The sequence below is a fragment of the Rhinolophus sinicus genome, chromosome 15, assembly GCF_057876585.1.
Source record: "Rhinolophus sinicus isolate RSI-liver-muscle chromosome 15, RSI-T2T, whole genome shotgun sequence".
NCBI lineage: Eukaryota > Metazoa > Chordata > Mammalia > Chiroptera > Rhinolophidae > Rhinolophus > Rhinolophus sinicus.
The window spans coordinates 31,562,232-31,850,589 of NC_142515.1; the positions used below are offsets into that span (position 1 = coordinate 31,562,232).

General features: G+C 40.1%; 8 protein-coding genes and 2 pseudogenes across 14 annotated transcripts; 5 read left to right on the plus strand and 5 right to left on the minus strand.

Annotated features, from left to right (window-relative positions):
• The first annotated feature begins 19,608 nt into the window (after nt 1-19,608).
• Nucleotides 19,609-204,727, plus strand: SLC16A12 (solute carrier family 16 member 12). Of its 7 annotated transcripts, none has more exons than XM_088791969.1 (8): nt 35,215-35,354; nt 88,956-89,193; nt 93,425-93,523; nt 94,206-94,309; nt 97,217-97,360; nt 98,939-99,518; nt 101,437-101,696; nt 104,599-107,458. In XM_088791969.1, exons 4-8 carry the CDS (start codon nt 94,294-94,296, stop codon nt 104,856-104,858), a joined length of 1,260 nt encoding a protein of 419 aa, XP_088648095.1. In that variant the 5' UTR covers nt 35,215-35,354; nt 88,956-89,193; nt 93,425-93,523; nt 94,206-94,293; the 3' UTR covers nt 104,859-107,458. The 7 variants fall into 7 exon arrangements, with proteins under 7 accessions (XP_088648093.1, XP_088648095.1, XP_074195510.1 ...); XM_088791965.1 differs by lacking the exon at nt 93,425-93,523 and adding an exon at nt 48,447-48,543 and having other exon boundaries at nt 35,225-35,354; XM_088791966.1 differs by lacking the exon at nt 93,425-93,523 and adding an exon at nt 65,822-65,873 and having other exon boundaries at nt 35,227-35,354.
• LOC148755176 (small ribosomal subunit protein eS24 pseudogene) lies at nt 82,223-83,115 on the plus strand (annotated as a pseudogene).
• On the minus strand, nt 118,160-130,245 carry IFIT5 (interferon induced protein with tetratricopeptide repeats 5). The gene is made up of 2 exons (XM_019739032.3): nt 130,059-130,245; nt 118,160-121,153 (listed from the first exon to the last, which is right to left on the minus strand). The coding sequence occupies exons 1-2, from the start codon at nt 130,061-130,063 to the stop codon at nt 119,710-119,712; spliced, it is 1,449 nt and encodes a 482-aa protein (XP_019594591.1). The 5' UTR covers nt 130,064-130,245; the 3' UTR covers nt 118,160-119,709.
• LOC109450775 (antiviral innate immune response effector IFIT1-like) lies at nt 135,042-147,875 on the minus strand. Its single transcript, XM_074339412.2, is given in 3 exon segments — nt 135,042-135,207; nt 135,209-136,610; nt 147,736-147,875. Coding segments are annotated over 3 exon segments (1,437 nt in total). The 5' UTR covers nt 147,741-147,875; the 3' UTR covers nt 135,042-135,177.
• On the minus strand, nt 161,782-181,992 carry LOC141572924 (protein IFIT1 homolog B-like). The gene is made up of 2 exons (XM_074339411.2): nt 181,853-181,992; nt 161,782-164,723 (listed from the first exon to the last, which is right to left on the minus strand). The coding sequence occupies exons 1-2, from the start codon at nt 181,855-181,857 to the stop codon at nt 163,283-163,285; spliced, it is 1,446 nt and encodes a 481-aa protein (XP_074195512.2). The 5' UTR covers nt 181,858-181,992; the 3' UTR covers nt 161,782-163,282.
• Nucleotides 169,000-181,992, minus strand: IFIT3 (interferon induced protein with tetratricopeptide repeats 3). The gene is made up of 2 exons (XM_019739018.3): nt 181,853-181,992; nt 169,000-173,364 (listed from the first exon to the last, which is right to left on the minus strand). Exons 1-2 carry the CDS (start codon nt 181,855-181,857, stop codon nt 171,906-171,908), a joined length of 1,464 nt encoding a protein of 487 aa, XP_019594577.1. The 5' UTR covers nt 181,858-181,992; the 3' UTR covers nt 169,000-171,905.
• Nucleotides 187,316-193,109, minus strand: IFIT2 (interferon induced protein with tetratricopeptide repeats 2). The gene is made up of 2 exons (XM_019738435.3): nt 192,920-193,109; nt 187,316-189,082 (listed from the first exon to the last, which is right to left on the minus strand). Exons 1-2 carry the CDS (start codon nt 192,922-192,924, stop codon nt 187,672-187,674), a joined length of 1,416 nt encoding a protein of 471 aa, XP_019593994.3. The 5' UTR covers nt 192,925-193,109; the 3' UTR covers nt 187,316-187,671.
• Nucleotides 204,728-220,261: 15,534 nt separating the features above from the next.
• LIPA (lipase A, lysosomal acid type) lies at nt 220,262-255,652 on the plus strand. The gene is made up of 10 exons (XM_019738989.3): nt 220,262-220,399; nt 223,341-223,449; nt 224,815-224,932; nt 237,845-238,043; nt 239,182-239,291; nt 240,641-240,777; nt 244,714-244,860; nt 245,751-245,822; nt 253,249-253,320; nt 254,186-255,652. The coding sequence occupies exons 2-10, from the start codon at nt 223,342-223,344 to the stop codon at nt 254,417-254,419; spliced, it is 1,197 nt and encodes a 398-aa protein (XP_019594548.2). The 5' UTR covers nt 220,262-220,399; nt 223,341; the 3' UTR covers nt 254,420-255,652.
• On the plus strand, nt 231,732-232,226 carry LOC109451082 (large ribosomal subunit protein eL42-like; annotated as a pseudogene).
• Nucleotides 255,653-262,075: 6,423 nt separating the features above from the next.
• Nucleotides 262,076-263,539, plus strand: CH25H (cholesterol 25-hydroxylase). Its single transcript, XM_019739001.3, has one exon. It carries the CDS (start codon nt 262,212-262,214, stop codon nt 263,022-263,024), a length of 813 nt encoding a protein of 270 aa, XP_019594560.3. The 5' UTR covers nt 262,076-262,211; the 3' UTR covers nt 263,025-263,539.
• Nucleotides 263,540-288,358: the final 24,819 nt, after the last annotated feature.

The following is a 288,358-nucleotide window of genomic DNA, read 5'->3' on the forward strand; positions in this document are numbered from 1 at the left end:
TGTACCAAATGTCGACCAACCCAGGACTCTATTTTTATATTTTACATTTCGGTAGTTATTGCCAAATTGCCCTTCCAAAAAGTATGAGTTTATACACTAAATAGTGTTAATAGTGCCTATTTTCCTATATACTCACCCACTAGGTACTATCAATCCTTTCATCTTTGCCAATCTTATAGGTAAAAATGATATCTCATTTTAATTGTATGGAAAGTCTTTAAGTTCTTCCTAATCCTGAGGTTTTGATTCTATTATGGGGAATTATAATGAATTTGTCAGATTGAAAGAGAATCTTTCTTGCAGTTTTTGGGAAGACAGCACAGTTGAGTGAGTTAGCAAAACTCTGTAATTAGTCTGTTTGGTTGAGACCTGTGACTTTGAGTGAGTTCCCTAACCTCTGAAAGCCTCAGATCATCTGTAACACGGGGATAAAATTAATTCTTCCCTAATATAATTGTGAGGATTAAATGATAATAAGAAAGAGCTGAAAGCTGTCTGGCCTACATGCTCGGTAAAAGTCAGCAGTGAGCAACCCCCCAAAAGGGAGCTGCCATTCACACAGCCTCTGCTTCTGCCTCCAAGTTATGGGTATAACCTGCATATTGTCTTTTGTTTTTGGCCTTTTGCAAATGCTGATTGTTTTTTCATGTGTGTGCAATTATTTTGTTTTAATGCAAGGTCTGTAGTTTTAAAAATGTGTTTGTTAAGTACATTTAATTTTCAAAATGTCTCATTTATTAGCTATTTTATCCTCAGTATCCTTATGAATTAGGCAAACAGGTAGTGTTATCTCTACTTTACAAGGCAAACAAAGCCAAAGCAACTTCTCTAGGTTAAGGGTAAGTTGGTAGCAGATCTTGGATGGAAATTTAGATTTTAAAAGTTAAGAAATGCCAAAGTGTTATTTTATCTTAGGTGAACTAACTTGATGTAGAACATGAACACCTACTCTAATAAGTAAATAGGGATAAATTATAATTAAGATATCAGTTATTCACAGATAAGCATACGTACTTCATTTCTAGGATGTCTAATGGTTTTTGGAAACTACAAAATAGTTAACATATTCTCCTTATAAATATATTGGAATTAATAGTAGTAATATATCCATTCTGCAAAGTAACAAATTGCTAAATTTGTATTATAAAAAAGGCAAATCAACCTCATTTTGACTGTTGTTTAATAGCGGGGATGTCTGTTTAAAAAATAGTCATCTCAAAATCTCCTATAATATAAAACTTCATGAAAATTCATAAGAATTTAGGTAAGGATATATTAGCAAATCTGAGGATACTAGTTTTGTTTTTTTTGTTGTTTTTTTTTTTTTTTTTTTTTTTTTTTTTTAGTCTAGGGACTGTAATAACATAGCGCCAAATTATATGAAGCAAAAATGGATAAAACTGAAGTGAGAAATAGAAAATTGAACCATAGTTGAAGATTGCAAGACCCCACTTTCCATAGTAGATGGAATAACTAGTCAGAATATCAGAAAGGAAGTATAAGATTTGAATAACACTGTGTATCAACCCAATGGACCTAACAGACACCTATTAATATAAGGCACTTCACCCAACAGCAACAGAACATACCTTCTCAAATGCATGTGAAGCATTTATGCTCAGACATAAAAAAAGCCTCAAAAAGTTTAAAAGAATTGATACAAGTATGTTCCCTGATGACAATGAAATTAAATTAGCTATCAATAACAGAAGAAATTTGGGAAATTCACAAGTATATAAAATTAAACAATACACTCCTAAATAATCAGTGGGTCAAAGAAGAAATCACAAAGGAAATCATAAAATACTTGGAAATAAATGAAAATAACAACACAACATGCCAAAACTTTATTGGATGTTGCTAATGCTGTGCTTGAGGGGAACATTTATAGCTGTAAATACTATTTGGCCATAAAAAAGAATGAAGTACTGATACCTAATTACATGGATGAACCTTGAAAATATTATGCTAGGTGAAAGAAGATGATCACAAAAGACCACAGATTGTATGATTCCAGTTATATAAAATGTCCAGAATAAGCAAATCTACAGAGACAGAAAGTGGATTAGTGGTTTCCTAGGGTTGGGGATTAGGGAGAAATGAATTACTGCTAATAAATTTGAGGTTGCTTTTTTGGATGATAAAAATGTTCTAAAATTGACCGAGATGATGGCTGTACAACTCGATTAGAAATCATTGAAATATACACTTTGAATGAATTAAATGATGTATGAATTATATTTCAATGAAGCTGGTTTTTGAAAGCAAGTTAAATTTGAAGATTGAAAAAAAATTATTTGAATATAGCACAAAGGTGAATTTATGCATCTTTATTGGATATTCCTTGTTTAAAACCTAACGTGTCATTTTCAATTTTGTAAAATGATTCTACTTGTTTTTGCTTTTCCACCGTATTTTCCCTTTAATTTCCTTGAATAATCACATTTTTAGACAAGCCACCTAGTACATTTAGTAAAATTTGTGTGACCCAAAACTGATGTGGTTCCAGTAAAGGGCACTGTGATGTAAGTGCAAGCAGTCTCAGCTCCAGTTGTTGTTTTTTTTTTAAATGAGTTTCCTTTTTTAATTTTTGCAGTTATAGTTTAAGAGGAATTTGAAAATTTCCCTTAGGCTATAGAACAACTAGAAAAAATTGGACTTTTGTATAGTAGATGTTTTCTTCTCTTTTCCTCCCCTTCACTCAGTTCATGAAATTTGCTGCTATTTTAACCAGGTTCAGCATCTGAAGAATTTATGCCATTTGGCTGCCATGACAGCTAATGAATTATGTCTGTTTTAGTATATTCCTTTAGTGAGGCTCTATGTCTTCTGGTGTATCTTTAAGAGATACTTAAATTTTAAAATAATTGCTTTCCATTAACTACTCAAGTTTATTTATCCTGACATAGTGAATATTTTTTTCACAGTATGTTCTCAGACTATGTTTTCTAGCATTTATATTGTGCATGAGTGTTTGTGTATGTGTGTATACGTGGTGTGTTGGGAATGAGAGAGACCCCAAGTTAATCCTGCAAGTCATGGATCTAGAGAGTTTATATTAAAACTATAATTAAGGCAGAGCATATTTTTAAATCAACTACTTGAATTATTGGTCAACTGTCACATTATTTTAAATGTAGGCCAAGAGTGTTTCTGTATTAAGCTCCATAAGTGTGGGGATTGAAATTAGGCAAGTTAAATGCAATTGTGAATTTTAAACAGGAACATTTTTAAGCATTCTCCTTTGGAGTTTGATTACTATTTTTATTGGATTTATAAGTTTTAAAATGAACAGTCATTCCTGTGTGTCTGTTCAAGCGCCAGCATCAACACTGAATTTTTCAACTATTTACTCACTGTTTAGACAGGCAAAATGAAAGGGAGAAAGGAGGCAATTATCTGTAGATCCTAACACAACTTCCAGCAACTGGGGAGAAAATGGTGTTGTCCAGAAAAACAGTTTTGTTAGCTCTGCCCTGAACATTTAGTTAATTACACAATTCTTCCCCTCCGTTAATCTGTGTTTTTACAGTTCATGTCTGACCTCAACTCCCAGTGGTAGTCAGGGCTGTCTGTGGTCATTATTTAATCGTGAGGACTGTCTCAGCAAAATCAGGCTGTAGGGATTCCTGTCCATTATAAAGCTTGGTCTCAGAAAATCTTAAGGACCATTTCATCTGTGACATAATCTGTTTTAGTGGCCATAGAGAAGGACATGAGCAAGATATAACCCCACTTGGATATAAGAAATTAACCTTTTTAAAAGGGTATAAGGCATTAAGATTTGTTTTAAAAAGAAAACACCAAATTATGCCTAGTTTTTGGAGGCCAAGCAAATTCTAAATGCACTGGCATGCAAATTTTTAAGATGTAGAGATTTATTAACTCATTACATAATGTTCATTGCTGATTAATGAAGACTCCTGTTTTAATGTCAGCTTTTACTCACTGATCCAGTGCTTCAAAAGAAACTTTGGAAGCAATAACAGAGTCTTACATTTCAACCCAAGAGAAGTTAATTTTGATCACTCAAGTGGTAAGTTGCAAAACTATGCGAAGGCCTTGCCCAAAGCAAGGTTACCAAGCATGAGAAATGAAAACTACACTTTTCGCTAGTATTCTAATTTTTAAATTCCTAAATAAATGCTGAACAACTGTTTAGGGACGATCAGCTGGGAGGTACCAAATTATTAGCCTGCTTTGAACTCTGAGGTTCTGACCTGGCACTGGAAGAAGAGTGCGAGCTTGGAACAGATACGACTTTTGACATTGTTCCAAACCTGAGCTTCTGTGATGCTAATAATTAGGCATTGAGCCTGCCCTTTACAAAGTGTCACATGGGAATAAAAGGTGTTTACCCGAAAAAGACTTTATAACAATGACAGCTCTGATGGATTAAGACTTTCACGTGCATGGCACGCTGTGTACGGAACCTCCTTTCATCCACCCAGACAATGGACAAAGTGGGGATTCCTGCTATTCATTTCATAGGAGAAAAGATTGAAGCTTGGAAAGGTACAGGAATATGTTCACGATCATGTACTGAAAATCAAGAATCCTGAAATGGCCTTCTGAGAAAAATCAAGGCTTCTTTGGGTCCAGATGTTTGCTTCCATTTTCCAAAAGGGATTTTGTAGAGACGCAATGTCTTGGCCGTGTAACCATCACTCCGGTCATTCGTCTCACTGAAATTTCTTTATACTCAAGCTCAAAATTTCACATTGGCTGGTCTGAGTTCCTGGTAGCTCAAGTGCCTTCCTTCTTTGTTTTTCAGTTCATGTTAACATTCCTCCATTGGCCCTTCTCCCTTTTTACCTTCATCATACTTCCACCACACTCTACATAGATACTGATGTACTAGAGTGCCTATAAAACAATCCACCAACAAACAAAATACTTATTGACTAATCTTCTGTGTGGTTAAAATAATATGTCTTTCATCTTGTCCAGGAAGAAATACGGGAGTCTACAAAATACTGACTTGTCATTGTGAACACCCATACCAAAATGCAAGGATTATTGATTTCTATGTCAATTTTCTCTATTATGATTTGAGATAAATGTTTTCTGTTTTATTCAATAATTTGCATTTCTTATCTCTGATGTTTCTTTTGAAATTTTATATTTCTTACGAAACCAGTTCATTTTGATGTGATTTTGTTTTTTGGGGTTTTTTTTACTAATCTTTCAATCATTACGTTTTTGAGGAGTGGTCTGTAGAAATTATGGTATTTGGCTTTTAGTATTTTGCATTAGATTTGAAATTTTTAGTGGTGATGCAATTTTTAATTTCAGCAAGTAAACCTCTCTTCAATAGCTAATTCAGTTTTTAAATGACTTATTTTGTTTGATTACAGTTTATGTTACGAAGAGTTTGTCTTCTAAATCCATTGCTCTCTTTAAAGATGGTTTAAAAAGGAATTTTTATTGAGTTATTTTGATTCCTGTTTGTTTGTTTATTTATTTATTTATTTTGTCCCTAGAAATGATGTAGGTCAAAGGTAGTTTTTTTAAATAGAATCCTATGTTCTCAATGACAGCTCAGCACAATTGCTTAAGTAATCATAGCATCTCAGATGTCAGATGGCTTTTATTGAAGAAGATGCTTATAATACAGGTATGCTCTTTTTAAAACTTTTTAAAAATATTTTTTATCATAGTTGACATATATAAGTGTATAACATGATGATTAGGCATTTGTATACTTTATGATGTGTAATACAGAGTATCTTAAAGTGCAGTGTAGGCCAACATGCCTCAGGATAACCTGAGAATTTGCTTAACATGCCTATTTGGGGACCTCTCCCCAGACCTTTAGAATCAGATCTCTGGGCGTGGGGCCCCAGAATGCATTTAACAAAATATCCCCAAATGATCCTAAACACTTATATTTGAGAGTCATTGTCTTAAAGGTTACATTACTACCAGTATTAAAAACCGTATCCATTCCTCAAAAAATTAAGAATGGAATTACCACATGACCCAGCAATCCCTCTTCTGGGTATCTACCCCCCAGATTTGAAAACATTTATTTGTAGAGCTATATGTACCCCTATGTTCACTGCAGCATTATACATGGTAGCCAAGACATGGTAACAACCTAAGTGTCCTCTGATGGATGATTGGGTAAAGAAGATGTGGTACATATATGTATACAATGGAATATTAATCAGCCATAAGAAAGGATGAAATATTGCCACTTGCAACAACATGGATGGATCTTGAGAATATCACGCTAAGTGAAATAAGTCAGACGGAAAAGGACAATAACTATGATTTCACACATATGTGAGATATATGAGTTCTGACATTTAAGTTTACGAACTTGTTGCAATGATGTTGCTAACCTTTTTTTGATATCAGAGGGATTATTCATTATGAATTTGTATCAACTGGACAAACAGTTAACCAAGTTTACTATTTAGAAGTGCTGAAAAGGCTGCGTGAAAAAGTTAGATGACTTGAACTTTTCACCAACAATTCATCCCTCTTGCATCATGAAAATGCACCAGCTCACATGGCGCTGTCTGTGAGGGAGTTTTTAGCTAGTAAACAAAAAACCGTATTGGGACACCCTCCCTACCCACCTGATCTGGCCCCCAATAACTTCTTTCTTTATCTGAAGATAAAGGAAATATTGAAAGGAAGACATTTTAATGACATTCAGGACATCAAGATACAACGACAGCTCTGATGGCCAGTCCAGAAAGAGTTTCAAAATTGCTTTGAAGTGTGGACTAGGTGCTGACATCAGGGCATAGCTTCCCAAGGGGAGTACTTCAAAGGTGACCATAGTGATACTCAGCAAGGAGGTATGTAGCACCTTTTCTAGAATGAGTTCATGAACTTAATTGTCAGACCTCGTAAAACAAAAACCAACAAATGAACAAACAAAACAAAGTCATGGACACAGACAATAGTATGGTGGTTACCAGAGGGAAAGCAGGGTGAAGGGAGGTAGAAAAGGGTAAAGGGATAAAATATATGGTGACAGAAGGAGACTAGACTTTGGGTTGTGAACACACAATGCAATATACAGATGATGTATTAGAGGATTGTACATTTGAGAAATAAAACATATCCACACTTAAACCTTCGTGATTCTCTGGCAGGTCATATCCAATTGCAGGAAAGCACCATTGTTTCACGATCAACTGATTAAACAAACCCAATTGCTGTCTTTATGTTTAAAAATGATGGCACCACATAGACATCAACCAACTTTGGCTCCTGCACCATGACTGGCACCCCTTAAAATATTTGACACAAATATTTTATGTTGAAACTGGTTTTGCCAGCCCAGTTTTGTACTCTAGTTTCCAGTTTCTGTTCCACTCTGCAATTTTCTAGTACCTCTTTGTCATAAGAAGGAAATGCTCTAAGATTAGTTTGCAGAAGCTCTTAGCTGGGCAGCTACTCTGCTTAAGATTGTCTGAAGGTCATCTCACGTGAGCCACCACCCTCCAAATACGGAAATGACAAAAGACATTTTCATAAGGTCAGCCTGTACTTATTGTTGCTGTCATCTCTGATTACTCAAACACTTTGCATTTTTGAAGTACCCTGCAAACAACTGAAAACTTTAAGGACTGTACATGGAAATGTAAAGATTCCATTTCTTCCCAAAAGACCATTAAACTGAATGTCAGAGGCAATGATGTGGTATAATTATTTGGGGCTGTGGGAAACAATAATCATAGCTTGCAATCACGTAGTCCTTTCTCACTTAGGGGTCCTCCAAATTTTCTCTGACAACAGCAACAAAAATCTATGAAAAAACAAACAAACCAAAACCCCACTCAGTTTCCTAATAAAGAGCATGTTTATAAAGGTCTCCATGACAGAAGTTAAGTTAAACCCTATTTATTAATCTCCATTCTATAAAAGGCCTATTAAATGCAGCAAGTACTTATTAATCACCTCCCGTGAGCCCGGCACAGTGTCTAGTCCCAATTCCCATCTCTGAGTTGGCAGAATTCAGGGCCCTCTCATCTAGAAAGATGTCTTTCCATCACTTCTCGGCCTTTTGGCTAAGATCAAATGTAGAAAGATGTCTTTCCATTTCCCCCAAGTGTGAACATAAAAGTAATTGAAAGTCACTACTTCTTCCTTTAAAAAAAAAAAATGTAGTGCTCCCATGAATTGAGGAGAGGGGTTGTTTTAAATTCTTTAAGCTCTAAAATGTCAAAATTCTCGTGACTACAAATCACTTATTTGTCTTGGTACTTCTAGGTATTTTACCAAGCTCTGTTAATTTCCTGTGTATTGTAAAACCATGCTACTTTGAAAAACCTGAGCCATATTAAATTAAAGATTATTAAAATAAACATATTGTCTTTAACTCTTTCTAAGTAGTTTCTAAAATTTTTATCCCCAGAGTCATTTAATTTATTTAGTACCAGAGATATGTTTTCCCCCTACTTGATAAGGTGATAATGAGGTGAAAATATAAAGAAAAAAGAGCCTACTTTATGTTTTTGCTCTGTGTACACTATATTATTTTGAAGGATAAAATCTATCATTTTGAAAACTTAAGCTATATGAATCATTTCACGGCAAAGATATATAGATATATCTACATCTATATCTGTATAGCTGTTCCAAGGACTTAAAATGTGTGTTCATGGATTGCTACTATAGCTTATTAATAAAATATTAAAATATTTAATATTTTAATATTAAAATTTTAAATATTAAAATATTGAAAACCCTATTCAAAGTAAACTTTTATTAATTGCTACATTTCATACAATCATGACCTCCTAGAGGTTCTTTGTAGCATTTAAACAGATTCAACAGGGGGTATACAAAATCCCCCAATGATTTTGACATTTGAATCAATCACATCACTTGAGCCAAGATTTACTGTTTTTACTGTCTCATCTGGCTGTTCTAACAGCTGGCTACAGCCTCAGCTCATTGAGGAGGGATGTTTGTTAAGACTTTTGAGGCACATATTCTGCTTCCAAAATCAACACTGCCTAGTGATTATTTCTCTCTCTTTATTTTTCTGTTTTCCCCCCTTACTTCATACTTTATTTTCAATAATCCTCACTTTTCTGAAGGTACTGATATGGGGGATGGGGTAGGAGACAGAGACCACTTCTTTCAAAAAAGTTAAAGTTGGTATTTTAATCAACAGAAGGCAGGGACTATAAAGAACTTTCTAATAATATGACCACACTACATTTTTGTGTTTGAATCAAGTCAGGGTTATAATGGTGCTTAATGACACACATGGACTGAAAAAGTCAACTGGCATGGTTATGAACGGCAAACTTTTCTGGTTTTAGTGGAGAAGCAAAATGAGCATACAATTGACCTTTACATTCCATTCTATCCTTGAAACAGGCTCTCTAGCCTGTTAAAAACACTCATACTTCTGTTACAAGTCAAACTTGGAACTACATGACTTTAAAAATGTGCTATTAACTAAATTTCATCTTGGCAGCTGGTTCAAATATTTATGTAAGCATATGTAGCAGTTATGGCACTCATAATTGAAAACAGATGGCAGGGCTATACTGGCACTGCACATTAACGACAAAAGTTGTTGATTCGAAGTTTCTTTAAATTTTGCTCCTTTGAAGTTTGAAGGGACATAATTTATCCACTTTGACTCTGTCCCTAGGGAAGCCCAAAGAAGGTTTGGAATGCTAACTCAGAAATAATGACTCTGAAAATGTGTGCAGCTGTTTAGGAGTGTGAATGTAAGTGGCCAGTACTGCAGGATTCTCGCCTCTCATCCACTTCCAGCTCACTTATTCTGGCGTCTTGTTAGGATGTTTACTTTATTTTCTGGACCTTTGGAGATTTAGTACTGGCACATATTCCCACACCAAGACAATTCATTTTTTCCTCATCAGAAAAGATTAAGAAAAGAATAAAGTTGCCAACTTTTCTCTTCCCACCTGAGCTATTAAAGACCCAAAAGTCCTTATCTTGGTAGACTCCAAATGACTCTAGGGTTTAGCAGAGTCTGGCATATAGTAGATACTCAGTAAATCTTGAACAAATGAATATTTCCTCTAGTTAAACTTTCCTTGGTTTATTTGGACTCACTGATTATTTTCATGTTTTCCCTTTAGGTATTTTTTGAGAGCCTGCTACAGTGTTATGACAATGCAAAGAATTGGATAACTATTTTACCTAGACACTGGATTTCTATCCACAAGATTTCTTTTAATTTTTCAAGCATGTTTTTCTATTTGGTATTCAGTAGTTTTGTCACAACACACGATATTTGTTTTTCTAATGAGGTCAACAACCATCTAGATGTCTTCAGTCAAGTTAAGCCTGCATAGATGTATGGCCTGTGATATAGCCATTAATAAGCATAGAACTCATTTGAGGGACTTGGTGGATTCCTTGGCCCTATCTGCAGAGATTTCAATTATTTTGTTGGGAAAGGGTTCAGGTTGTCAGTATTTTTAACTCTCCCTAAATTATTCTAATCAGGGTTGAGAACAACTGGATTATGGGCAGCAAAGAATATTGAAGGTAAGTAGTCATAATATTTCAGCATCAATAAATATTTAGTGAGAGTGTCTGGCTGCAGGACACTGCGAGGTGAAGGAAACTAGTGAAAGTTTTTCTGATCAGATCAGATGTGATCTAAAACATGTTTATTTTTTGCCAATTTAAACATTATAACAGTGACACAATCTCCTTATAATCATTCAATAATACATAAATGAGAATCCCACTTTACTTTTATCATATTCCACTCACCCTGTCTCCCTAGCAGTAAGCACTGATGTAGTTAGTTCAGTATATACATTTTCAGTTTTTATCTATTCATTTGCATTTATAGGTACTTATGGAAATATATACTTTTAATACTCTAGATTTGTTTTGAACATATACCTGCATATCAAAAATATAAAAACATGCATAGGAATAAGAAACATGAAGTTCAAGACCAGGTTATGAGAAGAGGAGAAAGAGATAAGAGGTGATCACAAGTTCTCTTCATACGTTGAGAAATAAGATGGGTTTTAGGTATACAGTCATGCATCACTTAACCACAGAGACATGTTCTGAGAAGTGTGTCATTAGGTGATTTCATCATTGTGCGAACATCACATCCACTTGTACAAACCTAGATGGTATAACCTACTACACATAGTATAGCCTATTGCTCTTAGGCTACAAGCCTGTACAACATGCTACTGTGTGCTACTGTGCAGCACAGTGGTAAGCATCTACACAAATCTAAACATAGAAAAGATACAGTAAAAATACAGTATAAAAGATAAAAAGCGGGACACCTGTATGGGAACTTACCATGAATGGAGCTTGCAGAACAGGAAATGACTTTGGGTGAGTCAATGAGTGGTGAGTGAATGTGAAGGCTCAGGACATTGTTTTACACTATTGTTGCCTTTATAAACACTACACTTAAGCTATACTAACTTTATAAAAATTTTTCTTTTTTCAATAACTTTTTACACACAATAGCCTAGGCCTATACAAGGTCAAGGTCATCAATATCACTGTCCTCCATGTCCATGTCTTGTCCGACTGGAAAGTCTTCGGGGCAGTAACATGCATGGAGCTGTCACCTCCTATGATAACGATGCCTTCTTCTGGAATACCTTCTGAAGGACCTGCCTGAGGATTTTCTTGAGGAGATGCCACTCTTTTTCATAGATATGTTCATGGCGGTTTGCTTGGTTTGTTTCTCTTTTTCATCATCTATTTATAAGCAGATAATGTACCATGAACATTACTCTCTATTAATGAAATCCTTTCAATGTTGGGGTCCCTGTTTTCAAATTTTACCGGAGCTTGCTGAGGTCTGCGAAAGCTTCTGCTAACCCCTTCACTGTGAATTTTCTTGGGGGTTCTTTTTTCTCCCCCAGTTTTCTTCCTGGGTAGCCAAGACTCCATAGACGGCCCCCAGATCTCAGTCAGAGTGACGCATGGTGGGAGTTCACTTCCAACTGTTCCTCTAATGCCTGCTAGTGAGAGCTACTTTTTGGAATATTAGTGCCTGGATCTCAGTGCTAGAATAGGCAACAGAGAGATGCACTGCAGTTTGTTGGGCTTGATGGCAGCATATTTAAATTTAAGCTCAGGTTCTCCACACAGTGTGTTGGTTCCATCAAGCTCCAACTCTGAAACCACCTTCCCCAGGTGTCTTTCCTACACCACCACCCTACCTGGGCCCCCACTATGAAGAGTGGCCACTCTCCTCCAGTTGATCAGAGTAGTTATCTTTTACCTCCCTTCTGCCGCTTATCACATTCTACCTTCAAGTATTGTTATTTGAATGTACAACTCTTCACCACTGATTTGTAACTTTTAAAGATGGAAACTGGGTTACACATCTTCATGTCCTCCTAGCGCCTAGGACATTGCCTGAGTCAGCAAATTACAGGACAAATATGGTTTATTATAGGTTTGTGTAAATGCAGATGTTATAAATTAGTATGTCCTATCTATTTATTTTATTAAAAAATTAGTTTTAGTGAGGTGAAATTCACATAAGATAAAAACCGTTTTAAAGTGAACAATTCAGTGGCATTTAGTACTTTCATGAAAAGTACTTTGATTTTAGTACTTTTCATAACTTTGTGCAACTATCTAGTTCCAAACATTTTCATCACCCCAAAGAAAATTCACTGCCCCTAAATCAGTCACTTCTCATTCCCCCCTCACGCAACCCCTGGCAAGCACTAGTGTGCTTCCTGTCTCCATGGATTTACCTATTTTGGATATTTCATATAAATGGAATCATACAGTCTGTGTCCTTTTGTGTCTGGCTTTTTTCGCTTAGCATAATGTTTTAAAGATATAGTAGCAATGTACCATGGACCAGTATTTAATTCTTTTTTATGGCTGAAGAATTATTCTATGTATTTTATTTGCAATTTATTGCAGGTACATTACATATATTACCTGAGATTACCACTAGATGGCATTACTTTCCTAGAAATTTCCTGGTCATTGCCCATACTACTAGTCAGTGAAATTAACTAAACTGTGAAATTATATCAACTAAAGGATTGCTTTCCCTGCAAAGTTGACTGGCGCCTAACGAATTAGCCACTAAGGGTGCTTTGATACTATAACATACAATACGACATGGATCTAGCCATTGCTATAGGCAGCAGTGGCTTCTGGGAAAGTACACTTTTTAGATGTGTTTCAAAATGATTGTCTCTTTCATATTGAAATAATTACTGTAACATGAAATTTTTAAATAAGCTGTCGATGTATAATAATATCCCTATCAAGACTGAAATAACAAAATAATATAGGGGATTTTGCAGTCATTGTGAAATCTACATGAAACTTGGATTGGTTTAGAGACCTGGCTCTACCTGTTACCTAAAGGACGAGGGGCAAACTTCACTGGTTACTTAATCCTCTAGAAAGAGATGAAAGTAAATAACACCTTCCTTCTGGGGTTTTATGAGTATCAAATGAAATATGTTTGTGAAAATTCATTTTAACCTGGGAAGCACTATGGTAATTGTTGCTAATTTTGAGGATTTAAAAATTCACAGTCATCAGTATTTATATCATGAATACAAATGTTATTCTCTTTAAGGTAGTCAGTGTAACTAAGTTCAGTGCTTATCAAGAATTTTAACAACTTAAAAAGTAATTTTATTCTGAGCATCTCTCTGAGCCTATCATAGAAGGGAGTAGTTTAAGAAGATTCTGTAGAGAAATTACAAGAATTTTAAGCAAGTGACCTCTGTACTTGAAATTCATAGTTTGTTTAGTTTAGTTAGATGATGTAAGTTTGTTTAGTTAGATGATTTAAGTTTGACTAGACTGAAAATATATTTTAGCATGAGAAGCATTTGTCTTCTCTGGTGATAACAGTTCAGAGCTTCTCTGTATCTTTAGTGCCAAACAGAGTTTGACATATAATGAGCCTTACGCATATAATGATAAGCAAATGAGTTCCATTTCCTATATTTCACCCTTATTTGACTAGGAGTTTCTTTAGGGTAATAATAGTTTTGGTGTTTATTGAATTCTCCTTAACTAATAATGTTTGACCCTCAAAAAAATTACAAGCAGTGTTTATTGGATGCATAAATGAATACATGAATAAATATATGACTACTAAATATTCTGAAAACAGGTTTAAAACAATTTAAGTTACGAGTATGTTTTTAAATTATTAACAGCCTATTTCAAAGTTACGCATTCCCTCCTAATTGACCTAGTTGCTTAGTTAAAGCTGCCCAAGCAGTAAACAACTGTAAGCATCTCTCAACAGATAAAACCAAAGCAAGGAGTTGGTGTTCAAAGATAGGTTTACCCATAATTCATGTGACCTAAATTTCTCAAATGGAAGCAATACAGAGTTCTTTACATGTGTAGGAAGTACTGGGATCTTGAAAATAGAATGGGTGGGAGGTATGGGGACTCCTGGATTAAATGAGATAATCCATACAAAGCATTCAACTCAGTACCTGGCTCACAGCACCTTTGTGCTAATTAGATAATGGCCTCTCTGGGCAGATGCAGCTCTGTGGGTCTGCATTTTGGCAAGCTGAGTGGGGACTGGATTTCTGTCCCCAAGATCCCTTGAACAGCAACCTTGCCCAATGAACAACCTGCAGATCACATTTTGGAGGCCTGTGGGCTAGCTATTGTCATTAAAAGATGGCATGACAGAGTGGACGGAATACCTCCCAGTTTACCAGTAACAGCAATCTTTCTGTGCCTTGGTCCCTTACTCATAAAATGAGATGATATTAATAGTCTCCTTACTGGGTTGTTATGCAGACTGATTGAGTGAATGCATGTAAATACATGCATGGCAAATATATGTATTCCATCAAATGTTAGTTATTACTGTCAACATTGCCCACTTAGCCTACTTCTCGATAGCAGACAAGGCAAAGTCGCAGGTATCAACACTTTGACAGTCTTGAGGCATGGGATTTAGGATGGCGAGGCTTTGAGAGAAAGACGGTTCTCTGTACAAAGCTCCTGGATGAGACCGCAATGGCGAAGTGGTCTTGCAGAGAAGTATGAGTAATTACACCCTACTGAGAACCATCCAGATTTAGGGGACTGTAGAATTCCTCCTTGTAACTCCATGATCTTACTCACCATTTCCATTCCAACGACTTCTCTTTAGATGGTCAATACATATTTGTTTGGTGAGTTTATGAAGTAACTGGAAAGGCCTACAACTCTGTGCTCTCCGTCCAGCCCTGCCAGCTGATTTGTTAGGATTGCTAGTTTACTCTGAAGTCAGAGGAGGCCATTTTCTCAATCTCGTTCTCTAAGATGATAACTTATGAGCATTTTTCCAAATTCTGCAGCATTCTGAAGCATATTCTCCTGTAGCTCTTGAATTTGCTGTTACCTGCACTTTGTTATCATGAATAGTTCTGTTCCCAGAATGGCTAGGAATGCAAACAAATGCATGAGTTTTTGGAATGCAATCTGCAATGGATTTTGAAAAGCAAACTGTCTCATCATGGACTTAAAAAACAATTAATAGACTTTATTTTTCAGAACAGTTTTAGGTTCCCAGCAAAGCTGAGTGGAAAATACAACTCCCACATGCCCCGCCCTACCACAGCCTCCTCCGCCATCAACCTCTTTCACCAGAGTGATACCTTTGTTATAAATGATGAACCTATAGTTACACATCATTATTAACCGAAATCCATAGTTTACCTTAGGGTTCACCCTTGATGTTGCACATTCCATGGACTTGGACAAATGTATAATGTCATGTATCTACCATTATAGTATCAGAACAATAGTTTCCTTTCCTTAAAAAATCCCTATTCATCCATCCCTTCCCTGACCCTTGGCAACCATTGATCTTTTTTTTTTTTCAATTAAAGTTTATAGGGGTGACAATGTTTAGTGAAGTTATAAAGGTTTCAGGAGTACAATTCTCTAATACATCATGTACATATCACATTGTGTGTTCACCACCCAGAGTCAGTTCTCTTTCCATCATCATATATTTGATCCCCAACCATTGATCTTTTAACTGTCTCCATAGTGTTGCCTTTTCCAGCCTTTTCCAGAATGTCGTAAAGTTGGACTAATACAATATGTAGCCTTTTCCGATTGGTTTCTTTCGCTTAGCAATATGAATTTAAGGTTACCCCTTAATGTTTTGTCGTGGCTTGATAGCTCCTTTGTTTTTAGTGCTGAATTTTATTCCATTGTCTGGATGGACCACAGTTTATCTGTCCATTCACCTGTTGAAGGACATCTTGGTGGCTTCCAAGTTTTGGCAACTATGAATAAAGCTGCTATGAGCATCCGTGTGCAGATTTTTGTGGACACAAGTTTTCAATTCCTTTGGATAAGTACCAAGGAGCATGACTGCTGGATTGTGTAGTACAAATATGTTTAGTTTTGTAAAAACCGCCAACTGTCTTCCAAAGTGGCTGTGCCATTTTGCATCTCCACTATCAATGGATGAGAGTTCCTGTTACTCCACATTCTTGCCAGTATTTGGTGTCAGTGTTTGGATGTTAGCCACTCTGATAGGTGTATGGTAGTATCTCATTGTTGTTTTAATTTGCAATTCCTCAATGACACTGATGTTGACCATCTTTTCCTATGCTTATTTGCCATCTGTGTATCTTCTTTGGTGAAGTGTCTATTCAGGTTTCTTCCCCATTTTTTAATTGGATTCATTTTCTTACTCATTTTTATTATGACTTTTATTTTTTTAATTAAACTTATTAAGATGACATTGGTTAATAAAACGATATAGGTTTCAAGTGTAAAATTCTAGAATACATCAACATCATGATTTATTTTTTTAAGTTGTGGAGACTTTAGAAAATGCAGAAGATCATAGGGGAAAAAAACAAAAACTTCTGTAACTTAGAAATAACCACAACACTTCACCTTTTACCCTTTTGGCCTGTTCTCTGTGTACATATATACACATAGTCCTATATATGGTGTATATAAAAATGAGGATAAGATTCAACAACTACAGAAACAGCAGAGTTTATAGATGTTTCCCTGTAAAGTTAGCATTTCTATGAGATCCATGGTCTTCATTTCATCATTTCACTTCTGTTCCATATGCTCCCCAGATATTCCTTGTTTCAAACTATACCCGCCACTTCACCATGACAATGACTGACAGGTAAACTTCAATCTTTCTTCCTTAAACTTGAAGTGTGAAGAGGAGTCAGCTTAGATAGGCAGAGGAAGCAAACACAGTCTATTTGGAGCACTACATATAAATGGTTCTGTATGGAGGGAGTAACGGTGCCTTGGGCAGTGTAGGAGATGAGTCCAAGAGGTAATTTCAGCAGACACCATCATCCGGCATATGATTTACCCTTGCCCTGAACCCACTCATTTCCTACAATGTCCTCCCTGGTTCACTTTGCTTGAATCCCACTGTCCACCTTGCTTTCTCTCAAATATTGTATACCAAACACACTCCCAAACCAGGGTCTTTTCTCTTGCCCCAGGCTCATTTGGAATGCTTTCCCTGCAGATAGCTCAGGCACGCTCCCTCACCTCCTTCGGGTATCTGCATAAATGTCACCTCCCTGACCATTTTCTCCTTGTTGTATTTCTCTCCACAGCACTTACGACCAACTGACTATACATTTCACTAGTTATTTGTTTATATTGTTTGTCTCTGCCACTGTACTGCCAGTGGTGGGAACAGTGCCTGACTCATGGTAGGCATCTCATATGTATTTATTTTTAAATTAGTGCCACATCGTTCCTGTTAATTTGAAGTTATTGCAATACACCGTGTTGAATAATAAGTTTGTTTGTATTTAACTTGCACATTTGCTTTTGTTTTATAGTCATGTAAGAATTAAAGACGTGAAAGTTCATACCTAACCTTTTTATATGAACAAAGGCAATAAGCATTATAATAAAAATAATTTAAGTTTGTTGACAAAAGAACACCTAAACCTATAGAAAAATTTTATAAGAATTTATTGAAGCCAAATCTGAGGACATGCTTGGAAACAAGATCTCAAGGGATTGAGAAAATCCTCCTGAGAATGGTAGTTTTGCAGTTCTTTTCATGAATTTAGAAGCAAAGGAGAGAATGTAAGGAAGATTACTTGAAATCCATTGGTGGTAGATTTGGGAGGTGGGAGAAAGCAAAGCAGGGAAATCTCTAGGATTGGATACAATGCAAAATGGAGCGATACATACTTCTTTTACATTGGTGGGCACAGAATAGTTAACAATTAACATTTACATGATAACAGAGCACAATGGTCTTGTGCTTTGATGCCAGGGGTTGTGCCCCTGAGGGGTCTGGAAATAAAAATTACTTTGACATTTCAAAGGTTTTGTTATCCCGTATGCATAAGAATAATAGACAGGGCTCACTTATGGTAGAGACCGACCTTTGCTATGGAAGCTGTAGGCCTGGGACGTGACTACCCACCCTGACCTGCCCAGTTAGGAATTTATGATCAGGTCCTCCCGTGAGGTTACTTTTGGTCACTGAGCTTGTGACCTGCAATGTGGCCCATTGAGTTTGTTGGGTCTACTGTGTTGCCCCTTTTACTTTTACAAGTTGACCCTGGATGTGATGATGGGGAAATAAATCTGTGAGAACTTTTTTGATTCCTTTAAAGGGTTCACACTTCCTCTTATTTAAGAAACACTGTTATAGTATCTTGGGTTGTTGACCTTCTCTTTCAGTCAGTAAACAAGAGGGGAGTTAAACATTAAATATCTTAGTCCTACCACTTACTAGCTATTATTTATCTACACAAATTATTTATCTACACATTACCTGCCTATAGTTTTTGAGAGGATTAAAGGAGATAATACATAAGAAATGCTTAGTATACTGCCTGGGCATTTAGGATTCACAATAAATCGATCTATGTTATGCTGATTATCTTGGGAGGCAGAGAATAAAGCTGAATCCTTCTCAAAGCACCACATGCTTTCCTCCAAAAAATTTAGTGCAGTTTGAAATTCCGTTTGTATTCGAATGATTCAATCATTGATGAGCATATTTGTCACGAGATCTCAGGAGCTGTGTGTGTTTTGCTCAGTGATGCTCCCTAGTGCCTAGCTGTGGTGCGGGCGCGGGGAGGGGGGGGGGCACGTGTGGGTTGACTGACAGTTGGCAAAGAAAGGTGATGCAAGTTCCAACAGTGAACACAAGGGGGTAGTGTTCTGCCACCTAGCCCCACCCTGGCTCCATTCAGAAACTTGATTTTCAGAAAATGCATGAAGTCTACTCTTCGCCAAGAAGCAAGTTCTTTATTCCTTTAAGACTTAGGCTTACTGTTTTTGCTTCACTCTTGCCAGAAATATACGAGGTCTGACAATTAAGTTCATGAGCTTGTGGTTAACTTTTTTTGATATCAGAGGGATTATTCATTATGAATTCGTACCAACTGGACAAACAGTTAACCAAGTTTACTATTTGGAAGTGCTGAAAAGGTTGCGTGAAAAAGTTACACGATCCGAACTTTTTGCCAATTGATGGCTCTTGCATCACAACAATGTACCAGCTCACACGGCACTGTGTGAGGGAATTTTTAGCCAGTAAACAAATAATTGTATTGGAACACCCTCCCTACTGTCCTGATCTGAACCCCCATGACGTGTTTCTTTACCTGAAAATAAAGGAAATATTGAAAGGAGAACATTTTGATGACATTCAGGACATCAAGGATAATACAGCGACAGCTCTGATGGCCATTCCAGAAAAAGAGTTCCAAAATTGCTTTGAAGGGTGAACTAGGTGTTGGCATCAGTGCACAGCTTCCCAAGGGGAGTACTTTGAAGGTGACCATAGTGATATTCAGCAATGAGGTATGTAGCACTCTCTCTTGGGTGAGTTCGCAAACTTAATTGTCAGACCTCGCATAGCTAGCCTGTAAAAATAAAAATGAAATCTGAAAACCTGACTGTATTTGTATCCAGGATATGTTAATGGGGAGTTTAAATAACAAAATATTCAAACCACAGCACTGTAAGCTGGTTATCCCTCTCTACTGAGTAACAAAGTATAATGATCTTATAACTAAGGTGCTCTCTTAAACACTCATTTGCTCTTTAATCATCATGGACCCTTTCCAAAGGTAATTGCTTACCTGAATACTTCATTCCAAAAATAGTTACTGAGTGCCTCTTAGGTGCCAGGAATTTTTGTGGGTGCTGAGGATTTAATGGAAGACACATAAGGTTTGTATCTTCGTGTGTAGACTGGTGATATTCAGTCGGGGAGGAAAGGAAGGACATACTTGCTGGCAGAGGCTCAACACACTTGAAATATTTTAGAAATGTTTAGATGTATTAAGATGGAAGGGGACTTAGAGATAGCTAAAGGAAACTCAGATGACCAAAAGGGCCAGACAGATAAATCTAAATACCTAAAATGGGCCAGGTGGGGACTGACATTAAGTAGAGAGCAGGTGTCCAAGTTAAAGACCATTCGCTCCCAATCAGCTCAGATAGAATTTTCTTCTCTCTTATTTTACAACCCCAAAATAAGATCCACTTTCCTCAATCCAAATATGCCATCTCTTAAGTCACCAAACAGAAAGAACTGCTCAAGGAAAAGTGGATTCAGAGAACTGGGAAGGGTGAGGGGGCAAGATAAATCCCCTTGTCCTCTACCCCATCTCTCCTAATTATTTTAAAAAACCAACCTGTTAAACCCAAACTGTGATAAATATTGAACAATGCAAGATCACAACATGAACAGAGACCAAAGGTGAGATGGCTGTTTTCCTCTTTTCTCAAAGAATTTTCTAGGCCATTAAGAGCACTTCCTTTTATAACTTTGGTTCTTCTAAGTCTCCTGTTGGATTTCACCTGGAACGGAACATGGGGGCAGAATAATCTTCAGCTCCTATCAGAAGAGAATGAAGTGGTTAGTGGTACCTTCCTCCCTTGGCATTTTTTTTTCTCCCTTGTCATTTGTGAATTTGAGAAGAATGTGAGACTAACGCTGGGAGTCTCTGAGTCCAGATTTTTCAAGGGAATTCAAATTTTGATTTTTCAAAAAAAGCCAGAAATCTGGAGTTTCCTGGGAAATCTCCTAATTTTAGAAGGTTGCCAATGAACGAGAATTTAAAAAACGTTGTGAGGGCCAATCCAAGCTTATCTGAGAGCTAAATTGGCCTTTTTGTCCGGTAGCTTAATCTCTAACTCAATTCACTCCTCTAATTTTACAGATGAAATAACAGACTCAAAGAAGTTAATGACTTACCCAACATTGCCCCGTCATCCGTATTCTTTCCATGCAATCACGAAATAGTTGGAAAAAAGTGGAGGAAATGTTTGACAACTAGTGAGGCCACTAGTGTCAATTTTAAATGTTAGGCTTAAAATGAGCAGTGCTACTTGGCAATGTGGATGCTGAGATGATTTAAAAGAGTGTGATTTGTACTAACAATGAAAGTAGTACCTAATGTGGAGAAGGATAATTATTGCAGAGGGACAAATGAGAAAACAAAAGATGCCCTACTCTGGCTGCCATGCATTACAAATAGGCACCATGATGGTGCTATCAAATGTGAGTAACTATGAGCACCACAGTGTATTAGAAAACAACTGCAGGGGAGCATATCAAGAAATTCTGGGCAAGTCAGGCATTCTATTATTCCATAAATCTAATAAGGGAAGCGCATATGGATTTTACTATTAAATTAAGAAAAAATGGCTCAGGAAAACACAATAAACATGTGGGTATGGTCAAGGGGCTCAAATGAATGAGGGGATGATGTAAATAGTAAAATCCTTTCAAGTGAAGGCAGCTGGGGCTTTAAATTCTGGGGTCATTTCAAATGTACCTAACGGTCATTTCATGGAACTGGAGATGAAAAATATTTTGGCACCATTCAAGAGAGTGCTATGTCTTTGGTTATTGACTACACATGGCTAATTCTTTTGTCACACTGGCATTCGAGAGGAGAGCCAAGTGCTGATTTTACTGTCTTCTTCACCTCCCATTCACTGTCTGTGTTAGGGCAGAGTGAGTGTCTAAATTGTTCAGACATATTGCCTGCTTAGTTCCTGGCACTCAGAAGGCCCTGAATATCTGTTTTTCAGTTGGGCTGAGTTGGCTTAGCTGGAATTGAAGCATCAGAAGCAATTGAAGGGACTGGTTTGACTTTTTAAAAAAAATAATTAGAGTTAGGTCTCATCATCTGCACCCACTTCCACCCCTTCGAGGGTGATACTGCTCTGTCCTCTCACACGTCCTGCCATTAGTGATGGGAAATACAATGTACTGTTGTCCATAGTTGGTGAGCTGCCAAATCTAATTCAGTAATACTGCTCTAGACCCTCTCCAGATGATGCCTAACTCCAAAACAGATTGTCACAATGTTCTTGGGCAACAGACTATAATTCTAAAATGAGATGGTATGAAATTAAAATGGTTTTAATATAATCACAATAAGTATTAATTATGAATGCTGTATAATCAATTGACATTCTCCCCCAAAGAGCTCAAATTCTTATTGCTGACTGTGGTAGCTTTGTACCTACAGATGAATATCAATAAATCCCTCCTGAAAAGGGACAAAACAACCTGTTAGCTTCCTAGAAGTTTCCCAACACCATGTGATCTAGCCCCACTGTGTTAGAAGGAAACAGGCTTGGGAGTTTTAGATCACCCGTCACCAATGTAAGTCTGGAATGGAATTTAATTTCAGAATGCTCATTCCTACCCCACCCAAAATTAAAATTTCTAAATTATCTGTATCAAGGGCTTCTACACGTTGATGACATTGGATTATTTCATTCATTTATCCAATAATCAAGTCCCTAATGTATGCCAGGCACCACACTAGGTACCAGAGACACAATGGAGAACTCGATGGACGTGGTTCCTTTCCTCGTCGAGCTTTTAGTTTAGAGCCCAACAAATGAAAGCAAACAAAAAATTCAAATTGCAATACATGTTATTATGAAGGTGTGGGGACAGAGCCAGGAGTGCAGTCTCCAGGCTCTCGCCCTCACCTGGAAAGGTGCTCACTCGGGTAGTATATGGCCATCAACTGTGATTGGATGGCCAGCAATTGTGGCTAGTTGGCCGTCAGCTGTAACCAGTGAGCCATTGGTCACTAATATAACTGCCGTGGCTACGCTAGCAGCAAATGGGGCCTAGCAAGAAGATGGTGGCTGAGCTAGTAAGACCAGATTGAAGAAGCAAGTGAGGTTGGTTGGCAGAGACAAGTGGATGGCAGGTTGCGGATAGTGTGGCTTCTGCTTCCTGTGTCTCCAACCCAGCCGCCAGCGAGACTATAGTGGTATGACTCCCCTATCTATGGCTCCGTGGGTGTTCCATTTTGGCCTCACCATATCCTGTGTTCTTATGTGGGGAGCGGGACCAGAGACCCTGCATGACATCCAGCATGACAGAAGGAAATAAAGTGCTAAGGTGGAGAATAATGGAGAGGGAAATTGAGTTTGAATAGAATAGTCTTGAAAGACCTCTGGGGAGGTGACCTTTAAACTGAGTTCTTTGCAAAAAGAAGTGTGAATGCAAAGGCCTGGGTCTCCTAGGCTTGGTGCTGAGAAAACTAAACTAAACTAAACTAAATAAAACAGTGTGGTTAGAATTACATTGACACAGGGGAAGTGTGGCACAAGATGGTGTAGAGACAGGCAGGGGTGTGACACTTATGGGTCATGATCAGAGGAGCCCAGATTTCATTTTTGTGCTTTGGAAATCATAGAAAGGTTTTAAGTTGTAAGACAATGTGATATAATTTAAGTTTTGGAAAAATCCTTCTTGGTGTTCTAATGAGAATGGACTGGAGGGGGCTAAGAGCAGAAACAAAGAGATCGCTTAGGATATTGCAGGAGTAGGCAAGAGAAGATGGTGGACTGCATTAGGGTGTTGGCAGTACAGATGGAAAAAAGGCAGGCAGGTTTTGAGATATAGTTTGATAAGATGATTGACAGGACTTGCTGGTGGATTGATGTGGGAGGTAAGGCATCACTCCCAGATTTCTAGCTTGATAAACATAATGGATGGGAACCCAATATCATAAAACCATAACGTAGAGCTTCTCTATTTAAAGAGGGAGAAAAGAAAAAGCAGAGGGCTGAGTCCTGTCTACTGGGGCGCGTTCCCCCTTTCCAACTGTCCTTGGGTCTCCCTAGAATACCTAGGTGATGGTTCTCAAATTTCAGGGTGCTGAGACACTTGAAAAGCTCGTTAAAATACTGGCTGCTATGTGTAGTGTTCCTGGAGCACAGCCCTTGGAGTAGATATAGACCAGAGTGGTTAATGTGGATGTGTCTGGTAACTAAAGACTTATGGCTTATTTTATAAACTTTTTTAAAAATAGAAAAACAAGGTAGATTTTTTTTTTTTTTTTACTTTGTGCTTTTCTATTTTTCACATTCTATTGAAATAAAATATAACTGATGGCTATTATTTATATTGCTAGAAACTCTTTGAGTGGTTCTTCCAATGGTTGGGATGAACTGTACTTTCTTAATGATGTTATCATGACATCATCTATGACCATGAGAACTAATTAATATGAGTGTGCAAATACGTGTCTCTGCTGAAAGAAGCAGAGACAATAGTGCCCTGTATGTGTGATTTGTGTAACACTGAAGATGTACTTACGGCATTGAAAGTAAAAGGGGATCTGGCCATTGTTCATATACCCTGATGCTTTATTTACGTGAGTTGGCTTTACCCTCATCAAATATTTTCTTCAACTTGCCCTTTCTGACTTTATCAAAATGAATAAAGGTAAGCGGAAGCTTGCTAAATTAAGCTATTAAGAAGATCATCAAATAAAAAGGGTAAATCAGCTCCAAAGCTGGCTGATTTTTTTTTTTCCAAATAAGTGTAATCAGTCTCCACTGTGTTTCTATTATTAGCAGGTGAGCTGTCCAGCCAGAACCATGCATCCCTTCAAGTGACTTACAGAAGCCATCTGGTCCTGCTTTGAGCACGTCCTGCTCATTATCATCAATCTTCTCTTGAAAGAGAATGTTTCTGCTCCGCTCACGTACACCTCTCTCCCTTCTCTGAATGGTTATCACACTGTGGGGACACAGTCCCAGAGAGCAGTTTCCAGGCTCTCGGCCTCACGTGGAACGGTGCTGGCTCGGGTATTAGATGACCGTCAGCTGTGGCTGAGTGGCCATCAGCTGTTACTGGTTAACCATTGGCCACTGATATAACTACCATGGCTGAGCTAGCAAGCATGGATTGCAGTTAGCAAGCACGGATGGTAGACTGCGGATCGTGTGGATCCCACTTCCTGTGTTTCACCCAGCCACCAGCCAGACTGGGGTGCAGGAAGACCCCCCTGTTGGGGTACTAGTGGATGTTTGCTTTTGTGTCTCGACCAGCCCCCATCGAGAATATAGTGGTATGAACCCTCTATCCAAGGCTCCGCTGATGTTCCTTTTTGGCCTCACCATATCCTGTTCTTGTGCGGGGAGCAGGAGCTGAGTCCCTGCATTGCACACACTTATGTGACTTATATGGTACTGCATCTTATATGCAACTCTGCATCTTTCTTATCTCTTTTACTAGACATTGCGGGCATTCACCGAGCTCCAGTCTGCCATTCTGCTCTGGTTTCATCTCAGCTCTCTTGCACTGAAGATTTTCAAGCCATATCTCTAACTTTGATCTTCCTCCTTGGCCCCTCACCTGAATTTCCAACAGCCTGCGGGGTGTTTCACACCCACCTGGAGCTCCACGTGTCTAATATTGAAGAGTTCACTAGCTGCTACCTCTTAACTTTTTTCTCTGTTAATGATCACCATCCTCCTGGCTGGAGACACACATGCTACTCATGTCTCTTCCACTCCATATCTAATCAGTCACTTTGTCCTATTGATTTTCTCTGTTCTCATCAAAACGACTTATTTACTCACTGCCAAATACACCTTGCACTTTCCCGCTGCTAATATTATTATCTGTAGGTTCACCTACCAAGAGAGAGTCTTCCCACCTGCTTATTGAAATGTTCCAAGAAGGCATTTCAGCCCCCCCGGAAAGTCAACCTTCACTTAGCATCTTGTTTCCCCTCTGGATTCTCCTAGCAAGTGTTGACTTCCTTCATCAAAATAATCATGCACATTGTCTTTTTGAAACATAAGGTTGTGGTGAAGGTGTTCTTGAAATCTTTTATTGTTATTCAATTACTCTTATTTGCATGGCTACTTATATTTCAATTACACTGTAAATTCCTCGAAGACAGGAGCCATGTCTTAAAACACAGTTGTACTGTACCTAGTTCCTATACAGACTAGACACTCAAAAATACTGGTTGATTTGTTTGCATTGAATTTGTCTGATGCTAGAAATAAAGGAGAGCCTCGCAGTGTAGTTCAGTTTGCAATTTAGTTGCTCATTAAATTGGCCCATTAAACACAAATAATTTCTCTTCTAATATCTTGCTCACAACATGTTTTTTTTTTCTCTTGAGTAATTGAAAAGAACATAATAGCATGGTAAAAACTGGGGGGGGGGTGGAAAGACTTGTGATAGATACGTTTGCAAAAACGTTTATATTATTACAAGGTATATATAAAATCTGCAGATATTGTGAGTTTATACTAGTTACCTCTAGCTTAAATAATGCCACATGACAAACAACCACAACACCTCAATGGCTACAACAGCACACCTTTATTTTTGTGTGTGAGTGTGTAGGTGGGCTGGTCAGTTCTGATCTGAGCTGGTCTCAGTGGGCTCACTTGTGCACCTGAAGCCTGCGGTGGGACAGTAGCCAGCTTTACTGACGTTGGCTTGGCTCTTCTGGTGTCTGGGGCCTTGCCTGGGGTGACGGATCTGCCTGAGCTCAGCCCCACATGTTCTGTCATCTTGCAGCAGGCACCCCAGGCTTGTTCTCAGGGTGATGGAGGGTTCTGAGTGAGAGCCAGATGGGGACATGGCTCCTTAAGACTCAGAATTGGCCCCACCATTATTCCTTTTCCACTGGCTAAAACAATCACTGGACTAGCCCTGATTCAAGGGGTGGGAAATAGACAAGTGGTTGTTAATGGGAGGAGCTACAAATTCACATTGCAAGGGATATGAAAACAGAGGTAGAGAGGATCCCAGCTGTTTTTGTAATCAATCTACCCCAGAGTTAGATAGATCTTGTTTCATATGCCAGCACTGTTTTATAGTTACACAATATTGGGCAATTTAACCATGCTGTGCTACTTTCCCCTCAACTGGAAAATAGGTATTGTGAGAATTGAATAAAATACAGACTCAGGACATCACAGGAACTCAATAAATTCCTTACAACTCTCCCTCCAGCTCTTCAGAGAAGGGAAGGTGGTATACATCAGCTCTTAACATTATGAAAATTACATAATTTTACTTAAACTTAATTTGGAGAAACAAAATGGTAAAACGAAACACATACTTCAGAAAAAAATGACATAAAAGTTTGAACAATAATTTGAAAGATTTTGAAATTAACTGGGCAATGAAACCCAACATTATTAAAATCAGTGGAGCCTATATGTTGTTCCAATGGGATCAAGAAAGGGTATGTCAGTTTCTTTATTCATTTATCTGTCAATGGACACTTAGGTTTCCATATCTGGACTATTGTAACTAATTCTACTAACATTTATTAAGTGCTTACTATGTGTCAGCTATTGTGCTAGGTATTTCAAAAGTATATGTCTCATTTAACCTTCACAATGGTCCTAACAGGAAGGTGTTATTATACTCATTTCACAAAAGAAGAAACTTAAGTTTTGAGTCGTTAATGTAACTTGCCCAAGATCACCCAGCTAGCAAGATGTGGAGACATTTCGTAACATCTGAAAACAATTGTGGTTTCATGACTAGGAGGATTACTACAGGCAACGAATGGGTAAAGACTAGGGATGCTGCTAAATATTCTGCACAGGGCAGCCCCACAACAAAGACTTATCAGGTCCAAAATGTCATTAGTGTGGAGGAAGAGAGTCAACTGAATTAGAAGCTGGGATAAGTAGCTGCTCAAACTGTATTTTTTGAATGGTACTATTGACCTTATTTTATAGATGAGAAACTCAAGACTTAGGAGGGTTAAGAAATTTTGTAAGCTCTTAACTGCTAACAAGTGGCCGAAGTGGGAGTTATATGTAGGTTTTCGAATTCCAAATTCAATGCCTTTCAGTTATACCATAACTCCATGAAAAAGAAAATGGGTTAAAATGATTGCATGGCTTCAAGTCATATTAAATGAGAGAATTTTAGCACCAGAGACCAAGGCAGTGATGTCAGAGAGGAGAAACTGGAAAGATTTGGGGGAGCTAAGAGCAGATTATAATGATAACTTTAGTTCCTGATAGGTTAACATTTGAAGTAACAGGGTGGGGAGAATTTAATTGACAATATGCAACGGGGGTGATAAGAATTGGAGTTCAGAGAGAAATGCACTGCTTCTGACAGGCAGGCGCTAGCCACATTCATGACAATGTGATCAAGATCCCATTCATGACAAATGGGATCAGGATATGGGATGAGAAAGGAGAACAGAGAAACAGTGGCTGCATTCTACAAAAATGTTCGTAAGAAAAGAAATGAAGTGATGAAAAAGGACCAAGGAAGACAATTACGAAAGTGGGATCTGAAAGGTGCCCACAGGATGTGATCATATTTCAAAAGTCAGAAGAACAGGAGTTTAAGAAAAAGGTTATTCAGAAATCTATGCTTCTTGGTGTGCAGGGAAGAATTTCACTATTTTCCATTCCATGTATTGCCTTAATTTGTATATCTGACAGCATAAAATACTTGCCTCTTTTATTGTGCTGTTTGTACTTATCCTTAGAATCTTTATTAGTCATAAAAATAAACTTTCACATTCTATTTAGGCAAAAGCCTTAAGTTTCTGTGCCCAACCCCCAACCTTCTGGTAGCTTCCAGTCTGATATGGACACCCTAAATATTACTTATCTGGAACCAATGTTCTCATTTCTCTCTGCTGAGTCCACACATCCTTGTTTGACCAAATAACAGGAACAAACAATTCCTTCCATAATGGATGTACCCAAAGGTGTCATGCTTCTGAGAATCACATCTGAAAATTGATTCCCCTGAACCATGGTGCAATGTGATTTTAGTTAACACGCTTGTTATTTACTGGATACAAATGGTAGGGATTTGACCAAGTATGCTGTGCCTCCAGGCCAGAACAGTACAGGTAGTGCTAGCTCTGTGTGGGGAGGAAAAGGTGAGGGGAGGAGGTTAGAGCGCAGATATACATGGTAGTGGAGGTACCAGAGCAGCTGACCACATAAGCGTAAGTTTCTTTAACTAATAACGATATAACTGTAGTACCATGTCCTCCCAACTTTTTTAAAATGTAAAATGACTACTAATGCTAATACATACTGGTTAAGAATTTTTTGTGTATTTATTAGGTTGGTGCAAAAGTAATTGCAGTTTTTGCAATTATTTTTAACCTTTTAGACTGTAATTACTTTTGCACCAGCCTAATACTCTGTGTAGGGCCTTGCATTCAGCACTTTCTATGGATTATCCCATTTTGACTCTCACAAAGACTCAACGACCTAGGTTTAATGATCAGTTCTTCTACCTGCCTCAGGATAGGTAAGGTTCTGCATATGATTTGAAAAACTGCACTATCTGGGCTCATTCACCAAAACCCTGGTCTCTAAGCACCACTGTCCAGTAGAACTTTCTGTGATAAAGGAAATGTTTTACATACTGTCCAGTATGCTAGCTACCAGCCACATATTGGTATGGAGCACTGAAAATGTGGTTAGAGCAACAGACTGGCACTAAAAAACAAACACACACACAAAAACCCCTGAATTTTAATTAAAATGTAAATAGCCACAGATCATAGATGTTTCAGATGGCAGCACAAATAGAGAACATTTCCATTTGCAGAAAATTCTGTTGGTTAGTGCTGTTTAGGAAAAATGCTGCGTTTTTTTTCTCCTCCCTCCTCGGGCAAACAGAAGTGCTTTCTCCTCCCCTTTCAAGCTCCTCCAACCCTCAGGCCTTGGAGGAAGGAGTTTCCTTTCCTCTTTCCATCTTCCCCTCCTCCACCTCTATACTGCCCACACCTGTGGCATCAGCTTGTTCAAGAGCCTTCAGAGGAAACCCCAAAGGGTCGGCAGATGGACGTAACCTGTCCTACCAGGTCTGACCTGTCAGCATGAGCATCCTTTTCATTACCAACAACCACAATTACTCATCTCTCAAAAGATGAGCATCGAAGAGTTCCGGTCAGGAAGGCGGAGTAGGTAAACGCTGTGTTAACCTTCTCTCACGACCACATCAAAATTACAACTAAATTAACAAAACAACTTTCATTGAGAATCACCTGAAATCTTGCTGAACTGAAGGCCTACACTTAAGGACGTGCAGAAGAAGCCACCTCGAGACTGGTAGGAGGGGTAGAAACGGGGAACGGGCTAGTCCCACACCAGCGTGTGACCATTCAAAGTTGGGAGGGATATCTCGGCTGTGGAGGTGCCCCCTGGAGGAGCGAGGGATCTCAGCCCGTCCCCAGCCCAGGGTTCCAGTGCCAGGGAGAGAAGTGCCCGTAATTTCTGGCTGTGAAACCTAGCAGGGATTGTGGCTGAGTGAGCCGGAGAGTGGCTGCACTCCCAGGCGCTCCTCTTAACGGGACGGTGCACGGCGCACAGACTTACCCACCAATGGAATCACTGGCTCTGAGCTCTAGCACTGGGGCAGCAGCTGGAGAGGTGACAGGTGACAGAGGAAGGGTTGGGGGAACTGAGGTGTCCAGACAGAAGGTGGTGGAAGGTGCTGTTTCTTTGTTGAGCCCTCCCCCTTTCCTGTGTGCACACACAATATCTGAGTCTCCATCAAGCTGGCTAATGCTGAGCGTTTGCCATGCCCTGGTGACTCTGAGACCCCACCCCTCCCAACTTTCAGGCCCACACAGGCTGCTTCCTGTGGCTTTTTCATAGAAACCACCGGCCTTGACTCATGCTGCAGACTGTCCAAAGGTCACTGAAAAGTTCACAGAACCCAGACAAGCAGCATCTGTCTTGAGTGTGTCCTGTACCTCTGGCTGAGCAGCCCTAAGCTCAGAACTAGCAGCAGCCAGCTTTGGTTTGTGGCTTTGCACTTCCAAACACAGCACAGTCAGCGGCCATCTGCAGATTGCTTTGTGGTTCTTTCAGGGTGGCTCCAGATGGGGCATGGGCTGTGGCTGAACTTGACCTGCAATGGATCCCCTCCCAGGTGGCCCTGGGGCTGGTGTGACCAGTGGCCAGCTTCAAAATGAGCTGGAGCACCACCTAGCCACTTCCAAGGCCCACACACCCAAGGGGTGGATTGGACAGGCACCAGAGCCCTGCTGACACAGATCCTGCTCTGTAGGGACAGCCCCTACACCACAGCTCCTCCTCTGTAGTCACAGCCAGTCCTCACAACCAATGAATCCAAGGATCAATCACTTCTCTTGATGTGCAAATAGCAACCAAGGCAAAACTACAGGAGGAGGGCACAAGGAACACATCTGGAATGTGCAGCTCAGGTGACAAGGAAGAATGAGCCACTGAGCCCCACAGCACACCTACTACAAAAGGCCACTCCACTAAGACTGGGAGACATAGCAGCACTACCTAATACAGAGAAACAAACATAGGGAAGAAGCTGAAATGGGGAAATAAAGAAACATGTCCCAAACAAAAGGACAGAACAAAGCTGCGGGGGGAAAAAAAACTAAACAAATTGGAGACAAGCAATCTACCAGATGCAGAGCTCCAAACACTGGTTATAAGGACGCTCAATGATCTCAGAAAACTTCAACAAACAGATAGGAAACATAAAAATGGAGATAGAAAACATAAAAAAGAACCAGTCAGAAATAAAGAATACAAGAACGGAAATGAAGAATACATTACAGGGAATCAACAATTGATTAGATGAAGCAAAGTCTCAAATCAGTAATTTAGAAGATAAGGTAGCAGAAAACACCTAATCGAGCAGCAAAAAGAAAAAGGCATCAAAAAAAATAAGGATAGTTTAAGGGGTCTCTGGGACAACATTAAGTGTACCAACATTCGCATCATAGGAGTATCAGAAGGAGAAGAGAGAAAGCAAGGAATTGAAAACGTATTTGAAGAAATAATGATGGAAAACTTCCCTAACCTGGTGAAGGAAATAGATATACAAGCCCAGGAAGCGCAGAGAGTCTCAAACAAGATGAACCCAAAGAGGCCAACACCAAGACACATCATAATTAAAATGGCAAAGGTTAAAGACAAAGAAAGAATTTTAAAAGCAGCAAGAGAAAAGCAGTTAGTTACCTATAAGTGAGATACCATACGACTGTCAGCTGATTTCTCAACAGGCCAGAAGGGATTGGCAGGAAATATTCAAAGTGATGTAAAAGGAAGAATCTACAACCAAGATTACTCTATCCAGCAAAGCTATCATTTAGAATCAAAGAACAAATAAAGAGCTTCCAGACAAGGAAAAGCTAAAGGAATTCATTACTTTCAAAATAGTATTGCAAGGAATCTTAGAGTTACTTCTTTGAGATGGAAAAAAAAAATATATGAATAATAAAATGGCAATATCTACATACCTATCAACAATTATTTTCAATCTAAATAGAATAAATGCTCCAATCAAAAGATAGAGGCCTGAATGGATAAGAAAAAAGACCCTTACATATGCTGTCTGCAAGAGACTCACTTGAGATCAAAAGACACACAAACTGAAAGTAAAGGGATGGAAAAGATATTTCATGAAAATGAAAACAAACAAACAAAGCTGTGGTAGCAGTACTTATACCAGACAAAATAGATTTTAAAACAAAGACTGTAACAAGAGACAAAGAAAGACCTAGTAATCCCACTTCTGGGTACTTATCTGAAGAAACCCAAAATACTACTTCAAGGGGACATGCTCATCCATATGTCCATTGCAGCATTATTTACAATAATGAAGGAAACAAACATATGAAGGAAAACGGGATGTCCCGGAGTGGATGAATGGATAAAAAAGAGGTGGTACATATATACAATGGAATATTACTCAGTCATAAAAAAGAATGAAATCTTGCCATCTGCAACAACATGGATCTAACGGGTACTGTGCTGAGTGTAATAAGTCAGACAGTGAAAGCCAAATGTCATATGATTTTACTTATAAGTGGAATCTAAAGAACAAAATAAACAAATAAAACAGAAACAAACTCATAGATACAGAGAATATTTTGATGGTTGTCAGATGGGAGGGCGGTTGGGGATGGGAGAAAAAGAGGAAGGGCTTAAGAAGTACAAATTGGTTGTTTACACAGTAGTCATTGGGATGTAAAGCATAGGGAATATAATCAATAATACAGTAATAACTATGTATACTGCCAGGTGGGTACTAGTCAGAGGGATCACTTCATAAATTATATAAATGTCTAACTACTATGCTGTACATCTGAAATTAATATAAAATAATATTAAATGTCAAAAAAAATGAGTCAGTCTGCCAGAGATAGAGTCAGGCAAACAATATCTGAACATTCTAGGAATCAAAAACAAACAAACACCAAACCTGAACATACAGCATTTAATGAGATAAACAAAGTATTTGCTTTGAGCTTTGCTAAAGTCCCTATAAGTGGTGACTTAGATGGAAGGAAGCCTGTGAGGTTTCTTTCTATTCTCCAAAACTTTTAAAAAGACTGATTGTCCTATGTTGTTTAAGTGGAGAATGGGGCTTATTTGCCACCCAAAGTAATGTTTAACTAAGAGGAGTATTTTTCTGAGCTGTAAAAGTATTTAAGTCTTTAACCTAAAGACCTTCACAGATGAGAGCTCAGGGCTCAACCCTGCCCCTACACTTAGAAGTTCATTTTCAATGCTAATGAATTCTTTTACAAGCTGTATTTGCTAATTTTTTGGTGTGTTTCAGACATAGATTCACTAATCATTAGTTAAATGTAACCCAGAGTTTTTTGCAAGTGCAAAATAGGACTTAAATACAGATTTACGGTGTTTTCCCGAAAATAAGACCTAACTGGAAAATAAGCCCTAGCATGATTTTTCAGAATGAGATCCCCTGAACATAAGCCATAATGCGTCTTTTGGGGCAAAAATTAATATAAGAGCAGGTCTTATTTTCGGAAAAATACAGTATAAAGAGCAGGAAACAGAAGGGGAAGAGACAAAATAGCCATAGGATCAAATGAGGAATGATTGTACTAGTCTGTTAAAAAATATATATCCTAAGATATTGTGTGGCCACTGCTCAGTAACTTTCTACGCCTCTTCTCAAATTTTCCAGAAAGTTGCACTTATTTTGAAACTTAGATGTACAAGCCACTACATCACCTATGGATTCTTGTTAAAATACAAATGACGATTTACAGGCTCTGAGATTGGTCCTGAGATTTTGCATTTCTAGCAAGCTCCCAGATTATGACGATGTTGTTGAGTAGCAAGGATGACCCCAAGAGGTTGGACCCAGACCTTGTGAGTTCCGAGAACTTGAGAACTCACTTCTGCAAGGGAGAGACATTTACAGAAAGATGAGCCTGCAACCTGCCTGAGGAGCACTACCTCGTGGCAGACTCAGGCAGCTCCTTCTTCAGGCCGCTGAGACAGCCCCCTTTAAGGCGAAGTTGGGGGAGCTGAGCCAACCTTAGCACAGAGACAGTAACATTTACTGGGGGCGCGTTAGGTACCCGGCCCCTGAACCTCATTCATTTGTGTCCTCTCAGCAACCACATGAAGTGAACACTATTACTACCGGTACTCTCATTTTACTGGTGTAGAAAGTGAGGCTCAGAGACTTAGAAGTTGTCTGAGGTCACTCAGGAGAGTTGAATCCAGGTCCATCTAACTCCAAGAGACAACGCGTTGAACTAACACTGGGGCCTCAGTTTCCGGCAGAATCCAGATCCCTGTCACATACACTGTACCGGAGTCTGCGTTCTTTTTCGAGATCTTGCTCTTTGACCCTGCAGGGGAAAGTTCTTTTGGGGAACAGCGGGCCCCTCTGCTTGCTGAGGTGTTCCCCGGGGAGGGTCGGGCAGTCCTCGAGCGAGCTGGCTTGGGACACCGGTGGCCCATCCATTACATAACCGCGAAGCGTCCCTCCTCCCCCGCGCCCCTCACCCCTCGCCAAGTCGCGGCACGTAAAGCGCATCCCAGGGATAAATCCCGCTGGCTCTCCCGGCAGAAAGTCCACGGCTGAGCTGGGGGTGCTGAGCACTGAGGTTTTCCCCGCCGCTCTCTCCTTCCCCAGCGCTGCCCGCTCGCCCCCCGGCCCAGCTCCGCCAGAGCCTCCGCCCCGTCGTCCACTCCCCGCCCCTCGGAAGCGCGGACCGCGGCGCTTGGGTCCCGGGAAGGGGCCACTGCGCAGAGACGCGGCACAGTGGGTGCGCCCCGGGGGCATGTCCGCGCACTGCCACCTGGGCTGCAGCGGTCGACGCGAGGTGAGGACGCGGCAGGGCCGGGCTGGGGCCCGGCGTGGCCCGGGGTCAGGCGGAACGGGGGTCTGCGCGCTGCGGGCGGCTTCGGAGCACTGAAGCCTGGCCCCGCGAGGTGCCTCGGGCGCGGTCCCTGCGGGCGACTGAGACTCCGGGATCCCCAGCATGTGAGCCAGAGAACCCCGTTGGCTTACTCTCTCCCAGCTCCCCGGCTTGGCTGTGGAGGGCGCGGTGGCTCAGGTGACCCAGGCATCCTTCGCGGGGCTCTAGGGCTGGGTTTCGTGGAATTGGCAGAAGGTGCTTGGTTGGCTCCCCCTCTGCCCCAGCGCCCAGCAACGCGCCGGGAGCCCGCCACCCCAACCCGGGTCCTTCGGAGCGTCTGCTGGGTCAAGGGAGAGCCATGTGCCCACTTGCCTTGTTGGTTTTGGGCCTGCGCTCCAGCAGTTTCTGGGCAGGTGGCTGGAGAGGGAGCGACGTTGATCTCCATCTCCTGTTGTTTCCAAACGCAGACTTCTCCGTGCAATAGAGACCGCCTTTCTTCTAGATCGTTTTCAGCGTTGTTGTTGTTGTTGTTGTTGTTTAATTCCCCGCTGCCTCAGGTAGTAATAATATTCATTTCTCGTGTGTGGTGTAATAAAAACACACCAGCCTTCAAGCCGTCAAGTGACTGAACTGCACTTCTCAGTTGCGTCTTGTCCTGGAAGAAATGCAGGGATACCTGTAGTTCGGACTCAGGGAAAAGTGTTGGCAAGGAAATTTTGAAGCAGATTTACGTCCTGGGGCTACCGGTATTTGGTTAGCCTGCCGTTTTAACAATTCAGCATTATGAAACTCTTACAACTTTTTTTTTTTTTTTTTTTTTTTTAATGTTGAGTCAGATGAGACCTGCCAGCAAGCACACTGGTTAAAGCCTTCCATTCTGAAGGGACTCTAATTAGTTCTTCCTACCTGTTTATTTGCTGAGAGCTGGGCACTGGTGGCACAGCCAGCTTTACCCAGGAGGAAAGTGTTCAGTCCTGCAAATTTAGAAACATAGGTTCTCCACAGGTATCTGAGATCACTAGCTTTTAAAATCATCACCTGCCTCTGCGTAGTTTAGCCTCTGCCCCAATAAATGTCATGCCAAACTAGGCTAATGATATCTACCCTCTACCCCCAAGGTGTCCATCCTGTCTGTTGAAGAAATAAAGAATGGAAATAAAGAGTAGGAGTTAAGTGACCAGATTTGATCACTTATAATCACAGGATCTTGGAAATTGGAAAAAGATTTTAGAGATCATCTGTTCAAACCCTTCACCTTACAGTCCAGGAAGCTCAGATTCTGGTTGACAAGGATTGGCAAAGCTCATAGTGTTAATTGGTGATGGAACCAACATGAGAATGCCGGCCTTCTCCTTCCCACTTAGTTCAGTTTTCAAAGCATATTGCTAACAGGCATTTTGAACAAAAATGATATGACTAGAATCAACTAATCATATCATTTTCCTCATATTTTTATTTATATATTTTTTAAATTGATGGGATTCTGAAATAGATGAGAGGTTGATTTAGTCAAACCGCCTTTGTAGCACAATTAAAGTAAAGAAACCTTTCATTTTAAATAACATTTACATTCTTATATGAAAATGAATATTATGATACATCCCAGGTAAACTTCCAGAAGAATGGTAATCAGAACAGATGGACTAAATTTACCCCCATCTCTCGGTCTGCTTCTCTGCCCCCTATGGTGGTGATTGGTTAGGCAAAGATGTGATTTATGGCTGTGGAGCTGACTTGAGAAAAGTGGCTTGTATGAGGACCATTTGTGTGTTGTGATTAACACCATGACCTGTAACCAAGCTGAGAAAGGAATTTTAAGCAGACTTATTTAGCATTTTAGCATTGCATTGCACATTTTTCATGTTTTTCAATTTAGTTCAATTGAACAGATATTTATTGAGTGTCTATTGCCTGGTGCCTGGTGCTTTCTGGGCATTTGGGATATGTCAATGATCAAAACAAAGAACTTTGGTCCTCAAGTTACAATTCCTTCATTAGAAATTTTCCAAGATTTTGTTTGGCAGGTAGAAGAGAATTCCAGTTTTGCCTACATACGGAAACAGACATTAAGTATTCCAAATTATCTTCCTTCCAATCCCATGAATCTGCTAATTTTAAAATTACTGAAAACAATTTCTGATGAAGTTATTTTGACTTTTATGAACTGACATTCTACTATACAAGAATAGAAATTCCTACATTTGGTTATTTATGTATGTGTATTCAGAGTCCCTGCAATTTTATTTCCTTTAGTGCAGGGCCATCACTGTGGTGACATTAAACTTAATGAAGCACAGGAAGATTAATTTTCTCCATCGTGTTAGTGCCCCCATGTTAGTGTTGCAGACCGTAATTAGTTTGTAAGATGTAGCTTTTTATTTATTTATGAAGATGTTGTTCTTCTTTTATTTTGTCTCACTTTATATTTTGCCCTCCATTCCCTCCATATTAATAAGCGGTAGGTACAGTGTGGTGACTTATTGATAAACCCGTTTCCACAGAAGTTTTTCTTTTTAATCGGACTTTGCAGTTTTAAGCATTTTCTAATTCTCTCAATTGCTTTTTCTTCAAATGGCATGGTTTGCAAGCTCAGGCATGTTTATTGTTTTTAACAATGGCTTATCAAAATGAACTTGGCAGTTTTTCAGTCGTATACAGCCAAAAAAAAAACAACAACAGTATTCAGTGCAGCTTTTGGGGTTGTTTATGCATTCCTTAGTTAACCAATTGCTTTGCTTTTTAAAATTGCCGATTTGGAAGTTATTTTCTTATGCGTACCTTTCCAGTATATCTAAAAAACCTCAGCCATTAAAGTAGTATGATAATTTAATTGAGAAAAAAACAAATCCACACTTGAAGACGTTGGGAGATTTTGAGTACAAAGATTTTTCTCTCTGTTTTTAATTTGTTTTACATCAAAGGACATCAGGAAGTGTCATTATCTAACAGTGTCCTATTTGAAAGTGATTACTGTCAAACCCTTGGAGGAAACTCAAGATTTCTGATGGCTGCTGGGCACCCAGAGTAGTTGATTTTCTTCATTTACCTACTACTCTGCCCTGTCAGATCCCCCCTGCCCCTTCTTTTGCTGCACATTGATGAATGGCGTAAGCTATTGTAGCCAGGTAAGACATTACACACCATTCATTAGTTATTTAGTTAATATGCTCATTCATTACTTAATAAATATTTATGGAACTTCTACTCCTTAAATATTTGTGTAATGATTGTGCTCTGAGCACTTCTTTTCGTGTGCGGATGGCAGTAGGTGATATAAGGGCACAGAAACTGCCTCAGAATCAGCTAACAGCCTGGTATGTAAGAAAAGACATTGTGTGGCTAGCTATAGTACTATTTATAACACCATAAAACAGATAAGTCCTTTGGAAATTAAAAGGAAGGAGAGAGAGCGTGTAGTAGGTACTATGAAGAGTCAAGGCTTAGGGAAGACTTTGTAGATGACACATTTGAGCTGTTCCTTGAAAGACAGATAGGATGGTAAAGCTTTTATAGAGGCAGAAGGGTATACATATCTTTATGAGTACACATCCTTGCTTCTTTTTGAAGACGTATAGAAGGTTTTCTTGTGGGGACCAGTTGACGTTATATTGGGTTACTGCCCCTATACCCTCTGCAAGCATAACCCTTCGCTCTGGGTAATGGCCAGCACTAAAACAACTCATTGGGTTAACCAACCCTTTCCTTTCCCTCTGAAATATGTACTGGTTGTTGCTCAGAGCACAGAGACGCCTGTGCTAAATAATTGTTATCATAAGAAACTTTGCTTTTATCACTGAGGTGCATGCTTACGGTGGTGTGTGATCATAGACCTGTTTATTCCAGTACTTACTATTGTAATTTTGCGATTTAATTAAAAACTACATAAATGTGAATGGCAAATTAAGAATGTTATTTCTGTGAAAACTAAGTTGATTGCCATATAGGGCCATAAAAGTAAACCATGTTAAAAAACAATATCGACACATGGATGAACCATGAAAATGTTATATTAAATGAGAGAAACCAGACACACATACACACACAAAACACATATTGTATGATTCCACTTATATGAAATGTCCACAATAAGCAAAGACATAGAGAATAAGCAAATCCATAGAGATAAAAAGTAGATTAGTGGTTGTCAGGGTATGGATGTGGGGAGAACTGAGAGTGACGGATAATAGGTACAGGGTTTCTTTTTCGGGTGAAGGCTATGTTCTAGAATTAGATAGTGGTGATGGTTTTACAACATTATGAATGTACTAAAAACTACTGAATTGTATGTACCCTTTAAAATGATTAAAATAGTGAATTTTATCTCAATCAAAAAAAAAGAATGTAAAGATTTTTCGAAAAAGCAACATCAACAAATAAGCTAATACTCCTTAGGTGTGGAATATACAGCTGTAAAAGATTAGAAAACTATAGTAAAAAAATCTAGAAAGATTTTGCACTCAAATTTTTTTCCAAGTGCCTTTAAGTTATAAGTGCTTTTAAAAGTGGAAGCAGAAAATCTGGGAGTGGTTTACCCAAGAAAGGCACCACAGAACTCTAATCACGATCTGAGAACCAAAGGTTCATGAATGATTTTACTTTATGTGACTAAAGTTGAAATAAAATGTTTGAAATATGATGTATCAACTTTTTGACTTTTTACTGACTTCTGATTGCTTCAGTAACCAGAGCTTTTAATGTTTCAATTTCTTAGAGTACCCAATGTTTCTTGAAAATAGCTCATTTCTCTGCATCTGGAGAGAGATATTCCATGTTTATGAGCCTCTCTTATGGCTGTAATGTTAATCACTTAAGATTATGGAGGAGACCTGAATCTAGTTTTCAAGTTCCAAATCACCATAAAAAGCACAACCCTTTCCTCTCCACACTGTCTTATGGCTCCCTGGTTCATGTGTGTAAAACAAATTAGCAACATAAAGTACTTAAAAATTTGTTGACTTTATACTTTTTAAAAATATTTCTGAGCAAACTTAACCATTTTCAGGTTTATCTAACATATTTCAGATTAAGGTTGCAATTTCTTATTTGGGGAACCAACTGGAATTGGGTTACTGGGTATTTTGGGTAATAATTGAGTATTTTGTAATTCTACTACTTTTGAAGGAATACTTTCCATGGGAGTGAGCTCATATTTATCTACTGAAAGCAGTTGTATTTCTTGAAATACCAATTTCAGGCCTTTGAACCTGCAATTTCGAAATAACTGAACTCATAGCCCATGAAGGAATCACAAAACAAAACAAAAAAAAAACAACCTGCAAACCCACACCACAGCAAAGTCATATCTGCTTTGAGGGAGAATAGAGTGCTGTTTCTTCAGTTAGATATGGGTCAACCAGGCAATTACCGTGTTTCCCCAAAAATAAGACCTAGCCGGACCATCAGCTGTAATGTGTCTGTTGGAGCAAAAATTAATATAAGACCCGGTTTTATTTTAATATAATATAAGACCGGGTCATATAGTTAATATAATATAATATAATATAATATAATACTGGGTCTTATATTAATTTTTGCTCCAAAAGATGCGTTAGAGCTGATGGTCCAGCTAGGTCTTATTTTCAGGGAAACAAGGTAGCAAAAAGCAACCTTACCCATCATTATTAACTAGTCACGAATTGGGGGAGCCCAAACTCAAAGGCATCACTGCTATCAAAAAGAAGTGGTTTGTCCAGGTTGGTGATTGACAACTGAGTGATCCATCATTAGAGTCACCTGAAGAAGGAAAAAAACAGTGGTGCCAAGGACCCACCCTCAAAAGTTCTGATTCAGTAGGTCTAGGGTATGGCAGGTCATCAGTGGTTTTTAAATCTCCCCTGGTGAATCTCATGTGCAGGTGGGGCTGCAAACCACTGGTTTATATAATACTTAATAATTTTATGCTTTTTCAGAACAGATTTTATTGAAACAAATGGTTGTTATGGTATTTTCTTAACATATGAAAAAAATTAAACATAATACTTGTTTTTCTTTTTGTGCAATTTCTCTATACAGTATCCACTCAGTATATGGGAGGCTTTCCCGATGGTGGGATGAATTTTCACTAATTTTTTTCCCTCTTTTTTCAGATTCACTGAGCTTTTGTCTATAAAATGTCGAAATAACCAAACCAACCAAATTGGTACCATTACAGTCAACCAACCAATCAATTGACCATGTTTTTGGTGATTGTGGTGTCATAAAGTATATTTCTAGAGGACAATAATTTGATCTTTTCCTCTCCAATGATCTGTTTTCTGTGTAATACTTAATAGATGTGTTCTTGTTTATTATGAGTTTCCTTAACTGGTTGAGTTGTAAATCCTAATGCTCAAATTTGCCTCTGGATAATTTTTTAAACTTAATTGAATCAAAAGAGATTTTGGAAATATAGGACTTTTATATAAGAAAGATATGATATAGGAAAGATAGCAGTTAATACCTGGCCTTATAGGACTTAAACAAATTCTGACTAATTTTACATTTTCCCTTGTCATTGGGATCTACTGTCTTTGAGAAACTGTGGTGAGGTGATTGGCATAGGGAAAACACTGATCTAACTCACTATTTTTAAAGACATTTTGTTCTTACTTTTCATACTCATGGAAATTCTCTCCCACTATTACCAGTTAGCTTTCCCAACTTGTGCTTTAACTGTTGATTCTTATATTAAAAACAGCACCTTCATGGATCTTGACCAATAATTTTTGAACTGTATTTTGTAGATTTCAGGGAGTTTCACGGAGTCTCAGGGGCTGGTGTGGAGCCTGGGGACAATGTGTGTGGGGAGATGTCCAGCGTCCTGCTTAGGGTTCCTTTTGGTTGTCGTTTCTGCAACTGAGCAGGTGTGCTATCCTTGGTTTCACATTTCGGGTTTCTAAGTAAGATTTTATTTGAACAAAGGATTTCTCGGCAAAAACAAATTTGTAAATGACTAGGCCACTAGGTTTCTGAGTGTCTGCTTCCCTTTCCCTGCCAAATTTGTTTCCTGTAGTTTTGGTAGCTCCTAATTGTTTTAAGCTACTCTTCTGCATCTGTGTTGAAAAAGCAAGGGAAGACTTTGGTGTCATTAACTTTATATCCTCCATGCTTCTAGGGAAAGAGAGCCAAATGAGCAGTTAGTTATTCTGGGCAAGAAATATAGCTTGGGAGCTGTCAGCATAGAGACTCGGTTTAAGTCGTGTGTGTGTGTGTGTGTGTGTGTGTGTGTGTGTGTGTGTGTGTGTAAGTACCCAAGGCGAGTGTTTCTAGAGAGATGTGAGATGGGTCAAAGATAAAATCCTAAGGAAGAGCTAAGGGCCAGGTGCCCTCTTCTGTGCTCACATTAATCCGATGCACATTGGTCAATGACATTTTCTTTTTTATATTCTAATTTGCTATTTCCCCACATATGTGTGTGCATAGCTGTCAAAAGGGTTGGAGCATGAGTGTATGTGTGTGTGTATAGCTCGGTAGTATCCAAGCACAGGCCATGGAAACCAACCAAGGAAGTTTTCTTTTTCTTTGAAAACCCTGCAGCCTGCACAAAACTATAGGGCTCCTTCTGCATGGCTATTGAGACACAATGAGAAGATACATTGGAGAGTTTAGCTAGTGGATTTGGGAGTGCAGACAGCCATTGTGGTATTTTTGGCATAAGACGATTTGTTAAGAAGTATTGTGTTTCCTTGACTTTTAAGATTCAGACGTTTCCCCAATGTCTTCATTCTCTCTTTTGGAATTAGAGCAGTGACTGCTAGATTCTAGGTGTGGTTCCAAGGAGACCCATGGGTAAGTCCCATTGCATATGAGTCTGAAGCTTCGTTTTGTTTCATTGACACAGACCCTGCCCTCAGTGCTGGCCAGCTGTTTGGCAAATTAAGTTCCAAGGCTTACCAGGCAGCAGGGTATTATCTTAACTTAGAAACTCATAAACACTCTCAGAAAAAGTCTGGGTAATAAATAAAGTACCTGGGTAATAAATAAATAAATGCTTATAAATAAGATACTGTCAAAAATGTTTTTCTTAATTGGGCATTCCAATAATAAAAGGACTGGTCATTATATCAAAAATTAAGCCCCATTTTTCTCTTCTTTTTACTTCTTTAGGTTGACTTCTTTGACTGTCTTCCACATTCAAAGAAGATAAAATATAAGCAACCATATATTCTAATTTTATTAGAGATGCAGGTCTACCTCAAATTCCAAATGACATTGAGTAGCTGATGCACCAAAATTGGCACCTCAGAATCGTCCTGGCACATTCTGCTTCCTTTATAAATTCTCACATGATAGTATACCTAATTGGCTGCACATACAGGCTATGTTAAGATAAAGTTTCAGTGGAGTTAAAAAAAAATATATATATGTATATATATATATGTGTGTGTGTATATATATATGTATATATATATATATACATATATATCATTTTATTAGTTTTAAGCTGGAAGAGACATTTGAATCGGTGAAATAGAATTAATTACCTCTAAAGTCTCTCATAAAAAATATTGTGATTAAACAATGTTAAATGAACTCCGTGCATTAACGTCTGCATCAGGCTGAGCAGCCAGCATGTGCCGGACAGGTGGTGGGCGCTGAAGGTCCACAGAGAGTACAGGGCTCTGGGTCAAAGGCGTACAGTTCCCCAGGGGAGACAGGTGTGTGGACAGATGTTGAAACGGCCAGGAGAGCAGTTTCCAGGCTTTCGGTGTCACATGGAAAGGTGCTAGCTCAGTTATATAACCCACACATGCAAACACTCATGTAACTAACTGGCCATCAGCTGTGACCAGTTAGCCATTAGCCACTATTGTTTTGTTTGTAACTGCTGTGGCTATGTTAGTATGCGTGGGTGTCGTGGATCCTATTTCCTGTGTCTCGTAGGGCTGCCAGTGAGAATATAGTGGTATGAACCCCCCATCCACGGCTCCGTTGTTGTTGCTTTTTGGCCTCACCGTATCCTGCGTTCACCTGCCGGGAGCTAAGCCTCAGCATCACCCCTGGCATCACAACAGACAATCACGGCATTGTGGTGAGTTCCACAAGTGACCGTCTTCCGTGCGAGTTCAGAGCTGGAAGACTCCATGCTCTCGGTTGGTCAAACCATTGAAGAATCACAGAAAGTCATGAGGTGAACCATCCAAGGAAGGCCATTCTAGGCAGCAGGAGCAATAGGTGCAAATGTGCTGTGGTGAGAAAGTGCGCTGTGGGTTGGAGGAACGGCTCAGTTCCTCAGGGTGGCTTGGTGTGGCTGGTGTGCAGGGGGCTGGGTGCCCGGAGAGCAAGCAGGAGCTTGATGATTTAGGGTCTTGTGTGTCACACTAAGGTACAAGGAGTTTTGATTTTGCTTTGGCTGCTAAGAATGGTCCTTGAAGGCTTTTAAACAGAGGAGCTGGGCAGGAGTAGGGGTGGGTGATAAAATTAGCTTGTGTTTCAAACAGATAATTCTGAATGGGGCTTCAAGACAGGTCCAAGCGTGTGGTGAACTAGGCTTCTGTTGAAATGGTACAGATGGGAAATAGGGTTAATGCCTCATGGTAAGGCTTCTGCTTTATTTGCATTTATATTCCTGGTGCTTGGTGCCCTATAGGGCACGTGGTAGAGATGTTTGGACAAAAATTTGATAATCTGTGCAAGCAATACAAAATTTGGGCATCATTGGCTAATGGCCTCAGTTGAAATCACATGGCTGGATATAATTACCTGGGGAGTGTGTGAAGGGTGAAGGGTGAGATGGGTCAAAAAATTGTGTTCCTGTTACACCCAGAGCACACCTTTGTGATTGTACCTTTCTTCTGCTACTCTAATTGGCTAGTTATGTGTTGATCTTTTTCACTACACCAACTATAAGGACACAGACTAGTCTTATGTATAGTTATGCCATTGCACAACTTCAGAAAGCACCATTAATATTTCTGAGTAGTTGCATCTCACTGTAAATAGTGCCCTGGGGTTGTTTCAGCGGACTCTGCTTACCTGGTCCCAAAGCTTTAAAGTACCTGACATATGGTAAGTGTTCAGTACGTTTGTTGAATGAATGAATAAGTGACACAACATAATGAGCGGTCAGAAGAAGGATCTAGAAAAGTGAGAAGTACAGGTCTGTGGTGAAGAAGAATAAACAGGAGAGATTCCTGTTGTGGAAATTTTGGGAGGAAAGCATAATGAGAGAGAGGTCAACAGTGCCAAATGCTAGAGACATCAGTTCATTAGGGTTGGCAGAGCTACCACTGGCAATTAGGAGTCATTGGTGATAATGTCAAAAACAGCTGGAGCCATGTGTAAGGGAGGCAGGAGGCAAATTCCATTCCATTGAGGTGGGAATGAGAAAAGGAACGAGGAGATTATCAGTGTAGGCTGGTCCTGAAAAGACTGGGTTTGTGAAGGGAAGAAAGTAATTGGTGGTAGAAAGTTAGAAAGGGTAGTAAGGCTGAAGGGGGGTTTTCTTCCCCCTCGACATTCTTCCTTCCTGCTTTCAAGATGAGAGACACTTGAGTAAATGTATAGGCTAAAGAGAACCCAGTATAAAGGTCTAGGTTCAAAATATAGAAAATGGGAGAGGGGGATATTTACTGGAGAAATTAAATATAAAAGGGCAGACACATCTTTCTTTGAGAAAGGCAGAAAAGTGACGAGGATGCCTGTGGATATGAGTAAACTGGAGGAATAGCTGAAGGAAAGAAAATGGGGGAAAATCCATCCAACAGCCTAATTCTCTCTGTCAAATAGTATCCAACATGTGTTGGACACTACGTTCTAAACATTGTTAAAATTATGTTAACAATGTTAACTCACTAATTTCTTGTAACAACCTGTGAAGAAGAAATTATTCTCCTAATTTTACAAATGAGACAACTGAAGCCGCAAGGATTAAGCAAGTTGCCTGAGGATTTACGGCTACTACGAGGCAAAACCAGGATGCAAAGCTGTTCACTGTCTGTTATGCTGCTGGAAATGATGGATGAATAGAGCACTTAAGATTCTGAATAACCATGGTGTGCGTGGAGCAGGTACAATAAAAGGTTGCTGAGTCACTCCAAACACTTAGTCTGTGTTGGAAATGATCATTATGTTGCATCATTAATCTGTAAGGTTGAGAGATTTCCTTCTAGCAGAATTTGCCTTACTAGTTATAGGAGTGGAAATGTTTGGATGTTTGCATTGATGGGGATTGGAGATTGGTGGCTTGGAAAGAGTGGGGGTGCCAGAGAGACAGCAATTGATGTGATTGATTGTGAGCTCTAGGCTCTAAAGAGAAGAAAGGAGAGCACTGCAAACTGATGGAATGGGAGGAAATCCAGGAGGAGGGGCCTAAGAGCTCAAGGAGGTTGAAAACTAGGTGCAATAGGAGTTGAGGAATTGGAGACTTGTGGAGGATAGAAAGTTGGGGTTATAGAGGGATACTTAATTCTCACAACAGCTCTGGATTTCGGAAGTGATGGTTGGCACCAGTGATGATAGGTTGATAGTGTGGCTTTGGGGGGACATGAGTGAAATGGATTGGAGGAGAATCTCACAGTACATGACGAGATCAAGGTTGAGGCTGAGATCAGCAGAGATGTTGGGAAGATGTTGACTAGACACTGTCTCTCATTGGAGGATGGTACCCAGAGGACTAAGCCCTAAGGACTAATCTGGATTTTAGAAAGCTGCAATTCACGTATGTTATGGTCTTAGAGAAAGATACGAAGGATTCGCTGATATCTGGCATGCAATAAAAATCACTCAGTGGTCTCAAAGAAGTGTTGTCAAAGAACGGCTGAATAGCTTATATTTTGTACTGTCGTTTTTGAAAAAGGAACTTGAAGTATCACTTGCCAAACACATTTCACAAGTAACTTTGGATGCTTTAGCCAAATAGTCGTTATTACCCTGGAAAGAAAAGACTATGTGCTCTGATGAAAGCTTCTCTTCCTCTTCCTTTTCCCTCCTCTTGTCTTTTCTCCTGGTAGTGCACAATACAGCACTCTCTGGGCAGCGAGAAGCAGCTGAGGAACATCAGACTTCCAGATGTAGAGTATGTTGTCACTTGTGGGGGTGGGGGTCATGGGAGAGGGGTTGGAAACTACAGTGGGAATCAGTGTGGTGTCTTTGCTTCTATAGTTAGCCATGTGGTGGGAACGAGCAATATGTGTTCCCTTCGTACAGCTGTGCATACCACTGTCTCCTTTTCTCTTCTGCCCATTTAGGATTTCAGGAAATTAGAATTAGATCTGATGTAAGCTTAGAAAGCCCCTCCCACCCCCACCCCCGCCCTTTTGAAGACATGGAGCTACTGCATATGGTTAGAATATGTGTGCTGGGTCTGACACGTAAGTGGCATGTGTAGATGATGTATCAGGTAGGATGTTTTGGGGTATAAGGAGCAGAAATTCCAACCTGAACTGGCCTCACTAGTAAAGAGAGGAATTCCTTCATGTAGTAGAAAGGCCAGGAGCAGAATGTCTGAGCTCTGACTTTGCTTTCTCTGTGATTCTCTTCACTCTGTCCCTGCGATGTGTTGGTTTCATTTTCAATCTGATTTCAGTCATGGTCCCAAGATGGCTACAGTTGTTTGAAGGGTCAGATCAAGATAGGAAGCGTCCACTGGAAGAGTAGAAGCCGTGTCTTCCTATCTCCTCAGTAGTGAGGAAATCTTTCCCAGAAGCTCCCAAAAGACTTTTCTTTAAGTCATTGGCAAGAATTGGGTCACTGCCCTTTCCTTAAATCAGTCTGTGGTTAGCAGGGGCAGCAGGATTGCCATAATTCTTGATTAACCGCTGGAGATAGACTGGATGTTGGGAATCATGTCTATGATAGAGGGAAGGTTTGAGGCCATTATTAGGAGATTCCAGCCTTGTCAAGGAGGAAGAGGCTCGGTTGGCAGTCAAGTCCCCAACTTCAGCATTTGTTGGCAGTATGAACTTGGGACAAATCACCAACTTCCGTGAATCTGTTTTCTCTTTGTAGGATCATTGTGGGAGTTGAAAACAAGTTATATAAACTTTAAGAAGTTATAAAAATGCTAATCATTCGTTTAATTATAATAGTAACGATAAGAATAACAATTTTCATTTACTGAGCACTTATATGTTCCAGGTACTTGCTACAGGCTTAAATGATTCTCTGGTGCTCACTAAACAACCGTCGTACTCAAGGCACTCTAGTGAATGCTTTATTTCCAGTCTCAGTTAAGGTGAGATCTGGAATAGTCAGGCTCAAGGGTGGGGACAGAGAACAGGTATGGGCTTAGTTTCACCCATGGCTTCCATTTTTGGGGCCTGTGTGACTGAATAGTGGCTGCTAGCTGTGGGGCCTCTGAAAATTGCTCTGTTATCTGCCACAGATTGTCTTTAGCTAACTAGTTCAGGGCTCACTGCACAAGGGTTTTGCAAAACACAGGTGTATATATACTTTTAGAATACTTGATGTTTTTCTTACTACTATTCTTTCATTTGCCCAATATAAACTTTTTGCATATTTATACTTTTAAAATAGTAGAGGGGTTTAGAAACGCTTATTAGATTCTTCCATATATTGTCTCATCTGAGCCTCATGAACAAATCAAGCCTGAATTTGTATTGTATCCAGGCCGAGTGGTCAAGAGACGTGTCATGTAATGAAGTCAGTAAGTGGTGGGGATATCATTTTTTTTTTTTTTTGGATGTTGTAAACTGCCCTGCTTTCAACATGGTTGTGAAGTGAATTTCTTCCATATTTAGGTTTATAGCCTTATGATAGTTCCCCTGAAGGAGAATATAGCTGGGTTAAAGGGTTTGAACTTTTTATACATATTGCTTGGTTGGTTCATGGAAGGTTTTTGCGTGGTGAAAATGACACACTGGTAGTGTTACTTTGGGATTATGTGTTTTCGCTTTCTGTGGTGTTTCATATGCCTGGGATCGTAAAATAGTTCCATAAAATCTGAACTGGTCTGACACAATGTAACTTACTTTTTCCCTGGTCCCCCTCCCAATTGTAATAAGAAGCACAGTAATAAGAAGTTTCTGTGTCTCAGCCTGTACTGGATTTTGAGGAAATCCCTCTCTGTTAGTCTTTAAAGTCCTGGGAAGAAACTAAACTCGTGCAATTTGATTCATCTTCCCCTTAGGGTGAATTACTGCTCTGAGGCTTCTTGATCTGCATATGGATAGATTCCCTGAAGGCCTATCTTTCAGACACATCTGCTTTTTATTCATAGTTCTGTCCCTCACCCTGGGAATTCTGCTATTCTCTTAAGACAGTCTGTGAGTAAATTGATGGGAAAAATGAAGTGGGAGATATTCTTTTTTTTTTTGCTGACACAGTATGAATCTGGAGTATTTGTTTTGGCATTGTGGTGGAGGTGGAAAGACTCATGTGATTCCGTTTCCCATATAATTTTCTCAGCAATTCCCAAATTGCTTCTCCCCATGTCTTCCTATCCCCCCCACCCCCACACAATATATTGATGAATGAGGCTATGTAGCAATGGAAAGTCAGAGGAAAGAACTGCCACTATTCTTCAATAGATTTTTAAAAATCATAGTTGCAACCATAGTGTATATGATATAAATTGTGTTTATGTTTTGTTCTCTGCCTGTACGTTTCCCTAGGTAGTGTGTCAGGTGTGATAATAGGCAAAAGACTAAGAGTGGGATCACCCCTGCTTTGGAGGGGTCCAAGGACAGACTGACCACACAGTGAGACCGGGACTGTCAGGAAGGTAGAGAGAGTGCTGTGGCAGCAACTAATCTGTTTGGGGGAGGATTCCAGGACAATCCTATGAAATAGGTAGAAAATGGGGGCCTGGAAGGTTACTCCTACCTGATTACACAGCAAGTCAATGGGAAAGCCTGGATTTCCACCCAAACCTTTCTACATTCAAATTGTATATTCCTTTTTGTGGGTGGGGAGGAGGCAGAGGGAGGGTTTCTTTTTCTAGATTTGAATTTTCAAAATTGCATCTAGAATAATTCCGACTTTACAGAAGGAAGTAAAGAATATATTGCTTCCTCCACCTTCTCCCATACCTCAGGCTTACACTGCTAACAGTTTGGCTCCCAGGCCACCATCTCTGCATGGACAAATTACCTAAGGAAACCAAGTGTGCCTGTCTCCAGCCAGACAGAACAGCTGTGAGGGTAGAGGCTGGGGGTCAGGAATATGTTGTCCTCTCTGGGACCTACCTGGTTGAGGCTTTGGGAACCAGGATACTCCCAGGTATAGCAGCAACAGAGTGTACAAGCAGCCACCCCTTTGGGAAAGAAGAGCTGCTTGTGCTGCTCTGGCTTTCTGCCTGGCACTGACCTGCCTTGCCCAAGCAGAGAGCAGAGCCCTTTACCGTGGAGAGGTTGGGAGGAGGGCCAGGGGCTGCCCCGGCTCCTCTCTGTTTTTGCAGTGCTGGTATTTGTTGGTGCCCAGTTACTACTGTATGAAAAACATGACGATGCCCAGGCCTTAGTCCTGCAGGTACAGCATTCGAGTGACTTTGGGCAAGTCACTTCAGGATTAGAAGAATCTAGTCTCAGTTTCCCCAAATCTCAGGTACCCTATTATTTTCTCCTCATCTTAATGTTTCTGAAATAAGATATGATTGACATTGGATGGATATATTTAATACACTAGTGTTTCTTAACTTTTCCTTTTCCTTGAAAAACTGTTATTAAGTCAGTGGGGTAACTTACAAGCTATGTCAGTTTAGGATTGTGGGAATGTGGTAATCAGTCTTTTGAGGAGTTGTTCAGAATAATGCCTGAAAGCCCACTTTGTGGATAGTAAAGTGCTATAAAATATAAAAGATCAGAAAACTGCCTGATAGCCCCTGTGTGGTTATTTCCCAGAGATGCCCAGACAGGAACTTCTTGATTTAAAAAGTGACAGTCTTCTACTCAAGATGTGAATAGTATTGGTGTTCTCATTGATAAGAATATACATTTTTAATCCCACCCTTCCCTCAATAAACTATTTTCATTTTGAATTAAAAAATAACATGGCTCTTAAACACTTGATTTTTTTTTTTTTTTTTTTTTTAATTAGGCCTTGGCAAAATGTGTTTGCCTATCACGGATTTAGTGGATTCCTGGCCCTCATTGGAAATGTGGTCAGATTGACCACAAAACCCTTATAACCTGGACAAAATGTTAATCCAAGAGAAGTGCTGCAGTTCAAATGGGAAATGACAGTGTCACAGTTCCTACAATATGCTCGGTAATATGAAGGGATTGAAAACAATTACTCAGACTGTGCTTGTCCAGGTGGAGTTCAGTTTGGAAAGACTTGAAATGGTGAAGGCTAGGCACAGAGCTAAAATTCCTCTTTCCTGCTCAATTTAGTTGATTTGCCTTAATAGCAAGTGTGAAGGAGTTTACAATCTAGTAGGAAACAAGGGAGACATTTACCTCGCCAGGGTGCTAAGCAAACAGCCAGCGGACACAAGATCACAGAGAGAATATCGATATTCCTGCAAGAAATCTTATCAGTTATTTAGAGTATCATTTACAAGGACATGGTTTGTCACAGCACTTAAACCAGGGTTTGCAAGATCAAATGTCTATGGGGGCTCAAGTGTACAGTACTTGAGTCGAGAGACAATTGAGAGGACTGGACTTTGGCCAAATCGAGGAGAACGTGTAAGGGTTTATTCTCTCACCCTTCAACAGATACTTAAAGTTCTGTCCTTGGTTTAGGGAGACATTGGTGGATAAAACCGACAAAAATCCCTGTCTTCCTGAGTTTGCGTTCGTTGTTGCCTTGAAAAATAACTAAGCCAGTTAGGTTGATCTCTAGAGTAAAATTGAACGAGTTAGCTATACTGGTCTGTTCCTGTGAATAAATCGCACAGATTTTCATTTTATTAGCTTTTAGGTCTTTTTCATGTTGCTAATATTTCTGGATAAGTGATTTCTGGGTAAGTGAGATTACAGTAATTGTAATATAAGTAGAGGTCGCTTATTTTGGCATTCTGCTTGGTCTATTGCCTTAATTTGCCAAATAACCATGATTATAAAATACTGTTGGCTCTACAAGGCAGCATCTGGTTTATTTAACTCTAGTTTTGCTGTTTAATTGAAAATAAAGCATTAGGAAAAATCCTGTCTGTCCTTGTACTAACTGTGATGACTTTCTGCAGTTAATTAATGATGGCTTAGTTCGTGGAATCCACTGGGGGTGCATGACTGCCCAGTCCGTGGATTCCATGGCCTGGGCTGCAGAGCTGTGTCTGGAGCTGGGAGCGCCCCAGGAAGCCATCCCGCAGGGAGCAGTACTCTCAGACCCAGCTTTCTGTAATGCGACTGATGAGGTCATTAGAATAACAAGCCTGGGAGCTTGGATCTGGGAAACCATGTGCCTTGTCTTTGAGCTTCTTGGGGGGATGGGGGAGAAATGGGGATAAGAAGCATTTGTGACTGCCTTTATCTTCAATTTCAACAAACGGAACTTTTCTGGGCCTACAGAATCAGGCAAAATTGATGGTTGTGGAGAGAGAAAATGCAGGCTGCTGGCCAGGAATAGAGTTCTCTGATTCTGGCTGTTCTGTTCCGTGGTCAGTGCCCTGGGTGACTCTTTTTAACAAATTAGCGGGTATTAAGGATGTGAATGTGGCCGGGATTCCCGTTTAGGGAGCCATGACCTCCTGCTGTCTCCAGCATTGTCAGGGTGCTGCCTTGAGCCAGGAGACAGTGAATCCGCCAACCCGGGGTCTCAGCATTCCCCACTTGGGGGATTTTCCACTGGGAGGACCTGAGAGTCTCCGCAGGCCACAAGCAATTACAGAAGTGGTCTTGGGTTGTCAGAATGAATCTGTGTCCCGCTGGCCTCTCCTCTGAGTCATCAGTGCCTCTATCTGCCTCTTGTTAAACAGTATGAATATTGCCCAGGGCGTCATGTTCAGTTCGTAACATTTCTAACTCTTTTTCCTCCATAGAAAGTGTGGAAGTGTACCACTACTGAGTTTGTATTTTAAATTAAGCGTTCAACGTTATATTTGATATTCATTATTAACATAGTACAGGTATTAAATAGTTAATACATATTTTAAAAGGTGAGGAAATAGGAAGTTCTCTGAAGTGTAAGATTTTTAGAATATTTGTGAATGGCCATAGTGCGTCCAGAAGAAAGATCATCAGAAATGTAGTGAAACCTGATGTGTCACGTGATCGAATCATACACCATCTTTTTGGGAGAGAAAAATCAGAGGCAACCTAACTGTCCAACAATAGAGGATTTGTAAAATCAATTACAGTATTTCATACAATCAAATACTTTGCAGCCATTAAATTGATCAGAGTACAATGAGTAACATTAATGTTATCAAATTAAGTGAAAAGAGAAAATTACAGATAGAACGATCACAGTTTTGTTTTTTAAAGTTGTGGTAACATATATGTAATGTAACATGTACCATTCTAACCATTTTGAAGAGTACAGTTCTGCAACACTACGTACTCATTCATTCACATTTTTGTACAACTATCACCACCGTCTATCTCCAGAACTTTTGTCTTCTCAAACGGAAATGCCATACCCGTTACACTATGAATCCCCCTTCTCCCTTCCCCCAGGCCCTGGCAGCCACCATTCTACCTTCTGTCTCTATGAATTTGACTACTCTAGGTACCTTATGTAAATGGAATCATATAATATTTGTCCCTTTGTGACTGGCTTATTTCACTTAGCATAATGTCTTCAAGTTTGTCCATGTTGTAATATGTGTCAGAATTTCCTTCCTTTTTCAGACTGAATAGTATTCCATTATATATATACACCACATTTTGTTTATCCATCCATCTGGACACTTGGGTTGCTTCTACCTTTTGGCTATTGTGAATAATGCTGCTATGAGCATGAATGTACAAATGTCTGTTCAAGTCCTGTCTTTCACCTCTTTTGGGCATATACACAGAAGTGGAATTGGTGGATCATATGGTAGTGCTATTTTTTATTTTTTTGAGGAGCCTCCATACTGTTTTCCATAATGGCTGCACCATTTTTCATTCCCACCAGCAATGCACAAGGGTTCCAATTTCTCTTTGCTAACACTTGGTATTTTCTATTTGCTTTTATTATTTTTATAATAGCCATTGCAATGGGTGTAAAGTCTCAGTTTTCCTTTTAAAAAGATGTATTTACTTACCCATATAATACAGAACAAAATTCTCCAAAGGATTTACTCCAAATAAAAACAGTGCTTATTGGGTGGCAGGATGTACATGATTTCTATTATTGTCTTTTGCTCTATTCTCTCTTTCCCGCCCCCCCCAGCATTAAGCATGTATAATATGTCTTACTAAAAAGGTTGGAAACTCCGAGTCAAGCTATATCAATTCAGAGGTTGAAGTTACCTCCTATTTGACCCTGGCTGTGGAACCTTCATGTGGGTCCTCATACTTGTTGATTTTGAACTTGATGCTGCCCTTGTCATGTTGCCACTCTCCACGTTGAGGCTGTCCATGAATGCTCCAGTGCTTGAGGCCCAGCTGCCATACATTCCCCTGCCCGGTGAAGTAGAACCAGGACTCCTTGGCAGTAGATTCGATTGCAGCTACTATTACAATCAGCCTGTGGCTTTTGGGTGCCTCAGACCATCTTCCTCCCCCATTTTGATATTTAGCCCAAAGAAATCTTTTTTGTTACGTTTACTCTCCAAAGTACTGGCTGGTCATCTTAGTTGATTACAAACGAAAGGGAAAGGTATTTCTTTCTATTCTGTGAAATTATATATTCTGTAATTTTCCAAAGAGTTTTAAGGCTCATCACAAGTATGTATGGCAGCCTAAAAAGCAGTCAAGATTGCATGTGTACCAATTCAGAAAGAGCTGGAAGGATTCTTTCATGAGGAAATTACTACCTTTATAAAAATAAGTGTTGTCCAGTTTACAATAATATAATCTATTCCTTTCTTTTTTTAGTTACTATATTTGATCATGTGCACGCTGAAAGGGTAGATTACAGCGTATGTTTATTTTTTAAGGATAGAATGATGAATCGGGACAGGTGATAAGGAAAGGCACAGTTGAGGGCCTCTTGACACATGATTGGGTCTTTTAATAAATTATCAGTGACCTTTTGTGGAAGTCATTTTTATGGTTTGTTTTGTTTTGACTTGATTCTGGCTGCCTCGTTTAAAGGCCAAGAATTTGAACAAAGTCAAAGAGACTGTTGGAACTGTCTGCACTTGAGCTGTTAGGACTTGTTCTGGTTTTCTGCAGCTATGAGAAAGATCTGATGACTAGCTCTGGGGCCTCCTCGCAATGGAAGGAGTTGAAGCTGAGGACAAGTTGTTATTGGAAGGCGCAAGAGTAATACCATTTCTTAATCAAATTACATGTCAGTGAGACATCACTATTACATCTCCACATTTCTTCCTTGTGCTCAGTTTTCTCACACACAGACTTCTCACAAGAGAAGCAATGGGGAACTTTGAGTTTTTGGCTTTCTGTCATCTTCCTCCCTCACTCCCAGCCTCACAGCACATAGGCTCGTCCTCCTCCACCGCCTCTTCAGACGCCTACCATCCTTTCCATTGCTGTAGTTCTTAGTGGCCCAAATTGTATGGGGACAATTGTAGACTCCACTGCAAGTACTTTTTCTCCCAGTCCCTTCTCGTTGCGACTGTGAGCTCGCTCATCTTTTCCAATTACAGTGAACGTGCCCACCCCTCCTGTCCTACCTGGCCCCAAGGGCTTTTTCAGGTCACTGCCTATGACTCACCTGTTTGTGTCTCTTCATTCTTTAGGCATATCTACAAATCCACAGGCTGTGGGCACTTAGTGGACTTTCCCTGCTCTCTCTGCCCCCATGGTGTGAACTCCCTTCATGATTCATCCACTCCATCACTCTGCATCCTCACACACAGGAGGCAAAAAGCTATTAAGGGAGGTCCTTCACCGTTGAATGGCATTTTACAGGGAACTTTCATAAGTGTAAGTGGGGTTGGGATAGCAACTATGGACTAGATAGCATTCCATTAATAGTGCATTCTCTTCATTTGCAAGTCACTACCTTATTTTGAAATCTTTTCAAATAAAATAAAGCTAAAATACAATAATGAGGTGAATCAAGAACCTACCACTTTGGGATGGCATATTTCATGTCAAAGGAAAGTAACGTAAAGAAAAGGTAGAAGCCGGTTATGTGAGAAATAAGTCGTTTGATATATTTATAATTTAGTAAGAGAGTGTTGTATAACAAAGAGAGTGTTGCCTCGTCCTCTTTAATGCCTCTTGCTTTGAACAACACGCGGCTGCTTGTGAGAAAATTCACTGGACTGAATTAAGTGCTTGTCTGTTTTGACAGGGTACTTATTACCAAATAGGAACTGCTGACCCTGACCTCAGATTGTAGTTTTGATTGTGGATAGCGCACGTTTCCTACAAGCTTTGCCCAGTACTCTTGCTCCTCATGTTTTCAATCTTTGATAAAGACATAAGAGAAAGCCGACTGCTGGCTTCTTTGGACAGATGGAGTCCTAGTTGATAGGGAGTTGGGGAATTCCTGATCCTCTGCTGAATTAATAATTATAAGCGTCGTGTTGGCCTCAGTCTGTGGCAACCAATCTGATTTGGCAGCTGGAAAACTTAACTGCACGCTCCTGATGGAAGGGGTATTGACTTTATTGATGCTTGGCAAATGTACAGCCAAGTTGACTGATGTTTATTTGCTTCTCTGATCCCAAGGGCTCGAGGCACTTGAGATATTTTTGATGGCTTTCCAGTGCATTGCTCTGAAATGCTGCAAACTCCTGAGCGTGCTGTTGAATTCTTCTCAGGAGCAGTGCCGGTCATCTGGTGAATGCATGCGGGACCTAGCTCTCAGTGGTACCAGGAATATTTCTGTGTCCCTCTTGGCTGAATTCCAGCATGAAATGGTGGTTGTACAGGCTGTGTGCTCCCTATGCTGCTCTGACTGAGGCAGGGCTTTCAAGTGGTTGTGACTCTGGGCGGTACAAGTAGCTAACCTACATAACTGAAATGAAAAGCAACCCATTAATCAAATGGTCTTCCATTCATGAGGCAATTAATTTTTCAATTTCAACTGATATTTATTGGGGGCTGGCTATGTGCTAGGCATGTAGGTGATGCTAGGAATCCAGTAGTTAATAAGATAGGTGAGATTCCCTCCCTCATGGAGCTTTGTAGTGAAGACAATGAACAAATAATAAATGAGACAACTTCAAATAGTGATAAATGTGCTACGAAGAAAATGAACCAGCCTAATTTAATAGAGAGTCACTAGAGGTTAGGGGGATAGGGGACATCATAAATTATGATGGTGGAGAAGGGCTCTCTTAGAGTGCCACATTTAACTTGAGGTCTGAATGACAAGAAGGAGCCAACTGTATGAAGACAGTGAAGACAGCATTCCAGGCTGGAAGAGCAAGTGCAACAGCCCTGAGGCAGAAATGAGGTTGGCATGTTTAGAGAACAGAAAGAAGGCTTGAGAAGCTGCTTCACCATGACTGAGGGGAAGAATGGTAAGAGGTTGGTGTTTTGAAGATTTGAAGAGGGTCAGATCTTTCAAGGCCTTGTGTGTTATAAAGGAAGTTAGGTGATATTCTCAAGGCAATGCGGAAACCCTTGGAGAGTTGGACGCAGGGGAGTGATGTGGTCCAATCAATAGTGCTGCCATCTGCCCAACTTTATAGCCCAATCGAAAAGCCCCACCAAAATGTGTCGCTATGCCTGCTGTAAGAATGCTATTGAAGATGTTAGTCTTACACCCCAGTGTTCCCTCTGAGAAACTGAGGAGGTAGGTAGCAGTTAAAAATTACTGTCTGAATTCCAGCCTCAACTGGAATTCACAGAGACTCTGGAACCAGCCCTCCAGGCAGGGTTTAAATACCTGTGTGACATTCAGTGAGTCATTCACTTCTGTGTGCCTCCATTCCCCCATCTGCAAAATGGTGCTAATAGTTTTTAGCCCTCCCTTGCATCATTATTGAGAAGATTTAATGAATGGTATCCAGGCATAAGGTAAGCACTATCTAAGTGTTCATTATTATCATTGTTAGGAAAAATTGTCTGGCTTTAGTCTAATTGGTTTGTCTTTACCTTATGAACATTACAAATTATGTAATTAGCTGGGTTACCTTTTATAGTCTATGTGGTAGAAATATTAAGGCCAAATTTTGTGGACACCCTCCCCCCCACCCCCTGTACAAAGTGTATTGATTTTATCTGTGTTAATATCCTCCCTAGTTCCATTTTATAGCTTTGCCTTAGTCTTTTCTTTTTAAATCTTCTAAAACATAATGTTCCAGGTTTTTGTGGATATTTTAAATATTATATATGCTTGATAAAAATGAGGTAGACCATACGCAGTTTTTCAACTTGATTCATTCACATAACTGTATACCTGGAACAACTTTCCTTGTTAGTAATTATACATCAGCCAATCGTATATAAATGAGAGTCCATAGCAAATGTAATTAATTTCAATCAATTGAACTAGAAATGTTACTATCTTTATTTTGACTATTTATAATGGTAATACTTGTTTCTTGTTAAACTGTCAAATAGTACAAAAGTAGATAACGTAAAAATGGTATCTACTTCTAACTTTGTGTAGTCTGTGTGCCCTTATAATATACAATTTTGAGGAAATAAATACATGCTCTTAAAGAAATTCCTTCCCTCCCGAGCGCACAAAGTCTGAGGACTTCCTGGAAATTCAGTGCTACAGCTCCCTGCCACTCAGCTGCAACCATAAATGGAATTTACTTTCTGTTCAACCAGTAACGGGGGATTATAAGCTTAGAGCCATGAGAGACCCTTGGAAAAGTTGTGGTTTTTTCCAGCTCTCTGATGCATCTGAATGCCTGGGCTCCATGCAGGTGGGCCAGGTTCTGTGTCAAAGCATTGTTTGATGGCTTCTATGACTAGGCTGCTCTGAGCATTAGGAACGAAGATGTTGAGAAGTTGGGCAACTGTCATCATTCTAGGGTTGTGTAGCAAAGGACCCACTCGGCCCTGTTCTCATCTTACTTCTGGTTCAACTTACTGTGAGACCTCTGTGAGTCATTTGCTGAAGGTCTAGAACTATATCAGGGGCCAGTAAGGTATAAGCGTAGAGGCCAAGTATTGTTGTTAGGCAGGATTGGGTTGTCAGAATCTCCAAAATTTTTAAAGCAAAGCAGTAAATCTGGATTTTTATGAAAAATTATCTGGTTCTTAAATATTGGAAACTGGCTCTAATTTAAAAAAAAATCACCATGAGAGGCAAAGAAAACATTGGTAAGCTATATTTGGCCCATCGATGCCAGCTGACCATTCACTTATAACCTAGTTAATTCCTAGCATCTCCTCTAGCACTCTATAAATCTGTGGTTCTTATTTATCTTCTACATGTGCTTTGATGCAGTTTTATACTAATGGACAGGCTTCCCTCCCAGAAGCCAAACTCCAGAAGGACTGGGGAAGGAGTGGGGTAAGAGAGTAGGCCCACCTGGGATATTCCTGTGCCCAGTGGCATAGAGAATGTGGATAGTTAGGGCAAGGAACCTTTATGTGGGTTTCTCTGTGCAGCTGTGAACACAGGTTTCTTAAGAGAATGACTCATTCTCTTGTTAAGTTGGAAAGGAGAGAAGTAAAACGTGCTCCTCTAACTTTTCTTAGCCCTGAGGACTGTGTGTTCATCATTAAAGACATAAGAATAAATCAGAAACATTCTTTAATGTTGGGGAGTGGGGGGATGCAAATAATAGTTAGATTTTATCATTTTTGTTTTAGAACACTTTTTTTCCCTTTGAATTGGATTGATTATAACCCCTAGTTTCTGGTACACTATCAAAATGGGCCTAAGCACCGTCTTTCTTTTATTGTATTTTGTTATTTATTTATTTTTTATGATGTTACTTTGTTTGTTTACCCATCCTCAATCCCACTCTTCTTCCTGTGGGTACATTTTTTTTCTTCAAATATCTAATAGCACCAATCAGGTTAAATACAGTTTCTAAATTCCTTGCTGCTGGCATAGTAAATGTTTAAAGCACTAAGAAAATTTTTGCTCTGAACTAATTATATCCCCTTTCTTTTAACAAAGTTTGTCAGTCTTTCGGTTCCTTTCCATCATTGTTGCCAGCTACCCTCACTTTACACAGTTGGTTCAGCCGAAGAGCTCTCCTATGACCCTTTATGAAGGTGGAGAGTGGAACATTTCATATAGTAGTTCTGTGAAAGCACGTGAGGGGGCTCGGCCCTCCTGGTCCCAGAAGTTTGCTTATTGATGTGCTAACTTGGCTGCAGTGATAATCCATGTTCTGGAGAATGCAGAGGACCAAGAGTTAAAAATACCAGAGGGGCTATCAGCATTTTCAGAATGTTTGCTCTTTTTTCTTTTCTTTCTTCTATGTGACTCCCACCCAGATTAAGAAATAGCACATTGCCAATATTTTAGAAGACACCCCCTGCCCCCTTTCTGTGTGCCTCTCTCTGATCACATTTCCCTCCCCTCCACTAAGTAACCACTATCTTTTGTGGACTTCACTTCTTTGTTTTTCTTTATACATTTACCATTTGTGTGTACATCCCTAATTGATACAGTTTGAACTGTTTATGAAACTTATGAGGATGAACCACTAACTGTTCATGTAATTTTGGGGCTTGTTTCTTTCACTCATTCTCTGGTTGTGAGATTCATGTGGACGCATGTAGCTGCTGTTCTTTCAGTTTCATTGCTACATGCTATTCCTCTGTTCAAATTACTCCGTAATACTGATAGACATTTGGGCTTTTCCAGTTGGGAGTTTTTACAAAGGATGCCTGCATAAACACTCTCATATGGGCACTCTGGTGCATATGTGTATGCAGTTCTGTCGGTATATACTTAGGAGAGGTCACGTGGAATGCCTATCTTTTAGTAGGCAATACCAAGTGGTTTTCCAAAATAATTGTACCAATTTACACTTCCACCCATAGTATCGGAGGGTTCCCATTTCTCTGCATCCTTGCCAACACTGGGTGTAGCTAATCTTATAAAACTTTGTACCAATCTGGTGTGTGCATAGTGGTATCTGTGTGTGTGTGTGTGTGTGTGTGTGTGTGTGTGTGTGTGTGTTTAATTAATAGTCTTTATTGCTTAGAGCAGTTTTATGTTTACAAAAAAAATTGAAAAGAAAGTACAGAGTTTCCATATACTCTTTCTCCAGCCCTCCCTTTTGGGATATTTCTTCAACTTTATCATCCAATCCTTCTATTAAATTTCAAATTTCCACTATCATATTTTAAAAATAGTTTTATTCTTTAATTTCATGAACTACACACTAACGTAAATGTATCTTGATAATTTTTTGTTTCATTTTTTAAATTGAAGTTTATTGTGATGACAATTGTTAGTAAAGTTACATATATTTCAGGTGTACGATTCTGTATTACATCATCTATAAATCCCATTGTGTGTTCACCACCCAGAGACAGTTCTCCTTCCATCACCATGTATTTGATCCCCTTTACCCTCATCTCCCACCCCCCACCCCCCTTACCCTCTGGTAACCACTAACCTATTGTCTGTGTCTATGAGTTTTTGTTTCTCATTTGTTTGTCTTGTTCTTTTGTTGTTTTTGGTTCATTTTTTTAAGCTAAAGTTCCACTCCAACTTTTCTTCAGTGCTCATTGTGAGACTTTGAACTTTTGTTTATTTATTTTTAAGATTTTCATTAAAATGTAGCTAATATACAGTATTATATTCATTTCAGGGGTACACCGTAGTTATTCAACGTTTATATACCTAAAGAAGTGATCACCATGATAAGTCCTGCAACCATCTGACACCGTACCACGCTATCACAATATTACGGACTATATTCCCTAAGCTGTACATTACATCCCCAATGACTTATTTGTTTTATACCTGGAAATTTGGACCTCTTATTCCCCTTCACCTTTACCCCCTTTTTTTCCACTATCATGTTTTTAATTCCAAGAGTTCTTTGTTAGTTCCTAAATGTTTCTTTTATAGCCTCTTTTCCTTGTTTCGTTTATACACTGTCTTTTCTTTAGCTCTCTGAAGATATTAACTATAGTTTTTTAAAGAAAGTTGTTTCCTGTCCTTGTCCTTTTCTTTCATACCCTGAATTGTCATTGCCCTTGTTTCCTCTGAGTTCATTCCCTGCCCTCCCCTTCCTGAATCCCCCACCCCAACTTTTATATTAGAGGCTTTCAATTACCTGTTGGTCTTTGGCTGTCTAATAATTTAAGAACAAAATACGAAAAAGCTGATTAGTTGGAAGAATTTGTGTATTGGCAAGCTGCACTGTGAATGAGCAGCTCTGGAGGCAGCAGTTTTGTTGGATGTCGCTCTGGCATCTCACAAGTGTTAGTACCTTTTCTCTCAGTTTGATAACTTTCTCCAAAAATATATCTCAGTCTTTTGCCCGGAAGTTAGAAGCTTGGCTGGTAGTTCTGGGAGTCAGATGGGGCCAGGGTTTTGGGACAGGGTTTCACCATTCAGCATGATTTTCATTTAATCCCCTTAGGTTCCCATGGTGTGTCTCCTTCCCCTTCTGTCCCTAGCTGTATCTGCTGTCTCTAATAACATTGTGTATAGCGTTTCCACAGAGTAAATACCAGTTTTTTCCACAGAGGGGAAGAACTTTGAAAGACTATCCACCAATTCTCCTATTTTTAACACCATCCCACACTTGCTGCCTTTAGAAGTCCTCCATTCTTCCATTGCCAAGTCTTTCGTTGATTCTGCCATTGGCTTATTTCCTGTTGTGTTCCTTCCCTATTGGGTTAGGTTTCAGTGCCCTCTGTGTTGCTAAGCTGTAAACCACCTGTTCACTTCCCAGCTTCCAATACTTGGTTCGTATCTTTTATTTGCTGTCATCCTCTCTCCTTTTCTCTTTATCTTTGTGGCTTATTTCTTCTTTATTCCTTTTAGGAAAGAACAGAGATAAACATGTGAGTTCAATTTGCTATATTCAATTAGAAGCTGAATGTACCACAATTTATCCATCTGATTCCCTGCTAATGGAAACTTATTCCAATGTGTTTGCAGTTATAAATAATGTTAATGCACCCTTATACAAACATATCTGAGCATTTGGGGGAGTGTTACTATATGACAAATTCCTAAATGTAGAAGCATTGGGTCAGAAGTTCATTTAAACTTTTGATAGACACTGCCAAATATCACTAAAAAAAAAAAAGAACCAATTAATATTTCTATCAACAATGTGAGATAGAACATATGTTTTTATTCATGAACTAGCTACGTGTCCGCTTTGATCCTTGACTAATGGATTTCTTTGTTGGATTTACAACACATGCTCTATTTAATAATCTTGGCAGACTTGTATGTTAGAAAATGAAAAAACTCAATATTAAACATTCCTGTATTGCCATTCTTCAAGAAAAAGAAAAAAGTAGTCTGTGAGTGATTAAATTAGTTTACCAATAGGAATGGAGCCAATATTATTACTTGGATTTTCTTCATTTCTGCTTTGTGCATGTCACTCACAATCCTTCAATTTCACGGGCTTCTGGAGGTTTTAGCATCAGAGGAACTGATGATTAATTTGGTATAGTCTGTTTTGACAGAATCACTTTAGTGAGAACCTTTCACTTGTCTGGTTTATGTTACAAACGTATTCTCCTGATCCTCCTGCTTCTGACATGGCTGCTGGCTGATCTGATTATTTGACTTTGTGCAAAAAGAGATAAAGATGCATTTGTTTAGGCCTATAAAACACTTGTAATATAAGTGGGTAGAAAAGAGAGCCAAGCTGAGGAATTAGGAAGAGCCACTGATGAGGAATTTCACAGCTTGCAGTTGGCGTCCTGGCTCAGCCTTATTACTACTTGATCTTAGAAAATCATAGAAGCACTGAAGCATATTAATAAGACAAGAATAGCAGTACTTTAGGAAACTAGTCAGGATTTTTGGGTTCAAGTGACAAATCAAACTCAATGTGACTAAAAGCAAAAAACTAACTCATTTATTACTTAACAGAGAACCCCAGGGTGGAATTTAGATATAGCTGAATTCAGATGCTTACACAATTTCAGAAATATGTATTTCTCTATACCTCTTCCTCCTCTTTCCTGAGTTGATGTCAGTTTAGTTGGGGTCTCTGCAAGTGGAGATAAAAATGGCCACCAGCAGCTGTATGCATCCATTCTATGACTTGGGAACTTCTACCCAATTGTTCCAGCAAATTTCCCAGGGCTGACTCTTTTTGGTCTAGTTTGGTTCATAAGTCTTTGAATGAGTTGTTGTGTCTCTAATGGCCAGGCCTCTCCAGAAGCATGCAGGTTCCCAAGGCACATGAACTGAGAATGGGTAAGATGCTCAAAGGAAAGCTGAGATGCTGTTGCACACAGGAAAGGGCATGAATACTGGGAAGAAAAAAACAAATGACCATCACCCTTTTCTGTTTTCCTCACTAGAGGGTCTGAGGCTTAAGTACAGTACTATTTGTGAACAGAAACCCCATAGTGCTATACAACACATCTACGTGGCCCTTTTGATTTCATTTTTATGGATATCCAACTATGAGTAAGTAGTACAGACTCACCAAATAAATTATTTATAGTTAACTTTTGTTAAGTTCTTTTCGGGATAGATGGGTTGTCTCCATTCTTGTCCTAAACTGCTCTGTCTCAAGCCATGTAAGATAAAGGATAACTTCAAGAGAAGATCAATGATAACCTTTAGTGGCTAATCCATATACATTTATCATCATCTTTATAGAGTCTTGTTTAAAAGGCCTTGATCAATGAAGTAATAATCATGATAGATTATTCTGTCTTGGTACATAATTTTTATGGTCAATTAAGATGCACACAGCTTTAAAACACTGAGATTGGTCTTTTGTTTGTTTGTAAGCATGACACCATAAACAAAAGAAGCCAGTGGGAGGTCGTAGATATCATGTTAGCCCCAAAGTGAGACAGCATCTTCCAGATATTCCCTCTTTCTCTTGATAACTTATTTGATATTATCCATGAATTGATCTAAACTTCTCTTGATTGGTATTGCCTCTAGAGATGAGTTCCACGAACTTTTTATAGATCCCATGGCTATGTTATACTTCCTTAGGTATATGTGGTAATATGGTATGTTGAACAAACATCACTTGCAGAATGTAATATAACCGCAACTTTATTTTTCATCTCTTATTTTCCCTTTAAAACTTGTTTAGTGGGAATAGCCTTCCTCTATCTTTAGATGAAAACTTAGACCGGCCTCTTGGCTTTCTGTTCATTGTTGGGTAACAGACAGTTCTATGGTCACTTCAAGTTACGAACACAGTCTCAATTCAGAAATTAGAATATCTAAACCAAGCAAAGAATAAAAAGTTAGAATTTAACTTTATGCCAATTCTTACTTCCAAGTAAGGCCCCTACAAAGTTGGCTGTTTGTAGTGAAAGAAGGAGGCATGATCCTTCACTCTTTTCCAGCCTAATGTTTCTTATTTCCTAGCTTGCTATATTGTTGTTGTTATTATTATTATTATTATTATTATTATTATTATTATTATTTAACTCCTCTAGCTCCTGGCTCAGTAGGAAAGGGGATCAGGAGAAAAAGGCACGATCTTACTTGGTATGTACACAGGTGTGCAATTTTGACAATCAAATTGGGCAGTACTATTGGGGTCAAAATAGTGTGTGTTTATATAATGGTGGGCCTGATTTCCTTACGTAAATGACCTGACTTTGAAAACAATATTAAGAGTAATTTCAAAATGTTTTTTTTTTCCAAAATGATAATGTCATTATCATATGCCCACATTTTCTAGAAATTATTATTTAAAAGTAAAAATGTCCAATCTCCCTTTCTTTCTTCACGAAAGACCCCTTCCATGAGGCCATATAGTAACTAGCACTGACAGGGATGTAAGCCACTCCCTAGTCACTTTCCTGACATGTCAGTTCTCGTTTTGACTCTTGTCACATCAAACCTTCTACTTATCCTGATATGGTGCAGAAGAATCTCAACCAGATCTTGGTATCTCTGTGTATAGCTTATATTAGTTCACTATGAGCTCTCTGCATCTTAGGCCATATCCTTCCTCCTGACTTCTTTTACAAGAAGGAGGTGGTTCTTTGGGAATCCTCTAAACTGCTCAGAAAAGGGACATTCATAGCTTTCTAAGGCATCCTTTGTGGGGGGAACTGTCACTATTGTCAGTTTGTTGCTACTGCTGCTATTCCAGGCATAGGCATTGCAGTGACCCAACTAATTAAAGAAAGTTTATTGTTAAAGCTTCACTGAACCTCTCCCACAGCCTATCAATTTGAGGGTATGGGGGTTTGGCTCCCAAACCTTTATTAACACTTCTACAAGGCATGGAATTAATTGGGAAAGGAAACTGAAATTCTGCTATACAAAATTACGGTACCATGATGCCAAGTTTCACTGACAAAGAGCAAGTACTCAGGTCCTGTTCTGAAGGACTATAATGTATGTGATTCCCTGAGTGCAATGCCTGGCTCACAGAGAAATGCTCAAAAAATAGTAGGTGCTGTTATGATGATGATATTGACCTTTAGAATTAAAATGTTGAGTTGTCTTTTTGCCACACCATTTTGGTCACATTTCCTCTAAACGCCGAATTAGTTGGTCAGATGTTATTTCTGCTTCGAGAAGCCTTGTTGCCTTTCCCCAGGACGGCTTTGCTTGTTCAGAGGAATGTGACCCTTTGTACAGATCCCACCGAGCCCATAGCCTCCTTCCCTGCCAGCTGTGGGAGGGATTCACTGTGGCATCCATTAGCCTTTTGAGGCACTGCCCACTGGCAGTTATAGGGTTATACATTTCACGCCAGAGTTCCAAATTTCATTCTGGAGTGTCTTTTGACCTGCAAGGGTCAATTCAATACCAGGAACCCACCCATATCTCTTCTGGAACACTGTGTATCTACTATTTTCTGATCTAGGACTGTTGCCCTGCCAACTATAAAAACAACTTTTCCTCAAAGAGTCACACTATCCATATTAGAAAACAAAGGAGAGAAAAAGAAAATATATGGAGGAGGCCCATGTCCCCATAATATTCATTTCCTTTTCTCTGTTTGTATACTTATTTCTGTTACATGTCACAGCCATATGTATATGGCTGTCTTGTTTCAAATTTTCTTCCCCAAAAGGAATTAATGATGCTTTTATGAATCCTAAATTTCCTTTGACTGAGGTGGGGGAAAGTCCATTTCTTAGTGTTTGTGGACTGTCTTTCTTTCTTTTTTTTTAAAATAAATAAACCACATGGGGCTTTTATATACAACCCCCCTTCTCCTCAGTGCCTGGCAGTGAGCTCGCTGCCTTCCAACCCTACAAAACACACTTCTTCTTCCCCAGAGCATAGAAGGGGGAACCGAGGAGCTTATTGATTAAAAATGATTTGGGCTGATTGCCATGAATGCTAGAGATTTCCACCTCTGCTTTGGTTGATGTCACATCTTGGGAAAATGCTGCTCGTTGAGTGTATCTAATCATGGGTTTTAACTGATGGGGCAATGTTTCCACTGAGTAGCGATGGCTTGCCAGGGGAGTATATATTGCCAAAGGTACTCTTCTTCTCCTGTGCATTCGAATGAGGAATTAGGTTTAGAACCATCACAGATATGCAAGCCTGTATCGCAATTGTATATTCTGATGCATCTCTCAAAACTATTTCCACTTAGATTAATTTCTTTAATTTTCCCAGCATGCACCTGCTGATCTCGTCAGACCACTCTCCTTCCTGCCGGGAAACACACCAGGCTTTTTGCTGCTGCTTTGCCCTGACTCATGTTTTTCCTTTCACCTGCTTCGTTCTTTATTTTTCCCTCTATGTTTCTGCACATGCCTTCTCAACCTCTGTGCCTCTACATACACCATTTCCTCTAGCAGAAATGCTCTTCCTGCCATCCAGAGTTGCTCTCCTCCTGGAACCTGTCTCAGGTATCTTTGGTTGCAGGTAACATAAACTCATTAAACTGGTGTAAGAACAAGGGGAACTTTCGTGGAATGCTACATGGACAGGAAGAACGTGGGCCAAAAGTACCTTAGGTGGACCTGGGGCAGGAAGAGCCATTAGGCTTTCTGAGCAGCTGGAATAAGGACCTGGGAAGCCATTAGAAACAAAGCAATTAATTTCTCCATCTCACCCTCACTATGTGCCACATAGTTGCTTGCTCTGAGTCTGTATCAGGGTTTCTTAACCTCATCACAATTGATATTTGGGGACAGAAAATTCCTTTTGTTCCAGGTCTGTCCTGTACACTGTAGAATGATTAGCAGCATCCCTGATGTTTGCCCACTAGATTAAAAAACCCAACCCCCCCCCCAAAAAAAAACACCACCCTGGTTGTGACAACAAAATATCTCTCTGGATGTTACCCAATGTCCCCCAGAGCCAAATTACCCCTGGTTGAGAAGCACTGGTCTACAGGGAAGTGCTTCCTTGCTGTCCTGGTTCTCTGGCCTCTGTACACATACATGCAGTGAAAAGCTCCCCAGCCCTGGCTCATAGCACCTTCCAGCTCCAGCCTGACTCGATTGCTCCATTTCCCAATTCCCAGATCCAAAGACATAGCATCACAGAGATTGGTTCAGCCACTGGATTGGGTCCTTGGGATCAGGTGTGGACTCCTGGTCCGATGAGCCAAGCCAGGGAGGTGCAGCTCCTGTACCCCAGTAACGTGGCAGCCCGTCCCCTGCCCCACGGTTACCTCCAGTCATTCTGTGGAGCTGAATTCCATTGGAACTGCATTTCTGTGTGCTCCATAAAGTACCTAATATTCCCAACTTTAACTGGATAAAATTTCTAAAAAATATTTTATAAAAGCATTGTCTTCTTAAACATGGAACACTGAACATTATTGAGCAAAAATGAACCATATGTAACTTGTGGAGATGGTACAGTACAGTGGTTAAGATCAGTCTTTGAAGCCAGACTATCTGGGTTCACTTTCAACTGTGCCACATGCCAGGCGTGCCTTGGACATACCGTATGATCTCTTTTTGTCTCAGTTTCCTCATGTAGAGAATGGCAGTAATAATAATAATATTACAACAATAATAGCTAATACTTGAGTATCACTAGCGCATGTGCCAGGCACTGTTCTAAGTGTGTTAGTTAAATTAACTTACTAATTCTCACACCAACTGTGAGTTGAAACTTTTTCAGAAAGTCTTAGGATGAGGTGTTTTTATTATGGTATGTGGAGCATATATTTGTAACCCTCCAGCAGGGTCTGGGGGAGCATCCTGTAATCAACCAGCCACAAATAATTCTGCAATAAAACATAAGAATATTGCACTAATAGAAATAAAAGCTGTTTCTTGCCACAAAATGAGTACACTACCAATATATGGTAATGTTTGGGTTTTCAGAGCTTTTTGGAATTGTACATTTGTATGTGTATCTCCATGTTGTAGATGAGAAAACCGAAGTTCAAAGAGACTTAGTAACTTGACCAAGGTTGCAGAGCTAAAAGTGCAGAGGCTGAGATTTGAACTCAGGCAATTTGATGCCAAAGGACTGTCACTTGACTTCACACATCAGAGGGCTGTTTGTGAGCATTAAATGAGTTAACAAGTGTAAAAACACTAAGCAGGGTACAGCACATATGAATGCTATTTAAGCATTAATTGTTGTGATTTCTTCTTCATGCTACGGGGTCATTGAGATGTATTATCGTAATGATCAACAATGCAGTGATGCATTCAGGGTCCATTAAAGCAGGGCTTCCCAACCTCTCTCACAGAGACAGAGCTCAGAAATCATCATCTTTCTATGTCACGTTGTGGGAACCATGAGGCTGTTCCTGGCCTTGGTGACTGCCCTGGGCTCTGGCTACCCGAGACTCTGCCCATCTGCCTTGTGAGCTGAGGGATTCTATTATGGACTAGATGTCTGTGTCCCTCTCAAATTTATATGTTGAAGTCCTAACCCCCCAGTGTGGCTGTATTTGGAGATGGGGGTATCTAAGGAAGTAACTGAGGTTAAATGAAGTCATAAAGGTGGGGACCTGATCTGATAGGATTAATGTCCTTATAAGAAGAGACACCAGAGAGCTCCTTCTCTCTCTCCTTCGCTGCCTCTACCCTTAAGTGCACACATGGCAGAAAGGTCACATAAGGTTATAGTGAGAAGGTGGCCATCTACAAGCCAGGAAGAAAGCTCTTACCGGAAATAGAAATTGTTGGCACCTTGATCATGGGCTCTAGTCTCCAGAATTGTGAGAAATAAATGTCTGTTGTTTAAGCTACCCAGTCAGTGGTATTTTGTTATGCAGCCTGAGCTGACTAATGCAAATCCATATCAGACTTGTAGCCTGTTCAGCAGTTGAGAAGCTTCGTATTATGACATGTTGATGTGTTTCCTTCCAAAATGATTCCACGCTGTTGAATTTTGGGGGTCTTTTTGTCTTTTCTTTTTTCTTTCTGTTTCTTATTGGTCTATTCCTTTGCTGTTAGATTCTCAACAATGATCTCACACTGGGTTACAGATTTGCCTGTGATACTTTCCCCTACACTGTGATTACAGTTTTTCATTGGATGAACTTAAAGCCCATAAAATCAAACTTGTAGAATACACAGTAAAAATACATTGACTGCATTGGCTGTTGGAATGCTCCTCAGAATAAAATGTCTTAACTTTGTAGTATAGATGTGAGCTATTCATCAGCCCTGTGTTTTTTTTCCTGTTTCTTTATTTGTTTTGTTTTGTTTTGTTTTACTGTGTTCTTAATTGGTTGTGTTCTTAAGAAATAAGAAACCAAATAAATTACATTTGTATTATTTGACACTCTATTCTAGGTGAGGAATATGGGTTAAAGACAAGTACAGACAAAACTATAATTTTCAATCTTATAGATGACTAATTACTTTGTAGAAATTAATTTTTTTCTATGTCCAGCCTCATTTAGAAATTCTAAAACTATTCAGTATAACAACTCAAGCCTTTGTTTTTATCCTGAAACTATTAAGTAACTCATTCTTTTCTCAGCCCCCAGCAAAGACAATTCTGTCGTTATCAGCATTCTCTCAAGAAGTTTTTTCAAAGAAAAGAGAATGACATCCTCATGTGAGCCTAAAATGCCATGAAAAAGAACATTGCATTCTCATTCTGTGTAGTGCAGTTATCCTAAGGTGGACTTTTTCATTCCATGTTATTACTCATGAAATATTGCATCACTTTGTAAGAGGAAAACAAGTTTGAAAATTATACCGAGAGACCATGCTGGAATAAATCCCTTTATTTCTAACATTCACATATATTTTTTAAAAAGAACAAAAATCTATACTCTGTCCATTGTAGTCCTTCCTTAGACAACTTAAAATATGAATGTAAAGTTTCTATGTCCACAAATAGATTTCAGACTGTTGGAAAAAAAGAAATGAGGGGTATCCTTTAATTCACATATGAGAGTGGTCCCAAAGCAAAGCCATCTCAAGTATTACTGGGAGGGTAAAATCTTGACAAGTTTGAATAAAATGGACAAACATAAATATGATGAATATATAAAATGGCAAATGTCAACTCTACCAAATATATTTTAAAAATCATGTGAATCAATGTTAAATGGAAAAAATAAAACAGCAAGTACACATTTATTTACAACTATTTAAAAGTGGTTCTGTTGTTTTTTGTTAGAAGGGTATAAGAGTATTAAGTCAGAAAATACATGAAAGGGTCATTATTTTACTTTCCTCACACAACCATTTCCTACTTTTGTGCATTTATTTCTCATTTTGTGCTTGTATATATGTATTTTCTATAGTTGTACTCATAGCACTCACATTTTGTCTTCTGAGAGTAATGAGTTAGGCATTTTTTGGTGCTGCTATAGTTCTCATATCATTATTTGTAAAGGCTTTATAGTAATCCAAAGATTGGAAGTGCCATCTGTGTACAATTTAGGAAAAATCATTAAAGAGAAGAGAAAATAGACACAGCTATTTGGTATATGGATATTTGCCTGTAAAGAATTTCAGTGCACAGTTCAAAAGAAAGAAACTAAATACTGCAAAGAAGTGAAAATCGTCTAAATGTTCAAGGAACATGGTATTTCAAGGACTTATTTTTTTCTCTGTCATTTTCTCTTTGCCATCCTTCCCACTTAGTTATTTAATGGTGTGGTATTGTATTTATATCATAAGGAAAAGTTGACATAGAAAGATGAAGTTGCTGGGTCTCTCTTTGACTTTTTTCTTTTGATACTCTAAGAAATATGGGTGCTTTCAGTTATGATTAATATATTTATTTACTAATAATTGCTCATCATGTCACTACTTGAACTAGTAACTGGTATAAGTATAACTTAGCTAAGCATTTCTAAGTGTCTACTGTATGCTACTGTATAGTTACCTAAGTATACAATTGCTTTGCTTTTTGATTTGGAAAATTATTGAAACAAACAAATGACGAGGAACATGTATCTTTTGGTATTATAAGGAAGGAAATTAATAGTATATGTTAATATGTGAACACTTAGTAGGTATCAAGTGCTTTGATATGTATTTTGCCCTTTAATCCTCATTAAAGCTCTATTAAAGAGGAACTATTAACTCCAACGTACACAGCAGGAGACAGATGCAGAAAGCTAAGTCACATGTCAAGGTCACACATCTTGTAATTGCCTGAGCTAGGATTCAAAGCCGGATGTGTCTGACCTCATGCCATGGGCACTGTTCTATGTACTTTAAAATGTAATGTGGCGTTCATATTTGTAGCACAGTTTTAGAGGCCTCAAAGAGCGGTAGTACAACTGAGGGTAAAACTCCTAGAATTCTTTAGAGAAGGGTGTCCTGTTAGAGGAATGTGGATTTTTATTTTTTTTTTTTAACAATTTATTTTCCTGAGCCATGTTATGTTACTGTTTAGAACTGCATCATGACCTCAGGGCCTCTTGTCAGCCTCCTTTTCAGAGAAATGCTCTTTCAGAACATTGTTCGCACCCAGCCTCAGAACTCATGTAAACGTTGCTATGTGAAGTCTTTGGAGAGGAAATGGTGAGAGATCTTCTTTTGCAGGTTATGAACTTCTAGATGTAACTGTCATTCTCCACTATCTCGATATAAAATATAACAATCATAGGTTGTTGAAACTATAAATTCCTCATCTCTTTCCTAAGGCTCATGAAGGCGGTCTATAACAATAGTAACAATAGCTACCATTTATTTGAATGCTTAATACGGGCAGATCTTATGCTTTGTGATTTAATAAGGATTATTTTATTTGCTCAACAATACTATGAGGTAACAATTGGGATTTGAAAGGATCAACAAAAAACACTCATTTTTCTCCCTCAGTTCAAAACCAACTTAGAGATAGAAACAGGTATCAAGCAAATGAAAATCAAAATGCCTTAAGTGCCAATAATACAGATAATTAGGGAATGAGGCTTAGAACCACCAGCCAAGTAGGATTGTGGTACTTCCCCATAAAAAAGACAAGACTTAGCCAGTTGCCATCCCTTACAGCCTCTCCCCCACCCCCCAACAATCACAGGCCTATGTACTTGCAAGGACACCTGCCCCTATTTCATTTATAGTATGAAATTTAAAAGGGAGAGTAGATGTGAGAGGGATATAAGTAGAAGTGATAAGAGTTGGACTCACTTGTTGTCAGAGTTGGGGAGTTGTCAAAAGGACTCAGTGTTCTAGCATGCCTAGTCAGAACATGGTAAAACCACTAAAAAATGTGTTTCTAGGAGAGAATAGCGAGTGCTCTTTTGGACATGTGAGTTTGAGGTACCTTGTAAGCTGCTGGAGATTTGAGTCTGCAACTTGGGAGGAAGATTGGCAGCAAAGATGCAGATTTTGGAGTTGTCCATTTAAAGGTGATCACTGGCTGGAACTAAGGGAGCGCTTCAATATGAGCAGCAGAAGAGGAGGTTGGTTTCACAATTGAGTTTTGTATTTGAAGTATACCAAAAGATTTGAGTTGGCAACCTTGAGCAACTTGATCTAGTGTAGAGACAAGGCCCAGCATTGGCTCAGAACTCGACTTCATCTTTTAAGCACAGCCCTATTGCAGCAGAGGGCAAGTTTACAGATTACACCAGTGTGCAGGACAGTTTCCATTTGCCCCTCCACGTTCACTGTCCATCTCATTTCCTCCCCGTTCTCTGCCCTGGGTGGTGGACATATATGAGCTGGGTGAACTGGGTTCCCATTGAGTTCAGACTTGATGGGACATAGAAGGCAGGAAGAGTATGAATTGATGTATTGGTTTTCTTGCTTCTTTTACTGTCAGATCCTTGTAGACTAGCTGCTTTCCTTTACCCAACACTGTCGACAGTGATTCTATTGAAGTTTCTAGTAACTGCCTAGAGGTGCTATGACTTCCAACTGTTACTAGCCCCAGGGGACTCTACTGACTTTTTATAGATTTTATGAACACTGTTCACACCTTTATAAATAATGTCTTTGTTGTCACCCCAATTTCCTGGTTCCTAATGGGACCTTGAATAAATGATACAGCTAGTAAACCAGAAGGAATGTATGTTCTCCAAGGCACTAGCCCTCCCCGTAATGAACAGAGAGGCCTTCTAATCTGGGGGTCTCAGACCTGGGAGGGTGGACACATCCACAAGTACCTGCAGCATTGTCCGTGGACAGAATAATATTCTGTCTGCAGTTATCACTGTTTTTCAAATGTTTGTAAGTGCCTCAGTGATTCATAAAATAAAATATATTGGAAAACATGATGAAATTCATTTTAACTGTTGTCTTCATTTTTAATCAACAGGTAATTTATGTTAAAAATATAATTATTGCCATGGTTGGCTAAGGAAATATTTTAAAATGTGTAGAGTGAGCTCACATGCAAAAAAAAACCCATGTTATCTCATTTTTATGTGCAATCTAAAGAACAAAGTAAATGAACACACAAAACAGAAACTGACTGGTAGATACAGAGAACAAATTGATGGTTGCCAGATTGGGGGAGGGGGTTGGAGGGATGGGTGAAAAAGATGAAGGGATTAAGAAGTACAAATTGTCAGTTATAAAATAGTCACAGGGATGTAAAGTACAGCATAGGGAACATCGACAGTAATATTGTAATAACTATGTATGGTGCCAGGTCAGTACTAGACTTATCGGGGGACCATTCATAAATTATATAGATGTCTAACCACTATTCTGTATACCTGAAGCTAACATAAATAATACTGAATGTCAACTGTAACTGAAAAAAAAAGAATTGGGAACTATTTCCAAGGCCTTTGTTGTTAAAAGTTCCCCAAACTTTTCCTTTTGTCCCAAACTAGGAGGTGGAATGAACTGGTTCAGTCCTAACTATTTGAATGATCGGGATAGAGACCAAGACGACCACCCACACCTTGAGAGGATTTTTGTAAAATCATTTCTAACCTCTTCATTTCCAGGAAGAAATTCAGGTCCTCATTCTCAGGCTTGGCAACACCTTGTCCTTTGTGTGACCTGCTGTGTTCACGCAGTGAGCAGTGTCTACAGAGCACAAAAATAAACATCCCTAAGGGCCTGTGGAATTCCATGGCTTGTGCCGTGTGGGGCAGACCATGGGCCTAGTTCCAGGCTCAGTAGGTGACCCCCCAGCAGTCCATGCACATTTTTAGCCACTCTGCAAAAGCAAGGAGAGAGAGCCAATCTGGCAGTGAAGTTCTGTTTCCTGGTCTGGAGTCAGGGCCTGGTCCTGCCGCTGTGGACTCAGTGAAATATATTCACTGAGGGCTCTGTTACCCAGATGCCGGGAAGGCTGGTTAATCTGGTATGACAGTGGATAAAAATAACAAAGAAAGGCTGGGTAATGTCTTGTTCCCATTCCTCAAGCTCCCTGTACCCTTTCCCTGTGTGTTTTGGGAACATGTCCAGAACTTGAGAATTGGGACTGTTCATTCACTAAATATTTGTTGAGTGCCTGTTATCTTCCAAGCACTGTTCCAGGCATTGGAGACGGTGTGAGGCCTGGGAGCACCGAGGGTGCCCTGCGTTCTGAGTGCAGACCTGTGCTCTTCTGCCTGCTCTCTTTCAAACACCAGTTCTCCACAACACTCCATGCAGTGTGGGGTTAACCTGAAATATTGGACTGAACAATATGACTCGTTACTCCTCCCATGTCAACAACATGGTGGGTAGCGGTGATTACAGAGTGGGGAAAATGTGGTGGTATAGACAGGCAGGACTGTTCTGCAATAAAAGTCTCTCTGTCAACTCACAAAAAAGACTCTGTGAAATGCATCTCTGCAAGTTTCTCCTCTACAGCCGAGAAGCCTCTGATATAACATAGTCTGTCCTAATAATTCCATAGGCTGAAAAGGTACAAAATTAAAATTAGAGTCCTGCAAGGCCACTGAGTTAGATGCAAACATTTATTCCCCAAAACACATATTTTTTGAGCACCAGCTTTATAGTGGGCATTGTGCCAAGCTCTGAGATACTTGACTGCATGTTGTATTTTTTTTTTTTTTTCAAAGAGGGCTACAGCTCAGGTCTTTTACATGGACTTTCAACTAGGAGACAAAAGAACTGTGTTACCGCAGAGAATGGTAGTTGGGGGCAAGTTCTTGGTTATGAATTGCAATGTCAACAAACTATTAGACTCAGAAGTAAGCATTTTTCTGATGTTGCCTAGAATCCTCTGTTAATGGGGAGCTGACAGGATGGGAAAGAATCTTACTTTCTACTCTCTCTGTCTCTTAGATAAATTACAAGTTGTACCTTTTTCTCTCTGTCTGTAGACCAAATATCATATAAATCACTCTGCTGTTTATTCTAGGTCTTATGTAAAGTATTCCTGTCCCCAAAAGTCTTACACACAATGTGGAAACTTTGGCAGCTTCATTACCAAAGGTCAGTGTTTCAGTTTAGTGCCCAAATGTCCCTGACAAACATCCAAAAATTTCTGGTTGAAGTCAGTAATTATTTACTCCCCTGTTACCAAGATCTGCTTGAGGACGAAGCAGAGAAAAGCAGAAAGTTAAAATTAAAAAAAAAGTGTATCACTATTCTGTCTTTACCTGAGAATAATATTTTTTTCATACCACATGTGTAACAAAAATGAATAAATCCATTAGCAGTAGAAGGCATCCCCAAGGTCCAGAGACTCTGAGTGGAAATAACAGTTGGATCCCTGGGCCACAGACTGTGCACACCCTAGCAGAGAGAGAAGGGTTTCTTTAACTTCCCTCCCATGTTCAGTTCTTTTCAGAGTTTGGGTTTGGCCACAGGATAGAAGTCTGTAGGGCTATCCGCTGGAACACTTTGCCCCACTGCTGTAAAGGTTCTGTAGGAAAGTTGGAATTCTCATAGTGTACTTGGAAGATTGTCCTCCAGTACACATGGCGTCTGCTGGGATTCCACATGGCAGACCACGATATTCAATACGGCCTTGAGTCCTGGGTTGGGGTAGAACCAGACATTCAATCCTCAGGAAGAGGAAGTAATAAAATGTCCAGTAACTGGGAGGCAAGATATCTTTCTCTTCCACAAATGTGGTGACATTTAACCATGACATTTAGCAGATATATGCCAGGCTCTGGTCTAAGTGCTGGGGATACAAGAAGGAACATAATAGGAATGGCTTCCACCATGCCAGCTTAGAGGCCAGTGGAAAGCAGCAGGATGCAGTGATTTAGGGGAAAAGAGCATGCGCTTGGGAGTCAGGCTGAGGTTGAATCTGAGATAATTAGAACATTCCTTACTTTATCTGTAAAATGGAGATTATAATACCTCCTTCACAGGATGAAGTTAAAATGAGATAAGGTATAGTAGTGAATCCAGAGCCTGGTGGATTTAAATGCCCCCAAATAGTAACTGTTGTTACCATTGTTATAGTGTGGTTTACTGGGGCCCAGGATGCTGACACTTGAGCTCTGAGTACTGGCTGGTACCTCTGTGACAAGAATGCTTTCCTCCTGGGTGTGTGTCAGAGAGAAGCTGGTTATGCTAAATACTTTTCATTTTCTAGTTGTAATGGCTCACTTTCTTGCTTTATGTCTGAAGATTAGACATCTCTAATGAATATATAAGTGCTTTTCATGCTTCTTTCAGATGAGTTACCATTTAAAAACTAATAACTGTTATTTATGTTTTTAATTTATTTTTTGTGACTTGATGGGGTTCTTTCTGGCGAAGCAGAACTTACTTCATTCATTTATTGGACACTGGGAGAGCTCTTCATCGGCACCAGGCAGAACGTGTGTTGAGGAGAAAACTGGGGGAAGATGTAAGGATGATTTAAGATAGTTTCTGTTCTGTGGAGTTAAATAGTCTAGAGGCAGAAAGAGACAGATAAATAGATAACAAAAGTGTATTTAATAAGGGCCAGGAGAGGCATGTAGAGCGCGCTCCAAGAGAGTCTGTAAAAGGGAGTTAACTATGAGTACTTTGAGGGATGAGGGTGGGGTGGAGGCAGTTAAAGCAGAAATGATGGCTAAGTCAGGTGAGGAAGTGGGGAAGGAAGGAATTTGAAGGTAAAGGAAATAGCACATAAAGAGGTAATAACCTTGTATTTTTTTCAGTGAGTTGCAAGAAATGTATATCATTGGATAGGTAGGAGTGAATTAGACTGGGAGCGAGGCTGATATTTGGCTAAAAAGATGGTCCTATGTATAGGCTGAACATGGAACCAGACAGATTGTGGCTGAGGACACTGGGTTTCCCTGATCAGGAATAGTATCATTGTTTCTCTCTTTCTGCAGAGATAGGAGAAAGTATCTAAATAAAAGAGCTTCAAACAGGACACGCTAAGACTGCAAATGGTGTACCCTGAAAGAGTACCCCTCCACTGCAGAGGCAATAGTAGAGTAGCTTCTGCTCTTCAAAATGCACCATTAAGAAATGAATAGGCTCACTTTTAGAAATAAAGTATTTCCATTCTTAAAAAAAAGAGAAAGAAATGAATAGGCAAGCCACAGAATGGGAGAAAATATTTGTAGCACATGAGTCTACAAAGGACTTGTATCTAGAATATACAAAGAATTCTTATAGCGCAATAAGATAAACAACCCAGTAAAAAAGTGGGTATGGTATTTGAATAGATGCTTCACAAACTAAGATATATGAATAGTTAATAGCATGAAAAAATGGTTAACATTATTAGTCATCAGGCAAGTGTAAATTAAAACTGCAATGAGAATCCATTATACATTGGAGTAAGTGGAACTCTAAAATGTTACTAGTAACATCATACAGCATCATACAGATATCTTGAAAAGCAGTTTGAGAGTTTCTTCTAAAGTTAAATATACGTATACTTATAACATGACTCAGCAAACTTATGCCTAGGTATTTACTCAATAGAATGAAAACACATATTCACAAAAAGACTTGTACACAGATGTTCGGAGAAACTTTATTCATAATGGTCTAAAACTGGAAACAACCCTAATGCCTACCAACAGATGAATATATAAATAAATAGTTGTTTATCCTTAACACACATTATTATTTAGCAATAAAAAGGAAACTACAGATATACACAACAACCTGGATGAATCGCAAAACATCAAAAATGAAAGAAGTCAGAAGCGAAATATTGTGTGATTCTATTTTCATGGAATTCTGGACAGATAGAACTAATCTATATCGACAGAAAGCAAATCAATGAGTGAAACAGTGAGGTTAGGGGAGAGTGACTGCAAAGGAGCATGAGGAGGTGAAAATGTTCTGTATGTGTTTTGATTGTGGTAGTTGTGGTTATATGAGTATATGTATTTGTTAAAAAGTCATTGAAAGGTAGACTTAAAATGGGTGTACTTTGTTGTATTAAATTATGTCTCAATCTAAAAAGTTTCTAGCAGTCTCTGCAAGTTTAAAGTACTCTCTTTCATGTTACCTGAGTCCTTTTTGGATCAATATTCAACCAGATCCAAGGTTAATAGGGTTGTTTCTACCCTCTATTGTGTTTATTCCTTCTTCTCCTTATTACTGTCTGGTTTAGGGGAGAATTCATGTGTCTTCATTGTAGTGGTGGGAGAGGTGGTTGGCATGGAGGTCCCTGAGTTCTCACTGGTTTGAGCAAAGTCTTCCCTAGTATTGGTCACTGGGCATTCTGCTGGTGAAACTCATCCTGCTGGTACTGGCTTCTGTCCTCATTGTGTATCGTGCTGACATGTCTGCTGCTGGTGGAACTTATGGTTTGTACTTTCTGTATGTCCAGGACCTGGGGGAAGTCCCTCCCTTTCTTGTTGCAGTTCTTGACAATCAGCCATGATTTCCATTTCACTCAGGATATTTGCCATGGAATCACTTTCCCTTTTGACATAGCCTTGCCTCTTATCTCTTACCGTGTTCCCCCCAAAATAAGACCTAGTTGTACCATTAGCTCTAAGGCGTCTTTTGGAGCAAAAATTAGTATAAGACCCAGTCTTATATTTTATATTATATTATATTATATTATATTATATTATATTATATTATATTATATTATATTACATAAGACCCAGTCTTATCTTATAGTAAAATAAGACCGGGTCTTATATTAAGTTTAGCTCCAAAAGACGCATTAGAGCTGCTTGTCTGGCTAAGTCTTATTTTGGGGGAAACGTGGTAGAAGGGGCCACTGAGAGAAACTGGCTTACCAACAATGAGCAATAAATACACCTGGAGATATTTAAAAAATATCTGTAGTAAAGGAATATTTTAGAAATGCCAAAAAAGAGAGAGAGAGGGAGAGGGGGAGAGAGAGAGAGAGAGAGAGAGAGAGAGAGAGAGAGAGAGAGAGAGAGAGAGGCAAATTTCATGATTCTTAAATAAAAACAAAGAGGACTTGCCTCCTTTATCAAAGAAGTGTTAGGTAATAAAACGTAAAGCCAGCCAGAGTCTCCTGAGTGTGCCTGGTCTACCAGGTGACTTACGTATTGGGAAAGAGATGCTTAATAATCAGCCCCCTGGTATAAAGGATAGATGCCAATAACTCCATGCCCTGGTTTTATAGATTAGGAAATAATTGTGGAGAGGAAGTGATTTGCACAGGGTCATCCAACTAACTAGCGTAACCTGGGCCCAGTGATCTTGATTCTCACTCTTGGTACCTTTCTGCCACACACCTTTATCTGTTGTGTGGTTGCAAACCAATTTATAAAGTAAGGGTACCGCTAAAGGTTAAGGCACTGGAAATAGATGGGATTGAGGAAGTTGGAAAGACGGTGTTGGAAGCCTACGAAAACAAGTCGTTCCAGGACCACTGTTGCCTTTACTCTAGCTGCATACTGACTGCACGAAACATGTAGGTTTTCTACTGATAGAAGGGACCACTTCAGAAAACTTGACTGAGGGCGAGTGAAAGACTTGCCCCACAAACGGAGTGCTTTACGGGAGAGGTGTTGACTTTTACCAAAAAGTCTTTGCAAATGATTGGATTTTTGAAAGCAAAGAGGGTACATTAAAGTTGAGGCTATATCCCAACTTGTATTGTTAAGGAGTAATCTTAGAGGAACATTATAATACAGTGCCTCTTTTCTTTCAGAAGTTTCCTGAAACCACAGTGAAATGCAGAATTCAATTATATTTTAGTGGTGGGATGTCAAAATCAAATAAACTGGAGGATAATTAGTAAAAGGAAGAATTGCATGATGGTAACATGCTTGCTTTGCTTATAGTTTTAGGTATACCATCAACTTAAAGACTTGTCTATTATACTTGTGTAATATCAAGTGGGTTAATTTTCCACAAGAATGCTCAGGCTGTTATTCTAAGGAAACTGCAGGCTTCTGCAAAGTCTCTAGGAAACAAGGTTAGTCTGTCTACGAAATTCAGAAACATTTCTTCATGTAAATCTTTAAACGACTTGTTTTGAAAGAAATTCATAGGAGTTGTTTTGTGAGCATTGGTACCCCTGCGGTAACCTTGTGGGCGTCCTTCTCTTCCTTTCGTCATGGTCAGTCACAGGACTGGGTGCTTAAGCTTTACCCTTCCTTGGATGGCTTGTTGACAGAAATGCCCAATAACAATTTTGAAATCTGAAGGGCAGATGGACAAGTGCACTGTCCAGAACTGACCAGAGCCACCCATTCCATTTGGATTCAGATGCAGTGATGTCATGCGGGTCCCATCACTTCTCTGAGCTTCAGCTTCGCCATCGTGAAAGGGAGAAAATAGTGCTTGTCTCTGAGGCTTGTGAGGCTCCAGGGCAACTCTTCAGGAGCAATGATTAAAAATACTATTGCCGCTCTTTTCCTCCCTGGCTACGTGAGGGTCGGCCGCCATTGTGAATGACAAAGTGACTCTCTGGACCAGGAAGTTCATGACCAATCGACTACTTCAAATGGTGATCGATGTCCTTCGTCCTGGGAAGGCAACCGTACCTAAGACAGAAATTCGGGAAAAACTAGCCAAAATGTACAAGACCACACCAGATGTCATCTTTGTGTTTGGATTCAGAGCCCATTCTGGTGGTGGCACCAACTGGCTTTGGCATGATTTATGACTCCTTGGGTTACACAAAGTAAAAGGAACCCAAACAAAGCCTTGCAAGACATGGCCTCTGTGAGAAGAAAAAGACCTCAAGAAAAACAGTGCAAGGGACGCAAAAACAGAATGAAGGAAGTTAGGAGGACTGCAAAAGCCAATGTTGGTGCTGGCAAGAAGAAGGAGTACAGGTTTGTCAGTGGCTTTATCTGTGGCGACTGAGCAGATTTTTCATGAGCGCACGAATAAACTAAGAACTTAGAAAAACTACGATTGCATGCCAATGTTCTCAGAGCCGTTATTTCTCCCTGCCCTGTGATCCTGTGAGGCTGTCCCTTGTCCTGTGGCTTTCCCCAGGTTGACTCTAACTTACAACAGACCTTTGCTCGTTATGTTGTCACTACAGCTGTACTCGGGAGTGTTACATTTTTGGACTTACACGCCATTGAGTTTTTTGAGAGGTCCTCACCAATCAGTTCTTATAAAATGTGGGAACGCCAAAGAGAGGTCGCTCCACTAAAACAAATGAAAATGGAATTATCTGGGGATCGCAGAGGCAAAGGAAAAATTAATGAGACTCAACATTTTTGTAAAGAACACATTTTATTGTGCCAGGGGCTTTGAATACAGTGTGTCCTCTACGGAATAATCACCTACTTTTCATTGTGTACTATCAATAAATGGTATGGTTAGTTTCAATCCATGAGAAACTATTTTTGTGCTCATGTTTATACTATAGGAGTAGAACTGAAGTATCTACTTAAGAAAATTATATATAAAATGGGATTGAATGCAATTTTGAAAATGAATCATAATTATACCAGCCCAGTTATATTCCTTTTTGCTATTATTTGTGACAGTGACAAGGACAGAACCTTTACATAAGTTTTACACAGCTTCTCTTACAAGACACACACAATTTTAGAGACTTTTTTTCGCTTTAACATGGCATCATAAATGTTTTCCCATATTATAATATTATCTTCTTGTTTATAATTTTAAACAGTTGTATACTATTCCATTTATTTAATATAGCACTAACTCTCTAAACACTTCCCAGTTGTTGAGCACTTAGATGTTTCTGTTTTATATATTATTCATAACGCAGCTGTTATTTTTTTGCCTATAGTGTTGAACTTCTTTTAAATTGTTTCCTTAGGATAGCTTCTCAGAAATGAGATTATTGTTCAAAAAATATGAATAACTTCCAGTTCTTGATCCATCGCACTCTATTGTTTTCCAAAGGGCTGTTGCACAATACTAGGGCTTCAGCATTCTTTACAGCACTGGGCAGCACTAACGGAGAGGATGGTTTCATATCGGACATTTATGGGTAGGTAGGTGGCTTTAGAGTCTTAAGTTGGAAAATAGCTTAACCTTGGGGATTATTTTAATGGAAAAACCTATGAAGGGGCTATGACTATACCAAGGCAGAGGTATCCAAGCTTTGGCTTTTTTACTTGTACAATTGATTCTGTCACTTCATGACACTTGGCATCTAATTGTGTCCAATTGATGAGTAACTCTGTTGTGTGTGTTTGTATGCAGATAGCGGTAGAATCTCAATTGCTAGTCCTGTTGAAATCATGCGACAGAGTGCTAGATATAAACCATACCATAAATGTGAGTCATGTGTGGCTGTACAAGAAACTGATAGCAACATAGTATAGGCAGAAATTGAAAACCTTATTGCTTCCAGGGGCCCAGCAGGTGTTGTCCGTGAGTGAAACGGCCCAAGGGCTGGACAATACAGGATGCCAGGGTCAGGATGACGTGGGGAGTACAGGCCTAACCAAACGAAGGTATTGCTACTTGGCTCTAGCCCATGGCTGCCACAAAGGAACAGCAGCCCAGTATCTTTAGTGCTTTCAATTCTTCAAGAGAATTTGGAATTCTGGATTTTTAGGTGTCTGAGAGCTCCAAAGTCTTAAATGCTGATTATCTCCTGCCCTGTCCTCCCAAATATTGGCATTTTATTCTGCAGATCAATGCATCACATCTCCCGAGAATAGGGGTTTGCACACTTTCTCTGAAAAAGGCCAGACAGTAAATACTTTAGGTATGGCTAGCCATCCATTCTGTTACAACTACTCAGTTGCTATTTTACATGAAAGCAGTCAAAGAAAAAATGCAAATAAATGAGCGTGGGTGTGTTCCAACAAAATTTTATTTACTAAAAGAGGCAGCAGGCCAAATTTGCTTAAGGGCTGTAGTTTGATGACCCCTGCCCAATAAGATGACAAAATGCCTTATTAAAAAAGTAAGAAGCTAGCTAAGTTGCTAGCTCACTGTATAGATATTTAAATTCTTTCTTAGTTCTTTGGCTTTACTTCATTTGTCATAGAATGTTTACTGTATATACTTTAAGTTACTCTGAGGTTGCAGTGGTGTGCTAGTAAATGTTTAACAACTGTTTTTTTCAGAGGATATAAAAAGCTGTATGTGTAGTTTTCCAGTGTATGATTTCTGTGGAATAGACACTCCCACCATGGCCAATTTCAAGCCATCAATATAATGTCACTAACATGGCATGGGAATGAGATGCAGTAAACAGTTGGATCCAGCACACCACTGTCTGAAGACATGTATCCAGTTGGTTTCTTTGGCAGACATAACAGAAATAGCAACTAGTTCCAACAATAAGTAAAATGTATTACCTAACAAGCTAAATAGGGTGGCTCCAAAATTGATTAATTCAGTGGCTCAGTGACATCCTTAAGGTCCCAGGTTCTTTTTGTCTTTCTGCTGTGCTGTCCTTGGCTTATTGACTGTCCTCAGGCTTTCTTCATGGTTAGGAGGTGGATGCCATAGTCCTGGGTATTATATCCAGATTCAAAATGTCTTCAGAAGGAAGAGGGTCTTCTTTCCTGTGTGTTTTCTTAAGAGCAAGGAAACCTTTCCCAAAGGACGTCCCTCATAGCTCACTGGCTAGAATTACTTCATATCCTATCCCTAATCACTCACTGACAAGGAAAAGGGAAACTAATCAAAACCCATTCTGTGAAACAATAGATTGTGCCGGGCTTTCAGCAAGAGAGCCAGAAAGAGAGCAGATAGTGCAGATACCTGAACAAAACCCGGGTTATGGTAGAATGGTGGAAGGGGTGAACTATGGATTTGGGGTAGGCAACTAGCTCTGTCTGCTGTAGTAGGCGGTATATATTAAGGCAAAGATACAAGTATGGTAGATCTATTAAATGAATTTTTCTTTCAGTGTTTAATTCTGGGGAAGAAAGTAGTTGACTATTAAAAGTACTGACCCATATGGAGTAAGAAGTTGTTCCAGTTTTATTTTCTTGCACATATGTGTCCAGTTTTCCCAGCACCATTTATTGAATAGACTGTCTTTACCTTAGTGTATATTCTTGCTTCCTTTGTCATAGATTAAATGACCATATAGGCATGGATTTATTTCTGGGCTCTCTATTCTGTTCCATTGATCTATGTGTTTTGTTTTTATGCCAATACCATGCTGTTTTGGTTACCATGGCCTTGTAGTGTACTTTGATATCACGTATTTTGATGCCTCCAGTTTCGTTCTTCTTTTTCAAGATTGTCGTGGCTATTCAGGGTCTTTTATCGTTCCATATAAATTTTAGGATGATTTGTTCTAGTTCTGTGGAAATATGTCATTGGTATTTTGATAGGAATTGTGATTGGATAAACATATTGTGGTACATATATACAATGCAACATTACTATGCCACACAAAAAAAAATGAAATCTTGTCATTTGCAACAGCATGGATAAACAGAGAGTATTACGCTAAGTGAAATAAGTCAGACAGAGAAAGGTAAACACCATATTAGCTCACTTATATGTGGAATCTAAAGAACAAAATAAATGAACAAACAAAACAGAAACAGAGAACAAACTGATGGTTGCTAGATGGGAGGGAGGCTGGGTGGCTGGGTTAAGTACACCCAGAAAAGTGACAGGATTAAGTACAAATTGGTAGTTACAAAAGACTCCTGATGATATAAAGTACAGCATAGGGAATATAGTCAATAATATTGTAATAACTATGTATAGTGTCAGATGGGTACTAGACTTATCGAGGGGATCACTTCATAAATTATATAAATGTCTAACCACTATGCTGGACACCTGAAGCTAATATAAAATGATGTTGAATGTCAATTATAATTTTAAAAATAGTCATGGGGATATATAGTACAGCATAGGGAATATAGTCAATAATATTCTAATAACTATACAGTGTCAGATGGGTAATAAACTTACTGGTATTATTACTTTGTGAAGTATATATGGAAATGTCTAATCACTATGTTGTTTTGTACCCTTGAAACTAGTTTTTTTTTTTTAAAAAGTATTTCCCCATGACACAAAGTTAAGTTTTAAGAGAAACTTATCCTGAAGCTTCAGCATATTGGAGATTCCTTTGGAAGGTTGGTTTTGCTTGGAAATCAGATAATTCCATGACTGATCAAGTCAGTGACCTACAGGCATATTTCAGGGAAAATACCAATGGTACCATTTAAAGAACTGCATTTCTAGCTGCATCATACTTGCAGTTAATGCCATCCTACTGGTGTGTCATCAGCAAGAATTACAGGTGTCTGATTAGACAAAAATGGGTATAAATTTATGACAAGGAATAAGGAAATGCAGTGGAAGCGGTTAGGAAAAGTGACTTTACAATAAGACAAAGATTCATGTCCTTTTACTGCTGCTGGGTAGTGTTAATAGTAATTGGACGAATTATTTAATCTCTTTAGCCTGAGTTTCTATATCTATAAAATGGGGAGACTAATGTCTGCCTCCTCTGGTTATTGTCAGGGTTCACTGAGATACAGCCTACAAGGCCGCTTACTGGCAGTGTGGCCTGTGGCTAGCTCTCTGCAAAAGGTAGCTCTGTATTATTTTCACTTAGCCTGGATACCAGTATTTTTGCTCTTACTCAGTACTTAGGCCAGTGATTAGCAATATTATCATTTGACATAATAATTTTGATTTTCTTTAAATCAGTAGGCTTAATATTTATACCAATACTGCTCTTCTGATACTTTTGATAGATTTATGCTCTTCAGTAGTTCGCTCCATCTTTGTCAGTCTCCCCACATTCACATGATGTTTAATAAGATGAAGAGGCAGGCCCACGTCGTGGCCACGGACTCCCCAGTGACCGGAAGTAGTGCCTAACACGTATTAAACAGTCAATAAGTGCTGGTAGTTGAATGAATTAATCTTCTTAATGTTTTTCTGCCCCTGAGTTCAGGTTTTACCTGTTGGTTTTATTTATTAATGCTTAGATGTATAGAAATGTTAAATTTTAACTTAGACAAATCAACAAAATTTTCTCTTGGTTTGTTACATTACATCTCAGGAGTCCTTCTTCTCTCTAGAGAACAGATAAATATTTGCCTATACTTTCACCTAGATTTTTGATGATTTCTTTTTTTCACATTTAACTCTGATCTATCTACAAGGTCAAGAGCTGAATGGAGAATTGTAATGTAATGTAGGGAGTGATCCTTTATTCTCCCTCAATCTTTGCTACCTTATTTAGTTATATTGAATTATTATGTGCTAGCTTCTGCGCTCTCTTTTCTGTTTTGTCATTCTCTTTTTGCTTCAATTACACACTTTAAAAATTATAGCATTCTTAGTCAGAAAGGCCAAAGAAGTTACTCTCAAGACTCATTCAGTATGATGTTAGGACACAGTATAGGCCGTTGTAGCAAAGAGACTCCAAAATACAGAGGCTCAAATGAAATTGAAGCTTATTCTATCTTTCCTGTTACAGTGAGAGGTATGTGAGGTCCAGAGCTGGAGAAGCAGACCTTCTCCAGAGTCTTTGGGGACTGGGACTCAGTCTCTCTCTATCCTGTAGTTGTGCCAGCCCCTCCCTCGGGCAATGTCCTGGTCTGTGTGGTTGAAACTATGTGGTCTCATCTCCAAATCCATGTTTCAGGCTGTGGGAAAGGGGGTGGGGGAAGTCCTGGAAAGTGCTTTTGAGCTGATGAACCACACGTGGCATTTCTTACTTTTTTTCACATCCCTTTCATCGGCTAAACCACATTGCCACACCTACTTTGAAGAAAGGCCAGGAAACATGGAATCAAACTGGATGCGTGTGGATTTGACTGAAATTTGAGAGGTCCTATTATTAAAAAGGAGGAGGGTGGGTACTAAGGACAACTAATAGCCTTTGCCCCAGTCCAGTATTCATAGTTACAAATAATCATATTTAGCAGGAACGTATTATTTTTGCTATGTGAAAAAATCAGTCTTTGGAAATGGCAATAAAATACAAGTATGTTCTGATTTTTGGTTTCAGATGGCCAGTAACCCATGTGCCAGGTAGCATTCTATGCCAGTCTTTGAATACCAAGAAGTTGACAGCAGATTCTTTCAAGATCATAACTGGGCTGTTGGAATAACTTGGAAAAGAAGAGAATCGAAACTATGGCAAAAGTAAATAGAGCTCACTCCACCGCCCCTCCGGATGGAGGCTGGGGCTGGATGATTGTGGCTGGCTGTTTCCTTGTCACCATCTGTACCCGGGCAGTAACCAGGTAGGTGGCATTTTTCTTGATTTATTAAGGTGATCTGGCTTATCTTGTCTTTTAATTCTGCCTCATTCTACTTCTGAACCTGTCATTAAATGGTGTGTGTGTGTGTGTTTCCTTTGACTGCTCAGATATCTTTTTCTTTATAAGGAATGTGGTCTCTTCTATAAGATCTGACACATCAACTCATAGTGTTAGATATTTTTAGACTAAATATTGTGGCTGTTCCAGCCATCTGTTTTCATAAGCAGCTCATCCTAGAAAGGAAAAACGTGTAAGATCAAAATAGCCCTTGAAAACCTCTTGGCTCACCAGACACTGAACCATCGGAAGCTTAAAACCCAGAATTTAAATTATTTTGCTTCATACTGCATTTGTCTCTCATGGTGGGGGCTGAGTTCTAGGTTGAAGGAGAGCAACAGCAATAAATACAGAGATTCTATCAGTCTCACTTGCTCACATCTCCTTCTCTCTCTCCTTTTCTTTTATCCAAGGGCACAGTGTTGAAAATGCTTAAGCTAAACGTGTATACATTGAGACTCCTTGGAACAAATACATACTTGGAACCTGCGTGTGCCAGCTCTTTCCTCTACAGGTGCTTTCATTCAAATTAAACTCTGTTCTTCTCTGGCAGCACACACTTGGCAGCCAAAGAAAGAAATTTGCACTAATAACTTTATTTGATGACATCCTCAATAAAAGCATTGATATTACCTTCATAATAAACATAGAATGCAGGAAAGAAGCAGGATGTTTGTTTCTGCTGCAATAAGGGTTGATTAATTATGTGTCATAATAAACTGTAGACTTGTTTAAAGTAATATGATTGATGCTGAGTCTGATTTTTCTCCCATCAGTATTATGGATCTTGTGTTCTGGGTGAGAAGCGGTCACAGAGTTAAAAGGATTCTCTTTCATCTTGGTTCTTACATGTGGAAGCTTCCATCATTCCCATGACAGGAAAGTTCTGGAAGTGAGTTCTGTGCTTTATAGGAAGGGCTGCTGGAAACCAGAAAAGAGGGTTGTGGCTGGTGGCAAAGTCCTGTTATCAGAAGTTACTGGAAGAGGGTGAGAGGAGGCTACCTGAGCAGAATAAGCTTGGAAGAGAAAAGGGTGACGGCATAGACAACATCAGAATCTAGATGTTATGAACCAGGAAGCAATCGAGAGAACTGGAGATGGAGACAAGGAAAGCAGTCCACAGGGTGATGTGTCAATTCTGAGGATCAGTACCTATTGGACAATTAATTCCTTTTGTCTTTTGTTTTTTTTTATTTCCAGTTTTGTGGAGAAATCATGAACACACTGTGTAAGTTTAAGGTATACAGCACGGTGGTTTGATTTATATATATTGTGAAATGATTACCACGATAGGTTCAGCTAACATCCGTCTTCTCATATAGATACAATAAAAAGAAAAGGAAGAAGAAAAAGAAGGAAAAACAAATTTTCTCCTTGTGATGAGAATTCTCAGGGTTCACTTTCTGAACAACTTTCCTATAGCTCACACAGCAGTGTTAGCTATAGTCATCGTGTTGTACCTTACATCCCTGGTACTTATTTGTCTTATAACCGGAAGTTTGTACCCTCTGACCACCTTCCTCCGCTTCCCCCTTCCCCACACTGTGCCTCTGGTAACCATAAGGCTAATGTCTTTTCCTATGAGTTTGTTTGTTTGTTTTTAAGATTCCAAATATAAATGAGATCATACAATATTTGTCTTTCTTGGTCTGACTTATTTCACTTAGCATAATGCCTTCAAGATCTATCCATGTTGTCATAAATGATAGGATTTCCTCATTATTTTGTGGCTGAATAATATTCCATTGTGTGTACACACACACACACACAAACACGCATATGTTTTTTACACTTCTTTATCCATTCGTCCATTGATGGACACTTAGGTTGGTTCCATGTCTTGGCGATTGTAAATAATGCTGCTATGAACATGGGGGTGCAGATAGCTCTTCAAGTTAGTGCTTTCGTTTCCTCATTTCCTTTGGATATATTCCCAGCAAAGGAATTGCTGGATCACATGTGGTTCTATTTATATATTTTTTAGGATCCTCTATACTGTTTTTCATATTGGCTATACCAGTTTACATTCCCACCAACAGTGCACAAGGGTTCCCTTTTCTTCACATCCTCACCAGCATTTGTTATCTCTTGTATTTTGATAATGGACGTTCTAATAGACCTTGAGGAGATAGCTCATTGTGGTTTTAATTTGCATTTCCCTAATGATTAGTGATGTTGAGCATATTTTCATGTATCTCTTCACCTTTTGTACATCTTCCTTGGCAAAATGTCTATTGAGGTCTTTTGCCCATTTCTTGGGTTATTTAGTTTTTTACTGTTGAATTGAATGAGTTATTTATTATATGTGTTTTGGATATTAAACCCTTATCAGCTGTATGGTTTGCAAATATTTTTTCCCATTGTATAGGTTGTGTTTTTACTTTGTTGGTTGTTTCTTTTGCTGTGCAGGGGATTTTTAGTTTGACACAGTCCCACTTATTTGTTTTTGATTTTATTGCTTGTGCTTTGGGTGTCATATCCAAAAAAATCATTACCAAGACCCATGTTAAGGATATTTATCCCTATGTTTTCTTCTAGGAGTTTCATGGTTTCAGGTCTTACATTTAAGTTTTTAATCTATTTCAGGTTAGTTATTTTGTAAGTGGTGTAAGATATGGGTCCAATTTCATTCTTTTACATGTGAATATCCAATTATTCCAGCACCATTTATTGAAGAGACAGCCTTTTTTTCCATTGAGTATTCTTGGCTCCTTTGTCAAATATTAATTGACTGGATATGCTCAGGTTTATTTCTGGGCTCTTGATTCTATTTCTTTGCTCTATTTGTCTGTTCTTATGTCATCACCATACTGTTTGGTGACTATAGCTTTAAAGTATAGCTTGAATCAGGAAATGTGATACTCCCTGTTTTGTTCTTTTTTGTCAGGATTTCTTTGGCTATTCAGGGTCTTTTGTGGTTCCATACAAATTTTAGGAGCATCTTTTCTACTTCTGTTTTTCAAAAAATGCCATTGGAATCCTGATAGAGACTGCATTGAATCTACAGATGATTTTTGGTTGTATTGACATTTTAATAATATTGTCTTCCAATCCATGAACACAGGATACCTTTCCATTTGTTTGAATCTTCTTTGATTTCTTTCATCAATGTCTTATAATTTCTTGTAAAGATCTTTCACCTCCTTTGTTAAATTTATTCCCGTTTTATTGTTTTTGATGCTATCGTAAATGGGATTGATTTCTTTATTTCTTTTTTTGAAATTTTATTGTTAGTGTATAGAAATCCTAATGATTTTTGCATGTGAGTTTTATATTTTGCAACTTTATTTAATACACTAATTAGCTCTAACAGTTTTTGTCGCATCCAGCGCAACACAGGCAGTGAGAGAATGAGAAGGGGCGGCAAAGGGTTAAGAAAGAAACAGAAATCAAGAAAGTTATAAAACAGGGGGCCAAGGGTCTCCCAGCCTGAGAGGACTGAGAGCCCCGAATCGGGCCACCTTCTGGCTTTTATTGATATATACACAGGAAGTAGTATTGATTTCTCCATGGTCTGTGAGTCTCATACATCATACCAGAAAACTGATTCAAATCAATCACCCTTGCCTGCAAACAGCTGGAATAGAAAGTCCCATGATGTCTTAACAATTATGGTATGTGCCTCCCCAGGGACAAATCCTTTATGCTGAAACTTATTGATAAGAATGGAAGGAGAACTGATGTTATCACATCATTGACTCACTTCCCAAGCAGGTTGTGGGCAGCAATATAGCCACATCGGCAGAAGCTCTCCTTAGCCAGGGGAAGGTGGGGGGCTGTGCCCATCTCTATCAACCCCGTGAGTTCTCCTGGTCGTCCCCACGGGGTTCCACCTGGCTTGGGTTGTTCCTCCCGTGAGGAATCTTACCCGTCATTGGCTGACCAACCATCTTTTGGGGGCCAAACAGAGAGACATGAAGTGTAAGCACGAAGGTGAAGCAAAGTCCCTGAAAGGAAGAGTCTCACAGACTCTTCTTTCTTTAGGGATAGGCATGAGGGGACAGACGGTTAGGCTGCTGTGTGACAAGTTTTTTTTTGGTTGAGTCTTTAGGATATTCTTTATGTAAAATCTTGTCATCTGCGAATAGAGACAATTTTACTTCTTCCTTTACAATTCTGATACGTTTTATTTCTTTTTCTTGCCTGTTTGTTCTAGCTAGGACTTCCAATACTATGTTGAATAAGAGTGGTGAAAGTGGGCACCCTTGTCTTGTTCCTGATCTTGGAGGAAACACTTTCAACCTTCCACCATTGAGTATGATTTTTTTTTTTTTTTTTTTAAGGAGGTCGCAGCTCATAGTGGCCCAGCAGGGAGCAAACTTGCAACCTTGGTGCTATTAGCACCACACTCCAACCAACTGAGCTAACCGGCCACCCCATGAGTGTGATTGATGTTAGTTATGGGATTGTCATATATAGCCTTTATTATGTTGAGATATGTTACTTCTATGCCTAGTTTATTAAGAGTTTTTATCATGAATGGATGTTGAATTTTATCAAAGGTTTTTTCTGCATCTATTGAGATGATCATGTGATTCTTTTCTTTCATTATATTAATGTGATGTATCACACTGATCAATTTATGTTGAACCATTATGCACCCCAGGGATAAATCCCACTTAATCATGGTGAATGATCCTTTTAATGTGCTGCATCCAGCAGCAACTGGAGAGGAGGGAGAGTGAAATAAGAGGCTATTATGGGCTGCTGAAGCATAATGAATTGGAATATAGCCCTATCCAAAGAGACTGATAACCGCCTACCTCATCCCCAAGCCACAAGGCCTGATTTCTTCTCCTGTTATCACTGAGCTCTAAAAGCTTCCTGTCCTGAATTAGGACGTCATGCTTTAAGCTCTGATTCAAATGTTCATTCAAATGTCCATGTTCATTCTTTTTGTGTGTGTGTGTAAAACATGCTTGCACTGTATTTTTCAGATGTATTTCAATTTTTTTTGTGGAGTTCCAGACATACTTTGCTCAGGATTATGCACAAACAGCGTGGATCCATTCCATTGTAGACTGTATGACCATGCTCTGTGGTGAGTATTGTTTACCAGGGATAGACAATTACTGGCTACTCTCGAACTGTACATGACAATGACCTTCTACTGCCTTTGATTACCAAGTTTTCTAAGTAACAAGGTAAAAGTTGGCTAAAACTAAAAGAAAATACTGATCTTATCTTCTGTCAAACCCAACCAATGTGCTCTTGAAATTAATGGTCTTGGCTGATGTCAGATGGAACAGGTACTTAATAACTCAGAAGGACACATGCCATTTTGTTCTTCCATATAAAGATAGGGTGCTGGGCATCATAGGACTTACATATATTTTGCAAGCAGCTAATCATACAATGTATGCTTGGTTTCTTTCTTCCAAATGCTGTAATCCCCTCATTCTCAGTCATGTAAACAGTCATTGGATAGTACCGTGAACCATTTCTACATGATCTCCTTAAATGAGTGCAAACAAAATGTGCAGTGCATCTCAAATCTTGTTTTCATTTTGTTTCCTTCCTAGAGATTTCAAACTTTGTCTCAGAGATATCATCATGTCGCATGCATAAATCTTCAGTCTTAGAGAAGTGTTGGGGAAGATAGAAAGGTGTAATTATGAGATGACACATTCACTATGGCTGTAATTTCATTCAAAAAATCCCAACAGTGCTATATATAAGGTACATAGAGTGCTCTCAAAATTCATGGAATCTCTCATTCCATCTATACATGAGAGGAAAACTAACCTTGAGATTTTTCTTTTTATAATTTTCAAACCAAAGTTACTAAATTTGTGGCTTCAAGAGTTTCCGAGATTGAGTCAAATTGATACAATCTATTTGCAGGCTAGACCCATTTAATCCTTTCATTTGGATGATTCCTGAGTATTTCAGAAAACTGTTATCTTTTCAGGCCAGGTCTTGGTGGCAAGAGGGAAATACTATATTATTTATTAACTCATAAATAATGCCATCTGATTCCAATGTAGGTACTAGTTTCTATTTATTTTTAGAAAAAAAAGTGTACATACTCAGGAATCAGTTAAATCATGCTGCAATTTATTTCCCTGGTTGGAGGTCATTTGAGAGCCATTCTAGAACTAAAAGTAGGTTTCATGAAAAGGCTAAATTGATTCTTTCTACTGATAACACTGAAGGGTCATAAGGGATCCAAAAACAATCGTATCTTTGGGTTTTCTAGCCTATCTATCTATCTATCTATCTATCTATCTATCTGTCTGTCTGTCTGTCTGTCTGTCTGTCTATCTATCTATCTATCTATATCTATATATCTATATCTATATCTATATCTATATCTATATCTATATCTATATCTATATCTATCTATCTATCTATATATATATATATATATATATATTTTATTTTTTTTTTAAAGCAGTAAGACAGTCACTGGGTTTTCAAGTTCACATGATTAGTCACAGCCTTTGTATGAGCACACCAAGACAGCCATGTTTGTCTTTCTCAGAGGATACAGGTGACTCATTTCCCTCACTTTTATGTTTTGAGAATATTTATAATCCCCAAAAGAGGAATAAATGACCTTCAGTGACTAATATGGTCACAATGACTACGTGAGGCATTGAGCTAAAGCAGGGTCATGGTAGCACGACCTTAAATATGCAGCCTATGTAAGTTCCATGCGAGGACCTGATGCCTGTTGTACGCAATTACCGTACACCCACTTGCTCACCTGGCAATATTAGCTGTATACAGAGTGAACAAGAGTCTGCAGAATCACATCTAGGACACTCGTTGGGGATAGATCTGTCCTATCATGAACCGAGAAGTGAGCATTTTTCATTGAATTTGGTGACAATTTTGTCACTTTTCCAACAACTATAGCAGCAACAGCCTGGAGAATTAGACATAGTTTCAAGATAGTTGCTCATTTCTGAGCTCCGGAGGTTATATATACAGCCAGCCACTGTTTCACTAGACAGGAAACATCAGGCTGTTGATAGATTCTATCCTGTACATTTGAATCAGGCCCAAATTTCAACCTGATCAATACAAAACTTATACTGTAGAGAACTGGCTCTTCTGGTGACTCTTGTCACTAGGAGTACTGGTGTCAGCATGAATTGTTCCTTAGGAAGAACCTTACATGGTTTCCTTACCCATCCTCCCTGCCATCAGTCTGGGAGACACAAGGAGCCAGAGTAAAAGGGTGAAATAGCCCCGCCCTCGGTGTCAGGTGCCCTGAGCTATACCTCTCAGGGATCTTGGGCATGTCACATTCCCCTGAACTTCAGTTTCTCCTTGGCCTCTTCCCCCTTTAATAGTCTATAAACCTGAAGGTTGGTACAATTCTGCCACAAATGGAATGAGGCCGAGCAAAATGTCACCATGGGCGTGAGCATTTTCTTAAATTTTTCTGGGCTTGAACTTCTCATCTGTCGGGTTTCCTAAAGCCTGAAAACAATGCCAGATTGTAGCATTTGTCTGTGATCTCTCTCCTTCGCCTTTTTCTGCGTAACACTGCTGACCACGCAGAATTGCCTACTTCCCTTCCTCCCAATGAACTGTCGCAATTATTGCTAATGGTATATGAGCAATACTATAGGAAACATACAAGGTACATCCTGTGCATGTATAGTTTAAATAAGGAGTTGACTCACTGTTTAAACAACACCCCATAGTCCTGGGATGTTGGCTGTAATAGAATGGATAAGTGGAATGAACACTGAAATCAAGTCAGGAGACTTGATCCTAGTTCCAGGTTTGCTACTTATTCTCTGTGTGCCCGTGGACGATTCATTTCCTTGCTCCTCAGTTTCCAGATCTATAGAGTGAGCATGTGGGGTGGGGTTGGGGGAAGAGGCTTGATGCTTTAAAGGTCACTCATTCTCTGCTCTGCCAATGCAAGACCCCTGCTTTTCACGTTCCCTCAAGACCTTTTTGCTGAACCCGTTTATTATTGTTTTTGAAGCTCCACTTGGGAGTGTTGTCAGTAACCATTTATCCTGTCAAGTGGGAATCATGCTAGGTGGCTTGCTTGCATCTACTGGTCTCATCCTGGGCTCCTTTGCCACCAGTCTGAAGCATCTCTACCTCACACTGGGAGTTCTTACAGGTAAGGGCACTTTGTTCTACTTGTCTCACCCCCACCCTATTCAGGGCTTGTCAAGCACAACAACAGAGCAGTAATTCATAAAATATTTATTTTGTTAGATGCATAATTTAACTGACCTAGCTTATGTCTACCTACCTAGCAGTTAAACAAAAGAGTTCGAAATGCAATCGACTGTACTACTGTAATGAAACTGTCTCACCACTTTAATTCAGCCACACGATAAAAGGAGCTTTCCCTTTGGCAGCAGTGTATGGCTGAGATTCTGTACTCAGAAGCTACAGGATATTAGCCAGTATAATGTAAATTTTCAACAATGAACAACCTCCTAACATGTTTGCCAAGACATTAAAATACTATTTGCTGTCAACTGAGTTGCCCTTGCTTTATAGTGAATATCATTCTCCAATAAATGGGGGTTTCCAATTTAAAAAAGAAAGCCCGTGTTGTGAATATTCTTCTATTACACATTCTCTCTCAGTGTCATGTTATGGCAGTACACTTTAGAGAATCATAATGAACCCCATAGAAAGAAAAGCAACATATGTGTATTCCATAAGGGGAATGGGTGGGATCAGGGGGTGGGTTGGTGGGACTGGAGTAGCAGTTTGCCCCATCACTCAGAGGGGTGTGGAGAGTAGCACTAACTCATGCCAGGGACTGTGCTATAGGGGTAGCATGATCAGGCCGATGCATGATATAATCTCACAGAAAGGCTGTATGTTTAGCTCTGTTGGATAAAAAAGTTATCTGTCCCATGTAACCCAAAGGCCTGGTTGCTAGGGTGTCCAGCCAGTTTCCCAGCGACTGTCCTGGTCTTAGAACTGAGTCTTCCATCTGGGAAACCCAGGCCAGTTGGGGTCATTGGTGACCCTGCACTGCAGATGGGAACAGGCACTGCAGGTAGTTCTCTGTTTCCTTCCTTAACATTAGATGCCATGAATTCTAGGTTTAAAGTCCTTCCGATTTTCTTGACTTAAAAGGAATAGAAGCTGGAAATCTTTAAAAGGCTTTCTGCTGGCTGTAAGGGATATTTTCAGGTTGCTATGTACATGCGATGTCCATGTATAAATTGGTATGATGTTTCCCAATTACGTGAAATTACTCTGGAACTTTCATGGGGTCGTAAATGCTATTTACACCCAAATTCCGGAGTGGTCCAGATGATCAGAATGTGTCTTCACAGGCAGTGCAGGGTTGAGGCAATTCTCTGGATAATTTCAGTTAAAAAGAGGTGCTGTTGGAGAGAATAATTTCTTAGGGCAGCATTATCCTCATTTTCTAGTTAATTCCAATGTAGCTGGTATGATCGTTTTTAAGTTCTTCATTTCATTTAGTTTACGAAGCGTTATTTCCTTAAGGTTTTTCTTTCCAAGAAGAAAATCATACGTATGCTATACTTTCCAAATTGTGGATTACTGGTGAGGGGAGGCCCATTTTCAGGTTGGTGTAGGAAACAGTTTTAAAAGGGTTTAACAGAAGGTCAGGTTGTCTTTAACCCAAATAACTTCATTCTGAGATGTTTTCTTTCATTGGCTGTTCATGGTGTACCAGCACTCACGGATTTCTCTTTATCCCCAGGTCTTGGATTTGCACTTTGTTATTCTCCAGCTATTGCCATGGTTGGCAAGTATTTCAGCAGACGGAAAGCCCTTGCTTATGGGATTGCCATGTCGGGAAGTGGCATTGGCACCTTCATCCTGGCTCCTGTGGTTCAGTTCCTTATTGAACAGTTTTCCTGGCGGGGAGCATTACTCATTCTTGGGGGCTTCGTTTTACATCTCTGTGTTTGCGGTGCCTTGATGCGGCCAATTACTCTTAAAGAGGACCATACAACTCCAGAACAGAAGCACATCTGCAGAACTGAGAAACGAGACTTTCAACAGGCGTCTCCCTGTTCAACTTTGACTAAAGAATGGGTGCAGGCCCGCCTCTGTTGCTCTTTGCAGCAGGAATACAGTTTTTTGCTGATGTCAGATTTTGTTGTGTTAGCCATCTCTGTTCTGTTTATGGCTTACGGCTGCAGCCCTCTCTTTGTCTACTTGGTGCCTTATGCCTTGAGTGTTGGAGTGAGTCACCAGCAAGCTGCTTTTCTCATGTCCATACTTGGCGTGATTGACATTATCGGCAATGTCACATTTGGATGGCTAACCGACAGAAGGTAAAATTCGTGAATCCACCATTGGTTCCCCACCAGGCAACTTTAAGTTTGGAGTTTCCCTCGGCCCCTTTCCTTGTAGAATACCTAGATCTGAATAATGCTGACAAGTTTTCAATATCTGAAGGCAACTCCCTTGCTGGTTCGTCTAGTCAGAGGTTGGCAAACTTTTTCTATAAAGGGATTGATAGTAAACATTTTTGGCTTTGCGGGTCATATGATTGCAACTACCCATGTCTGCCGTTGTAGCACAAAAACAGCCATAGACAATATGTGAACAGATGGGAGTGGCTGTGTTCCAATAACGCTTGATGTATGGACACTAAAATATGAATTTGTCTTATACTTTTGACATGTCACAAAATATTGTTCTTTTGTTTTTTTTCCTCCAACGATTCAAAAATGGAAAAGCCATTCTTAGTTCACAGGTAGTACAAAAACAGGTGGTGGGCTGGATTTGGCCATAGTTTGCCGACCCCTGTTCTAGAGGTTTAGGATGGTGGGTATTTCTAAATTGCAGAATAGCAGGGCAACTACAAGTTCTGGTGACAGATTTAATTCCATCCTAAGTCAAGTTAGTCCTCAGGTAAGACAACTTATGGCTGGGGGTCGTGGTCTTCGTTTCTTTTGCGTCACCTCAGAACCCGGCTAGCAGTGGAGAGAGGAGCAGAATCCAGTCTAGGAAGGAGCATCAGGGACAGTTAGAACACATGATCTGTGGCCACATATTTATGTTTGACAGTGCAAATAGCAAATACTTACATACTTTGAGGCTTAGAAACCAAAGGTCTAAGAAATCTATTACATCGTTTCTTCAACGAATGCTTATCTGTTTGGATTGAAGATAGCAAGCTACTCATATTCTCCTAAATGATGGACACTTCACACTTGAGCTATGACCTGGGAGAGCTATTATTATGTGGCTTCTCACATATTTTAATTTGGGTAATCAATCAGGATCCAACTGCCATGTTATGAATATAATAGTTAGGATTAATTCCACATTTTTAATGGTTAAGGAAGGGGGGCAGAGCAGGGATTTCTGTCTTTACAATCAAATAACTCAACATCAAGAAGCCTTGTGTAGGTCTGATAGAAGGTTCTTATTCTGGCCCTGCCTCTTATTATCCCTGGGACCTAGAGAAAATCACCTACCCCTCAGATCCTCAAGGGTCTTCATCTGTAAAACAGGCCAGTGCAATATTTGCCTGTAAACTTCATAGCATTTTGTGAGGCTCAAATGAGACTGTGGGTGGAAAAGCATTTGTAAAACACAAACAGCTTGTACTGATGTTATACAGAGTCTTTGAAATAATGGGTATCATAGATGGGTTTGGAGCTACAGAGAGAAAGTGTTACTGGAAGTTTCATTGGGGAGGACTTGAAATAAGTCCAGTCCAGTACAAGACATTCATAGTCTCTGGCAAATCATTTTAATGTCTTCATATTATGGCTTCCTCTTTGTGTAACCACTTAGGTTATTGAGCATGTATGTTGTGCCAGATACCAATGGACAACATATCTGAAAGCATGTTATCTAAGATGGTAGAAAATGTGAGTTTCTTGACACTACATGTTATTTCACAACTATCCTTAGGGTAACCCGATGAGATAGTAACCTTCCCATTTTACATCTAAAGAAACTGAAGTTAGTGTTCGGCAGTTAGTAGCTGATAGAACTGGATTCAAACTTCTAATTTTAGAGCATGTGTTATTTTCTGCCGCACCATACTTCCTGAGGAGGTCAATTCTTGTATTTGCATACACCACGAGAAAGCTAGGAAGACAACGCAGAGAACACACGGTGGGGAAGCCAGCTCTGTAAACAGCTGCAGTCCTCACCGCTGCTGCTCGGCCACGTTCTCGCGCTCTCGGCCAGGACCTGTGCATACTGCGCTCATTCTTGTTCTTCATTCCACAGGTGTCTGAAGAAATACCAATACGTTTGCTACCTCTTTGCCGTGGGACTAGATGGGCTCTGCTATCTCTGCCTCCCAATGCTTCAAAGTCTCCCTCTGCTCGTGCCTTTCTCGTGTACATTTGGCTACTTTGATGGTGCCTATGTGACTTTGATCCCAGTCGTGACCGCAGAAATAGTGGGGACCACCTCTTTGTCATCAGCGCTCGGGGTGGTGTACTTCCTTCATGCAGTGCCATACTTGGTGAGCCCACCCATTGCAGGTAAGTTTCCAGAGAGAACTCCCAGTCACCTCTTATTGTATGGATGTGAAAACGGTGAACTCACATACAGAAAATAAGAATTGGAAGTAAGTTGGGAAAGAGTAAAAGAGAAAGGGATGCAAGAGCCACCAAAACATCATGATCTGAACTACATTCTTGTTTTACAATCTTCCTCTCACTAAGTAGGGACCTTGGCCTACCTGGAAAGAACATGTCCCAAATTAGGGTCTTGGTTCCATTCCACAGTATTAATGGGAGCAACAGAATGGAGCAGCTGTTCAGACTTATAAATAAGTCAGGCCCATTCAGAAGGGAGTCTGGTGGGGAATACGGGATTTTAATAGGAGACAGTGGTGGTAAGGCTGAAATGGTAAGTGTGGGCGTTGGAGTGAAGTGTTGAGTGCCAGCCAGAGGACCTGGGACCCTGTATTCTTCAGAGGCTATGGTAGTATTACAGTTTTTGTGCCAAGGAGTAATATGATAAAGAGTATATTTTAGAAAATGTGATCTAGCAATTGATCTGGTTATTCAGGGGGAGAAGCAGTTAGGATTTCATTCTAATAGTTCAGGAGCAAACTGATAAAGGCCTGAACTAGGGCTGCTGCAGCAGAAATGAAAATGAGCTCTGGGACCAAGGCAGAAGTTTTATAAAAAAGAAAGAAAGAAAATCAACTGAATTTAGCATATGGGGGTGAAGGAGAGCAAGAAGTCCAAAATGACTTAGAAAATAATGGCATGGGTAAAAGAAATAAGGAAGTTGGAGAAAGTGACTTTGACAGAAAAGTAATGAATGTTTAGACATATTGAGATATCTGAAATACCCAATCGAATGACCAATAGAGCTGTTTAAGAATGAAATCTGAGCTTTAGAGGGAGGCCAGATTTGACATACAGATCTGGAAGTCATCAGATAAAGCATCTAGAATGTTTTGCAAACTCTAAACTGCTGCAGAAATGTAAAGGTTGATTAAACGAGTGATGGAATACATCTGCATTGCTTGTGTAAACCAGCATTGCACTGGGTGCTGTTGATACAGCAGCAAACAGGCTGCGACCTGTTCCTCCTTCCTGGAGTTCATGACCCAGACCAGTGTCTCTCAGACTTCGGTCCTGGGACCACCTGCATCAGAATCCCAGGGGCCCTTGTGAAAAATGCAGATTCCTTGACCCTCCCACTGCGATCTGAATCTTTGGGGGTGAGCTCCAGGAATCTACATTCTCAACCAACTTTCTTGTGATGGGCAAACTCAACTAGAGTGAGAATACCTAGTCCAGATTATTACCTGCCTAAATTAAAACCAAGAGAAGGAAGGTTTCTGAAGACGGGCCAAAGAGAAATGAGCCAAACATGTGCCTAGAAGAAAAAGGAAATTTTTTGAAGAAGGCAGGATTTCTACTTTGGTTGCTGTTGTGAATAGACGGTGTAGGGTTACTTCCAAACCCTAGCAGTTGCTAAAGCAGCAAACAAGGGGAAACTGGCTGTTTAATGGCTACAGATGAAAATTCTGGGTCAGTTTAAACTCCATGATATACGACGATATGTTTCGTCTTGTTTTTTGAAAACGGCCCCCCAAATATTCCCACATCCCCCCTTCATAGCCAGTTTTTGTGTTTACTAACCTTTGGAAGTAGTGTAATTCTGTTTAAAAGTCGTAGGATATACATGAAATTGGGATTCCTGGGTCCTTTTTTCAATCCACAGCCTTTATTTGGTAAATCAGACATTATACTCATTGCTAGGTATTAGGGGAGTAGAGTGTGAGTACTTATTGTAATACTTCTCTTATTTAATTAGAATGACTACTCTCTTCTCAGTCTCTTCTGTTTGCTGCTACAGAAATGCACAAGTCAATCACAAGATAACTAGAATATCTGATAGTACTTTGGATTGCAGGAAACTTTCTGGGGCTTATAACAATTTCTACATGCCTTTTTTGACTAATGGATTTGGGTGAGAGGAGACACCATATGCTTTTATGGTGCATTTTCTTGGCAATACTGTGTTTCCCTGAAAATAAGACCATGTCTTATATTAACTTTTGCTGTAAAAGACACATTAGGGCTTCTGTTCAGGGGCTGTCATCCTGAAAAATCATGCTAGGGCTTATTTTCCGGTTAGGTCTTATTTTCGGGGAAACACAGTATAAGTAAAGTTTGGAAGAATTAAACTTTTTAATCACAAAAAACAATTGCTTGCCAAGGTCTAATTTTACCTTATTGATTTTCTGATCATTGTGGCCCATATTTTGCATATCATATGCCCTGGTTCTTCTCAAAATTTAGAGCTGGAAGAGATGTTGAGATTAAGCTGCTGTAAGAAGAGATAAAAGGGGGAAAAAAAGCTGTGGTAACAGAATCATGTCTTCTGAAATTTGCATTTGCAACTTCTAAAATGGCCCAAAGTTCTGGTTTTCAAACTGGATGGGGTACAATGACTGTATCTAATTGAAAATTTAGATTCTGCTCTATCCAGAAGCATGTTATGTTACTGAAGATAGATAGTATGTGGGTGCTGCGAATACTACTAGCATTTTGTATGATTATTTTCTTTTAACAAACTAGATAGTTGAGCCTAAGATCAATAATTTGAATGGTGCTATTTTTATCTTTTCTACCCTATTTTAATGGGAGTAATAATAAATATTTATTTTTTTAATTACTAAGAATGTGACACTCTTTCAAACACTTTACATAATAACAACAGTCCACTTTAGTAGTTTCCCTAGAAAATAGAATGCATTTTTCAGTTGCCACACCATATTTTTAGGAGATCTGCTTTTTGTGTCAAGGTTATAATGGTGGTGCTAGCCATCTATTGTTATTATCCTTACAAATTATTGGATTTGAGAGTAGGTGAGTAATTAAATTCTCTACAATATAATTTTGCTGTTCCTTGTTACAGGATGGCTGGTAGATACGACTGGCAGCTACACTGCAGCATTTCTTCTCTGTGGATTTTCAATGATATTTAGTTCTGTGTTACTTGGCTTTGCTAGACTTGTGAAGAAGATGAAAAAAACCCAGCTGCAGTTCCCTGCTAAAGAATCTGATCCCAAGCTGCAGCTATGGGCCAATGGATTGGTGGCTTATTCTGTAGCAAGTGAATTAGATCAGAAAGACGAATCTGTGGCGATGGCAGTGCCTGGTTACAACCCCACGTGATCAGTGACTTTGAGCCTGGGAATCTGCAGGGCTGAGAGAGGTGGGGCCACTGGATTGTACATGTTTCTAAAACATTTTATTTTGGCAGGAGCATTGCCTCCCAAGGAAATTATTATTACTGTTTTGTTAACGTTGATGGGGGAAATAGCAAATAACAAAGCAAGCTGGACTGACTCAATTTCCTCATTTGAGACTTGTACTCATAATTGAACTCATGTTTTTCAGGCAATGAGCATCCTCTATGGAAAATGTTAGGACATAGCTGATATAATTAGCTGTAATTAGAGGAAATTTCAAGGCATGACCAAAGCAGATGACACTGGGCAGCAGCTTTTTTTTGAAACTCTGCCCTTCTATCTTCCCTTTTCAGTTAGAAGGTAAAGGGAAACATTGACATGTAGGTGTGTTTACTTTATGCTGTTTGGAGAAGGGGATCAGGTTGAGTGTGGTGGTGACAGGTGAAGATGCCAAACCTTTTTCGTAGAGGAGTTTCTCAGTAGGGTTTTAAAAGGGATTGTTGAAGAATCCTTCCAAAAGCAATGATTAATACAGAAAGCAAGTGACTGTCTTGTTTTTCCCCTTTCTTACTCCAACTAGCTCTTGCCTTTGGGTAGGCACCACTTTGAGAATCCAGAGAATCATGGAATGCCATCGTTGGAAATGATCTTAAAGGGTGGCTGATAAGAGCTATTTGAAATTGTGCACTGGAAACTGAAAGCTTTTTCCCTGAGACTGGGTCCCAGGCTCTCACTTCTGTTACTGTCACACACAATACTTTAAATTTCGCAGAACACACCAAGTTACAAGGGTGATTTCTACCTGCAAAGTTAACACCAACACTTCTAAAGAGAAGAAAACAAAACATCTCCTATTTAAATTGCAGACACATTCCTGTTAGGAACAGAAAATGTCGGCAGTATTCCAACTAGCCAGGACTTGAATTCTTGAATCAGCAGGTCTCTGGTGAGAGTTTTCTTCTCAGATCAGACATTTAGGTTTATCATTACAGAAAAACAGGACTTGGGGTTTTGCTTGAAAAATATTCTAGCGATATTCTAAAGGTAAGATTCCTTTCTCCCTGTGTTAGTTCTTGCTCTATTGTCCACTGCTCTTCATCTCTTTATGGATAATCATTAGAAACTTGGTGGACCTTTTCAGCTGAATGAGAAGGCTTCAGGGGTTAACCTCAGCATCATAGCACGCTCATAAAGTACAGGGCAGAGGGACCCCCGAGAACAGGAAGGTTAAGAAGGCTAGTGGTGTGATATTTTACATTTTATAGACCTCTTCTACATAACTTAAATCACTGGGTTAGAGCAGTTCACTAATTGCCAAGTCCTCTCCTTTCCAATGGTTTGGGATAATTTCTGAGTCTTCAGATTGAAGAGGGAGGGCATGCGAAGAGAAGAGAACTGCCAGATACCCCAGTCTATCTCCAACCATTTTAAGTCCACAGAATTATAATCTTGAATCCCAAATTATGTTGCCCTGTAAATAGGGACAAGTTATACAATTGAAAGGGGATATTAGTTAATTCACACATTTAAATCTGAACCTCAAGGAACTGTTTTGACCCTGAAGGCCATTTAATCCCCCCCCCCCCACCCCCAAAGGCCTCACAAATGTCCTGGCCCTGGGAACTGAGAAAAAAACACAGCAATGAGGAAGCTTCTATGTTGACTAAGCATGTTCAGCAAGAGTCTTTGCCTATAACTGGATTATTTCATAAAATTACATATTAATACATTGCTTTCAGAATGAAATACTGACTTGATTTGTTGGGAGAAACCTATAATATTTCATAGTTAGTTTCCAAAGAGAAATTTGAATGTTACCTGTTATATTTTTTCTTAGAGGATTTAGTTTTGAACCTATTTACTTCATCATTTTTAATTTTAAAACAATATTTGGAAAATATCTGTAAAAAGTCAAAGTTAAAAATGAAGTTATATGTGTTTGGCATAGCACTTTACACTGAATGTCATTTGTTGAATCTTCAAATCTAAAGATTTTTTTGAAATATAAATAGTTATATATATTATTATATATTTTTTTCCTAGTGATGATCACAGTAAAATTTTATTTATCTGGTTCTGAAATATAATTTCCCTAAAGTATGATAAATATTCATGAAAAATGAACATAGAGATCAGAGCTTTTATAAATTTGTATAAAATATTTGGGATGTTTTAACTTTAAACATGCATAAATTTGTATTTTGCTTTCCTTTTTGGAGCAGCATTTTTAGAAAGCCAGTAGGAAAATGTAGATCTTAGAGACTATCATTGTCATCTACACAAAATTTCACTGTTAAGTTTCCATGTGCTTATATTGTTTATTTCAAAATGAAAGAATTCATGGGAATGATGTGTTTTGTGGAATCAAGAATAAAATTGTGGTGGGGTAATTCTAAATCTTAAATATTTCTTTATGTCACTGCAAGCTCTACTCTGAAATTGAACAGAAAGCAAAGGAAACTAACTTCTGTAGACACACTGGACCATTGGGCCTCTTTTTCAGATTGTGATTTCATGAATAGATCAGATATTTATGCGAATATTTTCTTATTTCAAGAGCTTAATAAAATGAATTTACAGTTGTGTTTGGAAACACATTTTTCCCCTGCATGAGGGGTTTGGATTGGATGGTGAGTGGGCCTGTCTAGATCACGCTAAAATGTAGCCGGCATAGAAAGATGTGGTAAGTAATCAAATAATTTACAAAAACCAAAGCTATGTATTGGGTCCTTCCAATGTGTTAGTTACTATGCCAAGCACTTCCTATGCATTGTCTTATTTAGTCCCCATAATAACCTAAGTTATCACTATTCTATAGATGTGGAAACTGAGGCACCAGGTCCCAAAGCTGTGACTCACAGGCCACTGCACTCCAGTGCCTCTAGTGAAATCCTGTAAAACTAGGAAGCTGTCTGACGCTGGAGCCTGCCTCCTTCCCTTTGCATCCACTCACATCGTCTTATGTGGGTTCAAGAAGTCATTTGGAAACAGACCCTCCTTTGAGCAGATAAAATCCTTTGGATTATGCTTGTATCTTCCAATTAGTATAGACGGGAAGATTCTAGGTTGGAAATTTCCTAGAGTTTTCCCAAGAGTCTGATTCTATCGAGACCACTACTTCCAGTCTAAGTGACTGAATTTGCTGTCTATGGATCTGGGCTTCTCTTAGGGAACATTTGTGTGGAGGGAGTAGGGAAAAGGTTGGGGAGCACACTTTGGCACAAAGGGGAGTTCCACCTTCCACATTATCAAAGTCAGCTTTCTCAGTCAGGAGCTGACTTCTTTCTGAAGTGCCTGCGCCATTGCCCAGTGATGGTGAAGATGATAATGTCAATTTGGCCCTCATCTTCCTGGTCCCAATATATATAGTTCTGAAGTTGTTGAAATGAAATAGATTGAATTCAAGGTAGACATCTGAGTTTCTTTTCTCATATTTCAACGTTTGAGTCTTGTCTTTGTTTAAAACTCCACCCAACAACAGATTTTTTATACCTGTGGCCAACGCTGCCTGCTACCTCATTGAGGCCTGAATGTAAATATGATGCAACTGTGTTTAACCCACACAGGCAGGCTTAATTTAAATAGCTCTGTTGTGCTCAAATTGAGTGCAGGGCACTGTTCACGCATGGAAGCCCTGAACACTGGGAAAAGATGGAGCATATGTGCCTCGTGCATGAAAAGATGGAGTTACAGTTATAGGCACCACACAAGCTGTTTTTGCTTCACAAAAACTTTATGCTAGGGTTTGGCTAGGAGTAGGTAAACTCCCCGGCTAGAGTCTTTTGCCCAGTCCTATGGCTGGCCTCTAACTCATAGGACATTAGTGAAAATTAGACAGGATGCTGGCAAACACTTTTAAGAGGGGCTGAGAGGAGATAATCATCCGACAACTACTTACTGAGTACCTCTTTGGAACCTGCCATGTTATATATGGTGGGGAATTCAAAATACACATAACATCCCTTCCATGTCTCAAGTTTATTGCCTAATTGGCAAATTGAAACTAACGCAGGTGAGAAAAACACCAAGATGTTATTAAATGCTAAGAGCACTCCATATCCTGGGGGTTAGGAGAGGAAGAAACCATTATGGGCTGGAGAAATTTGAGGAGGTTCCAAGGAACAGAGTCCCAGAGAGCAGTTTCCAGGTTCTCGGCCTCACGTGGAAAGGTGCTGGCTTGGTTATTAGATGGCCATCAGCTGTAATTAGATGGCCATCCACTCTGGCTGGGTGGCCATCAGCTGTTACCGGTTAGCCATTAGCCACTAATATAACTGCTGGGGTTACGCTGAGCGGGGATGGGGGGTGAGGGGTGGGGACAGGCAGGCAGGCAGGTAGGCAGGCAGAGAAGCTGATGGTGAATTGCAGCTAACAAGTGCGGTTAGCAAGTGGGGTTGGTTGGCAGAGAAGTGGACGCAGATTGCACATCGTCTGGAGCCTGCTTCCTGTGTCTCCAACCCAGCCGCCAGCGAGACTCTAGTGGTATGAACCCCCCATCCATGGCTCCGGTGGTGTTCCTTTTTGGCCTCACCACGTCCTGCGTTCTTATGCTGGGAATGGGACCAGAGACCCCGCATGACACCAGGTATGGGATTGAATGGGTTGGAATCAGCCGCTATGCTTTTCAGGGGAAGAAGCTGGGAATAAGGGAAACGAATGTGGCACAGCAGCTTTATGTGGCTGCCTGAGGTTCTGGAAGATACGTAAGTTTAATGCAGAACAAAACACAAATTGACACTGATAAATGTTCTGGTGAGGGGACTCATAAGGGTGTCTGGGACTTTTGCGGCTGCACTTGGCTTCTCTAAATTGAAAACAAATTTTTAGGGCATGGTGCTATACTTCAATATTAACCTCTCAACTCTGAAAAGGGATCATCTGTCTGTTTTCCTTTTTAAAATTTATTTAAATATAGTTGGTATACAATCTTATGTTGATTATATTAGTTCCAGGTATAGATTACAGTCATTTGACATTTTCACACCTGACAATGAGATCACCGCACTAACTCTAGTAATCATCTGTCATCGTGTAAACTTACTACAATATTATCGATTATATTTCCCTTCCCCTTTCCACCCATCCCCACACACCTTCCCTTCTGGTAACCACCCCTTTGGTCTCTGTTTCTATGAGTTTTGTTTTGTTTAGTTTTTAGATACCACATATAAGTGAAAACATATGGTATTTGTCTACACTTAGGTTGCTTCCATATCTTGGCTATTACAAATAGTGCTGCAATTAACTAAGGGGTGCAGATATGTTTTCGAATTAGTATTTTTGTGGGTGTTTTTGATTTTTTGTGTTTTGGATAAATACCCAGAAGTGGAATTGCTGGGTTGGATGGTATATCTATTTTTAGGTTTTTGTGGGTTCTCCAGACTGTTTTCCATAGGGGCTGCACTAGTTTGCAGTCCCACCAACAGTACATAAGGGCTCCCTTTTCTCCACATTCTCGCCAACACGTGTTATTTGTTGACTCTTTGATAACAGCCATTCTGACTGGTGTGCAGTGGTATCTCACTGTGGTTTAGACTTCCACTTCCCTGATGATTAGTGAATTTTCTTAAAGGGTCTAGAGCTTCGGAAAAGTTTTTTCCTTTTTTCATTTTTTATTGACATGTTATGCGGCACTGCCATCTGCTGGAATTAGGGAGTCTACCTCCCCAAAGTTGGTGATGCCTCCAATTACAGTTCAACTGGACAAGGCAGCCTTTGAACAAATATTATTGTTTTCTGCCCTTCTTGTCCCCAGTCCTGCTCATTACCCCATTCCACATTTATCCTCTTGCAAGTACAAATAGAGGGATAAGGATGCTTTGTGGGGTTTTTCAGCATTTTGATTGCTCAGGTCATTTCTCTATGTGGAATATCAAAGTTAACATGAGAATGATTTTGGTTGACTTGACTATGGATAACCATTGGTGAAATTTAATGTAAAAAAATTTTTTTTGAGTCTCTGCATTCCTTAGGATTTCAGATTGCCATCCTGGGTCCTATTCTTTTTTTTCACCCTCTTTCTTCCGCCTCCCCCACGCACCTACCCCAGTTCAAGCCGTTGTTTCTCAGTCTAGTTGTGTAGGACACAGCTCCCTGGCCCAGGCTGGTATTATGAGCCTCGTGCTCCCCCCAGCTGAGGCAGTTGGTCACCAGTTGTCGGTCGCTAGTCATCGGTCGGTCACTCACAGCAGCTCAGGGCAGCTCTCTCCAGCTGCCAGCCACTCACGCTGGCTGCCAGCCGCTCATGGCAGCGCACAGTAGCCCACGGCAGCTCACACCAGCACTCAGTAGCCCACTGCAGCAGCCCACGGAAGCTCACGTCAACCTCCGGCTGCTCACGGCAGCACAGCTCCAGGGAGACCTGTTGTTCACAATCTTAGCCATAGAGGGCGCAGCTCACTGGCCCATGTGGGAATCTAACGGGCGACCTTGGCATTAGGAGCACGGTGCTCCAACCACCTGAGCCACCAAGCCAGCCCCTGGGTCCCATTCTTGGTCCCCTACTAATGTGTTAATTGATTTGATATGAGCCGATAAAGGATTAAGTTAAAGTGTAACACACAGAATTTCAAACACATATCAAAATTCAAATTTTGAGAAATGTGGAAACCAAATGATATAGGGGAGTATATTTTGTGTCAATTTGGAAGCATAAAACATCATGTTATTATACTATACACAGATTATGACTGATTAAGTGATTGAATTTACTTTAAAATGTGTAATTCATGTGAAGTTGTGAGGAATACTATTTATTTATAACAACAGTTCCTTTAAAAGGAAAGTATATCATGTTAAAATGAAAGACCCTTTTGTTGAACTAAGTAGCTTGATGAAATTGGTTATGCATAGGTGGGTCTGTGACAAAGTATGAGAAGACGTAAAGAGAGCTGAATTACTGTTTAAAGAAAATGGAGGAATTGGTTCTCATTTCAGAGGGAGAAGCGTACAGATAGGGAAAGGTAAGGCTTAGAATCATGGAAAGAGGCAGGAACATCAAGGGATATTTGAGCGTATTTTTTCTTTCTTTCTCCATTCCTCTTTCCTTTTTTTTTTCTTCTTTCTCTCTCCCCCATTTTCTCCTATTCTTTCTCTCTCTCAAAACAAACAAACAAACCCAGGGATTATCTGATATTAAGTTTTAAGTTGTAGAGTCTTCTTTCCTGAAATCTTCTCAGTAAAGGGTTTTTATACACAAATTACTTCTAAGTGATTTTTATTTGGGGGGTTTTGTTTTTGTTGTTGTTTGTTTTGGTGAGATTGAAGCATAAAGTTGCTGGAGTTCACGTGGTGTAGAAAAGGGGAAGCTTGTGAAGAGAGGTGAAGCTACTCTTCAACTAATTCATATTCAGTGGAATTAGGGGCTCAGAGGCACTTTCCAAAGTCCCTGACTTGGAGGTTCAAGGTAAACCCAGGGGAGGTGAAGTAAGTGACCGAGCCTACTGCTGGCAGTTACATGTGGTAAGCATTCTTCTTCCTCACCTTGTGTTGCTCTCCACACTGCGTGAAGATTCTGATTCTGGTTGGTGTGTGCATGGGAGATGTATCCTTCCTCTTAAGGACAAAGAACCGGGTGTCCGGGCTTCTAATTGTTTACTGGTTCTTCAGCCTTCCAAAATAGGTTTGAGGAATATATTCCAAATCTCTGATTTCTCACATCCAATTCTTGAGACAAGCCCCTCTCTTAGACTGAGTCCCTTGATTTCTTAGGCCATTCTCTCCAGGGGTTTCAGAGCAGCTTTAATCCCAGCATCAAGGGGCAGCTGATGTGGACAACTGGTTCTCTTTCACAATTTCTTCCAGTGAAATTGTGGGACTCTGTGTAAAACAGTGTTGGGTGCCCTACGATTGCAGGATATCTCAACTCAGTGTGACCCTTTGTAGCATTCCCCTACAGTCTCTATAAAGATTGGTCTTATCTTTCCGTATCCTTCATTCCAAATTTTAATACTATTTAGAAAATACTGAGGAGTGACATCAGAAACATGGCGGGGTGAGGGTGCGCTTTGAAATCTCCCCTGGAAGTTACAACAAATTGAGCAGCTATAATTCAACAAAGGATTCCCTACACAACATACAAACACATCTGAGATCTGTGCATCAAAACATATGAAGGTGGGCAAATCAGGTGAGCAAGGGAGGAGGGAAGGGAGAAGTGTAGAGACACGGGCCACGGGGCCACAGGAGGCAGCAGCCCCAAGAGAGGAAAGGATTCAGGCTGCCGGTGCACTTCCTGTGGCCGACAATCCTGCCTGAGAGATCAGCATATAATACCCTATAGTGATCAGGGCAGAGAACAAATGCAGAAGGGTGAGAACTGCAGGTTAGGTCTTCACTGCCAGGCGGAAAACAAAGACATGTCACCTGGCCACCTCCCAAACTCTCCCCCAGCTTGCCTCCCCCCACCCTCCCAGTGTTAAAAGCGGGCTCCAAACAAAACTGTACCAGTGTCAGATTAACAAACAGAGTATTTACAGCCACGAGAATTGGAGAGACATTCTTGGAGCAGCAGACACAGTGTGGCTAATTCTGGTGACAGGGAAGGAGCTGTATGGGTGCGACAGCTGTGAGCTAGAAGTCCCTATTGCTGGGAGCCACAAACACACCTGCCACCTCTCCCAGGATACCCTGCTCCCCCTTTTCTGGGCTGATCCCTGCAGGGACAACCAGGGCTGCTGAGCAGGCTGCAGGGGCAGCACTGGGGTTTCAGAGGCTCAGAACCCCATCATGCACCACATGCTCCCATGGGGGCAGTGCCCTGAGACCAAGGCAACCTGAATACAGATGAAAAGCCCACCTTCCATGAAACCTCCCATTGTGCAAGAAACCAGAATAATGCAAGAGAAAATAAAATGTTCCACCAGCACCTACTGGAAAGCAAAAGAAAGACATCTTCCTATCAACCTGCTGCAGAATTCTCTCCTGTAGATGCCCAGGAAGAGAAATAATAATTCATTAATTGCTAAGAATAACCCAGGTAACAAGGCAGCTCAGAAAGAAAATGAAAAATCTCCAGAAAATGAACTTAAAAGACATGGAAATATGTAATTTAAATGATCGAGAATTCAAGATTGTAGTTCTGAAAAAACTTAATGAGATGCAAGAAAAATCAGGCAGTTTAATGGACTCAGAAATAAAATCAATGAACAAAATGAATATTTTACCAAAGAGATTGAAATTTTAAATAAGAACCAAATAGAAATTTTAGAGATGAAGAATTCAATAAAAGAAGTGAAGAATGAAATAGCCAGCTTAGGAAATAAAGCTGACCAGATGGAGGAAAGAATTAGTGATATCGAAGATAGAAATCTGGAAATGACATGAAAGAAGAAAGAGACCTGAGAGGTAAAAGAAATGAAAGACCTGTACAAGAACTTTCTGACTCCATCAGAAAGAACAATATAAGAATAATGGGTATACCAGAAAGAAAAGAGAAGGAGAAGGGAACAGAGTCTATTCAAACAGTCAACAAGAACTTCCCAAACCTATGGAAAGAACTGGATCCTTGAATCCAAGAAGCAAACAGAACACCTAATTACCTCAATCCCACTACGCCTTCTCCAAGGCACATTGTATTGATACTGTTAAAAATTAATGACAAAGAAAGAATTCTCAAGGCAGCCAGGGAAAAGAAGACAGTAACCTATAAAGGAAAGCCCATTAGATTATCATCAGATTTCTCAGCAGAAACTCTACAAGCCAGGAGGGAGTGGAACCAAATATCCAAACTATTGAAAGAAATTACCAGACAAGAAGAAGGATAGCAAAGTTATCCTTTAGATGTGAAGGAGGAATAAAGACCTTCCCAGACATACAGAGGGAATTTTCTAACACACGACATGCATTACAGGAAATACTGAAGGTGGCTATTTGACCTGAAACAAAAAACACAAAAGAATATAAAACCATGAGCAAGATTACTAACAGACAGACAAAAGTAGGAAATGGAAACCCCCATACAAAATAAGGCACTATACACTTAAACATAACATAAAGGGTAAAGAAACACATTTAAAAAACGGTAAGGAGGAGGAGAGACGTAGAAGAGTTGGAAAAGGGGGTCAAATATATGGTGATGGAAGGAGAACTGACTCTGGGTGGTGAACACACAATGTGATATATAAATGATGTATTATAAAAGTGCACACTTGAAACCCTGTGTTTTACTAATGTCACCTAAAAAATGTAATAAAAAAGAAAATACTATATAGTGGTTAAGTGCTAGATTTTAGCAGCAGACTCCAGGGTTTAAGTCATTTTTCCACCTCATAGTAGCGATGTGTCTTAATCTCTCTAAATTCCATTTTACTCATATGTAAAGGAAATACTAAAAATGCTTATCTATAGGGATTTTGTGAGGATTTCATAAGTTTAATACATGTAATGCACTTAGTACGGCACCGCGTACACTATGTAAGAGTTGGCTACCATTATTCATGTGTCACGGTCTAGAGAAGTGGCTGAACTAGCATTTTCTTAGGGGTTTGCTTCAATCTGGTGGTGAGTTAGGGATATATATAGAGGGAACCTGCTATAAGCTCACTTCCGAACTCTTGGGTGTTCATCTCCTCTTTTGTTTATCCTCACCCCCTTTTCCCCTCTGATGTAGGAATGGAAGCTTAAAGAGGATTGGCTTTTTCTAAAGGATAGGAAACGTCAAAGTGTTCAGTGTCTTCAGTGTTCAATCCAAGCAAGTGACATCAATCCATGTTTGTCCTGCGGAGTTTACCTGTGAGGCACCTGTGTGCTCCCATGAGGTGTGGCTTTCCCCAAACTTACACATCTCACCTTCATTATTGTGTTTACTCGGCCTACGTGCTGTCATGAAAGAGATATAGAGGACCCCTCTAGGTAGGTTCAGAGCAGACATGGGAATATACACGTGGCATTTCTGTGCATGTTTCTAGTAATTAGATGCTGTTTTTTAAATTCACTTTAAGTGAAGTACAACAAAATGCTTAATGAATACATTTATCTCGGAAACTGCCGGAGAAGGTGGGAGTTTTCTTTGTGGTGGGAGATGAGGTGCACATGGGTGGCTTGATTACACGAAAAGAGGACGCTAAGAAGAAACCACATGTCTATGAACCAGAGAACCTTGGCTAAGAAGAGAAGGAGAAGAATGAGAAACTGTGGTCCTGGAAGAGAAGTAGGGGGGAGGAGAAGAGGGAGTGTTACAGCAGAAAGTTAAGTGATAAAAGGCTGTGGCCATTAAATATAAAATATAGCAGGTCTGTTTCGTGGGGAGGGAGGAAGAAACGTCAGGTTTGGGGGAGGAGGTGATCTGAACCTACAATGGGTGCCTATGGTGTACTTATACTACTATTTCGTGATCTATTTAATGTAGACTTTATTGATTTTCTGCTAAGTGAGGATTAATTACTGAATTTAAAGAAACCCTATTCCAATTCCTGCCATTTTTTAAAACTATTATGGTTCATTTTTTATCACTTATTTACAATAACACTCAAAACTTTATTTCATCAAGTTTTAACTATTATCTGTTAACTTTTTTGTAAGATGAGGTATTTTTTTTTTTGGGGGGGGGGTCTTTACCCTTCCCTTAACTTCTTTCCTCCTTCTCTTTTCCAAATCAAACATTAAATATTACAAGGTTGGAAAGATTTATGTTGTTATTTAACCATAATTACTGAGCCAAAAGTTGAAAAACAATAAGTAGCATTTATAGTATGTAAAGATGATTTACCCTACAGCCAATTAATCATCTAATTACATTTATTTCACCAGGTGAGTTAATTTGACCTCCAAAACAGATACCAAGATAGGATTTAATACAAGAAATTTATTAGGGCCACACCCATGAGAGAAAATGGAAGGGAGCAGGGAGAGGGTGGGGAGCCACTGGACTGTGATGCAGGTCTGACTCCAAGTGCAGGAGAGAGAGAAGGAAGAAAAGTTGGGTTGGAAGCATCTTAGACGACAGTATAGTTTTAAGGAAAATTTGGAAGGCTGGTGGGGAATCCTTGAGCCCAAGTCACCTGTCAGTTCTGCCTTTTCTAGGTCAGGGCCTGAGTTAATATCCCTGCCATGCTGGGCAGCATGGCCTCAGTTCAAATGCAATGACGGATGCAGGTGTTGTGAAATCTTAAGTCACATCACCAATCCGCGACCCAACTTTCTTATCAATAAAGGTGGTGGGAGCAGGCATTTTCTCAGGGTCTTCCTGGTTCTAAGGTTCTGTGGTTTTATGCAGTTTTTCTTGAAATAATTTGTATGGGCTCAATCTTGAAAGCAACAGTGACTGCCTCTATTGTCCTTGAAACTGGTAGATAGCACGTAATCAACTGCTGAGACTAGTTCTGCACCCAGAGAACACAGAAAATGTGTTTAAGAGTTCCATTACTCTGAAGCAGTTTTCCTGCCAGCTGATTCACCTGTGGAAAGGGTTTTTCTCAGCTTTTGTGGGGCTGGTGACATAGCTTTACTGAACAAAATAGTTTCTAAGTGTACCTGGAAGATTTGGGAAAGAGGCATTTCTCTCTCTTCCAGAAGGGTCAAATGACCCTGAAGGGAAATTACAACCACTTCCCTGAGCCTATTTTTGGTTTGTCGAAAAAGATTAGCTCTTTGAGGTCACTAAAGACAGACCAAAATGTGTAAACTCCAGGCTGTAAGTCTTCAGTTAAATGGAAGGAATAAATTTCTAAGAATCAGGGCTATCTGAAGATGAAATTATCATTTAGGAAGATAATTCAAGGCATCAAAACTTGGAAGTTTTGACAGTTAATAAGTCAACTCTGAGGTCTTTTTTAAACCCGAGTATGAAATTATCTCTAAATAGTTATAAACTTTAGTAAAGCAAGTATAATTATTGACAAAATGTAGTTATTATAAACAGTAATTTTAGTTCAATATTTTAGCTGTAGTTTTTCTTATGCTGCTTTTTGCTTTCTTAGCCTGTTATTACTTCTTATGTATTTCAATGTTTTAATATCTATTGAACTTTAAAGTCATTTAATAGACCTTATGGTCTAATATCTAAATATAGAGGCTGATAGTTATATCTTTGTTTTGATACCTTAACTATTTCATTGCATGTTAAGTGCCTACTTGGGAATATAACCTTGATTACATTATTTCCAATGAGAAAAAAATGACCTGCTGCAAAATAAAATATTTGCTGCAAAATGTGACAAATCTTCTACTAATAGGTCAGGACTTCCAGTCCTGAACTTCTAAAATATTTGAGTAAAGGTCATTCCCTTCCCTGTTCTCCCTTTTTAAATAAAAAAATGAGTAAAATAAAAACAGCAGGGACTTAAGTAAAACATTTAAAAAATTTTAATTCATGAAATACATTGTGGTATATATGTATGTTCGAATATGCATAGAAAAAAATATCTGGAAGGATACATATCAAATTGTTAACAGTTTACCTTGGGGGTGTAGAATTGGGGCAGGATGAAGGGAGTGCTCTTACTTTTAAATTCATATACTTCTGCATTATTTGAAATTTTACAATGAGAACTCACTACTTTTATAATAATCAAAATCATAATAGAAATTTAAAAAATAAAAATAGCAACAAAAAGTAAAACACACACACATACACATTAGTTTTAAGAGCTACATTGGAGGTATAGAGAATTAAATCACATGGCACACTCTCGCACTAATACTGTGGTGGTAAATACAATTGTATAGTCTATAATCAAAGAAACATTAGAGAAGCCACTTTTAGCAACATCCCAATTTAAAAAGTCTCCTGGGAGAAGAGCCCTTAGCAATGACCCTTTAAATTAGGTATTAAAACTGAAAGCAGGGCCTAACTATTCTTGGAGGATCTATAGGAAAACATGTCAATCTGAAAACTTCAGACAAAAGAAAAAGCTTCACAGAAGATGGAATACTAAAACAGTTAACCAAAGGCCAGAAATTGGGGGTATGACAACTCTACCCAATCCAGGCCCAAAACTAACTCACTGAATCTTGGTATTCTAGGGATATAGGTTAGGGACATCTACTTTACCCATTTTCCCAATTTTTCAATTGGTCTGCTTTCCATATCAATTATTTTAACCTAAAAATACTGCAATTCTAACTGGAAAAAATTAATTCCACCTAGATTCAGTTTAGGTTTATTATTCTAGTTAAAAGAACCAGAGAAACTTGAGACTAATTATTTCCTATTATTCATTTTTTTCTCATAACTATTTCTAGCTACTTAATGAACATTTTGGGAGTTAATACTTCTGATTTCTCATGGTACCCTAAAGTTCTATATTTGAGGAAATCTTCTTTTCTCATGTTTTAGTTTTTTCTTTTATTGAAGTCATCAGAGATGACAAACTTTTTATTATGAACTTTTTTCTTCCAACAAAGAGGATTCTTTAGGTGACAGCTAAATATCCTCATCGAAGTCAGAACACCTATAACTGGAAAGTTCAACCTTTTGCAAGGTACATAATTAAGAGCTTAGCTAACATAATTTTGTACCCCTGAAAGAGTGTTCCTGACCTAAGTGTCAAAGGCTTATGTAGATTATACTCACTGCATAAGTAATATGGAAAATAACCAGAAAATTATTATAAATAGCAGAGATAAGGGGTATAAAGTCATAATGGCCATGTCATTTTTAAAAGTTACAACAGCTGGAATGTTGCTGTTTCTTAAAGGATTATAGTATTTTAATTAAAAAAAAGTAGAAAACAGTAAATGATTCATCATAACATATATAAAGTATTTAAATGATGCCTGGTACACAACCACCATTCAATAAAAACTGGCTCTGTAATGAACCATGGATTAAAACAAAAGTATAAGAACCCAAAATAGAGAGAAGAGCTTTAGAACTGATTTCCCAGCGTATGGAGTTAAATGGAAAGTCGAAGCTCACAGAGAGCAGTAAGGAATTCTGCGTTTTCTGGATCTATCTTTTGGGCCCTCTCATAGTACTCAGCCGCTTGCCTCTTTTCTCCCTCCAGCTTGTAAACAAACCCTAGGGCACTTAAACTCTGCACATCTGAGGCATTGTGACCAAGTCTCTTGGTAGCCAATTTCTTTAGCGCACTTGTCAATTTGGTACGTAGGGAGGACCTGTCTTTGACCTTTAAGGCTTCTAAGTAATGGTGGATGGCAGTACTTTCTGATTTACGGTGAAATTCCTGAAAGCGGCCATAGTGGTAGTGGATCTGATGTTTGTGATCATCAGTTATGTTCTCCAGACGAAGGGCTTTCTGGAAAATGTCTTCAGCATTGCTATACTGGCCTGCCTCGGCGTACATGTTGGCCAGATCCGTGTAGGCAAATGCAAACATAGAGTCTCGTTCCACAGCTGCCTTGAAATGAAATATAGCAGATGTAATCAGCCCGTCAACTTCCAGTTTATCTTTTCCTTTAGGTCTGTTGCGTGTGGCCTTCTTGATTTGGATCATTTGTGCTCTATAGCAAAGTCCCATTTGGTGATGTAGGAAAGAAGAGGTCGGTGTCACCTCCAAGGCCTTTTTCAAAAGCTCAAGAGCTTTGTCCCAAGAATTTTTTCTCCTGTAGAATTTGGCTGCGTAACGAAGGACATAAGGTTGGGATGATATCTGATCCAGGATTTCTTCAATATACTTTTCCCCTTCAGCTTCGGCATGTACATCTTGAAGCTTCAGCGCCAGGAAAACCTTAATGTAGGTGTCATCTGGGTTCAGGGTAACAGCCTTCCTCAGAGGACCCAAGGAGAAGCTCTTTATAGGACCTTCCCTGTCAGAATCGTCCAGCCGATACACCGTGACGGCATAGCCGATGTTAAATTCTGGATTGTCAGGTTCCACTTCCAGAGCCTTCTCAAAAGCTGCTTTAGCCTTTTGGTAATACTTTCCTCCAAATTTCAAGAGTGCCCACCCTTTCTCACAGTCAATCTCAGGGCACTCCAACTTGTAGTTGAAAGGACTGGACAGTTTCTTGCAGACATTCCCTACCTTGTCTATATACTTCTGAGCTTCTGTAAGCTGGTCCATGTGGTAATACACCCAGGCGTAGTTTCCCCAAGTGACCAAACTTCGTACTTCTTCTTTGTCTGAATGTTCCCGCTGGATTATTTCTTCTGCTTGTTCCAAGCACTCCAGGGCATCTTTATTTTGGCCTTTTAGGTGCTTCACATAGGCCAGTAAGTTATAAAGAGTGAGCCTGGATTTTGTGGTAAGAAATTCAAGCTGTTGCCCAATTGTATCTTCCACATCAAACAGATCAATGTCTTCCTTAAGTAAATTCCAGGTAAAGTGACATTCTAACTCCAACAGAAAGGTCTTCAAGGAGTCCTTAGGAATTTCACTGTGAAAGATAAAATCCTTTTTAATTTTTGAAGAAATAAAGGAAACAATTTTTTTAAACCTTAAACACTGTTCTTTGCTTAACAACCAATTTTATCTTTTATTTGATCTTAGAGTTATAGGTTCCTATAACTTTATACTAGTTTCCTCTGTGTACAGTTATGTCCTAGAAATATTTCATGAAACTGTCATTATTTACTGCAAAACCAATTCTGGAGATAACAGAGTTTTCTGTTACAGGGTATCTATTTTCTTTTGGCAGTCACTAACCCACAAGAGCCACCTATTTTTAGAAAGGGGCAATTTAGATGTCTTATTTACTAGACTTGAAAATTAAGAATATATACATACATAGTCAATAATTAATATAAAATTTTCATTTCTGTATTATGAGTAGTAAGGGAGAGAAAAAGAGAAGATGAGAAATGAGAACAGGAAGTACATTAAGGGAGACAGAGAAGCTACACGAATATATCATTTTTGCAGGGAAAGAAAGGAAGGAAGCAGGAGAGAGAAGGAAGGAAGGAAGGAAGGAGGAACGAAGGAAAGCCTACAGAGAACAGGCACAGATACAGACAGCAACAGGTATACCAAGAGATTGAGAAAAACGTAAGTTTGAGAGAAATAAAAAGGGAGTAACAAACATTTAGATAAAGATGGGGAAAAGCCAAAAGGAAGCTTAGTAGTTTTTGATGTAAGTGCCACATCCTTCTGACCTCTGGGGTTGTGGACAATAAAGGCTGACGCCTATTATTAACTTATCATTGCCCCTAATATTCACTTCACCACAAGAAATACTTGTTGAGCTCCTTTTGTGCGAGACACAGTGTAACCTCTGCAGGTCCCGTTGGAAACACTGTCTCTGAAAGTAGGAGTAAGAAGGGGTAAGGGAAGGATAAGAAATAGTTATTTATGAATAAGAGCCTTTTATGTGCAAGATCTTCTGAACAACCCTGGGAATGTAACTGTGAACAAGACACAGCCCTGCTTATACAGAGTTTACATTATAAGCACACAGTCAATTATAACTCAGCATTCCAACTAAGTTCCAAGGAAGTGACCCAGGAAGGGTATATTATAGGCCAGTGTTCTGGACATCTGGGGTTCTTACTTGGTGAGGGCCCCTTCTTTTGGTTTTCCTTTGTGGAACAACCTCTCCCCTTACTCTCAGTCCATGTGATTTTAGATGGGTGTCTACCCTTCATTTCAGTCTGTGGAAAGGCACAAGATATTCCAGCCATTTCCTGGTTCCAGTGATTTATTTGGAGAATGTCCAATTAAATACAATTTTGCTGAAATTATCTCTTCTTTCAAAAAAATTTACACTTGTAGAATATAAGCTTGGAGTGGCCATCATTCCAAATTCTTGGAAAGAGCCTGCCTGAGAAAGAATCTGACATAGAAGAAAGCAGAGCTTAGACAGGAAGAAAGACAGATAGCTCATGACACTGACGAAATACCTGCATCCTTTCTTGCCTGGATCACCTTGTCTACCCATGGACTTCTGTTTAGTTAAGCAAATCTCTTCTTGCTTAATATTGAGTTGGGTTTCTACTGTCTACAACTGACAAAAGTCCTGATTCATATACCTAGTTTTATTTGTTTGTTTGATGGTGGTGGTTAGGCAATAAGAAAAGATTTCTAAATCTATTATTGGCCACAATTAAACGCCACAAGAAATGTACAAAAAAATTACTTAGGGTTTCTCAAAGAGGGAAATGCTCTAATTACGAGATAAACAATGTACAGTGTAGTGTGCGTGTATTTCCCTTTATGCTGCACACAGGACTACCCCCCTTGTATATACAATGTAAATACATATTTGTATAAATGTTTATGGGAACTACAGTAATATTTCTATCAATGAACATTTATTGACCATCCCACATCATACATGCCAGGCAACATTCTAGTTGTAATGGATATAGTAGTAAACAAGACAGAAGAAGGTCCTTTCTTCATGGTAATTCCATTTTGGGAGAGAAAGGAACAAAAGTTGTTGACAGAAAATAAACATGTATACAAATCAATGAACAATATAATCCCGGACAGTAATAGTGTTAAGAAGAAAAAAAAAATCAGAGTAATGGGATTAAGTGATGGTAGGGATGGGGTACTTAGTTATGATTGTCAAGGAATAGCTCTTGTGAAAAGAGCAATTGAAGTAAAATCGCAAAAATGAAAGGGAGGCATAGAAGATCTGAGGGCTGAATGGTCTAAGCCAGAGCTTATCAACTGCGTGGTGATTTTGCCCTTCCCCCAGGGGACATTTGGCCATGTGTGGAGACAATTTTGATAAGTCACCACAGGAGGAATGGCTACTGGCATCTACAGGATCAACGTGAGGGGTACTGCTAAATATCCTATAATGCACAGGTCAGCCCCAACAATCAAGAATGATCTAGCCCAAAATGTCAGTAATGCTGAGGTGAGAAACCCTCGTTTGGGCTCAGGTACCAGCAAGTGCAAACCCTGATATGAGAACAAATTTGGAGTATTCAGGAGACAGAAGTGTGGTTGAAGCATCAACAAAAAGCATAGCAAGAGATGAGGAGGAGGAGTAGGAAGGGACAGAGGATGCAGGGCTTGATAGGCTATGATAAGGGATATAAATTTTATTCTAATTGCAATGGGAAACCACTGGAGAAAAAATTTCAAGTAGGGAAATGAAAATGTTTGATCTACGTTTAAAAAAAAAAAAAAATCCCTCTGGCTGCTCTGTGGAGAATGGACCATAGAGGGTCAAGAGAGGAAGTTGGAAACTGGTGGGGGAAGTATTCATTCAATAAATATTTATTGAGAGCCTACTATATGCAGGACACTATTCTAAGTATTGGGGATACAGCAGTGAACAAAATAGAAAAAAAATCCTTACTTCATGTAGCTTACATTCTAACAGGGTTGGGGTGCGCCGTTAAAAGACAAAAAAATAAATGAAAATATAGAGTATGTGAGATGATAATAAGTGTTACGGAGAAAAATAAAGTAGGAGAGTGAAATGGATGGCTGGCAGGGTGTCTGGGAGGTAGTTCCAACTTACATAGCATGGCCAGAGCAAATCTCCCCTGAAAGACATATGAAGGCAAGTGAGGAAGGAATCCAAGAAGAGATGATGCAAGTTTACATTCGGGTTGTAGCAGAGGATTAGTGAGGACGGGAGGGTTGTATTTTGGAGGCAGAACTGACAGGCCTTTCTGATGAATTGGGTATGGGGAGGGCCATGAGGGAAAGAGGACATCAAGGATGATTCCTATGCTTTTGACTTCAGGAACTGAGTGGATAAATCAAGAGAACTATTTGGAAATGTTAACTGAGGTGTCCATTAGACATTCAAGTGAAGATGTCAAGTATATAGTTGAATGTTAATGAAGAAAAATCTGGAGATGAAGAGGAGTGAAGGTAGAACAAAGGATATAACATTGGGAGTCAGCATGCAGATGAACTTTAAAACTAGGAGATCTAGAATGAAACTGCCTAAGGAGTGAGCATAGAGAAGGTCAACAACTAAGTTGTAATTCACTCCACGTCAATCCTAACAGAAGGACCAGGAGAAGAGGGCAAGAAAGAATAACCAGTGAGGGTGCAGGAAAACAAAGAAACAAAGAAAGGCTAAAGAAGAAAATGTTTATTTCAAAAAAGAGATACTATTCAATGTATAAAATGATTCTAAGATGTTGACAAAATGAGGACAGAGAAGAGATCACTGTTTTGGCAGGAGTCAAGTTGTGGGGGACCTTAATAAGTTTTAATAGAATGGTAGGGATGAAAACATTACTGGAGTGGGTTGAAGGAATCATGGGAGGTGATGAAGTGGACATGGGGAATACAGGCCACTCTTGTAAGGAATTCTACTATGAAGGGAGTAGAGAGGTAGAGCTATGGCTGGAGGGAGGCTGCAGGAATTGTGAACAAAAAAAAATTCATGATATTTTTAATGACTTAGTCATATGCCAGCGGGAATGATCCAGTATTAAGGGAGAAATGATGCTTGTGGGAGAGAGGGGAGAATAATTGCAAGAAAGATGGACTATAAGGCAGAAGCGAAACTATTCATTGTTAATACTCAAATCTTTATCTCCAGCCCCAAACCCCTAACCATGGGTGCTATGCCCTTCATTATCTGGCCCATGTCTATTTCTCTAGCCTCATTTTGTACCACTTTCCTCTCATGGCCTGCACTCCAGCCATACTGGCCTTTAAAAAAAACTTCATTGTTTATTATGTCTTATGCTAAGTATGCACCTACCTCAGGGCATTTGTACCTGCTTTTTATTCCCTAACTCTGTGCACTCTTCCTAAGAGAGTTCTAGGGCTTATTCTTGTAATTCTGGTCTTGGCTCAAATCGCACCTCTCTGAAGAGGCCTACTCCTGACCACCTTAGGTAAAGCTGCACCCCCACCCACCTTGCCAACCATCCTAAAGTCTAGTCTTTTTCCTGTTCTTCATAGCACTTATATCAATATTTGCTGGGGGTTAGGAAGGAGGAAAAGAGTGCTTTGAATCAAACATGAGATTGAAGTTTTAAACTGAATTGGACAGAGTCTTTTGGAACCGGAAAGGGGCTGTCCTAATAGCCTAACGTGACGGAAAAGTTAGAGAACTGGATTAATTGCACAATTAGCAGTACTGATTAGGAAAATAAAACCACTTCGTATTTATAATCTAATATAGTACTTCATGAAATGTTTTTCATTTTTTAATAAATACTAAATGTAAACATTAATAGTTGACTAAGTATTATATTTAGTATACAATTTAAATTAGCTCATTAATTTCAATTTTATAATTTTTTCATATTTATTCTCGTTCTGTTTGTGTATATAAATATACACATAAAGATCCCACATTTTAGTGATTGTAGGTTCTAGACGAGTTTTCCAATAGAACTTCCTGCCATGATGAAATGGTCTTATCTATGCTATACACTATGGGAGACGCTAGCCACCTATGGCCACTGATCACTTGAAATGTAGCCAGTACAATGGAGGAAGTGAATTTTTAGTTTTATTTACTTTAATTAATGTAGTCATATAGGACTGGTGGCTACTGCATGGGACAATTAGAGACACTGGGCCTATAGAGCTTAATGGATAAAAAGGCCTCAAGCCCAACAGGTTAGAGCTCTCCTTTAACTTGAAAGTTCTGCTATTTTATTCAAGGTGAAGAGCTAAATTAAATGGAAAACAAGGATATATTTGAAAAAACAACTTTATGTACATGACCTGGGTTCACTGCAGATTCAACTCAATAGTATAAATGTACACTGTTTATAATATACTATCTAGAATCAGATGAGTTCTCAAAAAACATTGAGTAACTAAATCTACCATTGATTGATAGTTTACTACATGCTGGGCAGTGTACCAAGCACTTTATATAAATTACACTTCACTTTTATAACAACCTCTTATTATTTTCACAATTTTATGGATGAGGATTTGCAGATACAGTTTAAATTAAATGTCTAAAGGTTACACAGCGATAAAGTGGCCGAGCCAAGAGCCAAGCCTAGTTCTGCCTGACTCAAAAGCTTAGGCCTTTCAACCATAATACTGCACTACCTCTAAAATAAAAATTGGAGCTTGTTTTATAGAATAATTTGCTTTAAAACATAGGATATATCTAATGCATGTAAAATTCACTTTGCCTCAGGAAGACCTAAAAAGAACACAAAAAGGGATTTTAGAGCAGCTTAAAGAGCAGGTAAGAGGTTTGTGTGACAACCATTGGAAGAGACATGCCAGATATTTAAACATCTCGGGTTAAGAAAACAGTGATTTCAAATCTGAGCCCTCAATCTAAAGTCACAAATATTCTACTTTGTTGGAGTTGTTTTGAGATGGAGCTACTTCTCACCAGGATGTGCTGTGCAGAGTGCTTTAGATAGGGTTTGACAAAGAGATCTATTTATTTAAGGATGATTAGTGATTCTCTCAAACAACAAAAGAACTGGGTAAAAATATGTTAAAAGTGATCTGAAGGAGGTGCAAGAATCTTAGTTTTCAAAGATATAATTATCATTATTAAGTGAATTAAAATACTTTTCCCCACAATCCAATTAAGCATGTTGTTATATATGCTGATGACCTTCCAGAGTATTTCCTCTATCTCTGATCTCTCCCCTGAATTCCAGACTTGCCTAATTTTTAGTTCACATGCATCTTCAATCAGAAGTTCATTTGGCATCCCAAACAAACATCCAATACAGAAACCTGAGTCCCTTGAGTCTATTCCTTCCTTAGTCTTCCCCACTTTATTTGGCATCTCTTAGTTCCACAGACTAAATAACAGAGGAATAATCTTTGATTCCTTTTCTCTCAACCCTTCTTCCAAATCCTGTTAATTCTACTTTCCGGATACAACTCAAATCCTCCACTTTTCCCCATTTCTACTGCTATTTTCCTAGTTTAAACAACAATTATCTTTCCTTTGAGCTGGGGCAAAATCTGCTTTCCCTGCTTCCACTTTTGGTTCCCACGTAGTACTTGCTAGTAAACTCTGAAAATGTAAACCAGATGATGTTAGTCTTCTGGTTTAAAATCTCTCAATGCTTCCCAGTACCCTTAGATATTAATCTAGCCCCTGCTATGTCCTACAAGTCGCTAAAGGAGCGGGCCTTGTCTACACATCCAATCTTCTACTACTCTCATTCACACTCTCCTCGTTCACTGTTTTAGACATATCTTCTTCCTATCTCAAATATATCAAGTTCGAAGATTTTTACTCCTGTTGTTTCTACTCCACTTGGAATGCTCTGGTCCTAATCTTTGAATGACTAGTAACTCAGCTCAAATATTCCTTATTTAAGACGCTGTCTGTGGCAGAGCTATCTAAAATAGACCCCTCCATTCTAGGTCACTCTCTTAGGCCATTACACTATTTTATTTTCCTTCTAGCTCTTACCACTTTCTGAATTATGTTGATTATTTACTCACTCATCTATTGTTTGTCTATTTCCCCGTTTAAATGCAAGCCCCATGAAAGGAGAGCCCTTGTTCTGATTTTGTTTTTTCACCTCTGTGTCCCTAGCATCTATTACTCCAGGTATATAATAGAAGCTCAATAAATAAATATTTGTTGAATGAATGAATGCAATTACATACTAGTAGCTCACGCCTAGGTATATGCCTATCATAAAAAGCACCTAAATTTCAGATGAAGGAATTCCTGCTAGTTTTTCCCTTTCTGCTAATGGTTCCAAACTTTTTCCCACTTCAAGTCTTCCCTATCCCACTTGTCTTTATATATGACATGCTCTGTCTCTGGCTCCATGTTTGGATTTTGAAAATAGGTTTTGAATTGTTTCCTATGGTCCTCACTGGGAAACATGGCAAGACTGTCTCTTGGTCGTTGTTTCTTTCTCTGGTGTAACTGCACCAAAATCATGGGCAAGAATTACCATGGCCTTAATTAACAGCCTGCTCAGATTCACACATTATGGGCTTACCAGCACTCTGCCCATCCACAGAGTAAAAGAACCACTGGTCTCTGTTCTGAAGGTTTCCACCAGCCTAGCCCCAAAAAACGATGAGGAGGGCTGCCTTGGGCATTATGAATGTAGTTGTGAGACCTCAAAGGGACATTCAGTCCGCCACTGAAGTGCTATGCTCAGATGCTGTGAAATTTACACACAACTGGAAGGCCAGGAGAAGTTGTATTTTTTAAACTTTGTCTGCTTACACTTTTAACCTTGTCTCTGGGAAGCTGGCAGAGAGAGGCTATTATATCTGAAGAGGCAACATTCATGTTTCAGTAAATTTTTTTTGTCTAGGAAGCAGCAGTCTTTCAATGTCCTTGGGAGACAATCCCCAAGGAGGTCCACCCTTCTTCCACTCCATTCTGCATATACACACATCAGTGCACCCCTCCTTTTCCTCTTTGTTTCTTCAGGCCCTTCCTAATACCTCCCTCCCTTCTCACAAACGTTAGAAGTTAGGGACCTAATTCTTTTTTTTTCTTCTAACAATAGCCAACATGTGCAACTATCATGGGCTAAGCAGTTAATTAACCCTTTCCAAAGTCCTAAGAGATGGATGCCATTAATTTTCACATGTAAGAACAGACTCACAGAGTTTCAGAAACTTTGCTTTGGGTCACCCAACTAGTAGAACAAAGGATTGTCGGCTTCTGGAGCCCAGGATCTTCACCTCTCATTCCTCAACTTATTAAATGGGAATGGTTCCCGGATCACATACTGGCAGGGTGCTAGCCCCTGCGGATACAGAAAAAGGTGAGACAAGGACGCCATCACCATAAACTGGTAAAGGAGACAGATAAAGAAATCCTGATAAAATAGCGGATTGGGTGGAACAATAAAAATCTGTCCGTGGTTCAAAGCGAGCTCACAGGACCGGCAGAACTCCGACCCAGAAATCAGAAAGGCAAAATGGCAGGAGACAAATGTGCCGCCCGGAGCTGCGGCCAAACCACCAAAAGGAGGGAATGGCAGCTGCAGGCTTGGGAAGGAGAGAAAGGCGATGGGCCTAAGGAGACCAGTGCCACGTAGAAGCAGCGCGGACTGACGCTGGGGGGCTGGGGGAGGGCGCGAACCAAGCACAGTCACCACTGCGGCCGCAGGGAGAGGACAAACCTCCCTGGGCTCGTCGCCCGGCCACACAGCCCGACAGTGCGGACGGCGGACGCCAGGGACTGGCGGGGAGGGTGGCGACTCCAGGGAAGCGTCCGCTTGGACACCATCCTGGTCAAGCCCGATTTCAGACGCCCGGGACCTGGACAGGGCGCCCGGGAAGCGTCCCCAATACAGACGCCTGGCTGCCGGGCACGGGGAGCTCGGCCTCTTAATAAAAGAGCCGCAGCGCTGCGTTGGTTAACGGGATAAAAGGAAAACACCAGTTTGAAACAAAGGGCTACACGGTTTGGGCGGAGAAGCGGGAAAAGCCCTTACCTCATGGTGGCTGGGCTCTGAGGACCTTCAGGAAGGAGGCAAGACCCCACAGGCTTTCTCCTCGGGACCGGACTCTCCCGCAGCGGAGCGGCGGGATGCGCGCGGGCGTTTGAGCGTGAACGTGCGTGTGCGCGTGCGCCGCGGAGTGGAAGGGCTTGCGGGCGCGCGCTTCCCGCTAGGCGTCTGCTGCGTTAGGTCCGTGTGAGGGCATTTGTCTTTGTTAAAGGCAGGACCGGAGCGGGAAAAGGAAACTAGAAAGTAAATCTGATCCTGGGCTAGGCGGAGTCCAGCTCCAGGAAACGGAAACTTCTGGAAGGGATGCGTGGGGACCACCCCCTCCCCATCCCCCGGGCTGGATTTAGGGGCCCGCAGGAGACGTTTGCAAAACGCAAGATCGTTTAGAGTTGAATTAAGCATCTAGGCCTCTGGACGTTGGTCTCCCTGAATCCGCGTGCCGCTGGATTAACTTTTTTTTTATTTAAATAAAATGACAGGAGATTGTTCAGCGTTATTTTTGTTGTAAGGGTGGCAGTGATACTCCTTCCAGCTTTGTTCATCCTAAATTGAAACTGAAGTACCACGTCCAGTTTTAATTCAATAAGCACTGCAACGATGTGCACGGGTGCCCTTATTTCCATCGGGTAAATTTAACGATATTTTTGGTCAAAATGTATATAAATTTAAAATTTTGGTAGATACTGCCTAATAGCTTTGTAAAGGTTTATACACCCCCCACTCAACAACTGTATGAGAGTATTCACTTTCCGTGTTCTTGCCAATTGTTCTTTCTGTAATAGGGTCCCAATAAAGATGGGGGGTGGTGTTGGGAATCTAGGCAGAAAAATGCCAAACAGCCATACACTAAAATTTTTGTCTACTTGGACTTCAATCACTCATTCATTCAACAAGTTTTATTGAGCAACTGCTAGGAGCCCTACATTGTTCAGGCCCTGTTAATAATAGCACCGACTTAGACCAAGGAGTTACTTTCCTGGAGTTAATTTCCAGTGTGTGAGATAAAGAACAAATAAAACGTGTCAGATGATGCTATGCAGAAAAAGCATAGAGGTGATTGGAGCACAGGGTGTTTTGCTATTATACATATGTGAGCGAGGGAAGGTTTTACTGAGAAAGTGGCAATTCAGCAAATATCTGAGGGGGTGAAGGAGTGGATATGGGGCTAGGGAAGTGTGCACCAAGCAGGAAAACAGTAAGCCTAAAGACCTGAAGGCAGAAGCATAGTTGACAAATGGTGTGGTTGCAGTGGAGAAAGCAGGGAAAAGTTGTAAGACATGAGGTCAGAGAGGCAATGTATGTAGGGTGGTCTGTAGGCTATTGTAATATTTATCTTAAGTGGGAGGTCACATTTTAGAAAAGGTACTGAATGGTTTATTTTGGGTAGAAAAATAAGCCCAGAATTTCCTCCTTACCAAGGTTGTAGAAAAATTTAACAGAGCTCCAATGTTTGAAAAATTTTCCAGTGCCTTGATCATGTTTTTCCTTCCTTGTTCCTACTTCTTTCCCTTCCTTTCTCTCAGCTGTATCTGGGCCAACATATAGTGTTTGCTTATTAAGGTTTAAATGGATAACAAGTAAGCAATCCATGGTAAAAATCAAAGGGAAAAAAAACCTGGTTTTTCTACTTATATGTTTAAAAATTCAAATTCAGAAAGACAAAAGGCATCCATAAAAATTTTAAAGGAATGTGCATTTTCAGGATTGAGAAGAAACAAAGATCTGTTGAATAGGTGTTGAACATGCTGAAATTACTAGATGGAATTTGCATATCAATCTTTTTTCACACACTGTTGGATTAGGTGGATTCTTGGTAAAATCAGTAGTGTATTGTCTTTTGAATTTCTTCTCAACAACATGTAAAACACAGCAACCAGAGAAAAAGGGAAATAGTGAAACATGGCAACTGATCTAATATCTGCATAGGAAACTGAAACTTAAGGAATAGGTAGGTACTCCTCAAGATAGTGTTTCAGAACAAACACTCATCGTCAGTAACTCTTCTAGGAGATGAATGTAAGTCCAAGTTTCTTAGCACCATTGATATGTGGGCTGGATAATTTGTCATGGGAAGCTGTTCTGTGTATCGAGGATGTTTACATAGCATCCTTATGTATACCCACTAGATGGCAGTAACACCCCGCAGTTGTGACAACCAAAATTGTCTCCAGAGGTTGCCAAGTGCAACTTCTTTGTGCCTGGAAGGGCAAAATCCCTCTCTTCCTTCTTACTCTCTCTATCTCCCTCAGTGCTACAAATAATCAGGGCTACAAAGAATACCCTCATGACCTCATGTATACACGTATGCCTTTTTTTTTTATATTAGTCCTCATAGCACAGTCTGCAAGAAATAGAAAGTGGACTTAGGTAGGAGGGGAAATATTGAATGCAGGGGAAGAGAAGGAATAGTGGTGGAACTCAGGAGGAGGCCTGGGTCAAAGGATGGACATCAAAGGGAATGTCAGAGAAGGCATTCTCCTTTCAGCATGGGACTCCAGAGTGGAGGTGTCTGTATCACATGTGGTTTAGCTGGGGAAAAGATACAGAGTTGTGGACACACTGATGGTGGTAATCCAAGCTGGGGCAGGATATAGGGTAGAGGCCTGGAGTCCCAACGCAGTTTCACCTCTAGCAGCATCATGAGAATGGAGACATTCCCCAAGGACCTGGAGCCTGCGATCCTGTATAGACAGCAATTAGCAAAGACATGGGCTGGGACACCTATCACAGCAGTGAATGGCAAGAGCCTTGGCTTGGCCTGATTCCTGTGTATTTGGGGAGATTCTTCAGTGGCAGGAACTCTAAATAAGGACACCAACTGAGGTTCTGTCAGTCATTTACATGGGCGTAACAAACTCCTGAAATTCAACCATCAATTTAAAGAAACCTATTGGCAATGCCTGGAAATACTCGTGTTAAGTTTGGCAATAGCGTGTTCAGTCTTTCAATACAAAAGAGCAACTATTTTTCTGGATTTGCTGTTTTGTTGTTTTTCTCTGCAAGCATCCAGGTTTTCCCGCATTTTTATTTTATTGAGCTATGGGAAGTGTAGAGATCTCTTTCAGAGTTCGGAATGATGGGACAGAGATGGTATTAGGCCACAATACACAGTAAGTAACCGTGATCTCTGGAGATTGTCAAACACGCATCACATGAACACACTCATCCTGAGACTTACTTTGCATTAATTAACTCTGCTTTCTGGGTGCAAATGATGTATAGCAATGCCTGGGAAGAGTTGCCTAATAAAGTATTGACCAATCCAACAATTATTTATTTTTAATATTTCTGACTCTGTGAGACTTGGCAGTGGTTAGATTAATCTTAGAACCATGTACCCTCCTTCCCCAAACACAAACACTTTAAGGTATTGTCTTTGTGAAATCTAATAAATCTCTTGTTTTAGTGATAAGAAAGTTGGGAAGATTGCTTCTATGTAACTCTAACACCTGCCCTGCAATGATATAAATTTTGGTCGCTCCAATTACGATAAAATTTCAGTAGCAATCCAAAGCCCAGAGCAATATTTCTGAAAATTCCTTGAGGATATGTATTCTCACAGATTAGAGGTTCCCACCAAGAAACGCAGGGAGCCTCGAAGCTGGTACAAAAGGATTATCCCCTAGAGTCTCTGGAGGAAGTATGATTGTGCCAACACCTTAATTTCAGTCTAGTGAAACCTATTTCAGACTTCTAAGCTACAAAGCTATAAGATAATAAATCTGTGTGTTCTTAAGCCACCAAATTTGTGGTAATTTGTTATAGCCACAATAGGAAATTAATATATCTTCCCCAAAAATATATATCAATGAAAAAACAATAACATTGCTTTCTTATTTTTCCTTTTTAAAAATATTACTGTGCATTGCCTTTTAATAAAATGTCATAATGAAAGATGATTGCCACCGATGGTCTCTCAGATCATTTAGCATCCGTTTCATATTTTTTGCTCTAACTAGATCAACACTAGCAAATGGCTGAATAAATAGCGCTTCAGACAAACTGGCACAACACAAGAGAAACTGCTTGGAACAACTCACAATGTATTAAATTTCAAACATATTCATGGAGCAAGCTGACCTTTAATTGACTGAGTACTTGTTTTAGTGTCGGTCTCACTAGATTGTAAACTACATGAGGTTTCGGGAAAATGTCTGCGTTGTTCACTGAAGAGAAGCAGAATATACCACCCCCAAATATGCTGCATGGGCATTAAGAATTATTTTGAGCAGAAAACAATTGAAAAGCAGATATAAGAAAAGCTCTCTGCCATCCCCCATTTGCCTAAAAACAGCCCATAAATTTGTGAAGGTGTCCCCCCTCTTCTCTCTACCAGGGAATACAGAGTTAATCACCAGAGAAAACTCCAGGCACTTATCAGTCCAGAGTCACTGCCAAAGGAATCTACATAACAAACCTTAGTAACAAATGGTTATTTTACATTAGTTTTCCCCATATATCTACCTTTCTACAAATTGCTACCCTAGAAACTCAAAGTTCTTTTTCTTGTCTTATCACTTCTCCAAAAATGTATTGTTCATTTGTTAGGATGCTACAAAAGCCTACATTCTAATCACCTCTTTGAGTTACTTATCACTGGGTACTCTGATGTGCATGTGAGATGCACATATTAATGAAATTTTATTTTTCTCTTGTTAATCTGTCTATTGTCACTCTAATTTATGGGGCCCCAGCCAATGAACCTAAGATGGGTAGAGGAAATAGAACTTTTCCTCCCCTGCGTCACCATAGTATTTTTGGTATCTAGCACTGAAAACTATTTGTTGATCAAATGAATGAATCATTTTACTTTATGTAAGTGCAGTGTTTTATTTGCTATAAATGTACTTAACAAACTGTTATTTCTACTATATAACATTCACAGAGAAATGGATTCTCTCTCTTCCTCTCTCACACACAGAAATACTTACTGTTTCACTATCTTTTGAATACAACTAACACATTATCAGGTTTGAATAACTGTCCAAACATTACATCATGACAGGGAATTACATATGTTTCTGAAAGCAGCAAGCAGAAAAGATGATTAGTACATGTTAACCTAAAATCTAATGAAATGTGAGCATGTTCCATAGTTCAGCGCCTACCAATCATATCCCACAGAGTTCTCGACCAGCAGCCGACAGCCGTAGGGCCCGCTCATAACACTCCAGGGCTTCATCAATTTCTCCTTTCAATTTGTGGACGAACCCAAGGATGCTCAAGCTTTCTATGTCTGAGGCATTTCTCCGAAGTTTCTTTACAGCCAGTTTCTCCAAAGAACTGATACTTTTATCTCTTGTAAATGATGGGTTTGCTATTTCTATTGCTTTTAAATAACAGATAATTGCATCGACTTCAGATTTCTTTTGAAATTCCTGAAATCGGCCATAGAGGAAATATATCTCTTGCTGGTGTTCTTCGTCAAGTGAATTCATGCAAAATAATTTTTGATAAGCATCTTCAGCTTTTCTGTAGTCACCTGCTTCTATGTACATACCTGCCAGGTGTTTATAAGCAATTTCAAGTGTGGGCTTTTGTTCCAGAGCAAATTCAAAATGAGAAATGGCTAATCTTGTTATCTTGTCAATAGCTTCTCTATCCTGTCCTTTAGGCTGAAAGTTTGTAGCTTTCTTTATGTTCAAAACTTGTGCTCTGTAGCAAAGCCCCATCTGATGATGCAGGAAGGCAGAGGTGGGTGTTGCCCGCAAAGCCTTTTTTAGGAGCTGAAGAGCTTTGTCCACAGAGCCTTTTCTTCGGTAAAACTTGGCTGCATAGCGAAAGACGTAGGTCTGCGAGGACTCGCTGGTTAGTGCTTCTTCAATGTACTTTTCTCCCTCAGCTTCTTGTCCCACATCCTGAAGCTTCAGAGCAAGGAGCACCTTAATATATGCATCTTCCGGATTTAGCCTGATGGCCTCTTTTAGGGCTTGCAGACAAGATGCCTCACTGTCCTGTATTGTTTTGTTAAAACTATCCAGACGATAGGTAGCGATTGCATACCCAGTGCTGAATTCAGGGTTTTCAGGGTCGACTTTCAGAGCCTTTTCAAAGCAGGCCTTGGCCCGTTCATAATTCTTCCCTCCACATTTCAGCAGGGCCCATCCTTCCTCACAGTCCATCTCAGGACACTCCATTCTATAGCAGTTAGTACTGCCAAACTTCTTACAAGTGTTCTCTACCTTGTCCAGGTACATCCTGGCTTCTGCCAGTCGGCCCATGTGGTAATACAGCCAGGCATAGTTGCCCCAGGTAACCAGACTTCTCAGGTCTGATTGATTGGCATGTTCTTGCTGGATTAAGTCTTCAGCTTCTTTCAAGCTCTCCAGGGCTTCCTTATGCTGGCCTTTCAGGTGTTTCACATAGGCCAGAAGGTTGTATATTCCCACATTGTATTTGGTGTCTAGGAACTCAATCTCATCGAAGACCCTGTTTTCTAAATCAGTCATTTCAGTGTCTTCAATTAGCAACTTCCACATAAAGTGGCATCTCAACTGATCCAGCCCATCTTTGATCTTATCTTCAGCAGTAGTCTTACTGTGAAAACAAAACCAGATTTTCTTTGTTAGGTGAGGAACAGCTAATGGAAAGATGCCAGATAAAACTCTATATTTATAGCCTTGAAAAGGACATACCTGCTGTGATTTCCTTAGAGTCTCTCTGTCATTGACTCTGGAACAACATCAGTTTGAACTGGGTGTGTCCACTTATGTGTGGATTGGTTTCAATAAATACAGTTGGCCCTTCCTAACAGGTTTTGCCTCCAGGGATTCAATCAATCTTGGATGGAAAATAGTATTTTTGCATTCCCCACAGTGGATGGAAAATACTATTGTTTCGATCTGTGGTTGGTTGCATCGGCGGATAAAAAGGCCAATTGTACAGTTCAAAGTTACAGTGGATTTTGGACTGTGTGAAGATGGGGGATGTGGGATAGGGTTGGCATCCCTACCCTCCACGTTTTTCAATGGTCAGCTCTGTTTCTAAGATCTGCATGGAGTTTGAATGCAATGTGCTTGGCTCCCTATGCTGGCTCCAGCACTTTCTATACAGGTAACCTCTTTGTGCGTCAGAGTCACATTTGTAAAATAGGGATAGTAATACTACTTATCACACTGGGGTTGGTGAGGATTAGTAAGCCATATATGTAAAGCACTTAGAGCATATAAAGTGCTAGATAAGAGTTTCCTATTTTTCTTTTCATGTAATTTGGACAGAGCCCATTCAGAAATGCAGAACATCAGGGCCTTAGTCTGCAGGTTATGCGACAAAATAAGATCACCTAAAAGAGATAATTCTGACCAATTATTTTCTTTCACCTATTATTTGGAAATATTTATAGATTCACAGAACATTGTAAAGGTAGTATGTAGTTTCAACGTACACATCACTTAATTTCTCCCAATGATTATATCTTACACAACTATAGTACAATATTAAAATTAGGAAATTGAAATTTGTGTAATATGTATATAGTTCTATGATTTTTTATCACATGAGTAAATCCATGGAACCACCACCTTGATTAAGATACAGAACTACTTCATCATCACAAATATCTATCAACTATCCTTTTATAGTCACATGTGTCTCTTCTTTCCCTCCCCAAACATCCCTAGCCTCTGATAACCACTAATTTGTTCTTTATCTCTATAATTTTGTCATTTCAAGAATATCACAAAAATGGAGTCCGATAGTATGTGACCTTTAGATATTGGCTTTTTTCACTCATCACTGACATTTCAGTTATTTCTGGTTTGGGCCTATGACAGATAAAGGCGCTATGAATAGTTGTGTACAGGATTTTGCCTGTACAAACAAAGAAACAAAATAGATTTTCCTTTCTCAGGGATAAATGGTAGGGGTGCAATTGCTAGGTTATATGTTGAGGCTCTGCTTACATTATTAAGAAACTGCCACTATTTTTCAGTGTTCTATATCATCTTACATTTCTACTAGCAATGTATGAATGACCCAGTTCTCTGCATCCTTACTAGTATTTGGTATTTTCACTTTTTTTTTTTTTTAATTTTAGCCCTTCTAATAGGTGTGTAGTGATCTCTCATTGTGGTCTCACTTTGCATTTCCCTAATGGCTAGTGGTGTTGAACATCTTTTCACATGTTTATTTGCCATTCACATATCCTCTTTGGTAAAATATCTCTTCATATCTTTTGCCTGTTTTCTAATTGGATTGTTTGTTTTTATTGTTCGGTTTCGAGAACTCTTTATAGATTCTGGATATGAGTAGATTCTAGATATGAGTTCTTTGTGAGGTGTGTGGTTTTCAAATATTTTCTCTCAGTGGGTAGCTTGTCTTTTTCATCCCTAATAAGGTCTTTTTAAAAGATTTTTATTAAAATACAGCTAACATGCAATATTATATTAGTTTCAGGGGTACACCATGGTTATTCAATGTTTATATACCTAAAAAAGTGATCACCGTGATAAGTCCAGCAACCACCTGACACTGTATCATGCTATCACTATAATATTGACTATATTCCCTATATCCCCATGACTTGTTTTATACCTGGAAGTTTGAACCTTTTATTCCCCTTCACCGTTCCCTCCCCCCTTTTTTAATTTTTCAATTACAGTTGACATTTAATATGATTTTGTATCTCAGGTGTACAGCATAGTAGTTAGACATTTATATAATTTAGGTAGTGATCCCCCTGACTAGTCTAGTACCCTCCTAGCACTATACATAGTTATTACCATATCATTGACTATGTTCCCTATGCTTTACTTTATATCCCCATGACTATTTTGTAACTACCAATTTGTACTTCTTAATGTCTTCACCTTTTTCATCCTGCCACCCAACTGTCCCTCCCATCTATTACCCCAATAAATCTAGGACCCATCTGACACCATACATATTATTACAATATTATTGGCTATATTCCTTATGCCATACCCTACATCTCCATGACTACTGCGTAATGACCAATTTGTACTTCTTAATCCCTTTCCCTTTCTCATTCACCCCAACCCCCTCCCATCGACAACCATCAGAATAGAAATGAATTCATTTCTATTTTGTTTGTTCATTTGTCTCGTTCTTTAGATTCCACATATAAGCAAAATCATATGGCATCTGTCTTTCTCTGTCGTACATACTCCACTCAGCACCATACCCTCCAGGTCCATCCATGCTGCTGCAGATGACAAGAACCCATTCCCTTCCCTGACTGAGCAATATTCCATTGTATATATGTACTGCTTACTCTTTACCCTTTCATCCAACAGCGGACACCCAGGCTGCCTGTAAACAATGACGCAATGAACATATGGATGCACATTCATCCCTGCCAAGTAGCATTTTGGGTTTCTTTGGATAAATACCCAGAAGTGAGATTACTGTGTCCTTCTTTGTCTCTTGTTATAGCCTTTGTTTTAAAGTCTATTTTGTCTGGAATAAATACTGCTACCCCAGCTATTTTTTTTTTTTTTTCATTTTAATTTTTAAGAAATATCTTTTCCCATCCCTTTACTTTCAGTCTATGTGTGTCTTTCCATCTGAAGTCAGTCTCTTATAGGCAGCATATTAAAGGGTATTGTTTTTTAATCTGTTCAGCCACTCTATGTCTTTTGATTGGAATATTTAATCCATTTACATTGAAAGTAATTGCTGATAGATATGTAGTTATTGCCATTTAATTTTGATTTTTTTTTTTTGGTCTTAAAGAAGTCCTTCTAAAATTTCTTGTTTGTAATACTGGTTTGGTGGTGATGAACTCCTTTAGCTTTTTCTTGTCTGGGAAGCTCTTTATCTGTCCTTGGATTTTAAATGATAGCATTGCTGGGTAAAGTAGTTTTGGTGGTAGGTCCTTGTTTTTTATCACTTTGAATATTTCTTGTCAATCCCTTTTGCCTTGCAAAGATTCTGTTGAGAAATCAGCTGACAGTCTTATGGGAGGTCCCTTGTAAGTAACTAACTGCTTTTCTCTTACTGCTTTTAAGAGTCTTTCTTTGGCTTTAATATTTGGCATTTTATTTATTTATTTATTTTTGTATAGTATTTAAATTTATTTCACTTAGGGAAGTAAATCTATTAAATTTTCTCAAAATTGTAATTAGCATATTACATTTAACAATATAATTTACTTATAAATTTATTTTAAATTATTCATTGAATTTAAATGTTTAATATGTAGTACTCAAAACTAGTGACTTGTAAGCTTCTAATCATCATCTAAGTAGTTTTTCCTTCTTCCAGTGACTCACCATTGTTTTATATTACTTGAACATCTTCCATTATATAACCAAACTTCCCATCCACTCTCAATGTTAATTTATTTTTAGATTGCACATTTCTAATTATAAACCAAATTTTTGCATATTCTGTACAAAATGGTGAAACCCAAGAAGGTGAGGAGAAAAAGTCAAAGATTAAGGTTTCAAGAGAATCCTATAAAGACGTCCAAAATTTTTTAACACTTGACAGTCCGTATACTGCCGCCACAAACAATCAGCTGGCTTCGAGATAGAATTGACAGATGCATGATATGAGATCTGAAGAGCCCAAAAAGATGTGTGTGCTCCACAGGAATCACACCACAACCAGGAACCTTCTGCATAAAGAATCAGAATATCTGAAATTTCAATGCCATAAACTATCAGTGCTTTCTCTGAAATTCTTTGAAAATGAAAAAGGATCCCGGTATAGAGAATTCTTTCAGCCAATCAGTGTGACCTCACATCCAGCCTCTTCCTATTGGGAAAAGGAAAAGAAAAGTAAACGTGGAAGAAAGTGCAGAAGAGAGATGAAAGGTCTCCAAAAACAATCTTTGTCCTCTTCACAATGCTACCCGAGCCTAAGCAGTCAGACACACCAGTTTTCCTTCACATCTGAGATATTCAATGGGAAATGGAAAGTAGGGCAAGCCTGAGTTATTTCTCGGGAACTGAAGGGACAGCCTCTCTGAAGATGAATGCTACATCCCACCATCAACACCTACTATGGAAAGACAGAATTATCCCTCTTTCTTAGTTTCATCAGCCCCATCTCTGTGCCACAAATCAGGTAAGTAGGCATAATGAATATTTAACCGAAAAATATAACTTTTGTGTTTGCTTTGTTTAAAGCCTAACCTGTGAGCTACAAAAATGATACATTCATAGCTAAGGTAGTGAAGAAATATGACACAAGCCCATAAAGAAAATGTATTCAAGAAAGTTAAGAGAATAACATTATAAAAGACACATAAAAAAATGCCCACAATTTAGCATCAGCTGTATATAGCAAATATGCTGGAAAATTCTTTTTTTCAATTTTTTTATATTAGTTTCAGCTGTACAACGCAATGTAATAGACATTTAAATCCCTCATAAAGTGATAAGCCACCACCCTCTGACATCTTATACAGCTGTTACAATACCATCGACTATCTTCCCTATGCTATACTCTACATCCCATGACTATATATACTTATATATTTAGTTATAGTTGACATTCAATGATATTCTACTTCAGCCCTTCAGATGTATAGCGTATTGGTCAGGCATCTATACAATCTATGATGTGATCCCCTGATAAGTACAGTGCCCATCTGTCATCTTACATAATCTTTACAACATTGTTGATTATATTCCCCATAGTGTATTAACTATCAATTTGTATTTCTTAATGCCTTCACCTTTTTCACCCTGACCCCAACCCATTCCCATTTATCACCCTGATAGATCTAGTATCTATCCGGCACCTTACCTAGTTATTACAATATTATTGACTATATTCCTTATGCTATAAGCTACATCCCCATGACTACTGTGTAACACCCAATTTGTTCTTCTTAATCCCTTCCCCTTTCACCCATCCTTAACCTCCCCTCCCATCTTAAAGAAGTCCCTCTAAGAGTCCTTGTAATACTGGTTTGGTGGTGATGAACAACTTTAGCTTTTTCTTGTCTGGGAAGCTCCTTCAATTCTAAATGACAGCCTTGCTGGGTAGAGCAGTTTTGGTTGTATGTTGTTGCTTTTCATCACTTGGAATATTTCCTGCCACTCCCTGTTTGCCTGCAAAGTGTCTGTTGAGAAATCAGTCGTAGCATGATTTTTCAGGATGCTCGTAATATAAAATAAGCCCTAATGCATCTTTTGGAGCAAAAATTACTATAAGACCCAGTCTTATTTTTGGAGAAATACGGTAGGGCTGATTTTATATTACAAGCATCCTGAAAAATCATGCTAGGGCTTATTTTCCAGTTAGGTCTTATTTTCGGGGAAACACGGTAGAGTGGCCTTATGTAGTGGGTGTGCTGTGGGGTTCAGTGGCACAGTCTTTCTGGTCACCTGAGCCTCATGCTCCACGTGTGTCCCTTGTGTGAGCCCTCCTCTTGCAGTTGAGACTTGGTTGATAATTGCACATCAATGTGAGGGACTGACCCTTGGATTCACTGGTTATAAGGACTGGCCTTGACTACAGTGGAAGGGTTTTTGTGCAGGGGCTGATCCTACAGAGCAGGATCTGCTTCAGCAGGACTCTGGTGCCTGCCCAATCCGCCCCTTTGGTGTGTCGTACTTGAAGACAGCTAGGTAATGCTCCAGCTCTTTTTGAAGCTGGCCACTGGGGGCGCCAGCCCCAGGACCAGCTTGGAGGGGATCTGCTGTAGGTGTACTTCAGCCACAGCCCGTGCCTCACCCAGGGCCACATAGCAGGAGTCAGAAAGAAATCTGCAGATGTCTGCCGCCAATGCTGTGATTGGAAGCGCCTTTGAGAGGCCAAGCTGTGAACAAAGGTCGGCTGCCACTACTGTCAGCTTAGGGCTGCTCAGCCAGAGGTACAGGACACACTCAAGCCAGATGCTGCTTGTCTGCGTTACGCAAACCTTTGAGAGAACCTAAGGAAGTGCAATCAAGTGGTCTGCATGAAAAAGCTGCAGGAAGCGGCCTGGGTGTGCCCAAAAGTTGAGCCATGAGAATAGTGGAGACTCGGAAATGGTGGCCACTTGTGTTTGCAAGCCAGGAAGGGGGAGGGCTCAACAAAGAAACAATGGCCTCTGCCAGCTCCTCCATCCAAGAGAAAGCTGCCTCTCTAGCACCCGTCCCAAGCCAGACAATTCAATTCGCCACCATTTGTCCCTGCCGCCTTTCCAGCTGCTGCCCCAAGCTAAGTTGTGAACTGAGGCGGCTGTTGCTAGTGCTGGTCTTAGGACTGCTCAGCCAGAGGACATGCCAAAGCCAGATGCTGCTTGTTTGGGTTATGTGAACCTTTGAGAGATTTTAGGAAAGTCTGACACATGGCCCCAGACAAGCCATTTGTAGGGAAAACCCACTGGAAGCAGCTTGGGTGTGTATGAAAGTTGGGTCAGGTGGGGTCTCAGGGATTTAGCAAGGCAGGGAAAGGAACTGTTAGCTGACACTACAGTGATAGGGACCCTTGTGAACACCTGAGTGGGGATGAAAGTCTTCACTCCACTTGGCCTTCTAGCATCACCTTGGTGAGGGCACGGGAAGGGAAAGAATTGGGATACTTATCTATAGCCTAGGAAGGGTAGAAGTCTAGGCTTCCCACTCAGCCTTTGCTGGTAGTTTTCAGAATGGTGCTACCGTTTTATGTATGTATGTATGTATGTATGTATGTATGTATGTATTTATTTATTTTCCTGTGGAGTTTGGCTGGAGTAGAATGGTTGTTATTTATAAGTTTTCTGTCTTCCTAGGCTGTCTCTCTCTTGGTCCTTTTGCTAGATAAAGCAGACTTTTGATGGGATTGTTCTATCCATGCCTGTTGGCATTACTAGATTGCTGGCTTCTCCAGTACTCAGTCTGGGATACATGCAGAAAAGAGAAAGCCCACAAAATCCACTGCGTTGTCTTTCCTTGAGTCCCAAGTTTCCTAGCTGATCTGTCCTATTTTATCCCCCATTCAATGTGTTCTTATATTTGTTTTAAATCTTACATGCAGGGTTTTTAACTTACTTAGCAAGAGAAAAAGGGAAATATACTCTACTCTATGTTTTTGGAGGCAGAAGTTCTTTGCCCAAGTCTTAATATGACTTATTCCATTCCCATTACTAAAATGGCATCAAGAGAAATGATAATAATGATTCTCCTTGAAGGCGTGTGTGTGTGTGTGTATGTGTGTGTGTGTGTGTGTGTGTGTGAGAGAGAGAGAGAGAGAGAGAGAGAGGAAAGGTACTGTTGCTTCTTTCCCCATGTTATCCATTTAGTCTGTAGGTAAGGCAATTTCTTTTGTTACTTAAAGGGAAGAACACTTCCCTTTATTCCTTCTCTGTAGGATACTGACTTCCAGAATAGAGTCAGGCCTACCCAAGCTTTCAAATGGTAGAGCTGGGTTGGAGAATGTGGAGAATGCATTGATCTGACACACCATATTGAATTGATCCAGCCAGTCTTTGGACAAGCTACCGAAGAGTGGTAGATTTCCCTAGCATAGACAGGCACTGCCCCCAACAGGCTTACTGCACTGGGGAAAGGAAATTGAGGAGAAGAAAACACTGCATGTCCAACTAAGCCAGAAATTGTTGCCTTTTACTGAGTCAAAATGTGGCCCATGGATGGCAATTTCTGGCCATTTCAGTTACATTACTCATTGCACACTTCCTATGAGAAAGAGACAGACAGGGTAGAGAATAATCTCAATGAGTAACTACCACACCTTCCATTCAAATTCAATAAGTAACTACCACTACTTCCACTCAAATTAAATGGCTTAATGCAAAAAAAAAAAAAATATCTAATCAAACAATAAAAAAATTAGATGATTATCTAGCTACCACAGGTATATGCCCATATGAAAAATTTTAAATGCTCCCAACAAAGAAAAGCTCAGGACCAGATGGCTTCCCTGAATTGTATGGTGAATTCCACCATCTGTTTTAAGTGTAAGGAGTACAGCTGAGCTGGGAGAGAGAGAGGGCTAAGCTGCCAGGTATCAAAGTAGCCAATTAAAGCAACAAGCCCAAGATGAGAGAGTCAAGCATTTTATTTATTGTTACTATGATGACATGAGCAAGAGTATAAAGCTGGAGAAAGTGCCAACTCCACTGTTCCATTTTCCCCCACAGAATGGCACACCAGTTTAAGTTCGGGTAGATCAACACAGACGAGGCTGAGAGCCCTGGACAAAAGTTTCTGGTAGTTAATGGACCCTGAAGTCCAGGGAAGCATGAGGGTGAGGACTAGAAGTGGAAAAGTACTGGGTACAGAGTCATAATGGGGAAAAGTGTTTTCAAGTTTTCCCTCTCCTCCCCGCTATATGGAGATCTCAGCAGAAGAGTTAGGTTGGTGCAAAAGTAATTGCAGTTTTTGCAATTATTTTTAACCTTTTATACTGCAATTACTTTCGCACCAACCTAATACCTAAAGAAGACCTCTGCCCGATGCCTCAAATAAAGAAACCAAGAAATGAAAGTGCCTGCACTAGGAAAGCAAATAAGTGCAGAGCATGATGAGCCAGAGGGGCCTAAGTCCTTGACTAATCTCCTTCAGAGACTGCAATTCATTGCTTGTGCATCAAGTCTGTTGTGTGAAAGACAGCTTTCCCCCAAAAGATCTGTCAGGAAAGCCTTTGTAATTTCCTATGGTCAGGGCTGAAAAACCACATGTGGATTTTAAACCAGGAGTTGGACGCCTCATAAAAGAAAAGTTAACATCAATTCTAAAACTATCCAAAAAATTAAAGAGAAAGAACACTATACTTCCACACTCACGAATTCTGAGGCCAGCGTTACCCTTATACCAAAGCCAAACAAAGACAAAAAGAAAACAAATTAAACTGCAGACCAATTTCCTTTATGAATATTGATGCAAAATCCTCAACAAAATACTGGCACACTGACTTTAATGGCCTAATAAAAAGATTATACACCATGGCCAAGTGGGATTTATTCCTGGAATGCAAGAATGGTTCAATGTATGAAAATCAATCAATTTAGTACACCACATTAACAGAATGAAGGGAAAAAACCCCACATAAACATCTCAATCGACATTATGCTAAGTGAAATAAACCAGGCACAAAAGGCCACATATTGCGTGCTTCTGTTTCTATTAAATATACACGATAGGCAAATCCATAGAGACAGTAAATAGATTGAGGGTTGTCAGGGCCTGGGTCAAAGGATGAGTGGGGTGTGACTACTTTATAGGTATCAGGTTTCCCCTGAAAGTGATGAAAATGTTCTTGAAGTAGATACTGGTGATAGTTGCACACCATTGCAAATGTTCTAAATACTACATAATTGTGTAGTTAAAAATAGTTAAAAATGGTAAATTTTATCTTATGTGTATTTTATCATAACAAAAAAATCATATTACTAACCTGAACAAAATTTTTTTTTTCTAGTACATACATGTTGAAATAAACACAAAAGCCTTAAAACATAAGAGCTAATTAGTATGCCATCTGAAATTACCTCCTGGATCCCCACTGGTATCCTTTAAGAAACAGTGGTTTAAAGGTTAAGTAAGGTATCATTGAATAGAGACTCTAGTACATGTCTCTGCTCTATCACGTGTTATCTGTGTGGTCTTAACATTTTAAATCTAAGATTCATTATTGCACAATGAATATAATATGAGTACCTGCCTCACAGATTTTTTTGAGGGTTAAATGTAATAATTTACATTATACTTTTAGAAGCTATGCTGGCACTTAATAAGCATTCAGGAAGTGATAGCTACTTTTATATAATAATAACAATATTTTAGTAAATATAATAAATATAAATAATAATTATTTTAATTATCAGTGACAACCCACTCTATCTGTCTGTGGACCAAATTAAGCAAAGGCCTGTAATTGTACATTTTCTGGAACTTATGACCCTTCAAAATTTTGCCTACTGGAACACTCAGGGGAAATCTGCAGATTAATAGTGATTGTCTTCTTTTTATTTAATCTGTGGATATCAGGGGTTATTTGAATCTAGATTCAATGTAGACAATATAGAAATTCCCACATTAGGTCCTTTAGCTAAGGAAGATGTGGCTGTACCCAAGCCCAGAACTCCAGCCATGTCCCATGGACAGAAGGAGATCAAAGATCTGCAGATCACCTGGCTTCCCCAGGGGAGAAGTAATCTGCTTATCTTAAATCCAGTCAGACTGAGAAGGCTGCCTGCCATAGGAGCCCGGAGGTGCAGAGAGTGAGAACAGAAGCCTAGAGAGAAAGGCTTTGTTTTCTAGGCTGTGAGCTTCTCCCACCACATCCCGCAATATTTCCCTCAAGACATTTGAGAGACCACATGACTGTGGCTCAAGTCCTACTTTTCCTCCATGGCAAGGAGCCAGCTAAAAGCAATGTCTCTATCTAGACAAACTGTCCATTCCCTCCCTGTGTCAGACAGAAGTGAGCTTGGTGGAAAACAATTTCAGAGATTGGGGTCAGCTTCTTCCTTCCTGCAAAACTCTTTTCCCATTTCCCCCTTCTCCGGGCTTTAGTGAGAGGTAAGCTTCCTCAGGACGATGCTAACAAAAATAAAAATACCTGAATTAGTAAAACAGTTTATGTGTGTGTGTGAATGTGTGTGTACACACACACACATACACACACAGTCCATAAGTAGATGCTCAAATAGAAAAGTAAAGTATCTTGACAACATCACTGGAACTAAGTCTGTTGAGATAGTATTGATTAACTTTTTTCCCCAAAAACTTTAGATAGAAAGAGAAGTAGGAGAAATCCTTACCTCATGGTTTCTGTGAATTAGGCAGCAGTTCTGCAGTGTTAAGTTTAGCTGGATGGGCTCCTCTGAGATCTGGCCAGCCTGTCTTGTGGACTTTCAAGTAAATTTAAGCCTCACGACAGGGCTATATAAGGAAGACAAACAGTACCTAATAAGATAATTTGTGGGCGTGCTGCAAGGACAAATTGGAAACCAAAGTGAAACCTGAAACTGAAACTGAAGTTGTCAGAATTCATGACAACTTCATGAACTTAAATAATAAGGAAAATGAAATCTAAACAAGTGATTGCTTTCTTCACCTTGTTTTGAAAACTGAGGAGAAACTGGTGAAAGCAGTTTTAGTGATGTGCTAATTCCTCTGTCAGAGTCTAACTGGCCTTGTAGAAACCTGGGAGCTAGGAGCATGACAGTATGTAGAGTCCACTGAAACTGGAGCCAAGGACACCTGGGAAGACTGGCTGTGTGAATTTGCCAAGGTCATGCCCCAGAGCTGTGCCTCTGTTTGCTCATCTGAAAACAGAAGTTGCTCCTTTTGAGATATAAAAATCTGTAAACCTCTAAACTGGAGTCTTAACCCAACTTTGCTCCTATTTGCTGAGAGCATGTATTTTACTGATGATTCTGTGCCTTGGCATATCCTTATGGAGAATGGTCATAAGAATAAGAGGCCTATAAGCTTTTCCTTATACAGAGAAACAGAGAAAATGCATGTGCTACCATCTGAGACTTCAAACAAAACATGTTAGGTCTAAGTGACAATACTTTCTCATTTTTAATGCTCTCTATTGTAGTTATCTAAGGTATTCTTATTCACCAGACATGATTGTCATACCTATGCAAGAGCATTGTCCAGTCCTCTTGTCCATGGTACCCAAGCTTGGCCTAACCCAGCCTGGCCCATGTCATCTTCTGTATTCATGGTGTTTGTGATAAGAGGTGGAGAAAAATAAGTGTTGAGACTGGAGTCTTGGGTACAGGTGAGTCTACTATTACTGGTGTCTGCTGGGCTCCTGTTTCTCCCCATTTTTCAATGGAAATTGCCCCACTCTCATGATACCTGTGATAATGTGGTGAGTCCCCAGCAGCTTTTGTAAAGCAAATTTATCCCCACCACAGTTTATTTAATCATGGGGAAGTGCTTATTGAGAGAAGACAAATAGATTTGCTTCACTGGAAAGCTGATTCTGGGAAGTATTGGACCCGTAACATATATATTTGTGTACCATTGTCAGCCATATTTTTCCATGTGGCCTGAAAATAACGAAAACAAAGGAAGTTTAATCACAGAGAGGAGTATCAAATGGTTGAGCTGAGAGAAATAGAGAATTTGAGATTAAAAAATGGAAAGTTATGATGTTATCTTTTGTCCACAGCTTCACCATCAAGAGTCAAAGGATAAAGACGGGGGTGGGGTGGGGGGGTCTTATGAGATTTCCAGGTGATTTCTGAGTTGTATGAAACCAGATTACCAATGACTGGACCCGGGACCATATTGAGGTGTGTTCCTAGTGCTATAGAAACCCAGTTCAGCATCAGATCTGCCTCATACCCTAAGGAGGAACTTCAGCCCATTGTTGCTTGTCATGGAGGCTGGCGACTGGATTCTGGATGATTGCGCAGAAAAGGAAGATTTGAGAAAAGGTAGCCCCATTTTCAGTTAGCCTCCTATATATGGGAGGAATCTACTTTCATGTAAATATATAACATAAAATAAACCTACTCCTAATTAAGTGACCAGGATACTACTGTTACTTTGGGTTTCAGCTTGAAAGAAATAAGTAACCCACCTGGTTCAGGAATGAAGGAAATAAGCCAAATACCAAGAGAGTCTGATTAACCAAGAGAGTTAATCCCTGATCACGTTGGTAGGAGGTAAGAGAAGGTGCTGTGGTTTGGCATGGGAAGCCCTCTATTTCTCTAGCATGGATACCCACATTTTGAGCCAAATTCTAACTCAACCTTAACTGTAGTTCATGGAACATGAGTTTAAATAATTAGCAACTACCTGGCACATAGAGATGATGATGATTATGATTCTAATCATCAAGTCAAAGTCATGCTTTCTTTTTAAAAGCAGCTACCTAGGTACTTTGTCTTTTAAAATAAGAAACAGAAGAGGAGGAGCTGCGAGAGTATTTTCCTCGTAGGAACAATGGACGCAAGGCTAGATCTAAAATGTTTCCACTCAGTCCTTCCTGCCTAGTTCCTCTCCTATCTCAGCCCCTCACCAATTCTTAAGCTTCCACTGAGACATTGTTACTGAATGCGAGGGATTCATCTCTTCCTGAGCAGAACCTATTGAATCTCAACCAAGACAGTATATAAGCAAAGAAAGTTTATTACTTGTAGCAAGTAAGGAGAGCACTGGGAACATCTCCCCGAAGCAGCATCTCCCAGAATAGAAAAGGGAAATCACCTTTACTGGGACTAGTTATGCATATTCTTTAAAAAGGGACAAGTCATTATATACATATGTAGGGGCTGGTTCATCCTAGCACAGGCACAGTAAAGAATCATACTTTATCATACCTCCCATGTACAGAAAGCTCTACCTGGGGAGGAGAATTTAGCATTCTAGTGAAGCAGGGTCAGTCTTTGTTCCTTTTAGGCATCCTTATCTGGTTTCAACAGGAACAAAGTACTATGGCTTTCCGTTAGCCTTTCAGAGAAAATTTTTGTTCTGCAAGACAGCTCAGCAACGCTTTCAATCCTATTCTATTTACAACATCCTGAACTAGTCCGAAAGTTCTGCACAAATAAAAATTTCTTAATAAATAAGACAGGTTTATCCATGTATTCTGATAAATGTTCAGGCTTCGCATATAAGCAAGTGCTGAAATGAACTAGAAAACCTCTCTTTTTTGGGAACAAGGTGCCTGGAATTATTGGGGAAAAAAGCAATTGGGTTTGTAACTTTCCAATGCATTGGATAGAATGCAGCAAGGCAGACAAAATGTTTCCCTCGTCATTGCTGTGAATTTGACAGTGGTCTTGATTCGAAGGGTTCTGGCTCAGGCTTATTAGGCATTCAGAAACTTGCCCAGTGCCTTCTTGGGATATACAGACCCATGAGTCACACAAGACAGAGCAGCATTAAGGAAAGAGAAAAAGGCAATAAAGTACATGTATGTGTACGTGCACGTGTGTGTGTGATTTCAGCACTGGAGTATGAGTCCATTCCCAGGAGTCTGAGACCAGCTCCCTGAGTGACCAGCAGTGATAAGCCACTTCACCTCTGTGAGCCTCACTTTCCTCAGCTGATAAACAATTATTGGGGAAAAAAGCAATTGTAAGTGATTTGGAATGGAGCGTTGGATCTCAATCCCTACTGCATATTAGAATCATCTAGGGAGGTTTTAAGAACAATGCTAACTAGGCCCCACCACAGACCAGTTGAAATCATCTCTGGAAATTGGCCCCCAACCTCAATATTGAAAAAATCCTCAGGTGATTTTGATGTACACGTGGGCTGAAACCAGAGCCTTGATCATCCCTGGTGTCTATTGTACCGTGTTTCCCCGAAAATAAGACCTAGCCGGACAATCGGCTCTAATGCGTCTTTTGGAGCAAAAATTAATACAAGACCCGGTCTTATTTTACTATAAGACTGGGTATAATATAATATAATATAATATAATATAATATAATATAATATAATATAATATAATATAATAATATAATATAATACCAGGTCTTATATTAATGTTTGGTCCAAAAGACTCATTAGAGCTGATTGTCCGGCTAGGTCTTATTTTCAGGGAAATGGTATGACTGAAATTCCCTGAATGAGCAATCTGGGACTCAGTCCCTGGGTGTACTTCCCTTCATGTGAGGCCGATTCAGTATCTTCATTACTCTGCCTTGTTTCCCCTCTATCTGCACGGTGGGCAATTAACTCCTCAGTCTCTTCCTGATCCCCAGGAAGGGATGGAAAAAGAATGGAATTTCTAGTGGTTTGAACACTATAAAAAAGCATGCATTTAGCTTTTGAGATTATTCCTAAATACTTCCAATCACATCCATAGAGAAGGACTCAAAGACCCCAGAAGTCCTTTGTTATGAATGGTCTGACGATCTTCATATCTTGTCATGGGTTTTCAAGGGTCCACTCAGCCCACCTTGACCCACAGTTCGGCTTACTTCAACATAGTCAAGCACATATTACAGGCTTATTTGGAAACAGTTACAGACTCATAGGAAGTTGCAGACAGAGTATTTCACCCTCTCGTGCAAGAACAACAACTTGTATAAACATTGTACAATATCAAAAACAGGAAAATGACATTGGTATTGTGTGTATATTTTAAAGATAAAATATATCATGAGTTTATCTTACAAATGCAAGTTTATAAGATTTTTACTTAACCTAATTGATCTTATATCTCTGTGTCTTTTCTTCCAAGCTCAATATCGCTTTTCAAAGTGATAACTTTCATATGATTTATTCCACAATACACTAACAGCAGTCACAGAATAACAAAATTAACAAAGCACCTTCCAAATGATTGCTGAATAGAGTTTAAGATATATATATATATATATATATATATATATATATATATATATTTTATTTTTATTTTTTCTTTTCATCCACAAGATGTATCCTAGAAACGTAGAGTCAAATTATACTGTGTTAAAAGTCACCTGGAATACTTCCTCTCTATGTAGTTTCATCCTGTAATCCATATATATTTTGGTGTATTTGCCTCAATTTGATTTACTTTTTAGATATTGTCTTTCACTTTTTCATACTAACATTTTATTATGAACATCGTCAAACAGAAGAGTTGAGAGAATTTTACAACAAACACTAACCACCTAGATTCTGCAGTCACATTTTACAAATTTGCTTTATTACATATCTGTTCATCCATCCATCTATCTATCCTGCAACTTATGTTCTTGTTATTGCATAAGAAGACCATCAGTACAATTAATTGATAAAACAGTGTACTTTAGTCACACCTTGTTGACAAGGAAAAGACAATGTTCGTGCTCTAGTAGTTTTCTGGTGTTTAAATCTAATAAATATGAGGGTTGGAGTCAGGGTGTTGTGCTATTATAAAAATTTGGGTGAGGGAAAGTAGCGGTTGAGCAAAGATGTGAATAAGGTGAGGGAGTGATTGATCACTGTGGATATGGGGCCCTGGGAGAGCGTTTAGCAGGGGAAACAGTACACGCAAAGATCAGGACATGGGAGCATAGCTGGCCGGTGCAGATGGGGAGCAGAGCGTGGAGAGCGGGGGAAGTCGTAAGACTGGAGGTCAGAGAAGTAATGTGAAGGTGGTGGGCATATAGGCTATTGTAGTCACAATTCAAAGTTTGTGTATTTTAGTCACAATGTTTATCTTAAGTGGGAGGCCACCTTTTAGAAAAGGCATTGAATGGTTTATTTTGGGTAGAAAAATAAGCCCAGAATTTCCTCCTTACCAAGGTTGTAGAAAAAATTTAACAGAGCTCCAATGTTTAAAAATTTTCCAGTGCCTTGATCATGTTTTTCCTTCCTTGTTCCTACTTCTTTGCTTTCCTTTCCCTCAGCTGGAACTGGGCTAAGAGATAATCTTTGCATATTAACAAGTAAGTAATCAATGGTAACAGTCAAAGGAAAAAACCCCCACATAACTCCTGGTTATCTACTTACATTGTTTAGAAATGCAAATACAGAAAAACAAAAGCCACCTATGAAAATCTTAAAGGAATATACATTTTCAGGATCCAGAAGAAACAAAGACCTAACTGTTGACTGGGTGATGAACATGCTGAAATTACTAGACAGACTTTGAATATCAACCTTTTTTTCACAGACTGTTGGAGTAGGTGGATTCTTGGTAAAATCAGTGGTGTATTGTCTTTTGAATTTCTTTTTTCAACATGTAAAACACAGCAACTACAGAAAAAGGGAAATAGAAAGTGAAGCATGGTAACTGATCTAAAATTGGCTTCGGAAACCGAAACTTTAGTAACTTAGTGACTCATCCAAGAGAAGAATGTAGATCAGTTTCTCAGCTTTGTCATCATTGGCATTTGGGCTGGATAATTCTGTTGTGGGAAGCTGGCGTCAAGGATGCTTACCCAGCATTATTGCGTATACCCTCTAGATGTCAGTAGCACCCTGCAGTTGTGACAACCAAAATTGTCTCCAGAGGTGGCCAAATGCAACTTCTTTGTGCCCTGATGGGCAAGATCCTCCTCTTCCTTCTTACCCTCCACCCACCTCAGTTGAAAGTGACTGCTACAAATAATACCCTCAGGTATATGCCTAATTTGTTTTTGTTTTGTTTTTTTAAATTAGCCCTCATAGCACAATCTGCAAGAGATAGGAGGTGGATTTCAGGTTTTAAACAAAAAGTTGAATACAGATGAAGAGAAGTTGGGAATGCCAGGACAATGCCAAGTCAATGCCAGCTTTGAAGGCTTTTACGGACAGGATAACAGTCTTGCTTGGGGACAATGTTACAGGCTACATATTGAAACCCTTTGTGGTCTGACACAATGAGACACCCCCCCCCCCCAGGCCCATTCTGCATATCAGTCAGTACATACTGCCAGTGTACTATAGGACCAGTAAGAAGTCATGGATGACCCATCTCTTCATCCAAGATGCCCTCCTGAATCGTTCTGCCAGCAAAATGAAGAAGTACTCTTTGGAGAATAACATACCTTTCAAGATTTTGCTTATTGTTGATAATGCTCCTAGAGATCCCCTTTTTATTGGTGATCTACAAACCTGTATGAAAATGGTGTTTCTCCCTCTAACCACTTTTTTGATCCAACCAATGGATCAAGGAATTATAGCTGTATTTAAGGATTAGTACCTGGGGAGGACCTTTGTGCAGGCTATTGCTGCAAATGAGGAAGACAGCGATACAATTCTGGAAGGATTAGAACATCTGTGACTACATCAAGAGCTTTGCTTGGGTTTGGGATGATGTCACCAAGGAATGTATGAATAGTATCTTAAAGAATATACTCAAGAGATTCATCCATGACTTCAGAGTATTTGCCAAGGATGGGGAACTTGCAAAAAATCAACAAGGCTGTGGCTGAGCTGGCAAACAACTTTAATCTGGGTGTGGATGAACATGACATTGAGGAGCTCCTAGAGATTATTACTGGGCAATTGACTAGTGAGGAGTTGTTGGAACTGAAACAGGAATACATAGCTGAAGATGAGATGAGACAAGAGAAAAGGAAACTGTGGGAGAAGAAGAACCCCTGAGGAAATTCACAGTGAAGGGGTTAGCAGAAGCTTTTGCAGACCTCAACAAACTCTTAAAAGTGTTTGAAAACATGGACCCCAACACTGAAAAGTTTTCATTAATAGAGAGGAATGTTCATGGTGCATTATCTCATGTAAACAAATAAATGATGAAAAAGAGAAAAAAAACAAGCAAACAGTCATGTTTTTGAAAAGACTGACATCTCCTCAAGAAGAACCTCAGGCAGGTCTTTCAGAAGGTATTCCAGAAGAAGGCATTGTTATTGTAGGAGATGACAGCTCCATGCATGTTACTGCCCCGAAGACATTCTAGTCGGACAAGACGTGAACGTGGAGGACAGTGATATTGCTGATCCTGACCTATGTAGGCCTAGGCCAATGTGTGTGTTTGTGTCTTAATTTATAATAAAATGTTTAAAAAGTAAAACAAAAGTTTTAATTTAGAAAAAGCTTATACAATAAGTATATAAAGAAGTAAGTACTGTTGTACAGCTATATAATAATGTGTTTGTGTCTTAAGGTAGTGTTATTGTTACAGGAGTCTCAGTTCTTCTTGCCGAGGCAGTGAAACATCAAAGGTCAGCAAGCTGATTAATATGCAAGCAGGGTTTATTAGTGATACATCCTCAGGGAAGAGAACAGGCCTAGCCGAGGTGGAAGAGAGAGACTTAGGTGAGGTGGGAGATGGAGAGAGAGAGAGAGAGAGAGAGAGAGAGAGAGAGAGCAAGGGCCAGAGACAGAGCAAACAGGACCAGTAAGAAGTCATGGATGACCCATCCCCATGTCCTGAGGACTTCTAATTTGCTGGGTGGGGTGAGAGAGTTACATATTGATTTGGCGGGAAAAGTGGTGCATGCTCTTCCAAGGGAGGGCATGACCTCTTAAGATGGGTGGAGGTCTGTTGACTCAGATCCTTGACTTGCTCGAGGGTACCTCTTGTCCTCAGTTGTAGAAAAAACAGATATGTGGCTGGAGGCAGGTAATCAAAGCTAGTTATAAGCCTTTTCTGTAGGCACTGTGGATGCCCTCCCACCCCTCCTCCTCCTACATTTTCTAACATCTACCTAATATTTTCCCTCCTCGAGCATTAGGAACCCAAATCTTTGGGGACTTTGAGGCCATCACCGCTCTGGCTGCTTCTTGCTGTAAAGGGATGTTGAGACTTCTTTGGGTTCCGTCTGCTTGCTAACTATTGATCAGAGAAGGCAGAGGGAAGAGTCCATCCATCTGCCCCATGATAAGTATCTGAAACTTGAGTTCCCAGGGGTCAATAGTTGTTCATGACCATCATTTGTAGCTTTGTAGCCTCTATTCTAGAAGAGATAAATTTAGGTACCATGTTTTCCTGAAAATAAGACCTTACCGGAAAAGAAGACCTAATGAATCTTTTGGAGCAAAAATTAATATAATACCCCATCTCACTTTCAGGGAAATACGGTATTAGGTAGGGCTGCTATGTCTCCTGTTCTTACCTTATTTCCCCAAAAATAAGACCTGGTCTTATATTAATTTTTGTTCTAAAAGATGCATTAGGGCTTCTCTTCCAGTTAGATCTTATTTTGGAGTAAACACAGTAGTAAGTTGATGACCAAAACACTAGTATGATTAATAATAGGGCTGCAACGGGAAGAAGTAAAGACATGAGCCATGAATTTGAATCCCAGAAAGAGGCTGAGGTCTTGATCCTAGATGCAGATTCAAGGATGCTCTGACTGTTCTGTTGGACTTGTCCTGATTTGTTAACGTAGAAGCACCACTGTTTCTTAATATATAGGCACGTTTCCCCAGCTGAGGCTGTAAGGAGTTCTAATGCCCTTCGATTTTGGAGGGCGACTCCCGCTAATGAGTCCAGTTATTCTTGGAGTGTCCAAACATTTCCAGTTTTAATGATTCAGCCATTTTCTGTGATAGGCGGTGGTGGATTACTAGTCTATAGGACTTGTCCTTTTTCCTGTCCACTAATATAGGATTGTTACAAGGGGAACTGATGGGTTTAAGTAGCCCACAAGAAAGAAAGTTAGAAATGATAAGCTGAAGCCCAGCCCTTGCCTCACGCCTTAAAGGGACTGCTTCGTGTGAGGAAACGGTGAGGGATCCTTCAGACTAATGAGGACTGGGGTAGCATTTTTCAGCCTGTCCAGGAATCCCGTGGACCAGACTGCTGAGTCATTTTGACTCTCCCATGTAGGGGTGAGAGTATTCAGTGATCTTCAGTTTGCATAACTAACATTTGGAGGGTTGGTTTTAGGACAGGATTTTCTCCTATAACTAAACTATTTGACCCCTAGCATTGGAGAAGCTCACTCCCAAGGAGGGGAGTTGGGCATTCAGGGACTACCAGAAAGGAATTAATGAAATTATACCCATCCCAGAGACAGCCCAAAGGAGGAGTGAAGTTCTAGTGGTGGGCTTTCCCTCCACACCCAGGACAGTGCGGAGAAGGCAATAAGGACAGAGTAGGTGGCCCCAATATCCAATAAAAGGGTTATTGTCCTACCTGCCACATCCATGCATACCCTAGGTTCCTTTCCAGTAATGGTGACCTCTTGAGGTGGGGCTGACTAGGGGAGGGGAGACAGCTTCAGACCTGAGTTACCATCAGCAAAGCAGTCGCAGCCTCAGGCCCAGGGACCCTTCAGTCCGAGGGACAGAGGGCTGCCCAATGGCCTGCACTCCTGCATTTGTAGCAGGGCTTTTGAGGAGGCTTATTACCACTAGGACACTCCTTTTCCCAATGCCCGGCCTCTTAGCACATGTGACACTTAGTGTCTTTTGGAGCAGGGCCTGCAGGGAGTCCTAGCCTCCTTCCGTTTGTTCTTCTCCTGAGCCCTGGACTCCCGCTCCAGGTCGCGGTTGTAAAAGACCACATCGGGGTGGTCAGCATTTCATCCAAGGAAACCCGAGGTCCCTGGAGAAACTTAAGTAACTGTCTCTTAATGTTAGAAGCAGATTGGGTTAGGAATTTGTCCTCTAATATTACTTGTTCCTCGTAAGACTGTAGATCTAGGTTAGTATGTTTAATGAGAGCTTCCCTCAGCCTTTCCAAGAAGGTAATAGGAGTTTCATCCAGAACCTGGCTAATGGCAGACACCTTAGAATAAATAATGGCCTTTGACTGTCTGACTTGAGTCCCGTCTTACTACAGAGGAAGAAATGGTTTCTCTGTCACTTTTGGGAATTTCTGTTATTATCCCATTCAGGGTCCAGGGATGGGACCACTGTTTCTCCTATACGGTATTTGTTGTCAGACAGGTGTAAATTGTTAGCAAGTCTTCTGGCCTCTTTAATTACCTTTTCCTGTTCAATGTCTGACAAAGTTTGCCCCAGAACTATCATCACATCCTTCTAGGTCAGTCCATATGCCAAAGCATCCAGATATTTGTCCGGATTGTCCAAATAGTTCCCAAGTTCGGCTTCAATTTGACCTCAATGAGGGAGAGAGGTCTGTGTATTAGTTGGGGCTGAATTCTCCTGCTGTTTCTATCAGGGGCAAGACCTTAGTTGTCATCACATCTTTAGGGGCGGGAGAAACAGGGGCCAGTAGTTGTGCTGGGGACCCTGGATACAGAGGTAGTGAAGAAGGCAACAAAAGGGCCTTCTCTGGGGTCCCTGAGGCTGGTTCAGTGAGCATTTGGGGATCAGTAAGCACCATTAGTAAGGCTAAATTTATACTTTTACATAAATTTCTATGGCCCCTCAAATAGAAAAATACTTGTAGATAAGGAATCTCTGACCATTTTCCAAGACGTGTATAAAAGAGCTTGAGTTGTACAATTGTGTTATAGTTCAGGGCCTCATTAAAGGGGCCAAACCTCCCCTTCCTCTAGTTGGTATTGGAGCCAAACTGTGTTACCAAAAAGGATGAGAAGGCTTTTATTTTTTAATTTTGAGGATCGAATTGCAACCAATTAGAAAGGATACATCTCACCAGGATGTGGTGGGAATGGACTCTTGATTCCTCATCTAGAATAGGGAAAAATTGGCTGGGGCAAGACAAGTCGCCCCAGCCAAGGGTGGTGCACAGTAGCAAGGCTGTCCCACACCTTTTCTGGATTTCTGGGTGTTGAAAAGAGTCCCGGTAGTTCCCACGTTCTTCTGGGAGTCAAAAAAGACAGAAAGGCAAGAAAAGCTTGCTGATCTATACTCACTGCATTCCAAATAGCTGGAGACAAAGGATGCAATCTGAGTCATGGCACCAAAATGTTACAGGAGTCTCAGTTCTTTTATTCACTGAAGCATCAAAGATCAGCCAGCTGATTAATATGCAAGCAGGGTTTATTATTGATACATCCTCAGGGAAGAGAACAGGCCTAGCTGAGGTGGAAGAGAGAGACTTAGGTGAGGTGGGAGATGGAGAGAGGGAGGGGGGGAGAGAGAGAGAGAGAGAGAGAGAGAGAGAGAGAGAGAGAGAGAGAGCAAGCGAGCTTGAGGGCCAGAAAGAGAGTCCTTGTCCCAAGGACTTCTAGTTTGCTGAGTGGGGTGGGGATTACATATTGATTTGTCAGGAAAAGGTGGTACATGCTCTTCCAAGGGAGGGCGTGACCTCCTAAGATGGGTGGAGGTCTGTTGACTCAGATCCTTATCTTGCTCCAGACCACCTCTTGTCAACTATTGCTCTAAAAACAGATACGTGCCTGGAGACAGGTAATCAAAGTTTTTTATGAGCTTTTCCTGTAGGCACTATAGACCCCCTCCCACCCCTCCTCCTACGTTTTCTAACTTCTACCTAACATTATTACAAAAGAGTCAAAAAGTTAAAAAAATGTCAAGTTTATACAGTAAAGTAAAAAAGTTACGATAAACTAAGGTTAATTTATTATTGAAATAAAATGTTTTAAAACAGTGTAGCCTAACTGTGTGGTGTTTATATAGTGCACAGTCGTGTACAATAATGTCATAAGCCTTCACATTCACTCCCCACTCACTCACTGATTCACTCAGAGCAACTTCCAGTCCTGTAAGCTCCATTCATGGCAAGTGCTCTATACAGGTCTACCATTTTTTAGGGTACCTTTACTATATTTAGATAGGTTTAAATACACAAATACCACTGTGTTACAACTGCTACAGTGCTCAGTACAGTAACATGCTGTACAGGTTTGTAGCCTAGGACCAATAGGCTATACCTCTAGGCATATAGTAGGCTATCCTATCTAGTTTTGTGTAAGTGCACTCTGAAGTTTGCATAATGATGAAATCACCCAACAATGCATTTCTCAGAATGTATCCTGTTGTTAAGCACTGCATGACTGTACTTATTTTACTGTCTGTCTCTCTCACTAGATTGAAAATGTTGTGTCTACTTGCTCACGGGCTGTGAAAGATTCACGAGTCAGGTAGAAATACAGAAGGAAGGTTTATTAAAGTAAGAGGAGGGTCAGCTGGGCAGATTCTGTTGAAAACTACTGCATGGAGTCTTTGTTTGGTCTCAAGTTTTATGTTTTCTAACCAGGATGGAAATAGCTTTGGCCTGTAATAGAAGTTTCTGTTGAGTTCGGCTTTGTCCCTTGGGGTGGTGGGAGGTGCAGTTAAGCTGGTTATCACAACCTTTCCATATGTTATGTAGATTTAAGTTGGAGCCAGGAGTGGATCCCAGACAGACACAAAACCTCTCCCAAGTCCCAGGGCCAGCACTGGGCCAAAGTAAATAGAAACATTGAAACTGGTATGCATAGTAACTGTAAAGGAAGCAGAATTATTAAGAGGTAAAGAAAGAAAAGAAAGCTTTAAAATATGCTTGTTAAATCAAATTGAACCAGAGATCCAAATCTCAAAATAGAAGACTTAGTGCCACCATTACAATCCCTCTGTCTTAACAGTAAATCACAGGAGGTTTGGAGAAAATGTCCGTTTTGTTCACTGAAGGATAGTACAATATACCACTCCAAAGCACGCCATGTTTGCATAAGAATCATTTTGAGCTGAAGGCAATGGAGAAGAAGCAGATATAAGCATCCCCTACTTTTCAAAAATTTGCTTTATGCCACCTAGCTTTTATGAAAAATGTACCTATTTTTGCCAATCAAAAGTTCTGAAGGAGTTTGCTTTTATGAAAAAAGGCAAAAGAATAATGTTCATCGTTTGTTTTGTAGGGAGCCTTAATAGAATCAGTGCACGACCCCAGCAGCGAGAGTGGCATTGCCAAGCTCCTTCCCTGGGAAGTACACTCAAGCGTATCAGCATGAAACTGCCATGGCTTTGAACTGTGTCTGTGAGCATCTGTGCTTTATCTCTATTCCATTAGCAAAATGGCTCCTAAGGTAGTTGCTTTTTTGCTTTATGCCATTTTGGCTCATGAAAGATCTCACAGGAACTCTTTGCTTTTGGATAGAGGAGAAACATGTAGAAAAAAATCTCTCTGCCATCCCTCCATCTGCTGCAAAGCAGGAAGGATTTCCTAAAGGTGTTCCCCTTCCCTTCTCTACCTGGACGGAAGATAATCACCTGAGACAACTCCAGGCCTTTCTCAGCCCAGGATCACCACCAGAGGAATCTATATAACAAACCTTACTAACTAGCGCTTATCTTCCATTAGTTTCCCCCATATACAGAGGGTGCCAAAAAATGTATGCACATTTTTTTCTCCCCTTTTCCAGCCTCCCCCCACTTCCCCAACTCAGGTTCAAGCTGTTATTTCTCAGTCTAGTTATGTAGGACACAACTCCCTGGCCCAGGCTGGTATTATGAGCCTTGCACTCCCCCCAGCTGAGGCAGTAGGTCACCAGTCGTTGGTCAGCCGCTCACAGCAGCTCACGGCAGCTCACGGCAACTCACAGTGTTAAGGCCTGGAATCGTCCACCCCTCAGACAGACAGAGGACACACACGATAATGCAAGTCACACAGCGAGGTTTATTTCCAACCAGCTGGGGTCCCAGTCTCTGCCCGACGCAGCGGGTTTTAACAAGGACCCCAAACCCTTAAAGCTAAGGGTTTTTATAGCGTTTTTAAGGCACTCAGTAATTTTCCATAGTCTTAGGGAGTACAAGATAAACTACAGGACTTACATAGCTTTAAGGAGTATAAGATAAACTACAGGATTTACATAGCTTTAAAGAGTATAAGATAAGCTACAGGACTTACATAGCTTCAAAGAGTATAAAATAAGCTGCAAGACGTCTGGTCTCTGTGCTGCAACTGCCCACATCCTGGAATTTACAATTAGGTTGTTTTAAGCTAAGGGCTGTTAACCCTGACCTTAAGGTTGCAGTTCTCTTGCTAACGGTCTCTTACAACAGCAGCTCACAGCAGCTCACGGCAGCTCTCGCCAGCTGCCGGCCACTCACGCTGTCCACTGGTCACTCACGGAAGCGCACAATAGCCCACCGCAGCACACAGCAGCCCACGCCGACCTCTGGTTGCTCACAGCAGCCCAGCTTCAAGGAGAGCTGTTGTTCACAATCTTAGCTGTAGAGGGCGCAGCTCACTGGCCCATGTGGGAATAGAACCAGAGACCTAGGCGTCAGGAGCTCCCTGTTCCAAACACATAAGCCACGGGGAAGGGGGGGGGGCCCTTTTTCACATTTCAAGAAAGGAAAAAACTGTATAAAAACTGTAATACTCAATATATACCAATAACAAAAGATGAGTACAAGTCACGTTTTTCTGGAGGTACTCAAAGTGCTTACCATCAGCATCCAGGCGTTTCCGATTACAGCGAACCTATAGATGACATCGCTTAAAATGTGTATACATTTTTTGGCACCCACAGTGTTTACTTTCTTATAATTTGCCACCTTAGAAACTCAACATTTTCTTCCTTTGTCTTATCACTTTTCTAAAACTGTATTGTTCTTTTGTTAACATGCTATGTAAGCCCAAGTTCTATCCCCCACCTTTGAGTACTCATCACTGGGGACTCCCATGTGTATGTGAGATGCACATGTTTATGAAATTTTGTTTATTTTTCTTCTGTTAATCTGTCCTTTCTTAGTCTAATTTATGGGTCCCAAGTGGATAAACCTAAAATAGGCAGAGGAAAATAATTTTCCTTACATCACCATAGTGTTCTTAGTATCTAGTACTGAAAACTATTGATTCATCAAATTAATGAATTAAACATTTTATTTTATGTAAGTGCAGTGTTTTATAAGCTAAAAATCTATTTAACAAACATTTGTTTCTACTGTAGAGCATTCATAGAGAAATGTTACTTTTCTTTCACACACAAAGACATATATATTGTTTCACTATTTTCTGAATACAACTAATATATTGTCAGGTTTGAGTAATTGTTGAAAAATTACACTATTTGTTTCTGAAAGCAGCAAGCAGAAAAGATGATTAGTACATGCTAACCTAAAATCTAATGACATGTGAGCGTGTTCCATAGTTCAGCGCCTACCAATCATATCCCACAGAGTTCTCACGTCAGCCGACAGCCGTAGGGCCCGCTCATAACACTCCAGGGCTTCATCAATTTCTCCTTTCAATTTGTGGACGAACCCAAGGATGCTCAAGCTTTCTATGTCTGAGGCATTTCTCCGAAGTTTCTTTACAGCCAGTCTCCCCAACGATCTCATACTTTTATCCCTTGGAGATGATGGCTCTTCTGTCAACATTACTGCTTTTAAATAATAGATAATTGCATTGGCTTCAGATAACTTCTGAAATTCTTGAAATTGGCCATAGCGGTAATAAATCTCTTGTTGTAGGTGAGGATTACAGACCTCCAGGCACAATGCTTTCTGAAAAAGGTCCTCAGCCACTCTGTGCTGGCCAATTTCTGCATACATGTCAGCCAGTTCAACATAAGCCATCTCATTTGTGGGCTTTAGCTGCAAAGTCTTTTCAAGTTCAGATATAGCCAGCTGACGCAATCGGTCGACTTCTTCTCTATCCCGTCCTCTAGGATGCCAGTTTGTAGCTCTCTTTATTTGAATCATTTGTGTCTTGTAACAAATTGCTATCTGGTGATGCACGAAAACAGAGTTAGGTGTTGCCTGTAAAGCCTTTTTTAGGAGCGGAAGAGCTTTGTCCACAGAGCCTCTTTTTCGGTAAAACTTGGCTGCATAGCGAAAGACGTAGGTCTGCGAGGACTCGCTGGTTAGTGCTTCTTCAATGTACTTTTCTCCCTCAGCTTCTTGTCCCACATCCTGAAGCTTCAGAGCAAGGAGCACCTTAATATATGCATTTTCCGGATTTAGCCTGATGGCCTTTTTTAGGACTTGCAGACAAGAATCTTCACTGTCCTCTGTTGTTTTGTTAAAACTATCCAGACGATAGGTGGCGATTGCACACCCAGTGCTGAATTCAGGGTTTTCAGGGTCCACTTCCAGAGCCTTTTCAAAGCAGGCCTTGGCCTGTTCATGATTCTTCCCTCCACATTTCAGCAGGGCCCATCCTTCCTCACAGTCCATCTCAGGACACTCCATTCTATAGCAGTTAGTACTGCCAAACTTCTTACAAGTGTTCTCTACCTTGTCCAGGTACGTCCTGGCTTCTGCCAGTCGGCCCATGTGGTAATACAGCCAGGCATAGTTGCCCCAGGTAACCAGACTTCTCAGGTCTGATTGATTGGCATGTTCTTGCTGGATTAAGTCTTCAGCTTTTTTCAAGCTCTCCAGGGCTTCCTTATTCTGGCCTTTCAGGTGTTTCACATAGGCCAGAAGGTTGTATATTCCCACATTGTATTTGGTGTCTAGGAACTCAATCTCATCGAAGACCCTGTTTTCTACATCAGACACTTCAACGTCTTTAATTAGCAAGTTCCATGTAAAGTGACATCTCAGTTGAACAAGTCTATCTTTAATGAGATTCCCATTTGATTCATCACTGTAAAAATAGACAACAATTAATTGTATTTTTCATGAGCATTCAGTCCAGTGGAAACGAAGCCAGCACTTTGAATAGTCAAATATTAACCCCTAATGTCCCTGCCTTCATAACCTGTTCCCTCCCAGGAGTCTATGATTGGGTCATTAGACAGAAAGCAGGTTGACACAAAAACCTTGAGGAAAGACATGGTTTTAACATGAAGGTTATGTGAAGGCAACCAGAAAGAAATTCATTCTTTTAATGTGAAATAATTTCAGCACCACCCTCAACACTGAAAAACCCTTCTCCCTTGCTCCTTTTCAACACTATAGTGCACCACTAATGCTGTCTGAAGAAATGTGGAGAGAGGGTTCATAGAAAGGTAGATTCCTTACTAATCTTTTCCATATTCTGAACTCATAAACACAGTTTGGTTTTCTCACTTTCCATGAAGGGTTCTGAGCAAAATGTGAGTGCCAAATATGCTTCCAAATGATGTGGTTCATGGGGTTCAAGCTGGAATGGAGAAAGTGGTACCATGCTGCCTTCCATGCCTGTATGAACTTACTCAACCCATTCTAGAGTGATTGACAAATGGGTGGGACTACCTCACAATGCCAGGCTTACTGCACAGGAACAGAAGTAGGGGGATGAGTGAACACTGCATGAGGTCAGATGTGCTTATGCAAGGAAGTAACAAGAGCCATTTTTGTAATTGATTTGTCAGGTAACCCTGCAGCCTAGTGGATGACAAGTACTCAAAATCTCAACAACTACAGTAATCTCTTAACTACCCACGGAGAAGAGAGAATGCTATTGGGTCAGTGTGACCAGAAGGTCCTTCCCGTATTTCATCCTCTTGTGAAATAGAACTAAAGTCCTATTCCCCCTCCTAGATCATGAGAGAAAAAAAAAAGTCTTAATACTTGAAAAAGTCATCTTCACATTCTATGTGGGTATATTTGCCTCTGAGTCTTCAATTATCTTACATTCCATACTTGACATCTCTCCTATTCATTAGGCCCAAGAGCGGATCCCAGAGAGGATGTTTTATGAATTGTTTTTTTATCCCAATGGATTCAACTTTTATACAAATCTTACCATCGTAACTGACAGTATCTAACCATAATCTAATCACATAAACAGACTACAAAACATTCCCTTTTAAAATAGAGACAGAGAGAGAAACTTCCCAAATCCAGGTGAGTAGAGATTCTCAGGCTTACTGCTGCCTCTGCAAATACAACTGGCAGCTCATGATAGGTCTCCCATTTCCCCCCAAGTCTTCACCTCAAAATCTCCCCACATTCGTACGTCATCTTCCCCAGGCCTCGGAGGTGACGTCCTGATCCCAGTCTGTCCTTTCTACAAGGCATGGCTGGGTGGCCAACCACTCAATTAAGGAGATTCAGTGACCTTTCTCGCCACCTAACTGTGGCCAAGAAATATTACCCAATGAAGCTTGTTGTTTTTTTTTTTTTTTTTTTTTTTTTTTTGTGTGTGTGTGTGTGTGTGTGTGTGTGTGTGTGAGTGAGACCAGGAGTGAGTAAAATCAATATTGTTCATTGAATACTCACCGAAACAGTGGTCACCCCAAAAGGAAACAGAATCAGGAAGAGCTGTGTACTCACATGCTCCCCTTCTGCCGACTGCAGTTCACGGTATGATGAGAACAAACATTGCCCCGGAAAGATCATTCACATAGAGTGACATGGCTTGAGGAAACTGCTAGAATACTGGGGGATGAGCCCTTCCAGGTTTTCTTATTTTATTAATTGATTTTAAATTATAATCAACATACAATATTATATTAGTTTCAGGTGTGCCACATAGTGATTCAACATTTATAGACAGTCCTTACAGAGTGCTCGCCACAACTCTAGTAACCATCTGTCACTATATATAGTTATTACAATGTTATCGACTCTGTTCCCGATGCTGTACATTACATCGCCATGACTTACACATGTACCCTAATCTCTGCACCTCTGCCCAGCCAGAGAATTTGTGAGAAGTAGAAAGAGGCCCTCCTCCTTCTGGGTGATCTAACAGGGCCAGGGTGCCATGCATTGATGGGTGAAAATTATACTGAATTTCAGCTCTCAGATTTGGTCCCCAGAGTTCTAGGGTTTCACAGATAAGCATTTTGCACACCCCAAAGGTCCAATAAAATTGCTAGGGCCCTATCTTGGTGAAAATGAAACTTAGGGAGGGCTGTCTCTGCTTTGACTACCAGTACATGCTCAGTTTGGGCAGTGGAGAGGAGGTTTGCGAGAAGCAGTTTTGATATGCAGATTCTCCTAGGCCACATTGGCCTAGGAGATAGAGGATACGTGGACCTTCTGATGACTTCAGTGTTGTGGAAAGATCCATGGGGGACAGAGACGTAGATTTTTGTGGAACATGTCAAATTCTTGTCTAATGTGTAACCATCAACAATGGCCCCAGAGATGTGATTTCAGGGATGTCTGTGATGGAAGCTGCTTGGACCAGGGCCAGTGGCTTATGCCTAAAGGAATACTCTAGAGAGCCATTATCAGTTTGGAGTATCGAGAAGTGCCTTGTGTCATGACTGACTGTGCAGCTGCTGAAGTGGGGTACTCTGCTGCGAGCTTCAGTTAGGGTGATCTAGATATTCCCACCGTAGGGCCCAAGTCAAGGAGCCACGGACATGCCCCTGCATGGAGCCTGGCAGCAGGCATCCAGCCTTTCCCAGGAGGGACTGGCCTGTGCAGGGGGACAAGAGATCTTAAAAGGGGGGGTGACTTCCAGTCAGCTATCCCCTTCTAGTCCTGTATCAGATGGAAATCTTCTAGCGAAATGGAAAAAACAGGGGTACGAGAACTTGCCTGTGGTGCATTCAGACACGGGACACCAATTTTGGGACAAATCATTTGTCAAGTCCCCAAAAGCAAGTTAGAAGTGGACCAGATCTTTGAGTGCACGCACTGCAGCTGGCTGCCGGGGCTGCTCAGGCTGAGGCCCTCTGGCCCTGACCCCTCTCCACCCAAGAGTTTGAACTTTGTGGGTATCTGCCTGTTGCACCACTCCCTTTTCTGGGAGTAGCTCTTCTTGCAGAGTGATGCTTCAGGTTTGAGTTGGAACATGGTCTTGATGTGTGAAGGCTTTGATATTCATCAGCTATGATTTATAGAAATAAAACTTTTAAACCTCAAAAAAAAAAAAATCTCAATGAATTATTCTGCGGCTATCAACAAACTGATTCTAAAGTTTTTATAGAAAAGCAAAAGGCCTGGAATAGCCAACACAATATTAAAGAAGAACAAATTCAGAAGACTGACTCTACCCAACTTTAAGATTTACTATGGAACTAGAATAATTAAGACAGTATGGTACTGGCAAAAGAAGAAGAAAGAAATAGATCAAGAGAACAGAATGCAGAGTCGAGAAAAAGATCGACACAAATACAGCCAACTGATCTTTGACAAACGGGCATAGGTAGTTCAATGGATAGTCCTTTATACAAATGGTTCTAGAACAACTGAACATCCACATGCAAAAACAAAACAAAACAAGAATCTAGACACAGCCCTTACATCATGCACAAAAATTAATTCAAAATGGATCATAGATCCAAATGTAAATGCAAAACTATAAAATTTCTAGGAGATAACATAGGACAGAATTGAAGTGACCTTAGGTTTAGATATAAGTTTTTAGATACAATACCAAAAGCACCATCCATGAAAGATGGTGATAAGTTGGACTTCATTTTTGATGAATTGCACTTTATTGAAATTAAAAACTTCTGCTTTGTGAAAGACACTGTTAAGAGAATAAAAAGACAAGCCACAGGCTGGGAGAAAATATGTGCAAAACACATATCTAATAAAGGACTTATATCCAGAATACACAAAGAATTCTTTAAATTCAACAAGAAAAAAAAAACACAATTAAAAAATGCACACATATTTTGGTGAATAGACACCTCACCATAAAAGATATACAAATGGCAAATAAGCATACGAAAAGATGCTCAACGTTATATGTCATTAGGACGTTGCAAATTAAAACAACAATGAGATACCACTGCATACTATTAAAATGGTTAAAATCCAAAATACTGACAACACCAAATGTTGGTGAGGATGTGGAGCAATAGGGACTCACATTCATCGCAGGTGGGAATGCAAAATGGTACAGCCGCTTTTGAAGACTGTGGTAGTTTCTTACAAAACTAAACAAACATACCCTTACCATACAATCCAGCAATCGTGCTCCCATGTATTTACCCAAATGAACTGAAAACTTATGTTTGCACAAAACATGTATATAAATGTTTAGAGAAGCTTTATTTATAATTGCCAAAATTGAAAGCAGTCAAGATGTCCTTCAACAGGTGAGGGGATAAACAAACAGTGGTGCGTCCAGGCAATGGAATATGACTCAGCAGTCAAAAGAAATCAGCTATCAAGCCACCGAAAGACATGTAGGAATCTTAAATGCACATTGCTCAGTGAAAGAAGCATCTACAAAGGCTATATACTATGTAATTTTAACTAAATGGCATTCTAGCCAAAGCCAAAGTATAGAAATAAAAAAAAAGATCATTGGTTGCCAGGGGAATAGAGAGAATGGGGAATGGAAGAGTAGGTGGAGCACAGGACATTTTTCAAGCAGTGAAACTCTTCTGAGAGTCTAGTGGTAGATACATAATGTCACGTACAATGCAAAAAGTGAACCCTAATGTAAATGATAGATTTCAGTTAGTAACAATGTATCAATTTTGGTTCATCGATAGGAACTACTACACCACAGAATGCAAGATGTTAATTATAGGCAAAACTGTATAAGGAGGGAGCAGGTGGATTGGGGTGATATTTTAGAACTCTGTACTTTTCTGCGCATTTTTTTCTATATGCCTAAAAGTGCTTTAAAAATAAAGTTTATTAAGTGAAAAAAAAAAAAAAAAAAGACTTGCAATAAGGTTGGGTGACTACCATACTAGGGGGAAGGTGACTATGGGGATAGGGAGATGGCTCTGATCATCAGATCTGCAAATGTCTCAAAGATTAGTCAGAAAAGAGCTTTTCTTTTCTATGGAGGAGTAAACCAGGCTAGAGAGAACTGGGTGTGAGGGAGGGCAGGAGCAGGTGGGGAGATCCAAAAGCTAAGTAGGAAATAATGTTTCCTTGTCCTCAGCCAGATTTTGAGAGGGACTGTTTGGCATTCCAGTGCTTGTTGAATCTGAGGGGTGAGCCAGATTTCAGGGTCCTGTGGGGTAGGAGAGAAATTTAGTTAAGTTAAATTTACAGGCTTTTTATTCTGATTGGTCAGTGGAGAAAAATCGTTCACCTAACCATTTATGAGACCTGGAACGGGAATTTGGAGGATTTGTGTTTGGCCCTGTCATAGGTAAACAAGGAAGGCAAGACAAGCCTTAGCTAAGCAATAGGGGAAAGGGTGATTCTTGGCAGTTTGTCAAAAGACCAGAAGGGAAGCTGGAATAGACAGGTTCACTACTCATAGGTCCTGGAGCCACATACGCTAGGAAGGGCCAGGCAGGTTGCAGGCAGAGAGAGGGAGGCAGGACCTGGGGCACAGGTCTTACTTATGATCCATGGGTAAAATGCGTTAGTGTTCCCAGGATAAGGCTGCATGAGTCACTTCAAACCAAAAAGAATGGAGTTTTGGTAAGCTCCACAAGAGTCCTAGCTAAGGGATACACAAGGGGAAGGCTGTGGGAGGCGGGGAAACTGTTGATCACAAGGGCTGTAGCCGAAGTCATATCAGGAACTTATATGTGCTTGTGACCCTAGAGGCGTTTTATCTAGGACGTGCACTTGCTTGGGGTGTGGGGGGGGGGGCAATGTTAGTATGAGTATGACTCTATGTTGAGGCCTGTGAGTCCTACTTGTGAAAATCACCAGACCCACGGATTGTGCCAACATCTTAGCATTCACGTTGAAAAAAACAACAATGCAGCAGCAATTAGGAAATGATAACTCCATCTGGTGAAGCAAAGGAGAAGGACAGGCCAAGACTGGCTGAGTGGATCTCTCTTCAACCTATCCAATTTTCTGTGAGGATTCTGCTTTATGAGAGTCTCTTCCCACAAATGGCTGCCCTTCGATTCCCAAACCATGGGAATACTGGCTAAGGACACAGCATCATTCTCAGGCAAACCTGGGTTAAATGTCCACTTTCTGGTAGATCCCAGTTGCGGGTATGTTTCCACACAATTTAGGAAAGAGAAAGGAGCAGGGACATCAAAACTCTTCTGTTGATTATCTCAAATTGGAGTCAGCATTTCTCCATAACCATGAGTGACTGTGCATGTGGCGGGGTGGGGGTTGGGGTAGTGAAATGGTATTTGGCAGGGAGGCAATTGTCAAGGTCTTCCTGGGTGCACAGCAACCCTGGTCTACAGCAGAGGCTGCTACCTGGGCACTGGACTCAGCTGAGGCTCGAGCTGGAATGAGAGTCAGAGTTCCCACAGTCCTAGGATGGGCTGGCTACAGAATGAGAGTGTTAATTCAAGAAGGAGCTAAAATGACTATGTTGAGAATAGCATGGCATGGCTGTAGCAATTACCCACCGTCCTTAGCAAGAGAAACTTTGGGAATTAATATTCTTAGTCACACATGCAAGCCACACAGTTACTTCATTCTTGAGTGGGAAAATTTTAATTTATTGTAGAATGCATACTTTAGAATACATTTTAGAACGTATTGTAGAATATATTTGTAGCATCACTGTCAAGAACACACACATATATACATGGCTGAAGTCAAGAGCAACACATAAGGAATATTGCAGGGCTCGTCAAAAGCTAGACTTCTAGGAGGCCCAGAAGGTTAAATAGTAATGGAATGAAGGATGTGAGATTCTGTGGGTAGGCAGTCACCAGTAACGACCCTTGGAAAGAAGAGCAAAAATGGGGGATTTTTGGTGAACTCAGTGCAAACTGAGAACTAATCACAGCCTGCAGGTCTGAAGCGCCATTTCTAGTAGTCTTTTGTCATGAGATCTGCAGACTAGAGAACTGTGTATGGCTGGTATGGACGGGAGACAGATGTGAGCAAACAGCTCTCTAACAATGTACCTTAAAGCAATAAGCAAGACTACCTTGCTCAGCAAGCTCAGATTGGGAACTGCTGCCTTCCCACCTTTCTCCCCCTCACGACCACTATTCCAGGCTCCCTGTTCTCTGTTCCTTTTTCTCCTCTCTGTTACAGCTCAGGAGCCGAGAGGCTCTCCGAGAGTAGAGCTCTCTGCGCCCTGGCCTACTCTCTCACTGCTCTCTTCTTCAAGCTCTGATGTTGGCAGGAAAAACCTGCTTATGCCTGACGGGCTGTTCCTTAGCAGGCAGCCTAGTTCCTTCTCAAAACATTCGGCTGCTTGCAACAGATTTCCGTTCAGCTTGTGAGTTAAGCCTTGGAGGTACCAAGAATTTGGTGTATTTTGTGGAAGCTGATTTTCAGCGGCATTCTGTGGTTGGTATTTCATCTTTTCCTTCTCAGTTGATTCGGTGCTTAGGGACAAACCTTTTAAATGTTGTTGGACAGGAGTGTCTTCAGACGTCCCATGATACTCCTGTAAGTTGTAACAGCCCTGATGGAGTTGTTTCCTTTCAGTATTGGGGAGCTCCCTATTGAAAGCTGTTTGGTGACATTCTTTTTCCGGCTCAGTGAGATCAGAATATGCATACAAAGCACTTAGTCCCTTCTTCATAGCTTTACTTGAGTAGTCCATAGCATATTTGCTTAGTTCTTCAAACTTCTCTCTATTCCTACTAACTTCAGAGTACCCTGAGTCCTGAATTTGGTTGGCTTTTTCCCTATAGCAGCGTGCAATCTGGTGACAGATGTAGCCACTGTTTGGCATGGATTCCAACGCCTTTTGAAACAGTTCAATAGCTTTGTCTGTATCACCTTTTATTTGGTAAAATTTGGCTGCATTGTGAAGGACATCTGTTTGGCGAGGAGCTTTCTCCAGGGCCTCTACCACCAACGGCTCCCCTTCGGTTTCTTTATTTATCTTTTGCAATTTCAGGGCCAAGAGAACTTTGATGTACTGATTGTCAGGATTGAGCTCAATGGCATCCTTCAGAATACTGACACAGTACTGCTTCTGTAGTTTATCATCCAGACCGTACATTGCGATTGCCAGTCCAGAGGAGAATTCTGGGTTGTTGGGTTTCTTTTCCAGAGCCTTCTCAAAACACATCCTCGCCCTTTCTTTTCGTTTTGCTCCACACTGCAGCAGTGTCCACCCTTCTTCCGAGTCAAGTTCAGGACACTCAATACTATAAGGATTTGAAAACTTCTTGCACACGTGTTTCACCTTGTCTACATAAACCTGAGCTTCTGAAAGTCTCCCCATGTCATAGTAGATCCAGGCGTAGTTTCCCCAGGTGACCACACTTCGGATTTCTGCTTGGTCAGCGTGCTCTCGCTGGATTAACTCTTCAGCTTGCCGTAAGCATTCCAGGGCTGCCTCGTTTTGGCCTCTGTGGTGTTTTATGTAGGCCAACAAGTTGTACATGGTAGCTTTGAACTCAGCGTTTAAAAATTCAATCTGGTTACACACTCTAGCTTCTAGATCATGTGAGACACTTTCTTCCTTAAATAAGTTCCATGTGAAATGGCATTTCAACTGTGGAAGGATTTTCTCCAGAGAGTTCTTATTGACCTCACTGTGGAGTAAATAAACATGGTCTTTGTGAGTACAGCTGCCAAGCATTGCACCCTGTGATACAATTGCATGTTAATTGTGTGTGTCACGTTGACTAGGCCATAGGATGCCCAGATTTCTAAAACATTGGTTCTGGGCATGTCTATAAGGGTGTTACTGAAAGAGAATAGCATTTGAATCAGTAGACTGAGTGAAGCATGTTACCCTCCCCAACATCCCATGTGTTGAGAGCCTGAGTAAAACAAAAAGGCAGATGAAGGGTGAGTTTGCTCTCTCTGCCTGGCTGCTGAGCTGGGACATTGGTCGTCTCTTTCCCCCAGACTGGGACTTATACCATTGGCACTCCTGGTTCTTCAGCCTTGAGACTTGGACTGGAGCTCAATACCTCTAGCCCTCCATTAGTTCAGAGGCTTTTGAATTCAGACTGGAACTACACCATTGGCTTTCCTGTGTCTGCATCTTGCAGACAGTGGGTCATGGCATGTCTCAACCTCCATAATATCATGTCACCCAATTTCTCATGATAACTCCCATTTTCTCTAGCTCATTCTAAATACTGTATTTCCCTGGAAATAAGACCTAACTGGATCATTTTTGGAGCAAAAATTAATATAAGACCTGGTATGATATTATATTATACCCAGTATTGTATTGTATTATATTATATTATATTATATTATATTATATTATATTATATTATATTATATTATATTATACCAGGTCTTATGTAAGACCGGTTCTTCTGTTATATTAAAATAAGACTGAGTCTTATATTAATTTTTGCTCTAAAAGATGCATTAGAGCTGCTGGTCTGGCTAGGTCTTATTTTCAGGGAAACACAGTACATAAATATGTACCAGGGATAAAGAGTGGGGGAAACAGGGAAAGGTTGGTAAAAAGATACAAACTTTCAGCTATGAGATGAAGAAAATCTGAAGTTTTAATGTATAACTGGTGTCTATAGTTGATAACCCTGTACTGTATAGATGAAGTTTCTGGAAAAAATACTATTGCCTTTCTAAAAGTCAATATGCCATTTGCCAAGGTTTCCTCACTTACTAATTTATATTATGTGTTTGAAAGTTGCTCTAAATACTCTTTATATGTATACGTACAAAGTTTACTAAATTACTGTACGACAATTAAATTCAGATATTTAAAGGGAGGACAAGCAAGCAGGTAGAATGATGGCTGCTTTAACTTGACAAAGAGAATGTCTAATTTCAGATGAAACATGGGGAGTTGAATGCCCTTCCTACCTGGAGATTGTGTATTTAGTAGAAAGCATTGAGGAAGTGGGAGTCCCTATGGCCCAGGAAGAGATTTCTCATGGCCTCAAACTGTAGCCAGGAGGTTTTGCTGACCAGAGCAGATAAAAAGCAGCACTGGTACTAAGAAAGGAAATATCCAGAATTGACCCATTTATAGTCTTTCCTCCTTTTCCTGCTCATCTACCTGGATGGTGACAGACAGCCTGTTGGTGCTGCCGACTACGTGCCACATCTCCTTCCAGGGTCTAGTCAAAGCCACTACTAGAATAGAATCTTGAAAATTTCAGAAAGAGGCCTTGTTTAAATGGTAAGAGTAGGAGTTTCCAGGGAAATCTCTGAGGCAGCTTGTACTACAGATGCTCTGGTTATATTCCAGAGGACTAGATGAAGGGACAGGCAGACCTCATGACTAGTTAGTTGGTCAGAACAGGCACAACTCAAGGAGCCCATCACTTCAAAAAGTGAGCCACAACACCAAAGTTTCCGCCAAAAAAACTATTAGAACTGATAAATGAATTTAAAGTAGCAGGATACAAAATTAATACTCAGAAATCAGTTGCATTTTTTTTACACCAATGATGAACTATCAAAAAGAGAAATTAAGAACACAATCTGTTTTACAATTGCATCAAAAAAAGAATACTTAGGAATAAATTTAACCAAGGAAGTAAAAGATCTGTACTCAGAAAATTATAAGACATTGAATAGAGAAATTAAAAAAGATACAAATAAGTGGAAACATATACCATGCTCATGGACAGGAAGAATTAATACAGTTAAAAATGTCCATATTACACAAAGCAATCTATAGATTCAAAGCAATCTCTATCAAAATACCAATAACATTTTTCACAGAACAAATAATCCTAAAATTTATATGGAACCACAAAAGACCCCAGTTAGCCACAGAAATTCTGAGAAATAAGAACAAAGCTGGAGGTATCACACTACCTGATATCAAATTATACTCCAAGTCTATAGTAATCAAAAGAGTATGGTCCTGGCATAAAAACAGGCACACAGGTCAATGGAACAAAATAAAGAGCCCAGAAATAAATCCATGCCTATATGGTCATTTAATCTATGACAAAGAAAGCAAGAATTTTCATTGGGGTAAAGACAGTCTATTTAATAAATGGTGCTGGTGATAACCGGACAAAAAAATGAAACTGAACCACCTTTTTATGCCATATACAAGAACAAACTCAAAATGGATTAGAGACTTACACGTAAGACCCAAAACCATAAAACTCCTAGAAGAAAATATAGGAAGTAAACTCCCAGACATTACCCTTAGTAATATTTTTACTGATATTTCCCCTTGGGCAAGAGAAACAAAAGAAAAAATAAACAAATGGGACTACATCAAACTAAAAACTTTTTTCACAGCAAAGGAAACCATGAACAAGACAAAAAGACATCCTACTGAATGGGAGAAGAATTTGCCAATGATATATCTGATAAGGGGTTAACATCCAAAATTTATTTTAAAAAACCAACAACTTATATAACTAACTCAACACCAAAAAGCAAACAATCTGGGGCAGCTGGATGGGTCAATTGGTTAGGGTGCAAGTTCTTAACAACAAGGTGGCCAGTTCAATTCCCACATGGGATGGTGGGATATGCCTCCTGAAACTAAAGATTGAAAACAGTGACTGGACTTGGAGCTGAGCTGCGCCCTCCACAACTAGATTGAATGACAACGACTTGGAGCTGATTGGTCCTGGAGAAACACACTGTTCCCCAATATTACCCAATACAATAAAAATAATAATAATAAGTATTAAATTAAAAAAAATAAAATGAAACAAACAAACAGAAAAACCAAACAATCCAATTAAAAAATGGGCAGAGGACCTGAATAGACATTTCTCCAAAGAGGACATACAAATGGTCAATAGACATATGAAAAGATGCTCAATGTCACTAATCATAAGAGAAATGCAAATGAAAACCACAATGAGATATCACCTCACTCCTGTCAGGATGGCTGTCATCAATGAATCCACAAACAACAAGTGCTGGCGAGGATGTGGAGAAAAGGGAACCCTCGTACACTGTTGGTGGGATTGCAAATTAGTGCAGCCATAATGGAAACAGTATGGAGGTTCCTCAAAAAATTAAAACTAGAACTACCTTATGACCCAACAATTCCACTCCTGGGTATTTATGCAAAGAAATCCAAAACACTAATTAAAAATATATATATATCACTCCTATGTTTGCTGTAGCGTTATTCACAATAGCCAAGATATGGAAACAACGAAAATGCCAATCAATAGAAGATTGCATCAAGAAATTGTGGTACATTTATAAAATGGACTGTTACTTGGCCATAGAAAAGAATGAAGTCTGACCATTTGCGGCAACGTGGATGGACCTAGAGAATATTATGCTAAGTGAAATGAGTCAGACTGAGAAAGACAAATACAAGATGATCTCACTTATATGTGGAATCTAAAGAACAGAATAAAAGAGCAAACAAAACAAATAGACACAGAGATGGAAAAAAAACTGACAGTTGCTAGATGGGAGGGAGGATTGGGGGATGGGGGAGAAAATGAAGGGATTAGAAAGTACAAATTGGTAGTCACAAAATAGTCACAGGGATGTGAAATACAGTATGGGGACTATAATCAATAATGTTGTATAGATTACGTAGGGTGTCAGATGTGCACTGGACTGATTGGGGGGATCACTTCATAGATTGTGTAGATGTCTGACCACTGCGCTGTACACCTGAAGCTAATGTACAATAATATTGAATGTCAATATAATGAAATATATACCTATATATAAAGTCACATGTAAGGGGATGTAAAGTACGGCATAGGGAATATAGTCAATGATATTATAATAACAATGTATGATGTCAGAGGGGTAGTAGATAGCAGGGGTTATCACTTTGTGAGGGGAATGAATGTCTAATCATTATGTTGTTTTTGTACACCTGAAACTAATTAAAAAATAAAAAAGTGAGCCAAGGAACTCTCCAGAGCAGTACTTCCTACATTTTAATGTGCACATGGACCAAATCACCCAAGGAGCTTGCATTTCTACATTCTGGGATGCTACCTTTAAAACAACTTCTCAGGGGGTGTTGGACTCAGACCACACTGTGAGTAGCAACGGTGCAGGAAGACCTTACTTTTTGGAAGTAATTTCCAATCACTAGTTTTTCATCACTAAAACACCCCTTAAATAGACAAGCCTCGCTTTAGGTCAACATCCTTCCCATCCCTCTGACTCCCCACCCATTTTGGGCTTCTTCTACTCCCATTTACACACATGCAAGGCAGGGAGCGTTGAATATTCATAGGAAGTGCCTGCGATCCTCTTTAAATACTTATTCCCCCTCCCCCCCAGGTCTATTTCTGATCTACTCAATTAGGATTTCAGAATGCAGGGCCCAGAAATTTGTATTGTAACAGGGTGTGGGGACAGAGCCAGGAGTGCAGTTTCCAGGCTCTCATGGAAAGGTGGCCTACCTAAAAGGTGCTCACTCGGGTAGTAAATGGCCATCAACTGTGATTGGATGGTCAGCAGCTGTGGCTAGTTGGCCATCAGCTGTAACCAGTGAGCCATTGGCCACTAATATAACTGCTGTGGCTACGCTAGCATAACATGGGGGCTAGCAAGAAGATGGTGGCTGAGCTAGCAAGCAGCGGAGTGTCGATTGCAGATAGTGTGGCTCGTGCTTCCTGTGTCTCCAACTCAGTCGCTAGCGAGAATATAGTAGTATGACTCCCCTATCTATGGCTCCATGGGTGTTCCTTTTTGGCCTCACCATATCCTGCGTTCTTATGTGGGGAGCGGGAGCTGAGACCCCCACATGACACCCAGCACGACACAGGGCACTCTGGTTGGTTGTGATACTGGGCACCTGTAACACAGTTTGAGAGTCTGCAACACTTTCTCCCTGTTCACAAGGTGGGGGGGGGGGGAGGTCTAGCAGGTCAATAAAAAGATATAGTTCTCAATTCTGAAAAGCAAATTGCAAAATAGAAATGACCTCATTACGAATTGGAGTTTTGCAGTGATGAATTTGTTGTTAGCACATTTGCTGGGAAGAAAGCATGCTTTTACAATAACCACCACCACCAAAACAGAACTCATGAACACCTCTGATATAGTCTATAAGAAACAAAAGAGGGACCAGGACCTCCACTAACTGTCTTCCAGGCCCCAGCTCTCATTGCTCAAATTTTGCCTGAAAGGTTCCGAGCAGGTTTTCCCTGTAGGCTCTCAAACAAGCTCCCGCCCCTTCCCAGCTGTCAGTGCTGCTGGGAACACTTCCCTCAGGGTCCTCAGGCTACCTGACTTGAAACAGAAAGAGCCACAGAAATAGAAATGCATGTATTGGGAAGATCGATTTATGATCAAGTTAGAGAAATGCATATTTAACTGATAATCAAACACTGAATCAGCATAATGCCAGACAAAGCGTGCAAGAACAAGATTTGTGAGAAATGCTCCACTTCCTTTCAGAGAAGCAGGGCCTGTTTACCTCATGATGGCTGTTTCCTTGTAATTCTGAATAGCTGGGGTCCAGGCTGATGCTATATTCTGCTTGTAGATTGCAAGCAAGAGCTGAAAGGTTCCCACCCTGCCCTGGGTGCTAGAGCCCTTAGGTACGTGCTTTTATGGATCAGAAAAGGACAATGAAACTGACACTGTCAGTGCTGTCGACTTTCCCCTTGAGGAGAAATTGAAATTGGACGTGTGAGAGCTGAGCTTACTTTCGGCTGGGAATATTGTTCTACACAGATTCTTAGAATGTGTTTGAAAGTTTGTTAAAAAAAAAAAAAAAAAAAAAAAAAAAAGCACTGTAGATGCTTTCCAGATCCTAGGCTCTACTCCCAGAGATTCTAATGCAAGCTGGGGGGGGTGGGAGGGGGGGGCGGGGGAGGGGCTTGGGCTCAGGAACCTGCATTTTTATAAGCACCCTGGAATTTCTGTGGCAGGAGTCTCTGTGCCACATTTTGAGAAACACTGTTCTAGAGGTGTTTAGAAAAGCAATTTCCTATTGACTTGTGGGAGTTAATGTCACATGCCAAACAGTGAGTCAGACGATCTAGAAGAGAGGAAAAGAACCATAGGATACCTGGATTTAGTGTATCTCTTTCACAAGCTCTGGGATATTTCTTGAATCACATCATTTAGCTTCACTTCCTTACTTTCAATATGGCGTAGAATGAATTGTCTTCTACTTTCCATCCAAAGTATGGAAAAGTATACTGTGGGGAGATCCCTTTTACCTTCATCTAAGGTATGGCCCTAAGGAGTGGGTCACCATCAAAGAGTGGTCCTCACTCTCCAAATAGGGACCCTGAGGGCCTAGTCCTTCCAGTCCTGGCCACTTCTCTCTAATGTGAGCATAATTAAAAGCATTAACACATTTCACCCTGTTGTTCTTTGTGCACAGAGCCAGAAAATGCTTAACACTGGATTTCGGGGCTTCACTAATGATCCTGCTCCTACACCTACTCTTTGTGTTAACCCTTGGGCAAGTAATTTGCCCTCTGAGCACCATTTCACTCACATAGAAAATGAAGCAAATAAAAAAATAATAGTTCTTCCTTCTGAGGGCTATTGGGAGAATGATATGAGATCATGAATGTAAAGGGCTTAACAGAGTACACTACCAACTACTGATCACATAGAAACTGTTTACCACCACAATTACTGGTATATCAGTGTTATAATTTTAAGTGAATTTTGAGTGCGTGAAGGGAACAACAGAGTTCCTCAGAGGATGGGGCAGAGAGGAGGTACCCATCAGCCTGCCGGCAGGTGTTACGCATTACCCCAGGTGGTTTCCTGCTTTGACAGATTGTAGCACCGCTAGGGAGGAGCTACTGAACCTGCTGTGGTCTCTACAGCCTTTGGGAACAGGGCACATCGATGTGGGCTTCAGTCTATCATAGTCCAGAGAGCCCCCCCCTCAGAGTTCCTTGGGTCAGTAGCTCTGGACACAGCCAAGCACTTGGGCAGAGTGGCTACCAAGGCTCTTGGCAGGACCAGATATTGTGGTCAGCCCTACTCATGCATGACCAGGAGCCCATTAGGTAGAAAAGGGTAATCTAAGGCACTTGGTAGTAAATTCCTTTTAACCTACTATCCCCTACCCCATCCCTACTTTGATATGGCAGAGCATTTGGGAGCCCTTGGGTCTTCCTTTCCTCACTCCCTGAGTGGTTACTAGGATCCTTCCTTCCCAGGTTATCAACCCCCTCAATCCCTCCTCCTAGGTGTTTGATGGGAAAGCCTTCTTTTTCTCTCAGTTCTATCTCTCTTTAGGCTCTATGTGATGGCAGGTCTATATGCATTTTTTCAAAATCAAGTTTACTCAGATTTTGCTTTACATATAATAAAATGCACCCATTTTAAGCGTACAGTTTAATGAGTTTTGACAAATGTATATTCCCCTGAAGCCACCACCACTATCTCCTTATAGACTATTCGTATCATCTGCAAAGATCCCCCTGTATCTTCCTAGTCAATTCCAACCCCATCCTCCACCATCTGCCTGGCAAACATTGCTCTGCTTTCCATCACTAGAAATTAGATCAGTATTAGAAAAGAGATTAGGTCGTTACATTTTGAAGAGAAATTATTTTCTGCTCCTCACCAGCTCTCATCACAGGAATAAAAATCAACTTTAACCTTTAAGTTTGTTTTCATATAAGAAATGGGAAAATGCGCATCTGTCAGCATCGTTTCTTCTACTTCACATCTTGAAATGAACAAACTTTCAGGGCAAAATTCCCTTCAATGTAAATTGCATTTGCACTACCACACTACCAATTCCATCCTTAATAATATCTGCTGAAAACAAGTGCTTCCTTTAGAAATGACATAAAAAGCTTTTTAGTCCTTCCGAGAAAAACAACAAAAACCCACAGTCATTCCCTTAGGTCTAACGCTGAATGAGCAAACTTTGTGCCTGAATAGATCTAATTACCTCTGCCAAGCTTCCCTCTCATCCCAGCTCCCGGCTCTCAGCTCCTCCAACTGTTCCAGTGAACAGTTCTACAAGTTTAAGGAGCTGAGGGCGTATACCAGAAAAAGCCACAGAAATAAAAAGTGTCCATACTGATAAAGGCACGTTTACTCTGTAACAGGACAAACTCAGGAACTTGTCTGCATCCAAGAAACTCAATTTACGATTTGCATTCAAGATCAAAGTTGTTTATGCATTTTTATCTCACTGACCTCATGATGGCAATCTGCTTCTCTGCTGGTCTGAAAAGCTGGCGTCCAAGCTGATTTGCTCTTCAGAAATCTTCCTTCGTGTGCCTCAAGTAAATGCTGAAGGAGCTATATAGAGGGAAAATGGGTGTGGTGGGGAAGGCATCAGCTGATGTTTTCTTCCTGTTTCTGAGTAATTGCCTTTTATGAAAGAGACGAGGAACTGGAAAGTGAAACTGATTTTAAATCGAGAGGAAGAAAACATAACTGAAGATTGAGATCTGTTATGACTTACTGAAGTATGTTGTTTAAAATCATGATTCAAACTACATACAACACTCTTCTGACCACATATCTAGGGTAGGTGCCAGAAAACTGCATTTTTAATAAAGTCTGTAGGAGATTCACCTAGAGGGGTTTCTGGGACCACCTCCACGTGATGTGAAAAATTGTTCCAGAAATCTTTTTAAAAAGAAACTTCACCCAGTAAATTTATCTGTGGGAGACAATTGCACCTGGAGACCTGGATTTAATTCTGTATGTTTAGTTTACTAGCTCTGGGATTAGCAATGAGTCAAATCCCTGAGGCTGAATTTTCTTTTTGCCTCATACTAAACACAGGAAACCAATCCCTGGAATAATCCCGGAGCAATTTAAATCTTTGAGATCTAAGGCAATCAATCATTTAGTTTCCCCAGCTGTAAAATGGGAAACAGTGTCATATAATATTGTTTAATGGCTGGCTAGCTAGCTGAATAAATTTATGTATTTATGCTTTGAGCTCTAAAGAAGTAATATTATCCTAAGAGATTTTTTTAAAATAAAATTTCTGAAGGGTTTCAGAATGAACTTCCCCAAAATGTGCCATTTTGGCATGTGGACTATTTTGAGCTGAGGGCAGTTAAGAGCAAGAAAACTCAAGCTTTTACCTTTCTCTTAACTACCTAAAAGAATTTAGATAGGTACATAATAGTGCAAACAATCTTAGAGGTTAAAAATAGAAGGTGATAGAAGAAAAGCTTGCTTTTTTTTATATATACAATTGTAATAAGAGTACTCATTCTTTTTTAAAAGTTATATTAAAATATAAGTCATATACCATATAATTCACCCATTTAAAGTACAAAAATAGTTTTAGCATTTCACAGAGCTGGGCAGCCATTACCACAATCAATTTCAGAATATTCTCATTACCCCCAAAAGAAACCCCACACCTCATTTGCTGTCACCTCCAAGCCTATGATGCCTCCCAGCTGTAGGCAACCACTAATCTACTTTTGGCTCTATAGATTTGTCTACTCTGGACATTTCATATAAAAGGAATCATACAGTATGTAACCTTTTCTGACTGGCTTCTTTCACTTAGCATGATTTTGAGGTTCCATCTTTGTTGTAGCATATATCAGTGTGGGGACAGAGTCCCAGAGAGCAGTTTCCAGGCTCTTGGCCTCATGTGGAAAGGTGCTGGCTCGGGTAGAAGATGGTCATCAGCTGTGACTAGTTGGCCATCAGTTTTTACTGGTTAGCCATTAGCCACTGTTTAACTGCCGTGGCTAAGCTAGAAAGCATGGAGCGTGTATTGCGGATTGCAGAGAGGCATGTTGCAGTTAAAGTGAAGTTGGTTGGCAGAGAAGCAGATGGCAGGCTGCAGATCATGTGGCTCCTGTTTTCCTGTGTCTCCAACCCAGCCACCAGCGAGACTGTAGTGGTATGACTCCCCTATCTATGGCTTCGTTGGTGTTCCTTTTTGGCCTCACCATGTCCTGCATTCTTATGTGGGGAGCGGGAGCTGAGACCCCACATGACACCCTGCATGACAATTAGTAAATATTTAATTTATTTTTATCATCAAATAACATTCCACGGTATGGGCATGCCTTCCTTAATGTATCAATTCATCAGTTGATGGATCCACTTTTGGGCTATTATTAATAATGCTGCTATGAACATTCATGTACAAGTTTATGTGAATATATGCTTAGTTCTCTTGAGTATATACCTAGGGATGGAATTATTGGGTTGTATGGTAACTCAGTTTATTAATGATTTGAGGAGCTGCCACATTGTCTTCCAAAGTTGCTGCACCAATTTACACTAAGAATTTTAGTCATTAAGGATTTCCTTTTTTGAAGCCTCCCAAGAAGGTGTAGATTACCCACAATGAGATAGCGTGGGGACAGAGTCCCAGAGAGCAGTTTCCAGGCTCTCGGCCTCACATGGAAAGGTGCTGGCTCGGGTAGTAGATGGCCATCAGCTGTGGCTAGTTGGCCATTAGCTGTTATCAGTTAGCCATTAGCCCCTGATATAACTGCTGCGGTTGCATTGGTTGGCAGGTAGAGAAGCGGACGGCAGGTTGCAGGTCGTGTGGATCCAGCCTCCAGTGAGACTATAGTGCCTCCAGTGAGACTATAGTGGTATGACTCCTCTACTTATGGCTCCGTGGGTGTTCCTTTTTGGCCTCACCATATCCTGCATTCTTGTATGGGGAGCGGGACTAGAGGCCCCGCAGTCCGCCCCACACTGTAAATCATAAGAAAAATTTCTAATTCGTCAAACCAAATTACTTCCTCTTCCCCCAAATAAATAAATGATGGGGGAAATGGTAGAGGGAAGAAAGGAGGAAACAGGAGCATATGGTCTCTAGTTGGAACCCACATTTCTCCAGTTGAAATCCAATATACATGGTGCACATGGTAGGGATGCTAACATAGTCTTATTTGTCTTATTCTAAACCTGCCATACTTCAGTCACACTGGGCACAGATTGTGTGAGTCAGTTGACATGAGGCAGGAAGGAAGATGAAAATGGAGGGGAACTTTAAAGGCAATCTATGACCAGTGACTCGGTTATCTACAGCAATCTGTGATTTTTTTTAGAAGTGTGTGGGTCCCTTCTCCAACGGTTGGTTTGCAGTTCCATGATCCAAGGAAAAGGCTCTTCCTCATCCTTCACTCCAAGTCAGGAGCAGTGTTGTCAGTGGAGTTGCTTTGGCTCATCTAAGCCAAACAGACAGAAAGAATCTGTAAGGTCCTTCACACTCAACACAGCATTCGTCTTCCTCTCATTCATGCTGCTTCCTCTCCCCACTACCTCTTCTATTAGTAACTCTCACCTTCCTAATGGGTTAGACTGGAAATGGCAGATTCATTTTATCCCCCTTCTTCTGCCTCCCCCACTCCCACTCCAGTTCCAGTTCAAGCTGTGGTTTCTCAGTCTAGTTGTGTAGGACACAGCTCCCTGGCCCATGCTGGTATTATGAGCCTTGCGCTCCCCCTGGCTGAGGCAGTCGGTTGCTGGTCGTCAGTTGACAGCTCACAGCAGCTCAGGGCAGCTCTCACAAGCTCTCACCAGCTGCCAGCTGCTCACGCTGGCAGACGGCCGCTCCTGGCGGCACAGGGTAGCCCATGGCAGCTCACACCAACCTCTGGCTGCTCACCGCAGCCCAGCTCCAGGGAGAGCTGTTGTTCACAATCTTAGCTGTAGAGGGCGCAGCTCACTGGCCCGTGTGTGTATCGAACCTGCGACCTTGGCATCAGGAGCACAGCACTCCAACCACTGGGGCAATGGGGCAGCCCCCTCCAACATGGTTTTGACTGCCTCCAGGATGTGGCATAAAACAGAATTGGGGACACTTCCTCATTTCTCATAATGGAGATCAAAGGGGAGAGAGAATGTGGATGGAAGATTTAACAGGGAAAAGGGCAGTAGCCCAACCACTGTTGGTGTGGGGGCAGGGTATTTCTGTGCACAAGGGTGCATGGCAGTGGGTGTCAGGATGTAATCTGAAGTCCTGGCCTCTTAAGAAGGCTGTAGAAAAAAACAAATGTTCTATTCAGTGGCTATGATGTTAGATCAGTCTGGGTTATTGGAGCCAGTTCATACCCAGTGTGACATTTCATTTATCCACAGCTGAGTCTGGAAAACTGAAGTTACAGCAAAATTTCAGAAAAACAAGAACATCCCTTTGTGTTGCATCACATCTAAGTTATTTATTAATTAAATCTGTGACTTTTTTCAGGAATACATACTGTGCATACACTGGTGATCTCAAGAGCACACAACACTATTTTTAATGCAGAAAATAACATGAAAACCGTTGTGACAGTAGTTGGATTTTTTAATTTAAAAAGCCTTGAATTTGATATGAGGTTTTAATTGCTTAATAAAAATGTGAATGTATAAATTTATTGAAACACATTTCACATATAACATTGTGTCAATTTAAGGTATACAACATGTTGATTTCATACATTTATATATTATAATGGGATTGCCATTTTTAAATAATTAACACGTCTCTCATGCCATATAATTATTTGTTTTTGTGGTGGAAATCATTAAGATCTGGTATCTTATCAAAGCTGATGATTATAATATAATATTGTTGTCGATTTCCACTGTACTGTGCATTAGATCTCCAGGATATCTTTATCTATTATACTAGTTGCAAGTTGCCACCCTTGAACAACATCTCTTCTATTCCCTCACCTGTACCAGCCTCAGTTAACCACCATTTCAATTTAAACTAATTCCAACAGGCAAACATCTTGCAAGTCAGAGGGTGACTGACTGGTAGCCTCCTGCTGTGTCCACTGACTGTTTTTGGTCACACCAACCTGGTAGGCTAGTTAGTATCTACGTAGAGAATCCCAATTGCCCCAAACATAGTATGAATTTGGGGGTTTTCATAAACATTTTCAGAGTTAAAGGAAGTTTTATGTCACCTAATATACATTTCTTATGGGAGGAACCCTCCATTATTGATGTCATTTCCCAAGACTTTTGTTCTGTTTCTTTCCTATCGTCTTGAACCTGGGCTCATCAAAGTTTTTTTTTTTTTTTTTTTTTTTTTTTTTTTTTTTTTAAACAAAGTAAATCTTCATTCTGTAAAGAAATTTTCCTGACAGAGGCTAAGACAGTGAAAATTTCTCCATACGATTATAATCTACAATGACAAACCAGCATTCCTTGTTCTCTTTTGCCTACTACTCTGTTCCTATGCCTACTGGTGAGACATTCATTTTCCACACAAGTTTTAAAGAAATGTATTCTTTTGGTTTCTAGCATATGGTACAGAATCCCCGCTCCCCCCTTTTTAATTCTTCACATGTATTACGATTACAGGGAAAGCAGTCTGGAGGCAAATTCTCCCCATGTGCCTCCTAAAACTCTTGTACTGTGATTGATTCCCTGACTCCATTTCTGGTCCGAGATATTTCCCTTCTGGACTGGACCTAGTCTCTGCTCTCTTTTTTTCAAACTATGTTCCCACTTCAGTGAATGGGACAATTGAACTCCTGTTGTGTAGGACAGTCTAGATTGAGGATTATCTGTGGTGGGGGAAAGAGGAGGCAGAGTGAGAAAGAGAGGACAGACAACCCTATCTAAGCTTTGTTTCCCCAGCCTTTGGCTGGACATAGTACATTCCTGTATAGGATCTCAAATGACTCCAAGGATGGAAAAACATTGCAAAAATGGACCATCATGTTACAGATGTGAGGAATTTGCTTTATATAAACATAGAAACAAAGCACTCCATGGAGGACGACTAAGAGAAGTCACAGAGTACACTGTTTCTGAGAGGTCAGTTGGGAAATAGCCTCTTTTTACAAGACATAGGACCTATCCCCATAATCTAGACCCTCTCCCAGAACTCCCTGAGCAATTCAAGTGTTAACTCTTGGCCCAACAGAGGTCTTCCATAATCCTGATCCAGTACTGTGGACCAGTATCTTAGTCCATGCCTATGCCATAACAGTTGTTAAATATTTTGAATACCAACTTGGTGGAGGGGTTTCAGCTCTCTTCCAGCAGTCACCCTATGGGCACCATATCCCAATTCCTCATTCCTCAGTTAAAGATGCTGAAGGGACAAAACATCCAGAGTCCAAACTCCTCTCAGAGGTTTCTTCTGCAGGTTGCCTTTTCCCATTCAGCTCCTCAAGATATGCCAAGAGATGCCAAGCCTCAGGATCTGCTCTATTTTTAGAAAGCCTGGTTTTGGCAATTCTTTGCAGTTTGGTTTTCATTTTTTCTGTCTCCCTTGACTCCTGGTTTATTTTCACACCCTCCATAAAATGGTGGATGGCCTTGTTGTCACACTTCATCTGATACAACTGAAAGTTGCCATATCGCAGATGGAGCACTTGTTTGTCTACAGGCGAAAGCTCTTTGCTGAATTGTTTTTGGAAGTAATATTCTGCTTCTTCATACTGACCTACCTGTGCATAGAGGCAGGCAAGATAGGAGCAGGTGTGGGTGAGATTTCCATTGAGCTCATCAGCTCTCTTTAAATAACTTATAGCTTGTCCTATTAGTTCCTGCAATTCCACTCTTTTCCCATACATTTCATTCTCTCCTACATTCTGATACTCATGGACTTTTGCCCTATAACATGTCCCAATTTGCCAATGCAGGTAGGCATTGTTTGGCATGCATTCTAGAGCCTTCTTAAACAGGTCTATAGCTTTGTCCAGGTCATTCTGTCTTCGATACAGCTTTGCGGCAGCACAAAGCACATCGGTTGCATGCGGGGCTTTCTCCACAGCTTCTTCAACTAACCTCTGTCCTTCACCTTCCTCGTTCATCTTCTGCAGCTTCAAGGCCAGGAGGACTTTGACATACTGGTTGTCAGGATTGTCAGGATTCAGCTGAATGGCTTGCTGCAGGACGTCAATGGGATTCTGAGGTGGTGGCCTTTTATCCAGACGGTAGCTTGAGATCGCCAGTCCAGAAGTGAATTCTGGGTTCTTCGGGTTCTTCTCCAGACACTTCTCAAAACACACCTTTGCCCTTTCAGTGTTCTTTCTTCCACTCTTCAGTTGTGCCCACCCTTCCTCACAATCTATCTCAGGACTCTCCATTCTATAAGGGCTGGAAAACTTCTCACACACATGTTTCACCTTGTCTACATAAACCTGAGCTTCTGAGAGTCTGCCCATGTGATAGTAGACCCAGGCGTAGTTTCCCCAGGTGACCACACTTCGGATTTCTGCTTGGTCAGCATACTCTCGCTGGATTACGGCTTCAGCTTGCCGTAAGTATTCCAAGGCTGCCTCGTTTTGGCCTCTGTGGTGTTTTATGTAGGCCAACAAGTTGTACGTGGTAGCTTTGAATCTGCTGCTCTGAAACACGGTCTGGTTACACACTCTATCTTCAAAATCGTCCAAGGAATCTTCTCCCTCTAACAAGTTCCAGGTGAAATGGCATTTCAGTTGCCATAGGCTGTTCTCCAAGGAGTTCTTAGTGGTCTCACTGTAGGGAAAAGCAGAAGGATGGACATTTTGAGACATAGCACAGATTCACCTGGTAAGAAATTCTTCTCCTCAGAAAGGGTATGTACTTCAATAAAAAAAGAACAGTATTTCCTTTCTATATTTTGGCATGTGTTAAATGCATAGGGAAGTAGTGATCAGGTGACTGTGGAGAGCAGAAGAATTATAGAGAAGGAAGAGGGCTGAGGCACGTTTAACCTAAGTAAGGCAGTTTTTCTTAGGTAACGCTGGCCCTCTGCTTTCTCTTTGCGAGGGCCTCTGCAGAGGCCAAATCTGTGGGAACTGATTTCAGCAGAGGTTTTCAGTATTTTTTTAAGAAGTAAGGCTATTTAATCACTTTTTGTATCTGTTTTTCTTACCGAGCATTTACCTTTGTATTTTGAAAATTTTAACCTTGTAAGTTTTTCTTCTTTTAATGTTTTGCCATCCTGATTTTAATGTCTTTGTTACCACTCTCATAGTCAACTCCATTTTATTGTTTGTATTTTTAATTCCTTACTTCTCCTTAAGTTCTCTTTTTTATGTGTATTATGTTTCACTTCCTCTCTAATTATTTGAGCTTTCTATATATCCTTAGTTGATTTTCTTTGTTAATCCAAGCCTTTTTATCAAGTTAGTTTTGTCTTGTCCTTTTTATTATTTTGACATTCTATATTCTTATATTTTCGAACTTTTCCATTTGAACATTTAAATCTTATTTTTAGTTACCCTTAATTTTTACTAATTTCTCCTACTTTTATATTATTCAACCTGTTAACTTGGTTATTATTATATGTGTTAGCAATCTCTTAAACTTTTGCTTTGGAGTAAATATAATCACTCCCTTAACCCCAACCCCCACAGACTGGTGATTTCTTAATATGTCTCATTGAGTTGATTTATTAATAATTTTGCATTTGTTGCTTTAATTTTCTTTTGAAATTTCATTTTTACTCTCCTGTGGTTTTCTTTAATAACAGGAGGTTAGATGTGTGGCTACAGGAGGAGACTCATGAGACAGCATCTTTTCTTATGGGAAATGCTCTTTCTCACTTACGGTGCCCTTGCAACTCTTCTGGAAAGATTTTCCATTCCCTTTGGTGTTGGGCCTCAAGACAAACAAACAAGCAAGCAAAACCAACCAAACAGAAGCAGCAAACAAACAAAAACCCTATCATGAATAACATTGAAGATAAGAAGATTAAAAATCATCAATAGCCCAAAATTGTTTTTCTACATTGCCTATGTATTTCAGTCTCTGAAATGTTGCTTTTTCTCACTTAAATTTTTTCATGGTATATAGTAATTAGCCCTTTTATCAGGAGCTGATATTCTAAATACTATGAATTCTGACATAGACAACCGATAGATATCTGGGAAGTCATATAATGTGGCAAGGATCATTTTTGAAGTATTTGTCCAAATGGAAGATTATATGTCCCATTTTCTTCCTGCTCCCTACCGTTTACTTTTCAGACCCCTCTTCCACCTCCTCCACCCCCCAATTGAGGACTGTGGCTGGGTACTCAAACTCAAATGGAAGTGGAAATGGAACTGAGAGGGAGTAAGGGAGCCAGAAGTAGTTTTCACATGTTAAGAAGAGAGCTGTGCGTGCTGGGCGTCTGATTGTGATCGACTGTATTCGGTATTATGTGCTGCCGAGAGAGTGACTCAGATGTACTTGGAGAAGGCACAGAGAGTCTCAGTACCCCAAGTTCCCCGGTTTCCTGTGCTAGTCCTTCTGGGATTGCTATAGTCCTGTGAGCCATTATAGGAATTTTAAATTAGTTCCTGTTTATTTCCGCTATTTGAAACAAATGGAAATTAACTATCCCAAGTAGAATAAACAAAAATTAGGAAGGAAAACGGGTAGGAGTTGCCACTCAAGGAAGGACACTGTGTCCTTTCAAAGCTCTAGGCAGGTCTTGGTGAAGATCCAGGTTGTCTGAGACTCTTGATGTGACATGTAGGAGAGGGGAACAGCAGGCGAGTGCCTGGCTTGCTATCTGTATTGTAATGACAGCAGCCTCCTCTTGAAAAATTTGTGTCTGGTGTAATCTGTCTTCCTTCTCAGTGAGGTCACGGGAAGATTGCCTTAAGCACATGAGCTCTTTAGCTCCTTTCTCATTTTACAGAAGAAACAGAGAGAGTAAATGCAGTTGAAACTATCTGCAACATATAAAACATGTAGTCAGTTGTGCATTTACAGGAGAGACATTTGATATACATGCTTATGTGAAATCCTTTTGATCAGCCATTCAAAACGCATCCAATTTCACTGCGTGATTATGAATTTTATTTCCACTGGTAAATCAGAAGCTCGTCCCAGATACTTGCTTCCTGACTCAGACTTGTGAGACTTATACTCCTGATGTCTCTAGAAGTTCTAACTGTTTACACAACAACGATTTTTTCTTTTTGCCCTGCTTCTGTTCTCGGTGAAAGCCACAATGACACTGCTCGCAGGGTTCAGAGCTAATGCTGCCCACACAGCACCTGAGAGCAGTACCAGCACCTCTGAGGAGACTGTTAGAAATGCACTTCCGTGGCCCTCAACTCAGAACTACCAGACCAGAATCTGGAGTAGAGGTGGGGAGTTGAGCCCACAAATCGGTCTTGAACAAGCTCTCCAGGTCGTTCTTATGTGTGCTTACATTTGCGAACCACTGTCTTTGGAGCACAGGGGCAATGCGTGGTGACAGTGCTTAAAGCTAAACAAGAAAAAAAAAAAAAAATGAGGAGAGACTGACAGGTCTGTATTATCATGGGAAAGATTCTATGAGAAGACTGTGCTGAAATTCAAACAAGTAGAAACAAGGTTTCTAAAGATTCTGAGTTTCTATAGAAACACATCTAGAACTATCTCAAATCTTTTTTTTTTCTTTCTATCAGTCGGACTAGCAGGAAAAATACTTTTCAAGAAGAGAGATCGGGAAACTTAGAGAAGGAGGGCAATGTGTCCTCTAGGAAGTTAGTACTGGGGCCGGTGTCCCTGGATCCTGGAGCTCCCAAGGCTGAGGCTTAAGCGTCCAGTCTGGTCACCCCATCCTCAGATTGGAGAAAATAGCTCCCTTCCTACCCAGTGAGCTAACACTTTCTCCCCAGGGCAATCTTATGTTTCTGGGGTGTGAGAGAGTTTCAGAGGTGGGAACTATTTTCTCCAAGCCCTTTATCTCCCATTCATACTTCAGATAGCCTCCTAGCTCTAATAACTCTAACCAATCAGAATCTAACTCCTAATAGCTCTAGCCAATCAGAATGTGGGGGCAAAACTGTATTTCTGTTAAATGAATGACTACATTTCACCAGCCCTAATACAAATCTGAGATGAATTATGAGCACATTAAAAGTAAAGTCCACCTTAACATGGGTTGGACCCTGAGTACATTTTAAACAATATCTGCTCAAAAGAGATCTTTTGTTAAATGAGAATCTTATTAAAAGCCCCTCACGTAGTCCTTTCAAATAAGAAACAAAAGAGAAGCAGTCTCCAGGAGCAATTCCCCTGGACCCACCTTTAAAATGAAGCACCTGTCTGATTAAATCTCTCTCTGCCCTCTTCCTTCCTGTGTCACTCCTTTCTGAACTCAGCTCTCAGCTTACCCAGTAACAAGCTCTTAGGAAGCTTGATGGATGTGAGGCAGAAAATAATTTAGGAGTAAAGAGGCCAGGATTGGTATAACAAATAGGCAGCCTACGGAGATAAATGCCTGGTAAAAGTTATAAACACTAAAGCAAAGCAGTTTGGGAACTTGCCATTTAGGATCATGACTGCTCAGGATTTGCATTTCACAACAAAATTCACTGGACAGTTTCAACACGATCAGAGAATGCTTACCTCATGGTGACTGTGCGCTTCTGAATGGCTGCAGTTTAGGCTACTATGCTCTTCAGAAACCTTCCTCCTCTGCCTTAAATGAAGGTGGAAGAGACCTATATATGGAAGCATAACTTGGTGGAAGCATCACCTGGCTCCTTTGCTTTGCTTTCCATCAACTGACTTTAGGGAAATAAAACTGAAACTGGAAAGTGAAATGGGCAGGGCTCTCAGAGGAAATGGATGTTGAGTAAGAGCCAAGCCCATTGCCTCCCCCCACCCTTCACCCTCCTATGCAGTGAGTCGGAAGAAGTTTCACTTGGTGAATTGTATTGATATCCTAGATTAGCTGATTTACCAAAAGAACAGAACTTGGAGAAGGATGCATTTCCAAAGCAGCCCGCCTCATTATTGCGATGATAACCCATCCTCACACTGCCTATCCTTATCACCAATATGACTCACAGGCTATCGTAAGGAACACTTATGTGATCTGCACAAGGCAGAGGTTTCTCATCTGTTTCATTCACTGCTCAATCTCCAGTTCCTGCAGTAATAGCTGGCATGTGTCAGGCATTCAAAAAGTAGTTGTTGCATAAATGAATACATGATGAGAACCGTGGGCTCTGATGTCAGTCTCTCTGGATTGGAAACCGGGCTGCGTTTACATGCTGTAACCATGAAAATTATTGAATGTCTCCATGTTTTAGTATCTTCTCCTGTGAAATGGGGATAATAGTCTATCAACTTACAGTGGTGTTGTAAGGATCAAATGGGTGAATACATGAAATGTTTTTAGAATAATGCCTGGCACACAATAAGGAAATGTTAGTGTTTATTCTAATAGATAACTAAAATCGTTGACCAAAGAGATCAGAAGGGAAACTTTTAATGTTTGCCTTTTCCAGAGCTTTAGCTCCTCTGACATTCTATGATCGATCATGATCACTAATTTAAGCCAAACAATTCCTAACATCTCTACACATTCTTGGTTTCCCTGAGCTACAGAACATTTTAAATCCCTGTAGGTTATCTTGGTATTCAGCACTTGCACACCACAATTGGCAGCCGTAGTAGTGTGTAGCGACAGAAAAAGTGTATTTTCTTTGCTTTTTCCTTATTCATACCCTTCATCGCAAAGAGATTACAACGTACATAGACCTAACGGGGAAAAAGGTATTAGCACCAGGTATCTTTGAGGACAAGAAATTACACAGAGCATAGGTGAAACATATGCTCCAGTGAAACTGAGATTTCTAAGGCAGGTTATTCAGTGTTGGAGAAAGCATTATTTATTGTGGATTTTTCTTCCCAGGGCAGGGTGGAAGCTATGCTTCTTGGCAATCCTTTACTTTTTTATTAGGATACACAGCTAAGCCTATCCCAGTTGGAAATCCTTACTTTTAGGTCTCAGTCAAGAGTTACAAGTTCTAATTCTATTTACAAGTTCTATTATGTATTTCTAGAAATGTGTGTTAAATGTGCAAGAAATGCTGAAATAGGAAACTAGGAACACTGTGGGTTTTGTTTTATTTTTTAGAATTTGCTTTCAAGAAAACTATTGGACAGAAGTGTTTCAGTCTTATTAATAAAGGTACTAGTCGGGGAGGAGCACAGAAAAAAGACATATTCACTGTGTTTTGAAACACCTAGAGGTATTGATTCACTCTTTAGAAATCTGCATGTGCCTGTGTATAATGCTACCACAATGGGAGAATCAGCTTATCTAGCAGCTGGGGTAGTGTGAGAATACACAGTGTGATTGCAAAATAGAAACTGAAAAAGAAAACCAACTCTCTTCTGGCAATATTTCTATTGTAAGAAAAAGGAAACAGTGAGAGTTCTGACCACTCAGGTTATTACAAACGTTTATGTGTCTGTGTCCTAGTATCGGCCGAAGACAGCCCCTGTCTCAGCCTAGACTAAGAGAGTCCTTGTTTGCTATTCCCAGAATGAGGAATTCCATCTTAAAGGGCTGCATAAGCTACAAAGTCGTATAATGCACTGATTCTCACATGTCATAAACCACCAGTAGTATCAGCATCACCTGGGAACCTGCTAGAAATATAAAATCTCTGGTTCCACTTTAGACCAAGTGAATCAACAGTTTCTAGCAGTGGTCAGGTGGTTAAAAAAAAAAAGAAAAGAAAGAAAGAAAACGAAACTAAAGGACTAAGTAAGATTAGATAACTCATGTGTACATGTAATGGTGGGCATAATGACCATAATAAACACTTCCAATTGAAAAAAAGAAACATGGAGGATTCTCGGAGGTCATGCATCTGTAACAATGATGAAATTCTCTGGCTAGGCACATTGAAGATCTTCTACCCTGGCAATGGTGGAAGATTCTTAGTTAGACCCCGATTCTTCTTACTGATGGGAACTATCTTGCCACTGTTTCCATATCCCTGGCTCCATCCTCTGGAAAGTCCTTTTTAACATTTACTGTCTTAATCTCATCTCTTCTGCCATGGGTGGTCCCAGAGACTCCTACATTCATATAGAACCTTTGTTAATAGTATCCTTTAGGAAAGCATTTATTCAAAATGTTAATGCCCTCAAAGAATGCCTCAAATATTTGTCAATGTTTCATTCTGAGAGTAAAAGAGTTTTAAATATAAGTGATCTTAGAAGCATTGATAGGTAAAAGAGAGATGAAAAGGGCAACATAAAGGCACCAGAGACAGCAAAGGTAGTCAGAGGATATGTGTGGATTAAGTGTTTTCTGCATGTATATGAATTCCTGATTTTTTTCTTTTTTTTAAATTAGCGGTAGGAACATTTCCACCTCTCTCATCAGCCACTTCACCAGGTCTCTGAAAGCAAAGCTACTAGGGTACTTCATGGTGTCCAACCAGACTTTGCACCTTCGTTTAGACTCCTTTTGTACTTACTAAAGAACTACAGGCAGAGACCCCCAAACTCATGCAAAGCCACACAATATAGGCTAAAATTGCCCCTCCATGTCAGAGAAGGTAAGTATCACTATGAAACAGTAACTCCGGCCCCTGCCTTTCTGGAGTTTCTAAACTGATTGCAAGTTTAAACTTATATACATCTAATGACACAGAGAAAAGTCCTTCAAAACTGCAAAGCACACAGAATGGAGGAATCTATTATTGGGAAATGAGACAACTGAAGGGTGTGTGTGTATGTTGTCAACAGAAGCACAATATTGTAGTGTGAACTGTTAAAAGATGTATGCCTTCTATCTTGTAACACTTTCATGTATCACATTACTTGACATTTATTGGGAGCCCAAGAAAAGGTTGTTGTACGAAAAGTAACTTCCCTAAGAGGAAAAGGAGAGTGGTTAGAGCAAACTTCCAGGAGGAGGTGAAATTTTCAAAAATCAGTTTTGATGGATACAATTATAGATCAGTGAAAAGAGTAGGAGGGCATTTTGTGAATGTTTGAGGAGCGGATAGTGAGCAGGTGGGTGGTGGTAGAATTTAAGGCATGGGGAAAGACCTGGAAATAGAGACTGGTCAGTTATGTGCAGTTCCCTGTCTAGAGGCTACTCCAGAGGGTATTATCTTCTTCCCCAAATATTCTGTGTGTATTTGTGATATGGTTTTTCTTTTTTCTTTCTCCCTCCTGCCCTTCCTTCCTTCCTTTGGACAATGTTAGCATGCTCTACACACTCTTCTGTACGTTTTTAAACTTTTAAATATATCTCCGAGATACTATTCTATATGTTTACACTTAAAACTGCCTTAGTTTTTTGTTTTGTTTTTACAATAGCTGCATGCTATTCCATGTATGAAATACTGAAATTGAATTAATGAGTCCCCTAATGGGGGACATTTGTTTTCAGTCCTTTGTTATTATAAACAAAGCTTCATGAATATTCCTGTGTGTGTCTCTGCATGCATATGCAAATACAGGATAAATTAAGAAGAGTGAAATCTCTAGCGCAAAGATTCATGTACACTCAATAGTTATCAAACACATTCTCTCCAGCTGCACAATTTATAATCTCAACAGCAGTGCATGAGAGAGCCTGTTTTCTTACATCCTTATTAGTACACTCCTAGTAATTTCATAATTTTTATTTTTGAACATTTAAAACTTTGATTTACATGTAATTCATTTTGGAGTGTAATGAGCGAGGAAAGAGGACCAGTGGTCAGAGGTGTTATATTCGCTCAGCAAATACTGAGTGTCTATTGTGTGCCAGGCCATGGGCAAGGCCCCGGGGGAGAGTCAGGGAATGTGGATGATGCAAACTGAGAAACCAGCATCATAGTCCCAAAGCAAGTGCTTTCTCTCAAAGGAGCTTTTGTTCAAAATATCTGTATGACAGAGGAGAAGTGATTCTGAATTTCCAGATCTCTATGAGAGAATCTGGAAAAAGAGACAGAAAAATGAAAATCCCAGCCATTCGGCCCAGCTCCTCTGAGTTGTGGCTTATCTGTCTCCCCACATCCCCTCCCCTTCATGAGCACCAAACCAGGCCTTCTACCCTTCTCTCTTGCTCTCCATCTCCTCTCTCTGAAGCCCAGAGGCCTGGTTATAGACTCTCTCTAGGGCCTTCTGCTCTTCTGAGTGGTGGGCCCCTCCTGCACCCTCTACCATTTCATTACTGCCCTTCTTAGCCAGGGAGGCAGAAGGGATTCATCTGCTAGGGTCTGTGCCTGGATTGTCCAACAGGCATCCCGGACTTCTCTCAGAACTGTCAGCTGTTGGTTGCTGTTTTCTATTCAGTTCATGAATGAATCTAGAGAGTAGCCAAACCACAGTGTCTGAGAAATTTTCTGAGCATCATTTATTGGCGATTCTTCTTAGGTTTAGATCAGCTTTTCTTTCTCATTCAATGTCCCGTTGATATTCCAGCCCTCCGGGTAATGGTGGATGACAGAGTGATCGCACATCTTCTGGTACGGCTGAAAGTTGACATACCTCACATGGAGCACTTGTCTCTCCACTGGAGTGAGAGCCTTACTGAATTCTTGCTGGAAGTACTATTCTGCCTCATCATACTGGCCCGTTATGGCATAGAGGCAGGTAAGAACTGTGCAGGTGTATATTCAACTCAGCAACTTCTTTAAAATGATCCACAGCGTTTTCCATCATTTCCTGTAGCTCCTCTTCATCCTCATTAGTTGAACATTTTCTTGGCCTCTGTATTTTTTCGCTCTGTAGCAGCATCTAATCTGGAAATGTTGGTAGATGTTTGTCACTGATTCTAAAGCTTTTAAAAGTAATTCTATAGCTCTGTCCAGAGTACCTTTATTGCAGTAATATTTGGCTGCACTGCAGAGCACATTGGTTGGACATGGTGTTTTCTTCAAGGCCTCTTCCCTAGCTTGTCTCCTTCTGTTTTCTTCTTGATCTTTTGAAGAGTCAGAGCCAAGAGAACATTAATGTACTGGTTGTCAGGATTCAGCTGGGTGACCCACCTCGGAAGGCGAATGGTGGTCTCTGTTGGTGCTTTATCACCCAGATGATAGAGTGTGATTGCCAATCCTAGGGAGAACTCTGAGTTGGTGGGTGTCTTTTCCAGAGCCTTCTCAAAACACTCCTTAGCCTACTCATAATAATTTTCTCCCCATTTTAAAAGTGCCCAGTCACTTGGGGGGGGGGGCATTAAATTATGTATGGGGGGGCAAACTTCTTCCTCTCTCTTTCTTCCCCCCCTCACTCTGGTTCAAGCCATTGTGTCTCTGTCTAGTTGTGTAGGGCACAGTTCCCTGATCCATGTTGGTATTATGAGCCTGAGGCAATCGGTTGCTGGTAACCCACCGGGCAGCACTCAGAAGCCCAGAACAGCTCATGCCAACCTCCAGCCCAGCCCACCTCGCCCAGCCCACCTCCAAGGAGAGTTGTTGTTCACAATCTTAGCTGTAGAGAGCACAGCTCACTGGCCCATGCGGGAATCGAACTGGCGACCTCAGCATTAGGAGCATGGCACTCCAATCACCTGAGCCACAGGGCTGGCCCCAAACTTCTTGCTAAGATTTCCCACCTTTTCTTTTCTTTTTTCTTTTTTTAAATATTTTTTTATTGGGGAAGGGGAACAGGACTGTATTGGGCAACAGTGTGTACTTCCAGGCCTTTTTTCCAAGTCAAGTTGTTGTCCTTTCAATCTTAGTTGTGGAGGGTGCCATTCAGCTTCAAGTTGTTGTCCTTTCAGTCTTAGTTGTGGAGGGCGCAGCTCAGCTCCAGGTCCAGTTGCAGTTTTCTAGTTGCAGGGGGCACAGCCCACCATCCCTTGCAGGAGTCGAACCAGCAACCTTGTGGTTGAGAGGACACACTCCAACCAACTGAGCCATCCGGGAGCTCAGTGGCAGCTCAGCTCAAGATGCCATGTTCAATCTTAGTTGCAGGGGGCGGAGCCCACCATCCCTTGCGGGACTCCAGGAATCAACCCAATTTATAATGCAGAATTCCCAAAAGGCTCAGGAATTAGTGGCACGGAGGGGCTGTATAAGTGTGTGTGTGTGTGTGTGTGTGTGTGTGTGTGTGTGTGTAAACTGGAACTAAGATAAGAGAATTGATTAATAGTTTAAGAAGAAGCTGTACCTATAGACTTTGCCTGTGGTCCCTGCAATTCCAACTTCCTAATCTAGGCAGAAGATTGTAGGCTTATTCTATAAAGCGGATAAAAATAGAGGTGCCTTGATTGGGGATTATAGGCACAGTTGAAGTCTGAGACACTACACTAAAAATACAAGCGTTAAATAAGTGTTACATATTGAATAGTGAGACCACATCTTCTTCCCAACTCAGCTCCAAAAATACTGTAGCCGGGTTTATTCCCTCCAAGTAAGAGATGAGAAGACGGTTATGGAGGGAATCACGGAAGTCCAAGAGAAAAAGCTTAAAGATACAAACATCAAGGGTTCCCCAATAAATGGTGCAGTGAGATCACCTTATAAGGAAGACCAGTCATCCAGCCCCACACCTGTGCTCCAAGGTTCAGGCCAGCTTTTTTGTGTTTCAGTATTAATTCTAAGCTGGCATCCAAGTATCCCCAGACATTTCGAAAAGCCTCTAACATGGAGGGCATCAGCCAAAACAAGCAAATGGTAAAATTGACTTGAAGGGAGAAGAAGAATTAAAACAACCACACAACAACAAATAAACTATCATCCATAAGTTGAGATATTGGAAAAGATATTGCATCTGTAAAATTGAAACAACTTTTATGAAAAAAAATGAAGCTTTAAAAAACTTGGAAGAAGTTTTGGAAATTAAAGCAATGATTCAAGAAATTAATTGGAAAGAAAGATTGGAAGAAATATTAGAAAAAAATCTTTCAAATAGTAAAACAAACATAAAGACAGGATAAATAGGGCATATAAAATATAAAAATTAGAGGATCAGTCTATGAAGACCAACATCGGAATAATAAGCGCTTGAGAGAGGGCAAAGAAAATGAAAGAAATAAAAATTATTAAAGAAAAATCCAATAAAATGTCCCTGTGCTGAAAGCTAAACATTTCCAAATGGATAAAAATAAACTTTTACCAAGTACATGATGGTAAACTTTTATAACACTGGTGACAAAGTGAATTCTACAAGTTCGGGGGTGGGGGGTGGGGGGAGTATTTATATTAAAAAATAAGAATCCAAATGTTATTGGACTGCTCAACAACAGTACTAAAACTTAGAAGGCAATGAAGAAATGCCATCAAAATACTATAGGAAACAAATTTCTAACTTAGAATTCTAAATATAGCCAAATACTTATTTAAATGGGGGGAAAGAATAAAGACACTTTTATACATGTAAGTAAAAAAATTACTTTACATGCACTGTTTGTTCCTCAGGAATCTGAGAGGAGATTTCCCATCAAAAGTTGGAGTAAACCCAGGTAAATAAAGAAATGCGATTTAGGAAACACAGCATCCAGTGCAAGAGAAGGTCTCGTACAAGAGGGAGGTGAAAGGAGAACACTGGATAAGGGGAAGGGAAATATTTGCTACTTTGCAACAGGCTTAAAGAGCCACAAGTGCAGACAGCAGTAGGTAAAATGTCCTGTGAGTGATTTCCACAGAAATCACGTGTGAAAAAGACAGCTTAATTAATGTCTAAAAAAATGGAGTAGAGATTTATTCAACTAGAGGAGGATTTCGGGATGAGATAGAGGTAAGTACTTAGAAACCTAAGAAAAACAAAGAACAGAACCACATTTTTGTTTATTTGTTTCCTTTAACTTCAGAGAAAATGAGACAAATCACACGCAAAGAAAGTCATTGTAGAACAGAACGTGGCTCAGTTGCGAATAGCATGTATGTGCTATTTAAATTCTGAATGGTAATCTAACCAAAGTTACAAATGATATTGGGATGGGAGGATGTGGGAGAGAAGATGTGTGTGTGTGTGTGTGTGTGTGTGTGTGTGTGTGTGTGTGTGTGTTGGAGGGAGTTCTATAGTAGAAAGTCAAAAGATAATGTCTACATTTTTTAAAAACTCAAGAATTTTCCTTATACGCATATTATTTAAGTATATGGCAATAAATAACATATTAGTCACTAACAGAATTACAAATGGTTACCTCTGGGGAGTGGGAAATAAGGTAGGATGGTGGTGGGGAACTGCTATTTCTCTTACTTTGTAGATCGCGTTGACTATTTAAGTGGTGTGAATGTATAAATTTGATTAAAATATAAAAGAAGACATCAGAAGGGAAGCAAGGGAGGAAGAAAAGGGAGGGAGGAAGGAAGGAGCAAAGAAGGGAAGGAAAAAGAAAATGAGAGAGAAAAGAAGGAAAGAAAGATTTCGTAGGGGGAGGGAGGAGAGAGGGAAGAAAAACAAAAGGAAAGAAAGAAGGTAAAGAAATCATGATGCATCCATACTTTGCAACATTATTATGAAGCCTTCAACACTCATAATATTGAAAAATTTTAATGACATGGGAAAGTTCTCACAATATAATGTTAAGGGAAAAGATAAGATGAAACTATATGTAACATATACCCTTGACTTTAAAAAAAATTTTTTTTCTCCAAAATCTGTTTCATAAAGTACATATATATCAAATGTTGAATTTATTTCTGGTTGGTTACCTAATAGATGATATGAATTTTCCCTTTATATTAGCTGGTATTTACCAAAGTTTTAAAGTATGCTGATGGTATTTTTATCCTGAAAACAGTCCTTTATAATTTTAAGTTTTGTTTTTGTTGTATGTTTGTTTAAAGATTGCGGAGGATTAAAAACAAAACAGAAAAGGGACAGGGGGCACCAGGATGGATCAAGCCCAACTTCTACGGAGGCTTTGGGGGACCTTGCAGATGCAGATTTTGGTTTATGACTGACTGTGCTGCTTGGGGTAAGAATTAGTTAAATCCACCCCATCCTTTATGAGGACAGCCAATGCTGAGCTCTGACAAAGATGAAGGCTTCCTTTGAAAATTATAATTAAATAACCCAAGCTCCTGACTTTTCCTTTCAAATGAAAGACTGAAAAGTAAAAGCCCGAAAGAACATTTCTTCCTGGTTTGCCTCCTTAACTGATGAAAATTTGCCTGCCACAAAAATGAAATACATTTGCCCCTCCCCATCCCCAGAGCCTCCCGCACCCCTTCCTTCCTGCTCCAGCCTCTGCTCACTTCCTGGATAGGGCTTCGAAAAGCTTCCATTAAGGAGAGACTGTGTGAGTCTGGAAATGCTACAGAATATAAAATGCAGAAACAATTGTTATTTGGATTCAGGTTTGTTAAATATTCAAGCAGATGCTGCAATCTAGCCCTTAAAAAAAAATCTGCCTTGAGATTTGCCAAGACACAAGGCACAATTTCAAGGGATCGATACAAGAAAAGAAAGCCTTTACCTCCTGGTCGTCAGCAGAGTGCTGCCCAGCTGACCTGCAAAGGCTGATTTGCTGCTCAGAATCTGCCTGAGCTGTCTGCAGATGCCTGAGGACAAAAAGTACCAGTGCTGTTAATGAAGGGTGACCTTTGTGTGTTGGCATGGAAATTTATCCTGGCAAGCACAGCCAACTTTCAGCTACCGTGGTTTCCTGCTGGGGGAAAAGGAGACTCTAGCAAGAAGAATTTTGATCTTTCTGATTAGGAACTCAACTGGAATGAAATGATTTTAGAGGAAGGCTGTGTAAGGAAGTTCAACGTAGAGGAAAATTTACCCGCGGGAGGAGCGGAAAAGTAGCAGATAAAGAACTAGAAATCCAAATGATCCCTGGACTTGTGTGGCTTCAGGAGAGCAGCTGTCACCAGTAACACCACTAACTAATATGGATTGAGAATCTTTGCTCAGGGTTTTATAGGACTCGTCTAATTTGTTCCATTTGACACCCATGTAAGACATGGCCATTTGCCACAGGAATAAGAGAAGATTCGGATCGCTTAGGCAACATGCCCAAGGAGGCAAGTCCAGGTCTGACTGACTCTAGAACATCACTTGTTTAGCTGTGGGGTGTAAGAGCAAGGACTTTCTGGATCTAAACTACATGGGTTCACTTATCATTGTTGGTGGGAATGTAAATTGGTACAGCCATTACAGGAAACAATATGGAGTTTCCTCAAAAACTTAAAAATGAAACTACCAGATGATCCAGCCATTCTTATTCTGAGTATACATCTGAAGGAAAGGAAATCATTATGTTGAAGAGATATCTGCACTCCCATGTTCACTGTAGTATTATTTACAATAACCAAGACTATCCATCAACGAATGAATAAATGATAAAGAAAATGTAGTGTATATATAATATACAATGGAGTATTATTCAACTATAAAAAAGGAAATGCTACCATTTGTGACAACGTGGGTAGAACTTGAGGGTATTATGTTAAGTGAAATGTTAGACAAAAACAAGCAAATACTGTATGATCTCATTTATATGTGAAATCTAAAAAACAAACAAACCCAAACTCATAGAAAAAGATCAGATTTGTGGTTGCCTGAGTCAGGGGTGCAGGGCAACTGAGTGGTTGTAAGTACAAACTTCCAGTTATAAAGTAAGTACTGAAACCGAGAGTCCTTATGACTCTGATTAAATTTAGTTTTAAATCCAGGTCTAGAAATCATATCCCTCTCTCGCTGTCTGTACCCCTCAGAGCCTAGCCTTTCCTCCAGATAATCAGCAACCCCTGAGGCAGCAGAACCAATAGCCCAGATCTGACTAATGATCACCTGGGTTCAGATCTCTGGCAGGCTAAAGACAACATCTTGATCTACCGAAAGTTATATTTCAGTTCCTGATCCCTAAATTGGAATCCCTTGCTACTTTCCCATGAGACCGGACAGAGGAACTCCAGAAAAAACCTTTGAACTGTCCTCAAACCTGAAGAAATAATTCGTTACCCTTGCCTCACCTTCAACCAATCAGCTCCCAGCAGAATCCCAAACCCCTACCCACAGTGTCTTATGATTTTGCCCTGTATAATTTATAACTTCTATGCCATCGGGGAGCCAGGTCTTAACAGCACTAGCTCACTGTGTCTCTGGGCTTGGTGCCATTTCTTTAAATAAACCTCTGCTTTCTTTGCTGCAAACTCCTGTTTGTGTCTCTACTGGCTTTGATACATGCAGGCAAAACGAACCCCTTGAGTTTGATAACAGTACTAGGGATATAACGTACAACATGATGACTATAGTTAACAAAACTGTATGGTATATTTGAAATTTGCTAAGATAGTAGGTCCCAAAAGTCCTCATCACAAGAGAAAACAATTTTTTTTTTTGTAATTATATGAGGTGATGGATGTCACTTAACCTTATTGTGGTAATCATTTCATAATATATATGTATGTCAATCGTTATGCTGTACACCTTAAAATGTTGTATATTAATTATATCTCAATAAAACTGGAAGAAGACATAAAGACATCTTATTAAAAAAGAATTTATAGCACACCTCCTTAGAGTCTGTACGATTTGTTCTTTCCCACTTGATTCACATGTTTTTGCATTTTAAAGTTGTTTCATTTTTTTCCCAGAGGAGTTTCAGATCTGGTGAAGCAGGTTATTTTTGGTGAGAATTCATAAACCTTTTTAGATAATTCAGAGCTTTTTCCAGATTTCCTGTTCTGTGTTAAAATTTGTCTGCACTATCAAGTGTACCTTGCAGTTGTGGGGTTTGCTTCAAGGCCTCTATCAATGACTTCTCTACTCTGCTTCTTCATGCTTCTTCTGAAGTTTCAAGGCCAAACAATTTTAAAGTATTATTTTTCAAGATTCAGTTCAAAGCCCTTTCTCAGGAAATGGGCGGGTTTCTCCATTGGCTGTCTCTATAATTCCTGTGGTTTGACTAGAAGCCTTGGTCTCCAAGTGATGGTCGTGATGGGACCTTGGCTCCTACGGTGCATTTGGAAATCTGAAATCCTTCCTGAAGATGGGAGCCTTCTCCTCTCCCCTCTTGCCATGTTTCCCACCACCTGCCACTCAGACAGAAAGGTAACCCCTGGATACTTCTCCAAAACCCTTCTGCAGCCTCCTGACTGCTCAGGGCCTCCCCCACACTCTTCATCCACCCTTTTCCAGAGAATAGTCCCTTTTGACTGAACTCATTGGAGATTAAACTCTCAGTGGAGTCTCAACTGGATATGTCACATCAAACAGAATCTCATGACCAGTTAGAATATTTCTCATCTTCCTTTGTGGGGGCTACTCTATTAATGTATCCAAAGGGGCAGCTATTTCCCTGGGGGCATATCATGTCCTTGGTAACAACTGATTTTTCACAGAAGCCATTCTCTCAAGTGTATTTTATATGAGCTGCAGCAAAGCAATTGTTGACAAAAATCTCTCGCATTCTATGTTTCCATTATATGTGTATGTATAGGTTCTTTCATAATATATTTTATTTATTGTAACATATTTAAAATAATTTATATATTCCTTTAAATTATAGTCTATATAATATATAAAATTAATGTTATAAATCACATAGTATAAATATTTATATGTAAATATAAAATACTTAAATATAACATAAATATGAAAAATATTTATATCAATAAAATATATCAATATATTACAATTTTTATATATTATGATGATATATTTTATATATACTATGTAAAAGTAACATTCTATCATATATTACATAATATTCTACTATATATTCTACATAATTTGTATGAGTATACATATCAGTAATATATATTGTGTGCTTCTGTTATTACTTTTTTTAACCTAAAGACTTTATATTTTTCACAATTCAATGATATTTGGAGCCTGTCTTTATAATTTTATTTATTTACTTATTTATGGCTAATATTCCAAACTAACAATTTTAATTGTCACGTTTTCTATCTCTGAAATAAAGTAGGGCAACTTTCTAGCTGTGTGGCCTACTTAACCTCTCTGTCTCTGTTTTCTATCACATGTGTTTGTTGTAAGGGTTAAATGAGATAAACCAAGATACACCCCAAGGGTGGTGCTTGGCAAATTGTAAACTGTTAGTAAGTGTTAATTACATGGTATGATGGCATGGTCATTATGTGGGTTCTTCTGCACACCTCCCTGACACACTGAAGCAGGGAGAGTTATCTCCCAAGTCTTGCTTGTAGACTTTCTGGGCACAGTGACTAAACTCCCATCTCGTCTTGTTTTGGACTTTAGCTTTTGGAGTCAGTCCAGCTATGGTCTCTTTGTTTGTCAAAAGTCGTATGGAAAGAGAACACTAAGCTTATCACCTGTTTTCTCTTTCAGCATAGATATGAAGTCATTAGCACTGAGAAAAGGAAACCGAGCCTCCTTCTGTTTCCTGAAAAAGAAACTCAGTACATTATTTGAGTAAGAATAGTTCTTTCCCCTGTTGTCACCCTCTTGCTGACCTCATTAAGACTCTTGGCCCTGAGCCTGAGTCACACGAAGAACTTATTCTGCTCAAAGAGAGGGAGAGAGAAGAAAAGAGACAGGGTCATATAGCAGGTTCTCAAATCGTCAGCATGTCATCTCTTGCCCCTCACATTTATATAGCACTCTGTATTTCCAAGTTATCTTTTTAATAAGCTAAGTGAGACTGGGACACTTAAAAACAACAAGAACAACAACCACCAAGAACAAAACAAACAAACAAAAAATAAACACATGCTGCCATAAGGAGAGTGGGAAGAGGGTTATTTGTATAAAAATAACCATAGAGTAAAAGCACGGGGGAAATTCAAACTGCAGATTGTGATTTCTTTCCTTAGAAAATGAATAAATATATGAGAGAAGGCACCTTTCTGCTGCCAACCTAGTCATATCCGTAAACCCAATCATGAGCAGCAGAGGTGGCTTTAAAAAGTTTCCTTCATTGAAAACTAATAAATTTGTCATTGATTGTTCCCTTTGTTTTGTCTGTATTTTTCTAAATGGCTGAGGGGAAATTCAGGGACACTGAACTATGAATAAATATTTTGTTCGTCCTTCCAGCCATCTCCATTCATTAATTTACTCAATCAATATTTATTCAGTTTCAACTGTGGGTCAGACATTGTTCTGTGCCTCTAAATGTTAGAATATAATACAAATATAAATAAAGATAGCTAACATTAATTGCTCCTTAACTATGTGCCAGAAACTGTTTTGGCTGTTCTATGTATACTATTGTGTTTAATCTCTGAAACATCTTTGTGATATATTTTATGACTATCCTCATTTTAGAGATCAAGAAACAGACTCAAAGGGATGAAACAACTTACCTAAGATTGCACACTAGAAGGTGGTAGGCCTTTGCTTCAAACGCGGTAGTCTGGCTCCAGAACCAGAAATAGGACTAGAGTGAGGTGAGTGAGGCACCTTCGCTATAAAATTTCAGGAGAAACTTGTTCTCCTGGTATAAACACTGACCCCGTTCTTGCATGACCCTGGGAGTGAGGTCTCCTTCAGTGATGTGCCTTAGGGGCTTCATTCCCCTTACTCTGCCTTGTCTGGGCCCTGTCCAGTGCCTATGGTTTAAACTCTGCCATTTACTGTCGCGTCTCCCTCCACCAGGAATGTGGGGAGCAAGGAGGGCCGTGCAGGGTTAAGAAAAGACAGTAGCCATGAATAGAGTTTAAGCGGGAGTGGGGGGGGGGGCAAGGTACCTGCAGCCTCAAGGACTGGACGCCTTATTCGGCCTAGCAATTAGCTTTTATTAGTTAGGTGAGGAAGTAAAGGAGATAAAGCTTGTCAATCTCAAGATCTGTGAATTCTATACATCGTAATAGGAAACTGATTCAAGCCAATCTCCCTTGCCTGCAGGCAGCTGAACCATAAGTCTCAGGATGTATGTACTTCCCCAAGGGACAAAACCTTTATGCATATGAATAGATGGAGAACTCATCACTGAATCACTTCCCTTGCAGGTTTTGGGAAGGAATGCAGGGGGGGGGGGGGCTGTGCCCACCTCTATGAACACTGCGGATTCTCCTGTTAGTCCCCATTCGACTGTGCTTGGCTTGAGTTGTTCCCCCCCACCCCGTGGGGAATCTTACTCATCATTGGCTGACCAGCCATCTTTCTGGGGCCAAAGAGGGAGACATAAGGTGCAAGCACAAAGGTGAAGCAAAGTCCCTGAAAGGATCCGTCTCACAGACTCTCCTTTCTTTAGGGGCAGGTACTAGGAGACAGACAGGTAGGCTGCTGCGTGGCAACACTTTATAGATGAACATTCTCTGCAAAATTATACTATGGAATAGAAAGGTCACGCTCTGCCCTGAGATGGCATTGCTGTCACACAAACTGTGCAGTTCAGGCTTGAAGACAATGTAGAAATAAAGTCATACAATCTCCATACTTGCAGTGAGAGAGATGTTTATGAAACATCTGGTATACTTTGACATAGAGTCATCAAGTCATTTGATAGCCCCAGAGCTGGAATGGGATGTAAGTTCATCACTTGGTCAAACTCCTGTGCTTTAAAGACACTGGGGCCTAAAAGAATAAAATAATTTTTACAAAGCCACAGAATCAGAATGAACAGAAATGAAACTACATCACTAATTTCCTAATTCCTAGTTTCACGAAGTATCTCTAATTGTGTATTAGCATTCAGTGAGAGAAGACCCACTAAGAAGTATATAAATATATTTCTTATAGAAATTTGATTTTAAGCAATTGTGGGAGTTGGCTAAGCACTCTCTGTGAAACTCTTGTCTTCCTGCCTGATGCTGGAGCTTAAAATCCATAGGTAGGCAGTAGAGAAGGGAAGATGGATGTGATATGGGGAGAGCGAGGACAGCTGCATGCATCCCCACAACAGTGGGCTGGAATCCAAGTCAGCCCTCACTGCCTCCAACCTTGATGACATGGGGGTCCTGCAGGAGGAGCTGGTGTCCTTCATCATGGAGCTAAACACACACCTGGCCCAGGATTCAGAGACACTGGAAAAGGATACAGGGGAGGTAGAGCAGGATACAGGTACGTAGGCCTGACATACCAAGGGGTTGAGCCAGGAGATAAGCACCAGTGTGCCATGAGCTACAGAAACAACTGCCCTGCCATTCCAGGTATAAAAAGCAAAACGTTTGCTTCTTTTCTACCCTCCATATAACATGCATAAATGTCTCCTGACTCATACCGAGAAGAAAATTCTGGGAAACACAGTTCAGTCTAGCCTATTTGACTCATTACAAAGTCCAAGAGAATTCTGGTTCTACGACTTCTGCCCTCATCCTGGAAATCAAGAATGCATTTCATTCTTCAACAACTTCTTAAGATGAAAAGGCATTCTGTCTTGGACGACACTCCTCAGAGGCTCATGTAACAGTGACTCAGTTATGATATAGAGTTGCAAAGTGGGGGTGGGGATGGGCTTTGTAATGAGTCAAATAGGCTAGACTAAACTGTGTTTCCCAGAATTTTCTTCTCGGAATGAGTCAGGAGACATTTATGCATGTTATATGGAGGGTGGAAAAGAAGCAAACGTTTTGCTTTTTATACCTGGAATGGCAGGGCAGTTGTTTCTGTAGCTCATGGCACACTGGTGTTTATCTCCTGGCTCAACCCCTTAGTATGTGTGTTCTGAGAGGAAGAAAGCTCCAAGAAAGTCTGTCCCCAGAGAAGTCACCTCCTTTCTATCAGATATGGAAATGCTGGTTCTTGCTGGGAGCCCCAGTAGTCATCCTTATCCAGAGCCCCTCGTCATGGCTGAAAGATCAGGGGAAATATCTTTACCTTGTTAGATTTCAATAGCAATAAAGAATATTGTTTAATGAATCAATGAGTACAAAATCTAAGATGCAGATATCAGTCAAAAATATTTTGTTTTTTTTTCAATCCCTTTATTTCCTACTCTGTAATGACGTGATCCGCTCTCATTTTTATGCTGTCCGATGCAGAGGTCTCTTGTTTTAACTTTGCACTGCTTTCAGTACTAAGCCAAGCAGAGATTTGAGCATCCCCCATTTTAGGAAGGGCCAACCAAAAGGCTGCCTAGACTCCAGCACCATGGACATATCCTATCGTGGGTCCTCTCCCTCAAGGTCATGTGACTGACAGTGATGATTATATATATATAATTTTTTTTCCATTCTCATTTGGGTACTAAAAGGTGGGTTTTCTCTCTTCTTTAACAGAGACAATAGACAGCAACAAGTGCGCAAATACTTTTACTGTAGTATGCAAGACCAGAGACAATCCTTTGCTCTATTCTAGATGCTCATTATTGTTTAATTAAATTTTACCTCACAGACAACACTGAAACATTTCAAATAACCAAAAAAATCCCCCAGTGGCCATCTGCATTTATGTCCAGGGGTCCCTGGCACGCCATCTCCAGCAGTTTCTATCATCTGGTGATTCCCAAGGATCCCGGGCATATGCTTGGCTATAACGCTGTTCTCTAGCAGGGACTGCAAAATTTTCCTAAGGGCCAGATGGGACCTATTTCAGCATTGTGGACAACATGATCTCTGTGTCAACTACTCAACTCTGCTGTTTTAGTGCAAAAGCAGTCATAGATAACACATGTTCTAATAAAACTTTTCTACAAAAGCAGGTGGCAGACTGTATTAAGCCTATGAGCTATAGGTTTCTTTTTTAAATATAGTTTTTTTAATCTTTCAGTTACAGTTGACATTCAATATTATATTAGTTTCAGGTGTACAACATGCTGATTAGACATTTATATAACTTATGAAGTGATCACCGCCATAAATCTAGTACCTATCTGACACCCACCATACACAGTCACTAGAATATTATTGACTACATTCCCTACACTGTGCTTTACATCTCTGTGACTGTTTTTTAATATCTTTGCTATGTCACCCAATAAATTCTTTATGTTCATAGAACATCTTGAGGAAATGGCCCTTTTGTTATTCACTCTACCTCTTTCACTTCAAATTCATGTTCTTACTACAAAAGACCTGCGGCTCAGGAATGTCTCATTGAATACCCCACATGTGCCATCTCTGTCTATACATTGGCTAAATCTGTTGACTAATTTAACAATAAAGGCCTGCCAATCATGACTCCCTCCTCTCCTTAGCACGCTCCTTGCAGCTTCCCATTTTACACTAATTTTTCTTAGCAGATCTCTTTCCTGGGTGTCAAAAATGTTAGTCATCAGCTCTGTTTTCTTAAAATTTTTATTGAAGCGTGGGTAAATTTGGGTGTGTCTACCCGTTGACTTAAATCTCATGTTTGTTAAAAACATGTACTGAACCTGTATAGCATGCTTGAAACCATGCAATGAAGGTGAAACATAAGGTGCCCTGTATCCCTTCTGTCAGAGGACACACAGCCCCCCAACCCCATCTCTCTTCTTCCTATACCAAGGGTCAAGATGTTCTCCCACATTGAATCCAGAAAATGTGTCATTTTATATTTGTCAGGAAAAAAAAGAGAAAGAAAGGAAAAGAAATGAATATATAAAAAAAAAGCAAACTCGCCTCACAAGAGGAATTCTGATGCCAGCTGTTACTTTAATTCAAAAAAAGAAAATTCAACTCATTCCACACTAAATTGCTAAAGGAATCCCAGTATTCTGAGACTGTGCATAATTTTTGTTTTTTTCTTCGTAGTTTTTGATATTTTCTCAATTTTCTGTGTATTCTTTTTCAAATAAGACACACACAAAAGAAAAATTGAGTTTTTTCTGTTGTTGTTTTAAAGCATTCACTTCTAAACAGGATGTATGGGGCCTCCTCAGATGAGCAAGGTAGACCTGCACCCCAGACCAACTCAGGAGGGGCCGGTTAGTAGGCCAAGCACGCCCCCTAGTGGGACAGCCTGTTAGCTCCCTCCACTCTGTTAAAATTGCAGTTACACAAAAAGCTCCTTGACATCCATCTTGGCAATAACTTTTTGGATTTGACACCAAAACAAGCAAAACAAGTAAAAACCAACAAGTGACACTACATCAAACTAAAAAGTTTCTGCACAGCAAAATAAACAATCAATAAAAATGAAAAGACAACTTATGGAATAGAGAAAATATATACAAATCGTATATCTGATAAGGGGTTAATATCCAAAACATAAAAGAAATTCATACAACTCAATAGCAAAAAACAAGCAAAGAAGACAGATGGCCAACTGTTGGGAAATGTGCATCAAAAATCACAATAACATATCACCTCACACCTGTTAAAATGACTATTATAAAAATGACAAGAGATAAATGCCAGTGTGGATGTTGAGATAAGGGGATTTTGGTGCATTGTTGGTGGGAATATAAATTGTTACAACCACTGTGGAAAATAGTATGGAGGTTCCTCAAAATATTAAAAATAGAACTGCTGTGTGATCCAGCGAACTCACTACTGGATATTTATCTGAAGGAAATGAAAACACTATCTTGAAGAGGTATCATGTTCATGACAACATTATTTACAACAGCTAAGACATGGAAACAACCTAAGTGTCTGTTGATGGATGATGAATGGATAAAGAAAGTGATATATATATATATATATATATATATATATATATATATATATATACACACAGTGGAATATTATTTGGAAATTTGGCCAAGGATGGACCTTGAGGCATTATGCTACATAAAATAAGTCAGACAAAGGAAGACCAAATACTGTATGATCTCATATGTGAAATCTAAAAACATCAAACTCATAGAAACAGAGAGTAGAATGATAGTTGCCAGGGGATAAAAGGTAGGGGAAATGGAAAGATGGTCAAAGGGTACAAACTTTCAGTTATAAGATGAATAAGTTCTGGAGATTTATTGTACATCATGGTGACTAGTTAATGATACTGAAAGTTGCTATGGAATAGAACTTTAGTGTTCTCACTATAAGTGTAATACCACTACAAAATGATAATCATGTTAGGTGAAGGATGTTGTTAGTACAGGCAGACCCAGGGAAAGGTCCTGAGATGGAAGGTCTACCTCTACAAGTGGAGGGCAGGTAAAGACTGAACTAAGAGGCTGGTTACTCCAGTCTGTTAATGAATTGAGTTTATTAAGGGAAACTTACCTATAAGGTACGTCTTGGGTGGCTACAAGACAAAATGGAGTCCCAAATCACTCGGCAAAAAGGGGATAGTCATGGTTACTAGTATGTGAATGCTACCACGTACGGGACATTACCTTACATCAGGACATTCCCAGATCAGGACAATGGCCTGCTCCAGAAACCAGCACAGAGCAGGAGGCAGGGAAGAGGGGCTGATTTATGTCAAAATGAACACCGGTTGTGATCAGACAGGCTCTGAGCAGGGTTTGCAGGAAGTAATCTTCATTCTGGCCCAGGTCTAGCTTGTGGATCTGGCAGTGGAACCGTCTCTCCTCCACAGATGTGTTAACTAAACATACTGCAGTGACTGTTTCCCCATATATATGTATGTGTATCAAATCATCATGTTGTACATCTTTAACTTATACCATGTTATATGTCAATTATATCTCGGTAAGGCTGGAAAAAAATTAAGCAGCCCTTGGCAAAGGTTACCCCATCCACCCCTTCAAAAACCAGTGAAGGATCTTTTCTCAGCCTCATCCTTCTCTTGAAAGGAAAGAGGGGAGGCCGTCATATATAAAGACGCTGCCAGGAGGGTGTGGAGCAGGAGCGCTGTGTGCCCAGCCCTTCCTAACCGACCACTGTGACCTGCTGCAATCATGAACCTGAGCTGTAATAAGTGCAGTTCAAGAGTTTGGTTGCTGCTCATCATCGCACCTGCTTAACTGAGCGACTTGTTTGCCTACTTGGGGCTACAGATGAAAAAGTCGTGTTTCAGTGTGTGTGTTTCCTAAATTTTAATTTGCAGCATGAATCCTTTTCAGGATTCACTAGCACAAACATGTGGCTGTTTGCTAAAGTAAACAGCACTGCCTCAGGCCTCCCACCTCTGGCTCAGCAGCCCAGGGGAGTCTCAAATTAGTTGGGGGAGGGGAGTATACACTCCAGAGAGACTGGGAGAAATACTTCTCCTGGTTAGTCCCCCACCCACCCCACCTACCCCAACACCACCCTCTATGTGGCTTCCCTCTGGGTGCAGCTCTTGGCCTCTAGGGGGCTCTTCTCCCTTCATCACAGTCTCATAAGACAGCTCTTTGCAATTTTACAGTTAGAAGCAAACCTCAGTTCCAACTAGGGGAGGGGTGGCATTTACCCACTGTTCCTTGAGCACCTGAACTTTCCAGCCTCTGGGCTTTGGCTTCCCCCAGGCTGCACCCTCCTTTTGCAACCAGCACTTGGAACCCCTCCTACTCTCCTTGGTCTGTAGGACTCAAGCCACACTTCTTTAATAAAGGCTGCCTCCTATGGTTTCAAGCCCTGTCATCACTTAGTGAGGTTCTGATGACATTTTCAAGGCCATCTCACAGCCCATCTGCTGATGGCACCTTCTCTAAGCTCCTCTTGATCCCTAAATCTCTTCCCTCTAGTTAATCCCTCCAGGAATTGCTGCCTTATTGCTCTTGGTGATACTAATTGCTACCATTTAGCATGTGCTAGTATTGCTAAATTGCTAGTATTGTCTAGATGCTTTTTATAGATTATCTCTTTTCATTTTCACAACAACCTAGTTGCAGACACAGGCAGGTGAAGGCCCTACACTCCAGTCTCACACCTCAGAGGACCTATGCTTTTCTGAAGCACCTTCCTTACACTTTTCTAGGTCCCTCACCACTGCTGGGCTGGCAGTTTCTTTACACAGTGTAGGGTCAACTAGGTGTCAAGGAGTCCCAAATACTCCTAAGGGTAGAGGCGGTGTGTTGGAGCCCTGCTGATTTCCCAGCTCTGCCCAGCGCATCACCTTGCACCTGGTAGCTCAGTCACCACAGTACTTGATTGAAAAGGCGGACCATTACCCCACAATTAAAGGTGACCCAGTGTGATTCTCTGATCTCTAGGAATCCCAGCAGCTCCGGGAAGAGAGCAACTTTTGGGTCCATGGAGGCCTGACTGGAGATGCTGAAATGTTCCCAGACCAGGTCTGAGATGGACGAGAGAGACCGAGGGCAGCAAGTTTATGAGGGAAATAGAAGAAAGATGAGATGACCTTAATGGGTTCTAATCCTGGAGATTTATTTTGTAATTCAAGTTTATTACCCACGTCAGCATAAATTAGTTTTATTGATCAAATTCACTAAATTATAACAAGTCTTACAAGTTTTTTCATTGAGTTTTTAAAATAAGCTTGTTTTTAATGAGCTCCAGCAATAATAGGCTATCAATAAATATATGTGGCTTTATACCCCTATTGTCACTAGTTTCCCAGCTTACTTCAGTCTGGAGTCAAAACAAGGATCCCCATACTAGAAATAAAAGAGAGAAACAAAACCCTGTTTGTCCAGCTCCATTTCCACCCACAAGAGCAGAATCCAGCCCCGCCCTAGCCCACCCCCACTCCCGAATATGTCAGGGAGCTCCAAGGAGTATCTGCAGGGTTTCTTCTCCCTGTTCCATGTACCATAGCCACTCTCCTGCCACTGCTCCCTCCAAAGCCCAAGCCAAGCCTCGTGTGGGCTGCTCTGGTCCTTGGCCAGGCCACGCGCTCCCCAGGCAACTGGGACAAAGGTTTGCGTTGATTCCCTTCATGTAGCGAAGTTGCCACATATTGAAACTGCAGCGACAGAGGAGCTCTAGTGCACTTGTGTTTCAGTCTCCATTCCTCAAGGACCTGCCGGGCACAGTGCCTTGGACAGGGAACAGGGAAGCAGATCTAGAACACAAAATGCTCCCAAAGCCTTACGCCGAGCCATGTTCCTTGGACCAAATCTGTGTTGTCCCATTCCCTCTGTCCTTACCTTCAATTCTTCCCCAGGAGACCCCCAGTCATTTCTGAAAGTGGCCCCCAGAAGGGCACCACCCTCTCCAGTGGCACACCAGTACCAATTGTTCCTATAATGGCCCAATGGCATGGTGGGGTCAGAGACTCCACTACTTAAGTTTTGAGGCTGAGATCCCGTTTCTCTTGTCTAGACACACTCTACTCACCCATATAAATGCACACACATACACACTCAGGCACATACACACACAAGTCTGTGTACATGACACACACTGATTTGTCAACATGAATTATTTCTATCTCCAGTCACTGCTGCCGTTCTACTGGTCACCCACCAGTCCCACCCTCCTGACCTTTCACAAGATAATGGAAAATATGTTTGTACAGCATCAAATGAGAAAGGCATAGTCTCTTCAATTTTTGTCCTATTGACATAACCCTCTGAACAAGCCAGGAAGAAATCATTAGATCTTTCGCTGGCTGTGACACTACCATATAGATAGGAGAGTGAAGTGGGGGTGGGGAGAGATATATTGAGACTGGAGAGAGAGAGAGAGAGAGAGAGAGAGAGAGAGAGAGAGAGAGAGAGAGAGAGAGGAAGATTGAGAAGCAATTTGGGTTGGACTTCGAGTCAATTGAGAGTATGATGAAGCTGCTTCAGAAAGGACATCAATTACTCAAATAATCGAACTGGCTGAGCCCTGATGTGGGGCCCTGTGTTGTATCAGTGTAGACGGAAGTGTACTAGATTCCTGTGGCTGCTGTAACAAGTCATCCCAAAATTGGAACTCAGAACAGAAATTTCTTATCTCCCATTCTGGAGACTTCAAGTTCAAAGTCAAGGTGTTGGCAGGACCACAGTCCCTCTGAAGGCTGAAGGGGAGAATCCATTCTTGTCTCTTCTAGGCTGGTGGCTCCTGGTGTTAGTAGGCTTGTGACTGCATTATTCCAATCTCTGCCCCTATCATCCCATGATTTTCTTCCTTGTGTGTCCCTGTGTCTTCTCCTTTATTGTCATAAGGACATTGTCATAAGATTCAGGGCTTATCCTAAATCCAGGATGATTTCATCTCAAGATACTTAACTTAATGAAAAATAAAAATTGTAGCTACATTGAAAGTTCCAGGCACTCTACACATATTTTGTCTAATTCTCACAACAACCTTGCAAAGTTGGTGTCATTAGTCCCATTCTACAAATGGGAAAATTGAGGCTCAGAAAAGTTACCCCAAAATTTAAAGCTAGAAACTAACACATTTGACAAGGTTTACACAGCACACCCTTTGACTGTTGTATCCTTGTTGCCAACTTCATTCATTCCACAAACATTTATTGAATGCTTAATCCATTGAAGAATCATTCTTCTAGGTGCTGAAGCTACAACAAAAAACAAAACAAAAAATCTCTGCTTACACAAAATTGATATTTTAATGAGAGAGACAGATAGTAAACAAATACATAAAAGATGTATTTTGAATGGTGATACAGCTTTGGAAAAATTATGAAGCAATGCATGCACCTTCTCAACTGTAACAAGATAGCTTTGAGACAACTGGGAAATATGAATATACATGATACTATTAATTTGTTAGATTTGACAATGGCATTGTGGCTGTGTTTCTAAAATACAAGTATTTATTTAAAGATGCAGATTGAAGTATATATGGATAAACTAAGGTTGTAAAATATTGCTAATTATTGATGTTGGTTGACATATATGTGAGGAAGGGCCTTTATACTTTTAAAATTTGCTTGAAACTTCCCACAATACAACCTTTTGGATAGGGGTGGCTGATAAGATATACAAGGGGTTTTGTGAGATTAAATAGGTAGATGAGGGGAGGTGATCACTAACAAGGTGACACTGGAGAAAAGACTCCAAGCAGGTGGGGGAGTCAGCTATGTGGGTCTCTAAGAACATTCCACGCAGAGAAGTAGGTGCTTGTGTGGAGCCCTGAGGTGGGAGTGTGGGAAGGGAAGAATGTACTCCAAAGAAACTGGGCAAATCTGTAAATAAGGAATGGAAATATGATGACTGCTAGCTTCTTCTCAGCATTATAGGAATTAATAATGCACCTTATTGGATCTTATGCAACAGAACATTTTCACACAGTATCATAATGCCAATTAAGTTGTGGCATCCTTTTGAAACCAATCATTCAGACTTCAAAGAAAAAGCGACTGCATAGTTGAAGTGTAGACATTATGTGCTTTTTCAAAAGCCAGAAATAATTGCAGGCTTTTCAAACTAGAAAAGGTCAATAAAGCATCCTACAGCTTTTAATTTCTAATAAGGTAAATATCAATTGCTACAACCCACATAAACAAAAAGAAAGCTCTTTGGGGTTATTATTATTATTATTATTACTATTATTATTATTATTATTATTAAAGAGTAAGGGGTTTTGGAGACCCACAAGTGAGAAAATCACTGTGGATTATATCCAGCTTTGATTGGTTCATGTCTTCCTATGACCTCACACAGAACTATTGTTTTGGAATTTCAAGCACCTAAGTTCTTGGTTGGGACTAGGTCGGTGGGTCCTTCTAGCTCAGAAATCTGCTTTTCGGTGATCTGAGGGACTTTGACCAAAGTAGGTTTTTTCTGCTTTGGCAATTTTGTCTTTTTCGCTTGTTTGTGATTTCCTTTACTTTTTCTTTTTCTTGTTTTTTTCTTTATTCTTTCTTTTTCTCATTGTTTTCTTTGTTCTTTTACCTTTTCTCCATTGTTCTTCATTCTTTTTACTCATTTCTTTTTTAGTTTGATAGTATTTATTTAGTTTATTTTTATTTTTGTCTGGCATAGTGTTTTGATTCCATTCTAAAGACCAGTTAATCAGGTGAACTTTGAACTGATTTTCTTTTGAGGTGATTTGGGCAGGGCTTCTCACCAGCGTTTCCCAAATGTAAGCTGACGTGAGGACACCGTGACCCCATGCAGGGCAGGAAGCCTGGCGGGGCCACGCACGGGCCTCTCAGCCATCTGTGCGGAGCAGAGGCTCACTCTGGCAGCAGTCTCCTGGAGCGCTGACGAGGGCGACTCCGCTGCGGTGAAGCTGGCCCGGCACATCCCGACTGGGAAAGCGACAGCTGTGAAGATCATTGCTGAGACTCAGCAGGACTCAGCAGCCTCCAGAGACATCTCACAAAGTGGGAATCGTGAAGGCTTGGGTCGTCCCTGCCCAGTGAAACACTGAAGTGACGGAGGCTGAGGACACTGCCTTGTTAGGAAGGACGCTGGTGGAAGAGAGGTGTCTGCGGACCTAGTGGCTCAGGGCAGTAGGAAAGAGAAGAGGCTGCAGGCAAAGTCCACCAGGTAGTGTCTGCTGTGCAACCTGCCACCAGAAATGTCTTGTCCCTAGGGACTTAAAGACAGAAAGCCTGCTCTTGCATGTTGGCGTGAACTTCAGACTTTGGCTTCAGCAGCAAATTCTCCTTTACAACAGGCTGGATACCTTCTGTGGCAGTCTCCCTAGGCTGCCCTCGAACTCTCCCAGGGTCACAGTATGACCCAGTGGGTATATGGAGTCTGGAAGTTCTTCTACGCGTATGGACACTGGTCTACAGATTCCTGCCTGTTGATGGACAGAACTTCTAGGAGCTGTGCGAACTGCTTGCTAAATTTACCCAGGCTCACAGGCAACATCTTCTATGAGTTTCCAATCTCTCCTAATGTTTAACACCAGCCCTTGCACCTAATGCGTGCTCCGCAGATATTCATTGACTCAGTGAATACTTTTTACAAATGTAAAAGAAAAATAAAATAATTCAAGTCCTCAAGAACAAGAGCACTCTTTCTGTAGCTCTTGGGTCATACAGTTTAAGGCTGTTTGCACCTTGTTCATAAATGGTTTTCTGTTTAAGGATATGTTTACTGATGTCATATGTTGTTAGCACTTCTGTAAATCTGTGCTTCTCAAGCAACTCGTTAATCATAAGTTTCTGTCTATGTTTATTGCCTTTGCATGATATAAATAAATGTACAGCAAGATTGCTTTGCATCAGGAACAATGCTAAGGGTTTTCTATGGAGCCTATAATTTGGAGCAGAGGGTGCTGGCCCGGCAGGTGCTCCTGGGGCAGAGTTAAGATACCAGGCTGTTGCAGCGTGTAAGTGGAATTGGGAAACCGCTGCGGAATGGGAGGTGGAGGCCTGGCCGCCGCACCTCTAGGGCCCGCCTACGGCGCATGCTCCGCTGGGGCCACGGGCGGTTTGGGGCGGGACGGCGTGCAGTCAGGGCGGAGTCTCCGCGGAACTTCCCTGCGGCCTGCTGTTCTGATTGGCGGCTCTAACTGAGGACGCCTACCCTGGGGTCGGCTATCTCCGCCCCCTCCAGGTCTCCTCGGGGCGCAACCGCCGGTGCAAGCCGGCACTGCGACTCTGGACAGCGGCCCCTGAGGAAGGCTCCAGGTGAGTGCCGGCCCCTCTGGTCCGCCAGGTGCAGATGCGGCAGTTCGGACCTGCCTGCACCTGCTCCGAGGGTAGGGCCGCACACCGCCCCCGGGGGCTCAGTCCCGCGGCCCCTGAGCCTCTGTAGGCCAGCCGCACCCCCCAGGCTTGGCCAACCCCGGCGCGTCTTGCCTGGGACACCTGCGGGTGGCTGCAGGCACCTCCCAATAACCCAGGAGTCGGGGGCTCTGTGTCCGCCCTTCGCTGGGTGCCCTCCGATTTCCCAGACGAGCGCGGTTGCCACTCAGTAAGGCTGCCCAGAGGCCTCGGGCTGCGGTGACAGCCGCTATTCCTGATTCCCAGCTTCCCGCCTTCCTCTCCGTCCTCTAATCCCGTTACCTCCTTCTGGCAGCCTGTCCGACCTCTGTAACTTGTTAGCTCACAGCCTGGTCGACAGTGGACTTTGGCATCGGTCCTGTGAAAATCCCGGTGACACTGTTTAACCAGTTGGCACTTTGCTTTCACTATTTAACCCGGATGAATCTCAGTGTCCTCAAAAGAGGATTTAAGGGTACTGTATAGAGTTTGTAGAGGAGTAATGAGCATTGTAGGTCCTATGCGCGGCCCGCGAGGTCTGGCGCATAGCAAGAGCTTAAATGGGAGCCGAAATTTTTATTGTTGCTGTTGTAATTTTTATTAAGCTAAATGACAAGCTACTTTGGGGCTTTTCTTTTCTTCAGCCGCTAAACTGTTGGACCCACCCTATCCCATATTGCAAAATCTGTGCGGTGCATTATTATAGTATTCGCTTGGCACTTGGATAGGTCCTGTGGGTTCAAAGTGGAATCAGACACCCATTCTGCCCTCCTGCTGGGGTGAAATGAGGGCAAACACTTAATAGGAGTGTTACAATATAGAAAGAGGTGAGATAAAGTTGCTGAGAGAGTCTGGAAAAGCATAGGGAATCCCGCCCGGAAGGGGCTTTTTCTCTGTTTGCACTTGACAATTTTCAACCTTATAAAAATCACTTGACTAGTAGATTGAGAAACATCCTTAGTGTTGTATTGGAAGGAAAAATTAGCTGGGGGATTTTTCCAGTTGAATAGCTTCAGCTGTTATCCCCCCTGAGACTCCTCTGTGGCCAGCTGGTCCAGGTTTCTGTAGGATAGGTGCAGAATGGAAAACAGCTATGTCAGATGTTCCATAATTTTACAATGTGGTTATAACCTTTCATTTTTCCTTTTCAACCTACTCATTATTCCCTAGTAATAAAGGGCTTTGGGGAGGTTGAATTTATGATAAAATGTAGCCCAGGGTGGTTCAGTCCTTCTAACCACCACATAGAAATACAAACTTGTAAATAAACACACGTGGGCTTGCTTTGCCAGTGCAGACCTCAGGTAATATTCCCCCCATCTAGAAGTTCAGGATTCACCACTGCTTGGAGAAATAACTTCAACACCAGCAGGAATTGCATCAACAGAAGGGAGTCAATTCACTTTTACAATCTCCTGGGAATCAGTTTCTTAAGATTTGGGGAATAATCAGGCAAACCTTGGAGATATTCCAGATTGAATAAATAAACAAAGCTTTATTGCGATACTTGCTTTAGTGTGCTACTTGCTTTATTGTGATACTTGCTTTATTGCAGTGGTCTGGCTCTGAACCCGCAATGTTGTGGAGATATGCCTGTACTCAGTTTAAGCATAATCTTTTAAAAGCAGCTGTGTTTATATTGACATACAATAACAAGACTTACTTTAAATGCAGAATTTTATAAGTTTTGACGTGTATACACTTGTAAAACCATCAGTAAATTCAATATACTGAACATATCCATCACCCCAAAAAGATTCCTTGTGCATAGTCCTTTGTAAGCCTTTCTTCCCACCCCTTTTCTCCTCAGGCAACCGTTGATCAGCTTTCTGTCAATATAGATTAGGTTGCATTTTCTAGAGTTTTATATAAATGGAATCATAAGTAGTTATCCTTTTTTGGGTGGGGGGGGGCCTGGCTTTTACTCACCGTAATTATTTTGAGATTCATCCATGTTATGGTGTGTTTATTCCTTTGTATTGATGAGTAGTATGTGCATACCATAATATGTTTATCCATTCACCCATTTGGGCTTTTACAGTTTTGGGCTATTATACACAATCTGTTTTAAACATTCTTGTACTAGTTTTTGTATGGGCATGCATGCAAGCATCTTTTTAAGTGATTACATTTATTTAAAAAAAATGTAGGCAGCCTGGGCTGTAGTCCCAGCCTTGCTCTAACTATCTGGGTGTCACCTCACTTTGCCTTTAACATCCATCTCCAAGTCTTCACTACACTGTGATTGTGTGCCATTGCAGCCAGAAACTAGATGGTCTTTGTTGGTGGTTGGAGGGTCTCAGAAGGAGAGAGAGGTGGTCCTCTTTCCCAGTTTCTCTTGCAGCCTCTCTTTTATTTTACTTTTTCCCCCCTGGGTGGCAAATTTGAATCCTGACATACAATTTTGGGTAGAAATGGAAGTGAGTAGATAGTGGGGGGCAAGAGCCAGTATTCGCAGAAATTAAAATGTTTAAATCACAATTGGAGAGGAAAAGGTGGGAGGTTAACAGGTTTCTGGACTTCTGTAGATCTTTCTTTTTCTCAGCTTAGTTTCTTCTAAGTCCTCTCTTCTGTCATTTCTCCAGAAACAATTTATTTAACCCTGGGGGTAAAGAGGTGAGTGGACGTGCTGAGCTCCAAAGGTAGAACATGAACTGGGGTGACTGGTGGGGAGGTGTCCTAGTGAAAAAGAATTCTTCCTTTTTTTGCGTCCAGATATGGCTGGAGTCATTTCTTTCATATTTGCCCTTCACCTAACTTTTATTTGCCCTAAACCTGCTTCAGAACTTTTTATGGGAACATTAATTTACCAACATAATTATGTGTAGTGAAGCTTTGACAAATAACAACAGACTGTTTTATACAGAATGAAAATGTGGCTCTTGGGTTTGGTGTTCTGTTTGGTCCTTGGGACCCTGCATTCCGAGACATCCAGAGGGAAGCTGACAGTGGATCCTGAAATAAATATGAATGTGGTAAGTTTCTCAAAGTCACCAGCTTTAAAAATGCATGTGACAAATGTTAATTATTTTTTTTAAATTCAGTTATGTGGGCTACATGGAGTCACAAACTCTAATCTCTTTATATCTCACTGTGCTTTTCATGTTCTCTGAATGTTAGATTCAGTTTGCTAGGCTTTCCCACCAGGTAATGTATATTTTACAGAGTGCATCTTACTGTTAGAGCTATATACTTTTTAATGAGATAAATGATATTTTTTATAAATTTGTTTCATTTTTAAGTCTGGCTAAATCTGTTTAAAGAACAATAAAAAAGTATCAAAAGTTTGTAAGAATGTTACTACTAAGCACTGCTTTTACAATATATCAAACAAGGATTGTGATTAGCAATGTCTAGGGAGCACAGTTTAATACAAAAATCAAAATATCTGAAAAAAAATTTTATTAGAATAAGCAAAAATAAACCCTTGAGTAATTAAAATATTTCAAAGTAATTAACCAAGGAAACAATAAAATCTTGATATCTCATTTGGGCATAAGATATTAGGAAAATAGAGATTACTAAAGAAAACAGCAACTTTAAAACATACAGTGCAGTGGCCAATGGGAGAATCAGGCAACCTCAGAGACTGTGATAAATTCACAGTGATCCAAGAGAGTATCACCTGACACCAGGGTCTTAAGGTTCAATTTGTTTTCTCTAAAAATGATAAAATTCTTTCACGTATTGTGGTAGAGAGGTTAACGAGCACTTAATTACATTAACTCTTCTGGATAATTGAGTTTCCCATATCCTACTGAGACCCTCATTAACAATTGCCCCATGGATCTTTTCCTGTGTAGAAGTGAATCCATCACATTCCCTGTTTTTCATCTTTTCTTGTTCTTCGACTCCACCTTGCCATTCTTGTTTTATTAGTGTAATTTCAGTAGTTCATTGATTCATGCCTTTTATGCTTTGTTTCCCAGGATGAGACCTCTTAAAACCAAGATAGTGATAGATCCCAGTATTAGCTGGCATATTTTAAAAAGAAAGAAACAAGAATGTTTATTGGTTCCATCCTGGGAGAAAGGATGGAAACAAAGAGGTCCAAAGTTATGGTAAAATTCGACACATTTGGTATAGAACATGCTAGAATGATGAAATCAAAGTTTAACCACAACCTGTGAGTAGAATCCATGGATAAAAACAAATGGAGCATTTACTCTTGTGACGGGTGGGCTACTAGGATTCAGCAGACTAAAATTTCACTCACGTTTGATTTCTTAAGTAAAGCCTGGAGAATGTCATTGACATTCTGTCTTTTGCCTGTTAATGTGGGATATCTTGTCAGATTCTGTCCACAGAATTTCCGTTATTATTACTTATTTTCTCCATAGAGTGAAATTATCTCTTACTGGGGATTTCCTAGTGAGGAACACCTAGTTGAGACAGAAGATGGATATATTCTTTGCCTCCACCGAATCCCTCACGGGAGGAAGAACCATTCTGACACAGGTATGGGTGTTTTCTGTGTTGAGATAGGGAAGCTTTAAAAAGTAATTGCATTGCTGGAATTTGGCCAGTTTTTATGTCTATAACCAGATTAAGGAATTTCTAGAGAGACTACTTGATAAATTGTTAAATATCAGACTAAAGATCTGACCTTTTGTCAACTATCTCTCCAGATATAGCTTAATCCTTAACTTTTTCTGATTCTAGAAACCTGCCATAGTAAGTTAGATTGAGATGAAGTTAATTGGATAACTCTCTCTTCAATTAAATTTGTATATGAGCAGAAGGGCCTTCTTTGCCTCAATTCTTTCCCAAATTATAATTTAAAGCAAACTTAAAAAACCTTCTGTGTTAATGAGATCTTTGTATCATTATCTGCTTTAGTCTTAATATAATCTGATTTATTTATTTCCTCTCCCATAAATTCTAACTGTAATAAGGGTGTTCATAATGCTTAAGTGGCCAAAAACAGCCCATGTTCTTTTTGAAATTTAATTTCTAATTCTTGATATTTTTATGATTTATAGATACATGCTATTAAGCTTCCTTCTTATAAGCATGTTACAAAAATGAATAGTGAGCAGTAGTGAGGGCTTCTATTTTTCCTTCTGCTCCAAACACACAAAACATATATTTTATTCCAGAGTGATCATATGATCTTGTTTTCCTTCCTGTTTTTAAAGTAAACCCTGTAAACTGGTTTCAGATCGCATATAAAGAAAAATATGTATTGATATTATTTTTCTTAAAAGTGGTTATTTGACTAATATAATTAGTAATGTGAGTCCTTGTTAAAAGATGCAGGGGACCACAGTCAAAACGAGCTTAGAGAATGTGTCTCCTCTTCTGTTTCTGTTGCCACCTCTAGGCGTCTCTGTCTATACAGCAATTAAAGTAAATAGTGCCACATGTCCTATGTGTATGTATCATGGCTATGGCAAGGGAAGGTGCTGTGCCCTGGAATATGAGGAAAGTGAACATGATTCTTGATTTGCTCCCAGGTGGTAGGAAGAAGAATTGGGAGAAGTCAGTGCTGGGTCTGTGTCAGCCTCTAAGTACTTGTGTGCTTTCATATCTGTAGGCCTTGGGTTCTTCATCTGTAAAAACAGTCCATTGTCAAAGTTCCCCTTTAGTTTTTATCACTTTGTGCTTCTGTGGGTTACATTCTACTGTTTTGGTGGTTTTTTGTTTTTGGGTTTTTTTTGGCAGGGTTGTGGCAGGGTTATGATACCTTTGACCTTCAAAATGGGGAACATAGACTGAAAGTATTCTAAATCTGGTCATAGCACTAGGTCCCATGTTCTTCCTCTGTTCTGCAGAGGCCTCCCTGTAAGGGATCGGTGGCACATATGTAACACCTGCTGTGAGCTGAGCTCGGGGAACTTTAAAGGCAATCTATGACCAGTGACTCGGTTGTCTACAGCAATCTGTGATTTTCTTGAGAAGTGTGTGGGTCCCTTCTCCAACGGTTGGTTTGCAGTTCCATGATCCAAGGAAAAGGCTCCTCCTCATCCTTCACTCCGAGTCAGGAGCAGTGTTGTCAGTGGAGTTGCTTTGGCTCATCTAAGCCAAACAGACAGAAAGAATCCATAAGGTCCTTCACACTCAACACAGCATTCGTCTTCCTCTCATTCATGCTGCTTCCTCTCCCCACTTCCTCCTCTATTAGTAACTCTCACCCTCCTAATGGCCTGGACTGGAAACTGCAGAGTCATTCTCCCCCCAGTTCTTCCGCCTCCCCCACTCCCACTCTGGTTCAAGCCATTGTTTCTCAGCCTAGTTGTGTACAGCACAGCTCCCTGGTTTGTGCTGGTGTTATGAGCCTTGCGCTCCCCCTGACTGAGACAGTCCATCGGCTGCTCACGGCAGCTCACACCGAGCTCCGGCTGCTCACACCAAGCTCCAGGGAGAGCCCTTGTTCACAAGCTTAACTGTAGAGGGTGCAGTTCACTGGCCCATGTGGGAATCAAGCCGGCGTTAGTAGCATAGCGCTCCAAGCACCTGAACCACCAGGCCTCCCAGCAGAATCATTCTTGACTCCCACACTCAAGTAGCTCCCAAGTCCTCAAGGCCACCCATGTTGTATGGCTTTGGTTCATCCCTTCCTTTGCTTTGCTGGGCCACCAACCTACCCTGTGTTCTTGTTACCCTTTAACTGGATGCCTGAAATAAACTCAGAACCCGAGAGAGGCTTGAGCCGTTTCTATTTTTGACGTTTCCCACATATTAAAAAAATCAAAGACTTTCAAAACAGGAATACAAAAATTCAGTTTGCTTGTCTTTTAAGAAATTAATACTTTTAATACACACAAAGATAACATCATACATCTGTACTGTTTATAAGTCATTACAAGACACATTAAAATGTGATGCATTTATTGGGGATAAAGTGGAACTGTTCCTCTTACCTTTTTTTTTTAATTTATTTTTTTAAATTTATTGGGGTGACTGACAATTGTTAGTAAAATTACATAGATTTCAGGTGTACAATTCTGTATTACATCATCTGTAAATCCCATTGTGTGTTCACCACCCAGAGTCAGTTCTCCTTCCATCACCATATATTTGATCCCCCTTACCCTCATCTCCCACCCCCACACCCCTTACCTTTTAAAGTGGTTTTTTTTTTTTTTTCCCCCTCTATTGCGGTGTTGAAAGCTGTATGGTGAGTGTCCTTCAGTCCTGTCGCAGTGGTCCTCTCTGATTATATGTAGAGCTCACTTGGAGATTATTGGAGGTTTTTATGATCACAGGGCTTAGCCACATGACTCCTCTACCCATGCCAACTGCTGTTCTTTCTGCCAGCCTCCTTGTTCTCATCCATCATACGTAGTTTTGCAGGATTAAGCTTCTTAGAGCCCAGGCATAATTATGTGATTTTGCCATTCAACCATCTTCAGGGGCCTACTAAAGGAAGCTACACACCTTTCCTTAGTATTCTGTCCTAGCTGTGGTTGGTACTGTTCACCCCCATTCTCTACAGCACCAAGCCTTTGAAGGTCACCATGTGCATAGAACTTCATGACTCTCCAAATGAGTGAGTATAGTCAGAGGCAATGGTGCAGTGGGGTAGAATACCTCTTTCACAAGGTTGCCAGCTGAGTTTACCCATTATCTAAGGAACATGTATCATTTATCAACGGCACAGGTTTAAATTGGAACCATAGCCAAACTGTGAATAATGTAATTGAAGTTTTTATCTGTTATGTTAATAAGTATCGAAGAACTTTCTGACACTTTCAAATACAAATTAGTTATTTTCTTTTTGCTAAAGTCTCCATGGTCTTAAGCTGGTGAACACAACCTCTGGAATGCTACTCACCCTGCCCACCGTCTTCATTTCTTTCTATATTTTAAAAAGAATTCTTTCCATCCTTCCAAGCCCAGCTTAACTGCCTGTTCTCCCTGACTGCTTGAGCAGGAAGGAGACACACACTCCCTCTGAACTCCCAAATGCCTTGCTAACACCCTTTTTAAGGTGCTTTTCTTGTCCTGCTTTGAGGTTGACTTATTTTTGTACTTCTCCCTCCTCACCATCCCTTAGTCACTCTTTGAAGGCAGAGGCTGTGTCTTTGTCATCTTTGTATCCCTCATAGCAACTAGCAACACCATGTCCTCTGTGAGGGCAGCCTGAGTGAGTTAGAGCAGCCTTCAGAATCGGGGTACATAACTGAATGAAGGCAATGGGCCTTTTCTGTAGTAAAATAAAATAGACACCCACACACACACAAATTTTACATGTATTTGTAGAATGTTTATGGACCCAGTAAAGAATCCCATGATTTAGGCCATCATTTGTCTGCCTGGGCAAACCTCTACTAACAAGGCAGTTTGGAACGCATATTTAGGAAGCTCTTGGCTGTGTGTGGAGTATGGGCATGCTGTTTCTCAATGTTAAGCAAGCATTCTGTATCTAGAGATTAAGCAAAATCTCTATCAAGTGTTGAGCTACACCCGCTTTGCACTAACTCCGTAAGGGAATTGAAATTCAGAAATTCATAATTTATAGGGAAAGTGGTTCTCTTTATCTGCTTCACCTTATTTCAGAAAGTCATGGGGTATTAGCCCTAGAAGGATCTCAGAGTCCTGCCTGGGCCAAGGACTTTGAGAACTTAAATTTTTAACATATTCCCCTGTGTATTCCAAGGTGAAATCCTTGGGTTTGGGAACCTGTGTTCTAGATAGACACCCTCATTTTAGTGGGTGAGCCTGCCAGGCTCAAAGAGGGAAAGGGATTTGCTTTAGGTGAACGGATAGTGGGCCAGCCAGTCTACTTCCAGAATCAGTTCTTTAAATTAGAGAACACTGCCTTATGTAATAAATATTGAGCAAGTCAATCCCGTGATAGTCAGAATATTTTATTTGGCTAAAATAAGGAAATACATATAGGCCTTGACTAAAGTACATAAAACAGCAACAAGTCAGACTTCCCTTTTGCCTAGTTGGGAAATAAATTGTCCAATAAAGCAATTGTTAAATGAATCACCAATAGTATCTGAAAAGTTCTGCATCTGATGGGCTGCTCTGATGACATTCCGGGATATGAATAACTGCCTTCAGTGTGCACAAACAGGTGTTTTGAACTTTGCTTTGGCAAAGACTCGTCAGGGGCTGCACCTTGACGGCTGGGCATGTCATCCACCCCTATGGATGAGATGCATCAGAAGAGCCAAGGGAGCTGGTCAAAAATAAACATTTCCAGGTTCTGTCCCTAGAGTTCCTGATTCCATGAATCAGATGTGGTGCCAGAAATGTGTATGTTTTATAAGTGCTCCAGGTGATTTTTGATATGTAGCCCGTTTTGGGAAATAGTGCTTGGCTTGCTTTAAAATGGCTGGGTACAAATGGAATACTTATATGCACACCGTCTCTCCCCTACCACTTTGTTTTCTAAGGAATTTTTCTTGAGAGTAGTAGTTGAAAGCTTTAGAATGAAGCTGACTTGTGTTTCAATTCTGGCTCCCTGGTAGGTGAGTATTCTAGGGCAGGTGACTTAATTTCTATTTCCAGGCATTAGTTATCTTCAACATGGGGTGGATCTTGACAGCTCTCTTATAACAGTGAAATTCCTGTAAAGCGAAGTGTGGGTCACATGATGGGTAGCCGTTAGGACAAATACTACCGTGTTTTCCCAAAAATAAGACCTAACCGGACCAGCAGCTCTAATGCATCTTTTGAAGCAAAAATTAATATAAGACCCGGTCTTATTTTACTATAATATAAGACCGGGTCTTATACAACGTAACGTAGCATAACATAAAACATAACATGACATAAAAACATAATGCCAGGTCTTAATTTTTGCTCCAAAAGACGTATTAGAGCTGATGGTATGGCGAGGTTTTATTTTCGGGGAAACACGGTGTGCACAGATATCTTAGCTACACTGTGCCTCTGAGTCCTTATCAGAAAAATGGGAGTAAAAACTAGTCCCCAACTGTCCCCAATTGATGCTGTAACAAATTGCCACAAAATTTGTGGCTTAAAACAGCACACATTTATCATCATATAGTTTCTTACCTTTTCCAACATCTAGAAGGTGCCTGCGTTTCTTGGCTTCTGGCCCCAACCTCCACCTTTAAAGCCAGCAGGGTAGCATCTGCTGTGTCTCGCTCACTCTGACCCACCTGCCTATGCTTGTGTTCTAAGAATGTTTCATTACATGTATGCATTTGTTATTTTTTCTGAGTCACTATTATTTATTGAGCTTTACTGTGTATCAGCCACTGTACCGTCCCTCCTTTGGAAAAGAATACCTACACTTGAGAGAGATTGAATAAATCCTACAAGGTTTCACAGCTGGTAAGAACCAAGGTCTGTTTCACACCAGGGCCCTGCTCCTTGTGACTTCCTCCTTGATCTTTTGGTTCTCCTTTGGATCTCTGCTGATTTCCCACACAGTTTTAGAACCTAGTGGGTGCCTCCACACACTGCCCCCGCAGAGAAGGCCCGTGCCTTGGAGGCAGGAGGAACTTGCCTGTCCACCTGATCATCTTCCTCTTGGGAGACTGTGGGCTCAGCAGATTCATTTTCGGAGCCTGAGTCATCCCCTCCTCACTTCCACCCACGTTTGGGCCCAATGGCAGCATGTGGTGGGCTGTCACTGCGCTGCTTCTCTTTGCTGGCTCTGTGCTAACTATTTAAGTGATTATGATAGCATCATGTGCCCTCTCTGGGCCACAGTGCTTTTTGGCCTTTCCCACAGCCCCCAGTCCTAGAGCCAGTTTGGGATAAATAAATCACGTGTAGGCACAGCTGGGGAAGTCAGCCCTTGTCCTGTTGTATTGGTTTGTGGCTCAGACAAACCAAGCCTCAGGTGCACTAGTGCATGGACCAGGCTGGTCCTTGGAAGCATTGCTGAGCAGGCAAGGTTGAGTCTCAGGTACTGCCTCCCATTCTCTGTCTCCTCCATCTCCTAGAGATTGCCTTCTTCCAAGCCCTTGGTCCAGCGCTCTCCAAAATCACTTGCCCTCTTCGGGCTATCATTCTCTGAGGACTTTCCGTATGGTCTAGAATGACTTTTCTCTTGCTAACCTTCTTTCCCAAGTAAAGCAGTTATGAGCGTGGACCCCTAACATCAGACGTAGCTGGGTTCATATCCCAACTCCCCCACTTGCTAGCTCTCATTCGACCTTGGTCAAATCATTTGACTTCTCCTAGACACGATTCCCTGTCTGTTAAATGGTAATAGTACCAATGTCCCAGGATTTCCACCACAGTACCTTAAAACTTAGAAGCACATGATAATAGCTAGCTATTATTTCAATTGACTTCTCTCAGCAAGGTGAAAAAGAATTTTTGATTAAAATCATTCACTGGGCTTTCTTTCCTTATCGGTAGTGCTCTCCCAAACACGACAAACATTTCCAAAACCCACCGGACTTCCTGTGAGAAGCGTGGCCAGCACCAACCCCACAATGTAACACAGTACAAAAAGGGCAAGGATTCTCTGTATGCGCAGGGTAAACGGCACTGTGACAGGACACAGAGTGGTTATGACGGGCAGACTAAGCCGGTTTTCCACAAAAAGGCTAAAACCACAAAGATTGTCCCAAGGCTTGAATGTGTTGAGCCCAACTGCAGATCTAAGGGAATGCTGGCTATTAACAGATGCAAGCATTTTAAACTTGGAGGAGATAAGAAGAGAAAGGGCCAAGTGATCCAGTTCTAGTCTTCATGTTTTTATCATGAAGACAATAAAATCTTGAGGATAAAAAAAAAAAAAATAATTCACTGGAAGATGTGAATGACAATAGGTTTACAATGAATATTCTTTTACGTTTTAAATCTTTGATTGGTAGTGGGATGGGAAAGAATGGCATAACACCTTCCCTTCTTCCCCTTGGTGGGAGCAGATGGGTAGGCCTGTTTCCAGTGCCTTTGTTTGTTGTTTTATGAACTACTATTATTTTTTGAGCTTTATTATATATTAGCCGCTATATCACTTCCCCCCTTTAGAAAAGGACATTTACACTTGAGAGAGATTGAATAAATCCTACAAGGTTTCAGAGCTAGTAAGACCCAAGTCTCTTTCACGCCAGTGACCTGATCTTTGTGACTTCCTCCTTGTTCTTTTGGCTCTTCTTTGGACCTCAGCTGATTTCTCACACAGTTTGCATTCACTGAGTGCCAGAGGGAGGGGACAAGCAATTTAGTACCCATTTTCCACCTCGGACAGGATTGTTAATATTTTATTTTTGTTGATGACCCATCAGGCCTAATGGAATCATGGGTGCTGGAAGCCCAGTGGGTTATGTCCTTAGCAGCTCCCTCCTCAGAGGGACCCTTTTGTTCTGGGAGGAAAGGAAACAGGCCCAGCCTGGAAGGATGTGCACCCCATGAGGTCTTTTATATCCCTTCTATCCCCAGACTGAACTTTACCAGTGGTTCCCCAACCTACCTGTGCATCAGACTCATGCAGAGAAATTTAATGTGCACTCTGGGTCCCATCCAGCTGAAGGCTGGGGTGCAGTGTTAATTTTCTCCACCAGGCTCCCATTTCTTCACCAGAACCCTTTGTAGGGCAATCTGTCTCTCGCTTAATATCCAGTTCAAATATTCCTGCCCCCGGCTGAGTAACTTTGTCTTTCCTCTGAGCATTCCTGGGTGGTGGTCTGGCCTTTTTCATGCTGAGCTAGAAGGTCATTGTGTGTCTGTCCTTGACTAGAATGGAGCTCCTTAGGGGAGGGAACATGGGTTACTCACATTGTGTTCCCTGCATATAGCATAGTGGCTAATTATGTCCTAGATACCAGGAAAGGTTTACACAAATTGTAATGTGTGTTTTGAATTGTGCGTACTTCTTGATTTTTTAACTTTCAGTGCTCTGCTTAGTATACAGCAGGCTCTCAGTTATAATTCTTCTGATGAATGAATGAATAGACACAGCTGAGTGGCCCAGGTTGCTCTCAGGCCATGCCACTTGTCAGCCATTCACCTTTGTATGTCAGCCCCTTTCCTTGCCTGCTGGCATTCCCCGTGAGAAAGCAATGGGGTCTGTGATACCCTTTGCGGTTCTTGGCCCAGGTCCTCCAGATTTGAAAATAATCTAACTTTTAAAGAGCAGATTCACTGTTTCCTTCCTGCTTGGTGCCGTCTTTTGTATCTGGTAGTCATTGAGCTTTTGTATTCCGCTTCAAGTAAGGGATGATGGAACCCCAACAAACAAAAGAAGAATTAGAAAACCAATGGCTTCTATCTTGTCCCTTTCTTTATTACAACTGTCTTAACAAATCATTGAGTTTTGTCTACCACCCCTTCCCTTCACACATGCTGGATGGCTTTGCTGTCACTCTGGGGTCTATACAGGGATCTATTTTTGCACATGAGCTTGTATACATGTGCATAGCTGTGTTCTCTTTCAATCTCTGCACAGTCACTTTGATTTTGTAGCTACCCAACTGTGGCAGAGAGTCAGAGGTAAGGAGTACCCACAGACAACCCCTCAATGTAAATTTATTCAAATTCCCATGTAACTAAACTGTTATTTCTTTGTTTTTCTGTTGAACATAGACTGTTTATAACCTGGATTGCACTAGTGGTTGTTTCAGGCAAAGCAAGTCCACAGAAATTTAATGTACAGGGAAAATATAGAAGCTTTGGGAAACTCTTCTATGGAGAGTAGAGTGAGACAAGTCCCTTAGAAGGATAGAGTCATTCCCTGAAATAACAGCTGTGCCGAAGTAAATGGTAGGTATGGGCTGAAATAGGGGTATTTACAGATGTTGTGAGAAGCCCCTGAACCGCCATAAAAGGCAGACGTGTGGTGAGTACATGCAGGAGTTGGCCACCTGCATTACCTAGGATGCTTACCTCCTAAGAAAGCATCAGCAGTTCCTTGCTGCCCATGGGAATCCAGGAGTTGTGGTGTTTAAAGGTTTTCCTGCTGTATCTTCAACTTGCCATCTCCCACATGTCTCCTTTAAAGCTCCTGCGGGGTTAGGAAGGGAAGTACAGAGAGAGATTTCAAGGGAATTTAAAACATTCCCCCATCAAGAAAAGGTAGGTTGCTGACTGATGCCTGGTCTCCACAAAGTGGTACCTGCCTCCGCTTCCAGCGTCCGTCCTGTCTGCCACACTCATTATCCTCCTCTCCTCTCCCCCGTTCTCCATCCCACATTTAAGCCATCTCTGCCTTTCTCAGTATTCTGCCCTGAAAAGCTCACTCAGCAGCTTCAGGTGTCCCACTAAGTGTCTGAAGAGGCTTAGACTGGAACAAGCAGCAGGGAATGTGGCCACCTGCCGTGCCGTCCTTGGCTCCCCTCTAGCTCCCTTTCCCTAGGGGAGACCATTGCAGAGGGAGACATGTGGTTCTGTTACCGCTGACCAGTAGGAGAGCCTCTTGGAACAAGGCAGTCCTTGGAACCATACAGTGGTCCCTGTATGCTGCCAAAATCTTTCTTTGGTCAGTCTGATTTTCTCATATTTTAAGGTCATATCTTCTTCCTCATGTTCCAGCCCCAAAGCACCTTGGATGCATGAAAAGTGTCTTCCCATGCCAAGGGAGATGTTAGCACCCTCGCACGGCTCCTGGGCGCCCTTCACACAGCGCTGCATGCTGTGATGCCCCCAGTGAGGCATCACATAAATGTTTAGGAGGAAACTCATTTAAAACACAGCTCATCGACTGCAACTTAAAAATGAATTCCTTTCAGTAATTATTATTGTCACTTACACTGAAGTGTATAATTTTGAACATTTTATGATTCTTATTTCTCCAACTGGTTATTATCTTCACGGAAGGCAGGGAGCCTGTTCATAAGATGTCGTAGCTACTGCAGAGACTTACATGTAGAGCTTTCACAGTCAGTGTAGACTTGGGAAGGGAGCATTAATACAAACATTCGAAGGCAAAGTGGTCACAGAAAGCTGCTCCGATCTTGGCCTCTTTACTTTCTCTTCTCCTCCCCCAGCAGAAGCTCACCTATATGGCCTTGGCAGAGGGCTGCCACTTTGGGATTAGAAAATCCTAGCCATTTGGGACCTTTGCTTGGTCCCACTGTTTTTACAATGAGAGGAGCAACACCCCACATCGCATACCTCCAGGGGGTACCATTCATGTTGTCAGGTATGTAGAGGCCACCTTGCATCAGAGGGACAGTCATTGAAAAGCAATTTATTGGTTACCAAATCCACGTTAGGACATTAACAGAAATAAAAGTTTGTCAGTTCACTTCCCATCTGACTATCCGATGAATCCTTCTTTTCATTTGTCCTGGATATTTTACACTCCTTCTCATTGTGGACATCAATGCCACATAGCCATAGTGCAGGGAGTCTTTAATTTTGTATCCTGTACTTGTTTCCCTTTCAAGGCTACAGCATAAGCTTTTCTGTGCGGATGCAATCCTTGTCATTGTTGATGGCTTAATTATTGCATCAAGTGGATGAGATTAATTATTTGACCACTCAACAAGTAGCTTGTTTCTAGTGTTTCACTGTTGTGAAGAATGGGCAGAAGGCAAAGGGAGCTCTAATTTGTTCATTTTGACCTGTGTGTTAGTCATTATACCAGATAATTGTCTCATTTATTTCTCTTAACAATTTTTTATGGAACTGAAACTCAGACTGGTTAAGCAACCTAAAAATATGAGCTGTTTATTGAACTCCTACTGTGTGTTAGACCCTTTGCTAAGAACTATTTCACATAATATGTCATATCTAATTACTCCCTTTAAGCTACATATTACATTTCCATGCTTCAGGGGATGTTATCAATTTCGGGGGATGTTGAAATTCCATGTCCAAAGTGGCACATCAAAACTTGGAGAAGACAAATTTGAACCCAGGTTTGTCTGACTCTAAAACTCATGGTCAGTATAATGTCAGCTCCATGAGGATGATTTTTTTTTTTCTGCTGCTGTTTTTGTTCTCTGCTGTGTTCCCAGCATATAGCTGGCATGCTGGCACATAGTTGGTACTTAATAAATGCTTGTTTAATGAATGACTGAGTAACATTAACACTGTGTCAGCAGCCGGAAGTCAGGTTTCTTTAGCTCTCAAGTCTTTGTTTTCTCCACTTATATCACTGGCTCAGGTACAGATGAGTAGAAGATAAATTTGCATATGTATACACACACACACACACACACACACACATATATACACACACACACGTATGTACACACATATCTATATATGTGTATGTATGTCTATGTGAATAAATATATGTATGTATGTCTATATGAATAAATGTGTATTTATATTTATGAATTTGTGTGTGTGATCTTTTGTTTTTTTCTTTTGGCTTATTTTGTTAGGATACATTCTGAAAAATCCTATTACTGGAGCAAAGTGTAGAAACATTTCATACATTCTGAAAAATATATTTTAAAAAGTGTCTTGTTACTAGATATGCAAAAATCACCCAGTTGCTGCTTTGCCAGCACTGTTTAAAAATATATTCTTTAGGCTGAATGATAAGAAAACAAGACTTACATATGCTGCCTACAAGAGACTCACTTCAGATAGAAAGATACACACAGACTGAAAGTAAAGGGACGGGAAAAGATTGTTTATGAAAATGGAAACAACAACAAAAAAAGCTGGGGTAGTAATACTTACACCAAACAAAACAGACTTTAAAACAAAGGCTACAGCAAGAGACAAAGAATCACCCAGTAATCCTAATTCTGGGTATTTATCTGGAGAAACCCAAAATGCTACTTCGAGGGGATACGTGCATCCACATGTTCATTGCAGCATTGTTTACAATGGCCAAGATGTGGAGGCAGCCTGGGTGTCTGTTGATGGATGAATGGATAAGAGTAGGAGGTCATACATATATACAATGGAATATTGCTCGGCCACAGATGGGAATGGGTTCTTGCCATCTGTGGTGGCATGGATGGACTGGGAGGGTATTGTGCTGAGTGGAATATGTCAGACAGCAATGTGATTTCACTTATAGGTGGAATCTAAACCACAAAGGAAACAAAACAAACAAACTCATAGATACAGAGAATATTTTGATGGTTGGCAGATGGGAGGGGGGTTGGGGGTGTGGGTGAAAAAGGGGGAAGGATTAAGAAGTACAAATTGGTTGTTACACAGTAATCATGGGGATAGAATGTACAGCATAGGGAACATAGTCAATAATATTGTACGGTTTCAGATGGTTGCTGAGCTTATCATGGTGATCACTTCTTTAGGTACATAAATGTTGAATATCTATGGTGTACACCTGAAACTAATACAATAATGTAGTTAGTTATCTATATTTTAATTAAAAGTCTTTAAAAAAGGAATAAATGATTAAAAACCCCATTCTTTACTAGTGTTATATAAGCGTGCATTGCTACCTCAATATTTTAATTTGTTTCTATTTCATTATTCACTTACGTTACCTCTATAGCAAAATATCGCGTTTGTTTTGAAGCTCGGTGCTGCTAACTCCTAAACATGGATGTTTCTCAGGTCCCAGACAAGTAGTGTTCCTGCAGCACGGCCTGCTGGCAGATTCCAGTAACTGGGTCACAAACCTGCCCAACAGCAGCCTGGGCTTCATTCTGGCAGATGCTGGTTTCGACGTGTGGATGGGGAACAGCAGGGGAAACACCTGGTCTCGGAAACACAAGACGCTTTCTGTTTCTCAGGATGAATTCTGGGCCTTCAGGTATATTTGAATTGATTATGACAGGGGTCTATTTTCTTAGTACCCTTAACGCAGACACATGGCAAGGCAAATAGATGGATAACTCACGATCATGTGAAAGGGGAAACTGATAAATCATGAAAGGTTTTAAACCTTTTTAGGGATTTAATAAATAGCAGTAAGGTAAATTATAAGTAAATGATTGCATTTAAGAATTAGATTCAATTAGGAATTTTTGGTTATTTTGGCATTCCTGGTGGTGTGGGATGCTGTGTAAATTGTGTCCCATAACCTTTCTTCCTCCATAACCACACATTTTAAATGTTCATTATTCTATATCCAGAAATTTTACTCTTATTTCTGGCTCTGCTAATTAATACCTATGTGACCTAATTAATACTGAGACACAAAGGGCTACACGTGTTGCAGTTTTCTTTATGTAAAATGGGGATAATAAATACCTATCTTAAAAGATTATTGGGGGATTAAAGGAGAGGATACAGGGAAAGAACGTGGCACATCATAAGTGGTGGTAACAACTAGCTTATCCATCTCCTGATGACAGACACACACATGCACATGGCTCCAGGGCCTCTGTCTTGGTACCAGGTATAGAGAAGACCTGGCTATGGATCCTCCAGACTTGATTCCCATTTGTAAAACCAGACCCTATCTAAGCACATGAAACACAAGAATGAGAGCTTTTTACCAATGACATGTACAAGAATATATTGATTTTATTGGCATATTATTTGTAATAGTGAAAAATTGGAAACTACCAAATGCCCATCAGCAATGAATGGACAAATTAAGTGTGTTTATAGTTACACAACCAACAGCCTATAACTATGTGTGACACTTTGGATATAGCCCAATACAGAATACATACTGTTTGATCCCATTTATAGACAAGTTCAAACATGGGAAAAGCTAATTTATGGTGTAAAAATCAGGATAATGATTACTATTGGGAGGCAGGATTGGAAGGGAGCCCAGGGGGCTTCTGCAGTCCCGGAAATATTCTGTTTCCTGTGCTTAGTCCTTGTTTACCCAGCTGTGTTCAGTTTTTGATTAGTCATCAAACCACACATTTATTATTTGTGTGCTGTTGCATTTGTATGCAATGTCTTAGTGAACGAGTTCCATTTTTTGATTACAGTTTTGATGAGATGGCAAATTATGACCTCCCAGCTTCAATTAACTTCATTCTGAATAAAACTGGCCAACAACAGGTATACTATGTGGGACATTCTCAAGGCACTACGATAGGTACGTATGTAATGAAGATTGAAAGTGGATATAATGTGTTATTACCAAGTTTGCATTTGCTCTGAAAAGTGAAATATATTTAAAGAAAATGTTATCTCAAATAGATTTTATTTTTTATTTTTTTAATGCCAAGCAGAAATAATGATTAGAGCAAGGGCGAGGAATTTTGGTAATATTTCATCTTCTCTGGAAATTCAGACTCTAATATAAATGGATAAACATGTTGTGTGTTGCTCTTGAATTTCAAGGAATTAATGTAAGCCACAGCCTCTTACGTATTTTTCTAGTTAAGCAATATGGGGATGTGAGAGGGTTTTATAAATGCAGAGATTTTAAAAAAGCAAACAAGAAAGTGCACTGCTTTTAAAGTTAAGTAGAATAAAACTACTAAGATGCCATGTATAAATAGTTTCTAAAAGTCATATGTATTTTTTTATTTATGCTGACTGTAAAAGTAATGTGTGTTCATTGTAAACAAAAATAGGAAATTTAGAAAAGTTTAAAGAAAACAAAAATTGCCCATAATTCTAGCAAACGAGAGTTCCTTTGATTAGGGACTGGGAACCTGTTCCATAATTTATATAATTCCCCTTTTTAGTGTTTACTGGGACTAATGTCTTTGTGCTCATATCATGCAATCTCCTTAGAATAAATACATTCCTAGAAGAATTTCTATATGAAATATGAGAAAGCTTTTAACTGTCTTGATAAATATGGTTAAATTGCCTCACCCTCACTACCACCAGTCTTTGCCAGTTTGAGAGGCCACAAACAAAAAGTAACATTTGCCTTTTTTATTCACTGAATTAAGCATTTTTCTTCATTTATATTCCTACTTCCATAATTTGTCTACTTAATGTCCTCTGCCACACTTTCTGAAGTGACATTCTGGGGCCAAGTTTAAGGCTAGAAGTGACCTGAGAGGAAGATAAGAGTTAGTTTAATGCTAAGGCACTCTAAATCCCTTTTGAGTCGGTGGTGATGATTTGGATGCTTCTGTAAATTGTTCTTAGGGGTGGGGAGAGGGACTCAGGGGGATGGGGCTGGTGAGGCTGAGCTGTTAGGAATACAGTCTCTCCTTAGCTCGATTTATATTAGTAGCAACTTAGGTTTCTTCCAGTGCATATCTAGGTTGAAAATTGAAACAAGCACTTAACAAATACTTGATTTACTAGTTTAATTAAACTCAGGATATCCTCACCTAGAAGCTCAGAGGACCCCATTGCAAGTGTTTGCTTGCATGTTTCTCAGGTTGCCACTAGAGGGCGTCACGCATCACCCCCTTGCCTTCTCAGAGAAAGTCCCAGAAGATCGAATTCCTGTTATCTACCTTCCTTTTGTTCCCACAGGTTTTATAGCGTTTTCACGGATCCCGGAGCTGGCCAAAAAGATTAAAATGTTTTTTGCCCTGGCTCCTGTGGCTTCAATCACGTTCGCTACTAGCCCTATAACTAAACTAGGACGATTACCTGATCTTCTCATTAAGGTACTTGAACAGCTCCCTGCCCTCAATTTCTTTTTCAAATCTGAAGAATCGGCCACTAGAGGGAGAGTCTGTTCTTGCCTCCTCTATGTCTTGCTATCAATGGAAAGTGGGATCTCTTCTTTCCATGATTCCCCCATCTTTGCCCGTTCTTCCAGATAGTGGGAAGTCAGGGAAGGAGTATCATTCACTCTACATCTGAGCTCCATGTTCTCACGGTTAACATATCAGTGCAAACCTCCACCCGCCATACAAAGGGAGCACAGGAAAGTCTGGGAGAGAATAACGTAAACCATCTTGGAGTTGCCTTTTATTCTACGCAGTGAACTGCTACATACAGTGTTTCCCCGAAAATAAGACCTAACTGGAAAATAAGCCCTAGCATGATTTTTCAGGATGACATCCTCTCAACATAAGCCCTAATGTGTCTTTTGGAGCAAAAATTAATATAAGACCGGGTCTTATTTTCGGGGAAACGCGGTAGGAGTAGTCAGGAGATGGGAGACAGGAAATGAACCGTTCCCCTGATCACACTGAAGTTGATCTAAAGACACTATTATGGGATTTTATTATATGGCCTGTATCACACAAGCCAATAACTTCATTGGGGCCAGCCCTGAAGCTATGTGACCCCCACACTCTGTTCAATGAGGAAGCAGTTTGTATGAGGAGTTGAGAGCCAGCTGAAGCCATGTGGTCCAGTATGCATGCACTATGTTTTATATATGATATGTTTATATGTACAAACACGAGATCCCATACAGAAATATATACTTAAAATCAGGTATAACATATCTACTGGCCATTTAAGAGAGTTTTACAAGAAATACAGACTGTATTTTGATCTCATATCTGACTCACATAAGATGGGTTCTCTGCATAGGTGACCAGACTGCAGATAAGATGTGACCCCCTCAAACCAAATTAATTTTTAATGTCTTGGGTAATAGAAGCATCAATTTTTATTATACACAACTTAGTGGTTACAAATAAAGTCCCCTTAACTACCAGGGCTTCTCTTAGTGCCTTCCTCAGAATTAAGCACAGTGCTCAGTGGGGATCTTTTCTTATAGACCTTGTGTGAGAATTTCTGGGGAGAAATGTTTTGTTTTAATGTAGGCAGCGTCCAACTATGTGTATTGTTCTGCAGATTGCATTTTTCACTCTTGGAGAACTATCAAGTTAATACATAGAACTCTATCACATTCTTTTTAACTGCTGCATTGTAAGTTTTCCACTATAAGGAGCCACCTTATGTAGGAACTTATTTAACCAGAAACCTATGGTAGATATTTAGGCTGTTGCCAATTTGCTGTTGCTGCATTCTTGCCCCTCCCCCTCTACCCCCCCCCCCCGGTTTTTATTTATTTATTTATTTATTATGGAAAACTGAAATTGCTGTGTCATGGGAATGTTTTCAGTTTCATTTAATCCCTGCAGATTGTAATTTGGTAGCTTTGTAAAGATGCAACTCCTGCTCCCCACCTTGGAGATGGTGTTTTGTTAAATCTGGACTGGGGCCCAGGATCTGTGGTTTTACCAACCACCCTACGTAATTCTAATGTAGACTAAACAGACTGGTATTTGCGAATCACTTTCCTAGACAACGGTATTTCATAATATCTTGGAAGAATGACAAAGTGAAAGAGTGAGTGTCCACAATATCTTTAAATTAGGTATGGAAAGCATATATTGCTTCCATGAAAGCTGAGTATCCTAATATCCTAACTCTTTCTCAGAATACAAAGGTGTAAATTATAAGACATCAAAGTTGATCTGAGGAGGGCCTGTGAATGTGTAAGGTGAATTTTCTTTTTCTGTAATACTGTCCTGCTTTGACATAATTTTCAGTGGAGTTTGCCACAGTAGTGTTTGGGTAACAAAGTATTCTGAAGTGTAAGATCAATTCCACGTCCTTCGTCAGTCAAAAGGAAGGCTTGGCTTATTGTGATTTAAGTCAGTAATGCATCATACTATTACCTTATTTTTGGTAGATAACCTCAAAAAAATATGCATTTACCACATGTAACCATTACGTAGACTCAAAGCCAGCAGTTTTAGAAACGGATGCCTTTTCATGTTGTGTAACCTTCTCTGCATCTGACATTTACTTCCTGGTTCTCCCCAGCTAATCTTAGCGTGATTAGTATGGAGAAGAGAACATTCAAGGAGACCTGATATCTGGCTTTAGATATTGATTGGTTGTCTTGTAGAAGACAGATCCCAGGCGGTGTGTATGTGGACCGAATTGGCTTGAAGCAATGTTGAATACAGCCCATGAAATGTTTTAAAGTTAACTTAGTTGTACCTTTTAAAAAGCAGGCTGTTTAACATTGACATCTTGATAATTGATTATTTTGGGGGGAAAGAAAAGGAAGCTGTGTACCACAAAGCAGTTGCACATGTTAGGCTGAGCATAAGCTTTCCAGTTCACCAGTTCTCGTCACTCCCTACTCAGCACCCTGGGCAGGCTGGCATTTTCCATTTGCTGTTTTGGTCACTTGTTTTACATGCCTGACTGTATTAGTTTGTTAGGACTGTGAAGAAGAATCGGTTCTATGCCTCTCCCTTAGCTTCTGGTGGTTTGCTGGGCCTTCTTTGACTTGTAGAAGCATCACCCCAATTCCTGCCTTCATCTTCACATGGTATTCTCCCTGTGGGTCCAAATCTCCCTGTGTTCAAATTTCCCCTTTCTATAAGATCACTACTCATACTGCATTAGGGCACACCCTAAGAACCTCATCTTAATCGGATTATCTCTGAAAAGACCCTGTCTCCAAGTAAGGGCACATGCTGAGATACTGGGGATTACAACTTCAATGTATCTTTTTGGGGTGGGGGTGGGGGGAGGCACAGTTCAATCCATAAAACTGTCTTTGTAGATGTTTGAGTTTTTCATTCCTGCTTGTCCTCCCACAGGGTAGGCATCAGCAAAAGTGTAAATTGTAAGGAGACAAATTTGGGTTTAATATAAGGAAGGTCTTTTTCCTATTTCCTGTTGTGCAAGTCTGTGGAGATCTACCTTGAGGGTACAGTGATTGCCCCCGAAATATTTGAGCACAGGTTCAGTAGCCGTTACGGCTAATGTAGTCCAGGAGTCGGCAGACATTTTCCGTAAAGGTCCACATAGTACATATTTTTGGCTTTGTGGGCCATAACGGTCTCTGTGGCGATTACTCAACTCTGCCACCTTCGTGTGCAAACAGCCAGAGACAGTGTGTAAAGAAATGAGTGTGACTGTGTTCCAATAAACTTTATATATAAAAACAGGCAGTGCCAGCAGAGGAGGAATGGGGAGTTATTGTTTAAGGGGGTCAGAGAGTTTCAGTTTGAGATGTTGAGAGAGTTCTGGAGATGGATCGTAGTAATGGGTGCACAGCAGTGTGAATGTACTGAATGCCACTGAACCGAACACTTAAACATGGTTAAAATGGTAAATTTTGTTTTATGTGTGTTCCACTACAACAATAATAATTTAAAAAAAGGATTAAAAAAATACAGTAGGCATTGGGCAGGATTTGGCCCCCTGGCCAATAGAATGGGTTGGCTATGCCCTAGGCAGACACATTGCTGGTCAAGAAGTGTAGTATCTTTCTCAGAAGTCACTACCAATCCATCAGTCAGGTGAACCTCTTTGGGGATGGCCCTGGGATGAGTGATTGTGAAGACCATTTCCCACAGTAAAAGTCTGCTGTAAATGTGATTTTCTGCCTCCTTTTCTTCACTTGAAACTTTAAATACACACCTATAGCATCTGCTTTTGCCTTAGTAAACATACTGCGTAGGTGTCCTAGTTTGAACACCCACTGGTTGCCATTTCTCTCCTGAGGCCATCCGTGGAGACATGTGGCACTGGTCTCTGCTTCTGAGGTGGGTCGTGGAGGCCCGTGTACCAGAATGAAATGCTGAGATATTCTTGGGCTTCTTTTTATTTTGTAGGACGTATTTGGGGTCAAACAATTTCTACCGCAGAATGCAGTTTTGAAGTGGCTGAGTATGCATGTTTGCAATCATGTCATTCTGAAGGAGCTTTGTGGAAATGTCTTCTTTGTTCTCTGTGGATTTAATGAGAGAAATTTAAATATGGTATGTATGTTTATAATAAGACATGCTTTAAGCTTTCACTGCTTGTGTTTTACCTGTGAATGTGCTCCTTTGTGTTGGAGGATGTGGGTGAGGTAGGAAGAAATCATTAGAGCTCTCATGGAAGAGGCACCAGAATCAACTTCTGCAAGTGGCTGGAATACCGTCTGCTGCTGTCCTCAGGCCAGGCATTGTCATTGCCGTGTTGCATCTATACGGAAACTACTGAATGAGGAGATCAGTCATAACTTAAGTCTTGACATTTATATTTATTCTAGTGATTTGTTTCTTTAAAAAAATTATTATAAACGTGTTTAAATTTGGAATATTCATTTACACATACACACACATGTATGTGTGTATGCACATTTATGTATTTATTTTATAAAATGTAAGCCCTTGGTCAGCCATATGCTGGCATTTCTAAATATATTTGTAGTTTGTAATGTTGCATTTTGAGAACAGGTTTTAGAATTCTGGAATGAATGCTCTAGGGAATTTTTTTTAAGTGATGTTAATTTTTCTTTCTGGCGATAAAAGTGAGGTATTCTTGTTACATACATATGTACCTATATACAATTTTGGAAATCCAGAAAAGTATGAAGAAGAAAATAAAAATGAGCAGTAATCTCAACTCATACAGTCCCATGGTTAGTTATCATGTTGCTGTATGTCCTTCTTTCATATGTACGCTGTGTGTGGTGTGTTTGTGGTTGTACATGTTTTTCTAGGACATATATGTAGCTAAAGAGTTTTTTTTTCCTGCCCTTAATCTCATATATTTTAGTTTGTGTCTCTGTAGTTTTTAAATGCTTTGAAGGGAAAATTTTGTTTATTATCAATGCTTCCTTAACACTGTTTTTATTCTTTTTTTCAACATGTTCATTTTGCAGTCTAGAGTGCCTGTGTATATAACACACTCTCCTGCTGGAACTTCTGTACAGAATATGATACACTGGAGACAGGTAGGCATTCCAAGAGTGCATTGGGGGTTGTGAAAATCAGCGTTAGAAAGATCTGTGCATCCCACGAAGCACCTCTCTGTGAGCCCTGCTTACAAGTCCTTCCCCAGAGCTGCTGTGTTCCGGTCATTGTGTGTGTGTTGCTTTTGTTATCCTCCCTGGGAAAAACTACTATGTATGCGTTCACCAAACAGCTATTGGGATTGAATTTTCTTTCTTTCCCTTTCTCTCCCCTCTGTCAGTTTTTCATTGAGTCCTAGATTTATTTTGTTTTTGTGTTGCTTTATACAGCAAAATTTTAGAGCAGCTTTGGAGAAAGAAGCTGCTCTTTCAATATTAACTCTGGAACTGAACAAAATATGCCTGAACTATCAGTGGATAAATCAGAGCTAAACCAATCATGGGTGTAAATGGGAGCCACAAACTTTTAAAGTAGAATTTGATTGTTTTATCACATATCACAAAAGTAATACGTGTTTGTTTATTCTAAAAGATTTAGAAATTACACATGGGCAAAATATAGTAAAAATTCTCTTAAGATTTAAAAATAAAAGAATTCTATAATCCCACACAGAGATAGAAAACGTGTATCCAGAGATATGAACTGTCTCTGCATTCTACTCTATACCTCTTCTTGCTTATCAGTTCAGAAAGAAGTCGTTAAACATACAGATAGAAATAATAGTTGTAGAAATAGATTTATTTTCTTTTACTTACTGTTTTATAACTTGCTTTCCATTTACCCTAAAAATATGTAAGGAACTTATTTATACCTCAGGACCTACTTATGTACAATTTTCCCCCTTAACTTCTTTTTTAAATATGAACTAACTACTATTTAAGCTCCAAACCAAAATTCTATGGATGTCTTAGATAGCAATTTCCAAACATTGGGCAGTCACTGCCTGTATCAGAATCACATGAGTTGCCTTTAAACGTATACCTTTTAATAAAATATTGTTTAAGAAAAGTAAGGGGTGTGGGTTCATGGTAGCGATGCTTGATTGGCTACAATCCAGGCTTTTGAAAACAAAGACTCCTGTGTCCCAATGCTAGAGAATTTAATTCATTTAGACTGGAGAATTTTTTATTTTTTAAACAGCTTTAGTGAGGTATAAGTGATGTACAGTATTTAAAGTGTACACTTTACTATGTTTTTTTTTTTTTAAAGATTTTATTGGGGAAGGGGAACAGGACTTTATTGGGGAACAGTGTATATTTCCAGGGCTTTTTCCAAGTCAAGTTGTTGTCCTTTCAATCTTAGTTGTGGAGGGCGCAGCTCAGCTCCATGTCCAGTTGCCATTGTTAGTTGCAGGAGTTGAGCCCACCATCCCTTGCGGGAGTCAAGGAATCCAACCGGCAACCTTGTGGTTGAGCACCCACTGACCCATGTGGGAATTGAACTGGCAGCCTTTGGCATTAGGAGCACGAAACTCCAACTGCCTGAGCCACTGGGTGGCCCCAATTTAGTGTGTTTTGACACAGGTTTATGCACATGAAACTATCACCATAATCAAGACGATAAACATATCATCCCCAAAAGTTTTCTTATATCCCCTTTTAACACCCTCCTCTTCACCCTCTCCCTCTCCCTACCCCAGCAACGACTGATCTGCTTTCTGTCGCTATAGGTAGTTTGCCTTTTCTAGAGCTTCTGTAAATGTAATCATACAGTGTATATTGTTTTTGTGTGGCTTGTCTCAGCATAATTACTTTGAGATTTATCCGTGTTATATGCATTAAGTAGTTCATTCCTTTGTTGCTGAGTGGTAAGAATTTGTATTTTTAAGAAATTCTGCCCAGTGGATTCTTTCTGCCCAACCAGATTTGGGAACCACCAACCTGGGACATCACTGATGCTTTAGTATCCTTCCTCAGTTGTCTCAGGAGCCCTGTCTGTTGGGAGTGCTGGCATTCACCTGTCCCTGGGCTCATCAGTAAGGAACCAGGCAGGACCAGGTCTGAGGCTTTCAGCCCTTTGTAGTGACTGTAAGGCCCAATGTTAAGTTTCAGCACCTCATTGCCAGGGTTTTCTATGGCTTAGATGAGGAGCATCTGGAATATGGGTAGTTTATGACATGCTGAAGAGCACACATTCACCTCTAAGGAATGTCCTGAAAGCTTCAGAAGTCCTTCAAGTTCACAAATGTTCATTCAGGTCCCTGCTTTTCTCGTAGCCACAGTTCTGTTTATGGTCACTTGTCTTCTTCGTATGCCTTGTCACCAAAATGCCCCTACATTTTTGAGCATTTTTTACCTTCTTACCTAATGTACACTTTTTTACCCCCAAAAGGCCCAGTTTCTGTCACCTCAGGAGTTAGTGCACTTTTGCGTGGAGGATGACCGAGCTGAGTTGAAGGCAGATGTTGAGCTACCCACCATCTTAGTGACCATTGGAACCCACGTGTGATGTGCCACATGCCACCATATCTCACCTTTCAGGGGCCTTTGGGGCTGTGGCAGCCGAGGCTGTCAGACTACCCTGTGGGGTATTATGGAGCGGTGTTACTTCACCCTGCTGTGTGGCAGGCTCCACTGAGCACTGGGTTTGCAGTTGAGCTCTGGGATCAGCTGCCATCCAGGCTTCTGCGCTTGTCCCAGTTCCTTTTATCCAGCAGCTGGCTGGGGTCAAAGGCTGCAGGCTGAGGTCCAGGGCACCTCTCTTGGGCCCCATTGTGGTTTTAGCTTCTAACCATATTGGAACGTGCCTCATAAACATTTCCGTAGACAAGATTCACTTGTGGAAGGCAGTCCTGCCGTTTGCTCGTCTGCTCACTCTGTCACCCCCTTGTCAAGAAGCTAGTTGCTTTGTCGAGCTGTTTCATAGGCTTTCCTTGCTTTTCCCTCCTCTGGGTTGGCCAGGGGCTGCCACTCTGTCTGTCAAGGAAACGCTGGTGCAGGCTGCCCTGGTGCCTGCTGGGAAAGGCTTCTGCTGAAGGTGTTTGGGCCTGGGCGTGAGCAAGCGGAGGGCCACAATTCAGGTGTGAAGTTTGGGGGTTCCCTTCAAGGCCATTTTATTCATAGTACATTCAGAAGTTTACTTTTTTTTTGTTTAAATAATTAGCATTCCGTTTTTCTAACAGTTCCAAAACCTAATTCTTTATTGGGCTTTAAATTTAGTTTACAAATCTTCCTGTTCTTTTTTGTAAATCTGACAAGTTTGAGAAACCCCGAGCCAAGACTCTTGTTCCGATGTCTACCGCCCTTGTGGGCCATACTCAGAGCCCAGGTGCTCACTCCTATTTGAAGAAGTCTGGTCCTCACATATCTTTGCAGTGTGGTTCAGAAATACTTAGAGTGCTATAAAAAATCCCGGTTCTTGAGCCTACCCGTGACCTGCTGAGGATTCAAATTCCTGGAGGTGTGTCCCTGGAATCTGCGTTGTAATAAGTTTTTCATGTGATTCTGATGTTCTCAATTGTTTGAAACCTACTGCTCAGAAACCAAAAACAAATGTACATTAGGTAGGTCCTTTAAAGCATTGTAAAGACACATTCAGTATAATTTTTATTTTATATGTAATACATGTTCATTAAGAAATTAAAAAATATATGTGAGTACAAAGAAAAAAACAAATTACTCATATGCCCACTATTATTAGAATTTTGGAATTTAGGCACGCTTAAAATTTTCTTTTACCCTCTTAGGTCGTCTGACTGGGACTGACGTAAAACAGATTAACAGTAAAAAAGCATATGAATTTTATTTACATGTGCATGGGAGGTCTCACAAGAAAAAAATGAAGACCCAAAGAAGTGACTAGGCCTAAGAGCTTATATACTAGGTTGAACAAAGCGTAGCAATTGTGAAAAAGTAACTAAAATAAATATGGGAGATTAAGAAAAATAAGAGGTTTTTTTAAATAAGGTCTTTTTGTACAGATTTCTTTCAGCCACTCCTCTGTCTTTAGTGACAAGAAGGTTTCTTCCTCCTGGTGCAGGGATGGCTTCTTTCACATGGGAATTTTATCTCCTGCTTTTACAAAGAAGGGCAGTCAGAGTACCCTCCTTGCATCTGCTGTTTTTCAAGTGTCTTTAACTCAAAATAATCAGTTTGGCCAAAGCAGCATATATATATATATATATATATATATATATATATATATATATATATATATATATATATTTTTTTTTTTTTTGGTATAATTGTTTCCAGTACAAAAGTTGGATCACACTACATGCATGTATCTTCCTTTTTTATTTAATTAAACAGCATTATATTTGTTAGATACAGGCTAAGTTGCTGTATCAGAGATGCCAAAACACAGCCTCTAAATAAATAATTTTTCTTTCTCATAATACAATCCAGACATAGGTGGCCCAGAATTGTGTGTGTGTGTGTGTTTGTGGTACAGTATTCTAGGAGGTTAACAGTTCCCGCCACACTGTTGCGCTGTGTCTCTGGCATGCTGTCCTCTTTTGCCTGGTTGAAGCTGGATTGCCTCCATGTGTGTTCCAGCCCACATAAAGGAAGCACATAAGGGATATAGTTCCCACTCTGGCAGCACAAAAGCTTTAGGGATTCTATCAGTGAAAGAAAGAAGCAAGAATGGGCCCTGGGGGCAGTTACCACTCTCTGTCATAATAAAAAAATACCTTTTTAGGTCAACAGCTAAATTTTAAAATATTTGTAACTGAGGACAGATTTTCTTTGCTTGAATTATTATTGTTATTATTTTTACTATGATAGCTTTTTTGTTTTTTTAACAGTAAACCATCATGGCACAAATATTCTTGAATTAGAGATCTGTCCTTATACATTAGGCAAATTATTTTCTTAGGATACAGTTGTAGAAGTAGACTTAGTAGTCAGAGGGTAGGCCTGTCTTTAAGACTTCTGATATGTATTGTACTTTAGAAAGATTGAAACTATTGACATTTTTATTACCATTCAATACCTAAAAATAAGTTTTAAAATGTCACTTTAAATACCATCTATCCTAATATCCTAATATTATAAATATGTCCTCCTGATCTTTATCCACATAGGATTATCACATAAGTATAAACACAGAGCTTGTTCACTTTCATTTTCTTTTTCCTGTTTAATGTTATTTATAAACATTATTCATAAACTGCTTTCTCTTTCTAGTTTATTATATTTATATTTACAAAAGTTGCAAACTTGTGTATATTGATGTACTATATAATACGTGAGTTGTGATCAAAAGCTATGGTGAGTGTTTAAATTAAAAAAATATATGACAGTAAAAGACACATTGCCATTAATCCCCCCTCAAAGTACTCCCCCTCGCTGCAAACACACTTATCCCATTGTTCTTGCCATTTTCTGAAGCAGTTCTGGAAGTCCTCTTTTGTGAGTATCTTTAGTTGTGCTGTCGTGGCTGCCTTGATGTCCTGAATCAATTCAAAACATTTTCCTTTCATGGTCATTTTGACTTTGAGGGAAGAGCCAGAAGTTGCATGATGCCCAGATCCGGTGAATGAGGTGGGTGAGGATGAACTGTAATGTATTTATTTGACAGAAATTGTTGTACCAGGAGTGATGGGTGACATGGAGCGTTGTCATGATGGAGGATGAAGTAAAGACACTCACAAAAGAGAGTTCCAGAAAATGCTTCAGAAAGTGGCAAGAATAATTGAATAAGTGTGTTTGAAGCGAGGGGGAGTATTTTGAGGGGGATTAATGGCAGTGTGTCTTTTACTGTAATACATTTTTTATTTATACATTCACCACAGTTTTTGATCACACCTCATATTTAATCAAATATCTGTTACTGGACTTTAGCTTATTTTCATGTTTATTTACTATAAATAATCTTCTTCACATTTCCCTCCTTCTGAAATTCCCTTTCAAGTGGATAGTTTAAAGTCCTATGACTTTGAGCACAAATGTCAAGTGTAGAAGTTCAGTCTGAGCCCTAGGCAAGTTTTTCCTTTATATTCCATACTTACTCTGAGTACTTTATATAAATGCTGAAAGACATATGTAAGAAAGTGATAAACTGTCTGTCTACAGTGGCAGAACAGCTTGCATTGATATATTTTCACTGACAGCTAGAGCTACAGCACAGATGCACTAACAGGTGCTATAAATCCTTATTTTGTTCTGCTTGTTAATAAGATATTTAACATGTAATTTGCAAAGGCTAAAGCAGATGCTAAACATTTCTCCTGTAGAAATCCCCTCTAGTTTTCAATCCCACGCTGTCTTTTGTTACATCAAACAGTAGAATTTTATGCAATTAGTAAGAACTGAAACCTCACATAAATAAAAAGAGGTTCTGATAAAATGTCTAGGATTTTCCTATTTACCAGATGCCACCCTCTGGCCAAAGCTTGAACAGTTTCCCATTCATTTTGCATGCCAATTTTGGATTTAATTCTTGACATATTTTTTCAATTTGGGGATATAGAGGAGATATGAATTTGCATTGCTTCAAATTTTAAAAATAAGTGACTTTTTGTTAACACTTTTAAATCCTACTGTTTAAATATGCATACATTTACATTTCATATGTGATATTATTTCATGGCTCTAGTATTTCCAACTAGTTAGAATTGTGCGGTGTGCAGTACAATTGGTGATTATACTAATAACTGGTACTCAAGAAAAAGGTTAAATCAAGAAAATCATTAAAATATTAAATAATATAACTAGTCAAGTAGAGTGGATATCTAGAAAATATGGAGATTATAGATATAAGCATATATAAATATATTAATCCATATATAGCATATATAAATATGCAATAATTAAATCGATGTGTGAATATAAAATTAATGTTTGTATTTTAATATAAGTATATTAATCCATATAAATGCCAGGGGTGCCAAAAAAGTACACATTTTAAGAGATGTTATCTATGTATTAGTTTTCAAAGTTGAATTATGGTAGCAATGTACAGTATGACATTCACTGAAAAGATGGTGTTAATCAAATGAATGCCAGCGTCATTCATTGTATTACAATTTAATACAGTTTTTTTCCTTTCTTAAAATGTGTATACATTTTTTTGGCACCCTTTGTATATATTAATCTACAGTATATCATATATATATATATATATATATATATATATATATATATATATATATATATATATATATTTCCCAAGTAAGATAGTTAACTCTTTGAAAAAGTTTAAGATTTAAATTTCAGTTAAAAATGTACGCATAAAGTTTATCTAACAGGTATAGCCATTGATCTAGTATAATTCACAGCATGTGTGTACAGCTGCTTTATTGTGTCATACAATAGCTACTTTCCAATCATACAATGAGAAATTGAGTCCTTTAGTAAAGGAGAGCAAAATAATGCTGTTTATTTTAAATCACAGTTTGCAAATGAAGAGTAAATCTGGGTGTTGGTGTAAAATGGATATCTGAGGATGTGGCTAACTAGATATCTGTGGTATTATCTCAAACATCTGTGTCAGATAACTTTTTCAAAATTATCTTCTTTTTAGGCTTTTAAATTTCAAAAGTTTCAAGCCTTTGACTGGGGAAGCAGTGCCAAGAATTATTTTCATTACAACCAGGTAAAGTTTTCAGAGTCTTTATAATTAAAATAGGCCCTGAAAAGTCATCGAGGAAGCCAGCCTGAGTTATCAGGCCTCTGGCTGGGCTCAGGTGCTGTGGAAATGTTTGGGAGAGTTGACTCGACAGTGTCTCAATTCCAGAACAACCTAAGTGCTGCAGACTGGGCCTCCCCTTTCTGTCCTTTCCCTGGCTCTGTCTAACAACTGTCACCACTATCATCCGTCATACATAGAGATCGGGAACACAGATTTTAAAGTCAGGCAAGCCCACCTAGGTGTGTTACCTGGTAGCTGGAAGGCCTTGGCCAACATACATTGCCTCAGCCCTTTCTCCCTTACACAATAAATTTACCATTTCTCTAGTGCAAAGTGCTCTAAAGTATGTGGCACTTTGCCTGTGTTTTTCTTGATTCTCACAATATCCCTGTGATATAGATGGGATTATGCTTATTATTAAAGAGGAAGAAACTGAGCTTCAGAGAACTTCTGTGATTTGTGTTACACCCCAGAGAGAGGGAAAGTAGGAGAGTATGGACTCTAAAGCCCCTTCCCAACCCCTGGATTCTGCTGCTTTGCATGGCCTCCCTGGGAGGATGCCTTCCTCCCCGGGGATTAGACACTCGGCACTGTGGTAGCACAGGGTCCCAGCTCAGTAGCTGGCGGGACTAGCCTTCGTATTCTTGCACTGTGAGTTAGGTTTCATTTTGTTCTGGTAACAGTAACTTGAAAAGTCAACTGAGAACGATGTTCAAAATATCGTCTTTTAGTCTCGGATCAAATTAACTAATGTTTAATGGAGAGTGTTGATTGTGTTTTTGTAAGTTAAAACAACCACAACAGAGGTTTCTGTGGGTTTTTGTTATAGACTTACCCTCCCACTTACAATGTGAAAGACATGCTTGTGCCGACTGCTGTGTGGAGCGGGAATCAGGACTGGCTGGCGGATGTGAAGGACATCAGTATCTTACTGACCCAGATCTCCAACTTGGTGTATCACGAGGCCATTCCTGAATGGGAGCATCTTGACTTTATCTGGGGCTTGGATGCCCCTTGGCGGCTCTACAACAAAATGGTGAATCTAATGAAGAAATACCAGTGAAAGCCAAACTGGAGAAATTTACTGTCAAGGCAGTGATTGAATTGTGTTCAAATTTGTTGCCTTAATTTCTCTGAAATACTTGTTTTTCTTTCTCAGGCCTTTTGTGTTTTTATGTCTCAGAAAATTATGGCGTTGATGATGCCCAGCTATGGTTAGAAATTCACTTGCTTTTCTGTTTAATCACGGCCAAATATGAAGCTAGTGTCTCAACCATATAAGTCTTTAAAAATTCTGACTGACTTGTGAAAGGTCATAGCCATTCTGTTTATCCATACAATGTAAAATACACTATATTGCTTTCTTACCCCCACACAGGACACATTGATGTATGTGTTGCATTTTTAAACTGTGTTGTTCATTGGTAAGTAGTCTGACACTGACTTGAGGAAAGCTCGTTGGATAAGCACCCAGTTCTCCTCTCTTTGCCTTGCCAGACTCTCCAGTGGAATGGCCTTGTCTTAGGGATCCCAATGACCCTTTCTTGTGTTCTCATGCAGTCAGTGCTGAGTCAAATCCAGTGACACCCCAGCCATGCCAGTTATAAAGATTCTGTAATGAATTTTATCCAATCTATCTGCGATCATTGTTATTTAGCAAATGTTTAAATTGCTCAGATGACTTGTGGAAGTCAAAAAGAAATGCCACTCATTAAAAACAAGAACTCTATTTTAAATAGCTTGAAGACTGATATAGCCAACCATCTATATTCACGAAGTCTTGTGTGGCAGGTCATAAAGCTACTTGTTTGAGAAGAAAAGTCCCGTGGAGAAGTGATACCACTATTTTTCCTGAAATGAGTGTACTTTCGTAACCAGCTGCTGTCGCTCAGTGACCATGTGTGTGAAGCAAAAGCCGTGAGGCTGCCCGTGAACAGTGTCCTAATTCATTTTTACACAAAAGAAATATGAATGTGAATGTTTTAAGATTAAAGCTCAGGGAATCGCTATGTTTTTCAGTTTTGTATGTGTCCATATTTGTAATACTCTTGATTTGCACTCCTGTGTCAGGAAGCCCATATTCACCTGCTTTTCTCACAGCATCGTTTCCTTGCACTACTGTCAGATGGACAGAATGACAGTTGATATGTTTTTCTGATAATAGTTACTTTAGTTGCAATAATAAATGATATTTTATATTAGCTAATATGTGGAGACAGCATAATACTACTTTGTAACATTTAAAAAGTCTTATTTAAACTTTTCAGTAAAACTCAGTGAGTTTCATAGGCTGGAAGGATTGTGTGTATGTGTGTGTTCTCCTTTATTTAATAGTCACTCTCTACTTCCTTTCTCTTTTGGCAGGACTTATGCTTTTCTTTCTCATCTTACCCCCCTCATCCTTACTCCTTGTAACCCTCACTGATACTGCTGGTGTACGTTTGATCTCCCATGGAGAGCAGAGAGGGGTTTCAAACATAAGGAAGGTTGGGGGATGTTTGGAGACACTGGCTTGGACATTATCCTGCAGGCTCCACTGAGTGAGTGGTGAGTAAGCAGTGATTAACCCCATCTTCAGGGGGTGGCTGGTGTAGGCAGGATCATGGACTCAGGGACTGTCCATCCAACTCCCTCTTTGAGCAAATGAAACAATTGAAACTGGCAGAAACAAGTCATACTATAGGGCCCCCAAAACTTAGATATAGGGGTCTAAAGTGATCTCTCTCACTACTCTGTGAGACTGAAGGCAGAAGATACATCTTACTCATTTCTGCATACCCAGAATCTAACACGAATATAGTCAGTAAATATATGTGGACTGACACAATGTGTGAAAAATGATGGACTTTTTGTCATTTATCTACATGAAATTAGATGCCCAGATAACATCTGGGAGGGTGTAAGGACTGAAATGGAATCTGCTTTTTCATAGTAACCATAGGAATGAATAAAACTGTACTAAATGCAAAGGACATACATCCCCAGGAGAGTGCCACTCTCCTTGCTCGCCTTATGTCCCCCCAAAGAAAAAATACTTCTTTTTCCTTTGACCAAGGCAAACTGGTTTAGCCAACCAGGTACAAGATTCTTGGGTAGGGCCAGAGAGAAAGGGACACTGAGTGGGTATTTTTGTTTGTTGTTTTCCACCAGCAGTGGGCAAGAGCTTCGGGAAAGAATGGGTCAGTGCCAGAGGTGACTTGGTTTCTCTTGCTTTGGTTGCTACCATGGAGGCCCCTGTAGATGCCCTTGAGAACTTGTGATTAAAGCTCCCACACAGCAGACCATGGGAACGATCAGGGGCTTCATTCTGTAGAGTCCGTCTTATATTGGAGTGTTTCTCTTTCACCTTTCCAAACTTTTCTCTGGGAATATTTCTTCAGCATGTGGGCCAGTCTAGAGGTAGAGACGTTGCATTGCTGTTCTTGCTAACGTTGGGTTACATTGTACGCTTGCCTTTGTTGGTGGCCTCTTGCTCCTGACATAGCTGCATAGGCTCTTTATATCATTTTTTATATCTTCATAACCTGGTCTGCATTATTGTAGGTTTGTTTCACTGTTGGCTGAGAGTGCTGAACGAGGCTGGGTCTTGTACCACAAGGAGTCTTATAACAAATTTGTAGGAGTTCTGACTCTGTTTTTTTCAATTGGGTTTGCTATGTGTTCTGTTAAGCAGATTGCAAAGATTTCCACAGACCTCTAGGGCAAGGAGTAGACTAGTTAACTTTCTACCAACTTGGAACTGGAAATCTTTGCCTGTTTACAGGGGCAAAGCTATCAAATGAAGTTACAACTGAGAACGAGGTTATTCTTTTCATTCACCACAAGAGGGCACTCTTGGCTTCCAAACTTTTTCGTAAGGAGGCTTTCTGTAGTTCCTTCCTCTAGGAAAGGCAGAGAACTTTGTTGATTTCTCCTTTGAGGACTGACTGGTAAGATCAACCATGTCTGTGGTCATTGCTAGGATTATGTCTAATGCATAACATCTGAAAAATGTTCTCAAAGAATACCTGTGCCCAAATGTGACATGAAAATAAAAATTTGCCTAATTGAGTTGTCAGAACATCAGACACAGGGGCGGAAGTAGAGATGTCTTTAACCCTAGGCCTCACACTAAGGAACAAAATTTCGACTATATTATCTCCAAATAATGAAGATTATTCTGTGTTTGTGGGTATTAAAGGTCTTAATTTGTTCAATGTAAACATTTAAAGTACACTGTAAGTTTAACTGTCGTCATTTATTTTTTAATATATGGAGAGATTTTTAAACTGTGACCCCTGAAAGGCAACATCAGATTGCAGTAATTCTGATTTTGAAAAGTTTATAGTAATTCATTCACGAGTATTTATTGAGTACTTATGATATTGTGCTAAGGGCAGATTTCAAGATCAATTCCAAACTAAGCAGAAAACGCTTTCTCTGCCCACATATTTTAGTAGTATTAACAAAAATACTTTGCATTTTACATTGTGACATTTTACATGAAGCCTTCTCATGAGACTTTGATCTTTGCAACAACCCCTTTGTCAGGTGAGGCGAGCATTTCCTCTGTCTTGCAGGCAATGTCATGCTTTTTAATGGGGATAATTTTATATATTTTAAATATTTTAAGGACTTGGATGAGAGTTACAAAAATATCAGTAGAAGCACCTACATACATGTGACCCAGATGGATCAAAAATATAAAGTGTTTAAAGCCAAATATGCTTCAGCATCTGTTAAAAAGGAGTCTCTTGGGGGAGCTAACAGCCCCCATATTCTTCATCAGCTTCCCCTGTTTTGGAGGGGTAATTAATGTTTTCTGAGTCTTTTGCAAACTGCCCTATAAATGCAACTTCAATGCCCCATACTAACTTCAGACTCCTGTAGAGGCACCTACCTTGAAACTGACATTGACCAGGTTCTGCTCTCAGTTTGGCTGGAACTTGCTATTTAATCCTAGCTAGTCTTGACTTCTCTGAAGCTGAGTCTTCATCTTTACAACGAGGAATTAGACTTTGATCTTTGAGATTACTCCACTCTCTCTGAATCTTATGTTATAGTTGTAAGACATGACAACATTTCTCATCTCTGATATCCAGGAATAATCATTTTGTTTAGCTCTATGCCAAGACAGTCTCACCTCATTTTGGAAAGAAACAATCATAAAGGTCACACAGAATCATGAAACAGATTATGTCATAGACAATGGGCTTTGCCAACTACATGATCTGTTTTTGGGGAAAGGGCAGTGTCCAAAGTCATTTGGTGAGTTGGTACCAATGACTTCGAGATTGTGTTAAACATGTGTGAAGACCTGGTTGTTGTGCTCAGAAAAATGATTTGATATCTGGGATAGCTAGAAAAGAAAGGATTCCTGTCCCCCAACCCTGTCAGAAAGACCATGCCAAGATAATGATACACAAGAAGTCAACATTAACTGGAGAAGTACGAGAAATAGTGTGGCCAAAGTCCTAATATCAAATCAGTAAATGCCCCCTTTTACAGAAAACTACCCCTGTGGATAAGTAGACCTAAACTATATAACCAGGGCAAAAAAAAAAAAAAAAAAACCCAACAAACAACCATTCTTTTTAGTCTTGATTTAGATCCAATATCTTTTTTTTTTTTTAATTTTTATTTGGAAATACTGGGGAACAGTGTGTTTCTCCAGGGCCTTTTGAACAAGCAACGTTGTTGTTGAGAGCTCACGCTTTAACTAACTGAGCCATTTGGCCACCCTAGAGCCGATATCTTTTAAAATATACATTGAGTCCACAAATATCTTTTGAACACTTGTTATGTATAAGGTATAATGCTTGACACTGTGGGGGAAAAATTCTAGAAGACAGACTTTGTGACCTAAAAAGACCTATTCATCTAGCAATCCATTATATAAATTTTGTGTAAATTAAAAGTGTTTAAAGGTGCACATTTGCCAATTTAAGAAATGACACCACTTTAGTCAAGACTAAAGAGGGTTCAATTTGATTTGGGCCCATCAAGTGATGCTGTTTTAGGTCACCCAACAATTTGTGCCAGCTTTTTTAGTGTCCTCCATGACATGGAATGGACAACTGACGAGATTTTAACTGACCACTTGCCCCAAGATAGCTGCACTTGTACTCATACTTCTGAGCAGAAGTCGTTTGTAAGCCTGAGAAAGTGAGCTTTGCTGGTTCCTTTGGAGCACTGCGAAGGCCAAGAATGAAGGCTCAGTAAATGGTACATGATATGTTCAACAGTGCGGTGTAACTAATTATCAAATAAACTTTTTTTTTAATTTTTTAAATCATAAAAAAAAAAGTGAAGGAGAAGAAGCCCTTCCTCTTCTCTCTCAGATGCTACTTGGGCCATACAAAGTTCAAGGGCAGGGTGATGTTGTCAGGAATGGGAAAGAAAAAAGTCCCTAGGTTACACTACAGGTGCATTGGAAAGATCACTGCGGGGGAGGGTGGGAGGGGGGAGGGTATTGAAGAGGAGCCGCGGAAGGACAGGCTGTCCAATTGGAAGAAACCCAGCAGCAAGGAGGCCAGGGGCCTGCATCGTACCTATCTCCACTTCTATCTGTATTTCCAAGACATTAGAAAATCCACCTTCTTTCGTTTTTTGCATCGGCTATCAAGAAGCTCAAAGCTCCTTTGAAACTTTATCTCCTCAAAACACAAGCAGAATATCAACAATCTTATGGCAGGCACACTGAGGTTCAAAAAAAAAAGGGTGCAGTAGGGCCAGAGGCTTGGGGTTCCAGAGAATGGGCACCTAAGGAATATCCATATTCCATCAGTGGCAGTTCAGGGACATGCACCAGTTAGGAGGTTCTGAATTATGAATTGGCCTATTGTAGGTGTGTGTGTGTGTGTGTGTATGTATATTCCTGTATATACCATATATGTCCTATAATTATAAATATGTAATTACATATTAATTGGCCAATTATATATGTATAATATATACATATTAGGTCCTATATATTATTATATTTCTAGGCCCATATAGTGGTCTATATTTTTGTTGTACTTATTTCCTCGTAATATGTGGCTTTATATCTTTTATTTCTCTTTCCATAATTTCATCTGCAAGCTTCCTCAATTATTCTTTACGTAAAATGTGGAGTGCAAAGTTAAAATAATATGTGTCTTATTTTGTATGTTTACTGTGTGCCAGGCACTAGGCTTTTACTTCTGTAAGATCACAGCAATAATAATAATGCCCATTTCTTGGCAGTGTGGAGAACCCAGCTCTTCTAAGGATTGGGTGAAATTGCTTCCAGTAAAACACTTAGCTAATGCCTGGCAGACATTACATGGTAGCGTTATTATTATTATTATTATTATTATTATTTTCCTATTTAATGCTCAAAATAGACTCATGAGGTGAGATAGCTACCTCTATTATTTCCCTTCGGGTGTGGATAGATATGAAAATGCTGAACTTGAAGGAGTGAAGCACTTGCTCCAACCTCATAGACAGAAAAGGCAAAACCAGGATTAGGATTGGTCCCTAGCTTCAAAGGTTTTGTCCAAAACTTCTATTCTCTAGGCGTCCCTTGTGTCCTGTGTCAGCTACCCTGGTCAAACATGGGGATCTTTTTGTTGTTGTTGGTTCTGAGGTCTTCTGTGAGCTCTGCTGGTACCGACTTCCTTATGCTTAGTACCCGGCGTCAACCCCAATTTGATGGCGGAGAAAGGCAGGGATGGGGTCGGTCTCGCAGTCCGGCTCTCTGCGCCTGGAATGGTTTGGAGGAAAGGGGGGCCAAGGACAAGGGGCAAGTTGGCGCAGCGAAGCCTGCGGAGGGAAAGTCAGGGTAGGCGCGACATCATCTCAACCAACAGTCTCTGTGAGGCTTCAGGAACACGTAAATATTCCCTTGAGAAACAAAGTGGGTGCTTTACAGATTTCATTGTTTCCACCCCCAAATTGAGATAGATGCAGGGTCTTTTTAGCCAGGGCGACGCAGGCGCTGGATGTTAAACCCAGCACCTTTTTTTTTTTTTTTTTGGTAAAGTGAAGCTTAACAGTCGCGGTCCCCTCTTTCACCGCGAGGTCTCCCCCTTCCCTTCGCCGGTCTGCGCGCTCGGGGCGCCATGCGTAAGGACGACCCAACCGCTGGGGTTTGCTGGCTCCTCCGGGTGAGTCTACACGCGGTGGAATTTGGAGATTGCCGGGAGCCGGTGGGGATAGATCTCCGGAGACTGGAACTGGAGGACGTTTCCGTCCCGCCACCAGGTCTTGTCTGATTTCCTGCATTGATCGCCGCCGCGCGCAGCTGGAGACCTGCGATTCCCTTCAGAAAGGATAATTTGCGGCTCACTGCTGGGTAGATCGATACTGGGTGTGCAGACAGAGAAGATCCGAAACACAGAAGGCACGCCACTTTAAAAAGTCTTTAAAAATGCAGTTATACTTGCGTCTTTTTGAAAACATAGACGCAATTATATGTATGCATTCAAAAATATAAGTAATCGTGCTCTGATTGCAAAGGAGTTCTTTCTGGTGGTGATGGAAATATTTCCTATCTTGTTTGAGGGTGGAAGTGACACGGATGAACTGAATTGTCAAAACTCGTAGAAACTACACTGAGGATCTGTGCATTGGTTGTATCGTATATGAATTGTACAATTTAAAAAATCAGAACATAATTCTGCACGCATTTGAAAAGTTACTAAGTGCCATTGCATAGTGCATGTGTAAAAGCAGCTGCAGGTATGTATTTTAGCAACTAAGCGCAACTCTGTGGGGTTACATATTTATGCAAGCTTCGGACAGCCAGTAAAAGGAGCGAAAAGGCGGCTGATGTCATTTGGGGCGGGGCCTGAGTCCTAAGAAAAGGCCGTGGGACCCCAGCAGCACCCGCCGCCAGACGCAGCCTCACCATGAGCGGCCGCAACACCTCTGAGCTCCAGATTCTTTGTAGCTCGGGCCAGCTGTTCCTGCAGCCGCTCTGGGACCGCCTGAGGACCCGGGAGGCCCTCACCCAGTCGCCCTTCTTCCCGGCCATCTTTTCCATCACCACCTACTTGGGCTTCTGCCTGCCCTTCGTGGTGCTGGACCTCCTGTGCCCCTGGGTGCCCGCGCTGCGGCGCTACAAAATCCACTCCAACTTCTGGCCGACGGCGCGGCAGCTGCTGCCCTGCCTGTGGCAGACGCTCTACCAGCACCTGGTGTTCGTGGTTCCCGTGACACTGCTGCACTGGGCGCGCGGCCCGGCCCGCCTGCCCTCTGAAGCCCCGGAGCTGCGCCAGCTGGTGTGCCACGTCGTGTGCTGCCTGTTGCTCTTCGATGCCGAGTTCTTCTTGTGGCACGTGCTGCACCACAAGGTGCCCTGGCTGTACCGGACCTTCCACAAGAAGCACCACGAGAACTCGCCCTCGTTCGCGCTGGCCACGCAGTACATGGGCGTCTGGGAGCTGTTTTCCTTGGGCTTCTTCGACATGCTGAACGTCGTACTGCTGGAGTGCCACCCGCTCACCGTCCTGGTCTTCCACGTGTTCAACATTTGGCTGTCGGTGGAGGATCACTCGGGCTATGACTTCCCCTGGTCCACGCACAGACTGGTACCTTTCGGGTGGTACGGGGGCGTGGCCCACCATGACTTGCATCACTCTCAGTTTAACTGCAACTTCGCCCCTTATTTCACACACTGGGACAAAATATTGGGAACTCTGCGGTCTGCTCAAGCCAAGTAACACACGCCCCTGCCCGTGTGGTGCTGTGGCTGCAGTGGGCAGTGGCTGCCACTCAGACTCAGGACTGTTGTGCGTTTCACACTTGAATCAGGAGAAACACACCAGAGCTTTTTTGTTTTTTTTTTTGTTTGTTTTTTTAGTAAGTAACTTATTACCTGATGGAAATTTATAAAATTTGATGTATTTTTGCAACCTGATAAACTAATTTATATAATGTTTGTGTTTTTGGTGTGGGATTCTAGCTCACTTCAATAGCCTTGATTCCTGGACAGAGACACTCGCAACGGGGATATTTAAGTCATCTCTAGAAGGTTTTGTTTGTAGGACAAGGAATTTCCTAAAATAACATATTTTTAATGGAGAATGTGTTCTCTGACTCTATAAACAATGAAGCATGTTCCTGCTGGACAGTAACTAAGATTATTGTATATTTTCTATTTTTTCATAGAACTGTATATTTATTTATATTGACAGAAATGTGATTTGTACTTAAAAAACCAAACAAACAACTTAAATGAAACAAGTACTGTCTGTTGTTTCACTGGCATTTAGCCCGCAAAAAACTAAAATGGGGAGAGAGAGCTGGGATAGCAGGTATCATTCAGAGCCTCCATCAGCCTTACCAGGAAAAGAGACAAATCTGGAGTTGGTGTTTTGGGATGGGGGTGGAGGAGTAGCAGGAGAGAAGTAGGCAGGAGAAGGGGTGTATTGGTAGCTTTGGTCTAGAGATTTCACAAAGGAAAAAACACTATTCTGTTTGTATTTCAGCTGGTTTCTGCATCACAGGCAATTGAAGGAATTGCTCTGCAAAGTTTTAGAGAGATTAACACTGAGCAACTATTTGATTATTTGTGGGGAGGATGGTGTTAGGGGATGAATAGAATTTATGGAGTACCTTGCTTTGTAAAACTGGTGAGTCAAGTATGTGCGTTTCTGAGTATTGTCCCCCTTTCAATTAAGCCATTTAGTGTAAACGGCCACCATACACATCTCCTCTATAATCTGGGATTTTTGTCTATTCACTTTTCTTAAGCAAGACAAACATGTAAACTGCATACCCCTTTCTCAAGGAAGAAAAGTAAAACGTGACCCTAGACCCGTGGTTCCTCATCTATAAAAGGAGATTGTGTCTTAGATGTTCCTAAAGATTACTTGTGACAGTAAATGTCCCTAGTACTGACCACACACCTGTCACCCATCACGTATTCCATCCAGTGGCTGCCTAATTATCTTAGTTTTATCTTTGTAACCAAGTTAGATAGGGTGAAATTAAAAATTAAGACAATTTAGACAGAAAGTATAAAGAATGGCAGCTTTGCATGTAATTCTAGGCTCATTATACACGACTCACACTATCTTGCTTAAACGTGAAAAACCTATCTAAAGACCTGGTCTCCAGAGTCTGCCAAATGAAACTCCTGAGAAATGTGTTCAGGCCCTTAGAATCTTTGGCAAAATGCAATCGGAATGCCTGGCTGCTCACAGGCATTTTCTCGCATTCCCTCCCAATGTGTGTGCTCTCTTTGCTCCTTCCCTGAAGTCATCTCTCCTTCTGTGGATAGCAAGACCATGCTGGGACTGAAGGATTATACCAAGGTATAAAAGCGAAATCCACACAAACAGGTGGTGAGATACAAGGGGGGAATGCTGCATTGGAGGTAATATATCAATATCATGGTCAACATGCTGAATGGAGAAAGAAAAGAAAGATGAACAGGCAGGTATGGAATATATGATACAAATACTGGTTGTTTTGAACAGCACCAGGCACAGCAATTGACAATAGAGCACAGCTCACTCTCCAAGAATTTAAAACGGGTGTCGTATTGCCTCACTGTGTAGGGAATTTTGCATTTGGAGTAAATTGTACACATGAAAATCATTTGGGTTTAGAAAGACTTTCACAAAGTCAGATGTCTTATTAGTTTTTAAAATTTTGGGAGGTGGAAGTGGGGAAATGGTGAGGATGAGCAATTTTTCAGATAGGTTGAGAGAATAATAATAATAATAATAATAATAATGAAATTGTTCACATTTTCATGCACTTCTCTCTCTTTTTTTTGTTTGTTTACAAAAATCTGCTCAATTTATTTCTTTTTTTAAAAAAGGAGTTTCCCCTCAACCCCTCACAAGAGGGTCTGCTTTTAAAAATTTTTTTTATTAGTTTCAGGTATATAAAACAACATAATGATTACACATTTACACCCCTCACAAAGTGATAACCCCACCGAGTCTACTACCCCTGTGACACTGTACATAGCTATTACAATACCATTGACTATATTCCCTATACTGTACTTTATATCCCATGACTATATATATATATATATATATATATATATATATATATATGAAATAAAATCTCAGACATTACCCTTAGTAATATTTTTACTGACATATCTCCTCAGGTAAGGGAAAACTCCTGGGAGTTTTATAGTTTTGGGACTTACATTTAAGTCTTTAATCCATTTTGAGTTTGTTCTTGTATATGGCATAAGAAGGTGATCCAGTTTTCCCAGCACCATTTATTAAATAGACTGTCTTTATCCCAATTTAAATTCTTGTTTCCTTTGTCATAAATTAAATGACCATGTACTGTAGGCATGGATTCATTTCTGGGCTCTCTATTCTGTTCCATTGATCTATGTGTCTGTCTTTATGCCAACACTATGCTCTTTGGATTACTATAGCCTTGTAGCATATTTTGATATCAGGTAGTGTGATACCTCTCACTTTGTTCTTATTTCTCAGGATTGCCGTGGCTATTTGGGGTCTTTTATGGTTCCATATAAATTTTAGGATTATTTGTTCTAGTTCTGTGAAAAATGCCATTGGAATTTTGATAGGGATTGCATTGACTCTATAGATTTTTGGGGTAGTGTGGACATTTTAACTATGTTAATCTCTCTGAAGCTCAATTTCTTCATGTATAAAAGATGGTGGTAGAACTTACCCTTAGAATTGTAGTGAGGAATAAGGAAGATATTTAGAGAATTTAGCACTCTGCCTCACACACAGCAAACACTCTGCAGACAGAGGCTCTTTTGTTACAAGTTGTTACAAAAGGTTTATGATTACAGGTGAGAGAAAATATGCCTGTCCCAAAACAAGTGGAGATGAGGTGGAGAGGAAGAAATGAATTTTTCTTTTGTCATAAAAGTAATACATGCACATGGAAAAATTTTAAATGCTAGAGAACAGTAGAAAGTAGAAAGTAACTTCCATCCCCATTCAATGAATGTATTCCCACTGCAGCTATAATCCAAGTTCATACTTTTTTGGGTACCAAACCAGAGGTCAATCATTCAGTGTATCTCTCTTTCTCCCTTTCAGCTGGGATGCATTAATTTGTATTTAAAAGTTAAAAAAAAAAAGCAAGTTAGTGTGAAGAGAAGTTCTTTAGACAAAGGCCCAAGGGTACTCTCCCCCCTTCCTCCCCCAACCCCAGCAAATATTTTGCTTATTTCCTTTTTTGCGGTATCTTTTGATCACTATTCAAAACAAGAAGAGAAACTTAAGTTGTCTCTCTTCCACAGCTCCCATGGAAGTCTTGCTTGGTCCTGTGACTCTTCTGTCCCTGAAATGGTAGGTCAAAGTTAGAGCAAGGTTTCCTTCCTCCCTGTAGCTGGAAGATTTCCTGATTTCCTTGCTCCCCTCTTCTCATGCCTACTTTACTGGCACTTCTTAGAGTAACTTTACTCTCTGCCTTCTTTACTGAGAGAAAGGTGTCTGCGAGAAGAGGCCATGTCTTATAGATCTTTGATTCCTTCAAGGATCTGACACTTGGAAAGAGCACAATAAATGTCCTTAGATGTAGGCTCTAGAATTTAGAGCCTGAGGAGGCTTGGGTTGAGTTGCCTGATTTTTTGTTTTGAGGGAAAGCATTGAATCACTCTGACCATTAGTTGCCCTCTGTGTGAAATGGGGAGAAGTGGGGTAGTAACAACTGGCCTTGCCTAAGATCAAATGAGATAGGGCAGTAGGATGCCGAGTGGATGAGCGAATGCTCTTTATGCCGACAGTGACAATGTGGACCTTAGGTATCTATGAAGACATCAAGGTGCTACGGCTCACGTCTCCCTCCATCCCTGCCATGACAATACTCCTTCACAGCTTCCTTGATCCAGCCACTCCCTCTCAGGCTCCGTACCACCTCCTCCTTCTTCCTTCCCTGCTGAGTCTCAGGAGAATAGAGGAGGGGAGGGATGCCTCACAGGGACAGAGTTAGAGGAAGATGGCCCCAGGACAGCACAGTTCGCAGAAGTAGCCAGAGCAGTAAGTAGTTATTTGTGACCGAGTCAGAAGTTGTGTCACTATGAAACACGCCAGAAGAGGGCCCTTCTTTCCGTGCCAAGACGGGCTCCAAGCCAAGAGCTGCAGCCTGCTACATAAGTAGAATTTGGCAGCAAAGGGCTTTTGAAAGAAAGAATCTCTTGTAGTTTGGATACTAACTAGAAAAAAGTCATCTCCTACTAGGCAGTTTGAGTCCCCAGTGAGGTGGACAAAAGGAAAGGGGCTCATCCTTGGCGGTGCGTTTGATCTACCCGAGATAAAGCATTGGTGAGGGAAGGTAGCTCATGTGCTAACATGTCAAGGGCAGAGATTCTACAAATGCTAAGACTGAGACATGACTGTCCAGTTTTCCTATTTTATGAGTAAGGAAACTGAGGCTCGCTTGAAAAGGGACTTTCCCTGAATCACACAGCTGGTCTAGAACTCATAGACTCTTGCTCTTTATGCTTCTCCTGCTGCTTCCCCCCACTCTTTGGGTCCTCAGAGCCAATGGGGCTGTCTCTTGCTGAGTAGCAGAAATGTGGTTATGGGACACTGCTTAGATTGTTGTAATTCGTACTCTTTGTTAATCATTTGCACAAATACAACATAAACAGCTCTGATCATTTTGTAGCAACTTGAGAGGAGTGTTTATTTGAAATTTTGCTAAGCTCTAGCCTGCCACATAACTTTGTGGGTAATTGGTGTGAACTTTTATTTTATCCCTGTGACCTCTGAAATTCTTTGTTTAGGAAATGTTTTTAAAAGTATCCATACAATGGAATACAATTCAGCAATAAGCAGGAAAGAACCATTGATACTACATGCTACAACAAAGATGAATCTTAATTATGCCAAGTAAAGGAAGCCAGACCAAAACAGTGTGAACTATATGGTCTATTTATATACCACGTTTCCCCAAAAGTAAGTCCTAGTCGGACCATCAGCTCTAAAGAGTCTTTTGGAGCAAAAATTAATGTAAGACCTGGTAATTATATTATATTATGTTCTATTCTATTCTAAAGACCTGGTCTTGTGTTATATTAAAATAAGACCGGGTATTATATTAATTTTTGTTTGAAAAGATGCATTAGAGCTGATGGTGCGACCAGATCTTATTTTCGGGGAAACGTGGTAGTGTGTACTATATGGCTCTATTTGTATAAGATTTTAGAAAAATGCAAATGAATCCATTGCGATCGGTAGTTGTTTGGGGGAGGGTAAGCAGCAGCAAAGATAAATCACCAAGGGGCACGAGAAGACTTTCATGGATGATGGATATGTTCGTATCTTGATTTTAGTGCTTGTTTAATAGGTATATACATATGTCAAAATTTACCGAATTGTGTACTTTGAATATGTGTAGTGTATTGTCTGTCAATTATACTAAATAATAATGGTGATGATGCTGATAAATTAATCCAGGTCCTCATGCTCTGAATTTTAGCTTTGGGCTGCTATAACAAAATACCATAAACTGGGTGACTTAAATAACAGACATTTATTTCTCATAGTTCTGGAGTCTGAAAAGTCTAAGCTCAAGGGGCTGGCAGATTCAGTTCCTAGTGAGGCTCCCCATCCTGGCTTGCACATAGCCACTTTCTTGTTATGTCCTCACATGACAGAGAGGGAGCAAGCTTTGGCCTGTCTTCCTCTTCTTTTAAGGACACTAATCTCATCAGGAGGGCCCCATCGTCATGACCTCATTTAAACCTAATTACCTTTCAAAGGCCTGACCTCCACCATCACACTGGGGTTAGGGCTTCAACATACAAATATGAATTGGCAGTAGGTAGGGGAACACATTCAGTTTATAACAGTACTTGTAAAGAATATGTATTCTGTTGGGTGGAGTGTTCCGAAATTGTCAATTACATCAAGTTCATTAAAGTGTTATCCAAGTCTTCTATATGTTTCTTTTTACTTTGTCTATCAATTATTGAAAGCGGGTATCTGAAATCTCACTATAATTGTAGATATGTCTGTCTATTTCTTTTTTAGTTTTATCAGTTTTTGCTTCATGTATTTTGAACTCTGTTATACGAGGTATAGAAACAGTTAGGATTATTATACACTCCTAATTTATTGAGCACCTCCTATGTAACAAGAATTCTTCTACATGCTTTCCATACATAAAGTCCTTTATTGTTAAGGGCTTATTCTGTATTTACTAGCTCAGTCTTAGAGAGAAGAAGAAAACAGGCACACGAAGTGGTGAAGAACCTTGCACAAAATTTTATGTAGCAGGATAAAACCTCAAGCAGTTAGATTTCAGAATCCTCAGTTTTGATTAGTTTGGTATTTTAGGTGTGGAGTGGGGATTCTAACTTTGGTCAGGATCAGGGTAAGGAATATGAGATTATAAGCTCCCTTGAAAATCTTGCTTTTTGTTGTGATTGTTGAACTGGTTCATATCTTCCATATCATACACATCTGTTATAAGATGAGAAAACAAAACACATTTCCTGCCAAATGGAAGTAATTTAGGTTGGAGTCAACGTTTAAACTCCATATGTTTCAGTTCCTTTCTCTTGGTGCTTTGTATGTGGTCGGAGAGCTGATCTCTCTTTTCTTATACCTGGGTTGTATAAAAGCAGTCAAAAGGTCGCTGGTGAGGAAAAAAGGAAGTATCTTAAGTAAATATTAGTGAGTTCATAAAATCCATTGCCAAAGAGGCTTAGTAAACAACCCAGTTTGCCAAACGATCTTCACTCAAGTGCCTCCTTCACCCCCTTTGTTTCTTGTTGAGAAACAAAGGGGGTGAAGGAGATAAGGCATTGGACCGTAAATCAAAAGAAGGAATTTGAGTTTTCACTTTTCTACTTTGTCACTTTGGAAAAGTGACTTAACTAATCTGTAAAATGGATCTACTACTAATACCTACAGAAAAGATTATTTTGATAGCAATACATGAAACTCTACTTAAATGTAGGGTATTATTATTATTACTAGTTCTATAAATAAAGGAGCCCTCCTTCCTCCAGTACCTGCTTGGCAGTCTGAGTCAATGCTAATACAGGCATTCACTGCACGATGACATTTTGGTCAACGGACAGACACATATATGATGGTGGGCCCATAAGATTATAATGAAGCTGAAAAATTCTTCCTGCCTGGTGACATCATAGCTGTCTTAAAGTCATAGCGGTCATAAGGTCGTAGTCATCATAAAGACATAGCTGGCCTAATGTTGTAGCCGAGGTCATGTTGTAGCTCTCCTAATGTCGTAGCACAGCACGTTACTCACATGTTTGTGGTGATGCTGGTGTAAACAAACCTACTGAGCGGCCAGTGCTGTAAAAGTATAGCACATACAATTACAGTAGGAGGCTGTACCATCTAGGTTTGTGTAAGTGCACTCTATGATGTTCGCACAATGATGAAATCGCCTAACAGCACATTTCTCAGAATGTATCTCCATGGTTAAGTGGTGATTGTAACTGTCAGCTACTGAGTCCCTTCCATGTATCAGGCACTTTTACCTACATGATGTCACTTAGCTCTTATTTATCCCAGCAACCTTTTCATTATCACTTTTTGACAGAGGAGGAAATCGAAACTCAGCGAGGTTACATGACTTGCCCATGATAATGTCCAGAGTGTATATGGAAACCAGGATATGAATTCAATCTGTAAGTAAAGCCTCTTTTGTCCATATGCCTCCCCTCCATTGCCTCCTTCAAATGTAGGGAGGCTGTCCTAGGTCTGCTATGTACAGCCATGCAGGTTGTACATTGAACAACTCTAGGGAGTGTCATTTTCATAGGTATCAATATAAATGGTGCCCCCCTGGAGGCATGAAAAGCATAACTTACAGATATGTATGAGAAGGCCCTGGTATGGCTAATGTGTTTTATTCAGTGAGGAGAGAAGATTTTGCTGACAACCACATTGTCTTTCCTACATTCCTCCTTTCAATCACCTTCTTGAAGGTGCTTTCCGTGCTTTTATAACTCTGAGTAAATGACCTGAAGAGACCTGACATACTACCTCTCACGATGTGGAGTGGTTTTCTCAATAAGGTGGTAATGGATATGCCTGCATTTGTACTAGTCTTTGGGCATTTCCCTTTCATGTGCCCCTACATGCCTGCCACCTTCCAAAAAATGCTGTGAAAGAAATTGCGTAGCTGGATTTGGCAGTATGGTGCTATAACACAGGAAAATGTGAGCAATTTTCTTTGAGTTAATTTTGGATGATTTCCTTCATGTGCTTGCGTGTGTTTAAGCCATTAAGTCTTGTGTGTGCTTAAGCCAGTAAGTTTTAGAGTCAGTCTCCCATGAGATGAACCCTTTTATGTTTCATTTTCCAGAAAATGCAGCTTAGCATTGTTCTTGCCTTTGACTGTGCCTTTATCCATATGTGAGAGGAGATATGAGTTTAGGAATAAGTGAGAGGACATGAATAGTTTTCATTTGGGCATGTTTCCTTCTTCACTAGGCTAACTTCCTAAATGCTATGGTCCACAGAGGTCTTTCTCTACCAGTTACACTTTAATAATGGTGTTTGCACTCTGAGAGCTTGAGGTAGTAGAAAAACTAACTTTAAGTGGATCTGAGAAGGGTCTACGGTCTGAGCTGGGTCCAGTTAATGATTTCATTTAATTCAGTAATAGTTACAAAAAGATTATTATACTTCCCTTACATTTATATAGAGTTTTATAGAATGCTCTCACCGTCAAGAACCTTGTGAGGTTGGATGGATATGTAATATTATGTCTCGCAAAAGAGAAAACTGGAATATGAAGCTAGAGAGGTCAAACAAGAGGTCCAAGTTCACAAAGCCGATAAGAGTCTGGAACTTTGTTTGAGCTTTTCTTCCCAGAATGACCATAGCAATCACTGTATCCATTTGGAAGTCGTGGAGACTTAAATCCTTTGCTTTTTCAGGTTCTGAACCCAAAGATTCACTATAATTGGGGGTCATTTAAAACCAATCCAAATTATTATAGTGAGTTTAGACTAATTATAGTTGAGTGAGTATTGCAGTAGAATAAATCTGTCTTTGTAAACTGCCTTCTCCAGAAATAGCCCTTCCTGTAACCCTAATCAGCTACAAGTGCCAACACAAACAGTAAGGGGCAGACCTCCAATTGCTGTCCATTAAGAATTGCTTCAACAAGAACTACCCCAAGACCAAGCAAGTATTTATACCCTCATGTAAACATGCGCCCCCTATTGGCCTACAGAGGTATCGACAGGTAGAGTGCAAACAGCCCAGCCTATTGTCCCTCAGCCAGGTTATAGTCTGTGTTCATTCTCAGGGACTTGGACATTATTTTATCCCCTCAGAAATCTGTGCTTACACCACCCAAGAGTTCCTTTCTACTACTTCGTGTCTTAAAATGTGGTCTCTGGGATGGGGGTGGGGGGGAGCACGACTCTTTGTGTCTAAATGTGTATGCTGATAGAAGCATATGCATTAATGTACATCATTAATTGATGATAAATAAAGAAGCCCTTCTTGTCTCTTTCAACTCCTAGGTTCTTGTGAACAATTGAACTAACTGGAAGCTAGGCTTTCGATGTGAAAAGCAAGTATTATTTTAGAAAATGGAAGTATCTTTTAATACAGTGGAAGCAGGTGCTAATCTACAGTTCAATGGGGAGTTTAGCAAAGAAATTGGTTTAGACTAAGCTTGGAGCAGGTTGGAATGAGAATTCAGGAAATGGGAGAGTTAAGGTTTGTGGTTTTGAATTTCCTGTGTGGCTTGACTTTGTTTCAAGAACTTCTTTTCCAAGTGAAACACCAAAGCAGTAGTTTCATTGAAAGTTAGTGTTTCTAACTGCTTCCAGCTCCCTTGAGGGTAACCGCCGTCATCAAATTATTGCTGGTGGGAAATTTATGACACATCAGCACCAATTTGAAGCGTTCTCTCTGATTAACTAGAAACATCAAAAGAAGACAAGAAGGAAAGAGTAGAAATACAGCACTGAAAACTCTATGTTGGAGGTAAATATTTGAAAATATGTCTATTCTAGAGGGATACTTTACAAACTTTCTTGTCTTGAAATTTCATGTAGACATGTAATAAAAAATAAGTAGAGAAAACGAGCTGTTATGGTTGAACAGGAAGTAGTGGAAGTAGTGATACAGAGCCTACTTATTGGCCACCCACACATCCCCTGCAGAACATCTGAGACACTTCAGAGCTCTAAGGAACACAGTGAAAAACCAGTGAACTAGGAAATTTCTGGAATTTCTCTGTGGAGAATGAGGTGGAGAATTGTTCCGTAGCAGTGCTGGAGGAGACCAGGAAGAAAGATTTGGACTGTGAACTCTTTGATGGGCAGGAACCTAACGTATTCATTTCTATGTTGTTGAGACAAGCACAGGACCTATCTCATGGCAGGTGTGAACTAATTTATCAATTTGTTAAATAAATAACTATATTTTTAAAAATCTGCTTTTGGGTGACAAAAGTACCTAAAACCAAAGGAGTACAGGATAGTAAGTGTATTAAGGAGAATGAATGTGGGCCTTATGTGTCTTGATATCCTCATAATTGCCTATCTGGAGAGGTACCTCTTGCTATTTGGTCCTCATGAAGAATGAAATATGTAACACTAATGAATCTCCCAGTTTAATGAAACTACTTTGATATATCGTCAGGCCTAGTTCATAAGTACCCTAGAAGGAGGCTTTATGAACCTGTAAAACCATGGTTCTCAAATTGTAGAATACATAAAAATCACTCCAGGGAACTGTAAAAACCATAAATTCTTGGGCTGTACTCTAGATGTTCTGATTCAGCAGGTCTGGGGTAGGGACTTGGAGTCCTTATACTAATGGTTCATGCACCACAAACTTGAGAAACGTTGATACCTGGATGAAAGATGCAGGAGAGGAAAGACAACTGTTTGTTCTTGAGGGTCACAACTACACTTCTAGATTTTGTGAATTCTAGGCAAATCTCAGTACCAATCTTGAAGGCAATCTTAGAACCACCCACATTCTCTAGAGGTTCCCGGAATGGTAACGTTCACCTTGCGGGCTTTCCATCTCACCCCTTGTAGGGATCAAGGTCTGGGAAGATGACCCCAATGGCAGCTGTAGCCTGAATTTGCTCTTTTGATGCATTTTTTTTTTTATTCCCATGCTAAGGAGGGAGGATGGTCCCTTTGGCAACCATCATCTTGTTACCTATATCTATGGATTTTTTTCTGTTTTGCTTATGCATTTGTTTTGTTTTCTTAGATTCCACATATAAGTAATATCATATGGTATTTGTCTTTCTCTGTGTGACTTATTTCACTTAGCAGATTACCCTCTATGTCCATCCATGCTGTTGCAAATGGCAATATTTCATTCTTTTTTTTATTGCTGAATAATATTCCATTGTATGTGTGTGTATATATATATATATATATATATATATATATATTTACCATATCTTCTTTATCTATTCATCTGTTGATAGACATCTAGGTTGCGTCCGTATCTTGGCTATTACTAGTAATGCTGCAATGAACAGAATGGTGCATATACGAGGTGTGATCAACAAATATGGTGAATGTTTAAATTTAAAAAAAAATTATTACAGTAAAAGACACATTGCCATTAATCCCCCTCAAAATACTCCTCCTTGCTTCAAACACATGCATCTCATTATTCTTGCCACTTCCTGAAGTAGTTCTGGAAGTCCTCCTTTATGAGTGTCTTTAGTTGTGCTGTCATGGCTGCCTCAATGTCCTGAATCAATTCAAAACGTTTACCTTTCATGGTCATTTTGACTTTGGGGAAGAGCCAGAAGATGCGTGGTGCCAGATCCAGTGAATAAGGTGGATGAGGACACACTGTAATGTCTCTATTTGACAGAAATTGCCGTACCAGAAGTGATGTGTGACATGGAAACTTTCTGTTGTAATCACAAAATATGGTGAATGCTGCTGCCGAGTGCCGTTCGATGGAAAGGCAGGATCTTCAATGTGGGCAGCTGTGCGTCAAACCTTAGTAACAGTGTCTGACAAGTTTCAACTGGTTCACTGCAGTCAGTCGGGTATGAGCTACGGTTGAGAGAAATTGTGTTTTAAAGTGTGCCATAAATCATCCTCCATTATGATAATGCTCCATGTCACACATTGCTTTGGTATGTGACAATTTCTGTCAAATAAAAACATTATAATGTGTCCTCATCTACCTTATTCACTGGACCTGGCACCATGCGACTTCTTATTTTTTTAATTAAAGTTTATTGGGGTGACAATTATTAGTAAAACTACATAGATTTCAGGTGTACAATTCTGTATTACATCATCTATAAATCCCACTGTGTGTTCACCACCCAGAGTCAGTTCTCCTTTCATCACCATATATTTGATCCCCTTTACCCTCATCTACCACCCCCCTCCCTCTTTACCCTCTGGTAACCACTAAACTATTGTCTGTGTCTATGAGTTTTTGTTTCTCATTTGTTTGTCTTGTTCTTTTGTTGTTTTTGGTTCATATAAAACATATCAGTGAAATCATACGGTTCTCTGCTTTTTCTGTCTGACTTATTTCACGTAGCATTATAATCTCAAGATCCATCCATGTTGTCACAAGTGGTCCTATTTCATCTTTTCTTATCGCTGAATAGTATTCCATTTTGTATATATACCACAACTTTATCCATTCATCTATTGAAGGACATTTTGGTTGTTTCCATGTCTTGGTCACCATAAATAAAGCTGCAATGAACATTGGAGCACACTTGTCTTTATGTATAAATGTTTTCAGATTTTTTGGGTAGATACCCAGGAGAAGGATTGCTGGGTCATATGGTAATTCTATTTGTAATTTTTTGAGGAACCTCCACACTGCCTTCCATAACAGCTGCACCAGTCTGCTTTCCCACCAACAGTGTATGAGGGTTCCTTTTTCTCCACAGCCTCTCCAACATTTGTTACTATTTGTCTTGTTGATGATAGCCATTCTGACTGGGGTGAGGTGATATCTCACTGTGGTTTTTATTTGCATTTCTCTGATGATTAGTGATGTTGAGCATTTTTTCATATGTCTATTTGCTATTTGTATGTCCTCTTTGGAGAAATGTTTCTTCAGGTCCTCTGCCCATTTTTCAATTGGGTTGTTTTTTTTGTTGTTGTTGAGTTGCATGAGTTCCTTGTGTATTTTAGATATTAGCCCCTTATCAGAGGCACTGTTTGCAAAAATCTCCCATTCACTTGGTTGCCTCTTTATTTTGTCAATGGTTTCTTTTGCTGTGCAGAAGCTTTTAAGTTTGATATAGTTCCATTCATTTATTTTAGCTTTTACTTCCCTTGCCTTTGGAGTCAAATTCATGAAATGCTCTTTGAACCCAAGGTCCATAAGTTTAGTACCTATGTTTTCTTCTATGCAGTTTATTGTTTCAGGTCTTATGCTTAAGTCTTTGATCCATTTTGAATTAATTTTGGTACATGGTGACAGACAGCAGTCCAGTTTCATTCTTTTGCACGTGGCTATCCAATTCTCCCAGCACCATTTATAGAAGAGGCTGTATTTTCTCCATTGTATGTTTTCTGCTTCTTTGTCAAAAATTGTCTGTCCATATTAATGTTGTTTTATTTCTGGGGTCTCAATTCTATTCCATTGGTCTATGTGTCTGTTTTTCTGCCAATACCATGCTGTTTTGATTATTGTTGCCCTGTAGTAGACACTAAAGTCAGGGAGTGTGATACCTCAGCATTGTTCTTTTTTCTTAGGATTGCTTTGGCTATTCGGGGTCTTTTGTGGTTCCATACAAATCTGATGATTTTTGTTCTATTTCTTTAAAAAATGTTATTGGGATTTTTATGGGAATTGCATTAAATCTGTATATTGCTTTGGGTAATATGGCCATTTTAACTATGTTGATTCTTCCAATCCATGAACACAGAATGTCTTTCCATTTCTTTGTGTCTTCTTCAATTTCTTTTAAAAAATGTCTTATAGTTTTCAGCATATAGGTCTCTCACATCCTTGGTTAAGTTTATTCCTAGGTATTTTATTCTTTTTGCTGCAATTGCAAAAGGAATTGTTTTTTAAATTTCTTTTTCTGAGATTTCATTGTTAGCTTATAGGAATGCAATGGACTTTTGTATGTTGATTTTGTAGCCTGCAACTTTACTGTATTTATTGATTGTTTCTAATAGCTTTTTGGTGGAGTCCTTAGGGTTTTCTATTTATAGCATCATGTCATCTGCAAAGAGTGACAAGTTAACTTCTTCATTCCCAATTGGGATGCCTTTTACTTCTTTCTCTTGCCTGATTGCTCTGGTGAGGACTTCCAACACTATGTTGAAAAGCAGAGATGATAGGGGACAGCCCTGTCATGTTCCTGAATGTAGAGCAAAGGGCTTCAGTTTTTCACCGTTAATTATAAGAGTAGCTGAGGGTTTGTCATATATGACCTTTATTATGTTAAGGTATTTTCCTTCTATACCTATTTTATTAAGTGTTTTAATCATAAATGGATGTTGTATCTTGTCAAATGCTTTTTCTGCATCAATTGATATAATCATAGGATGTTTGTCCTTTATTTTGTCTATGTGATGTATCACATTGATGGATTTGCATATGTTGAACCATCCTTGTGCCCCTGGGATGAACCCCAGTTGGTCGTGATGAATAATCTTTTTAATGCATTGATGCATTCGATTTGCTAGAATTTTGTTTAGGATTTTTGCATCTGTATTCATCAGAAATATCGATCTGTAGTTTTTGTTTTTTGTGTTGTCCTTACCAGGTTTTGGTATCAGGGTAATGTTGGCCTCATAAAATGAGTTAGGGAGTATTGTCTCTTCTTTAATTTTTTGGAAGAGTTTTGAGCAGGATTGGTATTAGATTCTCTTTGAAGGTTTGGTAAAATTCACTAGTGAAGCCATCTGGTCCCAGACTTTTGCTTTTGGGAAGGTTTTGGATGACTGATTCAATTTCGTTACTAGTGATCGGTCTGTTTAGATTTTCCAGTTCTTCATTGTTCAGCCTAGGAAGGCTATATGTTTCTAAGAACTTGTCCATTTCTTCTAGGTTATTGAATTTGGTGGCATATAGTCCTTCATAGTATTCTTGGATGATCCTTTGTATTTCTGTGGTGTCCGTGATAACTTACCCTTTTTCATTTCTGATTTTGTTAATTAGTGTCTTCTCTCTTTTTATCTTAGTGAGTCTAGCCAAGTGTTTGTCAATTTTGTTAATCTTTTCAAAGAACCAGCTCTTTGTCACATTAATTTTTTTCTATTGTCTGTTTGTTCTCTATTTCATTTAGTTCTGCTCTGATTTTTATTATTTCCTTTCTTCTGCTGAACTCAGGTTTCATTTGTTCTTCTTTTTCTAGTTCTTTAAGGTGTAACATGAGGTTATTTATTTGGGATTTTTCTTGTTTCTTGAGATAGGCCTGTAATGGTATAAATTTGTCTCTTAAAACTGCTTTCGCTGCATCCCCAAAATTTTGGTAGGATGTATTTTCATTCTCATTTGTTTCCATGTATCTTTTGATCTCTCCTCTAATTTCTTCTTTGACCCGGTCGTTCTTTAAGAGTTTGTTGTTTAATCTCCAAGTATTTGTAGTTTTTCTTGCTTTCTTTTTGTAGTTGGTATCCACTTTCAAAGCCTTGTGATCAGAGAATAATGCTTGGTATGATTTCAATCTTCTTAAATTTGCTTAGGCTAGTTTTATGTCCCGATATATGGTCTATCCTTGAGAATGTTCCATGTACACTAGAAAAAAATGTATAGTCTGATGTTTTGGGATGAAGTGCTCTATAAATGTCAATTATGTCCATTTCATCTAATGTGTCATTTAAGGCTGCTATTTCATTATTTATTTTCTGTTTGGATGATCTATCCATAGCTTTCAATGATGTGTTTAGGTCCCCTATTAAAATTGTGTTTTGGTCAATTTCTCCTTTTAGTTCTGTTAGTAGTTGCTTGGTATATTTCGGTGCTCCCTGATTGGGGGCATAAATACAGATTACTGTTATGTCTTCTTGTATAGTCTCCTTTACCATTATGAAATGTCCATCTTTGTCTCTTATTACCTTTTTCACCCTGAAGTTTGTTTAATCTGATATCATTATGGCTACACCTGATTTTCTCTGGATACCACTGGCTTGGAGTATAAATTTCCACCCTTTGACTTTGAGTCTATGCTTGTTCTTGTAGCTGAGATGTGTCTCTTGGAGACAGCATATGGTTGGGTTTAGTTTTTTGATCCTATCTGGTACTCTGTGCCTTTTTATTGGTGAGTTCAGTCCATTTACATTTAGGGTGATTATTAATATGTGAGGATTTACTATCATTCTTTCTTTAGTTTTCTAGTAAGACTGCATCTCCATGGTTTCTTTGCCTTTTTGTTATTGTGTATTATTTCTGTGTGTGGTGGTAATCTATGATTTTTCCCTCTGTTTCTTCTTTAATTACAGTATTTATCTCAGTTCTGGATTTTTTTTTGAGTGGTTACCATTAAGTTTATGTAAAAGAAAATTTGATATTTAGAGTATTCAATTTTCTTCAGCATGCTTACTTTCTCCATTCCCATGTTCCAGTTCAGGCCTTTACTCTGCCCCTGTTTATGTTTTGGATGCAACAAATTGTCCCTGTTGATGGTAGTCGAATAGCCTCCGTTAGTATTTCTTATAGTGCAGGTCGTGTATTAGAAAATTCCCTCAGCTTCTGTATGTCTGGAAAGGTCTTTATTCCCCCTTCATATCTAAAGGATATCTTTGCTTGGTATATTATTTTTGGCTCATAATTTCTCTCTTTCTATAGTTTGAATATTTAGTTCCACTCCCTCCTGGCTTATAGAGTTTCTGCTGAAAAATCTGATGATAATCTAATGGGCTTTCCTTTGTAGGTTACCGTCTTCTTTTCCTTGGCTGCCTTGAGGATTCTTTCTTTGTCGTTGATTTTTGACAGCTTCAATACAATATGCCTTGAAGAAGGCCTGTTGGGGTTGAGGTAATTAGGTGATCTGTTTGCTTCTTGGATTCAAGAATCCAGTTCTTTCCACAAGTTTGGGAAGTTCTCATCAACTATTTGTTTGAATATACTCTCTGTTCCCTTCTCCCTTTCTTTCCCTTCTGGTATGTCCATTATTCTTATATTGCTCTTTCTGATGGAGTCAGAAAGTTCTTGTAGAGTTCTTTCATTCTTTTGAGTCTCAAGTCTCTTTCTTCTTCTATCCACGTCATTTCCAGGTTTCTATCTTCAATGTCACTGATTCTTTCCTCCATCTGGTCAACTCTACTACCTAAGCTGGTTATTTCATCCTTCATTTCTTCTATTGAGTTCTTCATCTCCAGAAATTCCATTTGATTCTTTCTTAAAATTTCAATCTCTTTGGTAAAATGTTCATGTTGTTCTTTGATTGTGTTTCTGAGTTCATTAAATTGCCTTTCTGTGTTTTCTTGCATCTCATTGAGTGTTTTTGGAACCACAATCTTGAATTCTCTGTCATTTAAATCACATATTTCCATATCTTTAAGTTCATTTTCTGGAGACTTTTCACTTTCTTTCTGAGCTGTCTTGTTGCCTTGGGTAATCATAGCAAGTAATGATTTATTATTTCTCTTCCTAGACATCTACAGGAGTGGGTTCTGCAACAGGTTGATAGGAAGAGGTCTTTCTTTTGTTTTCCAGTATATGTTGATAGAGTGTTTTATTTTTTTCTCCGACTGCAGCCTTTTTTTCTCTCTCACACTGTAGTGTTATGTTTTCTCTGCACTATTCCAGCTTCTCCCACAATGGGGGGATTCCTTGGAAGGCGGGCTTCTCCTCTGTTAAGTTTGCCTGGGTCATAGGGCACCTGTAGGAAGAGCTTTTGAAGTTCCAAAGCTCTTCCTGCACCAGATTCAGAGCCCCTGTGTTTCAGCAGTTCTGTTTACTCCTGCAGGGATCTGCCCAGATAGGTGGGGCCAGGGGTGGGGTGAGTTGTAAGAGGTGGCACAGAGCAATGTCAGTGATCACCACCACAGCCAGTTCTGCTTCCACAGCTCCCTCCCCTTTGCTGGAATTAGTTGGGCTGCGAATCTGTGTCTGTGGACGACAATTTTGAGAACTACAAATATTCTGTTCTTTTGATCTGACACTGCTACTGTTCCACTTCTAGCATTGGGCAGGTGGGGGTGGGGCACGCTCTGGGAGGGTAGGGATGGGGGCTGCTAGTCTCAGTGCCTAAGGCTTCTGTTCTCTGCAGCAGTAAGGGCTTAAACCACCATTTTCAGCTTTCTTCCCTCAGTCTTTGCTCCAGGGTCTCTGCTTTGAGCGTTGGGTTCAGCCATGTTATATGCTGTCCCCGCAGCCCTGTGGGCCATAAGCAGAGCCCTAGCATTCTGAGTTCTTCCCTCTCCCGCAGCTGCGGTAGTTCCGGGATGCAGCGAGCTCGGAGCACTGAGCTAGGTCTGCGACCTGCGCCCGGGCGGCTCCATCTCTGTACTTCTCCCTTCCCTCCTCCCCTGCTCGCACAATTTGCCCACCTTTAGGTGAATTCAGTAGTGAGCCTCTTCGTCTTGCCTGTCTGCTGTGCAGGGAGTCCTTTGTGGAGTTATAGTTGTTCGATTTGTTGTAAATTCCAGGGGAGATTTCCAGAGGCTCACCTCATGCTGCCATTTTGATCAAAGATGCTTTCTTAATACCATGCAACTTCTGGCTTTTCCCCAAAGTTAAAGTGATTCAGGACGTCGAGGCTGCCCATGACAGTGTAACTAAAGACACTCATGAGAGAGGACTTCCAGAACTGCTTCCGAAAGTGGCAAGAACAATGGGATAAGTGTGTTTGAAGTGAGGGGGGCTTATTTTGAGGGTGATTAATGGCAATGTGTCTTTTACTGTAATAAATATTTTTAATTTAAACATTCACCATATTGTTGATCACACCTTGTATCTTTTCGAATTTGTATTTTTGGTTTCTTCAATTAAATACCCAGAAGTGGAATTGCTGGATTGTATGGCAGTTCTATTTAATTTTTTGAGGAATCTCCATATTGTTTTCCATAGTGGCTGCACAAATTCACGATCCTACCGACAGCATACAAGGGTTCCCTTTTCTCCATATCTTGCCAACACTTGTTATTGGTTTGTTGATGCTAGCCATTCTGACTGGTGTGAGGTGATATCTCATTGTGGTTTGAATTTACGTTTCCCTGAAAATTAGTGGTGAACATATTTTCATATGTCTGTTTTCCATCTGTATGTCATCTTTGGAGAAATGTCCTTCCAAATCCTCTGCCCAGTTTTTAATGGGATTGTTTATTTTTTTCGTGTTAAATTGTATAGGTTCTTTATATATCTTGGATATTAATTCCTTATTAGATGTATCATTTGCAAATATTTTCTCCTATTCAATAGGTTGTCTTTTTGTTTTGTTGATGGTTTCCTTTGCTGTGCAAAACCTTTATAGTTTAATATAGTCCCATTTGTTTATTTTGCTGTTGTTGTTTCCCTTGCCTGAGGAGACATACCTAAAAAGATATTGCTAAGAGTGATGTCAAAGAGTTTACTACCTGTTTTCTTCTAGGAGTTTTATGATTTCAGGGTGTACATTTACGTCTTTAATCCATTTTGAGTTTATTTTCGTATATGACGAAAGAGAGTGGTCTAATTTCTTTTTTTTTTTTTTTTTTTTGCATGTATCTGTCCAGTTTCCCTAACACCACTTATTGAAAAGACTTTCTTTACCCCATTGTATTATGTATCCTTGCCTCCTTGGTCATATATTAATTGTCCGTATAAGCAAGGATTTATTTCTGGACTCTCCATTCTATTCCATTGATCTATATATCTGTTTTTATGCCAGTATCATACTGTTTTGATAATTGTATCTTTGTAATATAGTTTGATATCAGGGAGCATCATACCTCCCACTTTCTTCTCTTTCAAGTTTTCTTTGACTATTCAGGTGATCTTTTGTGGTTCCATATAAATTTTAGAATTAGTTATTCTAATTCTGAGAAGAATGCCATTGGTATTTTAGTAGGGATTGCATTGAATCTGTATATTGCTTTAGGTATTTTTGACATATTTTTATTCAAAGACTGGAATAGCCCCAAAAGTGTCAAGTAGCAGTTGAAATGTGTTCAAAATAATGTGGAAAGAATGAGAGAACAATACAATGCAAATCTCTGTAACCACATTCTTTCAAAGAAAGCCATCTTATTAGCAGTCTATTGACATCTATCATTGGGACAGAATGGAAAAACTGAATTCCTTTGTGATTATGATATTTTGGTAGTTGCTAAATATTATGACTATGAAAGCATGACCTTTACATGGTAATAAAAACTGACACTTATGTATAATAAGTGTTTACAAAAGGCTAATCTAATCAGTTACTCCACAAAGAAGTCTTAATAGGTAGGTATGGCTGATAAGATTTTAGAATATTAAGTAATTTTTTTTTAACAAAGAAACTTAATCTTAACTGATGTTTGTTCCGTAATCAGTTCCAATGTTTTTTTAAAAAAAGTGTTTTTAATAACGTAGAGGATGGTTGAAGTAATATGTAGCAAACAAAAGCCTATGAAGGCTGGTTGAAAAGGGATCCTCTTTGCTACTCCATACCTCCGGAATGTTCTGAGCAGCAATGTCATCTTTAGTGGAGGTGTAAATTAGTCCCATCATGTCTCATTGGAATAAATCAGTTACAGTATCCTTATTTCAACAAAATACTGAACCACCAGTCTTTTACAGTCCAAATATCTCCAGATTATTGATGAGGCCTGTCATCCCAGCTTCCCCTCAATCCTGTCAGATCTTACTCAGCCATAGCTGAATGCGAAACACTGCAACAAAACTTATAAAATCTATTAATATAATTTGCATACATTTCTAAGGGACTGAAGATGCCTGTTAAGAAGCCTTTTGAGTTCTCTTACTGAAACAATGTTTTTCAAACTTTTGGGAACATATTCCTCCCTTTTAATTAACATTTACATCTCAAATTCCATCTTGCCTCAATTCAATTCCTCTTCCCTTCTTCCTTTGAGGATCACTCTTTATAGATGAAATCTTCTAACAAGTATCCTTAAAAATAATGTTCTGCAGGTAGGGAATACAATAAAACTGTGTGTTAAAGAACTCTGGAGTAGAAGTTAAAAATATGGTGTATTTTATTCATCTCCATGGCTCTACCCCACTATGTATAGCCTTGCACAATTCACCTCCCTCTTTGGTTTTTCTCATTTTTCATTTATGAACCTTCAGCTCTGCTTTTCTCTCCAGCTCTGATGAGAATACAACAGAATTATACAACAGAGTTATAAATTGTGATCATGACTGATGGGAAATGTAAAGTGTCTGGCTTGTTTCCCAGTCAGATAATTTTCTCAGATGGGACTCTGGAGAGCAAGAATACTGCATGGGAAGGAGCAGAGAAAAGTATCAAGAGTCATGATCAGTGCTAGTCTATTATCTAGGTAAGATCTGATATGCTCTCAACAGAACACAGATGCAAGAATATCTAAATGACTATAGAGCCAAATTTGAGCTTTGCTCAAATAACTGATGCTAATAAATTCATTCATGATGGAAGATCCACTGTAATGGGAAAGGTCTGGAAGTTTTGTCTTTCCCTGGCACCTAGGTTGTGGCAGTTTGCAGCAGCACTTGTGGAAGAAAATGGATGTGTGTGTTCTGGAAGGGACGGAGTGGTTCTTGCCCTTTTGGGAATGCCAGCTAGACTGTCATCCTGTCCCTGTGTGATATGATTAACTGGAATTAAACAATGAGAATATAGACTGAAGGCTTCATGGAGACAGGAAAATAGCAGGATGAGTCATGGGGCCTGAAGTTCCTTGTAGATAATTGTTGACATTTGTATGAAATTTGACCTTGATTGTATCTGCCTTCCAATTTTTGTGATTAATACAAACAACACGTTAAAAAAAAATCTCTACAATAGGAAGTCACTAGGAAACTAATTATTTTCCTCATCAAAAAAATTGTATTATATGTTTTTTAACACTAAAATTACATACAATACAATGTCTACATTCATAGATTTTTTTTAAAAGGATGCAGTTTATAATATATTAAGTCTAAAATATATACACTAAATTTTTTGCAGAGTTAATCTTTGGGTAATAAGATTAGAATTGCTTTTTTCCTAGGTTCTTTTCTTTCCTTTCCAATTTCTCAAAACATAAGATTGTATTATTTTATATTAAGAGAAATATAAATGTTACTTAAAAACAGCATAATGATAATTGCTAACAATTATGGAGACCTTTTTCTATGCCAGGTTCTGGGCTTGGTACTCTGCATGTGTTGTCTGTTTTAATTCCCCCAGATACCCTTTGAGAGTGGAACTTGCATTATCTATATTTAACCCATTCAGAAGGAGAATTATCAAGGTCCAATGACTTACCCAAGGAAATATATGGTAAGTATATGGTAAAGTCAGGATTTGAACCCAAGTGCTTTGTGACTCTAGGAGCTTTGGCCTAAATTGCATTAATGTAATAGAATCAGGAAAACCCTTCAACTTTACATTTATGTCAAATCCTAATACTCTCCTAGGGATCTAACCTAATGGGATCTAACCACTAAAATAAATGGCAAATTCTGGATTCTTATCTCAATGATCATATTTTTCTTTCCTTTCATACCATTTTATTCTTTAAAAAAAATTTTAGAACCCCCAGGAAGTTAGTCTTTTGAACAAACCAGAAGAAGCATCATTTTGAAACTCAGTTTTATTTGTCAGGACCCTAGATGTCCTGGGATATTGGCTGGAAATTCACGGATGTTGGAAAATTAGTTATTTGCACAAAATCTTTATTTTTCTTTGTGAGTTGCCTCTCTCTCTTTGAAAGGAGAGAGCTCATACAATGTTGACTGAATAAAAGTTCTTTTGGTGATTTCTGCTGAATGGAGGACTTATGATATTTCCTGGGGAAAGTACATACACCAACCAGTCAGAATGGTCATCTGCCCTGTTTTGGAGGGTGCTGCTGGGCCTTCTGTTGATAGATAATGGGGAAATCTAGAAGGGTAGGGTGAGGGTGGAGAGAACAGTTCAGCCAAGGCACTGGGAGAACACTCAGTATAGGACTAATAGGTATTTACTAGAGAATGTGGAAGTACAGTTAATGATCATTATTTGTGGCGGTTATGTGCTATAAACTTGCCATGAAGACTGTTATCAAACAATGAACCATTGCTCCTAGGGGAAATACAGGGTTAGTTAGGTTCTGAGAGCCTTTGATCATAACATTTTTGTCAACTAAAGCATAGATAACCTTGTTTTATGTGTGTTTTTGTTTAAACACACCTCACTTAAGATATATTATTGATTCATTAACATTGAACTCATAGCCAACAGCACTATGATGCATGCCTGAACTAAGTTTATTTTCTCCATAAGGCACAACGCAACCTTTCTGTGCTAAGGAACGCTAGTCACTATGCTTGGGGCAGGGGGCATGTAAAATAGTGAGAGTGGAGAGTTGGCTTGAACAAAGCTTGGAGTTTTGCCAACCAACTATGTCAAATAGAGAGTCATGAAAATGAGGGAGAAAGCAAGGGAAGGATTATAATAATAATTGACCCTTGCACTTCTCCTAGGGAAAGAAGAAAGTGAGACTACAACTGGGTAAGGCTACTGGAAAGTGGGAAGAACTTATGGATTAAAGATCTTGGTGGGGTCAAAGGACTGTAGAGCTGGGGTTTAGGGAGTGTGAGGTGCAAAGATAGATGGTAGGGTCATCAAAAAATGGGATGGTTGAAATTAGATTCCGGTGGGAAAACAGTTCTTGGTATTGACAATGTCTAGGTTATGACTATGGAAGTGAGTGGTTAAGGCAGTGTGGTGGACAAGATCATTGCAAAACTGGAAGTCATGAAATGGAGAGACCAAGGAATTGGAAAGATGATATTTTATTGAGATTTGTGAAGAATGGCAGGGATCCAGGAGCTAAAAATCTTCAAGGAATGAGAAGAAGTGCCCTAAGGATCTACAGATGACTATAACAAGGTTGGATAGAGGATGGTAAATGCTGATGACATGAGAATCAAAGCTAGGTGATTTTAGGATGGTAGGAGGGAAAATGGTGGAAGTAGCAATAAAGAGCAAGAAAAGCACCTGCTCACCCAGCTTCAGATCCAGGATACACAGTTGGGAGGGCAGCATTTAAGAGGGCTGCAGGGGAAGCAGTATTCTCAGAAGAGAGTCAGGCTTCAGTTAGGACATGGAGGTGAATGAAATCCTTGCCAAAAAAAAAAAAAAAAAAAAAAAAGGTTTTCCTGTTGATTGTTGATGAGTTCATGAGTTGCTTTTCATTTTGGTTTATAGGGTCTGGCAGGGGCGGGGAGGCGTGCGGCTAGGAGATGGGGTCTGAATAGGTGGTGAGGATTAGAACACAGCTTCATGAAGACATGAGTAGCTTGCCTTTTTTGGGATTGTCGCTAAAATTCTCCTTCTTGCAACAAAGCATTTGGTTCTATTTTGTTCAAAGTCTCCTGCTTCCTATTCAATACACAAAACTAGAACGTCAATCTCCACGTGAATAATGTAGCCATCCAAAACAGCATGAGATATTTGAGATCCAGAAGCTCTACAACGAGTGGGCAAAGAAAGGAATTTATAGAAATTGCATACCTGTGCTAATTGCAAACCTCATTTACCCCAATTTTCTCTGTAAAACATGCACATAATAATGACAAGACATTGATATTTCTGGAAAATGTTTCCCTTCCAAACAATAAATCAGGGATTGCAAATCAAGCTAAAGAAAAAAACGGATTTCTGACAAACTTGTGTAGGAGTGATAGAAATGCCAGATAAGATTGGCCTGCTTCCCAGTCTTCCACTATGTGATGTGAAATATGACAAATGGTGTAAAAATATTTCCCCAAGAGCATAGGCTAGGTTGTGAGACTGGGTTACAGATTGTCCAAGGACTACCGCACAGCACAGTGTGGAGAGTTTAAGCCCGTGTTGTCCGTGGCCAGTCTTGCACTGACTCCCTAATTTCTCTCTGTGTAGTCAGGGGCCTAGAGCAACGTTAACAATTGGATCTCTCCATCTCCCGGTGTGCGCTCGCAACTTTCAGCTTCCCACTGTGGTCTCTCTGTGTGGGTCTCTCTCTAGGGTCCTTTGATGGGCA

Excerpts from the sequence above, each read along its gene's own strand:
- SLC16A12 (XM_088791967.1), top strand. The coding sequence starts at position 89,084 with ATGGCAAAAGTAAATAGAGCTCACTCCACCGCCCCTCCGGATGGAGGC. Across the intron at positions 89,194-94,205 it reads TGTACCCGGGCAGTAACCAG|ATGTATTTCAATTTTTTTTG; the intron begins GTAGGTGGCATT and ends TGTATTTTTCAG. Across the intron at positions 99,519-101,436 it reads GGATGGCTAACCGACAGAAG|GTGTCTGAAGAAATACCAAT; the intron begins GTAAAATTCGTG and ends TTCATTCCACAG.
- CH25H (XM_019739001.3), top strand. The coding sequence starts at position 262,212 with ATGAGCGGCCGCAACACCTCTGAGCTCCAGATTCTTTGTAGCTCGGGC.
- LIPA (XM_019738989.3), top strand. The coding sequence starts at position 223,342 with ATGAAAATGTGGCTCTTGGGTTTGGTGTTCTGTTTGGTCCTTGGGACC. Across the intron at positions 239,292-240,640 it reads TTCTCAAGGCACTACGATAG|GTTTTATAGCGTTTTCACGG; the intron begins GTACGTATGTAA and ends TTGTTCCCACAG. Across the intron at positions 245,823-253,248 it reads ATATGATACACTGGAGACAG|GCTTTTAAATTTCAAAAGTT; the intron begins GTAGGCATTCCA and ends TCTTCTTTTTAG.